The 273,541-nt window shown below is 45.0% G+C and overlaps 11 protein-coding genes and 1 long non-coding RNA gene across 29 annotated transcripts; 6 read left to right on the forward strand and 6 right to left on the reverse strand.

Moving 5' to 3' along the window:
- Positions 1–5,351: 5,351 nt before the first annotated feature.
- LOC116242110 (ADP-ribosylhydrolase ARH1) lies at positions 5,352–7,359 on the reverse strand. Its single transcript, XM_090120761.1, is given in 4 exon segments — positions 5,352–5,478; positions 5,480–5,524; positions 5,526–5,924; positions 7,190–7,359. Coding segments are annotated over 4 exon segments (612 nt in total). The 5' UTR covers positions 7,246–7,359; the 3' UTR covers positions 5,352–5,366.
- Positions 7,360–19,972: 12,613 nt separating this feature from the next.
- On the forward strand, positions 19,973–39,675 carry LOC116242113 (T-lymphocyte activation antigen CD80). 3 transcript variants are annotated; one of them, XM_090120787.1, is made up of 6 exons: positions 19,980–20,539; positions 30,176–30,523; positions 31,501–31,782; positions 34,200–34,325; positions 37,176–37,296; positions 39,327–39,389. In XM_090120787.1, exons 1-5 carry the CDS (start codon positions 20,455–20,457, stop codon positions 37,277–37,279), a joined length of 945 nt encoding a protein of 314 aa, XP_089976913.1. In that variant the 5' UTR covers positions 19,980–20,454; the 3' UTR covers positions 37,280–37,296; positions 39,327–39,389. The 3 variants fall into 3 exon arrangements, with proteins under 3 accessions (XP_031468571.2, XP_089976913.1, XP_031468570.2); XM_031612710.2 differs by lacking the exon at positions 39,327–39,389 and adding an exon at positions 39,564–39,675 and having other exon boundaries at positions 19,982–20,539; XM_031612711.2 differs by lacking the exons at positions 37,176–37,296; positions 39,327–39,389 and adding an exon at positions 34,501–35,065 and having other exon boundaries at positions 19,973–20,539.
- Positions 35,126–49,802, reverse strand: TIMMDC1 (translocase of inner mitochondrial membrane domain containing 1). 2 transcript variants are annotated; one of them, XM_090120779.1, is made up of 7 exons: positions 49,588–49,802; positions 49,259–49,424; positions 48,661–48,749; positions 46,891–46,958; positions 45,685–45,763; positions 44,521–44,631; positions 35,126–36,381 (listed from the first exon to the last, which is right to left on the reverse strand). In XM_090120779.1, exons 1-7 carry the CDS (start codon positions 49,680–49,682, stop codon positions 36,195–36,197), a joined length of 795 nt encoding a protein of 264 aa, XP_089976905.1. In that variant the 5' UTR covers positions 49,683–49,802; the 3' UTR covers positions 35,126–36,194. The 2 variants fall into 2 exon arrangements, with proteins under 2 accessions (XP_089976905.1, XP_031468572.2); XM_031612712.2 differs by lacking the exon at positions 35,126–36,381 and adding an exon at positions 43,992–44,224 and having other exon boundaries at positions 49,588–49,785.
- Positions 49,803–50,611: 809 nt separating this feature from the next.
- Positions 50,612–66,037, reverse strand: POGLUT1 (protein O-glucosyltransferase 1). Its single transcript, XM_031612582.2, has 11 exons — positions 65,884–66,037; positions 64,996–65,086; positions 63,048–63,191; positions 62,466–62,601; positions 60,358–60,479; positions 58,770–58,829; positions 57,627–57,726; positions 56,776–56,834; positions 54,142–54,309; positions 53,589–53,645; positions 50,612–52,952 (listed from the first exon to the last, which is right to left on the reverse strand). The coding sequence occupies exons 1-11, from the start codon at positions 65,963–65,965 to the stop codon at positions 52,796–52,798; spliced, it is 1,176 nt and encodes a 391-aa protein (XP_031468442.1). The 5' UTR covers positions 65,966–66,037; the 3' UTR covers positions 50,612–52,795.
- A 22-nt stretch (positions 66,038–66,059) lies between these two features.
- Positions 66,060–138,104, forward strand: LOC149919873 (uncharacterized). Of its 8 annotated transcripts, XM_090120807.1 has the most exons (4): positions 120,148–120,434; positions 120,709–120,769; positions 134,969–135,051; positions 137,901–138,104. In XM_090120807.1, exon 4 carries the CDS (start codon positions 137,913–137,915, stop codon positions 138,102–138,104), a length of 192 nt encoding a protein of 63 aa, XP_089976933.1. In that variant the 5' UTR covers positions 120,148–120,434; positions 120,709–120,769; positions 134,969–135,051; positions 137,901–137,912. The 8 variants fall into 8 exon arrangements, with proteins under 8 accessions (XP_089976966.1, XP_089976942.1, XP_089976960.1 ...); XM_090120840.1 differs by lacking the exons at positions 120,148–120,434; positions 120,709–120,769 and adding an exon at positions 66,060–66,175; XM_090120816.1 differs by lacking the exons at positions 120,148–120,434; positions 120,709–120,769 and adding an exon at positions 95,107–95,186.
- Positions 138,070–149,512, forward strand: BCL9 (BCL9 transcription coactivator). Of its 2 annotated transcripts, none has more exons than XM_031612723.2 (7): positions 138,070–138,205; positions 139,755–140,071; positions 140,969–141,158; positions 141,615–141,714; positions 142,119–144,348; positions 145,699–145,959; positions 147,310–149,512. In XM_031612723.2, exons 1-7 carry the CDS (start codon positions 138,153–138,155, stop codon positions 148,425–148,427), a joined length of 4,269 nt encoding a protein of 1,422 aa, XP_031468583.2. In that variant the 5' UTR covers positions 138,070–138,152; the 3' UTR covers positions 148,428–149,512. The 2 variants fall into 2 exon arrangements, with proteins under 2 accessions (XP_031468583.2, XP_031468584.2); XM_031612724.2 differs by having other exon boundaries at positions 139,758–140,071.
- Positions 149,513–156,201: 6,689 nt separating this feature from the next.
- Positions 156,202–163,319, reverse strand: ACP6 (acid phosphatase 6, lysophosphatidic). 3 transcript variants are annotated; one of them, XM_031612602.2, is made up of 10 exons: positions 163,089–163,319; positions 162,765–162,893; positions 162,557–162,687; positions 161,953–162,032; positions 161,047–161,134; positions 159,344–159,476; positions 158,509–158,609; positions 157,057–157,152; positions 156,683–156,848; positions 156,202–156,380 (listed from the first exon to the last, which is right to left on the reverse strand). In XM_031612602.2, the coding sequence occupies exons 1-10, from the start codon at positions 163,272–163,274 to the stop codon at positions 156,240–156,242; spliced, it is 1,251 nt and encodes a 416-aa protein (XP_031468462.2). In that variant the 5' UTR covers positions 163,275–163,319; the 3' UTR covers positions 156,202–156,239. The 3 variants fall into 3 exon arrangements, with proteins under 3 accessions (XP_031468462.2, XP_031468463.2, XP_089976980.1); XM_031612603.2 differs by having other exon boundaries at positions 162,765–162,896; XM_090120854.1 differs by lacking the exons at positions 161,953–162,032; positions 162,557–162,687; positions 162,765–162,893; positions 163,089–163,319 and adding an exon at positions 161,568–161,681.
- A 14,849-nt stretch (positions 163,320–178,168) lies between these two features.
- On the reverse strand, positions 178,169–196,040 carry GJA5 (gap junction protein alpha 5). 2 transcript variants are annotated; one of them, XM_090120868.1, is made up of 2 exons: positions 195,910–196,040; positions 178,169–179,490 (listed from the first exon to the last, which is right to left on the reverse strand). In XM_090120868.1, exon 2 carries the CDS (start codon positions 179,435–179,437, stop codon positions 178,328–178,330), a length of 1,110 nt encoding a protein of 369 aa, XP_089976994.1. In that variant the 5' UTR covers positions 179,438–179,490; positions 195,910–196,040; the 3' UTR covers positions 178,169–178,327. The 2 variants fall into 2 exon arrangements, with proteins under 2 accessions (XP_089976994.1, XP_089977001.1); XM_090120875.1 differs by lacking the exon at positions 195,910–196,040 and adding an exon at positions 189,885–190,455.
- LOC116242099 (uncharacterized) lies at positions 179,679–196,009 on the forward strand. The gene is made up of 6 exons (XR_016458718.1): positions 179,679–179,917; positions 181,088–181,177; positions 181,690–181,825; positions 195,353–195,567; positions 195,705–195,840; positions 195,922–196,009. It is a non-coding gene; the product is annotated as an uncharacterized LOC116242099 (long non-coding RNA).
- Positions 196,041–234,003: 37,963 nt separating the features above from the next.
- GJA8 (gap junction protein alpha 8) lies at positions 234,004–236,090 on the forward strand. Its single transcript, XM_031612579.2, has one exon. The coding sequence runs from the start codon at positions 234,010–234,012 to the stop codon at positions 235,207–235,209; it is 1,200 nt and encodes a 399-aa protein (XP_031468439.1). The 5' UTR covers positions 234,004–234,009; the 3' UTR covers positions 235,210–236,090.
- Positions 236,091–244,539: 8,449 nt separating this feature from the next.
- GPHRB (golgi pH regulator B) lies at positions 244,540–265,133 on the forward strand. Of its 4 annotated transcripts, none has more exons than XM_031612521.2 (14): positions 244,540–244,676; positions 248,353–248,412; positions 249,195–249,298; positions 252,161–252,267; positions 253,109–253,210; positions 255,693–255,813; positions 256,112–256,192; positions 258,672–258,781; positions 260,710–260,798; positions 261,526–261,618; positions 261,953–262,048; positions 262,423–262,512; positions 263,113–263,178; positions 263,333–265,133. In XM_031612521.2, exons 1-14 carry the CDS (start codon positions 244,635–244,637, stop codon positions 263,537–263,539), a joined length of 1,368 nt encoding a protein of 455 aa, XP_031468381.1. In that variant the 5' UTR covers positions 244,540–244,634; the 3' UTR covers positions 263,540–265,133. The 4 variants fall into 4 exon arrangements, with proteins under 4 accessions (XP_031468381.1, XP_089977015.1, XP_089977014.1 ...); XM_090120889.1 differs by having other exon boundaries at positions 244,586–245,051; XM_090120888.1 differs by having other exon boundaries at positions 244,586–244,737.
- A 22-nt stretch (positions 265,134–265,155) lies between these two features.
- PDZK1 (PDZ domain containing 1) lies at positions 265,156–272,386 on the reverse strand. Its single transcript, XM_090120898.1, has 8 exons — positions 271,421–272,386; positions 270,856–271,111; positions 269,797–269,933; positions 268,320–268,515; positions 267,897–268,093; positions 267,229–267,423; positions 266,296–266,595; positions 265,156–265,331 (listed from the first exon to the last, which is right to left on the reverse strand). Exons 1-8 carry the CDS (start codon positions 271,628–271,630, stop codon positions 265,254–265,256), a joined length of 1,569 nt encoding a protein of 522 aa, XP_089977024.1. The 5' UTR covers positions 271,631–272,386; the 3' UTR covers positions 265,156–265,253.
- Positions 272,387–273,541: the final 1,155 nt, after the last annotated feature.

Genomic DNA, 273,541 nt, shown 5'->3' on the forward strand with positions numbered 1-273,541 from the left:
CAGCCCAGCAGCACTGCCCAGCAGGCAGAGGAGTCTGCGTGGGTCAGAGCTCAGACCCAAAGAGCCACACGTACCATCCATATCCCCATAGACCTACCCACCCTGAACTGTTCTCCCCAGCTAGAGTCCATGAGTGCTTTCCGGCTTCTTTAACATCCTACGTAATCAGAGCTACAGTTTTGTTATGCAAAGTATTTCACAGAATTGTAGGTGTTGGAAGTGATCTCTGGAGATCATCTAGGCCAGCCACCATTTAATAGTTTTCTTAAATTCCCTTTTAATTTTTAAATTATAGAAGTGGTGACTGTCCATTCTCCACTCTATTCAAGCCTGTGAACCCTTCGTCCCTGCTCCTCAGCTCTCTCCTGCTCCAGGCAGACCCTCTGGCCCAACCACAGCCCAGCTCTCTGTCTCCTCAGGTGGGATGGCACACGCCGACTTCTCTCTGCCCACCCTCATTCCTTTCTTATTTCAGTTATTCACTTTTCAAAGCAATCACTCTGCTTCTTCCTGTGCTGCAGTTTTGGTAGCACATTAGTTATCCCAACACATCTATAGGTAAAGTCACCTGTGCAAACACATCCAAATTTCAGTATGCAGCTACTTTCTTTGGCTTCAGCTGTGAAACAAGTTGGGAGTGCTAAGGATTCGGCTTGTGTGTGAGGAAGGGAAAACAGGTTTCAAATATCACATTATTTTTGATTCTCTTTTGCCTTGCCCTTTTTACCTAGTTTTCTCTTCTGGACAGTTCTAAAATATTTCTCCTCCAGCAGAGAATAAAGTCATAAGCGGATTTCAGGTACCTTCATTTAACTTTTTTAGTATGTTAGACAACAACAAAGCTGGATTTGGAAGGCTGGGGTTCTCCCACCATTTTGTTCCTCATGCTCACTTAGAAAGACAAGCTAAGTGGGAGAGAGTACAAAGGAAGAAGCTTGCTCAAGAAACTTCACGTTACTGGGCATTTCTGCTTTTTCTGGTGCTGTTTGACCTCCATGGCCTGGGACCTTGCTAGTCACAGCGAGACACTGCACTACATACTCTGCAGAACAGTTTGCTTCTTTACTTGCACACATAAGCTTGGCAGTAGGACTTGGTATATGGCAGTCTATTTTACAGCTCCCTTGTAATCAAAATGCGTCCAAATCCAAGCACAGTTCGAAGATTGCCTCCCAGCCATGTGCTAGCAATAAATCATGGTTGGCTGCTGTCAGGAATAAGGTCACATGGATGATTTCACGGTCCTGATCTGAGTGTCTGTAGCATCCTTCTTTTTCTGACAGAGTTGCTACAAAATAGGCATATTAGATCGGTGTGGGGTGCAGCTCTCTGTGCTTGCTCGCTCTGAATGGTTGTCTCAAACTGAAAATGTAGCTTCACCCCGTTGCTTTCAGACTGTTCACCCAGCCAGCCTGTCAGCTGAAATGAACTTTGAGAATGGGAACAGCCTATGCAAGGATTCCCCATAGAAAAAAAACAGGTTGCCGATCAGCGCAGCCCACGCTGTCAGGCTACTTTCATTCTCATGAATTCCCCACAGCATGACCCAGGCACAAACCGATGCTGCAATTTCACCAGCCTCAGCCATAGTGTGCCTACGTGCCAGCCTCTGGTGTGATGCTTATGTCACACACTGCCCAGTAGATGAGCCCTGCTGCTTTTCTCAGCCATCCGAAACCTGGCTCTGCCCACATGTTCGTGATGCATCCTTCAAGGCTGGGTTGGATGTGGCCTTGGGCATCTGATCCACTAGGTGATAACCCTGCCCATGGCAGGGGGTTGGAGCTGAGTGAGCTTTAAGGTCTCTTCCAACCCAAACCATCCTGTGGTTCTGTGACTCGGCCTGCAGGAGATTTACAGAGGGAAAACTGCAGGGCCACACTTCTCAGCTGGAGGAAGAAGTGGGCATGGTGTTTGATAAGGGCTGGGCTCTGGCAAAGCTGATCTAATTGAACAGCAACGAGGTTCCCTCTATGATGTCTCAAAGTAGGCATGCGTTCAAGCCTCTAAATAAGCTTTCTATGGAACGGATTAGTTCAGTGCTGGCTGCTCTACATCAAAACTGTTAAGAGTGATAGCAGTATAATTGCCAACTTTGCTAGGATTAACTGAAAATTGAAGCATTTTTCAAATCTATATATACTATGTTTATACACCTATAAGTAGATCCCCAAAAGATTGTACTGGACAAAACAGTGATTTTTAAAAATGCTGTGCCAGTCATCCTATCTGTGTGTCCTTAGTTAGATGGACCTCTTGGTGAGGAGAGAGAGCAAAGGAACCAGGGCCACTTAAAATCAAAATCTGCCCAACAAAAGGAAAAAGAACTTCGCAATCCTGTTGAAACTGCAAGGAAAACATTTTGTCAGGGCATGTTTGGGCAGGGTGAGAGCAGACAACAAAACAGTGCAGAGAAGAAGCGAGACTGTTCTTTCATTAGCTGCAATGAAAGGCAAATGAGGAAGATGACAAGGCTTAAGCTGTTTTGCAATAACAAGCCAACAGTTACTTGCACAATATACATATTACTTTAGGACATCACCCTGCAAACGAAAAGAAAAAAGTAGAACAAATCAGCATACAACAGCTAGGGCTCCCAAGATGTAAGCCGTACTGTAAGTTACTGTGCTTTTAAACAGTTAACATGTTACATCATTGGAAAACTGATGATGGGAGACTGAACTGAAATCATGCTCTTGGGCCTTTTGAAAACCAGATTTTGGAGAAACTGCTGTAGGAGTCTCTGAAACCAGAAACTCTGGAAACCTACTAAATCTTGGTTAGGAATTCCTTTCACTAACAATGAGAATTGAAAATTGACCTGAGTGTTCCAAGGAAAGAAGAAATAGAAGCAAAAAGTGTGTGAAGAAAGCTGGACTGAGAAAGTTGCATTTACAACTAGATAGTATTTCTGGAATAGAATAATATCATAGAATCACAGAATCATAGAATGCTGTAGGTTGAAAAGGACCATAATGATCTAGGGTCGCCCAACCAGTAGACCAGGCTGCCCAGAGCCACAATAGGCTTTCATTCCATTTATCTAGACTCTTACATGAGCGCAGATGGTAACAGTTGTTTAGGAATTGTCAGTACATATAACAAAGGTGGGTTAAAACAACCATGTAGCCATAGGTAGAAGACTTAGAAACAGAATGAAAGGCAACAGTTTTGAAGAAGAAGGTTTACTGGAGAGCTGTGCAGGCCGTGTAGTTATATCATGAAAAAAGAAATATGATCGGGGCTGTGGCACGTCACAAAAAGCCATAATGGATGTAGGAATTAACTTGGCATTGAATTAAGACAATGAGATAGACGACCTTTGTCTCTGCTGTGACTGGCTGATGACTAATAAAGTTATGGGAATCCCTTTATTATCATAGGTTTTGGTTTTCAGATCTGGATTCCCTTGCGTAGGTGAGCAATGTGACTTTCCCCCACCATTCTGGGGGAATCTCCTCTCTATTGGGTGAAAATTGCAACAGCAAATTTCCATTCTCAACCTTAAAAGCTGCAATTCCCCGGTGAGTATTCAATTTGTCCAGAAAAGCATCATCTCAGGTTATACTCTCAGTTACAATCTATTCTGAATTGCCGTAAGAAGTTACTGACAGGCAACTTCTATTGTTAGGACTTATCATTATGTCATGGAGACCCTGACTGCAGACAGCTTTTCAGGATATGAATTAGGCATTCCCTTTAGTAGTAGTATGTTAGTGAGCATTAAACAGCTTGGTGTTAGATTTCAGCTTTCAGAGGCCAAGACCAGCCCAACTCCTTCCCTGCAGTTGCATCAGGGGCACTCCTTGAATGCTGTTGCAAGAGCATTTTCAATAGACTTCCATTTTTCCCACATTAGTTTCCTTCCACTCCAAAATGTTTTGATGTCAGTGTCCATGGACACAGTTCCCACTAACTAAGCTGCACATCTTTATTTAGTCAGCTAACCTGGCCTTTCCTTGTTACTCCAATTAGTTGCCATAGCTAATTTATTTTGAAATCTTTCATTTCCATATGAGAACAGCTCATGGGCACAGTTACCTACCTAAGGACTGAAGCAGGCATGCTATAAACCTTAGCCATTAATTACTAACATTTCAGTTTTAGACTCTTTTCAGCTCAGGTTTTTGTCACCAAGCTTAGATAGCAGAGACACAATTAGCTTCTATTTGTTGTCTCACTGCCAGCTGTGGTTGCTCCATCTTGGCAGACCCTGTCAGCTAGGAGACCTACAAGACGTTCCTTTGCCAAAACAGCAGTCGATCTGTTGAAATTTTAACCTGCTGATGGCTGCTATCCTGGCAAGCATCGTTACCCCCTCTTAAATATTTTATTTGTTTCGCTACTCTGACAACAGAGATTATCCATTTTACAGAATGCTGATATTTGCATCCTTTACGGGAGGGTTGGAGGTGGCCATGGAAAGGTATGCAGAGTAAATTCCCGCTTGAAATTCTTATCTGGCTTACCGTAGAAATGCACAGCTCTGTCACTGTATGCTCAGTGACCCTAAAAGAATAATGCAGGGTATTTTCCCAGGAAAACATCTTTAATGTCAAGCTAGAACATTCATGATATATTTTGGTCTTTCCAAATAGGCAAGTCTGAAACCTATTTCTTTCCACTGTATAAACTCTACACTACGTCACAACATTTGAGTGTTTGCAAAGCAGTTTGTGCTGCCTGAAGTAGCCAAAACTAGCTCAGCTTCAATTGCTCATATTTAATTCAAGGATCTGGATTAAGCTGGGCCAACTTCACAGACAAAAACAGGGTTGGTCAGCAGGCCTGGGTGAATGAGGAATGACAGGAATATATTGCATGCTGCTTGGCCACTGCAACCTGTCCACTTATCTTTCCCCAAGCTGCCGCACCCTGCCCATCCCTGCTGCTTGTGGGCTGAACTTGGAACACTGCGTTTACGTTCTGTTTCTGCAGAAACAGAACCTGGAGCTACATGGCTCAGAAAAGATAATTGTGACTTGACTGTTCAGCTGCAGAAAGTGGACATGTGGAACTAGCCAAAAGTGGGCTTTGGGCTTAATAAACTTAATTATTCCAAGCAAGGATTTCTACACTTTAAATATATTTTATGTGCAATTTATAGCATTTATTACCAGAAATTCTATATTAGCTCTCTGTTTACATTTGCTGCCTTAAGATGGCTCGTTCTACATGGCTGAAATCATGCTTTTCTTTCAAGAATGTAGGAAAAGACATATTCCTAGTGCAAAACCTAGCATTCCTCCCCTGAGCTCAAGACAAGGCTTCAAACACCTGTAAGAATGTCTTATAAATGTGGGCAAAATGTTGTCTTCTCTCATCTAGTTCTGAGAAGCCCAAACCATTTCAGCCTGCCTTTTTTTCTATTCTCTCAGTTCATCCTGAAACTGGTAATGAGCGTAGAAAACTTTTGGCTGTGCATGAAATACAACCAACGCAATCAATGGACAAAAGCAGAACCTTAAGGGAAGCATGGCCAGCCTTGACTCCAAGCTGCGGGAAAGTGAGAGATGTTGGCCACGGACAGAGGAGGCAGAGGGCAGTCCTGCCAAGGCAACACAGTGGAGAGGTTACCTGGAGCTCTGTTGTCCATGTCATTCATGCACTCCTTGTAATTCTGTGCAATCAGGGAATAGAGATGTGTTAAATCTGGATTCTTCCCAGCAGCTACCAGGGCTTCGGCCGTGGCCAGGTGCATCACTGTGTCATCGCTGACCCTCCAGCCTTTGATGCTGAAGTTGCCAAGTCCCCCCATGGCTGCCAGCTCTCTGTGGATGGCTGGGCCACTTTTCATGAACTCCCATTTTGCATTGTAATAGCCCAGAGTGTCCCCCAGTGCGCTCAGCACCATTGACGCCACATAGTTTTCCATCGATTTAGGACACAATTTTTGCCCCAGGACTGCTTCAATGTAGAAGGCACTACGAAGAAAAGGAAAAAAAAAAGAGGAAGATAATTAAAAAAAAATTCTTTCTCAGTTTAGTACAACTACTAAACATCTAACATTCAGCAGCCTGGACACCTGGCCCAGCACCTAAAGGAGTATATGCCTTCAAAGCACACCCTTCTCTGTGGATATTGGCAGGCACGTGCAATGTGCAGGAATGTGTTGGTAAGTCTGTGTGGGACCAGCAGGAAGAAGGTGGGGATCGTCTCCCTCTATTCTGCTCTTGTAAGGTCCCATTTGGAGTACCGAGTCCAAAACTGGAGCCCCCAGTACAGGAAGGATGTGGAGCTGTTGAAGTGGATCCAGAGGAGGCCACAAGGATGATCAGAGGGCTGGAGCACCTCTCCTATGAAGGCTAAGGGAGCTGGCCTTGTTTAACTTGGAGGAGGCTCCTCAGAGACTTCACTGCAGCCTTCCAGTACTTCAAGGGAGCTTACAAGCAGGAAGGATGCTGACTTTTTACATCATTTGATAGTGACGGGACAAGGGGGACTGGCTTCAAACTAAAAGGTTAGATGTTAGGAAGAAGTTCTTTACTCAGAGGCACTGGCACAGCTGCACAGAGAAGCTGTGGATGCCCCATACCTCGAGGTGCTTAAGGCCAGGTTGGATGGGCCCTGGGCAGCCTGAGCTGGTGGGGGGCAGCCCTGCCCATGGCAAGGGTTGGGGCTGGGTAATCTTTAATGTCCCCTCCAACCTAAGGCATTCTATGATTCTATGAACATGCAGATAATAAATGCACCTCCTTTCAACGTTTTTGCCAAAGGTAGCTCGCAGGAGTCAGAAGATCAGAACAGACTCCCAGTGACTTTCATATCACAAAGATAACTTGAGAGTGAGCCCCACATTTACATAAGCAGAGTGAGTCTGTCAGCCCTTCAGCAACATGGGGCAGGGCAAAATGGGCAGAGAGGGGCTCTGACAAACACTAAGCCCGTACCCAGACACTGGCTATGGAAGTGTGCGTTGATACAGGCAGTCAGGCACCTGAGTGGGTATTGTAAACAACATTTCCCTTCCAGCCAAAACACTTTAAGCCTGCTGCTTTTTACTTCTCCTCTCAATATGGCTAAAGAACCCATCAGTCTGCCTTCATCATTTGACTCAGGAAAAACGCCGAAAGAAAAACCACTGACGCAGCAAACATCTGAATTGTTAATCATTTTCATGAGACTTGCTGGGGGACAGCTGGCTGCTTCCTGCCGACCAGCTTTGCTGCTACCCATCACCGCTACTTACAGGACCAGGATGGTGACCACGGGATGCCGGCACTTTACACCGCCTCGCCCAACCATCTGACAGGGTACCAGCTGATGTTACCTGCCCCTTCCCCAGGCCAGTGCCGATCTCTCGGCAGCTAACAAGGCCTGAAAGGAAGGCGGCGGAAGCAAGCGCCTGCGTCACTGCACTGCGACAGCCCAGCCCAAAAAAAGGGGGAGGAGGGCGGGAGGCCTGCGCTGGCAGCACGGAGCTGGACGCTCTCAGCTCCCACAGCTGCCCTTGAGAGGAAGAAATCACAGTGGCCATGGCCCCAAAGCACAGAGGAAGGCAGAGGCCGCCCCAGCAGCAAGGTGGTAGCCGAAGGGAGCACCGATCCTTGCTGACCCCACCGACTCCACCATGCTTCACACCCATGGCCCCCCCGGCCCCTCTGCTCCACTGCTTACACCCCACAGCCTGGCTGCTCCTGTGTTGGCAGCTGCTTCCTCTTCTGGGCCTCTTTCTCATTTCATTTTTGCAATTCTTTCCTATCTCAGCACCTTCCGGAGCCAAACAGTTGATTGGGAAATGAAGTCACCATATGGAAATGAATTGTTTTGCAAAAACATTTTCAGCGTCCTCCCTACGCTTCTACTGAAGCTGTGCACTGGTTTCCTGAGTGCACACACATACACACACACACTTCAGCCTTTTAGCCTGACCAGGAGCCTTCTCCTGGCTGTGAGCACACTTCAGCCTTCAGGCCCTGTGAGCCTCCAGCATCTGCCTAGAGCTGCAGCCCGCAGCTTGGCCCCTTGCTGAGCCACACCTCCTCTGGGCTCATCCCTGCCTTGGCTTCTGGCAGCAGGCCTGCTGCCTTGAAGCATCTGGATATCACTGCCTCCTGCAAGTTCTACACTTCATTTTTTGTCTTGGTGGCAGCTATGTGGCCAAATGTGCACGCATTACTGAATGCAAGGAAGGAAAAGAAGCAAGCAGCAGGAGCAAGAAATGGGAATGAGCATGGCTTAGGCCCCACGTGCAGAGCCTGAACTTTCTCACCAGTAGTTGATCCCTCACATGTGCTGTGTACCACAACTTCAGAGCCCTGATTCATGCAAGGAGGTACCAGCGGCTCATAGACGTGGAAAAAAAAAATCCCCAATGCCTATGAGAGAAAGCATTGGTAGTTTTTGAGCTGCAGACTTGGGGGATTTCAGTGCAATTAAGAGTGCAGCGCTGGGCGAGAGCAGAGTCCCTGGGGAATTTGGGGGCAAGTAAGAGTGCTGGCTGGAGCTGGGCCTGGGGGATTTCAGGTGGCTGAGAGCACTGAGCTGCACTGAGCATCCAACCCGGCGGCTTCATACTTAGTGCCCATTCAGACCTCTGCTGCTCCTCTGCACCCTGCTGCAAACATGGAGATCTAGAAGCCTCTGGTACAGAAAATAGTAACAGAAAAGGAAGTGGGAAAAGGATTTGCCAGTATCTCAGCAGAGCCAACGGTGCCTTCTGACCTTTTCTGATTCAGGCTGTAGTATACAGAGCAGCTTAGAATTTATTCGTATTGCTGTGACACTTAAGAGCAGAGGTTTGTCTCTTATGGTTTAGGCCTGTGAGAGGGAAAAGTCCTCTTGCTTTTGGCAGGCTCTCCGTGAGGAAGGACTGCTGCAGCAGTAACAGCAGAGTCACAGGGTTCCCCACATGGACAGGGAAATGGGAGAACTCCTCTGCATTAGCACAAAATGCCCATGATATCAAAATCATTGGGTTTTGCCATTGTTTCCTGGTACTTCAGTTCCTTCAGAGTCCTAGAAACTGAAACCAAAATATGCCTTGGAATTAAGGATGTTTAAGATATGTCACCAAAATGCAGTGAGTGCTATTTCCTGAGCAGCTGCCAACCGAAGCCATCATCAGGAGCCTGAGAGTGTGCGGTGGGGAGAGGGGCAATTCTCAAGCTTGAATGCTTGCGTTGATCCCAGAGGAGTCTCATGGGACACCATGAGGAGAACTCTCCATCAGCACACACAAGTCTGGGGCAGTGCGGGGCAGCATTGCCCTAACTCACCCAACAGCATGGGGAGATGGGCACCAGTGCACCCATTTGGCAAAGGCAACCTTCTGGTTTGGGGCCATGCAAAGAGTTAAAGAGTCATCATATTGCACCCTTCTGGGTTGTTGGGTGGTTTTTTGTTTTTTTTTTGCCGTTGCTGTATTTTTTTTTTTTTTAATGAAAATTTAGGCTGTGGTGAACCAATGGCCAGGATATGCCTTCTGGAAAGTACCACCTTGGAGCAGTTGACCGTGCCACGTGTTGGACACTGTGATTAGTACTCGCTTAGACTCAGAATTTTCCTTCATGTTCATCTGGAAGAAAAAAGGGTAATTCTATCTGACTAAGAAAAAATGTGCCTTTCTAGATGAGCCCAGGATCAAGAGCCCACTGCAGGGGTCTGTGAAGGGCATGCTGCAGGCTGCATACCAGCTGAGAAATGTGGGACATTTCTGCACAAGACCTTCAGGACAAGAGCTGGAAGAAGGTGCAAATTAAAAGCATGTGGTGGCAGCTCCAATTTGCTGAAATTTTCAGAATCTTTTCTTTCCCCCATAGGATTCATAGGTAACTTTCCACGGTGTCTTTTGAGCTCTAATACATGTTCATTTTGAAGTGGGGCCAATCTCTAACAGCTCATCATTCTTTTAACAGCTCTATTTTCTCAGTAATTTTCCTAAGTGGGGAATACTCCTGGGTTTACCCTAATTCTCAGTCACCTAATTCTCAGGTGTGTGCTTTTGTCACTGACCAGTAAATAACAACACACAGTAACAAACGGTGACCAGCAGTCAAAACAGCAGCTGGCAACACCACATGACTGCTGGAAACCAGGAGAGCTTGCTGCAGCCACAGGAATAAATGATGAGGCAGCAGTGCATCACCCCAAGCTCACTGTGTGCTCAGTGGGTAGCTAGTGTCAGCAGGTGTTTCTGGCCCTGAACTTCCTTCACCCAAAGCATGGCAATGCACTTCCTGCCTTGGTTTCTCCATCTGGTGAGGCAATGACCCTTGTTTGCTGCTGTCTGTGGTTACGTCAGCAAGTGGCTCTCACCTTCCTGTGCTGTCCAAGGGAGCATGGCTGAGAAAGAAGGTGAGTGCCTCAACTCCAAATACAGCCTGTGTGTGAAGGGAAGCCAGCAGAAAGGCTCTTTTCCCAGAAGTGGGATGATGCATGGGCGTTTTTGTAAAGTGGCAGGAAAGATTTGGCTGAAGCAGCTTTTGGAGATGGTAGCAGAGGTTTGCATTATAGAATCATAGAAGTTGAAAGGGACCTCTGGAGATCATCAGGTCCACCCCCCTTGCTAAAAGCAGGTTCCCTACAGTAGGTTGATCCAGAAAGCAGCAGATGACCAACTTGGTTTCAGGTTTCAGCCTTAGTTTCAGCCTCTTACTCAGGAGACCCGGACAGCAGACCAGCAGCATCTGCCTCCTTCTTTTCAAGATCCTTTTTTCCAAGATACTTACACAAACTGTCTAAATGAGCATCTGGCTAAGGCAAAAAGGAAACTGAATGACTAGTGTGATCTGTGCATTATGGCACCTGCCATTCTCCTCAGTGTGTTTCTAAAATCCCACCTTAACATGCTTTTAAGAAATTAAAACAATTAAAAAAAAAAAAAAAAAAAAAAGTCTGTTTCAAGCAACTGCAATTCTGCGGGGAAGAACATAGGACAAGCAGGGAATAAGTTCAGTGGCTTCATGAGGGTGAGGCATTGCAATGTACATCTGGAACAGTCAGTAATGTTCTCTGTATGAGCTGTGGGCAGCAGTCACATCTGGTAAAAGAAACTGCAAATTCATTTTTACTACCCCTCCACTAGGTTTGTAGGTGACTTATTGGTAAACTGGAATGTGTGGGGACAGATATGTCCCCACCAGCATGTATGCCCTGCCTGGAGCAGTCAACAAAGCAATTGTGGTCAGCTGCTGTGGACATGGGGTTTGGCTCAAGCAGTGGATATGAGGAGCGACTAGCTGGCAGGCTTGTTGCTCCTTGATGTAAATAAAATGACATTTTCACATTCAGCTGTGTGCCAGTGTTGGCACTGTGCTCCCCACCTGCAGTGTGACAGTGCTTGCAGTCTGCTTTCTTTCCAGTCTGCTGGCAGCTGTGTCTGTATCCTCTCTGTACATGTGCTGGCCGGGTAGCACACTTGGAGGGTTGATGCCTGTGAGCATTAGCTTGTCTTATGACCATCTCAACTCCCAGTCACTGGCAGGTTAATTTTAAGGTCCTAGCTGAGGTCACCCACCTGCACTAAAGTGAATCATTAATTCCCTCCAAGGCAGAGAGGACTTACAGAGAGATGAGGACTGGACGATTGGACAATCACCAACCGCATGGAGCTCAACAAGAGCAAACTCTGAATTTGGCACCTGAGACAGGGCAATTCCTGGCTCTATGTACAGACTGGGGGATGAGGGGTTGGAGAGCAGCCCTGTAGAGGGGGTTCCAGGGACTCTGGCTGACAGCAAGTTTTACCTGAGTCCAAAGGGCCAACTGTACCCTGGGGAGCATCACTGCACTGCCACTAGGTGGGGGAGGGGTTGTCCCTCTCTGTTCTAAAGGATGACTTTCCTCAGCTTGAATGACTTAAATAGAGACTAGGCAAAATCCTAGATATGATAGGTTAGGAAAAGCCCTGTGGTGGCTTTGAGTTATTTGATTGGATGATTGTTTTCCACCACAGGGATTTCTCTTACGCCGAGTTGTGACCTGAGCCCCTTCTCTTGTCTTTTTCTTCTGGCTGTTTCTTCACCAGCTCCCTCCAAAACACTGCTGTTCCTGGGAATGACTCCTATTTTAACCGTATACCAAGGTGCATAGAATTAGTGGGAAAATGCTTAGCAAAATGGCCACCAATGCGCAACATTTTAAAGTTTACTTCTGCATTTGATTCTTCATGAATTAGATTTCAGAGAATCGGGAAGTGCTGATGTGTGACAGAAGAGGAACGCGTGAACAAGACCACTGAATGCTCTGTTTTATCCATTAGTGTGACAAGGCCTTAAAAATATCTGCTTCCTTTCCGTACTTACGCACTTTGTGTGATGCAATTCAGGGGTGATACCACCTTGGTGCATGAAGTTCTGCTGGAAGGAGGAGCAGGGAGGTGGTATAAACCGGCTGACAGTGCTGACTGCTGGCCATCCCTCTTTGGCTTCACCCTCCCCCCGTGCGTGCACCCACACTCACAGGAGAACAGAGCCTTTGGAGGAAGCCATAAAAAGCATGGCTGTGCTGTCCCCACCATGGCCCTGGTCTGGCAGAAAGGATGGGTGAGCTCCTGACAGCAATCACCAGGCAGAGGAAGCTGCTAACTATGAAACTCTTCTTTTTAAAACGGAGATAGCATGTGGGATCAGGGAGGAGATGACCTGTCACTGATACGACAAGTAGATGGGTGCACAAAGCTGCAAGATAATGCAAGAGGATCCGACGTGGGGAGAAAAACAAACATTTGATTGATGATGCATGTCAGACTAGAGATTGTCAGAAGTCAGTTGAAAGTTAAGAATATTGCAACCCCAACAGATACAGGGAGGGGTGGGAATAAGGATGCTTTGTAGGCCCAGTATTCCTGGGGTTCATACATCAAAACTACAGTGGCTCTGCTGAAAAACTACTTTAGCACGGAATAGAGAAGAGAAAATATTCCATATGGAAGTCCTTTTCCTCGTAATCCAGCCCAAGGCCTCAGCAGTGGGAGCAGCAAGCAACTTCTCATTTGACATGGATGTGACAAGAGCATGAGCTCAGGGATCAGGCTTTGTGTCAGAGCAGGCATTTGCTGAATGTAGGAAACACGTTGTCTCTGCTCTGTCAAAGCAGCCACAGTTCTGGAGGAGCTTGGGGGCTGCCATAGACAGAGGCGGGTGAGATCTTTTTGTATGCTGTTCAGTCATCTGTCTGCACTGGGACCGGTGCGCTGGAAATGAAGTGTTGCTTATCCCGTCCTCAGTCTCCAGAGCCTTCTCAGTTTTTCCACTGAATATCCCTGACATGCCAGCTGCTTTGATGTAACCTAGCCATGCATGCCTTAAGTTGTCTTGGCTGCAGTAGTGAAACCATGGAAGCTGCTCTTGGGCTGACACAAATGCATTCAGCCATAAATGAGGCTGGTATGAGGAACTTGTAGGTGCATTGGCAAGGAGGCAGCCAACAAAAGAGGTGATAGCACACCGCTCTGAAAGAGAATGGTTGTATTTGTAGCTGATGGTAGGGAGAAAGAAGGGGCAATATAATCCCCAACTTCAGGAGCTGGCATGTGAAAACATATGTAGTCCTGTAGTAAGAATTTCTGATACTGAGAGGGGCTTAGGATAGTCATTCCTATCATTAACCAGTCAAGACGGGAGAAGTATGTGAGCTGAGACCTCCAAACAGTCAACTAGCTTGACCTCAGTAAATAGAAAACAAGATAAAAGTGCAAAATGAATTTACCATGGCTATCTCATGCAAGGCTATTCTAGCAATAGTTGTTGACTACGTAGATAGAAGACTTCAGAAAGGCAGTTCTTGCAGTGCTAGAGGCAAACCCACTAAGCTGGAGATACAGAGGATTAATGTGAGCATTGTATTTACTTAGAAAAAGGATGTCAGGAGGTTGTGTCTCAAGGGAAGCAAGCAGGGTGGAAAGAGGTTATTAATGAGGCTCCTCAGAAAGCTGAACTTGTTTACCCAGAAGGAAAACAGGCTTTAATCAGATTTAGGCTGATCTGAAGGGCTGGTCACTGCAAAGATCGTTCAGGCTGCAGCACAAGGAGAGCTAATGTCACCAAGGACTGGAATAAGGACAACAGGATGAAAGTCAGCAGCAAAAGGCCACAGCTTGTGCATGCAGAGACTAGCTTCAGGATGCCCTGCTCCCAGCTAGTCCCTGCCATTTGGAAATTAGAAGGGAAGGGGAATTGTAATTGATCATAAAATGAGGAGACCTCATCATGGTGCCACCAAGAAAAAGAGTGTAACCAGAAATGAGACCTTCCCAGCTGATTCAAGACACTTTTGGATGGTTATGGAAATGCAGGTACCCCTCAGAAGGCATGGCAGTGGACAGGAAAGAAAGGACCAGACTGGAAGGAGAGCAAAACAGCATGGCTAGCTCAGCCCAGTGCCCAGGGATGTGGACACTGGGCTGGAGAAGTGCAGTGTTGAGTGAGACAAACTGCCTAGTGTGATGCTCACCATACCGTGGGATAGATCTTTCCCATAGCAGCCAGGAACAGGGTTTTAGCTGGGTTTTTCCAGGCCTATCTGCTTATTTCCAAAGGTTATCCCAGGGTTGTCAGTGGTAGCTGCTAGTACTTCTATAAACAAGGACTCAGCTGTGCAGTGACAGAGAGAGAATTTACAGCTCTGTCTATGCATTAGCATGCCTACTGAATGGGCCAAGCACAGCACCTGTGCCATGAGATTGCCTTCTCTCCTCTCACAGATTTTCATGAGCATAGTTAGGTGTCCTTCCTCCCCTCAGCCTGAGACCTGTCCCAGTGCCATACATAGAAGACAAGATATATTGGCGAAGGAGCTGTAAAAGGGGGAAGTCTCATGGCTAGCACTTACAGAAAATTGCTCTTTTTTAGGTTTGAAGGGAAAAGAAACAAACCAATGTGGACACCACGTTTAGGTTTGAGGTTCAAATATTTTCAGGTTTGGTTCTTGTTTTAGGTTGTGGGGGCTTTTGGATTTATTTGTTTTCTCCTGAACTCCCCCTTCCACCTTCAAATGTCAACCTGGCAGGTTTCTGGAATTGAGTCCTTTTGAACTTTGCTTCCTGAAAACCTTGAGTTTGCACTTTCTGTGTTGATGTCTGATTTGTGTGCACATTAGCACAATCTGTGTCTGCGGATGCACCAGCAAGGATGGATACATAGCTGTCTCTGAACAAGTAAATCTGCCAAAAATGCTGCATTTGGCAAGAAAACTACTCCGATGTGACTAGTAGCCATTCTGCAGGAGGCCAACATGACCTTGCTGCAGGTGGACGTTTTGGAGGCTTTTAGTAATAGTCCCTCTACTGAGCACATACAATTCTGCTCTTTGGGCCTCACTCCCATTGAAATCAATGTTGCACGATGTATACAAATCCCTGTTAGAACAGTATTCGCACTGTTGTATAGGACAGTTAGAGCTGATTTGATGCCCTGCTTTTGCCAATTGGTAGCCATCCTTTGTCTGTAGCCTCAAGTCACCAAATCCTGCTGCCAATACTGGTTCTAGGGCTCATCTGATATTCCATCAAGTTGATGCATCTCACAAAGATGGCAAAAAAAAAGCAAGTCTTGTTTATTTTGTTCTTCGCCGTGTTAGCATGTTGAACTGGATTGCAAGGGAGTACTGAAGTGCTAGAGTTCAAACCAGAAAGAAGTTTGTTCCCCTCTCTGATTGACCGCATGAAAATAATCCTCAGGATTTTTTGCAAGCCTGCAGCATAGAAATCAAGCACAATGCGAATTAACTGTGGATTACTAAAATCAAAGCAGGATTCTCAAGAACAAAACCAACTTGCAGGCTGTCAGCCCTTAGTAATATTGAGCAATTCCCCAAGTTGTCAGGACAAACACGCAGCAGATCTCAGGCAGAAGGCAGACCCAAAGAGCTACTTCTTAAACATGCTATCTTATACCTTAATTCCTTCATTTTACACATCCATTTTCATACCTGAGCATCACCAAGTTGACACACATCCTTAAAGGCTAACTTGCTTACGTTTACACTGTTGTAGTTTCTCACTGTCACTGTGGTTTTGTGATTAGAACAGCTTGAACTTCTGTGGAACTCTGCAAAATGAAGTCCTCAGTCCTGGCTGAATCAGAGCCTTACACTTTTTTGTCAAGCGAGCGTAAGGACTTTCTCAGTTCCCCAGGTAGCACAGAGCAATACTGTCCTGTTGGGATAAGAACCAGATGGAAAATGACCTTCCCTGTGACACAATCATTTGTGCCAAATAGCAGAATGCCTGATTAGGCAGGATCTACAGGGACCTGGTTGTCCTCAGCTGCACTCTGGCACTGCTCCCATAGCAGGGAGCGCAGGGGTCCAGCAGCCCCCTGAGGTCAGGTGGTCCCTTCTTCATGCCTGTAAACATTAAACAAAAATTCAGCCCGTGTTGTCCTCAGCCTGCTGCCAAGGGCAGCAGCTCCTGGCAGAGAGTGCTGGTGTGGTCATTGCAGGCAGTGCAGCCTGCTCTATGGAGAACCAGGGTGTTTGCTGCTCTGCCTTCACTCACTGGCATGGAAACCACAGGAGACTGAGATCTCCTTTACAAGGGAAAAGCCAGCAGGAGCTAGATAGGGGGTGGTGAGGATGGCTGTGGGTGCATTCCGAGGGGCAGAGACCTGCTCTCTTTTTCCTGCATGAACGTGTACACTGGGCTCTCCTGCGCAGTGGCTGCATGGATAGTGGTGCATCGAAGCAGGAGAGCACAGAGACCGAGTTCACTGTGAAGGTAACCAAAGAAGGTTAATCCCAGATTATTAAAACACCTTAGTTTTTGGCTAGAAGCCCTGGGGCTTTCTGAGCAATAAGTGTCATATTATCAACCCATTATCAGGACCCAAGTTACACATTGCTGAATAGTGTGGGCGCATTTTGCATTTGCCTAGTTTTAATTAATTTCCCTGTTTCTGAGTCATAAAATTCTGCTTTAATTTTAAATTTAAACACAACTGTATTTTCTGTAAACAAGACCATACTTAGACTCTAATCTCTGCTGAGCTGAAGCTTCTTCAACTCTTGCCAGCTTTGTAGTCTGAAGGTTGGGGACGGCTAGGGGGAAGAACAGGACAAGAAATCTCTTGAGCTGTGTGTGGGGTTTTTGTTATTGTTGTTTTCTTTTGTAAGATGAAAGTGATTTTCTGTAACCTGAAACTGCTGGATTTTCCTCTTTCCTCACAAAGTGTTTTCCTTTGTTATTGTCATTGTGAGGGGACAGCCGACAGTTGTCTGAGCAGCTTAATATCTCAAGGCATTCGGACTTCTTTAATAAAGCTGCCTTCTTTCTGCCTTTCTCTTGTGGGATAAAAAAGTGTCATTTACTTCCACTAATAGGCAGAAAAATGTTACCAGCTGAGTTCAGTTCATTACTCTATATACCTCTTATTCCATGTGCGAATATTGGAGCCAACAAATACTGAGGGGTGTAGAGGGGGGGAACAACAAACTTCCTAAAAATGTTAATCTGCTTTGCAAAGAGGGTTATTTCTCGGAAGAAGATATTTTCAGGTCACTTGCACAACGATATTTTGTCAACATACTTCCCAATGAACAGTTTGGATACTTTCCATTCGTCCCGGACGTGTCTGTATGAAAAGCACTCAGATGTGCTTATAATCTGGATGAATACAGGTGGGGGTGTCTGTTCACGTTGACACCAACTGAATGGATCCCATACTGCAAGAGGGCATGTGGTTATGAATTCTCCTTGGAGAGTGGGTGCTATGTGCTGTTTTCCAGTATTTACTCCGGCGCTTTCTAACATATTTCTGCTGTGAGGTGGTGGCAGAAATAGGAGGAGGTGGTGGCTTGGATGTTTTCGCTAATCGCTACATGTTGAAAATAGCAAAAGTTTGCTTGTATGTAGGCACATTCCTGCAGCAGTAGCTCTGCTATTTGAGAAAAGCGGGTGACGGCAGTGGGTCAGCGGAAGAAATCTAGCTCTGATGTATCTGGACAGCTTTCCATTGCCAAAGCTTTCTACGACAAGTGCTGATTAGCAAAGTTAATTTCCTCTACATAGCACATACGCTGCAAAATTTCACTTGCCTTTTCTGCTTTTTTTTTCCTAACTGTTTTGTGTGAAAGCAAAGGAAAAATGTGGTACATGTGATGCTCTCACATCTTCCTCTTTTCCACAGTAATTATTTTTAGCAGTATTTTAAGGCCCTTTCTTATTAAACAGGAGCTTCCCTTTTCAAGCTACAGTGCTTCTTCCACCTGGACAAAATTGACCCTGGAGCACGTATAGTTAAAATACTGGAGGCTTATTAAAGAGCACAAGAAAGCTTATTCCTATGGGGATTTCCCTGTGAATTATTGAGTTTATAGTACCCGCTATCGTGCTTTTATCAAGGAGCCTCTTTTGAACAGGGGCTTCAATGCGAGTCCTTCAACTTTTTTAGCACTCCTGACTAAGGATTCATAATCTTCCCTTGAAGAGCTGGCTTCCAAGAATCAAGGACGTGTGCTCAGGGAAGCTTTAAGTGATGGGCAGATTATGACTTCTGCCTCCGATCAAAGCAGAACAAAGCACTTGACTGCTGTGTGCTTTCTGTTATTGTAATCTTGCAATCGGGGAGCTCTTTGTATGTACTACAAGATACCGGCAGCCATGATACTTAAGAAAAGAGAAGGAGCTCTGGCCAAGAATGACATCCATGAGTTCAGCTTTCTGTAGCAAATCTAGAGAGCCGTAATGAGGCGATGAACTGCTCCAGGTTGCTCTGCAGATAAGGAGGGACACGGTGCTTCACATTGGTGGCAGATGGGAAGCCAGCACAAAGGCAGGGAAGCCAGGAGCAGGGCCTCTCAGAGATGGGGAGCTCTGCTGCTTTCCCTGCTTGCCTAAGAGCTGAGTTAAACCTTGAGCAAGAAATTTAGATGTGGATGTAAAAAACTGGGTTTTCCTTCTAGCTGTAATATACTAATAGCAAAATAAATAAATAAATAAATAAATAAATAAATAAATAAATAAATAAATTAGATTTGAAACTTGAATTTAAAATGAAAGCGAGATGGTAAACTGCACAGCTCTAACAGGCTTGCCTGTAACTGTATAATGAAGCAGGATAGAGGTTTGCTCCCTATTTGCCTAAAATGCTGCACAGCTGCATGGGAGGTGTGGGGAGGAGAGCTGGGGCTGTCGCTGAAAGAAACAGAAAGGAACAGCATGGCATGTTCATGGTTGGTTTTGGGGTTTTTTTGTTCCCCGAGTATCATTAAAACACTCATCTGTAAGTGTTTGTATGGTCCTATTGTTGATGCTATTCTCAAACTGTGCTGATGCATGGGTCGAGGACAAATATACAGGATTGAAGTCAGACCCGGGATCACAAAACACAGGAGACCACGTGGTGGATAGGCACAGAGCCCCACTCTGACTCAGCAGCATGCTCTTTCATGTATAATATTTATTTCTCTGCAAAAAAAAAAAAAAAGGTGCAACCTGTTCTTGCTCTAGTATTTGATTTTGATTTCTCTGTAGAAGTGCCACCTGCTTGGTTATGTATATATAGGAGTGTTCAGAAACTGGAGTTGAGCCATGACGTATGTCAAGAACTTCGTTAAAGCCATCAAATCACCCCTGCATCCCTCACAGATAGGTCGGGCAGGAGGAAAAATGTATCGAAAACCTGCTTTGCATCTGAATGTGAGAAACAGCGCTGTCACAAAATGTCTGACCACTCTGCTCTGCTAGGGATGGCCCTGCACTGCCAGGCCGTGCAGCCAGCCTTCCTCCCCAATGGGGCACGGCCCCATGCCGAATGCTACAGGTGAGGAGCTGGGGCCACAAGCCAGCCTGGGCCCGCAGCAAGAGGGAGAGAGTCAAGGCCATGGCCTTGGGTGTGCTTCCTGCTGGCACTCAGCCATGGCAGGAGAGGTGCTTTCCTGTGACGCTCTCAATGAAAGCAAGCTGGATGACTGCTTGCCTGATTACACACAGCTCAACTTGAAATTATTTCTTATTCTTATTTATTCCAGTTTTAATTTTATGGGATTATTCCCTGTATAGAATCAGATGTCTAACTTCAACCTAACCTTCAAAGCCCATGCCGCCTGACCGCTACGCCCAACACCTGCAGGAGCCCTTCCTTCCCTCCAAGCCCTACACCCTCCAGCCCCTATGTTTTGAGGACCGGGTGGCTCCCACACCCCGGGCAGCCCTGCGGGGCTGTGGCCATGGGCGCCCGCCCTCGCGCATGCCCCACGAGGAAGTTGCGGGTGGGCGTGAGTCAGCTTATCAGCATCAGCACCCGCTCCCTCCCCAGCCTTCCCCCAGCGCCTGGTGAGGAGTGAAAGTCCCACGGCTCAGCAGAGGCAGCCAGGAGAGTTCGGCGGTGATCCGTCGCCGAGTGCTGAGCCCCTGCCTCCTTCCCAGCACAGAGGTGGTGGCATCGCTCGCTTGGTGAAGCCCAAAGGGACAGAGAGGGAAGCAGACTCGGCGAGGCCTGTGCCGGGGGTTCTTGAGGAGGAAGCAGGTGGCAGGAGGTTGCGGGTGCTCCGGCTCTGGCCCAGCACTGCACGAAGATGGGGTGTCTGCCGGTGCCAGCCAGCTGGTGTCTGAAGAGATGGCTCGGGCTCGGGCTCATCGTGCTCTATTGCATTACTTTGGGTAAGTGAAGCATCCGCATCATGGTGTCCCCCTGTGAGGGAAGCGTGCTGGCTTGGTCAGGGCCAGCTTGTGCTTCTTGAGTTCCTCTGTCATGACAGAGATGGCTGAGGCATTCCTACAGCCTCTCCCTGGCTGACACAAATGTTCCTGGCTGCTGAACTTCTGCTGTTGAGGTGGGAGGATGAAGGATGTTTGTGGCACAAGCTTGCTCCATGGGAAAGAAACAATATGCTGGGTCTGGGGGGAGAAGCAAGCTGCTGGCTCCTGGGCTCCTGTGATCGAGCAGTTTCTGGCATTTTTTGGGTAGCTTTGGTAGTTTGTGGTGGTGAGACAGGGCACAACAAGGGGTCCCTCAGGCAGCACAGCTCTGTGTCAGAGGACCGTGATGGCTGTCCCCAGTACGGGCCACAGTAGTCATGAAAGCCCACAGATCACCCAGACCTCAAGGGGTTTGGGTTGATTCTTCTGAGATGCGTGAAATGCTAACCTTGTAAGCACGCAAAACTCACTCCTGAGCTGGGATTTGTGCTCACAGCCTGTGCTTACCAGCAGTCCTGGTGTTTCACTGCACATAATGAAACTCTGGAGCAAACCGGGGCTGAATTGGGGCTTCGATTAAAAATCAACTGCTGCAAAATAAGGAGGTTTTCATGGTGGTGTTGTGAAACTGCAAGATATTTGATACTCTCCATTGGGTTTCATTTTGACTTTCAGTCTCAGAATCTTAAAACAAAACTCAGAGAATTTAGCAGGGATGAAATCACGGAGCCAGCTGGTGAAAAAGCAGCCTCTGGACCCCGCTGTGAGCTCTGTTCTCACGTCTTCCCCACACTCCTTCCCTGGCTTCTGTGCTTGCAAAGCACACATCAGGCATGGGCATATTTTGCTCATCCTGCAGTCAGCAAATAATTCATCCTGGGCAGAACTGTTTCTCCATCTGTAATTTAGGAGTTTCTGGGTTTGTGTTACGCTATTAATGTAGTAATGAGCACATCAATTCATCAGTCCTGTAAGTTTACTAAAAAGGATGCCGATTCCAAGTCCAAAGATGAGCAATACTTAGATATACAGCCTAAGGCTAATCATCAGTGCTAGAAATACGAGTTTGGTATTATCAGCAAACTAGCAGTACTAGTGGTTAGTGTACTTTTTCAATATGCTTCACTAAAAGAATGCTCGTTCATCCTGCTGGCCATCTCTCCAACCGTTTCTTCGACCCCTGCTTGTAACTTTTGAACTCCCTGCACGGCTTCCACCTCTGCTGACAGGAAGGCAGAGCTGGCAGGGCAATAGCATGGATGCTGTAGGCCCCTCATGCCCAGCCAACAGCATCTGGAAGGGGTTGTACCAGCACAGCAGCACTGAGGGGATGGGAATCAGCTGGAAGGTGTGGGGAGAGGGCTGGGAGACACAAAGCAAAACTGCATTGACTTTGGTCACCCTGTTGCTGAGAATAGTTACTTTCCTAAACCTGATTGATTATAAAATTGCAGGGTTTGATTTGGCAGTGGACAAAAAGCTGTTTTGGAAGCATTAAATCAGCTTTTGGGATGCAATTGTTAGATCCTTCCCACACAGTGAGTTTGTGGAATTCCTGTTGCTGGCTGATAGGACAGCACAGCTGATGTGCTTTCTTTCTCCCTTTGTATGCATACATACAAAGCCCGCCACCCTTCTCTCCCAAAAGGAGTATTCCTTCACTGGTGATCCTTAGAACTCCATGGTATGCTGTCACATGTGATCTTTTCCGGGACTTGGAAGTGCTGCCTCCCCTAGGCAATCCACAGGGATTGCAAAGACCAGCTTCTGACCTTCTCATGGCACAGCAGTGCAGCCCTAGGAGCTGCCATGGCCCTTCCAATGACTCCCTGCAGCACTAAGCAGGGCACGAGGGCCAGCAACTTCAGAACTAATCCCACCTGATGGTATATGTATATATCTATCTATTTATCTATCTATCTATATCTATATATGTATATAAAGATATAGATAGAGAGATATACATATAACTATGTATACCTATCTATCTATCTATATTTATATAAACTGAATTTTCCTGCTCTGAGGTTCACCTGAGGTGACCTGCTGAAATACCACTGTAATTTAGAGCTGCTCCTGAAATGTCATCTGCTGCTGGAGATGCTGATGCACACGAATGCCCTGCTGTCTCAGAGCGGTGGAAAAGCAGCAGAACAGCCTCAATTACAGCCTTGATTACAGCGCAAAGTTATTTATTTATGGTCTATTGCTGGTATCCCTGTGGGCTTGTTTTTTGCCTGCCATTGCACCTTCACACCTACCTACTGCCTGCAGGATGGCTATGTCCTCTTTCTCAGTATGTGATTGTTATACTGGGAAAACATCACTCAAAGTAGCCCAGAATGACCTGTCCCTGCCCATTGTGCCAAGCTGGAAATGGTGCTGATGGCAGGGACCAGCCACCCCATGTCTGGTCCATGGAGTATTTCTTTTTGGCTTCCCTGGAATCTTTTCAGCTACCAGACACTGTCCAGTTTTTGATTCTTCCCAATTATGAAATCTTTGGGAAGTTTTGAGGGAAATCCCTACAGCTTTTCAGAGTTATTGTAGAGCTGGGGAAGGGAACGGGGAATATTCACGTTCCTCAGCATGGCAAAGGAATATTTGATCACAAGTAACTCACTCAGGAAATCCCCTTCACATCTTACCACAAGTAAGGAGCTCAGAGAGGACCTGGGTTTCAGAAAGGAGTACCAAGAGTAAGGAAGATTATCTATTTTGTGGCCTCCTCTGAATATTGGAGGGCTGGTAATGAGCACCAAGTGCTTTCTGCCTAATTGCAGTGCCAGCTCCAGCATGGGCTGTGCTGAGGGCAAATTACATGGCGGAGATGCCAGAAATTTTTCTTTGTGTACGAGATTTGCCCATTTCACCAGTGGATGCAAATGGAGTTTCTGTCTTATTGCTCTTGCTGTCCTCGGCTTTTTTTGTCTTTCTTTTTTTGGATGAGTGTCTGTCTCCTCCGGCTCCAGATATGCAGAAAAGTCTTTGGTTTAAAAGCTACAGCAGCAGAACTGAGGAACTCCTGTTTTCTGTCTGCCTATCTATCCAGAACGAAACCTCTTGTAAAGCCTGCCTGAAGAAACAGAAACCCAGCTAAGGGCTCCTGTTCTTCTTTATAGATCCCGTTGTGCTATTTCTGGATTTTCTGAATGAAACAGTTATTTGGGGGAGGAAAAAATATTGAACAGACGAGCAAAATTCTTACACAGTCAAATCATAGTAACACACATGCATGGAGTTTGCACAGGTCCAACATTTTAACCACGTTGTGTCCAATTAGATCAGAGTGAACCCAATTAACTCTGGTTATCACTCTGAGGCCAATAACTTTTTCCTTTTCTTGGAGCACCGAAGCATTTGTAGTCTCTTTGTGATGTGAATGTCAGACATTCCCACATTTAAACATGCAAAATTTGGGGCTGAATTTTTTACACCCTGAAGCTGCCCTGCACGCCCTCACACCGCTCCAGCTCACTGCTGCCTTGAGCTGCAGCGTGGTCAGGGTGGCATAGGTGTCCTGACACAAATCCTGCTCCTGTCCCCTCGCTGATGCTGTCTCTGGCCCTTCTCTGACCATGGGGTGAACTCATCCAGCTCCCAGTCAGCCAGAAAGTCTTCTTTTTCCCACTTGTTTCATGCCAAGAAGTCACACTGACCCAGCCTCTAGGGATCCCTTAAGAGAAAGCTGTGCAAATACATGGGGCTAGAAGGGAAGGGGGAGCAAGGTTTCCTTTTTCTGTGTGAGAAGGCTGTGAGATTAGGGCAAGTTTGTCATCCAGTTGCAGCTGGAGGCCAGGCTGGAGTAGAACTCCCATGCTCGGGGAACTCCTCCTTCCTTTCTAATTGTGTTTCTTACCTTCATGCCTTAAACATATTGTTCTTCATGATGATGTGGCAAGGCAAACACATTAGACTCACTTAAGCTTGGTGAAAAGAAGTCAGCTTTCTTTTTGTGGATATGAACTGTATGTTTGATTGTGGCCATTCTGTCCCCTTGGACAGGCACCGCTCTCAGGTCGTCTGAGAGTATGTAAATCTTTCCCAACACAGAAATGCCACGAGCTTTGCTTCTGCTTTTTCACTGTTATGCTTTTAAAACATCATTAGTCCCAGGGGACTGCCTGGCTAAAAATAAAAGTGCTGAGTGCTGGGTGGCACCTCCAGCTACGCTGTGCTCTAAAGATGCCCGTGCCTTGGTTAGCCCCAAATGCTACCGTATGGTATAAGGGGCACCTGCACACTGCTGCTCTGTCTGTGGCAGGGACCCTGCAGTGTAGCTGTATGTGCCCAATAGACAGGGCTTACCTGCACAGGTAAATGGTGCTGTGGCTGTGGACAGGTAGTTCAGAAAAAATAAAAAATTATTTCTAATTCTGAGCAGGCTTACGTGAAAGGTATACTGCTTGTTTTTTGTGGTTGCTGGGCACTTTCACCTCCTGTTAGCCTCAAGAAGGGCTGGCTACATGGGGAGCGTGTGAGGCAGTGAGGTTTAGTGAACACTGAAGGAACCAGGGCCTTCGGCAGTAGGGAGACCTCGACCGCAAAGCTTTGCTGTGAAGACAGCAGTATTTATAGTGGCAGTATGGGAAGAGTCTATAGAATGATCTGAGGGCATCTCCAGCTGGGGGATAAATACAGAGGAATACAGAGTGGTACAGTCAGCGAGGGACACGGTCTCTGGGGAAAAAAATTAGCAAGTTTATTTTTGTCTTCGTGTGCTACAAATCCCCCCCAAAGGCCTGTCTTACACAACTGCCACATCTAGTTTCTGCTGGAACTTGGGAATCATAAGAGTGCTCAGCCAGTTGCAGGAATTTCATCTCAAAAGGAACTAAAACATGCAAATCTTCTGCGGGCATCCAGATTCAGTGTTTCCCCTGCCTTTTCCTCTGGCTGGGTCACCCACTCCCAGTGCTGGGAATGGAGAAGGGGAAGGCTCAGACAGACTTCCCTCTGCTTCTTTCCCCAAGTCAGAAATGTCCTTCTGTCCCCACCGCCAGTGTCCTTTCCGATGCACACCAACAACACATGACCATGCCCTCCACCCTTCCCCTCCTTCCATGAAACACTCATGTGGAGGACTCTGAAAGAAAGGGGGAGATGTCTAGAAACTATTCAGTCAACGCCATCATCTCCCAAGTACTTTTGCAGCCCCTCGCCCAGAGGTGGCCTGGCTAGTGCCGAGGTTAGACATGTGCCAACTAAGTTGCAGTGAGAGGAGTTGCGGTCTTACTCATCTCATAAGCAAAGCAGACTGGACATACCCAGGCGGTGGGCTTGTCCCAGCTCAGGGCTGGCGTGACTCAGAGAGTGGCAGATTTTTATCTCAAGAAGTTCCCAGACAGGGCCGGAGAGAGCAGGAACAAAGGGAGAAGGACTGGTTGGCTGTCGTGGCCCTTGTGCTGCTCTGAGCGCCTTCAACAAAGCATTTCAGATTCTCCTTCTCCTTCTCAGTCACTAATCACAGATCATGGAAGTTTTTGTGATCCACAGAGTTTCCTTCTCATTTAAGTCAGGTTTATGACAGAGCAGTGACTCAGTTACAGCATGACCTCCTGTGCCGTTCTGGATGCTTTCATGGCATGGAAGGAGAGACTGAAATGCCTGTAGATGCAGGAACATCTCTGGTTTTCACAGCCTGAACCACATGATTTCAAGGATTTATTCTCTAAGGGCTGTGAAGATGGAGGCACACAGAGATGGGGAGCACAGCTCACACTGCTGTTACACTGCAAAAGCAAGCAGAGCCAAACATTTAGGAAACCTCTTCCAACACTCTCCCTTTCTTGTGCCTGCCATGACATCAGTGTGAACTAGGAATAATCGTCTCCTCTTGTTGCTGTGGCACACTGACAAGTGTGAGCGTGTAGGAGGAAATGAGACTGAATGGAGCCGCAGCCAAATGAAGCTGGAGGCAGGTTTTCTTCAGAATACAAAGGAGTTCTCTGCTCTCCCACCACATCTGGGGTGAGTGACTGAACGTGACCTGTTAGGAGGTCACTGTGCCAGGAGCTAACCAAACACAGACAGCAGCTGCTTTGCTTTGCCGGAGCACTGCAGAGCGGCTGGTTTAGCTTAAAGTATTCCTCCCTAGCTTAAAGTATTCATGCGTTGCACAGGACATTTGCTATGGAAATCTTTGAAAGATTCAGATCCATCACCTGTAAAATCAACTGGGGTAAAGACCAATGGGGAGTGTTTAGCCCCTTAGATATTCAGTTTTTTGAAATTTCTGGATGTTCAAGCTAATATAAATGCCTGACAGTTTGCCTGAGAGCTTTCTGCAGAAGTGCCAGCTGAAGAAGTGTGCAGATGCGCTGTCTGATGTGCTGCCTCCAGAGGGGCAAAGGTTTCCAGGCTCACCAGGCAGGGTCTTTCCCTCTATGTGGGTTTGCTGAAGATTTTGTGAAAGACTAAAGATGTTGGTTAAAGACCCAATGGCCTTCTTGCTTTCTGATTCTCAGAGCATACAAAACCAATGCCTTTCCTCTAAGCTCACTTTTCTGTTCCAATTAGCCTTGCTTTGGAGGCAGCTGCAGCACAGCAGCAGTTTGAATGGAGCATCTTCTCTGCCTGGGGAAAAGGGTCAGCATCGGCCGCACACTGCAGGCTGCCAGCAAGGGAGCAACACAAGCACACAGTGAGGGAGAGGGTGGGCTTCACCAAAGGCAGGAGGGTGGCTTATTTCTTTTTCTAGAAAAGTAATTAAAAATTATTTCCGTGGCGGATGCCTCCCTCACAGCCTGGCTACGGAGAGCATTCAACACAGAAATGGGACAGAACTGAGTTTTCATTTTTGCTTTGCAGTTCACCTTTAAAGTGAAAGGGGACTTTTGTGGGGCTGAATGACTCTTCATGGACTTTGATTCCTGCAGGCCCTCAGCATTCAGGTTGCAGTTTCAAGGCTGCAGCGCCTTGTAAGGGTAGATGTGACATCAGCAGGAGTTTCCAGCCCTAGTATATGTACTGTCACGGAGGTTTTTGTTCTCCTTTTGGCGGCAAAGGAGACTCTTAGGGGCAAGGCACAGAGAACCTCATGCAACCCATGATGTGCCGTCACACTGACATTTTCTGTACGCCTACTCTTCCCCTGTTGCTGCAAAAGGAAATAGAAAATAAATCCATACTCAACTGCATTGTCATTTTCAGGATCCACGATCCCAAAGTTTTGCTGGCTGCTCTTGGAGGTCTTGTCAGCATAAGAGCTGACCTGTACAAAAAAGCAACGATGTGGTTGAGGAAAAAGACAAGCAGACCCACACGCAATGCATGCAGAAAGCAGTGGGAGGAACTTCAAGAATCACAGCCCAGAATAGGTCACTTGGAAGGCAAATGGAAACAAGTGCTTTTTCACACAGTATGAAATCAAACCATGCAACTCACTGCCATGGGATGCTATGGAAGCCAAAGATATGTGTGCATTCCCAAAGGGCAGGGACTGCTCACAAAAGATAGCTACATCAGTAGTGACTAAGCTGCTGATGTCAAGAAGTCTGTCAACTTGTGACTGCCAAATCTTAGCTGGGTGTGTCACCCCTTGGCCTGAGCAAGAATGGCTTTTTCTACCATTTTCTGCCACTGACTGGCTGCCACAGGCCAGTGGGCTGAGTGGGACGACACAGGTCAGTGAGCAGACACAGATCAGTGGGCTGAAACAGGTCAGTGGGATGAGTGGGTTCCTGGTCTGCCCCTGCCTGGTGGCTCTGGTCTGCACTCTTCATAAGAGGAAGTACAGGTAGTGGGGAAAATTGTGTCTGCGTGTCAGACCTTTCCCTTTGGAAGATCGATGAGGTGGTTGAGTGGGGGAGGGAAACAGCTCAATGAGAATTTATTTATTTAGCTTCGTGTTCAACTTTTTGTAATGGGTATTAAAACATCCTATTCCATTTCCAACAGGTCTGATGTAAAGCATGCAGGCAGGACAGGGTGAAAGGTCATTTTAGTTTCTGGCCTTGAGACTGCTAAACATCAGCATGCAACCCACAATGCTACCTGTTGCAGAAATGCTAAGTCATGGTTTGAAACAGTGACTGAGCACCTGGTGGGAAGGCAGGGCCAAGCAATGCAGCTGAGTGACTGGAAAGGGTGGACCCAGGATCCACCCCTTCTCAGACCTCATTTAAGGGTTGGCAGTGGAGGTAAGAGTCTCACCTGGAGAACCTTGTCTACCTGAGGCCTTCTGTGAGTGAGCAACTTTTTTCCTTTGTTTTTGTGTCCCCTGCTGCTGCATTTGGGCTTCTCCTCACTTGCTGCAGCCACCCTGCTGTTATTGTTGTGCTTTCTGTTCCATTGTAGTGTTACACTACCCAAAATTAGAATGTGTTGGGGTACTGCCTGTCTCTCCCCAACACCTGGAGGCTTTCAGAGCACATCCTCAGGCCCACCAGGCATGAGTCAGCATGTCATATAGCTGCTGGTTGCTATGGTGGGATACCCAGGTGGGTATCCCTGGTATCTGAGAGTTATCTCTGAATCCTGGAGGTAAGTGCCAACAGCATGAGGCTAAGGCAAGCAGGACAAATATGAAACAACCCGATCTTCTGAACAGGGGTGTGTAGAGGATGAGCATCATCCCAGAAGCTATACAGAACCAGGAAAAAGCAGATATGTCTGCCCTGGCTTTGCTGCAGCACAGGGTTGCGTATCAGTGCTGTGTTGGCAGAAGCTTCTGGCTGGGCTGCACCCTTGTACTTGTGCTCCTGGCACTGGTGAGTACCCGCCCTCTGGAAAGAGGAACAGAAGTAGGAAAGCTGTAAAGCAGTGCTCAGCAGGTCAAAGTTGTTATAACTTTCCCCTTGCAAGGGTCCTAGATTGCTATCGTAAGCACACACCTGTGTGCTGAGATATGACACACAGGCATGGGCAGTTTAGGAATGTCTGTCCTGGTTTGCATGTAATTCAAAAGGGGGCTTAAGGGGGGGGGCCCACAGGTCTTCAAAAATACAAATTTGTTTTAGCTACGTTATGTGAAACTGGTCATTTGTGAATGCTGTGCTAATACAGTGATGAAAATGTGGCTTTTTCTGCTATTTATTACTGCAGGGCTGTTTCTGGGATCTTAAGATGGTTGGTTTTTTTGTTTGTTTTAAAATAAAAAAACAAAAACACAAATCAAAACCCACAATCTATTTATCTACTGTGGCCCTGTCTGGAAGCTGGGAATGCAAGAGAGTTAGGACACGGACTTCCCAAACACTGAGCAGAGGAGATAGCAGATGGGCAATGTGTTGTTTGTTTGCTTTTTTTTTATCCCTTCCTATGGCTGTCATGGCAGTTCTTTACTCCAGAGTGTGGTTTTCAAGGTGCCACAACAATTTCTGTCCAAGGAGGCAAGTCTCCTGCTTTTGCCTTCAGTAATTAACATTGAAACAATTGTATGCTCTAAGTCTTAAGAAGGACTGGAGCATCACATGAAAAACATTTGCAAGACAGTCCTCCCCTCAGTGCAGAGCTGAAGACCTAGACTACTCAGCAGATGGAGGGCTGAAATATGTTAATGGGTGCAGACAGAGCTGAAATAGGTGAGCTCTGTGCAGCAAGCCTTGGCTTAAGGCTGTACCACTGTCTCAGTGCCTTTTGTTTGCCCCTCAACAGGCTGTGCGCAGGAGAAGAAAGTGGTCAAAAGCAAAGCAGGGGAAAAAGTCGGCCTGCCTTGTTGTTACAAAATTCCCAGCTCAGAGAGCCTGCAAAACTACCGGGTGTATTGGCAGATGAACGTTACGGATGTGGTGCTGGCCTACTCAGGGGGGCAAAAGATCTTTGAGCATTCACGCTATGTCAACCGGACAAAGTTGGACTTGGAGAACCTCACCCTGTGGATCTCCAGTGTGGAAATCCTGGACAGTGGCCCTTACCAATGTATTGTTCAGAGTCTTCAGTCTTCACCGGACAAACCTGGATCTCATCTTTTGTGTGGAGAGCCCGTGACCCTCTTTGTTACTGGTAGGTGGGTTGCCTCCCCACATGTGAGGCTTTCTAGTGCCAACCTCTAGGGAGGAGGGATATTCCCTGAAGCTTTCAGCGTAGTGTAGCAGAGAGACTTTCACCATGATGCCTGAAAGAGAGCTGGAGTGTGCATTAAGCCCCCTATAAGGGTCCTCTGTGCCACAGCAGCACTTCCTGGGGGCTGGCCTGCACATGGGCTGCACAGCAGCTCCACAACCCAAGGCTGAGCTTAGCTGAAGATTTGAGGCTTTTTACCTCAAAGAAACCACTCAAGTTCCTCATCCAAGTTGCTCAAAATGAATCTGAATCTGTTCTTGGAGGCTACAAAAAGTTCCATTGACATGATTTTCCATTTGCACCACTGTTTTTGTGGTGGTTGGTTTCTGCCAAAAGCAGAGATACTGGTAAGATACACATATATATTTATATATACATTTGAATACCTTTAGCAGCAGAGAGTTCCAGAAATCCTCCAAACAAGTGGTGAAGGAACATTCTTCCCCCCCTCCCCCTTGAATGAAATTCCTCACAAAAATATTCCCAAGCTCCTGAGATCTGGCCACTGCTTGCTGACCCGAGTGAATGAATGATGGACATCTGTGCAAGGAGTCACATTCTGTTGTCTTTATGGGAACCAAAAAGAAAATAGGGAACTGGACTGTCAGAACCCTCTCTAGCCATGGAGAGGAGTATTGCTGAGGGCTGAGAAGTTAGCCGCATGAAAAATCCGCAGTGATGAATCTCTTCCTCACCACATACTCTAAGTTCATGCCTTCCAGAAAACCTCCTTTCTGTTTTATCAGAAATAAATGATAAATGATTTTCTATAGTCTACAGAAAAAGATGCCACGGCTGGAGGGAAAATGCAAGGCATAAGAAAAGCCTAACAGATTATGATAGTCAAGGGACATCTTGAGAGGCTCTTTGCTTTGACCATGGGTTTCTAAATGTTTTCTAAATCTTTCTTTCTTCAGCTGACTTCAGCAAGCCGAATGTAGAAAAAGAAGTAACTGCTAGTTCATGTGAATCAACAGAAATGGTGGTAAGATGTTCTTCTCATGGAGGTTTCCCCAAACCCAAAATCTATGGAGTCCTCAACAACATGTCTGTGGTGCTGAATACCACCTGGGAGTCCGAGTCCAGCCTCAGCCCATACAATGTCACTGGCACACTATGGCTCAACGTGTCCAAAAATATCAACTTCACTTGCTTCGTTGAATATGATGGCTTACTCAGGTCCACCAGCTTGCTTCTAGGTAGGTTTTCATACTATGTAGGTTGCTCCAAAAATAATACCTCCTATTTCTTTCTGTGGAAGCTACAACAAATACAAAGAGCACAATAACACTAATCAATAGCTGAGGATTTGCTCTACAAAACACTATTTTTTCAGCATAGTCATCGCTATTAGTTATGCATTGTTGCCAGTGGAGACCAAGAACTGGCATGCCATGTCCATAAAAATCTGCACCAGTAGAGATGGCCTTCTGTTTCGCAGCTGCTATGACCAGCAGAATTGCTGAAATGAACCACCCACCACCTCCTTTGTGTTTGCGTATGGTTTGGTCTCCATAAATGTTCAGCAAGCATTGACATTCATCAATGGCTGCAACTTTTTCTACATGGAGGAATTACATGACACACCTTTGCTTCAAATGCTCCTCCATGTCAGATGCTATTGTCTCAGACTGCCTCTCTGCTGCCATCTGTTGCATGATGTTGTGGGCCAACATCCAAAAGTAGGAGGTATTATTTTTGGAACAGCCCTTGTAGTTTGTATTACAGAAGTATTGTGTTGAACCTTGCCTCTATGAGGAAGTTATAGGTCTCTGCATATCTGGTCATATGAGGATGACCCAGTGATTCCATCAGCAGTCCACCAAGATAGTTCAATGGCTCTTAAGTTGAAGGGGGGAGGGCAGGGGGAAGGTGGAGAGGTGGGTTACATCACTGACTGATGAATGAGCAGATGGCTTAGGCTTCCCATTGCTCCGTAGTGAATCACAGCTGGGTTGACAGGGCAATTGGATCCTGCTGTGATCAGGCGGTGTCAGCCCCACTGGCTCTCACAGGTTGGGGCTGCCACCACTCAGTGTTCTTCTGTACCAGTATGGTCTCACTGCCAGTAGTGTGACACAGACCTGATATTTGAATGGAGGGACTTGAGAAATGTGTGTGCCTCAAAGGTTGCGATTGCAAAGAACTTCTTCACTTCATAAGCATGTTTGTTCCTGCTTCAGTGACAGAAGATGTTAGCTGGGGGGCTAGACAAAATACTGCTTTCGTACACATTTAATACAGAGTTAACTCAAACAGATAAAATTCCATCGCTGTGTTTGGCCTAGAAGTGATAATGTAATAGCTAAGTCTGCCCCTTGAAAAGTGTGAGGGACAGGTGGAAGCAGCATGAGGCAAGGCAGCAGACTACAGTTTACATGTTTTGCAGCAGAAAGGGATTTGCAAAAAAAAATTATTAAAAAAAAAAAATCCTTTTGGCTCTCTTATTGCCAAAGAAGAAGTATTTTAAAATATGTCTCTAGGTCTGAAGTTTTCACTGTAGAGATGCAGACATCTTCAAGGGAAGCTAGAAAAGTGCTATGTTTCCCAGGAATTGTACCTCATTCATCAAGGTACTTTATTTATCAGCCTTTCTAAAATCAAAGGGGGTTGTGAGGAGAAGTGCCATTCAGTTTCAGGACAAATGCTGGAAGCCAGTGCTTCATGAATATTGGTTATTGCTGGGCATAGTGTGTAATCTCCCTAGAGATCATGATAGAAAAAGAAGGTTATGAAAATCATACAGAGAAAAGGAGAGTGACAAAATAGAAGTAATAGCAATACACTGTTGTCACACATTTTCAGAGAAGGGTGCCATCAACAACGAGGACGCAGTCACAAAGCCCTTGCCTTTTGACTTTTAAGAAGTGCAATCACTCCCGCTTTGGCAAAGTGAAAATAGTCCTCTAAAAAAGTCTTTCATGCATGTGTACTTCTGGACAGAACACAGCTTCTGATAAACACAGGAGACAAACTCTGCACTGGGGGACATGTGAGGCCAGATTGTACAGCAGGTCAAAATAGCATCTTAGAAGCTGGATGGTGCTTAATTGTGCTAAATGTAGATGATGAAAATCTGAAGACGTATGAACAGATACCCAGTGTGTCCTTTCTCTTAAATTAGGGTTGTCCTGTACCATATACATGGTCTCTTATCTACTCATATTTCCAAGTGGCAGAATAGTCATACCCAGTAGTGAAAATCAACTAAATAAATAAATCTAGATAGAACAGTAAGAAAACAGTAAGGAAAACTGTGGAATGTATTTGAGAATGGAAGTTTTCTGGAAATGCTCAGCCTTTTCCACTAAGACTAACCAGTTGCTTTAAGAAGTACTTATAAGTCTGTCTTGCTCCCATTCTGGACAGAGATCCAGCATTTTGGATTCTGTGGATGTGACAAAAATTTCAGTACATGGCACAGGAAGGGGGAATAAAGAGCTTCTATTGATTAGGTGCCAGCATTGTCTGTTTGCTTACTGAACAGGTGTATTTTCAGGCTGAATATCCCAGTTAGAATTTGGCCTGAACCACCATAATTGACATACCTGCTATTGCATGAAAATGACAAAATATTGTTGGGCCCTATACTTACGCTTTATTTCTTCTGTCTCAGCAAAAGCAAATGACTGCATTGTCTCTGCTGCACTTCCATCCTACAATGTCATTACTGCTTCAACTATCATCATTATCACCTTCCTTTTGGCTGTCAGCCTAGCAGCAAAATACTTTCCAAGACATGGTAAGTAAAGCTCCTTTTTCCAGAAACAGTTCCTTACTGCTTAATGGATTAACTATGTAAAATATATATTTTACATATATTTATATATAAAACTATATAAAATTTATAGAAACTATACTGATACACTAAGTATTTTTGTACCTTCTTCTCATTTCCTTTTTTTTTTTTCATGCAGCATCTACTGTCACAAAATCTAAGTCTGGCTCAGGACTTTCCTCTATTTTGTGTGCACACAGCACTAGGGTTCCAGGTTGAGACTCTAATTGTCTTAGGAGTTTTGAAAGAAGGTCAGACTATTTCCAAAGAACGGAGTTGTATTCAGAAAGGTTGAGAGGTCCATTTTTATGCATTAGGATGCTTGAAGATGTCAAGAATCTTTGTGAACATCATCAACACAGCTGAGCACTAACAGCTTCAAAATGAGATCTGTCTATACACCCTACTTGGACAACCTCTCAGAAAAGTCACAGAGCCAATATTACAAGAATGTATAGTGTTAGGGCTACAGAATAGACTTGAGCACTGCAATTTGAGAACTTTTAGAAAAATCTCAGTCATCAGGATACATGTATTTGTCTTTGGTCCCAAATGAGCAAAAGTGTCCAGTGCTATGAAGTCTTAGTAATTCAGACATGTCAACAAGTTTTGTGATTGTAAAGAGGACCTCAGGTTAGGTGGCAACTCACTAGATCTCATCAGGTAGCTGCTGCTTCTACTCGTGTCTAAGCTGGCCAACAAGAAAGCCCCCGAAGATGTGGGCATCTAAATCTAATGGATTTACAAAGGCTTCAGCCTGTACTGAAAGTCAACAGCAATTTATGTCCTCTCTGCACCCTGTTGGTAGCGTGGTAAAGCAGCGCTACAGAAAGACAACAGGCCTTGCAACATGTTATAAATATCACCCAATCAAGGTCTGTCAGGTTGCTGGAGAAGTGAAGGCTGAAGACAAACTGAGAGTTCTCTGTGTTCAGCACACTTAGACCAAAAGCCACCAGGCTGAGCATATTAGCTCATCATGGTCACAGTGGTATCCCCCGTTGGAAGCAGGTTCATTTGTTAGGCAGTAGGGACTTGGCTCACTCAAGAACACTTGTGAGCTCATCATCCTCATATCTCCTGTTACCTGTATTTCAATTCTGAGCAAGGTCACTTGCAAGTCAGAATAAGGAGGTAGCATTAGTGTGTTTCTTCCCCTCCTAACCAACCACAGCCTTTTGAAAAAACTATGTGACCACTGCATTAGGCTGGGCTGATTACCCCTCTGTGCTTTATCACCAAGAAAGGAAGCACCTGGGGAAGGCAGAGACCCTTAGCAACACCTGTGCATTTCTTCATTTTCCACTCACGTTCCTCTGTGACACTAGTGCTGGCTATTCCCTGTTGTACCTTAGAGCTGTGCTGATGGGAGAATAGTAACCTGTTTGAAAATATGAATGTCATGACCAAGCAGCCTGTGCTGTTAGCTGCATGGGTAATGAGCTTCTAATTTATGGGAAAAAGACAAGTGTAACTCAAAGATCTTTCTCTAAATGAATGCAGGCTTGGAAACTAAAAGGTTCCCTAGCATTAGAGGAGTAAGATTCTGGAGCATTCTCAGATACCTTTTCTATTGATACCAGATTGCTCTTAAGATGTAAAAAGCATGCCAGTGTGGTAGAATGGGATCACCTGCACCAGCAATGGGCTTAGCTGCATAAAAGGGAATTTCCCTTTGAGTCCCATTTTCCTAATATGCACATGGAGTGGATCTGCTGAGTCAGGTGGTGCTGCTTTGTACAGTCACTTTGCAGACTGGATGTAAGCTGTAAGGAACCGAAGCTGGCATTTCAAACCAACTTCCCAGTTTGTACGCTTTGGTGCTGCTGTGTGTTACCACCTGCCTGGGAAGGGAAATGCCTGTCTTTCACGTGCTGCCTGCTGGTGTTGCTGCAGATCACCACTCAAGAGATACTGCGGGAACTCAGAATACGTCTGAAAGTATTTCTGTTGCTCTTGCATAGGGAAAGCTGGACCAAGCTCAGTCATTTCTGAGCTCAAAAAGCCATGCTTCAAGTAGCTGAAGTGTGGGAGGAAATAGAAAAGATAGAGCAAAACGGAAATAAGGGTTCTCAGATGTGTGATTGTTGTGGTGACCAAAACAAGTAGGTGCTTTGTTGAGGTTCACATTCCCAAATTTGAGGAGCTCACAGCCTAACCAGCTTGTCTTCATAGTAATTTAAGAATGAAAACTCTCTGGGCATTTTTTTCATCCTTCCAATTAATTTAACCAAAATCACAGTGTTTAATAGTCTGTGCAATTACAATTTACTGAAGTAGGACAGGGATCCAGCTTGAATTATAAAAACAAAAGCCAATCTTAGATGCTGAGATGCAGATGTTTCTCAGAGACCTCAGAGGGTTGGTTTGTTGGTTCCTTATGCTAACAGCACTGTTGGCACTCAGTTGGTAAGCTGCATGTAGTGACAGGTAACTTCTACCATTATTTCCCTGCTGACTTTATCTCAGCATGTGGTTGGTCGCTTGTCTTTGTGTCAGGTTGAAGTTCTAACTCCCTGCTAATGAGTACAGTTTTATCCATATGACACTACACAGATAACGTCTGTGTAAGATGGACCAGGTCAGACTATGGCTACGGGCTAGTCATGTTCAGATATACTACAGGGATGAGTCTCACCAAGGAAAAATAGAAGTAACTAGATCTAAAAGACTTTTTTCTTTCCTGTCTGAGATTTTCTTCTCTCTACTCTTCTCACTCTCAGTTATGATTTATTTTGTTGAAGAAGGCATTTGAATCAAGCACTTTCAGATATTCTGGAGCTCCAAGTACTAACGAGGGATCTTCTCTTTCAGCCTGTTCCCACTGTTCTAAGAATCAAGCTTCAGCAGAAGATGTAAAAGAAATTATGAACTCACCCCACAGCTGTAAAGTGACATGTGAAATGTCATCCCTATGACCAGATCACTTTTGCAGGTACTTTATTGCACCACACCTCTCTTGGCAAAATAGCCTCTGAGCTCAGATTCTAGTGCAATGCTAGCTCTCAAAATCATGTATGGCTTTTGATAGGAGTATGCACCATCCCTTAGCATAGAAGCAGTAGGGCTCTATTGCCAACTGTAGTGGAAATGCTGAGTCACAGCCTGAAGCAGTGGTTGAGTACCTGGTGGGAAGGCAGGGCCAACCCAGGGGAGCTCAGGTGCAAGCAATGCACCTGAGTGACTGGAAGGGGTGGAGCCAGGATCCATTCCCTCCCAGACCTCATTTAAGGGATTAAGAGATCCCTGCCTGCCTGAGGCCTTCCAAGGGGAATCAGATTTTTTTTTTTCCTTTGCTTATGCATCCATTGCTGCTGCACAGAGCATATCCTCACTACTTGCTGCAGCCTAGGATTTTGCTGTTCCACTATCATTGTTGTGCTTTCCATCACATTATAGCATTACACCAACTCAGGCCCTTGATATTTCCCAGGCATGGGATGAGGTTTGTATTGCTTGTGGGGCATTGCTTTCTTAAGGTTATTTTAAATTTCTAGAAATTAATCCAGTGAAATATGTTACAGGACCTAATTTCCCAGGCTTCTATGGCCTTTTCTCCATTGAATGGACCCTGTGCAGATTGTACACAAGTTTTTATGGCATTTACTTCTGTAATTAAGTCATTTCTAGTGACCAGGTGGGAGTGAAGGGGGTGAGAAGAAAGGAAATGAACATTTAACAGATTTGACTCCTCTGAAACTATATAAGGACACAGGCTAATATCTGAAGGGTGAGTTGGAGCAAGGATATCCATCTACTGGGATCTGCAGTGACATCCCCTGCCACTTAAAGAGCCCCTCATTTTATAGGCTTTCCAGTACGAACTGGGCCTTCTTTTAGTTTCTGTCCTACTGGACTCATCTGCAAGTAACTCATCGCCAACTAGTCTCACATGTGGCCTCATCTCCTAGAGGCTGCTTCTGACTGAAGGCCTGCAAGCCATGTGCCTTATCTGATGCATAAACATGGGAACATCTGCAATCATATAAATGAAGGATTGACCCAATAATTGGTGAAGAAGTGAACCAAATGGTAACAACTCTGCCTTTCCCAACAAGATTACCAATACCAGCCCACTTCTGACCTGTCTCCATTCCCTTCAGCACCTGGAGGAATGGGTAGAAGAAAAAATTTCTTCTTTAAGTCCTGTGCAGGAAACACCTGCATTTTAAAAAGTTACTCTTGATATGAGGTGTTGGAAAGGATGGTGTAGGAATGGCTGGGAAAGGGTCTGGCTTCTCAAGAGTTTATGACTTTGAAGCATGATATGCATTTTAGCTTGAAAGCTGAAATGTTCGGAGCTGTGTCCTCCAAAGACAGGAGGCTTTCCAAGTCAGGAGACTTAAGGAAAGATTAACAGCTAACAGTTATTTCTTGTCTCATTATCCATCCAGGTGTCTGTATTTTCCTGGTCTTACCAGAGCATGCTGAACTGCTAGCGTGATAGCACAGAATAAGTTACATAGTCCTAAAAGTCATGAAATTTTTTCAAGCTGCGTTGCAGAAATCTGAAGGTTTAGAATTTTTGAGGCGGAAAGAAGGGGAAACTATCATTCAAGCCACTTTTCTCATTTCCAAACTTGACCACCCACTCATATTTTCCTCTGGGGAAGGCCCTATCTGGAACAGATACTAAAACCTTGGTTAGCATGAATTCCGGGGGCTTTTGTGAGTACTGTTCACTGGTGGGAGTTCACCTACTGGATAAATCCATTCTGCCACATTCCTCTTTTTTTGTTAAAGTTTTCCAGGCTTTTTTTTTTTTTTTTTGTAAGCAGTTGGTATTTCCAAACTCCAGTGCCTGGAACAGCTGCTGTTTGTGCATAGGGCTGAAAGCTGTACAGTAGGACAATGTACTGCTTGCTTAGTGGCAGTCTGTGATCTTGTAACTTTATGATGCACTGAGCCATGTCCTATTGCTGCTTAAGTAAGACAGTACATTCATTAGTCATCCTCTCTTCACAGGGGGATGGCACCTCTGTATGGTCCAAAGGTTTTCACACTAAGCAAGTGCTGAGCCAGTAGCTCACTGCAGTGCATGCCTTGAAGTACCTCTGCACAGCCATTTTTACCATAATAGGAGCCCTCTTGTGGACTATTGCAGGTGATCCGTGCTTGTCTCGGATCTGCCACATTCTGACTTAGATTTAGAATTACGAAAGGGAAAAAAATCAGCAAAGTCTCTTTTTCTGTCTCCCTCAGGTTTCCTATCCTGTGTATTCTGCACTGCAGTCCCCACTGTTCTCTACAGCAATGCTTATTGGCGTTGACCCTTAGGCTCTCTGAAAGGGGATGAGAGCAGTAGAAAAATCTTCTCAAGAAGACTGACAACATAATCTTGTGTGAATGAATATGAATACCCGTCTATGCCACAGAAGCTATGAGGTGGTCTTGATACAAAGGATTTGCTGGAATTCCAACTCGGAGGACCCTCCGTGTTCCTACAGCAGGTTAGAAGAACATCTTCAGCGTTGTGCTCCTCCAGCATGCCAGCTCAAGTGCTCGGGATACTCTGATGCTGTCTCTACGGGAATCAGGGGCCCTACAGAGACCTGGCAGGTAGCCCGTGTCCACCCACCCCTCTAGCAATGCACAACTGCCCCCAGACCCCAACATATGTGGAGTCAATGCCTCCATGGTGCAACTTGAAGCAGCCAAAACTACTTTTACATTCAGCCTCATATCGGTATCTGCCAGTGCTGTTCAGTGTGAGCCAAGTTTGGACTTAGGCTTGATGGTTACAGATAGGTGATGTGATATCTCTTCTCCCCTAAAGAGGCAGTAATGCACACACCTCAGGAAAAAGTGCCTCCAGGTGGAAATAATACACGCCTCCTGCTTGTTTTCACTGAGACTTTGTAGGGAACGACATATACTGACAGCAAATACTGCTTATGTACAGCAGTGGCAGAAGTTCTCATAACCTTTTCTCTCTTGAAAGGATGGCCTTGCCAACCTGGGTACCCAGACACAGTTCCTCCATTGCACCTCTCAGACACAGGGGCATACCTCACACAGGCCAGCCTGCTAATTGTGGTGGTGCTTGTGAACAAGTGGGTGTGTGCACATGCATGTGCACGCACATACACAAGCTATATAAGCATTTCTTCCTACTCGTGCTTGTCATAAAGCCCCATTTAAATTTCTGTAACAAAGAGCGGTTAACTTGCGTGTACCAACAGTAATGAAATTTAAGTCAGGGCCTTGCTTCCTAAATCCTTTGTTTGTACGTTTGCCTAGGAATACTTGTTAGAGTAGGTTCTCCATTTTTGGGGGGAGTCTCTCATGGTGACACAGGGATTTACTTTGCTTTGAATGCTGCTGCCTTCTGTCAGCATTCTCTCTTCTCAGCCAGGATGCTAGCGCTGGATAAGACTCATCTAACTTGGGTGATATTCTTGCCTACTGTGTAGGAAAATGCGGTTTCTCATTTTGAGGGGAAAAGAGTGGAAAAAAATCCCAAGCACCACCAAGTTTCCTAAGCATCTATGCATACTGACTTAACCCTGCTCTGAATATAGTGGGCTTGTTTTGTTTTTCCTTTTTGTTCTGTCCTACTGCAAGTTGTACCCATTACCTTATTGCTTCATCCATGTGCGTAGTTAGCAGGGTATGCCAAAGTCTGAAAGTATCATGCCACCATCTTTGCGGGGTATTTTGTTGCTTGAGCTGTTTATCTTGCAAGGACACAACACAGAAATGTTTTCTAGTAGGTATGTATTGGAAGAAAAAAATGCTGGAGGGAACAAAAGCGCTAAAAGCGGTTTACAGAGCACTGAGCAGTGAGAGTCTAAGGGATAAGAGCAAGTCACTAGTGAAAAATAAGACACTGCTCTCTTTCTACTTCTGCAGAAACCTGCTGCCCCATCAGCATTTTTACCACTATCCCTTTTTATAAGACAAAACGGAAACTTTAGAACATTCCTACTGAGGGGTCAAAAACAGAGAAAAGGAGACAAAACTTGCCACCAAGCCCTCAGTGGGTGACAAGGAGCCAAAGTTATCTGCACATGTGCATTCCGTTTGCAAGTGGGACAGAGGTGGCATAGGAAGCAGTACTACTAAAAGGCAACCTGACCTTGTCACTGGTCAAGGAAGGGCTGCCAATGAAATGTGGTCTCATAGCATTCATATTTCCTTTTCCTTCCGTCTGCATGTGCTTATTCTAGAACTAGTAGCTTCTTGCAGGCTGAACGCCCTCTTTTTCACTGGAATCATTTTCTATGTTTTCACTTTGCCGACCACACTGAAGCTCTGGCAGCTGCACCTGAACAGAGGCTTCCCTCTGAATATCCCATGTTCTACTTCTGCTCCCAACTGATGACTGATTGCACAGCACTCTGCAGAAGGGTTTGTCTTTTGCACAGTGCCAAACCTTTCTGTGTCACACCAGACTCCCACAACACTTTAAGTAACTCCTTAAAAAGGAAACCAAAACCTCCACTGACAAATATGCCTAGCATCAGTTTGCTTTTATACTCAACAGGCAGGCTGCTTGGTTTATTTTCTTTCTTAAGCACTTATATTATGAATCATGTTTTCAATTGCTTTATGCTGTATTCGGTGAATTGCACACAAATGGTTTCCATGAGACCTTTTCAGCTTAATATCTGGGTCTTTCTACCAGGTGAGCTGCTGTTTATCGCAGGTATTTTGTATATAACATGTGCTGGGGTTTCTCCTTTAATTGTATTAAAAGTTATATTGTACAATCCGTTTAGTTTCCTCAGAAATAAAAGATGTCTTGTACGTGCTGGGAAGTACAGGAATGAGGAACTAACTTCAGCAAGAAACAGTGAAAAATGGCTGTTAATCTTGAGTTGAATGTAGATGGAAGTTTGTGCTTCCCCTTGCTAAGGTGCTACATAAGGGCATCAAGTGCTCCTTCCTTCCTTAGATGGAGAAGAAAAAGAATACAGGTCTGCTATATCTTAGCTCTGCCTAATTTCCCAAGGAGCAATATCCCTGCATCAGTGGTCACAGACACAAGAAAACTGGTGTTCTTCCGCCACCACATCAAATACCCACTGAAAGAGGCAGAGAGAAGAGCTGAGCAATGACACAGCTAAGTGTCATGCACACAAGCACACACAAAAAATATAAAACATTTCTGTATAACTGTAGTGGCAAAAATGTGATGTGGAAAGGCCTTCTGTTTTCTGAGAGGGCAGAGGTTAATCATACCAGTGCCACCACTGTACACTCTTTAAACATGGAAGAGGGAGTGACCTATCCATAGTTCTTCACTTCACACAGGGGAAAATCAAAGCTGAGTGATGAAAACTCTAAAATACAGGCATTCCTTCCATGGATAGATGAACTACACTGAGGTGTTTGAAAAATAAAACGTTCGTTTCAGAAGTTATAAAACAACACCTTCTTGGAAGCAAACTGTGCCAAAAAATTTCCTTTGGGTGGGTGGAATATGCTCTGTGCAATGAGCTGCTCATATTTCATTCAACACTAATTAGCCATAGCAGAGGAAAGCACTCGCGCAGAATAGACTGCCTACTCTTTTCCTATGGGACCTTAACCCCCTGCCTGGATACAATTCTTTTTAATAAGACAAAAACCCCAGCAAAGAAAAGGGACCATTAGTCTGACCTTCTGCTCTGAGAGAAATGGCAACAGGTCACCACCTGCCCTCAGGTACAGGCCATTATTAAATTATCCTCAGCCCTACTCACAGGTAGCAGCTACAACTTAACGGTTGACCTCTGCTAGAAAATAATAATCAGAGGTTCCTGTTACTGCCTGGGGAGAAGTCTGACACTGCCACCAGACTTCATGCTTCCTGGGGGGATCTTGGATAGAACTCTTCTCACGGGACACTGCTCAAGTATGTTTCCCTAATGCAAGCACCATACCACTTAAGCATAAAGAGATTATGGACACAATCACCACTGCCAGATGGCTTTATTGAATGTCATGAACTGCATTTCCCCCCCCGAGGTAATCCTCTAATTTTCAACCTTCATGTGAAATCTGAGCACTTTTTATTGCCTTTAAATTTGTCCACTGTGCCAATGCTTCCACCATTACCATCAGAAAAGGTCATCCTTTCCATGGACCCCTCAGCCACACTTCTATTGAAGAACCCAAAACATGTCTTCTACAGGGTATTTCCATGCCACTCCAATATCCTCCACCCTTCCTCAAAACTGATTGTGAAATACTCTAAGCACTGTAAGAGACATATGTGTTTTTCTGCAAAAAGCATGAATAAACCACTATCAGCAAAACCAAACTGGTCCCAGCCAGGCAAAGTCAAGGTGTGGGAGAGGGGTGGCAAGAAGAGGAACACTCGCACTGGTGCAGCCTATATTGTGCTTCACAGCAGGGGCTTCAGGCACTGTCTGAAGTGCAGCTTTCACCAGAATAAAATTAGCTTTCAGAATCAGGCTCCCTTTAGCAATAGCAAGCTCCTCCACTTTTGGTATTTCTACATCACCAACAGCTTGGACATTTCCAGCAGCAAATGGGTTCTAGCAGAGGCTCTGTGGCTGCCCTCATCCTCAACCAAACCTAGCTGACACTTGCTAGCCTGGAGAGCCTACGCATCCACCTTCTGTAGTGGAACACGTTTGGCCCTTCCAAGCTCTTGAGAAGTGATATGCATCCACAAAAAAACATTTTCAGCAAACTGGTTTTTCAGAAGTGCAAATGATACAACAGCATTCACAGAAGACTTTGTTATCTCTTCGGACAAAGACTTTTATAAGTAGAAATTATAGCTGCTTACGACAGAGATCTGAGGAAGACTCAGGAGCTCCTAGATTCTCCTGTTATTTTCTGTCTGTGATTGTTTCCGGGCATCGCTTTCCTTTTTGCCCAAGTCTTCAGTCACACTAAGCCTGGATTGCCTGACAAGGGAAAAGAGAGTGCAAAGAAACCTTGTGTCAGTGTATTTCTTACAAAGATATCACTGCAAGAATTTCTTCTAGAATTTCTTCTAGAACAGGCACTCCTTGCGAGTTTCAGTAAGTCATGCAGCCAGCCTCACAGCCCTCTATCCCCAGACGACTATATCTGCAGTTCGTAGATAGATATGTGGAACACACCAAAAACATGGTATGGCATGGCTTCTCTAAACATTTGAGCCACAGAGACCTGGACACACTTCTAGTCAAAGACTTGAATAGGCAGCTCTGTCTCTTACCACTCTGCTAATTTCTGTTCATACTGCTCCCTGCGCTCACGATTTCGCTTCTCCTGCAGAGTCTCACCAGCAAATTTCTGTGCAATCATTAGGAGACCCCCTGCAGGGATCCTAGAAAAAGTAGAAGAGAAGTCACAAGTTACCCAGAGGACATTCAGTAGTAATAACTTACTGGCAACAGTGAAAGGAGCATGCGGGGGCCAGCCACCAGATCACTGGAGCACAACATTGCCCAGTACTGAAATGACAGCAGACTAAGGCACTCTCGTGCTAACGTCAGTCATCAGCTGTGACTCACTGTAGCCCCCTGAAAATGTATTTGGAAGTTATTCATGAGCAGGCACACATAAATCAAGGGGGTGACAGGACTTACTGTGCACCAACAACCATTAATGTGCCAGCTCAGCCTGAAAAACCCACCTTCTCTTAACTTTTGCCTGAGTTAAGAGATCACTGCCTAAATGGACAGAATCCGAGAGAACTATGGGTCCCCTCCACCCTCAGGGAGCTTGAGTCCCCTCCACAGCAACGTGACATCTTATAGTTTTGGATTGTGCAGCCCTACCACACAGCCTCTTCCTCAGCATTTCCTAATGGATGCCACTCCACATCTTGACTTTGATGGAACCTGTTTTATAAAGGTCTCATTTTGAGCCATCCAACAGCCCTTGTGCATTCAGCTCTGGGTTCTGAGCTGCTGGACGAGGAGCCCTAAAGCTTTATCTCCTACACTCCTGTCTTTAACCCCAACCACCACAGTTACTTAAAGAGACATTAAACTGTTCTGTGCGCAACCAATGGGGCTTATTAATGGCCATACCAAGAAAACATGTCTGTGACCCACCTCATGGTTTCCTATTTAACAGCAGTTAGTGCCTCCTCTGCTATGCAAACAGTGAGAGAGCTCTAAGTTCTTATCACAAAGGAAAGAGCAAAATATAAATCAAGAAAAGAAAAAGAAAAAAACAGTTAAAGGCCTGGAAGAAAAACCTATCATCACAAGGTCCCAAGAAAAATAAAGAAAACCCCTCAGGGCAAGAGAGAAAGGAAAACATCTGCAGTCCCACCTGTGACTCAGGGCTTGGTGTGGGGGGCCACCATCTAACACAGACCATCAAAAAGTAACTGTGACTCAGTCTCTGGTTGCCACCAGTCACAACTTACCCAAAGGCTGTTCCGAACAGGAAGCCGCCTGCCAGCCCAGGCAGGCCCAAGTGCATTCTGAAGAGAGCTCCTGTGAAGGCTGAAAAACACAAACTGGCTGAAACCACAAATCGGCCCCTCACCAGCCATCGCAGGCTTGCCAAGGGATCTGCTCTGCCACACTTCTCCTCTCTGTTAGCTGACTTTTGTTTTTAACAGAGCAGAAACCAAGCACTGTGGCCAGCAGGCACAGTCCCACCACGTAGTCACAGCAGCCTGACTTACTGTAGCAATGCTTTTCCCCTGCTTTCATCCATGCGCTCTCTGCACTAAAACATAACACAAAGCTCATTCTTCTTGAGAACAACTCCCTAAGAAATGCTAAAATGCAAAAGTAACTATGAAAGTGGAACTCAGTTCTTTCCAGATTGGAGCACAATCACAGAATCATAGAACCATAGGGGTTGGAAGGGACCTCTGGAGATCATCCAGTCCAACCTCCTGCTATAGCAATTCCCTACAACAGGAAAGTGTCCAGACAGTCCTGAATATCTCCAGAGAAGGACACTCCACAGTGTCCCTGGGCAGCGCACTCCAGGGCTCTGTCACCCTTTCTCCCCCCCCTTTTTTTCCCCTTCTGTTCAACAGCAGCTAATTATAGCTGCTGCCATGTAAGGCAGAAAAGAACAGTAAAGCACATACCCAGCTGTATGGGTAACAAAGCCTCTAAAACCTAATGACCATATTTACCAGGAGCTCTACTGCCAAAAGTGGACATGCAAAACTTGCCACAAAAACAGTACTTTATAAACATTTATAAACATTGAACTGTTGTGATGAGCAGAAATAAGAGATGATCCCCTGCTGAGGAGGTGGTTATGAGGGCTGATCATGCACTAAGTGTCGCATTTATGCCACACAAGCAATTTTCACACAAAAACTCCAACAAGTATTTTGAGAACGGACTAATAACCACAGAATTCCCGATTGGTTTCAGATAATGCATTGATTATGTGTTACAGATAAAGGCAGACAGCAACTACACCATGGAGCAAAGTTCCAAAGACAGCCAGTGTAACAGGCAGCAAAAGCCAGGCGCAATGATGCTACGGGCCTGCTCATATTCAAAAGATATGGATTTTTGCTTATGATTTTCTATTTATGACCTCTGCTTACTGACACTGAAAAAAGTAAAAAAGTACACAGATAAAAATTACCCAGTCTTACCTCCTGCTGAAGCAAAATTACTGATGGTGGTTTTATCGCGGTACACAGACAGACCGGTGCTCACCACGCTGCAAGGGTGAGGCATAAAGACAGCAGTTACACATGAAAAAGACACTGCTTGAAAAGAAGTAGGATTTCATTAAGCCCACCTGCAGGGTGCCACTGTGTCCTGCTACCAGCCTGGCCGTAGCACACACATGCCAACCAGAAGTGCTTTATTTCTGCAACTTTACCGCATGCAGCTGGACAGCCAGAGGTCAGGGAGTACCACTTTTGGATAGCCTTTTTTCCTTTTTGTAAATCAAAGACTTTTTTTTTTTTTAAATCTATCCTACATTCAAGAATAAAAGGGATTGAGCAATGCAGTGGTCCTGTCAGTCGTACAGCTACCACTAGAGCTGAATCATACTCAAGGTGTCACCAGGGCCACCAGCTCCTGAAGCAGAAGGTCCCATGCTGGATTAGGAGCACCACCTCCTCCATCTCTCTCTCTACCAATGTAATGTCAAACATTCCAAAACACGGAACTAACAACCTGTTTTTAAACCACAAAACCTGACATGTATGCAACTGCAGGACAAAACCTTCAAGTAAGAATTTAGGGCAGTGGGCATGGTACAGGCTGCCTAGGGCAGTGGGCACAGCCCCAGCCCCAAGTGCTGGAGTTCAGGGAGTGTTTGGACACCGCTCTCAGACATAGGGTTTGGATTTCGGATGGTCACGTGTGGAACCAGGAGTTGGACTCAGTGATTCTTGTGGAGCCCTTCCAGCATGGAACATTTTATGATGCCACACAGAAACAAGTAACACTGAGCAGCATCTCCCTTCAAAATCTTTCACAAAGGAACAGTGAAAAAGGATGATGCATTTGCTTGCATGGGAGACATCTGGTGGATGGCAATGATGTTGCACGACTAGTCCTGAAAAATCTAATGCCTTAAAAGTTCTGAAACAGAAAACAAACAGCATGCTAATTAAACTCAAGAAAAAATACTGTGGCAGAAGGAGCCAAAACTTGAGAGAAAACATGGATGAAATAGAGAAAGGAATAAAAATATTATTGAGAAAGGCTGAAATACAAAAGCAGCTGACCGGGAGTTAGTGTTAGTCAATACTGCTGCTATCTTAAAAGCAGAAGGGGAACACAGGTGTAGTCAGTGCAGGTCTAGAACTACATACCACTCTTCACATCAGGCATGGTGATGTTCCTAGTTGTAAAGGCATTATTTGGAATAGCGTGCCTAGTCTGACACCATATGTGAGAGACACACGGGCACTTTTGGGGGAGAAAACTGAAGAAGTGGAATGCTGTGTGTGCATTGCTTTTGCAGGGACACACAAAGGAGTCACTTGCAAGAACTTGAAGACAAGGACGGAGAATTGTGAGTAATGCCACTGTACAGAAAGTGGGGGTGATAAGACGTAACAAAAAGGAGAAAAATTAGTGTGGGACAGAAAGCTGTTCCAGAACAGCTCCCAAAAGCTGTTTCTTCTCCCAAAGAAAAATGCACAATGTGTCAAAATAAGAAAAAACAGAAATAAGCTGTTAAGTGGTGGAAAGAACACAATTTAGGCCCAAAACAGAATGGGCCAGATGTTGTGAGTGGAGCTTTTCCGGTTTTCATTTTTGTGTTGGCTCATGAGAAGGTTGAGCACTGGGCTAATTTAAGAAGGTGAAATCCTCTTCACGTTTCCACCTCATCGGTCAGACTGCCTGGGTCCAAGCACGACCCTCTGTTCTCCCACTGCCACCACGAAGAGCACACTTACTTGAATATGGCCACAAAGGTGGCCACCCTCCAGCTCCAGCGCCAGCCGTAGCGGATGAAGCTCCTGAGTCCAGCACGGTGTGCAGATTGCTGGGGGGAGGAGGAGAAGGGTTACAGACCGCAGAGCCGCTCCCTTCAGCGCCATCCCACTCAAGGTGCTGGGAATGGCACCCCTAAGGGTAAAGCCGATCCTGTCCTGAGGAATGAGAGCCAGTGTTTACACCACAACAGGCACCCCAAGAATTAACTCCCATTTGTAGTGCTGTTTTGCAGAGGCAAACTAGCTGGGACCACGCCACCTGATTTGGGCTTCTGCATGCGCACAGAATCATAGAACGGCCTGGGTTGAAAAAGGACCACAGTGATCATTGAGGTTCAACCCCCTGCTGTGTGCAGGATTGCCAACCACCAGACCAGGCTGCCCAGAGCCACATCCAGCCTGGGCTTGAATGCCTCCAGGGATGGGGCATCCACAACCTCCTTGGGCAACCTGTTCCAGTGTGTCACCACCCTCTGTGTGAAATCGTCCCCTTCACCACCCGCTCAGCACCGAGGTTCCGAAGGCAGCTCTCCCCGCGGTTCGCCCCCCGGCCCCGTACCACCGCATCGGCGCGGTTCTGGAACACCTCTCCCTGGCTGCCCTCGATGAAGGCCCTCCGCGCCTGGCGGAAGGCGGGCAGGCCGCCGTACAGCCAGCCGACCAGGCCCCCGGTGAACGCCGACTTGATGATGTTCACCGTCTCCTCCGGGTACCGCTGCAGCTCGCTGCAAGGAAACGCCGTGCCTCAGCGCGGAGCCGCGCGGCCCGGACGGGCCTCGGCTCTCTGCTCCGCGGAGCGGCGGCGCGGGGCTCCGCACCCGGAACGCACGCTCGCAGCCCTCAGCCCGCCGCCCCGGCCCCGCCGCCCCGGCCCGGCTCGACCCTCACTCTCGCCGCCACAGCTCGCTGAGCCGCTCCCAGCCCGTCTGCGGCGGCGGCGTGGGGCAGCTGAAGGTCCGCCCTGCTCCCAGCCCCTCCGCCATGGCCCTCCCGGCGGCGGCGCCGAGCGAGCACCGCAGCGCCCCCAGCTCCACGGCGGGGCGGGCCGGCAGTGCGAGGGCTCGGGAGCCTCTAGCGCGGTGACCGAGCTTCTGCGTGTGTGGGAAGGAGGAGAAGGGCCCCTCGGCCTTTATTCCCTTGTTGGCTTCCGATTTCCTATCGCACGGCGCAGTGCCCGTGGCCGCCCCCATCTCTGGAGACGCTCGGTGTTGGATGGGCCCTGGGCGGCCTGAGTTGGTGGGGGGCAGCCCTGCCCGTGGCAGGGGGTTGGGGCTGGGTGGGCTGCCAGGTCCCTTCCAACCCAGACTGTCCAGTAATGCCATGAACACGACCCACCACCCGGGCCTTCACTTGTACTTTCCAGGAGCAGACGTGGCCCAGCAGCAGTGCCACTATCACAGGCCACCGAGACCTCTGCCAGCTTTTGGTTTTACCCTTCTGGTTGTATCTGGTTGGGAGGTTACAGATTCCTGTTTTTGTGTGGGCCTCCAGCACTGTGGCAGTACATCTTACATGTGCTTACAAGCACTGTGCAGAACATCCTTCACATCCCAACCTTTATCTGAGCTGCAGTCCTGAGGGAGGTCCCATCACCTTTAGGAACAACCTCCCCGCCACTTCGGGCTCCATCCTGTTGGGGAGGAGTGGGGGCAGGTTCTAGGAAAGTGGCTGTTCTAGGAAAGTGACAAAGGAAGCAGAGGAGTCACCAGTTAACGCAAGCTATCATTCAGGAAAAGTTTTCAGTCACTGTCACGCATCACTTGGCAACTTGGATGGGTATATTTCTCAGATTCCACTGACACGCCCTAAAGACACTGTCAAAGAAGAAGAAAAAAAAAACAACACAGAAAGACAAACTTCCCCTTCTCATTGAGACAGCTGGGGACTATCCAGATCTTTTCTTGCAATTCTGAGAAATAATGCACCCAGCAACAGTTCATTTTTTTGTTTGTTTTAATCCAAAAGCATATCACTAAAAATGGTTTAAAAATACTATACAGAGTTGTTTCCATTTCTCAGGTTGCTGAGCTTGGCTAAAAATACAAAACCAGAAAACCCTTTCCACTTGTACTCAACCCTTTTCCTCTGAAACCAAACTATTTTAACATCTTAATTTGTTTTCTGTGCCCACAGTGGCATATAGCTGCATACTGCTCTAGCAGCTTCACCGGTACCACTGACAGTTACATCCCTGCTCCTGGATTGGGCAGTGCTGCTGAGATCTCTGAGTCTGTATGTGTTGTGAGTGTACTTGGAGCTTCTTGACAGTGTTTTCTTCTCTGATCCAAAATGACTACAGAAAAAACTATGAGCCATTGTTATTGTTCCCTTCCATTGATGTGCTATTTCCTAAGACATGACTGAGGCCACTCTGTAAGCGAGGGAGCTCACCAGAGATGCAGAGGCCACCCCTGAATCCCATGCTGCTACCACCACTGCTGTTTCAGCCAGAGGGAGCAGTCTGCTTCTCTGCACTCCAGCAGGCTTGGGCAACCAGATGCCAGGAAGGCCAAGACCTGTGTTCTGCTGACAGACAGCCACTCACACCCAAAGGATATGTCTGGAACAGCGGCTGCTCTCGCCCTGCTCAGGCAGACATTCTGCAGCACAGAAGGAACACTGATCCTAAAGCAAGTGGCTCACAACTGCAGGGGACCAGACAGGTTAGGAAGCAGCACAGAGTAGCTCTGAGCCTCTCAAAACCTTGTTTTCATGCAAGGCTTTACATTACAGTAAGCAAGAGAAACAAAGCCTGTCTGGATGCCAGAGAACACGCTGCTTCCTCCCAGGTCTCTCTCAGCTCAGAAAAGATAGAGCATTTTGGAAACTGCATTCCTTATGAGCTGAGCAGCCTGCAGTTGGCATAAATACACTTAGCACAAGCAACCTATGACCGAACTTAAGATGAACAATGCGAGGAGTAGCTGTTTCTGTGAGACTTGAAGGCATTCCCTCAACCAAACAGAGAATAGGAGCCTAACAGCTGCATGTAAGAAAAGGGAATGCTGAACTGAGCAGAGGTGTCACCAGACTTAAAATGAAAAGCCTTAGAAAGATTACAGAAGAGGATCAGAGCAGAGAATCTATGAATGTGTAGAAAAAAAAAAAAGAACAGCTTGATCTACCTCTGTGTATATTTTCTCCGGGTTCTTAAGGGTCCCAGGATGTCTGGCCAGCAGACTGCTGAGACCTTGACAACACAGCCTCAGTTTTGCATGGCTGTGCATGGACCCAGCTCATTGCCCCACAGTGGAGGCAGCCTTTATCTCAGCTGCTTGACTGTCCGCTACTCAGGCCAAGCATTATGGCAGTGCTATCATCACCAGCCATTCTCTTGTGAGGTAGGTAATTTACCTGTGCAAGGATAATCTGTCCTTTCAATGGCCCATCAAAATCTGGCCATCAACCTTAAAAACTTGACCTAAACATCACAAACCTAAGCTCTAAGCTATCTAAAAAGGTTACCTCAAATCCCAGTACCTGCTCCTGTCAGGGAATACCTAATATCCCAAGTGCTATCACACAGATGAGAAAACACTGACCACTGCCAAAAATGGACATGTATCTCCCAGCTGAGCATAGCAAACACTACTTTGCCATGAGTACAGAGGACTTGGCAACAAGTCCAGTAAAATGAACAGCAAGGCATCTCATTGACTGAATGGGATTTAGGGTCATTCTGAGACAGGCAGTAACAAAATCCCAAATGACTGTGGCTCTGGGCAGCCTGGTCTAGTGGTTGGTGACCTTGCACACAGCAGGAGGGTTGAAACTAGATGATCATTGTGGTCCGTTTCAACCCAGGCCATTCTATGATTCTGTGATTCTGTGATTCTGCAATTCTGCAACAACACTCTTCCAGGCATGAGCATAACCAGCCCAGCAAACAGCCATACTCCAACCTTCAACTTACTGTTCTTATGGCAACAGTAGACTGGGTCCCAGTGCATGGGAATAATTTTAAAGTTAGCCTATTGGTGGTCCCTGCAGTTTTAGTGTAAAGAATAATAAATCTGAGAAAACAAGAAAGAAGATACACCCATCTTCAGATTTCCAGAGAGATCAGTTTGAGCTGAAGAGAAAAGCAGAAAAGTCTCTACAGTTCCGTTTTCAACCATTCAGAAGTGATCTCACTGTAGTTCTTCCTCCTTTTCACTTTGTAAGTCAAGGTTTGGGAATATTCTGACAACAGATGCTCCCAGTAGCAAGAGACATCCTCCATCTGCAAGTGTTCAGTGATGAATTGGCGTCCCCTAGAGACACACAAGGCACAGTCAGAACCAATTTCCAGTTCCTACAAGAGTCTTTGGTTTTGTTTCATATGCATATCAACTTTCACTCTTCTGTTGTTTGTTTTTTTTTTCCAAATGAGAAACAACATGCGTTGCTCCGTACCATCTATTTTGATTTCAAAATCTTCATTCACTCTTACGGCCCTGACACTTGCACTGCTTTTGTTATCCTCAAGATGGTATTTGTTATCAGGGATAATAAATATCAACTTTTACATATCAGATGCAGCTTAAGCAGCAATGCTACATGCTGCTTCAGAAGGCAGCCTGTGCTATCCTGGGTATATAATGGTTTTAATGCAGACGCAGCTCCCAGGGGCCAACTCACTTCATACTGAGACAAAAGCTCCTAACATCTGATAGCTTTCAGTGGGGTTCCTGCCACAGGTCACATCTGAACCGAAGACCTAAACACATAATCTCCAGGTTCCCCCGCTTGCTATAAGGTCTCTAAAACTCCCGCTGTTACTGTGGAAGGAAAATATACTTTACCCTATTGATACTAGGCTGGCTTTGATAGGTAACCTCTTCAAAAGCTGTGTAAGAAAATGTTTTGGAAGAAGAGTGCCTGACAAACAGGAAGGACACACAACTTACCTCTCTGCAATTTCTTGTGCTATGTTGTCATTTTCCTTTGCAAACTGCAACAGCTCCCTAAAATGCAGACAAAAAATGCCATGAAACAACTAGCTTAGTGGGGAACTACAACTCAACTTAGCTAAACTATTGCAGAGGATGAGATTAAGGATTTAGAGCTGAGCAAGGATTTCAGAGCACAGAAGAATCTTGTCATTCATATTTGTTCTGTATCAGTCCTGGACAGCATGCTGAAATCCAGGAGCTAACACATTTGCAGCCCAGTAATATGTTCTTCTTTCTCTTATCTGTGTTTCTGTGCTCACCTGCAGAGATATTTAAGTACCTAATGCCTGCTGATTTCAGTGAGGGTGAGAGACCTATGTACCCCAGTGAAACCACATTCTGTAAGAAATACAAGCAAATGGTTCTCTGGGTACGATAATAAAGCAAAAAGAACATGACCTCCAAGAGCCTTTGTCTGATGCATATGAGCAGAGGCTCTTAGTGTAAGCCACCTTCCCAAACAGAGCAGTGTTGCGTTGTCCCACTGAGCATATCTAGGGTCACACACCTGACATCAGAGAGGTCTGATTTGACTGGGATGTAGTGGACCCAGGGCTTCAGCTGCTGATAGAAGAACTCCAACCACTCTTCTCCAACGTGAAAGACGAGTGAACCACACAGGAAGAGGTGTTTCAAACGGAAACTGGCAGCCACTCCCCGGAAATTAAACAGATACCTTTAAAGGGAGAAGGAAAGAGGTTGCATCTGGCATTTTGTGAGGAAATATTCAAAGAAACTGGACTCTGAGTACTGATAATGTTTTCTCACTGGTCATAACATAAGCAAACTGAAGTTAAAGATGCTCTAGGTGAGTTTCTGGTGCCGAACAAAATGTAGGGGGGAAATCTAGGAGAAAGACCTGCCTATGGCAAACCAAAGGAGGCTTCACCAACCACTGCCTAAAAGGCATGGAATGTCACACCTTGGAAGCTATTTCTGTGGCTCTACACTACTGAAAAAAGACTCTGTTCCCATGAGGAGCTTTTCCCCAATTTTATTGTCTTGAAATAAGCTTTTTTGTCTATTGTTCTGCTTTTCCATATCTATTCAGCCTTTTTTTTTTTTTTTCCTTTTTTTATCTTCTGAGATCCTGCTTTAATCTGAAGCTAATTGTTTTGCATTAACTTGGGAATGCAACCCTAGGAGGTTAAACAGACTAGCACAAAACAGATGGACTTTGCAGATAACAAAGAATCAACAATCTTGTTTTCAGTATTTTCTGCCAAGTTAGTAAAACGGGCCTGACTGGGGTGATTTCTCTTAGCAAAATGCATCTCAGAGACATGTTTGTTTGTTTGCTTCCTTGCTTTTGCAAACCCACATTTCTCCAATTATATGGAAAGCTGTTTTTCCTGTGGGTAAAACCCCTCAGTACATGGAACTAATCTTTGAAGTCAAACATTTTGGGCTGGGGGAAGGGAATTCTTCCTTTAACATAGCTGTTTTGGGTGAGATGGGGATATAATTAAACTTGGTTCAGCAGTAAGTTAAAGGAATTAAATCTGAAATTCATTTGTATTATCTATGAGCTCAAGGCAGGGATAATGAGCATACCGTACTAGGAACTGAACAATGACGTTAGAGACAGAACAAGAATAGTGGTTAGAAGTAAGGAAATAACTGTCCAGCTTTAGCCACAGCTTCCACCATCTGTGACTGTAGCAGAAATGCTAAATCATGTCTTGAAACAGTGACTGAGCACCTGGTGGGAAGGCAGGGCCAACCCAGGGGAGCTCAGGTGCAAGCAAAGTGACTGGAAGGGGTGGAGTCAGGATCCAGCTCTTTCCAGACCTCATTTAAGGGCTGGCAGTGGAGATCCCTCCCTACTAGAGGTCTTCTAAAGGTAAGCAGTTTTTGTTTCTTTATTTCTGTGTCTATAGTTGCTGCATTTGGACTTGTTCTCATTTGCTGCAGCCTAGAACTATGCAACTCTGCAATTATTAATCTGTGCAACTCTGTACTTTCCATCACGTTACAGTGACATCAGCTAATTCACTGAGGGCTGCCCTCAGGCAGACGTATATAGCACCTAGATGGAAGGAAGCAGATGAGACATTCCTGTTGACCCTACTAGTCCCTGCCTCTCACAGCCTACAGCTAGAAGTGTGGCTTCTGAGTCAGGCAGTCTGACTACAATCTCTCTTTCTGTAGCTGTGTTTTTCCACTGACAAACTGAAGTCAGTAACGCATTATAGGACTGCTGTAGGGGCTAGTCATCCAGAACAGACTCCATGGAGACCATGTGCTGCTGCTGACGATGACTATTGATAATTATTTCTACATGGGGCTAAAACAAAACAGTGAGAGAGTGTCTTAGCCCATACTGTATGAAGGGCTTACAAGCCATCAGGAGTTTGGGGAAGTCCATGTGTAACAGAAGGGAGAAATCTGGGCAACAGTTTAGTGAAAAATCAAATGAGACAAGTCAGTCACGTTTGCACAAAAACACACATTCAGCCAAATGACCGAGTTCTTAAAAGAGCAGACTTCAGCTGGTAGAGTTGCAACTAAAGGATTTTAAACCAAAAGAAAAATCAAAACATCAGACCTAAAAGTAAACACAAACTAAGTCTGTATTTTTGCATAAAAAGCCACATAAGTATTACACCAAAAAACCCTCCCTAAAGTAGTTAAAGCATAAAATCCTCTGTAAATTAAAACCACGTTCTCCAAGACAACATAGAAAGTATGAATCAGTAAAGATAGTAAAGCTAATACTGTAGTACACACACATACATGCATGCACACAACAATGGAATATACAGATTGGAACAGAAATAGAAGGAAAAGCATCTAGTAAGCCCTATTGACTTGAAAAAAAAAAAAGAAAAAATGCTCCTCTCCCCTCAAAAAATAACCAAAAAACATAAGTGTATTTTCTAACCATGTGCTTATTAGCAGTTTAAGATCTTTCCTAAAAGCACTTTATTTCTCCTGATGTGACAGAGGAAAGCTGGCACTGACAAAGGCCATGCTACGTTCCCTAATTTTCAGCTGCTATATGCCTGTTCACAAGCTTCCTTGTCTGCGTGGAGCTGGTTGCTGGAATTAGATCTTAAAATAAAAAGAGATAATACACCGTGCAAACAAGGAAAGAAATAACCCACAGCCATTGAACAACTTTACTCTTCAGAACTCTTACTTGTATTTGCAGTGATCAACCAGTGGAATTTCCTTTGCAGGAGGCTTCCCCAAGGTATCCTTAAAGAGAACATAAAGAAATCTGTATGTTTTTTTTACATTGATTTCAAGTTCATTTTCCTTCTCAGTTACAGATAAAGCTGAAGTCACAAAATCCCCCATCCGTGCTGCTGAGGAAACTTTCCCCAGTGGGCTTTTAGAAGCATTATGAAGAACCAAGCCCCTTTCAAACAAGAAAAAAGTTACAGTAAATTACACATTGCCTGTAAACAAATGCCAAAGCAAACATATTAAATGATAAATTTTTAGTTGGCAGCTACAGAACTGAAAACAGCTTGGGACAATGGACTATGTGAAGCCAAGTGTAACTGGATTAGCCAAGACAGTCTGGAGAGAGCTGGACTGTACACAAAGTATGGAACTAAAAAGTTACCAGCAACAGTTATCAGAATGTTATCAGCAGCAAGACAAAGAGATGGAGATGACAGAAAAAGGTTTAGAAAGACTGACAGCAATATGCAGGCAGCTTGGGGTTAAGAGGGGAAGAAGTTGGCTAATTTTTCAGGAATGGAAGAGGAGAGAACTGGCATTGATTCATTTTCTTATCTCTGCTGGCTTTCTTGAACAGAAAGCACAGATGGGGGATAAAAAAAAAAAAGGTTGGCCTGGTGGGCTCTAGAGACTGCTGCTTTTCATCCATCAGAGCACTGTGGCTATCAGCAGATTTACAAGCCTCCCTCCTGCTACAGGATCACTCGTAACTCCCCAACAAAATGCATCTCAATCATTCAAAGCCACCTTTGGCTACCCTTTCTGGTCCTCACACTCAGAAGACAGACAACACCCACACACCTTCTCAGATTTCCAAGCCTGGTTTTTGGTGTACTCCGCATCAACGAGTTCTGGGTTTTCTCGGGACAGCAGAATGAGGGGATCTCTTTCGGAGCTCGTCCTGTACACGAAATGCCACCAGTTATTGCCAGAACAGCTCACCCAACACAGCTACCCAAATACAGGACTCAAGACACAGCCTTTTTTTCAGATTGATCTCGGTATGTCCCCAGAAAGCATCATTAAGTGCCAACCATCTAGTATACATTTATCCAAGTGTATACTACTAGGAGAAAAGATGATCTGAGACCTAATTTCTTTCTTTCATTTATAGTAAATAGTTAATATTAAATAGTATTATTTAAGCAGTTCCCAGGACAAATTGGTAGAGATGTTGTTTCCTTTGCACTTTATACTGATGAGTGCCAAATACTTTAACTACTTTCTAAGTCGGAGAGCTAGGAGACACTGAACATGCTCAGCCCTGCTCTCTCTCACACCAGTTTAAACCCTTGCTGATAAACAAGGTCAAGACATCTGTCTTAGTTTCAGTTGGGACGGAATTGTTCGGAGTGTCTGGTATGATGCTGTGCTTTAGTTCAAGGAGAAAAACGATGCTGATAACACACTAATGTTTATAGTTGTTGCTAAGCATTGTTATACAGAGCTATGGCCATTCTGGTTTCTTAGCAAAGAGCTGGGAGAGGATAGAACAAGGACAGCTGACCTAAACTGGCCAAAGGAATATTCCATACCATATGACATCATGCAGAAGGAGAGTTTTGAAGGGGGTGGGAGTTTATCTCGCTCTCTTCCACTCACTGGGGGTCTAGCTGGGCATTTGTCAGTGGGTGGTGAGCAACTGCTTGTGCATCACTTGTTATATACATTTATACACATATAAATAGTTGTAGCTATTATCCTTTTCTTCTTTTTGCTCATTAAGAAAGAAAGCAGCAAATCCATGACAACTTGAGAGCTGAGGAGGGACTTTTTATAAGGATATATAGCGACAGGACAAGGGGAAATGGTTTTAAACTGGAAGAGGGTAGATTTAGACTAGGTATTAGAAAGAAATTCCTTACTGTGAGGGTGGTGAGATACTGGAACAGGTTGCCCAGTAAGGCTGTGGATGCCCACACACTGGAGGCATGATAAACTCACCTGGACCCTCGGAAATATCCTTTAGAGATTTTTTTCTTCCATGGCCATTTTTCTGCAGATCTGAAATATTATTTGTACATGGCAATAAATGATTTGATCAATCAATGAAACAGTGCTCTCATCATTTTCACAGCATGATCTCATTTTATTATTCTTCATTTTTGATGGAAATAACTTTCTTCATAACAGCAGAAAAACCTCTCTGCTAGGTCCAATGAAAAGTTTTCCAGTGAATACAGTGGTCAAGACACATGAATGTAGGCTACTTTTCAGAGAACCTTCCAGTGAAAAGAATAAATTACACATAAACACCCTTATCAAACCTATGCCTAAAATTTTAATCCACTTTTTACATTCTTGCTTTATTTTTCTATCCTTTATCAACTAAAGATAGTGCAAAATGAATAATTTCTGGCCATTGTCATTTCCCATTAAAAAAAAAAAGCCTAATATATTGGATTTAAAACACAGGGGCTTATACATTTAAAATGAAACTCACTCAGGGAAACAAACTCTGTTCTTCAAAATAACTATTCACATGCTTTATTTTTGCCAAAGCAATAGCCTGCCTCTCCCAAGAGAACCCTTTGTTGAACATTTTTGTTGCACCTCAGTCAATACGTGGGCATCCTGATCCCTGACATGACCTGTACAGGTCAAGCTTTATATCTGCTTGTAATCCAGTGACATAAGTGGGGTTCACTCAGAAAGCAAGAATAATACTTCATTGCGTTGTATTACATTATATTAGGCATCAGCTATGGACTAGTCCCTTCCTCTCAAAATCTTCAGATTTTGAGGAAGGAAACATTCAACCTCACATTCTCATGCTAACTGATTGGCATCAAGCATGTTTTTTTTTTCTAGGTATGTTTCCATGCTCATTTGCTGTTACATACTTTGTTTGTCACTCTCCAGAGGAAACAGCCCCTTATTCTGCTAACAGTCAAAGATCTTGCCAGAAGAAAGACTTCTAGTCAGAAATATCTTCTGTCTTGCTGTCTTACTCTCATCCAAGTAATTACTCTTGCTTTTTGGGAATGATTCCACGTTTCTCTACTGCATAATACTCGTGTGAAAGCAGACCTAAAGAAGGCTTTCCTGTACTCTTCCAGGAGTTTATACAAACCTTCTAGATCATCCTTGCAGTAAATACAAAAACAAAAACCCAAAATAACAGTAGCTGAAAAAAAACCAAAATTATTTCCGTGTGTCAAGGAAAATTTCTGCAGGCAAGAGATAACTCCTGCTTTATTGACAAACCTTGTCCCACCAAAAATGATAGCAATCAGGTCCTGATAGCACAAAGAATGTGAATACTTTGTCCTCTGTATTTCTTACAAAAGTGCTGGAAAGAGAGCAGTTAATTATAACTTCTATTTACATCATCCAAGGTTTCCATGGAGAATTCTTATACAGCAGTTAGGCTGGATGCATCCAGCTAACGACAAACAGCAGGACAGATCACCAGCCAACACACCTATTGCTTTGGACTTCACTGTTGCCCTAATACTGCTCAGAGCTACGTGGCTTTTACTGTGGTTTTTGTTTTCCATTAAGCCTTCCCCGCTTCATTTCCAAAACGTACCTTCTGAGGTCTTCTCTCATAAGGTCCCAGCGCCCTAAACCTGTTGGGTAAATTGGCCAAACAGCCGGTCCTCCTTCCCAAAATGTCCAGGCAGGATACATTATATCACTGTATTCAGCTGTCTGAAGAAAAAGGAGAGTATTATAAGAATAATATTTACTTCAATTTATTGACTGAGCTCATCAGCAATAATGGTCCTTTGGGGAATTCTCAATGCTTTCCTCATTCTATAAGCACCTGTGAGAACTTCATGGTCACCATGGCATAGCTGGGGTCATATGAATACAACTCAACAGAGAAAAGCCAGTGTGTTTCAACATGCATGCTTGCTCTGGACAAGCTGAAGACCCTCTCCACAAAAAGATTTTGAAAAGGCTATGTCTTGCTGCATGCTAACATAGAACTTTCATGTTAGAAAACAACAAAGAGCTATGATATAGATGATTAGTAAATAACATAACAGTTCTATTCAACTTTCTAAAGTCTTCTGTCTATGCGTAGCTACAAATAAGTTCTACTGATCATAAGCTAAGAGGTATTATCTCCCCTGTGATATAAGCACTTGTAAACTATTTGACATTTAAGTTTCCAGCAATTCAATTTATTCCAGCCTTCTCACCGACCACTTGACAATTCACCACAACAAACATCCAGGTCATGTACGAATTCCAGTTCTTCATTCCTATCTTAAGGCTTAAATCCTCATTCAATCAGAAGGAAAACCAGCACTTCAGTAAGACTAAATGCTTCCATGAACCCAGACCACAGGCTGCTTCTTTGCACTAATAATAAACTTTCTATCCAAATTTTCCACCTGTCACCTGGAGGTTCTAGAGAGCCTTCAAGTCCACGAAGGTAGTTAGGAATCTGGCATACATGACATATGAAAAGAAACTGAGGACTAGGTTTGTTCATGCACAGGAAAAGGAGGCTTGGGGGAATCTAAATGCTGTCTTTTATGACATAATAGCAGCACCCAGAGAAGACAGAGGCAGACTCTTCAGAAGTGCACTTAGATAGACTAACTGGAAACAGATTACTATTACAAATAAAGACATTCCAATTTAATACTGGGAAATATTTCTTCATTCTGATACAGAGCACGTGCCCAGAGGGACCGCTGACATCCTGTTCTTGAAAATGCTTGGAACTGGACAGGACACAACAACAAACCAAGTGCTTGAATGTTAGTGCTTGCAATGCTGCACTGAAATTCTAGAGATAGTTTTAGGATGCCTGGGGACTAGGCAAAGGTTATGGATCATATCAGAGTTCAGACTGTGTAAGTTGAAGACCTGGGTTTAAGGTAATTTAGCAGAAACAGAACAGGGTCTGACCAAGCAAGAGCAAATGATTTATTGCTTCTTTTTGCATCTTATGGTCTGCTGGGCTTCAGCCAAGTATGGGGTCATGATCAGACTGCAGAATTTGGGCATACTCTAAAACACAGCAAGATTTCCTGAAGTTAAAGTTGTAAGGATATTTTGTTGGCAATGATGAGACATTATCCTACAATCAGATTTAACAATGGAGAAGCAAGAAAACATACAGGAGGGCTTTCCAGTGTGGGAAGAGGAAACCAGAAAGCAAATGTCTGTGTGTCTGTCTGGCTCCGTGTGTGTGCATGTTTGGAAATGGAAAGAAGAATCCACAGGAAAGGGGTTCACAAGTGACAGCATTAATACAGAAAGAAAAGATAAGAAACACTTATCTGTGGTCCAAAAAGAGAACTGAAATATTCATATTGACTTAGCTGGCTGATAATGAAAAATCCTTAACAGTGCTGACAAGCTATGGCTACAATTTTAACAGAGGCATTGTAGTAAATCACAGTGATTTTGGCACATATCCCGTCCAGCTGTGCATCATTCCACTGTGGTAGATGTACTTTTTTGACCTGAAAGAGGAGCTAATGAGGGGAAAAGCTGTTCTATTAAATAAATCTGCAAGTCTATCTACTAGAAAACTGAAAGCAGAAAGAAGCATAAAGAACAAAAAAGAATTTTGATACACAGGAAATCTGTGGGAACCATCCTCAAAAATATGTTAGCAAGAGAAAAGAGGACATGCATGCTTCAGAAATGCTCAGCTTTTAAAGGTGTGCATACCTTACTGAAGGAGAAGACTGGGATAATGGGTTTCATCCACTTGGGGACCTGGGGGTAGTCTCTCACATTAATCACCATTTCCATGTCAGGGAGGCGGTTGATGATCTCATGAATGAAATGCTCAACTCCACTGCATCTGTGGAGAAATGACACATCTCACAAAGAGCCATAAGGAAAAGGAAGAAGCTTGAGTGTCTTGCAGGTATCTCTATGCACAGGAGCAGAAGAAACAGAAAGCATGAGCCATACCACAGTGCAGGCTGGAACTGCCCATAGCAGCTTTTAAGCCCCAGTACAGTACAGACACCTGTGCAGCAATACATCCTGTTAAACCTGACTTGATCTGCATCTTTCTCTGGGATCCCACAATCAACTAGCGCTCTTATACAGAACAATGATACTTACTTCTTGCCTACATTCAATCCTCATATATAATTTCCTAGGCTCCTGTCCTGATAAGGAATCCAGACCTTGAAATGACATACCATTATGTTCAGTGACTTCCAACTTGGCAGGGTTGGAAGTGCTGAAAGTATTCTCACGTCCCAGGTAGGGAGACAGGATCTTCTGCGTGGCTCTTACCTTGCAGGGAACATACAGTCATGTTCACGGTACAACTTGTTCTTAATGATTTGGTAGTGAGTCCCGAGCTTCCGGCTCACCACATCTGATATTGTCTCTTTGGAAATGCCACTTCGAAAAGGAGCCAGGTCCTGTTTCCAGACACTGAAACAAAACGATTAGGCATCATTAGGTACATCAGGGAGATGCTGCACATTAAATTACTGCAGCATACGCGAAAGGTTTCTAGTTAAAACAAGCTCTATGTGGCTTCCAGCTCTGCTACACGTGGCATAACAGGATTTGACTTAAGTCGCATGAAACAGCCACTACCCTGAGATTCCAAAGTCCCAGCTTTGCTCTATGATGATCTATTGGCTGTTTGCCTGAATAGAAAACCCAGCACCAGACTCTCAAACTAAATCAGTGTATTTCACTGTAGTCATTCTTCCAAAAACCAAACAGGCCTTAAACACCCTGACAGGTTACGGATAAAGGCTTTCAGTTCACTTAAACTTTAGAGTTCTGAAGCTTGTGTTCTGGATTTCCAACAATGATAGGCTACACCAGGGCCAAATTCCTCACTAAATGTTATGCTATTTTAACATTAATAAAAAAAGAGAAAGTAATAGTCTAGTCACAATGATTACTGGGTAATGCTGCATACAGTGAAAGCTAGTCCAGCAGAACAAGCCTATGTAGAGTGTATTCTGTGATACGTGCACGTCATTGGTGAGCTCCTAGAATGTACTATGAAAACATAAACTTAACCAATATGTCAAAATACAGACACAGAATGCAGTTTATATATAGTCTAAAGGCCCCCACATCCAACTGCTTGGAGCAGTTAACAATTGCTCTCAGTCTGTAACAGTCATGGAGAGTTCCCCTCTACTTTTTAGTAAGACACTGCATCAATGGTTTGGTTTAATGCAACACTGCACAGACCCATCTGAAGGGGTTGAACCAAACATGAGGGTGATCAAACACTGGCAAAGACCGCCCAGAGAGGTTGTGGGGTCTCTGGTCTGATCAGACCTGTTCTGTCTGTTTGCTCTAGGCGGCCCTGCTTGAACAGGGAGGTTGGACTTCCTGATCTCAAAAGGTCCCCTCCTATGTCAATGATTCTGTTATTCTGTATCAGACAGAAAAATGTAAACTACATAAAGAACTGTTACAGGACAACAAAGTATATAAGCAGGGATGCAAATGTAACAAGCTGGAGAACAGGAAGAAAGAGTTTTATAGCACATCCACATTGCTGTTTGCTGCCTTCCTATTATCACTAACAAGCTAGACTTTCAGTCCTTGGCCAACCAGACAGAGTAAATCTGACACAAGTAGAATTCTGTTATCTAAGGAAAAGGATTGACTTTCACTGTTCTGCTGCACATTTGCATATCTCCACATCAGCTATCAAGATGAACAGAATTTCTTAGTGTCATACAGTGTAGGTACTGTATTATCTTTCTGGATTCTTTAGTAATGCCTGTCACTGTAGAATACAAGTGTTCCCTAGCAAGTACCACACAGCATCATGCCAAATGAATCCATGTTCTGTAATGATCCTTAAACTATTTTAAAATATTTTGCATATACTTATTTCCCTCAATTTTAAAAGTCCATCAGAAAAACTTGTTAGCAACAAACATTGTACAGAGAGAGAATGGATTTCTAATACAGAATTATCACCAGCTGTGTATGGAATTATTGTGTGATTATGTATGAGATGCTGACTCAGTTTATGTTGTTCAGTGACAGAGGACAACAAGGATGGTGGTCAATCTGCAGGTGGACACAACTTGTGCTGGAATTATGGAAGTTTCACACAATGCCATTAATAAATTCCTTCTTGTATGGCTGCAGATGTGCTATGTTAGAGCCCAAATATTCTACAGCTAACTCCTATCCATCAGTGCTGCGATCATGGCCGTAGTCCTATCCAGTAAAAAGGAAACCAATCTCTTACCTTTGGTGGCAGCTACAATTCTCCTTTATACATGGCTTATAGACTTGTACAGCTCTGTCAATATGATCAGTTATTGTTTTCCATTTTGCATCTAAAATACACAGAAAAGGCGAAGGAGTTAATTCATTAAACAACCAGAGCAACCAGCAGAAGCTGAGCAGCATTTCTGCTTCAGCTGGCAGCAGGGTAATAGCAAGGCACCACCATCCTGGGGCACACTTCAGCCTGCACAGCTGAACTAGAGTCCACCTGACACTGACCGTACCCCTGCTGATGGAATCCTGACCCTTCAGCCCACTGACACTGCCTGCTGAGCAGTGACATCGGTTCCTTTAGCACAGGCTTGCTGTCTGCAGGCTGCAAAACCAAACTGGGCTCCCTGAGCACACACTGGAGAACCACAACTGTTGCACTTGAGCTAGCTGCATCCCGCTACAAGGAACTACAAGGAACTGCTGGACTTTCTCCTGACCTCTGAAATGACTTTCTTGCTACAGTTAAGTGATGAAGGCAGAGAGAAAGAACAAATTCCAGTTTTCCGCAGCTGACAGATGGTAGCCATTCACATCGCTACCTCTTTGTACCTGCGACGGGATGTGCTGGCAGTGAGCACAATTCAGAAGATGACAACCTGCCCACCGCAAACAGTGGGAAGGGAAGGGGAAGGGAGAGGAGGGAAGGCCAGGGACCCAGCGGTGCCCACCGCCGTGCCACGCAGGTGCGGGCTGAGGGGGCGCTGAGCTTGGCAGCCCCTCCCTATAAAAGGCAACCGGGGAGAGCCGGCCCCTTCCCCGCCCTCAGGGCGCGTGGTGCTCCCTACAGCCCGTACGCACCGGCGGCTCTACCTCCAGCCCGGCCGCCAGGCCACGACCCGCCTCCCTCGCTCACCTGCCGGCCCGCCCGCCACCGCTCCCGAAGGCCATACGGTAGCGGCGGCGGCCACCAGCGTCCACAGCGCCGCCCGCCCCATGCCGCTCCCTGCGCTCCCCGCCGCCGGGGGGCGGTGACTCCCTAAGCAAAGATGGCGGCGGCCGCCGGCCCCGTAAACATGGCGGCGGGAGGCGAGGGCTGCGTGCTGCGGCGCGGCTTGATGGGAGCTGTAGTTCCCGCCGCGCCTCTAAAAAGGTTGGATAGGCAGACGCTGTCCTGCGTGATCATTTGATTGCGGCTTCTTCTTAAGGTAGAGTATGGAAAAGCCTGTCTGCTTTTCGTGGGATCTGTATATAAAAATGTGATCTTTAAGCTTTCTTTCCCAGTCCGGGTCTGCTTTTGCTGCTCTTGAATCTCAGGGAGAGGTGCTGTGGCCTCACGGTCATTGGGTGGAGCCGTTACATTTAGAGACATGGACATGTTGGGTTGCGTCCAGAGGAGAGACGCAAAAAAGATCCCGGGGATGGAAGCCTTCCCCTACAAGGACAGGCTGAGAGAGGTGGGGCTGTTCAGCCCCAAGAAGAGAAGGCTCTGGGGAGACCTGAGAGCAGCCTTTCAGTGTTTAAAGGGAGACTGTAAGAAGGAAGGGGACAAACTCTTCAGCAGAGTCTGTGGTGATAGGACAAGGAGAAATGGTTTCAAACTGAAACGAGAGATTTAGACTGGATATAAGGAAGAAGTTTTTTACAATAGTGATGGTGAGGCACTGGAACAGGTTGCCAAGAGAGGTGGTGGGTGGCCTGTCCCTGGAGACACCCGAGGTCAGACTGGACAGGACTCTGAGCCACCTGATGGAGTTGTAGGTGTCCCTGTTCATTGCAGGGGAGTTGGACTGGATGGCCTTTAAGGTCTGTTCTGACTCAATTAGAGAATCACAGAATCACCAAGGTTGGAAAAGACCTTCAAGATCATCCAGTCCAACCATCCACTGATCACCAATAGTACTCACTAAACTGCGTCCCTCAACACAAAATCCAACTGTTCCTTGACACCTCCAGGGTTGGTGACTCCGCCACCTCCCTGGGCAGCCATTCCAGTGCCTGACCACTCTTTCAGAGATGTAGTATTTCCTAACGTCCAGCCTAAATCTCCCCTGGCACAGCTTGAAGCCATTCCCTCTAGTTCTACCTTCTACTCTTTACATGAGAGAAAAGGCCGACCCCCAGCTCACTACAACCTCCCTTCAGGTAGTTATAGAGAGTGATAAGGTCTCCCCCGAGCCTCCTCTTCTCCAGACTGAAAAATCCCAGCCCCTTCAGCCACTCCTCGTAAGGCCTGTGCTCCAGACCCCTCACCAGCTTTGTCACCCTTCTTTGAACCCGCTCCAGGGCCTCAATAATTGAATGATTATACATTCAATATTATGAATATTATACAGTTAAATTGTATGATTAATTTGCCGGTATCTATAGCGTAAAGGCTGAGTGATTAGCCACATGGGCCAACACCTAAACTTATAAAGGTCTCACCTGCATGAGACTGAAATGGTTGTAGGTTAAACTGAAGAAATAGTTACCTAACAGCAGGCCAATGATGAAAAGCATATGCTGAGGAGGAGCGTGAAGGTTTCCTAAGGATTGATAAATTGTGGAGACTAGTAGTTCTTCTGAATGTCATAGAGCTGATAAACGGGCACTATGTGGAGATCGAATCTGTGGAAGGCTAGAAGTGAATGCTAATATCAGCAGTGAATTTTGTGACTGGAGGGCAGGGGTTTCTATGTACAAAGACAAGAGGTTTATTTGTGCAACCCTTGAAATAAATTACTTTGAAGGGCTTTTTGAACACCGACTTTGAAGCTGCTAGGGTCAGCACAACCTTCTGAATGTACAGCTGGAGTTGTCCTCCAACTGAACTACAAAGGATTGAGTGAATGATGCATTATCTGCTACTGGTAGTAACAGCTTCCTAGGATAAAAACCTGAGTAGCTCTGCCTCATCCCAAGCTCATGTTGTGCAGGCAAAGAATTTTTGAGCAAATCAGGAAATTAATCACTTCTTTCCAGCTTCTGCCAGAGACCTTCTGTCTTCCTTTTTGTGTAGGATCTCTTTCCATTTTCTTCCACTCACCCTTACACAGCTGTGGTTGTCATACATCTGTGCTAGAGGCTAGTTTGAAGATTCCCCAAAAAGTGTAAACAAAAAGGTAGCTTAAAGAAAAACTACTGATAATTATATATATACTTCCAATGGTTTCATTGAGTTTTAGACCTTTCTACAAAAGTTAACTTGCCCATTTTTTTCCTAGCATTGCTTTCCATCTCTTTCAGGTTCCAGATCAGATTTTCTTCCTTCTTTCCCAGCTTGCTGAATAGAGTCATTAGCATTGTTGTTCCAACACTGTTTCTGGCTGTTTCTCACAGCTCCCTACTAGTCTGTTACACAGCTGGTAGAACTGTTGTAGTTTGCTCTGTAGCAAAGGTTATTTTGGGTGCTTTCTCTGAGGCAAAGAGTAGGAGTGGTAGGCAACATAAATGTTTAATAGGCCCTGAGAGCTAAGACTTCAAGATGAAGCTCCTTTTGAAGCTACATTTACAGTCTCTGCTCTCCCAGGTTTTGTGTAATGAAAGCACCTCAGGCCAATGTGGTGTGGTTTTGGCATATGCTGTAGTTTCCCCCGAGCACCTTGGATGGTTGTAGCCCTTAGAACCCCTTGACTCTCACTTCAAACACACCCTTTGCCTCACCTTCTCTACCGTCTTAATTTCCTACAAGTCCAGAGCTCCGTGAAAGAGCATCTGGCTCTGATCTTTGATACCTTCCTTCAATCACATTCCCTCCCTCAGTTTTTCTCTGCCAAATCAAGTGCAAACACCCACAAATTTACTTTCATCATGTTCCATGTGCCTGGAGTTGAAAACCACTTGGCTGTAAATCTGGTGTCCTTGCTTTACATATTCAACATAGGTTAAAAGAAGGGTGCTTGGGAAAGGAATAGTTCTCTAAGTTGGTTATAAGCCTGATCTAAAGAAAATGTTTTCTAGATCTTGAATTTCTCTCAAAGTTATAATCTGGCTCTTCTACTTGCTACTGTTTGCTTGTGTAAGGGAGGATTTTTCTCCCTTAGTTCATTCTTTCATGCTAAATGAAAGTACTAGGTTTTGTGAATTCTTTGGACATTGGTGAATTTTTCTTATTGGTCCTATTCCACTTGCTGTCTCTGTGCTTTTAAGGTGGCACAGTGCTACGACCTTCCAAAGCTCATTAGTTTAGCCAAATTCCATCACTGCCTCCCCTTAAAACTTTGAGGTTTTGTTTTTTTTCCCCTACCTTCCTCTTCTCCCATGTTATTAAGATGGTGTGATGTAAGAGGATCGTTGTGCCTCAGCATCTGGGCCTGGTACCTTTACAAGATTCATTCAGTAGCTGACTGGAATTGGCTGTCTTATATACCAGTTTATGCTGCCTTGCAAGCAGTTAGCATGCAGCAGTGGAACAGAGTGATTTTTTTTCCTTAGTGCTAGAACTCTACGCAGAATAAAGACTAGGACAGTACTGTGAGTGAAGGCTGATCGTACCTACACTGAAGTTCTCTAGAGGAACTAGAGAGGATTTATATGCAGATTAAAAAAAGAAAAAAAGGGTGCTAGTAAAAGGAGAAATATCCAGGCATGAAGTTTTCAATAAGTGTGAGGTAGCTAATATGATTGTTCCTGTAGATTATACTTCTGGTCATCAGTGGGTCTAGTCAAGTACAAGAGTGTTAGTCTCAGCAGAGGGAGGAAGGAAGCTCTACAGGTGGCTGAGGTTCAACACCTGTGGTTGGTATTACTGAGACTTGTGGGTCTGGGCCCAGGCTTTCCCTTAGTAAGGAACATGGCTTTTAGGGAGCTACTTGTGTAGCTTATTTCTGCTCTGGCTCTAAGCTGTTTCTTCTAACACTGCACCTTGTGGAGGTTCAGGACTCTCACTGGTATGGATCAGGAAATCTGATTGCATTCAGTACCTGGCTTGGGGATGTTTGCTATTGAATATTCTGTTGCTTTATGCAAAGGATGCTAATTACGGCAGTTGGAGCACTGCATGAGAAACATCATCATACCAGAATGAGAGTTGGTAAAGGCTGGAGATTTCAACCTAAGACTGAAGAACGCTCTTGCAGTTCTGCAGGGCATGTGGAGCTATTGAATTGGGCAAAACAAGTGGAGGAGAACTCGGAGTTCAGTCCTGATGAAATCCTGAATCTGCCAGAAAAGTGAGTCATTAACTCAGCCCTCAGCTAGCCAAGGGATTAAGTCACCCCTGCGTGAACAACCAACAGGAAGATGTACAGACCTGTAATGGTAAATCTGGTAGATTCAGCAGGTGCTGGGCCCCTTGCTTCATCGAGGGGATGCATTCAATATTGTACCACTTGCCTTTGCAGTTGCATCCTATGGCACTGATATGAACTAAAATTGACTAAAATTGTATTCCTGTGGAAAAGGCTTTGGCACTAGGCCATGGCTGTAAAGGCTTTTTAAGACCTGTTTGAGAGGCCACGTTAACTAAAGCTAATCGTAAATCACTTTTTGCCATTGCCAGTGGGGATCTGGAAAACACCTTGCTGCAAACAGAATGCCTCTTTCTTTAGCTGGAGTTGTGTAACTTGCAAATTGAATGTGAACCTCAGAGAGATTTAGTATTTGCAGGCACGCTCTCTAGAGCCTTTGACAAAAATGTTGTGGAACAAAGTCCCAAGCTAGATTATGTATATGTCAATTGAGGAAAACAAAACAAAACAAAAAAATCCCAGCCCTGTTAGTTTTCAAATGAAATGCAGGCTATTTTTTTCCCTAGCAGTTTGCTGAAGACGAGACACTGCAGGATATAATTAAGGTTCTGGTAGAAAATGATTTGCACAGCCTATTCAGTCTCTGTTTCAGTTTAAAACGATTTAGATACCACTTCTTTGAGGCATGAAGAAAACCAATCCCAATGCAGGAGAATAATTTAAAGATACAGAAAGCTATTTAGAGCCTGAAGGTGGTGTGAGCCATTTCAAACTGTCACAGTCAGAAATGCAGGTGATGTTAAAGGGAGGAATGTATGCTAGTGGAAAACACTCACCCTCTGGAAGGAAGTTAATTTTGGCTTGCATCAGCTTGATATGGGAATCCTCTGCAGCCATTTTCATATCACTGGGCAGCCATTATTGGAAAGCACTATAGCATTATAAGGAGCAGTACCCTATTACCTTCTTACTATAGGTTTTATATACATGTGTGTGTATGTCTCGATGAACAACAGTTTAGTGGGTAAGAACAGTTTAGTACAAGCTTAAGTTTATTGCAGCTGGTTCCCAGTGCCTGCATCTGCCTCACTAGTGGGAAGTAATATCAAAAAAACACCAGAAAGGGGGCAGTGTCCATCTACTACATGTCTGGCACTGTTCAGTTGAGGTCAATTGTCACACCTGTGTTAGCAGAGACTGATAAAATCTGTGTGGGTTTGGTGAGATAAGTAAACAAGGTTGAACAAAAACTTAATGTGGTTTTGCAGCCAGGGACCGGTAATGTTTCACAAATTGTATATATGCATAGTAACAGCAAGAAACAACAGAAAAGGCACGCACTGGGAAGGCTTCATGATCACTCTAGATAGTTGTTGCAGGCACTGCTGTAGAGAAAATAGATTCATGTTTTCCAAATTTCAGAGGGCAGTGGGAGGGTGTAAATTGCAAATACGTGGTGATAGTTGTAGGTGGTAGCTGTATCAGAGTGGCTGCCAGAAGCAAGCTTTCTGCTAACTAACCACACTGTAAGTTGTCCAGAGGATGCAGCCAACAGCACAGGACACCTGAGGCAAAGCTGTCGATTAGGGAGTACACTGCTTGCATGTACTTGACCCTTGCCCATTAGCTAAGCACGGCTGAATGCAGCTCCCCAGGGAAACTTGGGGAACCTTTGCCTTTTGAAGTTCTCCCAGGAGTACTGTGGTGCAGGGGTTTGTGCTAAACAGCGCTGATGAGCTAGAAATCAGATCACAATTCATAGGAAGCTCTTTAGGGTTCTTGGCTTGGAGTGACTCCTTAACAGCATGGAATATGGAACTTCTTGCATGCTAGTTCAATGGACAACAAATGGCAGGTTCTTGCTTGAGGTGCTGCATTCAGAGGGCTTAGCTCTTCCAAAGGTCTCAGCACTTGTCACTACCAGCACCATTACTTTGGCTGCTTTGTTTCTCGAAAATCGCTGTCACTGGAGAATTCTTAAATGTTTAACTCCATACGTGTTAATTCATTCAAGTTATTAAATCGTTGAAGCATTGAACTGTAACTGAGTAGCTCTGTTCCAACCACTTTTTTTTTTTTTTTTTTGCAGAGCTGCAATATAGAAATAGTGCTTTTCTGTATCTTAACATTGAGTGTAATAGGATTTCCTTCTGTTAATAAACTGAAGCATTAAGTTTCTAATTTAGGGATGGGATAAAATGAGTTGCGCTGTGATTTCTAATCATGGCAGAACTCTTCTAATGTGCATGCGTTTGGTGTTTGTCTTATAAAAATGGTCTCTTAACAATGCCCATTGCAGTTAATTTGTAACTACATGGTGTAAACACTGATTTCCAAAGTTTTTTTTTAATAGATCCCTGTGCTACTTAATTATCACTAACTGACCCTTGTTTTTTTAACGGTAGTTAGTTTTGTTTCCTCAAACTTTGTAAGAGATAAGTCTTAAATGACAGTAGATGTACAACCTCTTATTTTGTATCTAACAGGTCGGGAAGGTGCCCAAAGTGTTACTGGATCATTTCTTTGTAGGAGTAGGATCTTCCCGGTTCACTGATGCTCTTCTTAGTTGAACATCTATAATGTTCTTTCTGGTTCATCCAAAACTTGTATTAAAGTCAAGGAGAAGGAAATTGAAATTTCTTCAGGGTTAAAAAAAACCCTGTTGTCTCACTAAAGCCTCTTGCTTATGGTGGGTTTTTTTGGAGGTCTGGCACACCTTTTTGTCTACGAACCAGCTGGATTCTTCAATAGTTACAGGAGTCGAAGGGAAAAGTCTACAGGAGTTGAGGGGAGAGAGCAGCGTGCTTTCTGAGAAAAACTTGCCATGAGAAAGCTCTTTAGGCTAACTCAGTCCTTGCTATAGTTCCAATGAGTTCAACGGTGGTCAGAAACTAACTTCACTTCTGGAAATCAAGTCTGCCACTGCAGCTGTATGTCCCATTATGCTATTTAAATGGCTGGTGTTCAGGCTGTAAAATCAGAGCATGACATCTTACTCTGATGTTCTTATAGAACAGATGGCTAGAGAGCAGCTCAGGGACCTGGCCACCTTGGATGAGCTATTGCCAGCAGGAATGGGGATAGTTGTAGAAAAAGTTGATCAGACTGTATCTGTTCATGGAAAAGTAAAAGGTGAGATGTGTCTGGAGGAGATTAGAAAAGGATAATCTTAAAAGGTCATCAGGCACCAGAGATTCCAGAAGCTTTCAAGGCCATTGCAGACTGTAAGCTACATTCACTGTTTTTGTTTTGCTGTAGATTAATCACCAATTTGTAGCTGGTGATACAAGCCCTTGGACTATCCACTATACTGCCTGTGCTGCAAAAAATAATAGGCGGATTTGATCTGTCTGAGGAAACCTGTATTTAATAAAGGGGTAAATAATTAGCAGCTATTGATGATCTGAAGAACAGTAGATGTGTGCATCCAGAAGAGATTTGAAACAGTTGGCATAGAGTTCAACAGGTGGCCTGTATTCCTCTGCAGCAACCTGGAATAACTTCTTGTAACAGGACTAGACAGAATCTCCTTGGTCTGGGATCCAGGCCCCAAAACCATGTGCTGCAAGCAGCTGTGTTGTGTAGAATAGCCACAAGACTAAGAAGCACTTGGCTTATTCAGTCCTCTTGTGTGATGAATCCTGAGCTTGATAACGCTGTTGGTTACTGATATACTAGGGCTGGAGAAGTTAGAAGTGAGGGAGTAGAAGTAGTAATTAAAGGAAAGGGCATAAAGCAGGTAAGTTAAAAATGGGTCTTGAGAAGGTGGAAAGCTTGAAAGTGGCTTTTATTGATCAGAGATTCCAGAGGAACCTTCCAGGAGCAATAGTCATTGGTTGAATTATTTCCTGTCGTCACTGAGTTAGATCTGTCTTAAAAGGGATACAGAAATATTTTGTCAGCAATGATGAGGCGAGGCTCAGGTGCCCATTGGTCCAAAACAGGCAGTGAAACTTCTCTTCTTGTCCAATACAGTATTGCTGAAATCTTAGGACTGAAGGATCCACTAAGTTGCCTTTTAGTCCATCCCCCTATCCAAGAGTTGTGGTACTTGCTGTTCTTGACCAACGTTTGCCCTGCTCTTAAAGAGTAAATGAGTCTCTTAGAGGCTGCTCAGGCTAGTAGGAAGCTGCCTCATTTTTGGGCTTGCTTCCATGGAAAGCTCAAATTCTTTTATTCCAGTGCTGGCACTGTAGCTCCTGTGTAGACAGTCCTACCCCATCTACATTTGAATAGCTGATTTTTCATAAGTAACTGTAGTATTTTGCATGTCCTTTTTTGAATAACATTTTTTTTTTCTAGACCTTCATAGATAATCAAAGCTGTTTTGAATACTAATTCTGTTTTCCAGGATATTTGCTGCCCCTCCCAGCAAGGTGCCATCTAAAAATTTAATAAGCTCAGCCTCTATTCCTTCATTATTTTCTTTAATGAAATACTGAATAATACAAGTTCAGAGAGTGATCTCTACAAAAATCTAGCTCGACACTTCTCTCTAGCTTGACGGAGAGCTAGCAGTAGCTACGTTGGGTCTGAAATTTTCCCCTTACTGACTTAGTCAAGGACAGTTTGCTTTCAGAAAGGAAAATATTTCAGCTTTGGAGTCTTTATGAAAAATATCCAAAGGCTGGGGAATTGTGGGATACTCCTAAGAGCAAAGTCTACTCAGATACTAGAAGATCCATGTTCTAGCTGTAAAATCCTTCCCCATTTAGAGGGAGACAATCTGCTCAAGAAAATTCTTTATTGCACCTTGCCAAACAGCTACCAGGCCAAGATCCTTCTGGCTTTAAAGCTTGAGTGTTACAAAAATAGTCTTAGTAGATTGTTGAAAACCCTCTGTCAATTTAAGTCTTCTGGAACAGTTCCTTGAAGGTTTTGTTTGTTTGGGGGAGAAAAAAACAACTCTCATGATTTACTACTTTTTCCTCTTGAGTCATATAGTGATCTCACACTGATGGTAGCTATGACTTTCAAATGAGCAAGAGGAGTACTTGAAATTTTCAAGTAATGATGCTATCGTACAATCAAGATTTAAGCCAACCTTTAAGTTTTTGGTATCAGGAAGAGCTCCCTGCAGAAAACAGATTTGAAATAGTTGTGCTGCCATTGAAAGGAACCTCAACGGTCTGCACAAATGGGCCAACAGGAGTCTTGCAAAGTTCAACAAAGGCAAATGCCAAGCTCTGTCCTTGGACATAAGTAACCCCAAGCTACCAGTATAGGCAAGGACCAAGAGGTTGGAAAGCAGACAAGGGTCTGGAGGTCTCAGTGAACGCCAAGCTAAAACATGTGAGCCAGCAATCATACGGATCTTTTGAATGAATATATATACTTGATGAGGAAGAAGGAAAGAAGACAAAGCCAAATGCTTGTGGTATGCAGTGAAAGGGCAAAAGACAATGGACACAAGCTGAAATGCAGGAAATTCCTTCTTAACATAAGAAAACACTTTTATACCGTGTTGAATGTTGGAAGAGGGATGGAGTCTACATCTACAGAGATTAAAAAATCTGTCTGGATACAGTTCTGAGCAGCCTGCTCTTGTAGGCTCTGGCTGGAGTTGGACTACACAGTTTTCAGAGGTTCTCTTCCACCTCCCATGATTTAGTCATCCTTAAGCACGCTATTGCATGTTCTTCAGAAGCATCCATGTGCACTATTAGAAACAGGGCACTGACTTCATTTCCTGTTTGTACAGAAGCATAAAGGAAGAATCCCTTTTGGTGCAAGGGAATGAGAGAAAGGTGCCAGTTCCCTCTGTCCCTCTTACTTAACAGAAACACCTTGATATGCTAACTGGTGGCAAATTAGTATTTTACACACAGCTGACTCTGGGAGGGCCAAAGGATGTGGGAAAGAAAGCCCCACGTACTGTAAACTTAGGCCTTTCTTTATGTATAGGCTTGGGTATATAATTAAGAATGCTCTCACTCAGATATGGACTTTATCCTGTCTGTACTGTTAATGTTTTCCTATTATCACCATCATCTCTTTTTAATTATGGACATAGATTGATATGTAAATCATTCCTACTCTGACCTAATGAAGAAGCAATTGCTTTTTTTTTTTTTTCCTATACTGACAGAGGATACAGATGAAGTAGGTGCCTCAAGCTGCAGGCCTGAGCACAGGTAAGCCATTAATTTCAAATTATGTGTTTGGAAAAACAGTGAAGAGGAGATGGTGTACTGCTGCCGGGAAGGGCAATGGGAAAAGCTGGGAATGTGGCCTTAAGGGGGGAAAGGAGTACTTGCTGCAAGAGTGGACTTAGATATCTGTATTGGGAAAGTTGCCTATGCCTTACCACAGTGTTTATGGAAACAGAACTTAAAAGACATCTGTATGTCAAGAAACACTTGTACTAATTTATTCTCCATGTAGAAATACTAGTAGTGTCTCAAAAGCTAGGCAATGAGGAAGCATCTTACTGCATCTTTCTTTTTTTCTTTTTCTTTATGTAAAATCTAAGCAGTGTTTCCATACTGCTACTCTGTCACAAAGCTGTGGTGGTCCAGTCTTGACCAGTGTCCAGTAATCCTTGACTAAATGTGGGGACTGGCTTGTTAGGATATAAAGATGTGAGGGGAACGTGGCAAAAGATAACACTTTATTACTGCATCTGGGTCTGTTCTAAAGTCGTTGCCACCTAAAGCTGGCATGTGAATCCAGATGACTTGACCTGGAGCCACAGTGTTCTGCCATGATTCTGGTATCAACAAGTTCTGGCTGGGGAGGAGTCTGCCTCTGAAATGCCACTGTCTGCAGAACTTAACTGGTTTGTCATGAGGGCTTTGTCAGCAGAATCCAAGATCTGTGACAAGTTATCTGCCACAATGCCACACAGACAATACGGTGTACTCTTTGGCAGAGCTAGCTCCCAAGCTCTCTAACTCAGTTCTGTAATCCTCATAGGACCTCTGTGGTAGGGAAAAAAAAAAAAAAATGGCCTGCAGGTCAGGGTGAGGTTTCTGGATCTTCTCCTGTTATCCCAGATCTGAGACTCCAGGAAGAAGGAAGAATTTCTCCTTCCTGGAACAGTTTCTCATTAGCCCTATTTTCAAGCAAACAGTCTTCAGATGAACTACTATCCTTCAGTGAGACATCTTAAATGTGCACCTCTTGAGGCAGGGTGCCCTGCACCCTAGTCCCTCCTGCCTTGAAGGAAAGAAGTGTGTATTTATGGGTTTATCTAGACAGCGTTGTATCCATGTGCAGTAGCATACACAGAAACTTTAAAATGTGGCAGACTGCCTGCCTTTTTTCTTCAAGCCTTAGGGTGTTTCTGATTTGTTCTGCACTGTGCCCTCCTAGAAAGGAGAAGTATTGTGTTGCTTAAGTGGCAGCCTTGGGCAAGATGTGGTATGTGATTTCTCACCAGCTCCGGGGTTAAGTGCCAGCATCAGGGTACTTTGCCTTCCTTTCCTCTCCTGTCTTCCTTTTCCTCTCAAGAGGCAGGAAGAAAATGTTGCCCCTGTTGTTAACCCGCATCCACTCAGGACAACTGGGGCTTTTGCCTCTGTCTCTAGGAGAAGTGGAAGCAGCCCCTGCTGCTGGAGTGTCTTCATCTGCAGCCCTGCTGAGGTGCCCCTCCTGCTGCTGAAGTGTAAATCCCAGTAGTGCTTTCAACCACCCTTCTCATACTACTTGAAAAATAACTTTCTGTTGTCATTAACGCTGATCTATAGCTGCATTAATGTGTGAAATCACTGGGTGTGAAAATAGTGTACTAACCGCTACTTAATGTAATATTACCACAGTAATGTCTCTAAAAATATCTTGTCCACTTGATTGCTTTCATTGTGAACTAGAGATAATGTACCACTTACAGCTGATGATTAAAATTCATAAAGCTGTGGTTCTTAATTACAGCAACTTGCAATCAAAGTGAAATGTCAGATCATGAATGCTGTTTATCTGTATACAAATTCACAAAAACAAGAAAATATAAGGACCGTCTACACAACAAAGCTGAGCTGCTTTGGCTTAAGGTTAAGTAAAATAAATACCCATCAGAGTATTTATTGAGACAGGTTGGTGAGCGTGAGATCTTTGACATGGCAGAGCTCATCTCTTATGAAGTGTACGTTTTCACATTTAAATATTGAAATAAGAGAAGAAATTTGGAAAATATATTGGTAAAGATGGAAGTGTAAGCTTGATAGAAAAGTTTATGTGCATGGAATTAACTAATTCATGTGCTAAGAGTTGAGATCTTGCAATTTGGGTTCAAGGTTAAACCTAAGAGGAGAGGCTCCATTGGAGGCAAGTGAAAGAGATGGATTCCCATTACCTTGGGGAATTATGGTAGTCGCTGGCAGGAGAGGGTAGTAGAATCATTGGCTTCAGATATTTACTATAATCATATGCTTGGCCACAAGTGACACCATAGAAAAAAATTACATTCTTCTACGTGCCATTAGCTGCATATTTCCAGGGCTGTTGTATTGCAGTTTTTTAAGTTCATGCCAAGCTCTGAGTGTTTATAGCATTCTTGGATGCATCTTACCTTAGATTTACTAACATACTCTCAGCTCTTTGTCAACAGTTTCACCCCCATCCCCCCCCTTTTTTTTTTCTTATATGTAAGAATGTAAGATCCACACATAACTGAGCGTAGAAACAACAGTTCTATTCCATTTATAGTCCTACAGGCTTTCTTCATTTGTCATATCTGCCCCATGTCAGTCTTTAAAAATCCAAACCAGAGGGAGCCAATTTCTCAAAACATTAGTGAAACAAAATAATGTTAGAACAATAGGATCCTTTTTTTACAAAATTAAATGCGACTAGCTCATTTTCTTTCTTTTGATTAAATGTCACTTTAAAGGAGCTCTGGCCCATAGTTTGGAAAATTTCAGGAGTTTTTTTTCCTACAGGGTGTTCCCAGTGTCTACAAATTCATGCTTTCACATCTTTTTTGCCAATAGATTGAACAACAACAAAAAATATTAGCCATTGTATGAAAGAGGAATCAAATCTTGACAATTAATTGTGTTCAGTTCCCTAGGCTTTTCATGCCACCTGTCCTTCCAATGTTACTCTTCCTGGTTTTTCCTGGTTTTTTTCCTCTTTGTCATCACTGCAAAGATGACTGGAAGTGTTCATTTTAGAGTGGATCCCGTTACCCCAAGCATTATTCCCTTGGCACGAAGATGTTTGCTATTTGTCTGCCTCTGTTCCATCTATACTAGTTCTCATTTTTTAAAAAGGAAAACCATTTCCTATGCTGGGTGCGTCATGCAGCTCTCTTTCACCATTATCCTGACATGGATTCTGTCTTACTGTCTGCCAAAGCTTATGCTGATTTTGTAGCTCCCTGTTGGTGTTTGTACTACTTGTGTACCATGAATAACTGGATGGCTAGTTTGCAGTGGGGAGGATTTCTGTGGCTGTTTGGTGTGGTGCATTCCTTGGTACACATTCTCCTAATGTAAGCCTTAGCCATCAGCAGTTCCAAACAACTCAGTACTTCTGGGATGTCCTGCTGGAGATCTACTGACTGGAGATCTACTGCAGCAAAAGCAACTGCTCATGTAGAACATGATTTAAGTGGACAGAGCCTGTTCCTTATGGATTTCCATATCTGCTTTGTCTGTGATACAGAAGATATGTTCACTCACAAGTGGAAGAGAAACTTCTGCGCAATTCAGAGCAAACCAATTCACCTTCCTTCCTCACTTCTTCCCTCTTGTGACTTCAGGTGAAGCCTTTGCCTGAGGCATGGTATGAGCTTGCTGGGATGTTAGCTTTGTAGCAGCTTGTCCTCAAAAGGTCTCTCACTGAGTCGTGCTCTGACCTTACTTGTGCTTATTACCTGATCCTTCTTTCAGTGTATGAGGTGTGTGTGACACAGTCCAGGCCATAAAGGAAGATTTTTCATGCTGGAAAAAATGCTGTCATATCTCTCCCTTGAACATCTCTACCAGAAAATTAGTAGGAAATTTAGTGCTAAGGTTCAGTTCATCTTTGTGTTGCAAGCAACTTGGCCCATCACATCTCAAGCAATGGTTTTGCAGTGTATTCCTCTAAAATCTCAGACCTGTCCTTTTTAGTGTCAAATGCATCAAGTTTTATGTAAAGTGGCTTGCAGCTGTCTAACTGCATCTGTATGTGCCTCCTGGCCTGCTTCCAGAACCTGAAAAAAGTAATTTACAGGTAACTCAGGTATCTCTGCTTTTCATAACAACATGCATTGTGGACATACCCATTTCTGCTTGCTTCTTAGTCCTGCTTGTGGGGCTACTGACAGTCTAAGACATTTCAGTCTTGGGAGTGTGGGGTTGTAAAAAGATGTGTTAGCTAAACTGTGTCTACACTGAGCATGGAGGTAAGGATAAATGCCTATGCTTTGTAGTGCAGTTGCAGCAGGCAGAATCTGACACTGCAGTAAGATTTAGAACGTTGGGAGCTGCCTGGGTTGGAAGTGGCATCCAAAGTTTCCTGAGCAGCCTGAGCCCACTGAGGAATGTGTCCTCAGAGGCAATGTCTGACAGCTATCCCACTCACACAAAATGCCCCATGTCAAGGAATTTAATGTGAGCACAGTGGGCCAAGTTTGCACTTTACTTGTTGCCTCTTCACACTTCCAGAATGCTGCAAAAAGGCCCAAGTGTAAAAGGGAAGCCAGCCCCTTGCAGTCTTGCTTTGTGCCACTGGAAATCCTGCAGGGTCTTGCTGCCATATGCTGCAGGTTATTTGGAAATGCACTCCCGTAGCTCTCCTGTTAGCCTTTTATTCTGTGTAACAGGTTCGGGGTTTGTGATGACAGCTTTGCACCTAGGGGTAAGATAGTTAATTCAGATTGGGCACCTGTTGTTCCCTCATCCTTTTCTGCTGAGGATAGATCTCCTTCAAATACAGTACTTATTACCTACTCCGAGCAAGTAATCAGACTGTGCAAAGGAGGTGAGGAGGTACAACATTTAAAAAAAACATGTCCTCCCACTCTCCCTTTTTTCTGCAGGATAAGCTGTGTTTGACTTCACACTTGAGGAAGCAGCTGAGAAATTCTTCAGATGTTTAAACATTTCAAACAGTTTGGATATGTAAGTGTCCTAGATTAAAAAAAAAAAAAAAAAAAAAAGCAGCAGTACTAGAGTAACAAAGTGGACCACAAAATGTTTGTGGAAACATTCTCACCCTTCTGTTACCCTGCTATGCATTCTGATGTCAGTAAGGCAGGTGAGGTGGCAATTTTAAAGCAACTGAGAGAGAGATGGGCCACGTTTCCAAAGTAAATTTTTCATCCTTAAAGACTTGCTGTTTTCAGATCTCTTGTATCACAGAATGCTTCATTTCTATGAAAATTTGCCCCTTCCTTTTAATAGCACTTATGTTTCAGGTGATGCTTTGTCTTGCAGGCTGTGTTTCAGGTGACCTGGGCTGGGGGCTGTGACAAATCTAAAAGGGAAAGCTTCCAATGCTGGTAAATGAGGATTTAGTAAGAGGAGAATATATGTAATTCCAGAATACATAGTACTGCTTCTCAGCTTCAGTTTTTCATTTGGCCACATGGCTGTGAGTAATTTTTCTTTGTGTGCAGTGAATATGGGTCCTGGTCTGACAGTCCTGGAAAATGAGCCCTGTGTAAGCCCTCAGAGAGGCAAAAGATGCAAACTACAGGCTGTTCTTCTCATCCGGTTTCAATGATGGAAGAGGAAATAGAGTTTATACAAAACCTGCCCAGCCCCCAGAAACATCTTGCTTTGTTTATGTTTCAAGCTAAGCCTGCAACTCTTGCTATTTGGAAGAGCTATTCAGGCATTTCTCCATCTGACTGACTTTACATCTACTCCTTGATCTCATGGAGAAATCTGGCTTTTAGCTCCTGCTTGTGACGTTCCAATTTCCTCTCTCTCGCTCTGCTCTCCTGTGTTCGAAAGATCCATGTATAACATGATTATGCAACCATGCAAATGTACAGTTCTTTCCATTTACTGCAAACCACCTTTCAGGTCTCCCAGTATGAAAATAAAATTGTCAGTGAGAGACACTGTAGAGTGTAGTGGGAACAGTGTTTCACAGGGCTGGGCTCGAAGGTCTGAAGGCAGCATTAGAGATGGAAGCAGGCTACTTGCAGTAAACCCCTGTGCCAGTATGTATCCACAGAAACTATCAGCTGTTAATAGGCTCAGACAGTTCAGCTCTGAATCCTTTCCCCCTAGGAGATAGCAGATACGCACCTGCCTGGTAGTTCCCTCGGTTGGAGGTCTTTCCCCCACCCCAGAGCTACAGGGACAATAGCAGAGTAGCTCTCCCTGAAGGCCAATTTGCACCCTCCTTCTGTAAACACATGGTGGCTGCTTCGCTCTGTACCCACTCTGGCATGTAGTCAGTTTCAAGCCTGGTGTTTGGCACAAGCGTTCCTGCACCCAGCCCAGGGTGGTTCTTGCCCTCTGGGGATCAGCTGGCCTCTCATGTTGCTTGTGTAGTCTGGAGGAAGTCTCTCATGGAGAGGCAATTCTTTGGGGACTGCCTTTACTCATCCTAAACATAGGGTCAACGTGTAATACGCTGATGTATGATAAAGGCTCTAAAGGGGTGGGTGGGGGTGGGGAGTTATAGCAGAATATAACATATTCTTGCTTTTCTTCCACTCCATCCAGTTTCCCCTGCTTTCAGGGTTAAAAAAAAAAAAAAAAATACAGCACAAAGTTTCCACTGGTTGGTTGATTCACCGAGGCCACCCCTTGTTATACCTGTAGGTGAAGATGCTCCTCTCCACTGCTGCAGGAGTCAGAGCTGTTCAAGTGCTGTGGCCTTTGTCATGGCAGCGCCCACGTCCCTTATCCGTGGGACAAACCTATGGATTGCCCTTGTTCTGCCTATGCTGAGAGCGGAAGTTTGGGGTAGATTCACATCTGCTGCCGCCGTTGGGCTGCAAGCTGGCATCCATCAGACAGCGACAGGACAAGGGGAAATGGTTTTAAACTAAAGGAGGGAGATTTAGATTGAGTGAAGAACGTCCTCTACATTCAGAGGGCCGTAAGACATTGGCATGGGCTCCCTGCAGAAGCTGTGGATGCCCCATCCCAGGAGCCGTTCAGAGTCTCGGAATACTTCATGTATTTGGGCAGCTATTTTCATCTGCTGTCTCTTGAAAAAGTTCCAGCGGCGGAGGTTGGGCGGGAAGGGATCCCGTCCTTGCTCTGAAGGAGCCGAGAGCAGCCGGCGAGGCAGCCCGGCGTCAGGCCCCGCGCGGGGGCTCTCGCCGCCCGCTCCCTCGGGGCAGGCCGCCATTAGCGCGGCACGGCCTGGCAGCGGGCGGGGCGGGCGGCGCCGCTCAGCGCCACCGCACCCAGAGTGAGCCGCCAGGGGGCAGGCGCGGCCCGGGCCGGGGGGAGGCCGGGGTGGCTGCGATGCGGGGCTTCTGCTCGCCCCTGGCCTTTTCCTGCTCCACCTTCCCACACGCACGCTTCTTAAAGTCCCCCCTCTTATTTGTCTGGGGGAGGAGGTTGAGGTGTCGTTGCGGCATCCTCTCCCCCTCTTGCTGCTGCCCCGTTTCCCTCCCTGCTTGCCTGCCCGCCGCCCTCCCCGCCCGCCTCCCCGCTCCTCCCGCTCTCCCTGTCAGCTCTGTGTAGCCTGGAGTGTTTCTCTGTTTCTCTCCCTGCCACGCAGCCCTCCCTCCGTGCAACTCTCTCCATGAAATGGAGCTGAACAATCGCACCGGAGAAAGCGCTTTCTGTTGCAGCTATATGCCGGTGTGCCGAGGCACCATTTCTCTTGCAGTGTTTTGAATGCGTTTGTGCTGGAAGCTCTAGGACAATAACAGAACTGTGCCTTTTTGGCTTGTAATGAGATTTGAAGTCGAGTGTGAATGAGACTTGATGGATGGCTGTGCTGATGTTTTGAGCTGATTTAATTCACAGTCATCTGAGATACCCAGCCGTGATGCTGACGAGAGGACCTTTCAGGGGGGAAGGAGGGCACCCAGCTGAATGCTGCCCATCTCTGAGCACCAGGACTACAAGCCCCGTCACTGAACTGGCATCATCCTTTTTTTTTTTTTTTTTCCCCCTCTTTTAATTTCTCTTGGAGATGGATGTGGTTCTGCAATCAAGGAAGGTCTAATCATTGCTTACATATGAAAAGCTGATGTCTGACTGTGTCTGCAGAGTAGCTGGAACTGCAGTAGCTGTGATCAGTGTGAACTACCCTGTTCGCTTAAACATGGTATTAACTGAGGTTGCCTCTGCAGGAGAGGACTGCTCCTGTCCCCTGAAATTCCTGCTGGAGTGGCCTGCATGTCCATCGCTTCTCACATGTGGAGGGATGTGCACAGAATCACAGAATGGCCAGAGTTGGAAGGGACATTAAGAATCATGAATCTCCAACCCCCCTGCCACATGCAGGGCCACCAACCTCCCCATTTAATACTTAGACCAGGCTGCCCATGTGCAACCTTGTGTCCTCTTTGTAAAAAGCAGCTTTGTGACCAAGAGCTGTGCTGCCCTGTAATTAATGTGTGCTTAGCCTCAAATGCGCAGTGACAACAACTTAAATGTCAATGTTCCTAGTTAATCCCTTGCTAACAAAACATGCCTGGAAAGAGAAGGCTCTGCTTAATCTCCAGTGAACAAGATCTTATTTTAGCAGTACTAGCACTTGGGAGATTTCCCCATCTGACCAATGAAAACAGAAGATTGGCTTTGTTAATCAGGGCTGTAATGATGCGTTTGATCCCCTTAGAGAAGAACCCACTTGCATGTGGCAGAGCACACAAGCCACTCTGGCCAAGCCATCCCCCAGCACAGCAGTAAGTTGGTCTTCCTGGTGTCATCTGTGTGACAAGGGAAGCTATTGCTGTCCCCTGATGTTTGCTGCTCTCATCTCTGTTCAGCAAGATGTTCACGGATTCTTCCCAAGTTGTTTTCCAACTAAGACAGCGTTATAAAGAAAACTGTGATGGGAAGCAAGTTTTAACATCTTCTCAAGAATACAGGAACAGGGAGGGACCTGTTACTCTGTGCCTGTACGCTCTGCCTGCTCTCACTCATTTTGCTACCATACTCCTATTCTCAGTACTTCATCCATATGCACATTCACTTCAAGCCCAGCCGTGGCTGAGGTTCAGAAGCTGTAGCACCTGCGATCCTTCCCCAATGAAATATTAGCCCTTTTGTTCCCTTTAGGGTTGCAATTGTTGCCACCACTCCTGTTCAGAGCTGCCTTCCTCTCCCTCACCTGCTCCTCATTCTGAGGTAGGAGCCGCTCTGTGGGCCCTGGGGGAATGGAAGTGACAAGGGCCTCCTTCAGCTCGAGTCGACATGGAAGGATGTGACTTGGTAGGGTGGGCTCCTTCTCATTTAGGAATGAGTCAATAGTATTCAATCTAAATAACTGCTAGAGCTGCCTTTGTGTAGCCCTGAGCTGCCGCCTTATCATATTGCCATGCCAAAACAAGCATGCAGCATATGCAGGCTCTGCAGATAATTAGATATTTTTTGAAGCATTCATTCTCTTGTAGAACTTCTAGTGCTCCCATCTTTCTCTGCCCTTGCTTTATTCCTGACTCTCTTCACATTTACTGTGACTGTTTTCTATTTTTACTCTTGACAAAGGGTTGCGGGCTTAGGCTGCTCTTGTAGCTGTAGATGTAAAATGCCTGCTGTGTGGTGTTTGTAATGAAGGAACTACTCCTGGAAATTAACTAATTCTGGAACCTTATGAATTCATTTTGCAGCCGTACAGAGCGATGGAGGAGTGTCAATGTGGTGTTATGGCTGAGGACCCTGGGCCAGGGGAGAGGAGAAGGAAAGTAGGGAGAGCTGTTCTGGGATCCCAGCTCTGCCTTTGGCCCCTGTTAACATGAGCAAGTTATGTCCCTGCTCCCCATCTCCTCACTTTCTTCTTCACTTGAGTTGCTTAGGGCAGGAACTATTTCTCATTATGCTATTATGTTTTATAAGGGGAGGCCTTGACCTCCTCACTGGGGGCACCAATCATTACTATTACACAAACAAATGCCAGAGGAACAAAGAATTATGGAATCAGATAGACACAAATAGCGGTTTGTCCCTTTCTGGATTTTTATTCCTTTGTCTCCTCCTCCACAAAAATGGATTTGACACAGGGAAAGTTGATTCCTCTGTAGCACTGCCACATCTCTCCTTTTCTCCCCATCCAAGTCCTCCTTGAAGCAAGTGAAAAGATTCCCACCAAAATACATTGAAAATGGACCAGGCTCTTCAAAGGCAAGAAGCTCAGTTTTGACATCATTTAGAGTATACTGGGAGCCCAGCAAAGTCACCCATTCTATTTCAAGGCCAGGTGTTTGGTAGGGGAGGTTTCCCACAGTGCATGTGTCCACAGAGGCTCAATATGTCCATGCCATCCACTCTGGCTAGTGCAGGCTTATTCTTCCCCTCCTACATTTGCAGATGAGGTTTCCTGAGAGCCCTGCTGAGCACTGGTGTCACAACTGCTAGCAGAGCATGGAAGGAGTGAGCTGTGGAGAGGCTGCCAGGAGCCTCCCAACCCATGGGAAAGTTGCTGCTTCCTTCTGCCCAGCGTATGCTGCCAAGCAGGCTGCTTGGTATCTGCAGCTTGTCCTTGCTGGGATGTCAGTTAGGACTGGGTCTTGCTGAGCAGTGTGTGACCTGGATGTGTTTTCTGAGGCTTGAGGTTAGCTATAAGCACTCCCTTGGGGAAGGGGCAGCCAGAACATAAGAACTAGAAAAGCCTGGTTTTGTTGTGTCCCAGTGGGTCAGCATGTTGACAGCTGGTACTGTTTGGGATCAGGGATCGTGCCTAATGTCACAACTGCACATGGCCCCAGCTGACATGCAGAGTTGAGCATTGCTGGGACTGCATCCAGTATATGGAGACAGAGTTAGTCAGGCTGGAGACCTAGGAGAAGAGGAAACAGAATACTTGCTGGATGAGGAGGAGATATATTCAGCTCCTTTGTTTAAGCTTGTCTTCCTGCAGGAGTGCTAGGCTGTGATTGCTGAATGTGAGTTCTAGCCACCAGGGACAACAGAGTGGGAGCTTTTCTAGCAGTTGATGGAAACTCGAGGAGAAGGCTTAGAGTCAGTGAGCGCTCATGGAATGGGCTCACAGAGATGACTGCCAGGCTGGGATTGTGTCAGTGTGTGTGCTGAGGCATACCCTGCACTGGGGCAGGTGACATAGTGTACCTGAGGTCATTGAAGGGTTTGGATTCCCTCATCAGAAACAAAATTGTTGATGTTGATCATTCCTCCTGCTCCCACTGCATATTGCAGGCATCTTGATGATACCATGACACAGAAGGTGGTACAAGGATAGGCATGCCAATGAAGACCCAAGCCACTATACCTTTGTAGGCACTGTGAAGCATGGCAGACTCCATAGCTCAGGTCTTGATCCCATGAAAGTCTTGCTTGCTTTTGGATGCTGTGCACAAAGAAATAAGGGTTAGGCTCATTAGTACATAAGAAACACTGCCGAACTGAGGAAGCTGGATCCAGGATGGCTCATGTCATACTGCATAGGTGTCTGCATCACTGCAATGGCAAACCCTGCAGGACCATACAGATTGGCTCTTCAGGACATTGGCTGACTTGCCAACTGGGTGAGGTGTAGCTTTCATAAGTTTAAAATCATTCCCCATTTTCTTATTGCTGTCAGATCCTGTAAAAAAGTCAGTCTCTCACCTGTTTGTAAGCTCCCTTCAAGTACTTTCAGCTTGGTGTTATCTACAAGCTTGGTGAGGGTACGCTTGATCCCACTGTCTATGTCATTCATGAAAATGCTGAAGAGCATTGGTCCCAAGATTGACCCCTGGGGAACACTACTCATCACCTGGCTCCACCTCAACAGAGACATTGACCTCAGCCCTCTGGCTGCAACTGATTCCATATCCACTAATTCCACAGTTTTCTCTGCCTCATCCATGCAAACTGGTCGCTGATCATTTCCCCAGCTGGCATGCTTCTGAGCTTGTCCATTAGCACCATACCATCTTAGGGACTCTTGTGCAAGTTGGGCAGGAGATTACTGGAGCTGGGAATTACCAGAGCTGCTTTGGTGGAGTGCAGTGCAGGCAGTGATGTCAGTGCTGGTCATCCTCTGAGAGTGCTGGTCCTTCCCTGGGGAAGGTGGCTGCTGTCTCCACTGAGGCCTGTCAGCTCCAGCCCCTGCCCTGGGGAAGAGAGGCAGAGTGCAGCTGCAAGTTGGGCAAGAGATGTTAATGGCAAACAGAAACGATTCAGTATAAGGTGGTGGGGGAAATGCTAACAATGTTACAAGCTGGGAGCCTGTAACAATCTTGTTAGTGAAGTAACTGCTAGTGAAATCACTTGGAGTTTTTTAGTCCTCTTTTTTTTTTTCTTTTTCTTTTTCTTTTTCCTTCCTGCCTGCCCCCTCTCTCCCCCCCTTAACCCCTCCACCGTGGACACAAAAATTCTCCAGCTTGTTATGCTGAGGTAAGCAATATTCTTCAACATCAACAGTGTCTGGGGTAAGCCAACACTTTTTCTGCTAAGAGTTAGCAGAGGAAGAAAAGCAATGCATACATTCCCTTCCTGTGCAGTACGGCAGCAGTGGTGGTCACTGGGAGTACTGCTGGCTGCCCTGGTCTATGGGTAGGCAGAGAGTGCATGGGTGTCCCAGCAGGGCAGCAGTGGCACTCAGGAATGTGTCGTTTCCCTTAATAGTAGAAGTCCATAAGATGAGAGTGTTGAGAATGAGACCCTTGAAGAGAGAAGCTGGAAGGGCTGGAACCAGTCTTTTCTTTTCCTCTGGGAGGTGGCAGAGCACGTTCTGGATAATCATTTCATGCTGCTTGGGAGTGGTGCGTAGCTTGGTTTCTCTTTAGTAGTCTTAATTGTGTGTTAAGGTGCCTAGAGCCTTATACTGGCACCTTTATTTATTTAAATACAGATGAAGAAGGCATTAAATCAATTGTTCTTTTCTCTTTGCTCTCCCTTGTCTTATCATTTCTATCAAGTACTCTTAACTGTATCAGGCTTCTGCTTTTTCAGCTGAATCAGGTACACCAAGAAAGAATCCCAGCCTTGATTTCCTACAGACTAAGGGAAGGGAAGCTGCTCTGAGGGAGCACACCTTACATTGCTGTTTGTCTTATGCTGCTGTTTCATTTATATTTCAGGGCACTTCCTAACCTTTGCTGAGCAAGGCTTCAGTCTGTTACCCCCTGCCTGCCTAACCTTCCTGCAATGCAAAAATAAACAAAGAAAAAAGCTGTGCCATATCCCATTAGTTGAGATCAAAATACAGTTCTTTTATCCCATCAGCTGCGCTGCCTTTCAGTTGGATGTGCCAAATCTATGTGACTTGCTTGCCCCATCTATTATATTAATCTCTAGGTCCTAAAGTTAGAGGTGAAACCTGGGATTCCTGGATTTTGTCATTCTCCTTTAACAGAAAGTTTGTAACTGAATGGCAAACTGTGAGTCGAGGCCCTCTCTTCTTGCCAAACTCTGTAAAAGATAATTACTGCTGGAGTTCAAGTGGTGGCATGTTTTGCAAGAGATCTAGAAGCCTAGTATGCAACCTTCCAGATAGACACTGTAATTGTGCCTATGATTACCCTCCTCCTTTTTTTTTTTTTTTTTTTTTTTGTTCCCAGCAATTTATTAAATTCACACACTGAAACCTTGTTGGAAAACTAAAATGTCATTCAAAATCTGCTTATTGTGGTGTATCAGAGAACACAGTACCTGTATTCTGATTTTGAGTTATTTGTGAAGCTTATGGACTGGTGGATTCACAAACTGAGAAGTCTGCTTATGGTAATTACGTGATGGTAGCATGATGAAGGCAGATTTGCAGGTTTCCAGAGGTGTGACTGTATGCCTGTGCTGTGCAGAAGTCAGAACAAGGGACACTTTTCATTATGGATTGGATTCCCTCTGATGGAAGTCCATAAGTTTCCTCTTAAATACTGACTATTCATTGTGGTGATATCTCCTACAGATGGATGCAGGCCTCTTTGCCTGGCCTAAATTCTATAGTGATTACCTCATTATTCTCCTAATGATGAGCTGGCAAATGCTTTTGCTTGATTTACTGGTGATGTTACAGGTGTTTGGAACACTTGTCAGTACCTTGCTACTACATGTCTAATCTTTCAAATGGTGAGGTGTTCTAGCTTCCTTTACAAAATGTCCTTCTGCATTTAACTGCCATGGGCTTTATCGCATGCACCCAAAACTTCCAGAGCTCTGCCTTGGGATGCCCCCTCCAGAAAAAACATCAGGCACTGTGTGCAGATGCTGACATCACTGGACTTTGGATAAGGAGAAATGGGTGAAGAAATAGCAAGATGGAGCAGCCTTCCAATTGCTTGTGGAACAAGGGTGGTACATCATTAACCCTGAGACAGCAGAACAGAGCCCTCATCCCACCAAGTTCCTGGGTGCAACAGTCTGCAGCACAGATTTGTGTTCTGCCTTCTGCTTCTCCTGTATTTCTCATTTTAAAGCAGAAAAGGGCGTTTGCTAGTCAAACTCTCAGAGAATGGACTTTACTAAACCCTGTGTAAGTACACTGCTGAGTTCAAACAGGGCAATTGGGCAGAGCAGGCAGGACAGGTGAGAGGTCTCTAGGCATCTCACAGCAATGGAAGAGAAACTGCTTGGAAGGAGAAGAACATCCACATTTCGCGCACATTTCTTCCCCAGTTGGGCAGAGCTCTTACTGCTCTTCTTCTGGTTGTGTTGCTAGGAGAGGAGTGCTCTGCCCTCCTTATGGCTATGAATAGCTCTCTCTTGTTTATTCAGCTCAGCTCCGCCTGCTGGTTACAACCACAACCGGCACCATCTCATTGCATGACACCACCATAAAACAATGCAACTGCAACAGGAACAATCCCTCCCTCGTCTTCCCCCCCCCCCCTCTGGCTGTGAAGGCTTATGAACACCTTTATAATGTACTGCTTCAGACCTGTCCTTTCCCTCTTCTTCTTATACTTCACAGTGCATCCCTCTGCTTCCAGCAGAAAGGTCTCTAAATACAGCTGAACGGTGCGCTCTCATCCCCAGAGACCAAGACTGAGAGCCAGGACCTGCAAATCAGGGCATTATCTCAGAAATCTGGCTTGAAATGAGTGCACGATCACTTCAGAGTCCTCTGGTATTCCAGTGTTGGAGGCTTTCGGGAACTAGAAAAGTGACTTTTCCTTTTTTAGTGAAAGCTGAGATTCTTGCATAAACCCATGAATCCAACATCAGGGACTTTAAGAAAAGGAACAGATGGTTTGAAAATTGGCAATAATGGGATTTCTGAGGTTTTCTTAAGAATATTTTATCTGAGGTCTGACCAGGAATGAAGCATCTGTGGCAATGGCATTAGGCTGCATTGACAGTGGGGAAAACTAATGGGGCTGAGTAAAAGACTCCCCAAAGTGCCGTAAAATGTGACCAAGCGCAACATTTCAAAACATGTGCTACAAGGGACAGAGGGACAGCCAAGATGCACAACCAGCTGATGCGCTGTGAGGAGGAATGTGTACGTGTGGACAAGCAGAGCCACGCCAGTTCAGAGGGGCATTTACTCGGGAACCCCTATCTTTCTGAACAACTTGTGCACTCAGCTAAGAACGAGCATGAGGTGAGGCATAGCAGCAAAGAGCAGAAGAGGTGTGAACAGTTGCTGCACAGGCACAGGTGAATCAACCCGTCTTTTTCAGCATGGTGAGCTTCCACATGTGCATATTTCCCTGGATTTCTCATCTTTCTCCACCTGGGAACTTTGTTGGGATGGAATTGGAATATCAGAGTTCCCACATGCCCATCGGGTCTGTCAGATAGCTGGGCTGCTGAACATCCAGAAATTCAGGATAGGTCAATTGCACACTGGCGAGGTGAACCGTATAGCATACAAGCACGGAAACACAATGCCTAACGAATCCCCACATTGTCAGACCTGCTGTACAGGTGATCTGCCTATGTGCCTTGCAGAGGTGTCTGGTCTACTGGGCATGCACAGGTCTGTATGGTGCAAGTGTGTGTACTCCTGCTTGGGACACAAGACAAGCACAGTACTATTGCTTTTTTACTTGATACATTTGTAGAGGAGATGAGAGATGAATGCTTCAGTGCAGTAGAACAAGGAAGCAGGTATGTATGTAAGCTAGACTATCCCACTGTCTGCCTCTTTACAGGAGCCATCTCATCACTTGAACTAGACTTGGGGTCCTATCATATAAGACAGTGTACATGCACATAGAGAAAATGTTTTATCTCTCTCCCCCCAAAGCAAACAAACAAACCCACCAAACATCATACTGTCTGAATTAATAGAAGTGCCAATAAGGGATATTGTAATTCCTACCAGGGAAATTAATCCCAGATATGAGTCAAGTAAAGCTCTTGATCTCCTGAAGCAGGATTCAGATGAATTTCAGATACCTGTGAGCAAGGTATGATGCTGCAAACCCTCGCTCGGCTGATGGCTAGTTCTGAGGATGCCCAGAGCCCTCAGGCCCATCAGCTTTGACTGTGAGACCCCTGGCTTCAGCAGATCTGCTCTGTACCTGTCCTCTTGCTTGACAAAGCTTAGCACAGCAGCAGGCGAATCCAGAAACAAAATGCTTCTGTGCCTCCAAAAGCATGCCTCCAGGATGGGCACTGTACAAAACTGTGAGGCTGATGCTTCCTGGTAAGGTGCAGCATCCAGGAGGGTTAAAGCACTCCTGGAAGATTCAGAAGCCCCAGCCTGTGCTGCTTGCTCTGCCCCTGGCATTTCCAGTCTGTGTCTCCTGTGGAAGAGCTCCAGCTTCTGAGCCGCGCCTGTTTGAGGAGAGAGGGCATGCTTACCTCTCCTGCCAAGGGAGTTGTGGCTTCCCTGGGCACACACTGGGGGTGAAGCATCTGCAGGGATCGGCACTCTGCTTGTTCTGCATTTCACCTGAGAAGACGGGGATGCCCAGGTCCCAGTCCACCCTCAGGTGACTGCTTCTGAATTTTGTCTCGCGTCTCTTTAATGTAAAATTCAGAGACAAGCACTCTGAAGGGACCTGTGTTTTCCTTCCTACGTGGAGTACCATGAGATCAATGAGATTAAACATGTGCTTACACGCTGTCCTGAATTGGGGCCATGAGGATAGCAATGGGAAAGTAAACAGAAGAGAAACGTTATGGAAATGAAGGAAGAGGGAAAATCCACCCCGCCAGGAGCAGCAGCTCTCATCAGCTGCAAGAAGACATGCTCTCATCCAGGGCTGGTTAGACTCTAGCAGCTCCAGGGGCTGGCAGAGAGGACGAAGTCATCTTCATTGAGGTACAAAAGCAGCCTAAAAAGCGAGACTGGGAGCGGCCAAGAGAGGCTGTTTCTTCTGGGTGCAGCCTTCCTAGACAAGGTGAGTTTAGCCCTGGGTTGTTTTTTCCCATTAGCAGAATGTGGATCTGAAAATGATCAGGCTTCAACCTGTGGCAGCCTGGGGAGGTTTCTTCTCCCTTAAAGGACTATATGAGAAGATGTAGAGATCCTGAACTTTTTAGGATGGCTTAAGTGGACCCCAGCCTTTATGGCACCCTGACATGACCCAGGTCTCTCATTCAGAAACAAACTGTGTTCAGCTCCTCTCAGGGCAGAGCTCTGGCACCATGAAGTGGCTTTGGTGTACAGAGCTATGGTGCCTGTGTGCACAGTTTTTCCATCCTGGCTGTGCTTCCTCCAGTCCGTTCCTCTCTCCATCTCCAGCCATTCTTGGTCACAGTCTTTATTCCTTGCTTGACCTCCATTTCTCTTTCCTAGGAAACACATCATTTGCATCTGTCCTAGTATCCAAACTCAAATTGGACCTGATTAAAATTCTTCACAGAGCAACATGGACTGATACAGAACTTCTATTATTCTATGACTCAATTAAACTTTAGAGTTTTGGGAGACTGTAGGAGCTTTGTGTTTGGGAGGTGGCTTCTCTGTTGGGCTCTTAAATTCAGAACCATGCATTCTCCCTTCTGTTGCAGATTTGCAAGATGACCTTGGTAGGTCACTTTGTCTGTCTGACTTTGTTTTACCCCTCGTTAAATTTAGATAAAAACACTTGCTCGAGTTAGTGAAGTGTCTTTGAGATCGTTGGACAAAAAAGCTATCTGGGTTGCGATTATTGTGATTATAATAATTATTTTTATTAAATGAAACCAGCTGATGCTTGTGCAACACTTCTGGGCTCCGCAGTCCTTTTCCGCTGAGCCTCACAGAAAAACCTTTTGTTGTCCCTGGACAGGGATGTGTTTTTTGAGATGGAGTTTTGTGGTTTTGTTATGAAACCTATGACAGTGGGTCATGTGGCTCCTCGCTGCGCCGACTGAACCCTCGTGAACCCGTGCACCAGGCGCACTGCTCCGTGATTCACACCGGCCACCTTCTGGTTTATCTTCTGCCGGACGGAGGGCGCGTAGGCCCGGATGGCCATGGTGCCACCAAAGGGCTCAGCCCCAGCCCGAGCTCAGGGGCGTTGCGTGGCCTGGGAGCCACTCCGATTTCCTCGCCGGGCTCCCACGGAAGCCCCAGAGAGCCGGAGGCTGGCGGTTCTCGGGGCGCGGGCCCGCACCCATCGAGAGGAGCCGTTGCTGGGACGGGGACGACGGCCGTGTGAGATGGCTCCCGCCACCTCGGGCACGTCGCGCCCACCGCCCAGCAGCTCGGCGGCGGAGCTCGCTGGGCACCGCGGCTCTCGGCCGGGCTCCCCGCGCAGGAGGGCGGCCCGGGCGGAGCGCTCCCCAGGGGCCGGGGGCCGCCGCCGGTGCGCGCGAGGCGGGGGAGGCCGCGACGCGTCCCGCCCGCCGCTGGGGCGGGGGAGGCGGCGGGAGGGGGCGCCTCGTTTGCGGCTTGTCAGCAGCCGCGGGAGGCGAGCGCCGTGCGCCAGAGCCGCTTGGCATGAATGCCTGGGCCGTACCAAGCGCCGCGGCGCCCGCGGGGGGAGGCCGCCCCGCCGCCCCGCCGCCCCGCGCAGACAATAGGCCCCGCCAGCCTTCCCCCTAAGTTGCCTTGATGCTGCCCTAGCGCCCCGCGAGCGCAGGCCGGGCCGCCGGCCGCCTCCCGCCGCCCGCCCCGCCGCCATGCCGCGCAGCGCGCCCTCCGCCTGAGGCAGGTAAGCTGCGGCCGCCGCCCGGCCCGGCCCCGGGACGCCTCCGCCGAGGCGGCCGCCGGCGGTGCGTGCCGCAGTCCGGCCCGGCGCTGCGCGGCGCGGCGCGGCGGGGGGCGGAAAGTTTTGCGGCGGGCGGGCGGCGCCGTGCCTCAGTTTCCCCCGCAGCGGCGGGGGGACGCGGGGCGCGTCACACCTGTTGGCGGCCGGGCCCGAGGAGCCACCGCGGGGTCTTTTGTCGGCGGGGCCCGGGAGGGTGGAGGGGGCGGTCCGCGCGCGGTCGCGTTTCGCGCCCCGGGTGCCGTGAATCCCGGAGGGGTTCTGCTCTCGGAAAGCCTCTCCGCGCCTCTCGGGAGGTCTGTAAGTTTGGCATCGGGTTTCGCTGGTCTGTGGTCGTTTCGGTGAAAATAAGCGACGGGCTGCGCGAATCCGTCGTCCCCGCGTCCCGACGCAGCCCGAGCTGAGCGGGAGCCGAACGGGGAGAGGGCGGGCGGCCGTGCCCCGCAGCCGGCGCCGGGAGCGGAGCCTCGCCGCCGGGGGACGCGGGGAGCGGAGGTGGGGAGGGAGACGCCGTCGTCCTGAGACCCCGCTCAATCCGGCGGGGAAGATGGAGGCTCTCGCTGCTGCTGCTGCAAAAAAAAAAAAAAACAAAAAACGTGCACGGCACAAATCTCAGCCTGCTTCTCTCGGCATCGCTGCCTCCCTCCGCAAAATAAATAAATAAGCAGCGAAAGAATCAAAGCAGAAAAGCATGGCTGGGTGTAGCGCTCTCCGCGATGCCTCCTCCATCCCGCGCTGTGCAGGCGGAAGCCCGGTGATGGAGGCGTGCGGGGAGACGCGCTCCGGGGTTTCGGGCACGGCACGGGAGAGCTCTCGGGCTGGGGTTGGAAGGTTGGAATGGGCCTCGTTGGGCAGTGAGGTGGAGACGGAGATGCTGGCCTCATGCAGCCGGACCAGTGAGGAGCTTGCGCTGCCGGCTCCAATGTTTTTGGTGTTGGTGGAAAACCAGTGGGAGAGGTGCTGGCAGGCAGGTGGGGAGCGGGGGGGATTAGGGTGGCTGATGGAGACCTGGGAGCAACTTGGAAATGAGGGGGAATTTTGAACTCAGTGAGGCGAGTGTGGGTGAGTCAGATGTGGGGCAGCAGGGCTTTGGGGTGCAGGAGGAAGCGGAGGTCTGTGTTTTGCTGCTGAGCAAGGGAAGGAAAAGCTCCTCATAAGCAGCCCGAGGGCTGGTGGCAGAGAGTGTGTGGCTTGCCTTGTCTGTGAGTGGAGTAGGGGACCTTCTGTTAGTGTGACTTGGTGAATCTCTGTTGATTATGTTGGAATCTGGTGACACCAATGACAAATCTGATGCTTCCCGAGCCTTGGTGAAATAGGCCCAGGGGTGAAGTCAAGCTTTTCACATGCACTCTACCCCTGTTCTCGGAAGCAGCAAGTTTTTGCTGATGTACCTGCATGAGTGGCATGCTGTCCCTCCGGAGGGGCAAGAGGTACATGTTATAAACATGGTTCTTGGTAGGCATGGCTCGGTTCTCTTGTTTTCCTTGGTGTAGATCAGTGCTCATTCTATCAGTGACGCACTGGTAGGATTTTACATCCAGCTTTGCACGAGAGCTGATGTGAAGTACAGGGCAGTCAACACCAAAAACCAAGATGTGCCACACTTTGGCATTTCTGTTCACTACAGCAGTCCTGAGAACGGAGCAGACACACACCGCAGACATCACACACACAAACAATGCCATAAAAATTTCATGCACATATACATGCAGAGAGCTGATCTCGGGTCAGATGTTCTCTGTGTGTCTCTTATTGAAGATGAGGAGAAAAGGAAGGCAATGCCTGCGTCTGGCAGAGAGACTGGCGTGCTGTGCACATGGACATATTGCACAAGTGCACGCTCTTCCCATCCTCTCTGGGATCACCTGCCTGGAGTGCAGCTGGGTTGGCAGTGTGGGCAAGTTCTGCCCCCAGATGGCAATTTGATGCCCTTTCTGTTCTTGCTTTGTGCCAAACAGAGACCACTAATGGGCCCCTACTTGGTGTGTTGAGAGGAGAGGCCAAGGGCTAAGCAGGCACAAAGGCAGTGGCAAGGAGCCTTGGGCAGAGCCACAGCAGGGATGCTGGGGAAGGAGCAGGGCCCTGGAGAGGGCAGTGAGGCGGCAGCACTGAAGCGAAGGCGTGAGGACATCATGTTGGGGGAGGAGAGCAGGCTGCTGTTTCCACATCATCTGAAAACTCAACCTGCTGTCAGGACAGAAGGAAGGCTTGTGCATATTTTATGTCACTTTTCTCCTTCTAGGACAACCTGCAGATCTGATCAGCGATGCACTTTAAAATCCTAGATGCGTCGATCAGTGAGGGTTACTGGAGGACAGGAATGATTCTTAGCCTTCTGTCCCTCTGCTTTGTGGATGGACGGCTCCGTCCCATGCTGCCCTTCCCCACAGAGTGCATATGCAATTAAACCTCAACTACAGCATGGGATGTGCCTGGCTGCCTGAGATGGGAACAGAAAATTGCAATGTCTCGGGGTTGGGGGGGTAGGGAGAGGAGTTGGCCATGTCTGTCACTGCCTGCAGACAGCTAAAAGGAGCCTAAATGCGCAAATTGGTATTCCTTTGAGCTGGTTGCATGTTGCTCCAGTCAGCTCCTCTCTTGTGGCTGAGATCTTCAGCAGTAGCTCAGGAGTCAGTGGGGTTGGCAGTAAACAAAACACATTTCACTCCTCCCGCTTGCATTTCGCACATTTTGGGATTGTCAGGCATGAAGGTTTGTCCTCGTCGGTTCTTCAGCGCCACTCTGATGTGGCAGAGCCTCAGTTGCTGCTGGTGCCTCCAGAGATGTGAGCCCCACGGATGCTCCCTGCCAGCACCTAAGGGTGTATGTAGGCTTCTCAGGCACAGAGGTTTTGATAAGAGCCTTGCAGACATAAACACACACATTATTCCTGTAAGCAAGCTCAATGCCCATTTTGGGGCTACTTGGGAAGCAGGTTTTTTTGCTCTGTGATGTGGACTCATGTTAGTACTCAAGTTGCTGTTGTCCCCACTTTATCCTTCACTTCTCCCATTGGAGAAAGAGCGGTCTCAAACACAGAGGTCTTGCAGAAGGTGGGTCCTGATGGTGGATAGCGTGGCAGGGTCCCACAGCATCGTGTGAACGAAGCACGCGTTTTGCACTGAGCGTGACTCACGCTGCAATAAATTTTGCTTGAGCTATGCCTAAACTCGGTGCTCTGTTGGACAATGAGTTCTGTTTTGTCCTTCCAGCACAAAGCAGCACAACTTGCCAGTGACATGGACTGTACATGTATTCCCATAACAACAGTATTACAAACATATGGGGAACCTGGTAGAGCAACTGCCGTCCGTGTCTCCATGCAAAACAAGGAGTTGGTTAACAAAAACTCAAGTGTCTGAAGCTGTATCTCCCCAGACTGTGATCTCATCAGATTTCCCAAGCAAACCACAACCTGGTCACTGCTTGGATCACGGACTTGGGGGCGGGGGGAAGGCAGCTTGCAGGAATCGCTATTTGTGATTCAGCCCGCTTCCCTCTGACTCAGTGCTGAACCATTCCTCAGTAGGGTATTTGGGGATAGTGTGCTTAGAACATTGCGCATCAGTTTAGTTCTTGGAAGTTGTGCAGCGCCTGGGTTTGCTTACAACTGAGCTTGCCTCAGCATCTTTCAGAAGAAACGTAAAAACAAAACTGTGAAAACTACTTCTGGCTGTTGAAGACTCCACAGTAATTTTTGCAAGCGAAGGAGGGGGGTGGTCGTAGCCCTGGGCGCTTTGCCAGGTTCCAGCTCAGGAAATTGCAGTCTATCTAGGTAAAACTCCCCTATAGTTTAAATGAAAAAGGTATTCTTCTCTTACTGTCTTACACTGTGAGTGCTGTGTTTCTTGGGAGCCTGGAACAGATAGTACACTGGAGGCAGAGAAGTGGTTACGGCTGCTTGCTGGGAAATTTTTATGCAGAACCTGGGCCTTTTTTGCATTTTTGAGACGCTTCTAATTGCAAAATGCTGTATGCACTTCAGGTTATTAGAAGGCTTGGCTGAACGTGGATCAATGTGCAAAGCATGAGGCAGTATGCTGGGTGCTGTTTGCACAACGGGCAGGCAGACAGCAAATGCATGTTTTTCCTATGGCAGAAAAACAAGGAGCGTGTTTTTAGTCTGCATCTGTGAGCTGGATTTTGTATGTTTAGCAGCAGTTGCTTTTGTAAGCTGCTGCTAAAGCACGTAACTGGCCGTGTGCAATTGCAGTAATGGAATGTGAAAATGCAGCTACACACAGACCTGTAATCTTGCATGCAAAATACGGCTGGTCTAGTTCTCCAGGTACAAAAAATGGCCTAAGACCGTACTTGCCTTTCCATTTAACTGCGCTCACCTGCACTTTTCAGGTGGCAGCTGTGTATATGGAGTGCTGGATGATTATCCTTGCTATTTTTGCTCTGAGGAGGAGGAAATTAAATCATTACTGGTGGTCTGGATAGTCCATGTGTCATGGCAAGCACAGGATGGAGCTCTGGGGAGTGACAGTGATAATTTCATAACTCTGAAATCCTGAGGAAATGCGTAAAAATGGGAGAAGAGCGAAGCGGTGACCTTCCCTTCACAATATGCATTCGTTGTATTAACCATCGAGTCAGTTAATGATGCCAGGATCTGGCTTTGCCTTCTGCCATATCCCATGCTCCCAAGGCTCCCTAGAACAGCAGTATTTCAGCCACAGATGGATGCAGGGCTACATATCGGACCGGCACAGGGCAGCACACACGTGAGCATGGCGCATCCTAGTCCAGGTTCAGCAGGCGCTGGCGAGGTGGCGTTGGCTCACTGATGAGTAGCTCACTTTCTCTGCCACTTCACTCTGCAGCTTCTCTGGTGACACCGATAACAAAGGGCTGCTCAGTGGTAGGTGATATGGATCTCTACAGCTGAATGGAGCCCACTAAACCTGAGTCACCGGCACTTCTCGTTAGCACTGGAGCTTGGGTGTCACCATCCAGACCCTGGCTGGGGTGAGTTTGGATAGTGTGCCGAGTGAGAAGGCTGCGCCTTTGCTATGGAATCAGGAAGCAGGAGTTTGTTCCTGAAAAACATGATGATGTTTTAGGGTTATGCCCATCTTGCTGTCTTGCCATCCTGGGTCCTTGACTGCAGACGCTTCCATTTTGCATGATGCTTGTTGTAATTGAATCTATCGATGTATATTTAATACACTTGGCACCACAGTTCGTAACTAGGCACTGCTTCCCAGCCTTCTGTCACTTGCTTTCACAATTACCATCTTCAAGTCGCAGCGGATGCTGCCGCTCGGCTCTTTGTCCCATTGTCATGCTGGCTTTGAGGACCCGCGTGTGGCAGCCTCCCCATGTAGTCCCGTCCCTGGGCCTGGGTGTCAGCAGGTGTTCCAGAGCTTGGTTAACAGGACAGAGATCTGTTGGGTTTTATTCTCCTCTATGGTTTGCTGAGTGTGATCACCGGCGAGTCCTTTAACCTTGGCTGGCCTCGGCTGACTTATCTACTCCAGAAAGGTGTTGTAAGGCTTAATTATTGCTAGCTCTTCAGAGACCTGAGGGGGAAAAAATGCATTTTATTCAGAAACGTCTCTGACCTCTCTGGCCTCTCTGAGCCATCTTGGTGGTGCTAGGAGGTAGTCTCTGTACTCCCTTAATAATGTTTCTTCAATTTTTCATCTGTACATTCACCCACTCTCTCAGCTGCATGTAAAAATGCCAGGCTGTCTGAAGTCATGGAAATATTTTTATAGTCTTGACAGCCACGACAACCATTCCTCCTCAGTGGTAAACAAACAAGGTGCACAACCCGCCATTAACATCAGTTTATAGCTGAGGGACCTTGGTCACTCACTGAGGGGGGAATTCTAGACAGCTCCTGAGCATGCAAGTCATGAAGGAGCACTGCCTGGGGTTAAGAGAGCACCTGATCCTGTGGGCTCTTGTGTAGAGTGGGTGACTGGGAAGCTCTGTTTGCCTGTGTGCATACAGGAGAGCAAACAGGCACAGGGTATCTGGTTTATTCAGGGCTCTTGCATATCATGTTTGACTCAGGTGTATGTGACTTTAGGGGTTTGATGTTTATTTGCGTGCACAGAAAGCCAGTTTTCTGCAGTAGCAGCTGAAACATTAAGGTGGTACAAATAAAGCTGGATAAATATTAGACCCTCTAGAAGGAAACAAACAAACAAACAAACAACCTCCGCAAATGAAAGGTGGCGGTGTGCACTGTAGGAGCAGAGCCCCTGTTACTCTTCCTTGTGAGCTGCTGGGGTAGGTGAGCAGCTGGACCTGTGCCGTAGTGTCCTGTCCCTGCTGATGATTATCCAAAACAGCTGCCACTTGTTTTGGTACATTCTAGGCTAATTCACTCCAAGTACCTCTAAATTTGGATCTCTGGAGATCGAGTGTTGGTGAAGAAGAGCAGATGTGACTCCTTTAGCTACTTTATTTTGGTTGATCTCTCATTCTTCTCTCAAGCCATCTTCCTACCATCTCTGGGTAGTGATTTCTCTCTGCTGTGCTCCAGAGGAGAAAGTCGGGGTTGTTCTTCACCTGTGTCTCTGACAGGAGTGTTTAAGTAGGAAGCTAAGCCTTTTTCTGCCATCTCATTCATCCACTGCATCCCTCAGCCTCTGCACCTTAGCTCCTCCATTCTTAAAATGAGGATGACAGTCTTCTCTCTGCCGTCACAAAATCTTTGAGAGATAGGGAGAAAAAAGCTCAAGGCTTTCTTCCTTCTCAGGGAGACCATAAATCCTTCTCTCACTCTTCCTCTCCCTCCCTTCTCTCTCCTATTTTCCTCTCATTTTAAGAGTTCTTATTATATTCTGTCCCTCTAGGTCTCCTCTACTTCCACCGCTCTGGCAATCTGTTTCTCTCTGCTGTTTCCACATCCCCTTCTATTTGCAGCTCCCTTCCTTCTGTTCATGTCATTTTATTCTCTCACCCTGTATCTCCTACCCTCCCCCATTATTCATGTGCCACACTCTTCATTTCTACTCTCTCCTGTTGATTCTCCTGGATCCCTCCCTTGTGAGTCTCTCCACCTTGGACCTCTTTTTGCTTTCCTCTGCTGCCTGTCCTCATAGCTTCGCTGCATGGGAGCTGCTGACTGTGCCTGCAGGCCAGGCTAGCAAGGGCTGAGGGAAAACGACAACACATGGGATCAGCCTGACAGCCTGAAGTCTGTCGTCTCACATTTTGCCTCCTCGTGTCCCTGTACCTCCTTGGACGCAGCCTCGTGGCTTGCTCTGGACCTGGCTGCTTGTTCTACTCCCACACTCCCTGCCATCCCCTGGCTTTTTGTGATCTACCTGGCTATGGTACAGCACCTCCTCTGGCTATCACCTGGATATATCTGTGCTTGTCACAGGCAGAGCGACAGCCCCTGCACAGAGGAGCTCTTTTCCAGGGTGGGCTGCAGTGGTGCAGCAGGCTGATGGGAGTGCTGGCCGGGTCAAGGCTCCTGGCAGCAAAGCATCAAGAGGTCACACAGATGGCCATGTGTTCAAGTTCAGCCAGTGTCTGTCAGGACAGGACACGGTGACTTTCTCCTCCATTTCTGAGTAACACCACATTTGTCCCTGCCAGGCATGACTCAGTCCTAGGCTAATAGAAGTCACAGGCTTTGGCTCTACTACCCAAACAGTTCCTGATTTCCCTCTTCTGTCTCTGCCGCAGACTGACCTTGCATCCATCCTTCATGCCCTATCCAAGGTGCCATATATCCTTTTCAGTTTTTCTCACAGCTGTTTCTTCCCCCTCTGTACTTGCTTCACCAGTTTTACCTGGTCCTTCCCTCCAGCTTTGACTCTGGGATAGGTCTCTCCCCAAACTCTTACCGTCATGTTCTTCAGCCTTGTTTGCCTCCCCATCTAGCTTCCTTGTCTCCCTGGTCATGCTATCTACCGGAGAGAAGGGAGAAGGGACATTGAGACAGCAGTTCAGAGAGCAGAGGTGGAATGCAGAGTGTTACTGGGTCAGTGTCCATTGCTTGCTAGTGGCTTTCATCTCTCCCAGATGTGTGGTATTAATGACACAGCAAAAGTCACTTCTCCCAGAACAGTGATTTTCCCATTGCTTCTACTTCACTATCAGCAAGCTCCTGAAAGGTTAATGAAGTCCTACAATGCAAAGAGAAAAAGCACATCTTCCCATGTTTTGCATAAATTAATCCTGTAGATGATGGAGCAGCCCGTGTACAGGGCACAAAACATGTGGTCCTATCCTTGAGTCTCACACCCAAAATGCAGCCCCTTGAAGTGCCATGTAGGTGGCCTGCTCGCTCCTCTCCTTGTCATCAGCTTGGGTCAAACCTGGGGAAAAAGCCATGGCCCTCTTACTCATCTCAATGCATGTTTCATTGCATCTCATGGGACTGGGGAGGAGTGCCTAGGAGTATCCACAAACCTCCCCTGCCTCCCATTGCAGTGGATCCTTTCTTCTCACAGATCCTCTTTAGAAAATGCCCTGTATCAGGTTTCAGGCCCACTGGATTTTTCTCTGTCTGAGAAGGATGGAAAAAATCATTCAATTGGTTTTGAATCACATGAGTGGGAGCAGGAACCAACCCCAGAAGATAAGTGCTCTGACCTTTACCTCGCTCGGATAACTGAAAATGATAACAAATAAATACATCTTGTTTCTAAGCTAGACTTAGGGATGTGTTCCTGCCGGATGCTGCAGGAGCCAGAGCCAGGGCTCTTATGAGGGCTGGGAATTCAAAACAGGCAATTGCTGCAGTAAGCAGCAGCCCCTTCACTTTCCTTTTAAAAATGCAGCTGGTCCCAACCCAGACATTTGAGATGGAAGGGGACAGGGCCAGTGTCCCATCTCACTTGCCGTTCTGCTGCTGGGACCCTGGGTGTTTTTCTGGACTGGCACTGTCAGAGACCGTCATCTTCTGCAGCTGCCCCATAGGAAGTGCCGTGGAGATGGTCTCTCTGCAGGAGAGTGGTGACAGGAGGTATTTGTTTGTGAGGTCCTGTGGTGCAGTGTGCAGCTCAGGCACTGACAAGAGACAGCCTGTATCCTGAAGGACTTCTTGTAGTCCAAAATTTGGGCATTCTTGGTGCTTTCTGTAGTGGTTGTGACTTGATGTTCCTCCACCAGGGTGTTGCTTCCCTTCCTTCCTCTGTTACTCAGGGAGCTTGTTTGCTTGGTTTCTGCCATCCAAACCACTGGCAGCTGAAGAGAGTCCTGTATGCAGAGCTTGGGGAGGACGTTAGGAGGTTCCTGGCACTCAGTCAGCATAAAGCATCTTATTTATTGGTGTTTTCTGCTCAGGTGGGATGCATTTCTGTTCTCAAGCTCCTGAATTTCTCCCCTTTAACCATTCAGAGAGACCCCTTTGGCCCAGCGTGTGCTTCTGCCTGATGATGTATCCACCATTCCCTTGCTCAGACTTTGGGTTCAACGGTTGTGTTTCTGTTAGAAGATCTCCAATCCACTCCTTTCCTCAAGAAACCCAAATAAATGTGTGATTCGATGGGCCGCTGGCTGCTCTGTTGCAGCATGTGGAAGCATGTGCGTTTCCAGTATGCAATCTGATATGCGTATGGATGATTGCATTTGTAGTCTGCTGGTGTATCTGGGCCAGAGGAGGTAGCACGGGAGGCCTGGGCAGCTGGGAAGAAAGGAATGACAGGACTGCCAGGGGAGGGAGGAGTGAACTCTGGGGCTGCGATGGGAGTGGGTAACAACAAGTGGAAGGGGGGGGATCAGATTTAGGAGCCATGTTGCTCACTGAAGAAAATGGCAGAAGTAGAATATTGTTTGCAGAGGATTCCTGTGTGTGATGCATGATGTGCCACACAAAGAAATGGCACTTCTCTGGAAATGCCTCAGGCAGCTGGAGGGTCTGCTCCTGGAGGTGTTGTTACCGGGTTAGGCTGGTGTAGGGAATCCTGCTGGCCTCCCCTCTGACAGGCTTTGGGAAAGAGAAGCCTGTTCGGGAGGCGTGTGGAAGGGAAGGGGGGGAGCTGTGACTCACCAGGGAACAATGATCATGTGAGGACAAAAGGGCAGGCTGGAAGAAGACCTGAAGACAATGGCACATTCCTGGTGTCAGCGGCTTTGGCTTTGGGGTTCGGGCTTGAAGTGGAAGAAAACATTAAAGAAAGAAGTGTTTAGGAGCAATAAAGGGAGCTGGTGAAAGAAAGCCGACAGGAAAGAGAAAGCAGGTTTTACTGCGTGCAGAGTTGTTCTGCACCTTGAAGCAGATCTTGGAAATCTTGAAGAAGCTGGAAGAAAGGGTGCGAGGGAAGGAGTGATCTGTGTGGTGAATGCAGTGGACTGTTCTGTACTATACTGTACTATGTCAGTTTGCAGCCTCAGTGGCTGTGACAGGCTGAGCAGAGATGCTGAGTTGCTCTGGGAGTGCGGGGATGGGAGGCCATGTATGTTTGTGATGTTAGTAGCACAGACAAGTGGGGCTGAAGATCTGAGTCCTACCTTGCATTTGCAGGATGTCCAATTACTTCAAAAGGTGCTTTTCAGTAAGTGGCTTTCTTCTTTCAGTCAGTGTGAAGCTGAAATCATCAAATAATGCAGGAGAAAATCATGCCACTGTTGCAAAAAAACATCTTTTGGGTGAAAAGCAACAGTTGAATTCCTGTTTGACTTAATCCCTAAGCTAACCAGATAAAAATCCAGTACTCAAATGTTTTGTTTTTAAGCTTTGTCTTACCACTGGTTCAACCCAATTGGCATTAGGCGGGGAAAACCGCGCTGCCTGCCTGCTACTGTTTCCATCAACCAAAGGCAGGTCTAAGTGGTAGTTTTGCTAACAGCTGCTTTGACTTGGTGTCTCTTTACCTGAGAGTCTCAGTGCTGAGTTGGTGCAGAAATTCTGAGACTAGGGCAGAGGAGGAGAAGCTGCAACATAAACACGGCCTGACAGGCTGTCCTTTATTTTTTCTGAGTGCAGTGAGAAGTCGGCTCTGTTAAAACCAGCCAGGCTCTAAGCGGAGTGAGCCTGGGAGAACAGGAGCTCCATTTGCCAGTCAGCTGCTTCCCTCGGCCGTGCTGTGAGGTGCACTGAGCCTCTGTTACCAAACGCTTGGGATGTAATTTCTAACCACACACAGCATCGATGCAAAAAAAAAAAAAAAGGTGACTGGGACTGGGTGAGGTGATTGATAGGTTTTCCTGAACTGGACCGTGATGGTATATGGCTCTGTTATAATGTGTCCTTTAGAGCAGGTGGTGACTTGGTCCAGCCAGTGGGAATGCCACCGGAGAGCATTGCTGTACCTTGGGAAGAGCCCTGAGGTGTGGGACTTGGGTTCCAACAGGGTTTCTCTGCTGGGGAGGGACAGTTTATATGAAAAGCCAAGTGCTGGTGAGTCCAGGAGCGATACAATCACCCCTGGATTTTTTTTGCGTGCGTGAACTCCTAGAAGTCATCTATGTTGGTATAAATGAGATCATTTGGCCTAATTAGTTCCAAGCTTAATTAGCAGTAATTATCCCAACATGGGAGTAATACCCGAGTAGGAAGTACTGAGTCCTCGATTAGATAGATCTCTAATTGGTGTTACAATATTGTAATTAAAGCATGCTTATACGCCTCTGCCTCTACAAGTGATTTGTTTTATGTCTGATTAAACAGGGAGTCCGGCAGCCTCGAGGAGGCCAGGACATCACCGCTGATTGAAACACTGTATTATTCTTTGTTATAGGAAAGAGATGATGAATCACATCCACTAGAAAACACTGTGGGCCAAATTAATCCTTAGAGTAATTGCTGCTGGAGTTGGGGAAATTGCAACAGGGGTGAATTTGGCCTCGAGAACATAAGCTCTATCTGTATATCACACAGTTAAACAAATACTCATTTGAATGTGCAGTCTGGCAATTACACAATCAGACAAATGCAAGTAACTTAATCTGCATTTGCAATCACTGTATTGCACGGGTGAGCTTATTTCACAGCCGTCGCTGCGAGAGGGCCTGCTCTGCTCAGGTGCTGCAGTCGTCTGGATAGGAACGCTTCACCCTGGGGCCTGCAGCAGTTCAGATGGCTGCCACAGGGTGCTGTGTCCGTGCTGCAGGGAGCCAAAGGTGCCTGGGGGGTCCTTGAGAGCGCCTTGCTGGCCGGCAGAGGGTCTCCATCCTTCAGCATTAGCGCCTCTAATCTGGCCGGTTCCTAGCAGCAACCCTTTGGGGGAGCAGGTAATCCTACAGTTTGAAGAAGTTAAAGAAGAAGAGAGCGAAACGGGAGCCTTCTGAAATTAGTCAGCTTCAAAGCATGAAAGCTTCCTATGTCTTTTTAAGAAACCACCTCCTTAGAACTTGGCAAGTGCAGCGCTTTATTACTTATCTCTTTGCTACATGAGTGGGCGACTGTACTTCCTGATTCGGCTCTTCGATATAGAGAGATCAGCAGCAGAGGTCTGCAGGGGACAGCGACTCCTCGCCTACAGAAACTAACAAATAAGAATCGAGATGCGTGCATCTTCTGGCTGCCACAGAAGTCCGGGCATATTAGACTCGTAGCCAAAGGCAGACATGCAAACAGCTCTTTACCAGCTGTTTCCATGTTACAGTTGCAGTAACTGAGGCACAAATCGGTTACTCGTCTTGCTGGAGTTTGTGATGTGTACAGCATGCAGCAGGTCTCATCACCTCTGCTACACTCACTTTTCAAAAGGGGAGAGTCCAAAAGGAGAGAGATGAGCAGGGCAATCAAATGCACCGCATTCTGTTAAAGCAGCGTTAGGGATAAGAACTGAAACAAGCCATGTACGGGAATTCAAAAGCAAGGGGTTTCCATAGCAGCATTGCTTGGCCATATTGTATATACACTATTTTGCATTGCTCTCATGATATCAAAGGCATGGTCTAATATCTGTGCGTGCAATATGTCTGAATCAGAGTTGCTATGAAACTTAAGGCTGAATTACACCGCGGAGGCATATTCTTGTGCAGTGCTGGGAGGAAATAACAGAATGAGGTTTTGTTAAGATTTTTCTCTGGTGATACATTTTTCTTAGAGAACTGCTGATTTGCCAAAGCTGCTGCTATTTTCGGGAAACGTTGGTTCTGGTTTTGTATCCCATCTTGGAAAAAAAGAAAAGTGGAGAAAAGTTTCGAAACTTCAGATGCCCCGGAGTTTGAAAGTTCTCAATATTGTAATTCTGTCCTTCAGAATGATCAGTTCTTTTTAAGTAAATTGCTACAAAATATGTCTAAGTTTGAAGTAAAGTGCTTCAAGAAGATAAAATGAAATCTTGCCTTTGATTCATTTGATCACAGTTTCTGGGTATACGTTGTGAAAGCATTTTTTCCCCTTAATTAGGTATGGAACAATGGTTTGAAATCTCTGAAAGTTTCAAAGGAAGAGAAAGCCTTCCCTTCACTCCATTCAGCAGGTGAGGAGATCCCAGGCAGGGGAGCTGCTGCCTCTCCCTGCTGGGTGCCCCACACCTTCCCAGCTCTGTGTGCGCTGCAGGCATTGGGCTCCTCTGTGCAGCACAGATCTTCCCTGTGCTCAGCACCGCTCACAGCATCTTATCCATCCTCTGAAACTCTTGAGGGCACAAGGAGGGATGTTCCACCCAGGATTGAAAGGAGCACTCCAGCGCTCCTGGAAAAGCCCTGTGAGTTGGTTCAGCATCATCCTTTCTGCTGGCTGCAGAGTTCCCTCGCTGTCAGCATTCCCAAATGCTCATGGAGCTTGCATGCCAATGTCTCCTTTCGTCTTGTAGCCTGCATGCTGATGTCTGCTCCCTGATGTTGGAATTGCCAAGCTTTTGCTTGTGCCTGAAGAGTTCAGGCTTGCTTTACCTTGCGTTGAAGCCATTCTTGTTTAGGGAAGAGACAGCAAGAAGGGGTGTGGGATAGAGGAGAAAAGATGACAGCTTGTTTTTGCTATATGGCAGTGACAGATGCCGGGTAATAGACAGAGGCAAACTGACAAACATCTGAATGAGTGGAAGAGACTCCTAACCCAAAGGGAGGAGTTGTGGTTTAGGTTAAAGCCACAAAGGAAGTGAAGGAGGTTACCACTTTCCTGTCTGTGGGCAGGAGGTTCTCCTTGTGATCATTTGAAGGCTTAGCTGTAGCTCGTTCTTCCCTAGGAACATGCTCATCCGTGTACTTCTTGAAAAGCATTCGATCTGGCTTCTGATCTCGGGAGTGCCAAACATCCCCTTTATCCACAGAAGTCAGCAGGAGCCGAGAGTTAAAGAACTGGAAATCGCAGCCTAATTTATGGAGCCAGATTTTTTCAAGCGCATTGTTCAGCCACATGTTTTGTGTGGTGCTAGGGCGTGTAGTACATTTCTCCTTGCCTCCTCCCCTAGCGGGTTCCACTCGGATGTTTTGTTTTGAGTATCGGTACCCTGGGGGCTGCTGGCTGGCTGGCTGCGGGCTGTAGCTGTCTTGTCCCTGAGCAAGTTGTGCAGCCTGATCCGGCACTCCCGTGTGCTGGTGTGGGGCAGACTGAATGCCATCGGGTACCTACCAGCGTGGCCTGTGATCAATATTTCCCTTGATTTTCACGGCGTGCCTTACTTTTAAAGACTCGCACAGGTTCCATCTGTACGTGGCGGAGAAGTTTGTTGTCTCAGTTCAATGGTTTTGCTGCTTGCCTGTGAGGAGAGCAGCTGGTTAAGCCTGGTGTGCTGCAGGAGGCATGCCTAGAGGGAGATGAAAGAGAACAGGACTGCCCTTACAAGAAAGCAGACCTTATCCTGAGCCTGAGCATGGGCATGAGAGCTGGCTGTCTTAACCCAAGCTATCAGCTGGCTTCTGCACAGTGAGAAGCCCTGTCAGTGACAACGACTTCAGTTTGTGCTGCCAGGACCTTCTGATCACTGTACATGAGAAGAGCATCTGAAAGGTGCTCTCTGAAGAGCCATTATGTATTCTGTGGTCTCTAACCTTCCATTAGCAGATCACCTTAGCCCCTAACCCTGTCACTGGGATGCGGCGGAGTCATTTCATCTACAAGGTGTGAAAATCATATTTGACCATGAGAGGGTTGTTGCTCTGTCAGGTGCACTACAGTCTCTATTTGTTTGTTTGTTTTCTAGAAAAAGACTTTGTTAGAACTACAGGATATCATTAAAGATTTATATGTGGCAAATGCATCCTTTTTTTTTTTTCTTTTTTTTTTTTTTTGCAGAGCGTTTCATTTTAGAGACCTTCACAGTATTCATTTCAAGTAGAATTTCCTCCTCTGTTTTAAAAAATTTCCTTTGCCTATGGATTTTTGCTTTACTCACTGTGTGCAGTGGTTTCCCCAGACTACACTATTAAGCCGAGGTTCCTTGCTGACAGCTTTGAGGGACTGCTTTTGAAGCCAGAAAGTCAATTTGCTGTGTCCTGAGCTGTCACCCGGCATTGCATCCTTCCTGCTCCAGGTTGTATTCTGGCATCTAACAGAGCTGTGGGTTTGCCTTCGACTTGTGCTGATGTGTCCCCAGACGGTTTCGGCAGTAGCCCAGAGCTTGAAGTGGGAGGTGTTTGTTTGAACTGATGTGCACCAGCCCTCGTCGTGCCCTGCAATGAGGCCCCAGACCACTGTTCTGCTGGCAGGGAAAGAGCTCTGTGATGGCTAGCTGAGATGGGGGATTCAGCCATCTTCTGGTGGCTCGTGCTTGTCAGACATTGGAGGGCTGGTTCAGAGCTTCAAGCATCTGGCTGATGGTATTTGGCTCTGTTTACTGTAGTGCTGTAGCCTTAGGGCCACAGAAAGTGCAGCTTTATTGAAATCATTGGAGTTGTGCTTGCTTATGGCAGCAGGCAACTGGGGACATGTTTTTTTGGAGCATGTTGCCAGGAACATAAACCCTTTTCTTTGGGAGATGCTTTGTAAGGATGTGAGTGCCTCATGTGAGTGCCTGGGAAACATTGTCCTAATGGAAACAAGATGCAAAAACGATTGGGTCTCAGAACAACTGTTATTTCTCCCCTACATTTGTGACTTACTATGTCTGCCTTCTGAAGGTCCTGTACAATATATGCACCACTGAAAACTGGGATGCCATGAGGGATGCAGCAGCCTCTGTGTGTGGGGAGATAGTGAACCAGGGAAGGAAGTGAGCTGACTTGCATGGGACCAGGGCAGGCAGCAGTTGTGTCAACTGGGCCAAGTGGCAGCAGTCTTTGTTGTAGTCTCATTCTTAAGCTGAAGGTATCTGTGCTTCAAGGTTCAAATGCTTACAAGAGATTCGTGCTACGCCCTTTAATGTTGGATACTTATATAAAAGCAATTACCAAAAATGCAAGTGGTTCTTGAAAACAATGTGGCCAGAGTATTACCTGCAGTCCTCGTTTGCTGGCTGGACTTCTGGCATTCATTTTGTTGCAGCCTATGAGAAAGGACAGGCACAAGGACTGCAGGAACAGCCCATGTTGCAGGCAGCTGTATCCCATGAAGGTAACATTAGCTAGGCAGGTCCCCTCTGCAGCACCATCTCACTCGTTAAATAGATGCTCTGAGATATAAAGATGTAGACAGAAAAGAAACATGCTGTTCTAGGTGTCTCTCAGGATCTGCAAGGCAGGTATTGTGAGCAGATGCATCCATACAAGGGAATAAACAGACATAATTTAAAAGAAGCTGGCAGATTTTGTGCTCAGATGGACTAGGAACTTTCACACAGTCTGTTCTTGCGGTTCAGCTGTGGGAGGCCAACACCTTCAACAGAGAGTGACTAGCAAAACGTTTGGACAGAAGTATGTCCAGTCATGACATCTGTTGCTAAAGTAGTCCAAGTGCACAAGTGAAAATGCAGGACTAGAGTGAAGCATTTATGTAGCTATGCCAAAACTCTCAAGTGCCCTCTAATAGAGATGGGTATAAGATGCCTGTTTTTGTCGGTATGGTCTTCTGTCATCTGGGATCTTGCAGATCTGAAAAGCCTCTGATGATTATTGCAGGAGAAAGTCAGCAGCACGCGCTGATAGTAAAGCAGTGTCTGAAGAGCAAGGGGGAAATCTGATTGTTTTCTATGGAGAGTTTTCACTGTTTTATGTAATCTTTGTGCAGCACCTATAAATCAGTGACTAGCACTTCTCGAATGTATTGCCTTCATCAAAAGCTGTTTGAAACAACAGGTAGCACCTATTCATTCAGTCTGAGCTCCCCTGACATTTTTAAATGACAGATAATGAAAACTGTCTTCATTATAACTCAAGCAATTTCATCAGGCTGTCACCAGCAAACAATGGCAGACTAGAGACTGAGCAGCCCTCAGCACCGCTCTCCTCAGCACCTGTGCAAATTTGCACGTCTTTTGGGGTGCTAGGATGTGATGCAGAATGTGGCCGACTGCTGTCTGTTGCCATCCAGCTGGGGAGGGGATTCCTGGGCATCGAGTCAGAGCAGCCAGTGCCTTTTCTGCTGCTTCTGAGAAGTGTAAGGAGGGGTGATTTCTCAGGTGAAAAGATTTCTAGTATGCAAGGCACTTGCGGTCAGTAGGAACACGTTAAAATCTGTCTGGAAAGCAGCGGTCAGATGGCATGAAAATGGAGCGCAAATGTGAGAATGATCGTGGGTGAGAGACGTGGCTTATCTCACAGAGTGCTGAATTCTGCACTGCCTTCACTTTATGAATGGATTTAAAGCACTGTGCCAAGCAGAGCATATTGCAGTTGTCTAATCCTAGGTGACAGAGGCAGGCATGATAGTAGGCAGAGCCGCATCCAAGAGGACTCATCAGATCAGTCCAGGCAGCCTGGCATTACCGCTACCTGATCTGCGGGAATCGGTCCCAGCCCCCGAGTCCGAACTGCCAAAGGGAAACCTCGTTGCAGGAGCAGCTGTTCCTGCGTGCTGCTAGCTTATCTTGCCCCGTTTGTCTCTCCCCAGCCAGCATTGCTTCAGGCGTGCTTGAGCTGAACGTCAGTCACTCGGGTCCTTCTCACCTCGCTCCCCCCCATTCACAGGCTTAACCCAGCTGCCCCCCGCAGTTAGTTTAAGAGGGAGCAGAAGGAGCATCTCGCAGCAAAACATCGTTTGTATGAGACAGCCGTGGTATGGAAGAGGCTAACGCCGGGGAGTGAATTACAGGGGCACGGGGAGGAAAGAGGCTGCGGTAGAGAGAGGGTTGTTATTGGAGCACACGGGGAGCCAAATGACTGAGATAGAGGGTGTAGATAAGTAGTTAGAAATAGCCACAACGGTGTGATTTGGAAGGAAAATCAGTCACTGCGTCAGCCTCCAGTGGCGCTCAGTTTAGGGAGCCGAGTGGTAAATTACAGGCAGGTTAGGGCTGCAAGAACGTCGGTGACCCTGTGAAGTGCTGGGGAGAGAAGAGTTGCGGTAGCAGGGAGTAAGATTCAGATCCCATCTATCTGAGTATGAGTATCTCAAGGTGAAATAACAGAAGGAGAGGAGGCGGGAATATTGATTTCTGCCTCACAAAACAGACAACAACGCCTACTTTTTCATAGCAAAAATTTAACCGTTCGCTTTAATGGGCCAGTCTGCAGTACCGTGGGGGCTTGGTTTCTTCTTCATGTGCAATCTAGAGGGGAAGTCATGCTGAAGTTATTTTTATTTTATTGTAGCCTCGTGGGAGAGATGTGAGCCGCGTTTTACCCTCAAACATCTGTGCGCTGACTGTAGGGGCAGCTGTGGTCTGTGGTGCTGCTGCCCCGTTGTGCAGTGGGCGGGCACCCCAAGCAGCCAGATGCTGGAGATACAAGGAGCCTGTTATCCCCAAAGGGCTGTTGTACATGTTGACCACAGATGACTTCTGCCTGCCTGTCTGTCTGTCTGAAAGCAGACTTAGCCTTCTTCCGTTTACCCTGTGAAAAGGATGCTCCTAATGAAAGGTGCTTTCTTCAGCTCTTTGGGACATTTGCAGAAGTATTCCCTTGGGGTTAACATTCTGTTTGGTTGGTTTGATGCCATGAAATTGCACGTGTGTGTGTGCCCCTGCGCAGTGGGGCGGGCATTACAGAGCTATGTGGCTGTGCCTGGGTGCTTGCTATCTTGGAATAGGCTCATCAGGTGGCTGAGTGGAAGCCAGAGGTGAGCTTGGCAATTTTCTGGGCTGCAGCCATGCCTATTCTCATTGCAGTCAAAGACAATCATACACATACAAAGGGAGTGTAAAGTGATGGCTGAGAATCTTAAAATGCTCAAGGGCCGGGCAGTTGCGCAGCCAAATTCTCCTGGCAGGGCCACAGCCCTTGCTGTATGTTGGCGGTTCTCTGTAAAGCATAGGAGCAGTGTAATGGGAACAGTGTTCCTGGGCAAACATTGGTTTTGGAACCTCCTGTGTGCCAAATTTCGCCACCTCTGTTTTGTATCAATTCGTATTTTTCATGCAGTGCATGAGCATATGTTTCCCCAGATTCTGTTTACCTGATTTCCCTTCTGATTCAATATCTCTTCTCTCTTTCTTCCTTTTTTTTTTTTTTTTTTAATCACAGAGGATAAAACTGAGCATTTATCTGTACTACTGCATAGCATTTGCCTCGTACCTGCTTGTTGACTTTGGAGATGACTCTTTAAATAAGGCAAGAGCTTCCTGTGCCTACAATGTTACAATGTGTGGGATTTGTTCATCACATTTCAGTTTTGTTGTGGGATAATTTGAACATTGGATGTGTAAATAGAAGTTTACTTAAATTAAGTGTAAGAAGTGTTTGTCCTGGGGAGGTGAGTTTAGTCAACCCTTGAAAAAGGGCAGATCAACTAGAAGGCTGCCTGGAGATGCATTTCTGTCATGTATTTTAACCACAGGTCTGGCTCAGTGCTCCAGCCCAAACCTGATTAGGACTCAGGTTGTTTGGAGATTGATGAGTGAATAGGAAAACACCAGATTAAATGCTTCTCTGTGCAGATAGGAGTAGTGAGAGTGAGGCATTACTTACCCAAGCTGAGTTTGCCATCGTCTGTGTATGCTGTTGCCACAGGGTGATGTTGTGCAGCCTGCACTGCCAGCCTTCCTAGCAGACATCTGCACCCTCTGCAGCCAGCAAGGCAGTGGCAGTCCATATAGGTGAGCTACAGGTGGCTTTATGCCAGAAGCGGGGACAAAAGTAGGGATGTTTAAGTGTGTTTTTGCAAGAAGGTATGTATGTGTCTGCATATATATAGATAGATAGATATTGTTAGAGATATGTTTGCTTTTCTCTGTGAATTTGTATGGTTCCACGCACAATCAAGGTGCAGAGGGACCATTCACCTGAAACCAGTAAGGAATGTTCTTTGGTGTTTGCAGGTTTGAGGATCGACAACACTGTCTGGGCTCAGAGTAATGTCTAATGCTAAAAGAAACTGAACTACAAACAAAGCCACAACCATCTGCCCCCCTCCCCCTAATCCCCATTTCCTCATCTTTCTGGAATGATTTATAACAGATAAAATGTTTTTTTGGAAGAGTCGTTTTTTCCAAGTTAACAGTGGATGTTAAACTATCCTTTGCTATGGTCCTTTGCTGTCTCTTTTACACCATCCAGATTTAGCTTTCATCCCACAGCACAATCCATGAAGATATCTCCCCTGTACCGAAGCAGAAAGATCATGGCACTGTGAGAACCATCATCACCTGGGTTCCTCACAGAACAGGGTGTTTTCTTTTGAAGAAGGCTCGTTAGAACGCAAAGCCATGTAAAACTCAAAGCTCATAAGAAGAAGATTTCGTGGAGTGCAATCTGTCTGTGGTCCTACAGCTCCAAAGCAAGAAGAGGGCAAAAAGCCCCAGACCCAAAGCAAACAAAGCAAAGCATCCTCCAGGTGATTTGTGTTCTTCATTTCCAACCATGCTGGCATCTTACACTGACTTTGCACAGGTGTGTGTGAATAAAGAAGTCAGGAAGCAGTACGGAGAGCAAGGCTCTTAAGGAGTTAGTGGAGCTTTCCTGCTGGAAGGTTATGATCACACTGCAAGTGGGAAATCTTGCCTCAGCAGACAGGAAATATGTGATGCAATTTCAGCACAGAGTTGCTGGAGATAAAATAGCCCATAAACTGAAAAAAAATGGAGGGAGCACTTTGCATGGCCAACGTGTGCCATGTCAAAGCTAGTGATGAGGAATCCTTTGGCTGCAGAAGCAGTGGTGTACTGACCATGGTACGTGGTTACTGCTTCCTATTCCTGTAGGGAGGAGCATATGTCCCTGATCCTGGAAGTAATAACTGTCTGCAAATTCTTCTGAGTGGTGGCAGATTTTCTTGAGGGAACATTTTTAAGATTAGTGGCTGAAAAGGCACAATCTGCTGTTTCACTTGAGGTGATGTTTCTTTCACGTGGAACAGTTGTGTGGTTAGAGCTGGTTTAGCTTCAGAGAGTGGATGATCAGCAGGGTGTAACTTCAGACGAGAGTCATGCCTCCAACTTCCACATGCTAAGGCTCCATGTTGCCATTTCTCCTGCCCTCGATCTCATTTTCAAAAATTCCTCTTCTTCAGATGTTTCCACCTCCTCCAGTTGTGCCAGTTCAGCCACTTGCTGGATGAAATCTGCGTTGGAGCTGGTCTGGCATTAAGAGGTTTTCTTGTTAGTAAGGCTTTTAGAGAAGTTGGATTGTTTGAATGGCTCACCTGTGTGTGTGGCTACATAAACTGTTTGACTGGCACCAGTGAGTGGCAGTGACTGCGTGAGAGAGAGGGTGGAAGGATCCTCTATGTCTGCTGCAGATGGAGTAGTGAAATGGAGCCACAGCCCTACACACTCTTAATATTATTTGCATGAGTAGCTCCATTGTATTTCAGTGGGACTCTACTTACACATGTAAAACTCAGTATTTGCAGGGCCAGGCCCCTAATGAGCATAAAAGCTGGAATTGGGGTGTGCCGGCATCTATAGCAAGTGTAATGCAAATGCATTTTTGCTGGCTGGCCTATCTCGTCTAATCTGTTCTGCAGAACTGGAGCTCCTCTAGCAACTTTCCTTAGTCTTGGTTTGCACTGATGGAAGAAGAACCTGCTTCCGAGTTGAAAAGCTGGTCTTCTGACACTGCTGCTGCTAGGGAGCTGTGAGGAGAGTGCACTTGGGGTGGTGAGCTGCACCGTTTCCAAGGTGTTCTTGGATTTGCTGGAGCACTCTGCGGAGCCAGGGCAGCTGCCTTCTCTGCTGTTATAAGTGTGGCGAAAGGAAGGCAAGCCTCGTGATAAGGTGATGCTCTCCAGATTGGCCAGGGCAGTTCCATGGTCTGGAGCTTGGCTTCCCTATCGTACAGCCTGTTGTCACAGTGAACATCATTTGGGAGCCTCTTGTTAGATCCCATGGTAAAACCCTTCGAGGACAGCACCAGGGAACTCTCAGCTGAGAATCCCTGCCTTGGGAATTCACCGCTTGTGGCGGTTTGCTGTGGCAATTTCCTAAAGGCGACGGGTGCAGCATCAACTTAACTCTTGAGGGTGAAGCAGAACACCTTGATAGTTGCTATCCGGAGCCCCAAAGAGAGGAAGGAAGAGACATAAAGCCGTTGGAGGGGAGAGGCTTGGTGTGGTTATTTGAGACCGCTGCCTGCAGAGTTGCACAGTCATTTATAACTGTTTGAAATGCGGGGGGATGGGGTTAGGGGGATGGGAGGGGAGCCAGAGGAACCACAGCATATGTGAGCTCGGAGCATTTTATGCTCCCTTTCCCCCTGTAGCTCCTCCGGGGAGAAGACAGCAAAGTACTTGGCCAGAGGAGGGCTGAGAACAAGAACAGCAGCCCGCTAACACCTCGTGCTTATCGCTGCTGTTGTATTTGTCAAGACTGAAGCACAGAATAGGATTTCCAAAGATGCCTTCAGAAAAATGAGGCTGGGTGCCTGGCTTCTTTAGTCTCCTTAGGAAAATCCCAGCCTTTACCACCCAGGGTAAGCAAAGGTTCCTCTTCAACAAACCACAATGGGTGCGTGATATCAGTGAGGGCAGGATTGGCTCTCAGGCCTGCAGCACCATGGGTATATCTGATCCGCACATTGTGTTTTGCTGCCTTGACCCTGGCATTCTGTGAAGCCTCTCTGTTTACTGAGCCACCTCTAGAGTGGGAAGTGCAAGGGAAAGGAGAAAACGTGGGTGTTACCAAAAATGAAGGCCTGAATCAGTGTAAAAGTAGGGCTGAGCCAGTGGCAACGGAGGTGGTAGTTCTAGCGGAGCTGAGCAGTTTGGTTTCACCAGTATGTTACTGATGTCAGCGGGAAGGTTCCCCTAGGGCTAGCAATGGTGGGTGGAAAGGCTGGCTGGGGACTGGGAGTGCCACCCTGGGGTCAAGGATCCTGGGACCAGACTTGTGTGGAAAACGTAACCCAGAAGTCAAAGGGCTGTCCAGGGTCTGCAAATTGGAAGGGTTGAAGGCTGCTGCTAAGAAGTATCCACCTCGAGGAAGTATGTGTAATAGTTTAGCAGGTTTGAGTTAGCTGCTGTTGCAGTGTTCAGGAGGTTGTAAAGAGGTCTTGCTTTTCATCTGTGAAGGGAATGGGCAGGGACCTGAGAGGAGGAAAAGGCACATGGGGAACAAGGACAGAGGTGGTTTCATCTGCAAGAACGGCACCCTGTGATGTCAGGGCCGCCTTCAGGGATGGTGCTAGAGGTGGGAAAGGGACCTGGCATTGCAGGTCATCTGAGGATAGAGGGAGAGCCCACTGCATTTCTGTTCGCTTCTGGTGTTTTGGCGAAACAGGTTATTCAAGCATTGCGGATATGCAAAAACCAGCAGCCTGCTTTCCCCAGTGAGACTGCGGTGGTTCTGTGCACCTCTGTCAGCTGCGGGGTGGAAAGATCTCGCTTGTAGCCCACGGGATCGCCCATTTTAAGGATGTGTTGTGGGGGTGAAGGTTGGTGGATGCTGAAGGCGCTTTTTTCATTGAATCAGTCACTGGCTGAGAAGGATGGGAGGCCACTGCAAACCTTCACAACTCCTCAGTGTTAGCCGGACTCCAACCGCACCCGCGTTCGATCCCCAAACATGGGCCACGTGCTCGGGGCAGGACCCCGTGGCACACCTGCGTGCCGATACATTGTGTCCGTTTGCCATTTGCTGCCCGCTTTCTCTGCTCGGCTGCCGGCTGCCGCCCGGCCTGATGCTGCCTTCACCAGAAAAAGCTCTCGGCTCTCTTCAGAAGCCCGGAAGGAATTTTTAAGCCCGGCTTCAGCGACCCGAGGGAGTGCGGTTCCCTGACGGCCGTGCCCGCTGGGGGGCCGTTAGAGGGCGGGCAGCCCGCGGTGGGCGCGCCGTCTCTTTAAAAGGGGCGGAGGGGCGGGGTCACCGCGGGCGGGGGCGGGGCTATGCTAAGGGAGGGGGCGCGGCCAGCGGGAGGTCGGGGCGGCGCTGCTTGCAGGCGCGGGGTGCGCCGCGCCTGTCCCTTTAAGAGCACGGCTGCTACCACCGTGCGGGCGAAGGCGGGAGGGGAGCGAGTGCGGGGGGACAGGGGAGGGAGGGAGGGGGGGAAGGGGCGCAGTCCCCGCCCCCTCGCTGGGGAGGGGCGGGGCGGGAGGCCGGGCGAGACCACTGCCCGGAACGGGGAGTAAGAGGCGGTCCCGCCGCCGGAGTGAGTCGGGGACGGTACCATTCCCGGGGCGGGGCGCGCGCGACGGGCGGTACCATCGCTCTCCGCGGGTTGCGGGACGCGGCGGGAGGGGGGAGGCGGGCGGGAGCGGGGCGCGGGCCGGGGGGGGGGAGAGATGGGGGGGGAGGGGAAGAAGCGGTGCGTGGGGAAATGAGGGGAGCGGGAAGGGGGGGGGGAGCGGGAGAGAGGGGCTGCGATGGGCGGTACCACGCGTGCGGCGAGGAGGGGGGGGAGGCGCCGGCGGACAATGGAGCCTGTGTGTGTTTGCGGGAGGGGGAAGGACCCGCCGCCGCCGGGGGGAGACGCCGCGCCGCCCCCTCCCGCCCGGGGCTGAGCCCGGCCGCGGCCCCCGCCCCTCCCCCAGCGGCCGGCGGTGAGTGAGGGGAGGCGGCGCTCGGCCACTGCCCCCCCCACCGCCACCATCACCATCCCCCCCCTCTCCCCCCTCTTCTTCAGCCGCCCCCCGGCGACGGCCGCCGCCCGCCCAAAGTTTGAGAGTTGGGGGCCGGGGGGAGAGCGCCGCCCGCGGGCTGGGGGTGTGCGGCGGCGGCGGCGGCGCGGGGATGCGCGGCGGGCGGGCGAGCGGGGGGAATCGGTGTGTGGGGCTGCGGAGAGGTGCGCGCGATGCTGAGCTCGGGCTGCCCCGGGGGCTGCGGGGAGGGGGTTGTGCTGTAGCGGAGCCCGCGGGGCTGCTGCGTGCGGAGGGGTGAGCTGGAAGCCGTGTGCTATGAGCGAACGACGGGCTCTGAGGTGTGTGCCGGGGCTGCTGCGTGAAGAGAGGCGCTGGGTGCGGCACGGGGGGCTTCGGGGCCGAGTCCCAAGAGGGGAAGGGGGGAACCTTTCGGGGCTGCGGCGGGGGGTGTCCGGGCACAGAGAGCCGGCGGCGCTGGGGAAGAGATCTGGGTCTGACCGCTGGGGCACAAAGGTGTGCGGGGCCGGGATGATGGGGCGGGAGGAGAGGGGTGCAGCGAGGACGTGATCGTTTGGGATAGGCTGTGAGGAAAGGGTGGGGGTTTTGTTGCAGGGGGGAACTGAGGTATCGGTGTCCGCGTGAAGGGATGTGGAGAGCTGTACGGCAGCACGAGGTATGCTGGAGTTGGTACGGGACGAGGGGATGTAGCCAGGGGAGGGTGCGAGGAACTGGGGCTGGAGTGGCTGGAAGGAGGAGGCCAAGTTGTGGGGAAGCACTGGGAGTCAGGGAATGGGTTGCAAAGGGCTTTCGGCAGGAGGGAGGTGTACCTGTGTCTGCCAGGGGGTCTGGAGCTGGGGAGCAGCGCGTGCGGTTCAGGGGTGAAAGAGCACAGGGAAGATGAGCGTGCAGTGTGGGGTTCTTTGTGAAGTAGTTGCACGAGGGGAGGCTGGGATATCAGAAGTGTGGGAAGAGGTCTTGTATGTAAGGATCGTGGGCAGGAGAAGTGTCTGAAGGCAGATGAAATGGTCTGTTTGTAAGAGTTTCTACTAGACACCACACGTGTACGTGATGGAGAGTTGTGCCCTGACCTACTGCAAAGGAGTAGCAAGGGCTGTCAGCACAGTGAGGGAGGCTTCTGAAGAGATGCTGCAAGTTCATGAGATCCTTCAGGGTTGGAAGGGACCTTAAAACCCATCCAGTTCCAACCCCCTGCCATCGACAGAGTTGCCTCCCACCAGCTCAGGCTGCCCAGGGCCAACCTGGCACTGAGTGCCTCCAGGGATGGGGCATCCACTGCTTCTCTGGGCAGTCTGTTAAAGAATGATGCTGTAGAGTCCAGATGGTAAGGGAAATGATGGGACAGATAGGAACGTGCAAGCAGTGAGGCTCCACTTCTGGGGTGAAAGAGAGTGTCCTGTTCTTCTGTGTGGTCCAACCTTCTGTTCCTGAGGCCGTCGTGTACTGCATGATGACTGAACATTTGGGATGTGGGAGATGGATGCTGTTCTGAGAGAGTAGACAAAGCATGACACAGGACACAGATGAGGAGAATCAGATGTGACAGTCAACTATGGGTTATTGTTTGGGTATAAAACATGAAGGTGGTACAGTTATGTGGTTAATGGTGGCTTAATTGTAAATAGAATGAGCAATTGGTCAGGAAATTGGCATGAAGCAAAGAGGAGAAGTATCAACTAATATGTGGAAGTAGGGAGTTGGTTGTGGAACAGTTCTAAGCCTGCTAGCATGAAAGGGAAGATGCTTTTATTCTCTAGATGCCAGACCTTGCTTGGAGTCAGAACAAGACCCTTGCCTTCTGCAAGAGGAGCAGCAGGTCTTGACTCACCTTGGAAAGCAGCAGCTTCTCCTTGGTTGGGGCAGTTTTAACCTCACCGACCTGGGGCTGAGGAGAGGAGGCTGTACCAAGTCAGGTTTGTCTCGCCAAGCCTTGTGGATGATGGGCTGCTCTGCTGCCAAAATAGAGTTGGAGGAAGCAGAGAAAACAGCCCTTCCAGTTTTGAGGGGTTCCAGCAATGTTTTTATTTTCCTTTGTAAGTATTTTGCCCTGGATTTCTCCATGAAAAGCCCACACATACACTTTAGGAGTTGTGAAGCATCCTTAAACGCATCAACCTTTAAAACCAGGAAAAGAAGTGAAGCTTATTTTCTTCTATTTTGTTGGAAGTTAACATTCAGTGAGTGATTGCTCAACACGTTACAAAAACAAGTATTGGGAAGCTAAGTAATGTGCTAGGTGAAATGAAATAAAAAGAAAAAACAAACAACCCACAGGGTATGGAATGAAAGAAGCGACATACCTAAAGAGCTTTAGTCCTGTCTTCTTTCTGTTCACCTCTCTCCAGCTTTATATTAGGGCTGTAAGGCCTGTTTGCAGTGACGTGGTGCTACAGGTGTGGGGTTGGTGGAGCTGTGTAAGGGCTGGCAGGCGGCTGTTGTGCCTTCATCCAGCACAAGTGCACGTGTCTGAATACTACAGCAGCTTGATCAGCTTTCTCTTGGAAATCATAGGAGCTGCTCTGGTGAGATATTCCAGCCGCTGTGATATCGCACCATTGATTTGATAGCTCTGGTTGTTTTTTTTTTTTTTTTTTATTTTCACTTAGCACCGATCTCCAAAAAAGATTATTTGTAATGAATGTGACCTTTTTTCTAACTCAGAGCATAAAAATGGCTCAAGGGCTCATATTTTTCTCCCCTTGCTGGCTCCTCCTCAAACAACAAAAGAAAGGCAGCATTCTTATTTTAAGTTGGAGTTAGCAACGGTGGCAGTTTTGGGATCTGGGAATTTTCCCACTGAGGTGGGGCTTCTGATTTTTCGTCGGCTTTTTTTTTTTTTTTTTTTGTGGCAAAGGGGTCTTGGGATCTTGGATCTCACTGCACTGTTGTGAACTCTTAACACCTTAATTGAAGGGGTGGAGATGCTGAAGCATTAACAAAGACCTCCTTTATCCAAAATGTTAATCAATCATTGACGTTAAATAAGTGTGAACAAAACCAACTAAAAAAAAAACCCTAAACAAGTTTTTGTCTAAGTTCCCCCCCCTCCCATTCAGTTGCTCAGTCTTTGGTCAGGTTAGTGTTAGCAATTCTTTTGGGGGTGTACTTTATGTGTGCTTACATTCACTTGGTTTTGACAGCGTGTGGTAAAAGTTATGTTTCTGACTTCCCAGTATGTACCTTTTTCTTTCCAAGGCAAATTATTTGCTTCGTAGATGCAATAGAGTTGTTTTGAGAGAAGCTGCGCTCTGCTGTGGTGTGAGGGAAATAGCAGGAAAATGACAATGCAGTTGTAACCATTTTCTTGCGGGGGAAGGGTGCGTGCACGGTGTCTTTTGGGGCTTTTGTGAGGTTTGGGGAAGATGCTTTTCTTTTGGCTCTTGCGATCGGTTTGCTTGTTTGTCGGTCAACACGGTCTTCTAGGCAGGACCTGAATTTTAATGTGGAAGAAAATAAATAGGTTTCTGTTCATACAACCAGAAACTTTGTAGATCTGTTCTGTATATTATGAATACAAAGAGCGTGGACTCTTTCTTCCTCGCGCTTCCCTCCCTCCCCATCTTGCATTGAACCTTCGCAGTTCACGTTCTTGGATTTTTTTCAGTTAGTCCACAGCTGAAGGAACTGCATTTGTCACTGAATATCCAAATACAGAAACTGAGGCACCTATAAGCCACAAAGCTAGAATATTCATGTGCAACGGTTTTTGTGAATGATTTGTATGTACGAGGTGGATAGGAATGGAGTAACCTTTGATCCATTTCTAGCTGTTCAAAGACTTGCTGCTCTGTAATATGTTGAATTTCCATTGTTATTTCTACCGGATTTTTTTCTAGATTTTTGTTTCTTTTTGAGTTCCTAACACACTTAGCAGTTCTGTTGCCTTGCAAACTGTGTGTGTGGCTTTAGAGTTGGTCTTTTATAAATTCAGTGGGGAAAAAAAGCCACACAAATTCCTTATCTTTATCTTAGGGAGAAACCGACGATCAAATGAGTATTCAAACTCATTCACATCCTAAATGTCAGCTATGTTACCCAGCAGGATTTGATCTCTCCCACTTTCTAGAAGTTTACCAGGATTTCTTCAGAGCAAGGCAGGCAGCTTTCATAAAATCCTGCTATCTAGTTTGCATGGCCTTGGACTTCACAGAAATCTCGGTGCCTCAGTAAGGTCTGTGGTCTGTTTACATAGATATCAAGTCCTTTAACCCAGCAAGATTTGCTGTGGGCTAGGATTTCCTGCTTACAAGCTCAGCTGGAGTCCCTCTAGTCTTCCTGCTGGCAAAATGAAGGTGTTAACTCAGGTTTTGAGTGCATTTTGTGAATGGAAGGAGATTTCTTTTGCTGTTTTTTTTTTTTTTTTTTTTTTTTTTTGCTGATTTTTTTCCCTTTGGTCTGAGTACTGCTGTGCCTGTCGTGTTTAAAATGCCTTTCCCCATACCTTTACTTGTCTTGTTATATTTTTCTTCTCCTGTTTTAATTCTTTTGGGACTGGATATTCATTGTGGCAGGGCTGTGCAAGCACAGGACGGAGACCTTGCACAGAATTTGGGATTGCAGATGATCTTGACAAATTTGAGCAAAAAAACCCCAAACACATCTGTTGGGAGAATTTGGAAGTTTCCTTTAAGACCAGGACATCTTACAAACACTGGCTAACTCTGACCAACAGCAAGACATAAGATGATATTTAAAGGTGTGCTGAATGCAAATTAACTGTCTCAATATTGTCTTTAAAACGAGCATCGTTCATATTTTTTTTCAGAAATGGGGTTGCATTTTCTGACTGTATCCTTACCTGTAGGTCTGTCTACCTGCTGTTCACGTGCCTGTGAGCGATTCTTTCTCTGGCAGAGCTGGCTTTTGAGGAGCCTGGCTGCTGGACCCTGCACCAGTCCTTCCTTCCTGCCAGTGCTGCGAGCAGCTGGATGCTGAAATGGATCAAGGGACCAATCTGGGCTATAAGTAGCCTGACAAAAAAAAAAAAAAAGGTTATATTTAGCCTGGATCAGTTTGCCAAAGTAGTTTGGTGTTTGGCCAGGCATGCGGTGGTACTGGCACATCAGACAGCGTGGTGCAGGGGTGGAAGTAAATCTTGGTAGCTGCAGTCTTTTCAGCTGGCATTGCTGCCAAAAGGAACGCTCACCTAAGTGTACCCCTAAGAGTGTGCTAAACTTGCTAAATGTTATTTACACCTATTTGTTACAGCTTCCCTTGCCTGAGAATGATTCCTTCAGCTTATCTTATCCTTTCTGCCAAAAGCGTTTCTCGTGCCCAAATGTGTGTGCTGCGTGTGAAAAGAGAAGCCATGGTTAAGTGTTAGTGGGGGCAAAAAGAGGAGCGTGGCTGTTGGGCTATGGAGAAGTTTCTGCTGCTTCACGACCGTCTGATGATACAGAACATGTAGTGTAAATTGCTGATAGAATATTTAGCATGGTTGCAATTAAGCAGTGAAACTCACGCTGTGAGAATCATCAGGAGCAAGAATTCAACAAGAGTTAAAAGGATCAGATGTCTGTAGGAATATGAAGAATATTCAATTATCATAATCAGTGACAGTAAAAATTTTGGAAGAAATATTAAGCCTGTGATCTAAACCTTGATTTTATTCTGCTCTAACAGATGTGCTTCTATATTGGGAAAAGAGGGGGAGGGCAGGGGTTGATTTGCCTGCCTTTACCATGGCGGTCTTGCACGCTTCTCTGGAAACTTGATTGGTACCAGAATTTGAGATGTGCCTTTAAACTGCATAGGCTTCTGGTTTTATCTTGGTGACCCCCTGAAATCTGGTCTGAGATTCTAAACCATGGCCATGGTAGAAAGTGATCTGCTGCTCCCCGAGTTGTTACGTTTCCTTCACTCCTGCTTCTGTGAGTTGTTCCCCAGAGCTCTGTTTTTCTTCTACTTTGATGACACTTGCTGAATTTATTTTAAAGGCTGTTAGGAAATTGCAGTCTGCTGTATTTTAAGAATGAGTCTTATCTCTTTCAGGTAGCTGAACATGCTCCAAGATCCCTTGTTTTTCAGAGAGACTTAACAGCAGAGGTGTGCTGTTCTTTGCTTGGCCTTTGAGAAGGAGCTTGTGGAATAGGGAATGGAGATGAGAAGTGTCACTGTAAGGTGGCTGGTTTGTTTTTCTGCTTGTTTCTGAAGCGTAGCTGGAATCAATGAAATGCTTTTGAAGGAGAGGGAATGGCAAGTATGCTTTACATGTGACACAATTTATCTCAACAAAGCAAGGCCGAGAGGTGCAGGAGCAATGTCCTCCGAGAGTTCACTGAGAATCGGGTGCCGCAGTCTCGAAAACAGTAGTGATTTTAAGTGCTCCTTAGAGATGCAATCTATGGCCAAAAGAGCGTGTGATATATGTGAGAATTTAACTGCATACTGAAGGAGTGTTTGCTTCCTTCTGTATTCAGGTCGGAGTAGTTGTGATTCAGGCACAGATAGCACATGAACAGTTCCTCTGAGCTGGCTGTCCAGTCTGTCTGACTGTTGGGCCTTTTAAGAAAGGAATGCCACTGTATTCCTGCTTCTTACCTTGGTAGAGGGCTGCCTGTGTGCATCAGCAGAGTGGGAGAGCTCCGCAACATTTGTCTATCTTGTCACTGCGTGGTCTCCAAGTGCCCTCTGTACTTCTGGAATAGAGGTTGCAGGTTTTTACCTTTGATACCTTTCAAAGCCAGGTAAGGTTGAATCTTGTGGTGAAAGTGAGAAGAAAACCAGGCTCTTAATATACCTGTGATTTATTGACTAGACTGTGTTACTTCCACTCCACAAAATGCTTTAGATCTGCATTTCTACTTGAGTACGGTACACGAAAGAGTTTTAGCCACCCACATGGTGTGTATGGATTGGTGCAGAATATGATGGAAGATTCTCTTTTTGTAGCTCACTGCTAAAAACCATGGGTAAGGTCAAGCAGCGGACCCTTCTTCAGCTTACTCAGAGCTTTACCCTCTGCCTTTTGTGAAAGTGACTTCTTCAGGCATCTCGATACCTGCTGTTTCTTTGCCTACGAAATTGCAGTGGTTTATCTACGTACTGATCTGGTTTTGTTTGGGGATTGATTAGAGGTGTATTTGCAGTGTAATATAAGCTGTAGCCTGTCAAAGCAGGGCAGCCGCAGCTTCTGCAATTGGAGCTTTTGCAGTAGAGTTGAGGCCATCCTCGGTGTGGAGGAGCTCTTCTGAGAACCCGTGCAAGCAGAATTGAAATTTTCTGCAGCTTTTTATGTGTATGAATGAGAAGGGAGTAAAGAACTTCAGGCTGAAATGGCTTGACAGCTTGTTAGCAAGAAAATGCTCTCTTCTGCCTCAAAAAAAAAAAAAAGAAGCCCTTAACCTTCTTGTGGTTGGGGATTGAAAGTTGAAACTGTCAGGCAAATAGCCACCATCCAGGAGAAATGCTTCTGAATGTTCTTGTGAAAGGTAGCTTTGATTTGACAGTTGCAAGGCTTTGAGAATAGCATTCTGTTTATACAGCACTGTAAATACTTTGAAGTTCTTTAGGCTTTGCTGTAAATGTGTGGCTATTTAGGAAAGTATTAAATGTGTACATGTTTGGTCGAATGAGGGAGGATTCTGCAGCTGTTGGAACTGCGTGCACTTTGTGCTTTTATAAGATCACGTCAAGGCAGTAGGTTAGATAATAGGCCTGATTGTAGAGTTTCTTAATTTCTTGTCAAAATAAAATTTTTACATGCGGTGTTTTGAGATCTTCTAGGTGACCTCCCATTATTTAACAAATGTCAGTTTTTCATCCCGGCAGCTTTGATACGATCATGTAGCCTCCTGGAGCATGGTGTGCACGCTGTCTTTGCTTGTAGACTTTCTTTGAAGTGCCTTCCTCCTCAGAAGAATCATTGCTGTGCTGACGAGCTGACGTTTAACAGCTAGGAAAGCAGCACGCAGAAGCACCATGCTGGGTCACTAGAGATAGTGATGTGTGTAATGTGCCCACGGTGGGTCTAAAAGCGGAGAAAGGAAAGGTTCAGCACAGCCTTAGTAACCCGCATGCGAGGGCTGTGGCTGTGGTCGTGTGTGCTTCACCCTGCCAACCTGCCGGGGTGGGAGAGCCTGATGTTAGAAGGCTGCAGGAGGGCTTGTGCAGGTGAGAGAGCAGCTGCTGGTGGTAGTGGTTGTGAAAGAAAACTGATGCTGGAGGGCAGTGATGCTTAGGGGAGCCTTGAGACACTGCTCATCTGGGATGAGTGGGAGGCCGGGTCACTGGATAGCCAAGATTAGATGAAGGAAGGTATGTGGGTTTCCCCCAGCTCTCCTGCCAGACCTGGGGTATGGTGTCCCCATCCAGCACACCTTGCAGTAGCACCCGGTCCTCCTTGGAGGAGATCTGTCCTGTGCTGACCCAGCCCAGTCCCGTTTAGCTTATGAAAACTGACAAGATTGCAGCCTGAGGTGTTATGCCTGAGGACTGTTTCATACCTTTCATTCTGGAAGCCTGGTGAGAGGATGCTAAAATGAAACGAAGAAGCACTTGCTTTTTTTTTTTCCCTCTCCATTCTGAGCTGATAGGTAACTTATTTTTCCCAAGGCTTCTGCTTAAGCAGTGTGGTGTTACTACATATTGAGGAACAAACTCAATGTCTCTTCAGTCCTGTATTCCTATCCATTGTTTTCTTTTTTTTCCTTTTCATCCTTACTCTTTCCATGGGTTAGTTTGTGAAGAATGGGCTTCTGGAAAGCTTTGTACAGGTTTGGTTTTTTTTACCTGTAGTTGTTGTTCATGCTGATGTCACTATTTATGTTTTAGAAGAAATAAACCCAGAGGAGTAGGAGAGATTGCCTCTGGCTACAATCCTGTTATCTTTTTGCCCCAAACAGATGTGATTTTGACAGGAGGCAAAGCTATGAATCCTGTGGACATCTCTGGCATTGTCCACTGGACTCTACCACGTAGTGTTGACTGACGCTACGTCTGTTAACTGCTAACATGATGTAGAAAGCTGCAGAAGCCTGTCATATATTGGGGAAATATTGTTAAAGCATTTCTTGAGAAATCTCTGATTGCTAAAAGCTTTTGATCTTTGTCAGCGTTAACAATAGTGGGAACTCCAGAGCAGACAGGCTGCTGCTCAGGTAAGTGACACTCCACGTAAAGTGCTTAAAACTCCAGCTGTAATGTACGAGTACAGAAACAGCTTTGTTGATGTAAGTAGAGCCGGTATCACTCTGGCAGCTATGCTGGGGATGCCGAGGCTGGTGCTAGCAGGATGCTGCAGCACATCATGGTCACAGTGCATCAAGCACCCTGGTGGCATCCCTGCCAACCTGTAGCTGCAAAGTTGGTAAAGCCATGGTGTTAACAATGGGAATTGTTTATACCATAATTGTACAGAAGCAGGTAGTTGTAGCTTTGATGTGTTGGTTTGTTGTGGAACTGCGTCAGAAATTGCAGGGAACTCCAGTGAATCTGCTCACCAGTGTCCATTAATATCTGTCTCCCCTGTTACTTTGTGGGAGGAGTTGTGGAAAGAGCTGTATGAAATCAGAAACTATCTATGAAAGGTGATCATCCTCCTTGTCTTAATAGCACAATGAAGTATTTTTACGGCACCAAAAGTTTAATGGACATATTATGAACAGCTTTTATGGTTTACTGGACCACTTGCCTACTGCAAAAGATTGTTTTAGAATGGTTTCTGTAAATACTCAGAGTGAATAACTACTTAAACAGCCTTTACATCAGAGGTGCTGTTATCCTTGTGCTTGTCAGAAGGAAGAGAACAGTCAGTGGGTTGTTGCATTAGGAATATCATAAAACTCTGCTCTCCGAAACTTCGGTTGTGATTGTGCTTTGTCAGTGGTGGTTTTGACTGTGCTTTTTTAAGATCAGAGAATGGAAGGCAGAACTTTCTGTGGCTGTCTCTACTTATTTTGAGTGGACTTTTGGGGGAGACTGGTTCTTTGGGAAACATTCATTTGGTGGTAGAAATAAGGGGGGGGAAGTGTGGAAGAAAGTATCTGTGCTATTTTAACCAAGGTGTATGAATGTGTAGGCAGAGCTAGATCCAGTGGAATGGCACTTACGACCACACATCACATTTGCGTGGTGTGTTTTTTTCCTTACAGTTTCAGGAAGGTTTATAGCGTGCTTATGAAATCTTGCATTAATCTGAGCTACTCAAAGGGACTTATTTTCTTGTGGTGGCGTAGTCTCCTTCTTTCTTTCTTTCTTTCTTTTTTTTTTCCCATGTAAATGTGCTTGTAGATAATCAAGTATTGATTTTATGTGTGCCTATCTTTGCTCAGACCTTTTCTCTGTGCTTCAAGGCATGGAGTTAGTTCTGAGCAGTAACCTGCCTGTGATTTAGAGGTTAATGGAGTGGTGGATTCACAGTATGTGTGTACAACAAAAGTTATTTCATCAGCCTCTTCTGGAAGTTGTAGTGAGCCTTGTCCTGTATTCATGTAGTGAAATGAATTTAGATGACAGGATTTGGATTCTTTTTTTGATTGACAGTTGGTTTTAGTGAAAGACTGTCAGCAAAGAGGTAATTCTGTGAAGGTTTCTCTGACTTGTGCATAAGAAGTTCTTGGGAGAACCTTAGGTGTGTCATCATGTCATCACTTTTATTGCCAAGACATAAAGGTGGCAAAGTCCATACTGTTTTAGAGTAGGTTAGGATGCATCTAGAAACTGGTGTCTGGCTGTGAGTTGCTGTTCAGTCAGCTCAGTATTAACAAGTTGGCTCTTGATCTTCATAGAATCACTGACTATCCTGAGTTGGAAAGGACCCATAAGGAACACTGAATCCAACTCCCAGCTCTGCACAGGACCACTGACCACCATCCAAACCCTATGTCTGAGAGCTGTGTCAAAGCGCTCCCTGAACTCCAGCACTTGTGGCTGTGCCCACTGCCCTGGGCAGCCTGTGCCATGCCCACCCCCCTCCCCTGACATAGCTCTGTGCTATGCCATCTTTATAAAATAATTTGTGAGTAAATGGGATTTGTAGCTTACCCCAGGTAGTGACAGAACTTGCTAGCTTTCCCAGATCAGCAGCTAGTTTGGGGCAGAATATGATCCATGGGCCATCTGAGGTGCCCCTGGTGCAAATAGGCTCTACGATTCAGGCACAAGTGTGTCATCTGAAAGTCTACTGAGTTACGATGCTGGTTGTTTAGAGGATGAAGTTTGCAAAAACTGCTATGGAGAGGGTGAGACAATGGCTTGCCATCTACTGATTACTTGCTTGGACAAGCAGAATTGTAATATGTCCAGGTGACATGTGTTGATCATGTGTCTCTAGCCCTGGTGTTTTGTTAGGTACCCAGTATATTTGCTGCTCTCACTTAAGAAAAAGTGCAGAAGAAATAGGCAGGGGAACAATGTAGGAGCATTTGAACAACCAGCTGAAGCCTATCTGTGCCTGCCTGCTTTGTGCCAACACCAGTGAGAGTGTGGCCACCTGGTTGGCTGAAGCAGGAAGGTTGTCTGCTGAAAATTAATCCTGTCTTTTCTAGAGTTAGTTTTCAGCTGGATCACAAGTGCAAATGGTGGCCGGAAGGGATAGACTTGGATATTCTTAGACTGATAGAAGTTATTTCCTTGGCTGCAGCATGTGCTGAAGGTAGGGCAGTGTTTTGACAAGCTTGTCTTTGACAAGAATGCATCTGTGTCCAGTACTGGTTGTATTACAGGTGTGTGCTTTGTCCTGAGAAAGGGTGAGAACAGCTTTTGCTGAGAGATAAGAGCGATTTCAAGTGTAGTTAAAAGTCCTTGATAGGGGCTATGTCTAGAAGTATGGACTGGTTTGAGGTATTGAGAGTGTTCTGTGTCCCCACCTCCTCAGTTGTCATGGGGAGATGTGTGCGGTGTTGGAATACTCATGTCGACTTGCCTTTTTGCTAACACATGATCTTTAAGGAGTGTGACAGCTGAATAAAAGCATTGAATAACACTTCCTGCGTCCTCCTTGTTTCCTAGTTGCACTCTTATCAGTGAGGTGTGTAATCAGATATTCTGTTAAACAGCAGCTTATTAAAAAAAAGTAACACGTGCAGTTCAGTTGCGAGCGTGCAGGAAAGCAGATGTTAACCAACTGTTAAGGTGTACATGTGTTTGAAAACCAGCTGTAAATCTGGGCTCACCTTTTGCCAGTGTAGGTGTTGTCCCACTTAAGTGGTTAAATGAGGGTGGGGGAAATAGGATGTGCCCTTCCCAGACAGATTGTGCGAAAGGAGCATGTGGGTTCATTCATTGCCTTAGCCCATCTCTCCAGTCACATGGGGAACCCAGTGGTGGATGCACACGTTTCTTCCTGGTGGCAGCAGCTCAGACTGCTGCTGATGCTACTGCTCTCGGTCCCTCCCGAGGCTACAGTTCTTTGCAGTGCAGTCTCTTAACTCCAGCTGCTCTCTCATCTCTTTCCTACTTCACTACCCCAGTTACAATTCAGGGTGCTGGCTCAGCTTGCATTCAAAGTCATCGCTTGTTTTCAATAGCAGCAGGCTTCTAGCCTTTTTCTTTTTCCATGCTGGTTTTGGGCTCTTGCCACCCTTGGTCCAGCACAGATTGACAGCCTCAGAAAGGCTGTGTGGGGAAAAAAAAGAGCTGCACTCTTTCTTGTACGCTAAGAGGTTTCTTGCCTTTAATGCTTCGTGTCACAGTAAGGCCATAAGTTTGATACTTTTATCTACTTGGTATGCCTTTATTTCATCTCCACATTCTCCTCCTCAAAGAGGGAGAAAAGACTGAAGTGAATCAGCGATAGCTACAGCTGTTCCTGCTGAAGCAGCCACAATGCTGTATACCTCCAAGTACCTGGCCACTTGTTGCTGTCAAGCAATGCAAGTGCTGCTTCTGCAGTCTGAGGGCACAAAGGGGGAGTAAGCTAGTTTGTGTGGTTTGTTTTTTCTCCTTTTAACTTCTGTTTGCATCACAGTAATATGGTGGTTAGTTCACAGAAGATGCTTCATGGGTTAGTTACTGTTAGGTAAGCTAAGCTGAGTATTTATGTCTTGTTAGTTACTCAGTAGTGGCTGCTTGTGTGCATGCTCTCACCTTATTGCTGAGAAGCAAGCTGTCTTATACCGGCTGTGGGCTAAGACTGTGCTGGTGAGCAAACCACCAAAGGGAAGTGAAGGGAAGTAAGCAAGAGGGTGGCGTTACCTTGCAGTAACCTGGCCTGGGTCACCTGAAAGGTGGCTCACGTTTGTTCCTCTTGTGGTGCTCACCTTACTTTTGTAAGGCTTTCTCTGGTGCTGTGCCAAGTTGAATTTGAATGTTTCAAGCAATAGAGCTCCAGCCATTTCTTCTGATAGATTCTGTCCATTGTGATGTGTGCTGGTGCTTGTGCTTTCTCTTTTAAGGGAAAGGGTGAATTTGTTGCTGTGGTGACAGCAGTGTGTCAGTATAGGCACTGACATGGCACTGCCAGCATTGTTGTCTTGGGTGGGGAAAGGGAAGAAGCAATAGGAGTGGGTAATTGGACTCAGGGATCACTGTGCTGCTGTTTTGCTGGATGAGGCAGCTTGTTGCAATAGGTATTTGTTTCAGTTTCTGTCTGCAGGTGTGACTTAGCTAGATAAGGATGGTCTATCACGTTGATGATTTCACTGTTTGATTTGGCTGGATTGAGTGGAGAATGTAGCTCCATTGTTTCAGCCCAGCTTTGTAGTTTGGTTTTGTTGAAGTGTATTACATGGCAAGGTATTGCCTCGTTATTAAGGTGAAGCTGCAGTAGATGTTAGTTGGAGAATGTCAGAGGGTAAAGGACATTCACAGTGCGTAACTAACTGAGCAGCACAGCAGCTCCTGTGCTCCTGTCGGAGGGATCTGGTCAGCAGAACGGACTGAGGTAGCACAGAAAAAACCCTGGTAGCTCTTTTGGTGTGCAGTTACACTAACTGCAAGGCTGTCCTTTGGTGTAACCGTGGGGTGCTCAGAGAAACTGCGTTGGCTCTGACAGTTTGTATGCTGTCTGGATTCATGCTGCTCCTACAGCCTCTCTGGTTTTCCGAGTGGGTGAGGGAAAAGAAGCTGGCAGGTAGCTTGCTGCTCTTTCTTTACTGACCTCAAATTTACTATTGAGCTGCTCCTCACAGTCTGTTTCCCTGTGTAAATATGTTTTCAGGCACTTGTGTTTTCTTTGAGATGTGGCTGAGCATTACTGTTGCAGGGTTGTCTCCAGAACTGAAAGTGTGGCTCATCTGTTCTTAGCCTATGAACTCCTTTGACCTACAGCCGTAGTGCAAAGCATCCTTTCTGCACTTCTCACACCAAACTTTTGGGCTGCCTTACACAGAATGGTTTTCACGCAAGTTCCCTTTTCCCCGGGGCATAGCACAGTGACATGAAATAGGGGCTGGTAGAACAGCAGGTTGTGTGTCTTCCTTCCAAAACCTGCCTAGATGTGATGGAGCCATTAGCTGGCTTTACCTGATGTTTTTATTTATGGCTTTTTTGGATGCGGAGGAGGTTTTGTATCGAGCATAGGGGTTTGGCTGGACTCACAGTGAAGGGAAAGTAAGCCTTCGAAGAGGAATGGGTGCAGAGAAAGGGGAGGTTGCTCATATGAGCCTTGTGCTAGCTTCTCAGAGCACAGATGAACTCATGAGAATCCAGCAAGTTAATGTGGGAGTGTTGAAGCAGGTCTGAGCTACCTCCCTCTGCACATCCTTGTGCCGCAGACTTCTGATGGTTCTAGTCTGATGATGGCGTTTTTGCTGCTGATGGATGTTGCCAGCCTAGGCAAAGGCTCTCCCCATCAGTGATTGAGAGCAAGTTTTGACTCCTCTGCCTCTGGGGCTAGGTGCAGGGAAGGAAGGGGTGGCAGCTGCTGGGCTGTGGGTTCTTGTTGCTGAAACTCTGCCTCTCTCCTTGTTTTCAGGTGATCATTGCTTGTGAGAGGAGTGGTTTGCACCTCATGGCCTCCACAATGAATACTGCTGTGTCGTGACGCCAGGGGTCTTGGTAAGCTACTTGAGGGAAAGGGGAGGGCCTTTAATGTTTCCACAAACATGGGTACGTCCCTTTTGTCTCCAAAATTGATGTTTGAAGTCGTTTTAAGCCATCCAAAGTGCGAGCTGCCTCCCAAGTTGGGTGAGGCCTCTTTTCACCTGTTCTCACCTCCTCTGAGCTTGCAGTGGCGTTGATGTGGTTGCATCATCAACCAGATCAGGGGAGACTGATCCAGCTGAAAGGAGATTTCTCCTGTTTGCCTTTGGTTGATTCCCATTCAGATATTTCCCTGATCTGGTCAGGAAAGAGGTGGTGAGAATGAGCAGATAGTCGAACCACCCTGGCATGCCTTCAAGCAATCCTGAAAATACAACCTCGGATGCAGCTTGCCAAAGTACTTTGAAAAGTTGCTTCACTGTTCACCATCAATGACCCTACCTTTAATTTTAAAGCAGTGATAAGGGCTGTGCTAGCCCAGGCAGAATCCAGCTGTAAAAATGAATTTCTGTAGAGGTTTTCCATTTTGGGCCCTAGTTTTCCAGACAGACATATGTTAGAAGTGCATTTAGAAAAATCACGAGGCATTCAATTTCATGTTCTAAAAGATGGCATGTTCCCAGTGTACAGTGTACCATTCTGGTAGGTGGAAGATATGCATATAGTATAAAATGCAGGGTTAAAAAAAAAAAAAGGAGGTTTTTGATTTGCCCTGTGAAGTACTTGTAAGTTTGGTGATGTCAGAAATCTTGTACAGGCAGTGTGGTCATGATTCTGATCTTCAGTGTTTTTCTATTGCACTGGGAATCTGAGATAATTGTCATCTTGCAGTAAAAGGTAACGTCATAATGCATAAATATCAAAAGTGGAAGAAAAGCAGAAGAAGCAACTAGAATACCTAAAGTCCATCACTCAGGCATCCGTAGCTTTTAGATTGAGCTTAGCTCATTTTAAAGCTGTTGTTCCTATTCACTTTTTTTTTTTTTTAGACATGAAATTCACTGTATTTTCAGTCACACCTTCTCTAGAATCACTGACTTTTACTGATGCATAAATCTCTTCTGAAAAGCGGAATTAGGTGCTGTTGATAATGCTACAGGTTTGTTTTCAAAACAGTTGTTGTAGAAAGTTGTAGTAGAATCTGTATGGAAAGCTGGTACCATTTAGTTACTTAGGAAGATGTTTTCTTTTGACTTCAGTGTGTATGTATTGCCACAGCTCCAGTTACAGCATGATAGTAGTAACAGCAGTAATAGAGTAACACAACATTGTTCTCAGAATCAATGGGCTAACCAGTTTAAAGCCCTAGAGAGGCATGTGGATCTTGTGGAGTGTGCAGCTCAGGCTGGAGTTCATCTGATTGTGCCTAGTAAGAGGCAGGACAAATGAGACTGTTACTGCAGAAACATGCCCTGTGTTAATGGATTGTGCAGCACAGCAGAGGTAAGACTATGGAGCAAGCTAATTCCTCCTCCTTGTGAAGGAGGTACATGGCAGAGAGGAGAATTTTTGGAAGTGATGTTCCTCATGGAAGGATTGCAGTAGAGAGTTGCCCTGTTAAAATACAGCAATGCAAAGTCACTAAGAATTGTAATGGCACGACCACAAAGCAAGATCATTTGAGGAACTGGAGAACTCAATAACACAAGTTACTGATAACACTCGTTGGCTAAAGGTGGTCATAATATAGTACCAGAATTTCTTAGTCCTCTCATGTCAAAATATAAGCAAACCAATTTTTGCTTTTTAAATACAACTCAAGTGGTAGTTTCTCCATAATACATATTCAGCATACTCCCTTTCTGATGAGACTTATTTTGTTTCCTCTGATACATACAGAAAGAAACTGCTTCTTCGGTGCTGGGAAGGAATACCAGGAATATTTACATTTGAATAATATTTAACTAGCAATGCTTAATACATTAACAATAAATCTTGGTTAGATTCTAAATTAAGTGGATTTGCATCTGAGTAGATGAGATGAAAAGATTCTGTTGAAACATAAACAAGACAGAAATTTGTTCCAAAATAATTTAGCCCAAAGGATGCGAACCATAATGTTCAATAGTTTCCTTCTTCAGCATCAGTTTTGTGTTCTGTGTTGCTAGCATCGTGAGTGTTTAATTGGTAATAAGCTGAGAAAATGCTTATTGTGCTGTGTGCTCCTTCTTGTTGTTTGTTTATTAGTGTCTCAATGGTTTGTACCTTTTTGCAGAGCAAATTTTAGAGGGACTGCTCTCTAGTGATCTTTTGGCCTTTCTAGTAGGAAATAATGACTGACTAACTTCTATGGTATTTACAGAGTAATCACAGCATAGCTGGTTGCTTACAGGTGGACAGGAAGGCATTTTATTTTATTTTCCTCCCTCTGTGCAACTCCTAGCACACATCATTGAACATATGTCTAGTTATATTGGACCAAGGAGACAGAAAAGATTTGAGCAGAGTTTATGTTCTTAAGAAATATCAGATTACGGCCATTCATGGGGGATTTCTAGATAGCTAAGTCATGTTGGGGATTTGTAATTTTGGCTTCCTGCTGACTTGCTCTGAGGTGTCTTCATGCTGAGCGCAGAGATGGAATCAAAGCATGCAGGTATGAGAAGCTTCCCTGCTTTATTGTCTCCAGAGCCATTTGCTTTGGATGAAGGGAAGCTGGCCTCACTGCCTGTAAACTGAACGGCCAACCAGGGCTGCCTCTGTTTGAAATACACAGACAGCTGTGCTGAGCCATCTGAAAGCTCTTCTCCTGCGTCTTCTCAGTAACGGGGAAGGACTGCCATTTACTGCTTCGCATCAGAGACATCTGCTTGGAAAGCTCCTCACCGGATTTCTGTTCTCTTCTTGTGGGATGGTTTTAACAGTGTGCCCTGGAGATGCGAGACTTCCCCTGGGCAGCAGGAGGCACGCGTCTAGAGAATGCTGGAGCTGCAGGAGGGAAGCACCCCGTGCAAAACCAGAGAGGAGCAAAGAGAAAAAAGGCAAGCAGACAGACAGCACTGAGAGAAGCGGGTGGCAGAAAGTGCTACAGAGCTGCCTCTGGCGGCACAGTCCCCAGAGGAACTTGACGAGAACCCATCTGCGTGCGTGTGAGACTGAGCTCAGGATTTCTGTCAATGCATTCCAGTAACCCCAAAGTGAGGAACTCCCCGTCAGGCAACACACAGAGGTAAGGAAAACAGCCTGCTGGGTTGGTGCATGATGCTGTCCCTGCTCTGCTGTGGTGTTAGCCAGACTGATGTGTGTGACTTACCAATCTTCCTCTGTGCTCTTGTCGGGCGGCTGTGCAGTGCCAATGTGCCTCCACGTTTGCCAGGCTCAGAGTGAACTGAAAGAGCTCTAAGCCCATGAAGTTTGGATTCTGTGCTCCTTATGGCCTCCTCCCTTCCATCAGGTGTCTGAATAGGTTGTAGGAGAGCGATCATGCTGTTTGTATCTGTGTTCTTCCCTCCACCCCCTTTAATTATCCGGTTCCCCTAGGGGTGGTGGTTGGATAGCAGGAGGTCTCTCTGCCTGTATTTTCACACAAAATGCTTCCTTCTTATTATGTGCCTGAACTGAATGGCCTGGAGAACTGATCAGCTGTGCGCTGAGGTTCTCTGTATCGTTCACCTGCTGGTGCAGCAGGTCAGCATCTCTCCTCTGCTAATTTGGAAGGGAAAAATATGGAAGTGAAGCAGCGTCCAGGGACTTGCAATGGTCTGATTGACAGCATTCTCAAGTTTGATTATTTACTCCTAGAGGTCACGTGGAGCTTAACAGTAACTCAGAGGGAATACCTCTAATTCAGATGTCTGTCCAGAGGAAGAAATAGCATGTGCGAGTCCCTCGGTGGGGATGCTAGTGAGCATCTGCCAGTTGGAAGTGGCACTGATGTTAAGAAAACCAAATGCAGTAGAAATGGAGTAACTGGAGGCTGAGAAGGAAAGGATGACTGATACATGGGTAAAAAAAAAAACCCAGAGGATCAAAATATTTTTAGGATGCAATTGACTGAGTGGAGGAGGGGAAGAGAAGACTCTGAATATCCTTTGGCAAATGAAAGAAGCTTCATCTGCCCTATTTCAAAGGAGTGTGTAGGGAGATAGTATCCTTCTCTTTCTTTATTCAGAAGCAGGTTGTAGCTGGTTTAATTGTTTTCACGGTCAGAGATTTGTTTTTTCCTGGCAGCTCGCCCCGATGTATGATGAATGCTGCAGTAATGCTGGGTTTTCCTTGTGCTCCCTGTAGAACTGGATAGGGAGGTGCGTGGCGGGGGGGGATCTGCTCAGATCAAGGCTACGCTGTGTAATTTGGGTCCGGGAGAGCAGTGAGGTGAACTTTATTGTGCTGTGTTTGTTTACTCTGAGCTGGTCTTGGTGTGAGGCGCTTCTCTGTGCACATAGAAACCGTTGTCTTTATTGACAGAAGCCCCAGAGGTAGGTCCTCATGTGACAGCAGTTCCTGGGATCTGGCAGGTCTGTAGCTTGCTTTAGTGTCTTCTTGAGCAACGAGATCCCATCTTGGATAATAACCCTTTCAGGACATGTTCAGAAAACCACCTGGATGACTCTAAGCTTGCAGGCATTTCTTATTTGTCAGCAATTGTCTTTAACTTGCAAAGGTGGCAGTGGTTGTTTCTGCTTTCTGTTCCCACAGGGTTGAATGAATCCATGGAATGATTTGTCACTTTCTTTTTATTTTTTTAATTTTTTTCCTTTTTTTCCTTCTGCCCCCAGTAGCCCCAAATCAAAGCAGGAGGTGATGGTCCGTCCCCCTACAGTGATGTCCCCGTCTGGCAACCCCCAGCTGGATTCCAAGTTTTCCAACCAGGGCAAACAAGGGGGCTCGACCAGCCAATCCCAGCCCTCACCCTGTGACCCCAAAAGTGGAGGTCATCCCCCCAAAGTGCTCCCTGGCCCAGGTGGGAGCATGGGGCTGAAGAATGGGGCTGGAAATGGTGCCAAGGGGAAGGGAAAGAGAGAAAGAAGCATTTCAGCAGATTCCTTTGAACAGAGGGAAGCTGGGACTCCTAATGACGACCCTGAAATCAAAGGTATGTTTGCTAGGATATGTGCACAACTAGAGACAATTGGTGTGCATTGTCTGTGAGATGGAGAATTGCTATGCATGTGGTTCCAGCCAAAGATGTCTAAAAGGTCTTGAGAGCAAGTAAAGAGGGGATGCCATCGCTGACATCAGTAAGCATGTCCTCTTGTTCATGTTAAGTTGAAGTGCAGACCCGACTCTGGTAAGAAAGTTCCTTTGTAACTCTGAAACTCCTCTGAGGATTTAAAAGTACAAATACAACCTGTTGGTTTCCTTCTGGCCTTTGGCCTTCCAGGAACTGCTCTGTTGTAACTGGGGTTTTGAACAATATGTAAGCCTGTTTTGTCAATACAGATACATAACCTGTAGCACCCTGACTGGTAACACAAATCAGAGAGTTGGGATTTCTGCATTCTGTTCCTGGCTTCAATGTTGCTTTTGTAAGGTGGTGTGAAAATAGACAGGGTGGCCATTTGTCCATCTTTCATTTATTTCATTTGTTTGCTAGGTCTCCTGGCTAAGGTGACTGGAGGAGGAGGGAAAAGCAGAGTTTGTCTCAGTGTTCTCCTTGAATGCAGACATTTTTATATTTGCACATTTTAGTGTGTAGTCTTCCTGCTGTTCTCTGTGGCCATTAGAGAATGCAAAGAGATCAGCTCTGGGAACTGCCACTTGTCTTAGAATGTGACAAGATGAGCTTTCCCCAGCAGTATCTCTAGGGCAGCATGGCATTAAAGGGAAGGGGCATGGTGTAATAAATGAATTGCCTTTATTAGTGCTTGGTGGATAAGCAGGAAACTTCAGAGGAAGATAAACTCTGTCAGTTTGCAAATGTGAACCAGAAATGGGTTCCGGAGAGGTGCCGAGATGTGATTTCTCCTCTTCTCTTCTTTCCTCCTTCCAGACTGCAATTCTGCTGATCATGTGAAGTCCCAGGATTCTCAGCACACACCGCACTCCATGACACCTTCAAATGCTTCAGCCCCAAGGTCTTCCACACCTTCCCATGGCCTGACTGCTGCTTTGGAGCCAGCAAGTGGGCAGAAGACTCCATCCAAAGTGGTTTATGTCTTTTCTACTGAGATGGCCAACAAGTAGGTAGATGCTTGAATGTCTTCAGGGAGAGGGGCTTGTATTTTTATTCCCTCTTCATGAAACTCTCAGGTGCCCTTTCTGTCATGTATGTTTTTGTAGCAAAAAGGCAATGCTAAGTGTTTTGACGGTGCTTCACCAGTTGGCGTGGGGAAGAGGCCTCTTGCTCTCTGAGAAGTGATGATATATTCCTATGGGGTGCATTTTTGGAAGATGTCAGTAAGATATTGATATGCAGTCCACACAGAAAGTATAAGCTGGACTGACTTAAACCTAGATGTGATCCCTAACAGTTGTTGAGTTTGTAGATGTGTTTTTCTTTTGCTGCTTATCTGGTATCAAATATGTGTGGTTAAGTCTTTTATCCTTCTGCCAGCTGAAAGGTGAAGGATGCTGGTTAGGAAAGTTTGATTCTTAGCTTCAATTGGATATGTGTGTGTGTCTGTCTATCTTTGCAGGGCTGCAGAAGCCGTGCTGAAGGGACAGGTGGAAACCATTGTGTCCTTTCATATCCAGAACATCTCAAACAGCAAGGTGGAACGAAACACTGTACCCTTGGTAGGGAGCTGCCTGCAAGTGGGTGGGAAGGGAAATGTTAAGTGTGCTTGTGCATGTGTGATTTGGAGAGATGGGTGATTATTTATGCTCTGAAATAAGTTTTAGGATGGAAAAGAGAGAGATGGTTATTCTATCCTTCTGCAAATAAATGTCTTGAATTATCCAAAGAAAAGTTTGTCTTGCAGTGTTTGGGTAGTGTATTTCCAACCCATTGATTGTGCAGAGCTAATGCAGAAGGAAGGGGTACCTGCTGTAATGCTTGCTGTAAATGCCTTTTACAAGGACGCTACCCTTCCTTGCAGAGCATGGGCTGGTAAGGTTAAGACAGGACGTTGTTATTGGCACCTCTGCTTATGTGGCACAGCTGTAAGAAGAGAGTGATGGCATGTGGCTTTCTCTTTCAGAACCCCCAGATCAACGCACTTCGGACTGAACCCAAACCCCTGCCGCAGCCACAGCCCCCTACTGCCCAGGACCAGAACCCTCCTCAGAACGCCAAAATGCAGCCGACTCCACCTGTGTCAGCACCAGTATCCAAATCCACTGGTCCCCCGTGTCCCATAGACCAAGACAGTCCCAGTGTGGAAAGCAAAGTGATGTCTGTGGGCAGCCCTGCCAACTCGACCCCGCTGCAGACAGAAGGATTTGGGCAGAGTTCAACCCCCAATAATCGAGCAGTTAGCCCTGTTTCCCAAGGTAGCAATAGCTCTGCTGCAGACCCCAAAGGTCCTCCCCAGCAGGTGTCTGGTGGGGACCCATCCAGTTTGGGTGAGAATCCAGATGGACTGTCGCAGGAGCAGCTGGAACATCGTGAGCGCTCATTGCAGACCCTGAGAGACATACAGCGCATGCTCTTCCCTGATGAGAAGGAGTTTGCTGGAGGGCAAAGTGGAGGGCCACCTCCAAATTCTGGGGTGATGGATGGGCCCCAAAAGAAACCTGAAGGGCCAATACAGGCCATGATGGCGCAATCCCAAAGTTTAGGCAAAGGGTTAGGGTCTCGGACAGACGGAGGGGCTCCATTTGGCCCTCAAGGACACAGGGACATGCCCTTTTCCCCAGATGAAATGGGGCCACCACCAATGAACTCCCAGTCGGGACCTATAGGCCCAGACCACCTGGACCACATGACTCCTGAGCAGGTGGCCTGGCTCAAGCTACAGCAGGAGTTCTATGAGGAGAAGAGAAGAAAACAAGAGCAGGTTGTTGTGCAGCAGTGTTCCCTGCAGGACATGATGGTCCATCAGCATGGGCCTCGTGGGGTTGTCCGAGGCCCCCCTCCTCCCTACCAGATGACCCCCGGGGAAGGCTGGGGACCTGGGGGTCCAGAGCCCTTCCCTGAAGGCATGAACATGTCACACTCTCTGCCCCCCAGGGGCATGGCCCCTCATCCTAACATGCCTGGGAGCCAGATGCGCCTGCCTGGTTTTGCGGGAATGATGAACCCTGACATGGAGGGCCCCAATGTCCCAAATCCTGCCTCTCGGCCAGGGCTTTCAGGAGTCAATTGGCCAGATGATGTGCCAAAAGTCCCAGATGGCCGAAACTTCCCTCCTGGCCAGGGTGTCTTCAGTGGCCCTGGCCGAGGGGAGCGGTTCCCCAACCCGCAGGGCCTGCCGGAAGAGATCTATCAGCAGCAGCTGGCTGAGAAGCAGATGGGCCTCCCTCCTGGCATCAACATGGAAGGCATCAGGCCCGGCATGGAGATCAACAGAATGATCGCCTCCCAGAGACACATGGAGCCTGGGAATAACCCCATCTTCCCTCGCATGCCAGTGGAAGGGCCGATGAGCCCCTCCAGGGGGGACTTCCCAAAAGGAATGCCTCCCCAAATGGGCTCTGGCAGGGAGCTGGAGTTTGGGATGGGCCCTGGTGGCATGAAGGGGGACATGGGCATGAATGTCAGCATGGGCTCCAACCCACCCCTGGTACCTCAGAAGTTGAGGGAGGCAGGAGTCGGACCGGAAGAGATGATGAAACTGCGACCGGGTGTCTCGGAGATGCTCTCCTCTCAGCAGAAGATGGTGCCGCTGCCGTTTGGGGAGCACCCGCAACAGGAGTATGGCATGGGTCCCAGGCCTTTCCTCCCCATGTCTCAGGGCCCGGGAGTTGGTCTCCGAAACCTCAGAGAACAGATAGGGCCTGACCAAAGGACTAACAACCGGCTCAGCCACATGCCGCCACTACCTCTCAATCCCACCAGTAACCCTAATAGCCTCAACACTGCTCCCCCTGCGCAGCGCAGCCTGGGCCGCAAGCCCTTGGATATCTCCGCAGCCGGTCAGGTGCATTCTCCAGGAATCAATCCTCTGAAGTCTCCCACCATGCGCCAGGTCCAGTCTCCCATGATGGGGTCTCCCTCGGGGAACCTCAAGTCTCCTCAGACGCCCTCCCAGCTTGCAGGAATGCTTGCAGGCCCCACTGCCGCAGCTGCCGCTGCTTCCATCAAGTCCCCCCCGGTCTTGGGGTCTGCTGCTGCTTCTCCTGTCCACCTCAAGTCACCGTCTCTCCCCGCACCTTCTCCGGGATGGACTTCGTCTCCAAAGCCTCCTTTGCAGAGCCCTGGCATCCCCCCGAATCACAAGGCGTCTCTCACCATGTCTTCTCCGGCCATGCTGGGGAACGTGGAGTCGGGTGAGTGTTGCCTTTTCCAGCCCAGCCTGGCTCTTTGGCTTTGATGGGTTACCCAGAGGTTTGGAGAGGGCTCTCGCATGGGTGTCAGGGTGAGGAATGGTCCTTGGGAGGACAGTGGTGCGAAAGGGTACTTCTCAGTGTCTCTGGGCTGTTGGTGGCATGCCATCCACGACCTTGTAGGGAAGCAGACTGTGCCCTCCAGCCGGGCTCCAGGCGCCGAAGCTTTCCAGCCTGGAGAGATCTTGCTGAGAGCGGGCCAGAGGCTGAGAGAGGCTTGCCCACGTTGCCCTCTAGTGCTGCCGTGGGTAACAGCGCTGCAGAGGCTCGGCTGGGATGCGGCTGGTGAGACTGGAATGTCCAGCAGCGGTGGTGGCAGGCAGGGTGACCCCTTACATCACTGAGCAGGGCTGCTGGCTGTGTCTCCATGCTGCGGGGTGTGCAATAGGGGAGCCTGGCTGTTGGTGTCTGCCCAGCATGAGCTGTAGCTCCTGCAAGTTGGAACCAAATGCTTCAGTCTGCGCCTGAAGGATGCTTTTATATCTAATACTTTCAAAGTGGAAATGTTCTGGCACTGCAGGATTTTTGTCTTCTCTGTTCTGTCTTCCCTCTTCTGGGGTGGGGCAAAAACGTGCAGTGAATTTTGAGGGATGGTATGACTTTGATTTAGTGTCTTTCCTTCAAATGTGTTCCAAGGGGTATGGAATTCATTGCTGAAGAACAAAGGAGGTTGGAAGTGCAGAGATTTCTAATTTTGGGAGAGCAAAGGATTATGTTAAGCCAATAGGTACTGGAATGAGCAGTAAACATATATACATGTGTAAAATTAAAAGTGAAATTTAAAGGAGTTTTGTTTGTAGCTGCTAATATCTCTTGTCAGAAATCTGCCCGTGTTTCTCAGCATAATATCTGCTACATCTCTTTATTGCACTGCATATGTCTTTTGTGCTTGTTAGATGCCTCCTAAAGAAAAAGAGAAAGGCATTACAGTTGACACTTGATGGGTGCAGGAACAATTAATTGATCCTGTATTTAGTTTGGATTTTTGTGACTAGATCTGGTACATACATTTGTCTTTAGTGCATGGAAGTCAAATTGTAGGTTTTGCAGACTTACCTGATCATTCTTGTGGATTTGTTCAGGCTCAGGATAGTTACAGTACAATCTAGGATAACGAATGTTAACCATCTTGACTGACTGATAGGCTTATTTTTCTGGTTACCTTGCTCAGGCAATGACTGCAGTAGTCAGATGGTCTTCTGTAATAAGAATTTTCTAGTTTTTGAGCTCTATAGAAGAAGAAACCTTGAAAAGATTTAAAAATATATTTTTTTTTCCCTCCTCTTTTCTAAGGTGGTCCACCTCCTTCCACCGTCAGCCAGCCTGCTCCTGTGACTCTCCCTGGAAATCTTCCCTCTAGCAGTCCTTACACAATGCCTCCAGAACCGACCCTCTCCCAAAATCCTCTCTCCATTATGATGTCCAGGATGTCCAAATTTGCCATGCCCAGCTCAACACCGCTCTATCACGATGCCATCAAAACTGTGGCCAGTTCAGATGATGACTCCCCTCCTGCACGCTCCCCAAACTTGCCTCCTATGAACAGTGTACCAGGTAAGAAATTCAAGGGAACATAAGCCCAAGCTATCAGACAACACAGTGAGGGATTTTTATGGAAGTTTCATCAGATGAAGATGGTGAGAGGGAAAACCTTGAAGGATGTAGAGCCATGGGTTGTTTTCAAGGAAGACAGTTACAGTTCTCTGAAGTGGAGAAATGGAAGTTCTCTTTGCAACCAGTTTTTCTGGCTGGAAAGTGTCTTTTCTTTGTAGAGCATCTAATCTAGGAAACTGTTTATAGGAGACATTTCAACACAGGTTGAGTGAAATTACTTGTGTGAGTGAAAGCTGCTCGTGGGGGTAATTGTCAGACCTACAATGTATTATCCAGAGAGAACTCTTCTTCCTTTGTCTTCTTCAGGCAGTGTCATAGAAGCTTCACAGAGTTGTTTTACTGTTGACATTGAATCATCTGGTGTCTTCTCCTCCACTATGTTTTATGTATTGCCTTTGTTACAGAACAGAGTGTTAAAGCAGTTTCTCAAAATTTACTCGTGCTTGGTGTGCATGTAATGATAACCTCAGCCAGGATTGAGGGAAACTTTCCTGGTCCCTACTTGAGAGGGTGGGAGGGAAGGCAAAATAAAATGCTGTTCTTTTGGGCTTTCTCATGGATCAGCATGTTTATATGATAAATCCAATTTCTGCTGACAGTTCAGTGATGATGGGTACAAGTTTATTAAATACAAAAGTAGCTTGTAGCGCCTCCACCCAGCTGAATTAATAGAGTTGAAAGAGAGGATGACTGGGTGTTTGAAGAGAGTGGCAATTAGTAATGAATTCTTGATGAGTTTACCTGTAGCTATGCTATTTGTTTCACACAGTTGTAATGAGAATTGCTAAATATACTTGGGAAAGCTGGCTTACCTGAGTCGGTTTGATGATAGCTCACTGATCTCCACTATCTAGGCTTTGTGAACAGTATCTCATTCATCTCTTCTTAGGTTTTGAAAGGAGGTTGTCACCTCCTGGTGGACAAATGTCCATATCTTGGTAATCTGCCACAGACATGTTTGCCACCAACTGCCTGAGCTAGAGTGCCAGGAAAGTAGTAAAGGTACAAGTTGGATTGAGGTGCTACTTACAGAGCAGGCTTTAGTTCTTTTTTGATAGAGCAGAGACAAACTTAGATAAACTGTTGTGCAAGTGGCATCAATTTTCTGGTTAAAATATCACTCTCCAGAGCCACTACTGATGCTTTTTTTTATTAGCACTGATTTTTTTTTAAATCCTTTTTCATGTGTGTGTGCTTGGACTTGGTAACCATGCAGAAAGCTCTCTGGTATCTTTGTTGTTTGTTTATTGTTGGCTGTTATCTAAATCCGATTCCTTATTTCTTCCCTAGGAATGGGCATTAATTCTCAGAATCCTCGAATTTCAGGTCCAAACCCAGTGGGTCCAATGCCAACCCTTAGCCCCATGGGAATGACCCAGCCTCTTTCCCATAACAACCAGATGCCCTCTCCAAATGCTATGGGACCCAATATACCTCCTCATGGGGTCCCCGTGGGACCCGGCCTGATGTCACACAACCCGATGATGGGGCATGGTTCCCAAGAGTCTCCAATGGTACCTCAAGGACGCCTGGGCTTCCCACAGGGGTTCCCTCCTGTACAGTCTCCTCCACAGCAGGTGCCGTTCCCACACAATGGGCCCAGCGGTGGACAAGGCAACTTCCCAGCGGGAATGGGTTTCCATGGAGAAGGACCTCTGGGGCGTCCCACCAACCTGCCCCAAAGTTCAACAGATCCAGCACTTTGCAAGACTGGAGGCCCTGGTGGTCCAGACTCCTTCACTGTTCTTGGAAACAATATGCCTTCGGTTTTCACTGACCCAGAGCTGCAGGAGGTGATTCGTCCTGGAGCCACGGGAATACCTGAGTTTGACCTGTCCCGGATTATCCCATCGGAGAAGCCCAGCCAGACACTACAGTATTTCCCTCGCGGAGAGGTGCCAGGCCGCAAGCAACCGCAGGGCCCCGGGCCCGGGTTCTCCCACATGCAGGGAATGATTGGAGAGCAGACCCCGCGGATGGGACTAACATTGCCTGGCATGGGGGGCCCCGGGCCAGTGGGAACTCCGGATATCCCCCTTGGGACGGCTCCGTCCATGCCGGGTCACAACCCGATGAGACCGCCAGCCTTTCTGCAGCAAGGCATGATGGGGCCACACCATCGCATGATGTCACCAGCACAAACAGCAATGCCTGGCCAGCCTGCGCTAATGAGCAACCCTGTGGCTGCCGTGGGCATGATCCCAGGCAAGGACCGAGCCCCCGCCGGGCTGTATAGCCACCCGGGCCCTGTGGGGTCACCTGGGATGATGATGTCAATGCAGGGCATGATGGGACCCCAGCAAAACATCATGATTCCCCCCCAGATGAGGCCCCGAGGTATGGCTGCTGATGTTGGCATGGGAGGATTTAGCCAAGGCCCTGGAAACCCAGGGAACATGATGTTTTAAGCTGCTACCGTAAGACTGGATGTTCCAATCCTTGTCAAGATGAGATTCCAAGTCCTGAGGGCTTTTTTGGGAGCTTCAGGAGTACAGTTTGGCCATGCAATAGGTGAAAAGAGACCAGAGAACACTTTGGGAAATCTCGAATGTATGGAATTACCTGAAAAAAAAAAAAAAAAAAAAATTCATTTTAACAGGTTGTTTTTTTTTTTTAAGATTTATTTTTTAAAAATTATTTTTGTGGACTTGGGTATCCCGTGATGGCACCTGCTTTGAGAATCTGTAGCTGTATTTTGAGAATTGCCATTTGTCACAAGTTGCACCATTCTCTGTATGTTTACGTCCTTCGGACTGGCTTCTCCCAGGACTCTCAGTTATTTTGTTTTTTGTTTTTTTTTTTGTGTACTGTACTATATTGTAAAAGGGATTTTAGCAGAGACTTTAGTCTTTGGGGTGAGAGGAGAATGGGATTCTAGGCTGTTTACTTTAGGTGGAGAATCCATCTTCAGAACTTCGGACTATTTTCCTTCAACTCCAATGTATAGAAAAACCAAACTACGACCTCAGAGCAGAGTATTAATGAAAAGCACAAAAAGGAACTTAAGTTCAGTGAGGGGAATCTTTTAAAAGAAATAAATAATAAGTTAAGGACATATTTTTCAAATTATGGCGTGCTGTCCAGCACCTTCTGTCTCTCCCTCCCACTCTTTATTAAATAGGCTTCTCTCTCTCTCCGTCCCCCTTCTATCTCCTCCTATGGCAGCTGCAATACATTGTGTTATTTTGGGGGGTAAATCTAGGTGCGCCTCTCCTCACGTGGGGGCTCTTCCCACTTCTAGGAAGGGGCTGGACTTGGACACTGTTACATTCTACAGTAGTCTCTCTCACTGTTTCCTATTCTCCTTTTCTTAGAAACCCCAAGTGATTTTATTAATGTGGGAGTGGAACAGACACTAAAAGTTATCCAGAATTTTTTTTGTGGTTATTTTTTTTTTTTTCCTCCCCAGCGTAAAACGTTCTGTGTAACCTCCATTAAATTTGGTACAAAACCACTCGCCAGGGCTGTGGTGTCAGAAAAATAAAATATATTGTTTCTTACAAAGATGAACTGTCTTTTTTATCCAATCCAGTTGTTTCCTATGTACATCAAATGGCTGGCAAGATGACTATTTGCTCTTTCCAATGATCACAGACAGTCTGGTGGCTAGGTGGGGCAAGCTCTGGCAGCTCATAAAAAATCAAGTCTGTAGGAGCCACGTGCTCTTTGCAAGGTGCTTCTGTTTGCTTACTCTTGAATGGAGCTTGGTTTTCCTTGGAGTGAGGCCTTATTTATGAATGCCCTAGGGATGATGGTTACGATCTTTCTTTACTGGCAGTCAAAGAATAGGTAATGTCTGTTGTTTCTATTGCTTTCTCTTGGCAAGTGCTTGCAACTCTACAAGGTAGGTGGTTTCAGTTTTCCCAAAGTAGCAAAGTCCACCTGCTGAGCACTGGAGTATTAATGCTGTGCAGGGTGCTTGGGCTGTGTCCCCCCTGCTCCCTTCGCCCCCCAGGGGGCTTTGGATTGGGTAGCATCTCTGACTTTTGTCACTCAGAGGTTGAGATAGCAGGGAACGGATGAACTTAAATAACAAAGGTGAGAAAGAAGTTATCAGTGAGCAGATTTTTATCAAGATGGCCCTGCTGGGTAAATTATTGCTTTGCTGCAGTTGTCATCGATTGCTTCCTAATCCTGCCTTTTTCACGCTTGCCTTCTGAGTTTCAGTGAGCAGGTTTTTGGGTTTTGTCTATGAGAAGTAAAGGACTGGATGCTAAACTATGGTCTGTGAGTTGAGCCCCACTGCTGGAGAAAATTGGGATATATCAGATCCATAGGGAAGGGAGCAGGCGCTCTGTAGCTCTCTGCTTGCCCTAGCACTGTAAATGAAACATGTAGTCTCTTTTCTTCTTCTCACTTGTCCTTATTTGAAATTATTTAAATAATAGTTTCCTTGAAAGGTTGTCAATGTGTATGAAACTTCACATGAGAATGAGCATCTTTAATATGCTTGTGCATGAGAGTTTGTGAAAGTTGGCTGATGTTTAAAGGATGGAAAAAGAGTTTCTGTCCATGGCTGTTTTACCAAAGTTTAGTTGCTAGTGTTACAAAATGAATGAACCCACACACATTGGGAGGCACGCAGTCTTCAAAGCATTGTGTTGGCTGTTCCAAATTCACCTTTGTGCTGTCATGCAAATTTGAAATGATTTTGGGTGAGAATTACTCTTCTGACAATGTGTGGGATGTGTGTTGTGGTGCTTCCCTCTAACAAGACAAGTAGCGTGCCTGAAGCATGGGCTTGTCAAGATTTCAGACAGCTGACAATGACATATTAAGTGTTATTCCTGTACAGTGGAGTTACCTTTTCTTTAAATGGTTGCACAGTTCCTTTTTCAGCATCTTGGAAATTGTCATAGTACAACTTTTATAAACATTTCTGCTTCTGCCATGTTTGACTGTTTTTGCCATGTTTGACTGTTTTTACCATGTTGAACAAGGCAAACTTGCCTGTCATGGTAATAAGCAATTTTTTTTTTTTTTAATACGTCTTCCCCATTCCTTCCTTATACGTGTTGAGGTATTCTGAGTAGCAAAGGATATGAAATGACTGCATCAAAGGCCCTTGGCAAATGGAAAGATGCATTTTTAAGATGTTGGGTAACTAAAGCTCCTTCTGCGTCCAACTTCAAATGTTGACATTTGGTATCTTAACAAGATTTTTTCCTGCAGAAAATGCAAGAGACTTGGGTTCTCCTATGTGTCATAGGTCCCCTTAACCTCAGTGGCATTCCCAGCTATGAGATTTAAAGGCTTCAGCTGGATCCAGTTGGAAAAAAAAAAAATAAATAAATTGGTAGATGTGGACTGAGCTGCCCTGTTTTGTTCTGATCTCACTTTTTCCCCTTCTCACTTCCCAAATGCAAAAGCTTTCTAGCTGCCAGCCTTGCAAATTCACCTTAGGATCTATAAGATCAGGCTCTGCTCTCTCCTGCTTATTTTTAATAGTAGCTGTGACTCAGCTCTGGTAGTCATGGTGCACTTGAAGAAGGAAAGTGGGGCTGCCATTTTTAGTTCCTCTCCCCCCATCATTTTTTTTTTCTTCTTTTTTTTTTTTTAATTTTCAAATCCTCCTCCTCCACCTTTGTTTGAAAGAATGAAATAGACTTTATTCATACATGCTTGGCTGCTCTTCCTCTCTAGTAGCATGGGAGGAAACAGTCTGCTGTTCAAATTATCTCATCCCAGATGGCTGCGCAGCCGGAGCACAGAGACTTAAAAGGTAAACCCAGCAGATGGTGAACTTCTGAAACGCGAAGTAATGTGCCTGCTAAATCAAAAGTTTAAAATGTTTTAAATCTGTTTGTTTTAAAGTAGTAGACTGTTGTGAACAGGTCACCTGTGAAGTACGCTGGCGGTACGCATTGCCCAAATGAATTTGAGCTTTGTGCCTGTATTGCGGGTTAGCTAATCCACCAAAGGCTGTTACAACCGATGTGCTAGACCAACTGGCTTAGTACCGACCTCCTAGTGGTACCCAATGGGTAATGTTTCAGAAAACAGACCAATACATGGAGATCTTATCTTCTTCAGTCTTGGTTGGGATTTGAGCACTGACTGTGCTTCTGGTATGCTGCACGTGTCCTGACTAGGGGTAGATGTGAGAAGCTGACCCCTCTGAAGGAGGATAAGAGAGTGCTTCGCTGTATTGATTAGGTAGTAATCCTAATGCTATCCCAAGATGTAAGTTTTGTGTTGCTTATGTGCTCTGTGTCATCATTCTGATGAGGTGACCTCTAACCCAAAGACTTTCCTATTCTGAAGCAGTCCATATAGTTTCCAATTATTTCTGTTAATGCTCTTTGTTGTGATAGATGTGTAACGCAGCTTTATTGTGTTAGTTATGTTTAAGATTAAAGCACGTTATCTGAAGTGGATTTTTTTCAGGCCTGAAACTTCCAACTCAAACTGCTAGCTTTATTATGTTGGATTTGTTGACAGATATAGAATCCTAGAATCATAAATGTTGGAAAGACCTCTAAGATCATCCAGTCCAGCTATCAATACGTTATCACCATACCACTAAACCACGTCACTCAAAATATACTAAGCACAATATCCCCTTGATCTTCATGTTCAGCCAGCAAGCCTTCAGTGTTTGTGGTCTTTAACTGAGAGATGTGGGTCCTCTCAACTTATTGCACAACCAGGCTTTACCCTCCTGGTTGCTTTTGTTTGAGGCAGAGTGTGAGGCAAAAAAGAAAAGCAATGCTGTTTTGCTTGAGATGCTAGAAATCTTGAGAGCAGCTCAAGTTCATGTGGGAACCTGAGGCTGAACTCCCTTAGTTTACTTCAGCAGCACTCTTACTAACAGCTTGGGGTAAGGAAGTTTTGGATTTTTTTTGTATTCCATTGTTTTGGATTTGTGTCTTTCCTGGTTGTTGTGGAAAGTAGCTATTCCGTATAGATGCATTAGTTCTGTAGGGAACGTATGTCTCTCTCTCTCTCTGTATCTTCTTTATATATATATATACAATTTTACTATTTTTATTTATTTATTCATTTTCTCAGAAATGCCTCAGTTCTTCTGCAGTTTGGCACTTGCCACCTAACTGTTTCCTGTGATCTTTGAACCCTTTCACTGTCCCATCAATCCCACTTCCAAAATCAGTATTTAAATGTGCCTCCTTCCATGACAACTTTGGAGATGTTTGATGGGCTTTCGCCAATGTGCTGTCCCAGCAATTCTGTAGGAGAAGGTTGAGGCAGAATTTGGTGCAGAGGGTGGTGCAGAAATCTGTGAGACAAATATGAATAACCTGTTCAGAGGTTCCTTCCTAGCTGCTGCCAAGATGCTGGCTTGTTTTTCTGAAATCCTGTGCTGTTGTAATAATGTATTTCAGTACATTTCAGTATGTTTTCCTGCCCAGAGCAATTAGATTATTTTAATAGTGTGAATGCAATGCCCTCTAACAGTCATAGGAGCACTAGAATAGCTTGTGCTGCTGAATTCTGTTGATCTTGTGTTGCAGTTTCTGAGTGTCGCAACTGCATTTGCCACTTGATTTTGCTGGGATATGCTCTCGGCTCTTGTTTCAGAATGTGCATGAATTCCTGCTTTGCTTACCATCAAAGCTCAAACCTCCAACAATGTTCCTTAGTATCCCCCTTCTGAGGCAGTCCCTGTCTTGCAAATGGCTTCCAATTGTACACCTCATGTTTCAGACACTACTCTCCATATGCTTCGTGCCATGCCTAAGAGAGAGCTTGATTAGAGCAGATCACGATGTTCTTAAGCAAGACCATTGATTTTTTTATATAACGGTATTTATGGTTTTGGGCTGTATTAAGAGCTCAGTGGAAAATAACAATGTTTTGTTTGCTTTTTTGACAGCTTCTAACAGCAGTTCAGTGAGACCTCCAGCGATGTACTTAATATTCAAATCATTCTGTTCATTGTGCAGTGTCAACAAGTAACTGTGGTGGGGGCAGCCTAAGGAAAGAGTAGCATTAAAATCCACCCCACTCTTCTTGGGAGAAGGTAGTCAAATGCCTGCAGTCATCTCTCTGTCAGTGGTTCACTTTTAACATTGCTGCAGTCTAAGTGAGAAGGGGTATTGCAGAATCAATGCTGCAGCACCACTTCAGTAATTGGTCCCCCTGTTTTAGCCTTTGCATATCCCGAAGAAAGCAGTATCCAAGTTTTATTTACTGAGAGAGAAATATTGGCGACATAGTGGTCCAGGAAAAAGTGTCAGCATCACAGCTAGAAGTACTTCTGTTGGCTATGCTGGTAATGCTCCTTTTGTAGCACGTGCAAAGTACGAGGGCTGCTCCAAAAATAATGCCTTCTGTTGTATTATGATATTAGAGGTAGATGTTGGTGATGTGCCAGCAAAGGTTGAACCTTTCCACCAATACTCCATTACATTTTGTTGCTGCAGAACAGATGGCAGCAGAGGGGCAGTCTTACAAAATGGCATCTGACGTGGAAGTGCAGATGAAACAAAGGTGTGTCATCAAATTCCTTCATGTAGAAAAAATGGCACCCATTGACATTCATCAACACTTGCTGAACGTTTATGGAGACCAAACAGTGGATGTGAGCACAGTGAGGTGGTGGATGGTACGTTTCAGCAGTGGTGACAATGACATGAAAGACAAGCCATACTCCAGACAGTCATGCATAGCTGTCACACCATGAAATGAAGAGCATCTCAATCAGCTCATCCATGTGAATCAGCAGATTATGACCAGGCAACTCTGCGCAGATCTGAACGTCAGCTTAAATGCATTGGAAACAATGCTGCCAATATTGGAATATAAAAAATTTGCAGCAGGTGGGTCCCACAAATTCTCACACAGGAACAGAAAGAACACCATATGTAAGTTTGTCAGGACCTGTTGAACCAATATGAGGCTGAAAGTGACAGTTTCATGGATTGCATCATTACTTGTCATGAGACATGGTGTCACCATTATGAGCTGAAGTTGAAACAGCAGTCCATGGAATGGCAACTTGAATTCCCCATTGAAGAAAAAGTTAAAGATGCAGCCCTCAGTGGCTATGGTGATGTACATGAAAGGGGTGATTCTTCTGGATTTCCTGGAAGCCTGAGTAACCATCCAGACTGACATTTATATTGCGATGCTGACTAAGCTGAAGGCTCTAACTTCCTGAGTCAGGCCAAAGAAGAGGACAACCTTTCTATTGCAACATGATAATGCAAGATTGGGGGTCATGGAGTGCATTGCCAATCTTGGCTGGACCGTCCTATCATACCTCCCATATAGTCTAGATTTGGTGCCTCCTGACATCCAGCTGTTTGGGAAAATGAAAGATGGACTGTGTGGGCAACATTTTTCTAGCCTCAACATCATGATAGCAGCTGTGAAACAGCGGGTCACCTCCTCTGCTGTACATTTCTATGAGCGTGGCATGCCGGCTTTTGTTCATTGCTGGTGAAAATGCATAATAGCTAATGGTGGTGACTGTTGAAAAATAGCGTTTTGTAGCTGAGAATTTGCTCTAACAAATAATGTCATTCTACTCCTCCTTGTTGTCGTTTCCATGGAAATAAATAGGAGGCATTACTTTTGGAGTGACCTACATAGATGCAACATTGCCCAAAGCTGAAGTCAGTAGCAGCTCCATGGACTTCTTTGTTTGAAGTGTATTTAAGCAGGGTTCACCAAAAGTGCCTGTTCTTGTACTTGGCCCACTGTGGTTGTTTTGCATGTTCACTGTAGAATTTCCATAATTGCAGGGAAGAGCTCAGGAGGCTTACTGTCCCTTTGGAGAAGTTTTGTGTGCACAAAAGTGCACTTGAGAAAATGAGGTAGCTAATGCTATGTCATTTGGGAGGTTCGTTTATCTGCAACATGACAAGAAAAGGAAAGGCACAGGAGCTTCTGCAGCTCTTAATTCTGGTAGCACAAAGCAAGCTGGGCTTCATCTCAGTCCCAGCACATGATGAGCTGTTATGCTTTCAAGCATTCCTACAGCTGCAGGGCAGTTCAAACAAGGCTCTTCTCTCCCTTGCTGTTTTCAGACTCTTTCTGCCTTTGTATGGCTGTCTCAGAAGTGAACCTGAGACATTTTGTTATTCAGCTTCCTTCTTCTTGCTGCTAACGGTGAAATGTGACACTGTGCCACCCTGTGTCTGGTCAGAAAAACTTCCCTTATCTAAAATACCTTTACAATTGGGAAAGGTGGCTGGCAAGAAAACAAAGAGTCAAAGATTCTGATGATATTAAACTATTTAATTTAAGACAACTGTTTACAAGTCACTTTGCTGATTCCCCTCTGTTTGAGAGCACAGGTTATTGTATTCCTCTGGACTGATTGAGTACTGTGAAAGAACATTTAGAAATTCTTCTAGTGGGCAGAGGCCTGCTCTGCATCCTTTCACCACTTGCTCCTGCAAAGGCAAAGAGACAAAATCACAGATCTCATGCACTGCTAACTTCGTTGTTAATCCACATGCATTCTGCAGCAGGGAAATAAGCTGGTTGAAGCAAGTCCTTGTGTGAAGTTGCATCAGATCAATGGTCAGCTCAGTAGAAAAGATACCTTGGTTACTATGGATGTGCTTTATGAGTCTTACTCTGTTCTTTAGCTTGACAGCATGCTCAAAACAAATCTTATTTCACAGCCTCACACAGATGTAGAGCAAAACCAAAAGCTCAGGATTTGTAAGGTGAGCTTGCTATGGGATCTTACCTCTCCATGGTAAGACACACGAATGAACCACTCTTTGGACTGCCGGTGCCGATACAGTTCAAGGGTCACATCTGCAGCATAAGGGGGCCATTTGTGATCAAAGGTGCCCAGGGCCATCAGGAGAGGAATAAGGGTAACATCATGAGAAGCATACAGAATGAGCTTTCTGATAATAAATTAAAAAAAAAAAAAGAGAGAAGGAAAAAAATCATCCTAAATGGTTAGCTGTATTTCTCCATGGATAGCCAGTATTGCTTATGCTTTTTCTAGCAGACAAGCACTCATTCTCTCTACCCACCCCCTGAACATCCTTCTGAACCGGTTTTTCACACTGACAGATTTACAACGATTAGAGGGAGAGATCTGCCCTGTACCTGGCCTTTTCAGCTGGAGATGAGGGATCTGCTGCTTCTGTAATGTTCTTCTGCAAGGTATAGAAAAGGAGACCAACACTCATCTGAAGAACTTCTCTATAAAAGAAGCAGAAATAAATCTACTGACTTTTTAACCTTCTAATTACTTAATTTCAAACGAACACTTGGAAACCTGATTTTCTCTTACAGACTGATAATGTGTATTGAATGCAGCTAAGAACTATTGAATGTGATCCCTACGGTTACGTTTTCTTTCAGCAGTCACTCAGTCACCACAGAGATTCCAACGTGATTGCAGACTGGAAAGGGAGAAATGCTAACAAGCCAGTCTCACAAGATGTGGTATGCTAAAAGGAAAACCCAGAAACTCCTTGATGTTCTCTATCCTATTTTGTTTCCCTATCTATGATTCTGGAAGCATAGATTTTATTAGGGAAAATGACAGTAGCTGACTGTAAAAGAACAACGGAAGTGTTGGGCGCCTTTGGCAGCAGGAATAAGAAGAAAGCTAGTACTTCTTTTTGTTTGCTTGTTTTTTAATGTTGTTGTCTCTGTAGCAGAGAAGAGCTCTTCAGATGACTTCCGTTGTGAAGAAACTGTCTAATTAATGAATACCTAAGTGGAAACGGGAGTATGACTGTGATTGTCGCTGTACTGGGTATTATGGAACTGGGAGAAAAATCATTCAATAATTGAGATCTGTAATTCAAGATATAGAAAAGGCTAAGGCCAAGTGCCCTCCCAGAGAAGGCAGCCCTATGCCACCATCTGAGAAGAGCAGATGACTGTGGCAGCTGTGACGGATTCTGGAAAGCTGCTGCTAGGTTAGCAACTCCACCACCTTTACAAATGACTGTGAAGCAAGTAACTAATTGCACGTAGCAACAGATCTTTTGCAAGTTGTGTAGAGCTTGGCATCACCTTTTCCTCTAGCATCAACACTTTGCAGCCCAGCTGTGCAGGTGCCATCTCTGGAATAAACGTACCTGGTCGGAATTCAAATCATAGTTGTGTGTCTGCAAGGACAGCCTTGCCTTGTGCAGCCTCAGCCCCCAGGCTTGAAGCATTTCCCATTCTCTTCTGCTTTTGTTTATAACACAGGTTCACAGATGCCACTTCAGCAACTGAACCATTCACTGCTTACCAGTGGCTTGCTCCTGTTCCCTGGACATTAATTCCTCCATGGCTGCCAGCAAAACAGGACCTAAATACACATCTTGCCTCCTCAGTATGGGCTCCTTTGTCCTAGATCATATTCCTGACTTGAGGCACTGAACTTGGTGTTGGGATGGCTGAGGTACAGACCTGATGAAAGGACAATAACCTCTGATAGGGAAATTGAGCAAACTGGAAAGGACTCTTCCTGTCTGCCACTGTAAGCTGGTACAGCTCATCCAACCTGGGTAACCTAAAACAAAGGCTAAGGCTGGAGGCACAAACAGAAGCTATCACCTTGAACCGTCTTCCAGAACGAAAAGCAGTGAGTCTATGCATCGACGCTCAATGGTCTGCTGAAAGTCTTTCAGCACAGGGCAGCTTGGCAAACCATGCGCCTGGAAGGAAAGAAGGCAACATAAGAACACTTTTGCTCTTTTCCATGCCAATGCTGAATCCACACAAATGACCGCCTTCAGAAAACAGCTGTTTGTATCACAGCATTTGTACTACTGTACACACTGCAGTTTTCATATGAGGTATCCTAGTATGTTTTTTAAACACAGAGGCTTGTTCTATGTACTGAAAGATTGGATGTCTTTTCTTGATGCTAGATGAAGAGAGTATAACAGGCCTTGAGCTAGTCAACTCGCAGCAAGACCACCAAGTCCAATTACCAGTTGCTCCAGCAAAAAAGGTGTATTAAGAAGAGGCACAAACGTGCCCAGCTCTCTTCCAGTAGCAGAGACAATCTGGCTCAGGGGTAGTATGCTGGAACCAGACTTGTTAGCTTCTGACTATCAAAAAAAGGGACAACACTGTGAAGTGGGGTAAACAAGGACCAACCACCCTCTTAGATCTACTGCATTATGCTTGAAAAAAGATACTGGATTTCAAGGTAAGAACACAAACATGGGAGATGCATCTAGAAGAAGGCTGACTCTGTAATCTTGCTTTTCAAAAAGGCCAAACTATTTCTACTGACTTCCTGGATTACATAAAGAGGTACTGGGATACCCAATAGTATCAGTGAGAGTTAGCACCTCTATTATCTTCTCCATATGTCTGGGGTCAGGAAAAAAAAAAACAATGATGTTTCTTTATGCGACAGTGCAACAGATCACCAGCTCACCTGCTCAGCATAAATGTTATCAAGGAGGAGAAAAAAATCCACAGACTCATCACCATCAACACCCATCTTCTTCTTAATTGTTTTTAAGTCCTCAGAGATAGCTGGCTGTAGCTGAGCATCCTTCAACTTCTGCCTGTCAGGGAATTGGGAAAAAAACAAGCCAAAAGCTGTTCACACATTGAGATTTTTATCTCTCAGTTTTTTTTGTAACTCCCAGTCCAGTGGAGCCGTGTCCTATCAGTAAGGGGTAGAAGCATCAGAGGAGACTGAAGGATTCCTGATGATGGGAGTCTCAGAGGCAGAGAGGACAGACACGATGTCAGCTGCTGGCATCTGCTCTCACAGAGACGGGGAAAGAAAAGTTTAGATGAGATGTTAACATCTCCTATGAGGAGGTTCCCATAAGCAAAGGCTGTGTATCATCAGTCAACAGATATCATCATACCAGAAGATTGCAAGCCTATTATCTCTGGGGAACAGCCTTTAACTACCTCATGGAAGAAGAAAGGCTAGAAGCTTTGAACAGATTTATGCATGGTGTGGGAAAAGAGAAATGCTTAGAAAATCACTGGTAGTTTCAGTTCTCCTCTCACTCTGGTAGAACCCATACGCCTCATTACATTGGTTTGAGTTATGTTTTTAACTATGAGCGCTGACTATACTTGAAGCTAAGTACACTGCAGATTTTTTTCTCTTCCCCTGGTCTGCTGGGGGAGCGATTGGAAAGTTTGGTGCCTTTTTAGTGTCATTGTTTGCCTTTTTTCTTTTTTTTTTTTTCCCCAGAAACATCTGTAGATTCAATTTGAAATCAAAGGCACTAGAATTTCTGGCATGGGTGGCTACTGGGCTGGGCCACTGCTTCTTAATGCAGCTTAAAAAATTCACCTTGACATGGTTCGAAAATGTGCAGTTAGTGAGATGGGGGAAGGAATGGGAGGGTTTACACCTTACTCTCCTTTTGCACTGCTGGTATTACTAGCTGAGTCTGAATATATTCTGACTTTTCTGAATTGCTTCTATGGATTGTCACCTCACTACTGTCACGAACAACTTGTTGCCTGTAGTGTCGAATGTTATACAATAAGCTTTTGCAAGTGAATTCTGAAAACCCTTAGATATCATGGGACAAAAATATGCTAATCCAACCAAACGGTAATATATTTGCCTTGTTGTCTGGTCTCCACCCCATGCCCAACCCGATATAAGCATTTATGGAATACTTGATTCTGCAAACGTGAGTGTTCTTTTTATGTAGGATGTTTCTTATTTTAATTCAATAGTTTTTGTTAAATGTGTCAAGATAGAGTATATGTCAGTTTCTTGAAGCTATAAATGTGGCAGGAAAAGATTAATTTCAAAGGAAGCCCAATGTGTTTGCACACTGAAGGTGTGTTAAAGGATGCAGATGACATTAATTCTATCCTGCAGCAATGCCACGGGATAGCTACACATTAGTTGGTAATGAGTGTTTGCTTGTTGTACACTAAATTGAACTGGCCTTTCAAGAAAAATGACTGTTTTTTTTGTTTTGTTCTGGTGCTACCGCTTAGTACATGACTGTGCTCACCTCATGTTTTATACAGTTAGCTACACATTCCCAATGGGCAGCAGGAAACGGAAAGAAAACGTGCTGTTTTAAATTACTGTTGCTGAAATGAAACTGCAGTGAAATCATATGGGAGGGAGGTATGGCTGGCAATTACCTGGTCAAGCACTTCAGGCGCTGGCAGTTGTAGTAATTGGGGTAGAGGATTTCCGAGCTTGCTTCATCAGTGACAATGACAACAGGTCCTGTGGAATAAGAAGGAAGACCGTGTGATCGCTAGTGTATGTGTCTTTAGACTCCTTTAATCACTCCCGCAGCCTTTGTGTTCAAGCCTACTCTTGTCAACTAGCAATTCCCACTGAGCTATCAGTAGCAACTCCTGTGCTTGCTGCTGCTCACTCAGCATTTATTTCCACAGTGCTATCCGCTGTGTACCTTGTAATATCTCCTAGTTGCATGTTCACTTTTTTTTTTTTAGTGTCTGTTTGCATGTGTCAAAAACTAGTTTCTTTGTCATGAAGCGTACTGATCTCTGGCCAGTTCACTTTTGTTATTTGTTCCTGGAACTCAATACAGAGGGAGCAGAGGTGAGATCTTAAAAATCCAGAGTGTATTTCTAGGACATACAAGTAGTTGTCAACTATAAGATACAGCTGAAAGTTACTCCAGATACTGAACTTGCAAAGGATCTTGATACTCCTACTGCTGAGAGACTCTGAGACTCAAAGTTTTTTCAGATGTGACAGTGCATCTTGCAAACACTGGACCTCGAACTCTTTGTTCTCTTGATTCTGAAGTGCAGTTAATGCAAACCTCCTCAGTAGTTCTGAAATTGCAGCATTGATGGCAACAGATCCAAGCACCAGCAGTAAGCTACACAAAGAGAGGGAGGCAAGTGACAAATTGATAAAGAAAGTACCAAACGGGACAGAGTGGGGAAAAGGACCAGGAGCAAAGAGCTTATGAAGCAACAATCAGGAACCGGGGAGAGTCGGGATGTGAGAGGTGTGTGCATCTAGGAAGACTGATAAAAGGAAAGGTACTGGTCAGAAGTCTCCCTAACCTTCTTTTTGCTGTTGGTACAGCCCAGCTAGCAGGCATCGCGTGGATTCCAGGTTCCGGAAAATATTAGTGGAACGGATACTGAAAGAGAGAAAGCAGCATGTGAGGTTAGCACTTTCTCCTTCACGTGGCTGGGGCTGCAACTGGGGAGGACTTGCTGGAATTGAGGATTCAGCTTTCATCATGGCTTTAGAAACCTGTGCTTGGGATTCATCTCACCCTGCTATAGATACCTTAAAATATAGACACCTCTATCTTAAGTACCATGTAACTTTCCTTCGAAGAGGGTGGAGATGAAAAATGGGCACTTATCTGTAATTTTATCTCCCAGCACTAACAATGCAAGCAGCAGCTATGTGCTTCATCTCAATGAACTTTAGACTGTGCCCCAGAATCACCTGTTTCTCTTCACTCACCGTAAAAGCGCATAACACCATTGCCAATAGCTAAACCTAAGTGCAACGAATCTGTCCCTAGCATCCCTGCTAGGAACGGGGGTGCTTTGTGTTCTGAGGGAGGTCTCACACGAGGCTCAGCAGAAAGTTTCCCTAGCACAGCGGTACTCGCAAACAAAGGAAAGTCCAGAAAGGTACTGAGAAACTCACAAGACCTCAGCAGGTTTAAATGCTGGTGAGAGAAAGCTGGCTTCTTCCACGTAACTCCTCCTCAGCCTTTCCCCCAGGGCAAACATCTGCTGCATCCCGACAGTGGTCAGCTGTCCAGCCAGCGCACCACCCTGCGCACAAAGACGAGGAAGGGTCTCACTGGAACGTGCCAGTAATACAGCGGAAGAACCGCGGAAGAGAGCCTCACCTTGAAAGCGGTTTTCCTGTAGCGCTCCTCATAGGGCGAGGGAGGCTGCGGGCCGCCGCGGAGGTCGGTCACCGTGTAGTCCAGCTTTGTGTGAGCGGGCACCTCCAACAGACTGGGCGGCCACTCCACCTGCTTCGAAACAAACTGCTTCAGGGGAACACCAGGGCTCCCAAGGGCCCTAAGCCAGCGCTGGGCACCACTGGCCGAACCGAGCCTTCGCTCTGCTCCGCCCGCCTCCCCTCAGCTAACTCCCGACTACATCGCGTTTCCCCCAGCTCACAGAAGCGAATCGGAGCCTACGGCCGCCGCCCCGCGCCTCCTCACCGGAGAAGCCCCAGGGACGGGCCGCAGCGGAGTGCGGGCCCCGTGCCGGAACACCACCTGCACCAGCTCCAGCTCCAGCTCCCGCCGCTCCCCGCCCGCAGGGCCCTGCGCCGCCGCCGCCGCCCGCCGCCGCTGCGTCCACGCGGCCAGACCGCCCAGCAAGCCCAGCCGCCAGCCCCAACCCATGGCGGCGGCACTGCCGGCACCGGACCGGCCGTGGCCGCGGAGGACGACGGGAAGCGAAGTCCCCCGCGGGCAGCGCCCAGTAGGCGGGCGCGGCAGATGACTACGACTCCCAGCGGGCACCGCGCCGCGCCTCCGGGAAACGGCTGTGCGCCTGCGCGGCTGTGGACTACAGCTCCCAGCGGGCGCCGCGTCGCGCAGGCGCAGCACTGCTGCGTGCGGACGCAGGGAGGGGCGCGCAGGGAGGGGCGCGCGGGGAGGTTCCCGTCCCGCCCCCGGGGATGATGCGTGGGTCTGGGGCGGGCGGTAAATGGCTGCCCGGCGCTCCGTGGTCTGTGGTGGGGTTTGTAGGCTGAATAAGAGTGGCTGAAAACGTCCATTTGGCAGGCTCAGGATTTCCTGCTCCAAGGATAGCTTGCTGTAACAGGTTGGCCGAGGAGGCTGTGGATGCCCCATCCCTGGAGGCATTCAAGGCCAGGCTGGATGTGGCTCTGGGCAGCCTGGTCTGCTGGTTGGCGACCCTGCACACAGCAGGGGGTTGAAACTAGATGATCATTGTGGTCCTTTTCAACCCAGGCCATTCTATGATTCTACTGGAGAATCGTGTATGAGCCCTGTTCAGCACAGCAGCTCAATTCTTGCTAGATTTTAAAGGCCAGTACCCTCAAACAATCCTTCAATAGGAATTGTATGTTACAGATGGGAACTTGAGGTAATGGGGAATTAATGTTTACCCTTATTTTGATGGGAAGATACAGGCATAGGAACCAGGTTGCCTGAGCATCACTTCTGAGGGAGCCTTTCTCAGACCTCTGTAGGAGTAGAACCCGGAGCCGATTGAAACAGATCTTGTGGGACTTCTGGTTGTCAGGGGACGTGGCAGGAGAGGAGCAGTGCAGCTGCTGTGTGCAGGAAATAGTCCAGGGCAATAGGAAAGAGGATAGCAACATGCACAGTGGGTAGAGACAGCAGGTGATGCAGGCAGTGAGGCACAGTCACCTGCACCTCTATCCTGCACAGATAGGGGGATTTGGCGATCTCCCTGGTGTCTTAAAGCAGTGCTGTTCCTACAGGGCTACCTGAATTTTCTGAGTACGGATGTGCGAAACAGAGTCATGGCTATAGCAGAGAGGTGGAAAAGGCTATTGCAGAAGCTAATCAAATAACAGATCAAGAGAAATCAAGCCTCAATCTTGTGGTGTGGGGTGCAAAGGAAACGAAGATGCTGAATGGAGAGGGAATAGGAAAACGTAGTTAAGCTATAGGGAGGGGAGAAAAAGGGGGAGAGAGAGACATGGTGTGATATAAATGAGCAGAGGTGGAGGGAGGGAAGAGGCTGGCAGCACACTGATTTGCATTTCCATTCTAATGTTACCGTGGAAGAAAATCCCAGCTTCTGTGAAGCTGTGAAGACTGAGACTGCAGTCCCTCCTGGGGGGATCTGGCTGCTCCCGAGCAGCATTACTGTAGAGATGTATTTTAGAATATATCACGCCACAGCAGGTGTGTGCAATTAGAGGAGAGCTCTCTGAAATAGCAGGCGGCTGTCAATTTTTTAGCAAGTGGTGTTACCCATTTTTGCTTTGTCCAACTGTGTAGTTATTCTAAGATGTGTCTTCTTTACAGAACTGTTTTCTGAGGATCTGTTATTTTCACCCTTCTGTAGCATTTTGCAACTAGACAAGGAGGCAGGAGGCTATTCCAATGGCCATTGTGAGTAAACTGTGTTTCATGGAGGATAGTTAATGAGCCCTAACAAATAACCAAGTTTCAAGAACTCTTTCTCCTGCAAGCAGAGTACAAATTTTCTCCTGGCTGGAATTTAACCAATTTACAATGATTACTACCTTGGCAAAGTATTACTATTCTTATCAATCGTTTGCCTTTTCATAATATTCCACAAACATATCATGCCTCAGAGCACTCCTGTATGGTAAACTTGCATTTACATTCTCATTTTCTTGAAAAGAAAACTGATTCATAGTGAGTTTCATAGTTTGACCAAACCACACAGTCATTATGTGCATGATACAGTGCTAAGTTATGCCCACTGTTGTTTACTTTGAGTCCTGTCTTGATCAGGTTTTTATTCCACAATGCTCACTGAAATTAGTGCTTAAAAAGTCCCTCCTGATAAAACTATTTAGCCTGACACGTTTGAGTGTGGTATTGTTTCTTGGACTACCTGGATGCCTTCTTCCTGAACAAATGGCTATAGCTGTTTGTAGTGTAAATCAGAGATACCATAAAATGCCCACACAGTAGGAATTCGAGCAGAATTTGGATGCCCCTAAAGTAGAAACACTTTTCTGGGGTAGTAGGGGGCAGAAAATAGACTTGTATTGCCTCTGGTTTCTTTGCTTCTATTCTGAATGCCTTTTGCTCAATGAGAGGAGTGAGCTCCCAGCAGCTGTGTGCAGCCACAGGTTGCAGCTGTGCTGGGAACTGGGCAGTACAGCTGGCTGCCGCAGGAGGGTGACACATCCAGGCTGACATCAGTGTCCAAAGCCAACCATGAGCAGCCCAGTGTGGTGTCTCCCTGCCCCAGTCTTGTGGGGCACAGAGAGCATCTGTGTGAGGTAGAAATAGTTGGATCTTACTGTGGGTGTTCTACCATATGACTTCCCCCCACGAAAAGTGTTCCTATGGCCAGGTTTCCAATTGATTATGAAGTGCTGCTTTTCACTCTGGTCTATGACTACCCAAATCTCAGATGCTATAACTGTCAGGTGCCTTGCAGTGTGAGCAGCACTCGTGCAGAATCACAGACCTCTTTGTACTGCCACCAAAAGAGCCTTCACCTTTCTCAACCGTAGTGCTAATGGTGCTGTCTCTGTCCTGCAGCAATTAATGACCACAGCGACTATAATAAATTAGTCAGTCTGGGCACGTAAGCTGTATAGCAGTCAGAAAGAGTGGAAATTTATTTATAAATTGGTTGAGTATGCTGCACTGCTTCCTGTGGAGCTACATCACTCTTGTCTCTGCTCCAGTCTGTCTGTTGTTGTAAACCTTCAGCCAGCTGCTCTGTGAGCAAAGCATCCCGGGAAGTGGAAAGAATGTTTCCACTCCTCATTTCGGTGATCCTTTGGGGTGGAATTGGCAAAAAATAAACCCCTAAATGCCACCAGACCAAGCACCATTCATAGTACAGCGTATAGATCTGTGCATCTCATCTCTTTCCCTGCATACTTTCACAACATCAGTTTATTTTCCTTGTTTTGGTAAAATTGTGTGTGTTGATACTTACATGTCATTTCTGAATTTGTGTGGGCTGTGAGACGCAGCCCTGGAAGCTGGAGTTGTGGCATCCAGAGTCAGCATTAGGAGGAGATTTTTTTTCCTCTGGATTTCAGAAACAGCATATCAGATGGTTGGTTGTTCTGTGTGCTCTTTTTGGGGGACTATGCTATTTTCCCTCTTTTTTTCCTTTTAAATTACCGGATTGGGCATTTGGTTCCCGTGAGTGGTAGAAGCAGGCTGAATGCTAGGTGGCATGCTGGTTGTGTAGCTGTTCATCCCCTCTCCTAGCGCAAAAGATGCACTCTTTGCCTTCTGTTTTTCTTTTGTTCAAACTTTGTCATCCTAACCTGCATGGCCTACAGCCCTCTGCTGCATCTGGTTGTCCATGGGATCATGCACCTCTCTGGAATAACAGTGGGCCAGTTTTTTTCCATGAAAGCTGAAGACTTAGATAAGGAGGAACCTCTAGAAGCAAGGTGGGTGAGCTGTTCCAGCCTCATAAGGTGGACTCTCAGTGCCTCAGTTGTAGAGCTGCCCTAGATGTGGTTGGAGTGCTGCTGAGCTTTCACTGCTGCTCAGCTGCTGTGTCCCGAGGCATGGTGCTTTGAAACTGTGGCAGATGTGCTTCCTGATGGCAGCATTTAAATGTTTGGCACTTTTAATCCTTACCATCTCCTTTGCTTTTTGTGCACATATATTACATCAAGCAGGTTGGGATGGTATGAAATTAAAGGAGATAATGCAAGAATATGTCATTTTAGTTACTCTCTTCTAATCAGCCAGGAAAGAGGGGCTACAAAGAGATCATTTTACACCTAGTTTGTTGAGCTGTTTGTTTCATTATGCTTTCATATTCATACAGAAGTGCCCAAACCGTGGGATGTGTGCCTTCTTCAAGCTGCAGGATGGGGAGACATAACTGAAACCTGGGATGAAATGTGTTCCTTTTGTTTGGCTGCAGGCTTAACTTAAGTTTTGAGACTCAAGGACAGCTTCTTATCTGCTTTGCCTGCACTGCTGAGTTGCAACGTTCAGTTATCCAGTTTGGCCATTTGAATCCCTTTAGTACTCCAGTCTCTGTTCTCTTTTAGTATATACTCTTTGTTATTTGAGGATGGGGACCAGACCAAGTGGTGGGGAGCTACAGGAGAAGACATAAAGCTTGTCTTGGGGAGCCATGCTATTTGCGTTCACGACGTTTCTGGCCCCACCAGCTGTTCTGTGTGCGTTATTTTCAGAAGGGCAATAATCCGCGGGAGGTCAGCAGGGCAGAATTGTGCAAATACAGTGGGTGAAGGAGATCAAAACGCTTGGAAGTCCTCAGGCCTTGTCATGACAGGGAGTCAGGATCCCTGATGGTTATGTCTTATGGATTGAGAGAATTCAAGGAGAGCTCTGAACGTGCTGCTTGCATGGCTAGAAGGGCTGTCTAACTGGGTGTTTGCTAACTGTTTTCAAGAGTCATCTGTGTTTACACTGCTGGCAGGACCACCTGTTATTTTTTGAACAATAATATATATGTGTGTGTGTGTGTATATTGCTGCATTTCTGCATTTATTTTTAGCCCTTTCTAAAAAACCCCGACAGGTTTGAAAGATGTTGTGGATTCTAAGTGGTGCCTGGCGGCATTGCTTGCATTGACGGTTGTCAGAATTTTCCATGATAAATCTCTGCTTTGAAAGGCTTATAACTCATCCTTCTATTCTTGGTCCTGCAGCAATCATATCCTGGGAAAATAATCCTTTTTTTAAACTATGTTTTTCCCACAGGTTTGTGAAAATCATTCTTGTTAGCTTAAAATGGACCTCTGTCACTTGCTTTTTCAGTGTCTTAATTGTAAACGTATGGTAGGTCTCTTAAATACATTTCATAAGATCAAATGGAAAAACTATTTTGCGTATCAGACTGGCACTTGGTATAAATCAGTAGTAAGCCAGCAGCAGTTAGCTCCCCATTCCAGTTCTAAGGAAAAAATAAAACCAGCTGAATTACCAAAGAGGATGGACAGTCCCTAAATCTGGTGTGATACCAGCTGCAGAACTATAGGGTGAATGCTCCTGGTATCAAGAACTAGCAGAGAGATGAGAGATAGCATGGGTTTTACATTCATAAATAAAGGAGATGCATACTGCTTATTCTTGGAAGAGAAATCCATTACAAATCCGCAACTGATGATTTTAATGAAAAAATACAGTTATCCGTTATTACCTTTACGGTTCACATGTCTGTAGTGTCTTCCACCCACACAATGCAAAGCAGCTCACAGTTGTTAGGCTGTACCATTCCCCAGTGGAGCCCTATAGCCATAATTATGATTTCTGGTGCACACATAGGAAATACAGTGTTGTGAGGCATTTTAATGATTTGCTCTGGTGATGCAGTGAATGGATGGCAGAACAGAGAATGGCACACAAGAACCTGAGTCATGCAACGGTGCTGGAAGGAATTAACTGCATTTCTTCTAAGAGTTTTCATGGTTTTTCAAAGCTGCTGAAGTGTTAGCTGCAAGTTGTGCAGTTGCATGCAAGTGGTAGGTGATAATTCAAAACATGAAGGTAATGAACATGAAATGGTGTTGACACACCAGGAGAACTGGGGAGGGAGTACTGGGAACTTGAGCAGAGTAGAAGTTGGTGCAATTTCACATGGAGTGTTCAGTAGGCCACTGAAAAATTGATCTTTTCATAAATGGGAGCAACACTGCCTCACCAGGAAGGCTCTGAGGTAGCAAAGAAGGGTTTGTATATGTAAGAGCTCATTTGTTTTTCCACCTATATTAGTAGCTATTTGAATTAAGGATGTGATCTTCCTCCAAGTCTTGCCTTACATCCCTGGCCCATCATGGCTGCAAAAACATTGCTGTTACAAAATAGAAATAGTCCTGCGTTGCTTTTGTGCATGGTACACGTGTACGTGCACAGTGCCATATCTGTGTTTTACTGCAGTTCCAGACATGGAGATTTAACTTTTTGTTTTGCTTTTTCTTCCAACTGATTTTGCTCTGGATAGAATTTTATTTGTTCTGGTTCCCATGGCCATCTCTTGCCCATCTCAGGACATTTGATTCCTGTAATATCTCGACAATAGGCAAGGACCACTGTAGTCATTTTTCAGATGGATTTCAGATGAAGAAAGGCTCTCGGACTTTCCCACTGTCACGCACACAGCTTCCTCCAGAAGCACCTGAGGGTGCTCTCCAAAGTCTTAGATGTGTATTGGAGCCTCTTCTCTGGGCTCAGTGTTATCTTTTGTTGCCATTCTGGTGCCATGTGGCTGTCAGCTGTACCAGTCACTGCTTCATGGGTATTTGCGCCGCTACCGGTTCTCATGTCTCAGTTAGGAGTCATTTAATGCGAGTGACTGAGATTCCCTGAGAAGAAGAATTTAAAGTATCCCAGACAATGGTATGGCTAACAGCAGCTTTGTCGTAAGACTGCTTTTTAGTATTTATTTTAAGGATTGTTGACAGGCATGAGTTTTTCTAGGGCTTTGGTATCCGTGGTTTCGGCCGTGAGATTGGGTCAGAGGCAAAACCATCTCGGCATTAGAGTTTAATGTCTTTTTCTGTGTAAGACAGTAGAATAAATGTGAAAAGAAGCTTACAACTTAAAACCGTCGGTGATAATGAGATAATAAGAAAGGGATGTTGTGATTTTTCTCAAGAATCATTTGGCAAATCTGAAGAAAGATATCTGGGAAAGCTCGACTGCAAGTTGATAGAGTCAACAAATGAGTCAGTGAAGGGAATGTGGCAGGTCTCCCTTAGTAAAAGACTTTATTACACGATCTCTTACTCTCAATTACCCTAATTTGAAGTAGGGAGCTAATGAATATTGCTAAATGGATTGAAACAAACAGCAGCGCTGTGGACAGAAAATAATCATTATGAACTGCGGTGCATCGACTGCGGCAAATTTTTCACAGATGTGTAGATTTTAATGCTGGGGTGCCTAACCTAACTCCTGCTTAGTGCAGGGGAGAAGACCATAACCAGCAATTTCTGGTGGGATCAGTAACTTCTGTCAGTACCAGTGCATACCTTTTAAATCACATTGCAGTAGTTAGAAATTATCCCATCCCCAGGCTGTTCTTTCCAGTTGTTAATTACACTCGCTGTTCTGATAGGCCTGCCTGCATTGCAGAGGTACTGGGAGGTATCACAGAATCAGAGAATACCCAGAGCTTAAAGGCACCTACAAGCCCAACTGCTGGTTCCACACATGACCACCCCAAAATCAGACCCTATGTCTGAGAGCGGTGTCCAAGCGTTCCCTGAATTCTGGCACTCGTGGCCGTGCCCACTGCCCTGGCAGGCTGTTCCATGCCCACCCTGTCCCTCACCCCCAGCTGTCCTCCCCTGACGCAGCCCCATGCCGTTCCCTCGGGCCCTGTCGCCGTCACACAGAGCAGAGCTCAGCGCTGCCCCTCTGCTCCCTGTGAGGAGCTGCAGCCACCATCAGGCCTCCCCTCAGCTCCTGTGCGCTGAACCAACCAGGGGACTTCAGCTGCTCCTCATACACCTTGCCCTCCAGGCCCTGCCCCCATCTTTGTGGCCCTCCTTTGGATGCTCTCTTAATGTCCTTCTCACATTGTGGCACCCAAACCCACACCCAGTGCAGGAGGTGAGGCTGCAGAGGGCAGAGCAGAGCAGGACAACCCCTCCTCTCCCTGGTGGCTGATGTTCCCCAGGGCCCTTGGGGCTGCCAGGGCATGCTACTGGCTATGTAAATGTGTGGTGCTTCTTGCTCAGAAATACACACAGGGGCAGTGGCAGCCCTCATTTGACTTGTGGGGAGGAGTGCTTTGGACTTTCTTTGTGCTGTAGACTTTCTATGCGCCGTGGTAAGCAGGCTGTTCTTGCTCCAGGTATGCTCAGGGAGAAGAAAAGGGTTGAAGAGCGTGTGTGCTGTTGAGGTCCTTATCACTCTGCCAGGTATCTTCCTGTGCTGGGAATCTGTGATGTGCTTGTTTGGTCAGAGAGAACAGTCAGGGACCAGTGAAGGTTATTCTGTGCCTCTTTAATGAAGTGAATGTCTTTACTGATGACTTAGAACCAGGGATGTCGATGAACTTTTCAGAAAATCCTTGAATTTGATGCATTGGAATTGCCAGAGTCAAAAGGAAATTTGGAAAAGCTAGAAATATGGAAAGGAATACAAAGCTGTATCCTAACAAAATAAAAGACCATGGAGGAGACCATCCAATGTCTCATTTCGGAGGGGAAAAAAAGGATGAGAAAAGAGTTCTAGTGATCTGAAGGGGAAAATGTGTTGGAAAAAAAGCCCAGTTTTCAGTGGAGTATCAGTTACAACCCACATGTGCCTTGGGTCATTATTTCATTTATGCAGTGAAGGTGATGGTAATTTCTGCTCTACATGTCTACCTAACGCTTTCTTGGATGTTGGATGAAGTGGAAGAAAAGCCAGGTGGAAACTGTGCATTTTTTAGTGATGGCTAAATTTAAATAGTTGCTTCCAAGACTTCTTGCGTGTAGCCCGGCACTGATCAAACCAGTTCTGTTAAGAGCCCTTTTCAACCTCAAACTTTGTTCCCAGGCTGAACAGCTGGCATGACTTTTACTTCAAAACACACCCAAACAAATAGCAAGTTTCTGACCCCAAGCTTGCCTCTCCCTGCTAATCTGATTCCTTTTAAGGGTAGGAGCTGGTGGGTAATGTAAGTTTTTGTAAAAGCCTGTGTGTAGCTGAGTATGAGAGTGTCGGGTTTTACTGGGGGCGGGTTGTTAAAAATGGCATGTCCTAGCAGCCAGTATCCAGTTTCTGGAAAAATTGCTAGAGATGACTTTTGCTCTCTTAATATTGTATAGCTGACCATTGCTGACATGCCTTTTTAAGGTTAGGCTCACGTCCAACATGAACAAGAAAATTTAACTCCCTCATGGGTCCTTCACAGTTCATTTCAATGTCTGGCATGGCCATATCTGCCTTACCCTTGCATCTGAATTAATCCTACGCTGAAGAGGAGCTACTTCGTGTGAACAGTGAGTCACAGAACTCCATTCAGAGTAATCACAGAGTGCTTTCTCATTGTGTTCCAGCCCTGCCAGATGGTGATGTCCTCATAAAATCCAGTAGTGGTCTACTGGATTTTACTGAGAGAACTCATCGAAGAGCATGTCAGTCACCAACAAACACATCAGAGGAGGGGGACAATGCAGGCATTGATACAAGGGATGTCGTCTCCAGCAGCAGGAAGTGGCAGCTTGTCATCTAAGTCCACTGCTGCCCTTAGCCTCTCCTGCAGACATCAAAGTGGGGCCATGGCCTCGTGGGAACTCATCACATGCCAGCTGAGCAGGGGTTGAGGCTGGAGCAATATGGAAATGGAAAGGATTTCCTAATCCATAGTAAAATGTAGCCACCTTGAGTGAGGAACATGACTTAATGTAGCCATTTTTCAGGCCTCAGTCCAGAAATCAGTTTACAGGAACAAGGAAGTATTGCAGGTTTTCAGAGCTTTGCTTCCCAGCTTGCTCTGTGGGAATACTTTTTGCCAAGAAATGCAACATGATTGATTACTTTTATTCATCCAGAGCCCAGTGCCTCTGTGTGAATAGGTAGGCTGTGAAGCCTTGTGTTAGCGTGGCAAATTGCGTTAGAGGTTGGGGAGGGTGGTTTATGCCTGAGTGGCTGTGCTTTTACAACACTTCTGCTACGCAGGGGCTTGCAGGAGTGTTTTGAAGCCCTGTGTGCAGGAGCACAAAATAGTGAAAAGTGCTTGCCTTAAGCAGCTGATGGAAAATTAGACCCTTCCAATGGAGAGTTTGTGAGCTGCCAAGAAAGTGAGGTCATCTACACCCTTATCCACATACCTCCTTTTGTAGGTGCAGGGGACTCCCAGCAGCATCTCAGGTAGTGCCTAGGGCTGTGTGAAAGGCAACTAAATGTGTAACCACTACTTCTACCTGCAGAATGCTAGTGGATCACAGTTCTCTCAGATGTTTAACTCTGACAGATCTATTCCATAACTGTCCTTAAAACAAGTTTTGGTGTAAGTTTGTGGCATGCACAGTGAAGGTGTGTTGTTAGGCTTATGGTTGGCAGGATCAGTTACGCAATATTGTTTGTGCTTCCTGATGGCTCAGGGGATGCACAACTGTCTCTGGAGTGAATATTTCTACATATGAATTTAAAACACGGTTTCCATGACTGTCATTCACTTTCTGAGAGCTCTGCTGCCCGTCAAACTCAATTGCTGAAATATCTGTGGGAAGCCAGTGATGGTATGTGAATGTGGTCTCAAAAAATTCATTTAAAAAATTGTAAAACAATGCTCACTGGAGGAAAAATGAAGCATTTCTGAATTACTTGACTAGAGTGGGTGTTATAAGCTCATTTGATCCTCTTTCTGTCATCATATTTTCATGACTGTGTTTTATATATGTATGTATGTGATATTACCATTCCTGTGATCCCCAGAAAGAGTCTTAATCATCCAGACCATAAAGGGAACAAACTCTTAGGGCAAAAGCAGAGCTATTAACTTTGCACTTTGAAGTCATATTTTTTTTTCCTCCAGAGGGTGATCAGGCCATGGAACAGGCTTTCCGGGGCAGTCATGTCCTCAAGCTGCCAGAGTTCAAGGAGGATTTGGACAATGCCATCAGACAAAGGGTTTGAAATGTGGGTACTCTTGTGTGGAGCCAGGAGTTGGACTCAATGATCTAGGTTGGACGGGGCTCTGGGCAGCCTTATCTAGTAGGTGGCAACCAATTCCACTGCAGGGTGTTTGAACTAGATGGTCTTTAAGGTCTCTTCCAACCCAAGACATTCTATGATTCCATTCTATGGTTCTGTGATTTTATCCTTGTGAGTCCCTTCTGATGTGAGATATTCAGTAACTATGAAAAATATGTAAGGGGAGGTTATGTAGTCTGGCATCTTTTCATCAGTTGCATTTTAGCAATCTTAAAGATCAGCGTTGTGTTTCCATGACTATTGCCTCGCTCGCATATTCTGAAAGAGGAAACAACTTGCTTAACCTTCAAGCTCCAGATCAGCCATTAATTTTCAGTGTTGCCTTCACTGTCTCCCACATCTGTCTCTTACCCCATTCAGCTGTCCCACTGTGCCTCTTTTTTGGAGAAGGGAGAGGACTACAGGCATGACTTTGCCTTGATTTGTTACTTTGTTAGTCTTGGCATTCTCTGTATTTTTAAATATAACTTTTCCTTTTATAGGATTAAGTACTTCTCTTTTAAAAGCTTGGTGAAACACACATTTTCTGCAGCGGATTAGCAAACAACCACAATACAGAATTGACTTCTGACACCATTAAGACACCATTAAGAGAAGAAAATGCTGGAACGATGTGAATTTGATGGAGGTGAAGACGAGAGTGAGTATTTCTGTTGAATGGCAATTCCATCTCTCACTGGAAAATACAGTTTTCAGAGAATGTGCTAGACCCAGCAGGTAAGGCTCTTGAGAGGGAAAAATGCAGAATAAAATGTTTTCTTTTTCCCATCAGAGCACTATAGAGTGCTGCCATTTAAATACTGAGTGCCTATCCAAGGGTTGAATGTAATATGTAATGTTGATTTAGGCCACAGCTATAAGATAGTCCATCCATGCATCCATCTGCTGCAAAGCAATAAATACAAACTCTGAAATGACAGGCCAGCCTCTCTACTTACTGGCTGAAGTAAATATCCTCCTGTTGTGATATGATAGCTTGTCTGGCCTTGACTATGGATTCTACGACTTACAAGTTTATAGTCTGTCAGCCAGTGCAAACATCCATCCATCCACTATTCCCTGCTTGTTCTACCTAGAAGTACTAGGAATGCAGTACGGTAAGAGTGGCAGAGGGAGCTTGTTGGCTTTGATGCATGTGTTTATGCAGCAGAGAGCTGGGATGGAATGGTTGTGGTCTCAAAGATCATCAAAACCCAATCTGTGAACGTGTTTAGATTGTGGAGGACAGAAGTAGCATAAAGAAAATCCTTATTCTCACTTTTTTGACCATGTCTTGCTCTCCAGACACTACCTCTATAAGTGCCTGCAACACAGTTTTTCAAGTTTGGACCACCACTTGTCAGCAATATCACTTAACAGCCAAATTATTCGAGGGAAGTGATCTGTGAATATGCTTTCAATGAGCTCCTGGCTTTCTCACTGCATACCTCTTCCGCCAAGGTGGCACCTTAAGGGATGGGCATGCTCATGTCTGTACATACATCAGTAAAAATTTGTAGCAGGACTAATACTTTCCCCTTGCTGCATTGTGTTGGCAGTCGGTTGGCCCACATGACATCTTCATATCTGTGCTGAAAATCCCCAAACCAAGACTCCTTCGATCCCCGCAGATTCTAACAGCTAAAGGTCCTTGCTCCGGTGTCCTTGTCAAATTCCACTTTCATTCTCTATGCCTCCTTTCAGGCCCCTCTCTGGAGTGCAGTACCTTACTAGTCTCTAGCTTCCCAGCATGAAGAATCCCTGGGGATGGGAGATTGTGTGGAGAGAGGAAGGAAGGGCACTTCCTTTGGGTGGACAGAGATTCAAGGTCAGAAGAAGGGAGCCTGTGAAAGCCAGAAAGTGGGAACAAGGGATGAAATTCAGATTGGGTATTGGAAGGGGAGGTACGGGCAGGGAGATGGGCTGGAAAACCACATCTTATGAGAGCTGAGTAGTGATGGGAAAACTCTGTAGTGATTGTTAGCCATGGATTCTCACGGTCTCTTAGGACCTTGCATCTTAAAAAGCCTTTCAAGGCTGTGGACAAGAAATCAGGTGCTCAGGGGACCTTTTTCCTGCTGGATTGGCCTTCAACAGCAAGTTGTCTCTGTGTGTAAAAGTCTGCTTGATAGAGAATGGAACCATACATCCTCTGCTCTCTAGACAGCTCTTTCTGTTCTTTCTTGGTAGTGCAGGGGAGCTGGAGGGTTTTCTGCTAGCTAGTCAATCAATCATTTTCCAATGTTTATTATTTATCCCCCTGGCCAAGCTGTCCCCTCATTCCTGCCACTCTGGGCAATGGGAATTTGGGTGATCTCTGAGCAGCTGAGGCTGGCAGGCAGCCTGATAGATGCTAGCAGCTCATTCTCCAGCCATGTGAAAAGCAGAACACCAACAAGAAGAGATGGAGTTAGAACTTTATTAGGAGAAACCTAGGCACAATTGACTAAAATCACATGTTAAGAACACACAAGTCTTTTCAAGATTAAAAAATACATGTTTATAAGACACCTTACCAACAAAAAACATGGTTTTGCCCTTTCTGTATATGGGTACGTATGCACATGTACAGGGAACTGTACCAAAGCTAACTATGCAGGAGCAAGGTTCACAAACCTAGCAGCTCCTGGGAGAGGGAATGGCTCAGTCCCTGACAATCTGGTCCCAGGCCATTCACTCACACAGTCCAACACTGGGAAGCTGCAGCCCATGTCTGAAAGGGCAGTGCAGGGTAAACAACAGGCAGCAGCGTGGCTTTGGTTGGTCTCAGTATGTCAGCTCTGCAGTGAGAAAACATGTCCAGGGTGGAAGCTGCCTGCAGACCTCACCCACCATGCTCACTGTGCAGGGCTGGGCTTCAGCGGCTGCTCTGGGAGGTTACAGTGGTGAAAAGAAGTGGTCTGTGGGTGTTTCTTGTATTGTATGCACTAGCAGTAAAGATGAAGATGACCTGTTTGCAGAACAGAGATTTGCTGAGAGGACAAATATCACTGCTTGCAGTGGCTGACAGGTTTGAAAGAGCAGCCAGGAGCTCAGTGATGTGCAGGACCTAGTCAGGACTGTTGCTCCTTGCAAAAGATGCTGAAGTATTTTGGTAGGGTGGTAGAAAGAAAATACAGGCTGTACCTGTTCTGCAGATAAACAGAGGATGTTTTTCTCCCACGTTGGCAGCTGGTAGCACCCTTTCGACAGCATTCAGGTTGCTTGAAAGATGAGTTTAAAAGAGGGAAAAATCACTTTGTTTCCATGTGATAATTCCTCTTTCTTAAGCAGTTGGATATCTGTTCTCACAGGACAATCTCTATTTCTGTTAGTGGGTGCCTTGCTTATAATTGATGACAAGTATGTTGGGAACATTCCCTAGTCTTCATCAACCAGTCATCTGAGCGATATCCCAGGGCCATGAGGCCAGCTGCTCTGCTGACTTAGGAATGAGGAAGGGATTCCAAAGTTAGACATGAGGCAGCTGTGCTTGGGGGACCGTTGGCATCCATATCCATGGGGAAGAGTTTTATGCACAGTGTCAAAAATTCAAGTAGGATTTATTGTATAAGTAAACTGGATTAAAATATCTGGACTTAAGTGGAGAAGGGGAGGGGATTAAAAAGAGGAAGAGCGAAGGAAAAGAGGAAGTCTTTCTGAAAGTGTGTTTCTGATCCCTGCAGGTGAGAGGAACTTCAGCTCAGTGTAACTGCCCACTTTTTTTAGCCCACGTTGAACAGACATCAAAGAAGATACAAGAGGGTAGAGGTCCAGTCAATCTGCTGAACAGAGTGTCGCAGTGATGACTGCCTCACATTTGAAGCATCCAGGCAGCCTCAGGAGTGTGCCAGCCTGTGGCTAAGGTTGGTGAGTCCCCAGTCCCCTTGAGTCCCACGGGCTGAGAACCTCACATCTGGAGACTGGTGCCTCTCTTCAATCTCCAGCTATGTGTTGTCCAGGGGCTGCCCCTGCCTTAAGCTGTGAGAAGTGCTGTCTGAATTACGACAATGACATTCACTGAAAAGGAACAGGAGGACATTGAAATGGAGAGAGGTTTGTGGCAAGAGTCTGCAGTCTACTTTGCAGAAGTTTTTCTAAGCGCTGAGACCACTCCTCCTCCCTCCTGGAGACAGGTCACACAGACAAATCGTCTGACCTCGCCTTGCTGCTGGCACGGCTGGCCTTGCTGAAGCGGCGTTTCTCGTTGAAGTAGCTCTCAGGAAGGGCAGGTGCTGCACATTCACTGGCCACCTCTGGGCTTTCCATGTAGCTGGACTTCATGAAGGACCCTTCCCCAGCAGCATCCTCCTGGCTGTTGACCCTCTCAGTGGCAAAATTGGCTGTATTCTGCTGGGAGGCCATCTTGTTGCTGAAGGGGCTGATGAACTTTCCATTGGGACTTGCCAAACACTGATTAAAATCTGGAGGGGGAGTGTACATCTGGGCCCTTTCTACCTGTGGGGCGGACTCCAGCCTTCGAGGAGCTGTGCTAGGGCTGGGCTTGTAGGCACGGGAGCACCTCTCTTTGGCTTTCTTCCAGCCTAAGTGGTACAACTCAGCCAGGCTGAGGAACAGGGAGAGCACGGCCACAGCAAGCATGAAGATGATGAACACATTCTTCTCTGTGGGACGGGAAACGTAGCAGTTGACAGGGTGGGGGCAAGGTGCTCGCTGGCAGATATACAGGGTCTCCAGGAAGATCCCATACAAGATGTATTGTCCCACGATGAAGGCAACTTCCATGGCAGTGCGAATCAAAATACTGTAAACGTAGGTGTTCAGCAGACTGCCTCTGAGTATAATTTTGCCTCCTGATTCATCCCAGCAAGACAACTCAGTCTTCTCTGCCACGGGACACTTCTGCTGATAGTACGTGTCACCACTGTTTTTCATCTCCTGGGCCTCTCTTTCCGCCTCCTTCATCTTCCTCTTCTCCTCCATGCGCACCGTATGCATCGCGTGGCCCATATACACCAGGGATGGGGTGGAGACAAAGATGATCTGAAGGACCCAAAAGCGGACGTGGGAAATAGGGAAGGCCTTGTCGTAGCAGACGTTCTCACAGCCAGGCTGCTGGGTGTCGCACATGAAATCAGACTGCTCATCCCCCCAAGAGGACTCAGCTGCTGTACCAAGTACCAGCATCCGGAAGATGAACAGTACTGTCAACCAGACCTTCCCCACCACTGTGGAGTGCTTGTGGACCTCTTCAAGGAACTCTCCCAGGAAACTCCAGTCCCCCATTTCTGCTCACCAGGAGTGGGTAGAAGTCCTGAAGGCAGAATTGGAGACAGCCTCTGTGGGAGAAAATAGAAGAGAGTGATTCTAAGGTTAGGAAATGTCCAGCTAGGGCTGCATGGAGTGAATTAATTTATCTTGTATCAAAGGAAATGTTTTTATTTGACCTGATGTGATGAACAATGTGTTCGTGTTTGCTGAAGACTTTGTTTCATGTTCACTGAAGACAATGTGTGTTGTATGCCTTTTTTTTTTTTTTTTTAATTCAGTTACTGAAACAGAAAGGGACTTTCTTAGCATGATCCATCTGCAATCTGTAAATGAGCTACTGAAATTTTGAGGGTGAGCCAGATTTTTTCTTGCTTCAGAAAGTCATTTCACCACAGTCTGCATTCTGTGACCCCTGTGGACCGTGTAGTTAAAGCAGTATTCATCTGTCTGCAAACAGTACTTTGGAGATCCCTAAATGGATTGATCCTCTGGGAGGTAAGACTGGAACATACAGCTTGGTCTCAGCACTGCTTGGCCTCGTTCATATGTCACTTTTACATATCTGCACTGACACTTGGAATGTGAAGGCCTCTCAGACCTGGGCTTCATTTCTGAGCTTGGTGTCACTACTGAAAGAAATGAAGAATGTATGGAAAGCCTTCCTGTTCCCCACCTGCCTTTTGCCCTTAGGTTTTGCTTTGCTTTGGCAGTATGACTAGTTTTGACTGTTTCATTACAAGTTTGAACTGTTTTGGGATTTGTAGAGACTTCGAATTGCTGTGATAGTGTTGTAAACCTAACCTGCAGCCACAGTGCCATACCTGCCCAAGAGGGATCTGCTGCCCAGTCAGAATGGTGGATCTCATTCCTTCCTCTGAAGCCCTGAGACTATTCAAGTTATATAGAAAAAGAAAAAGAAGTTTTCCTGTAATGCTTCCCAGGGACCAGCAGTTCCTGGGAACTAGGATTTGGAAGGTGGTTGCTGGGAGGAGGAAAGGGCTGGTATTATGAGTCAGGATACTTCATATTTGTTTCTGACTCTGGCAGATTGTTTCTGGCCAAGTCACTTAACACCCTAGATAAAAAGAGAATGATAGGTTTAATCTGTCTTTTGTGGGGCTCTTATGTAATAATTTGGTCCAGTTAGGCTGACCATACATATCTTCCCAGGGCACTGAGAAGCTTTTCATTGTGCATGGGTTAGGTGCAAGGCTCTAAACAGTAAGCAGAATTACCTTGAAGATAATGCTCTCCCACAGTTCCTCTTTTTGAAAATAAGAGGAACTTATTTAATTTTTTTAATTAAATAAAAAAACCTTTTAAATAAATATATGCAAACTTAATAATCATGGTAATGAAATACTAAAAGTACTAGACAAGGTAAATCTCAAAGTTATAGGGACCAAAAGTGTTAATGCTCCTTTGTTTTCCCTTTTTCCATATTTAAGAACCAGTTATTTTTGCCATGCAAAGGCTGTGGAGAGTAGACACTTAAATGCTGAAAATTTACTGCAGTAATATTGTGTAGATATCCTGTGAGCAAAAGCTGGAGAGGATGGAGATATGATTGCTGAGGGAATGATACCCCTCCTCCAGCTATGTAACTGGTATAATTTGATGTAGCAATGCACACCGTGATTTACACCATTACTTGTCTGTGCACAGTGTCGGTCTGCAAGGATGGATGGGACGAAGATCAAAAGCTGAATCCTTAGCCTGCTGGTGCTACTGAGGGCTGCCCTGAGGATTTCCCAGGTAAGGAGATGAGAGGGGATCTCCTGCTGCCCCTCTGCCTGTTGGAAGCTGTGTGAGGAGGGAGAAAGAAGGGGCATGCAAGGAAGCCTAGGATGGGCTGTGGCTCTTCGCTGGTAGACGTACTGCAGTCATGTGAATATAGATCCTGGAGACTTCTGGGGTATGCTGAAGCTGTTTCATCTGCTGCCAGTCAAGAACCAGAGGAACAGCAACACAAAAAATCATTGTATCTTGCTAATCTGTCCCTGCTGGCACTGGTAAACTGAAAAATCAGAGGGCCTGTCTTCTCAAATGACTTTGCACCAAATGACTTTGCACCAAATGACTTTGCACCAAAAAACTTTGCACCAAAAAACTTTGGTACAGTTACTGCATTGGGGAAATTATCGTATGGCTTTGTTCTGTGAGCCCCAGGGAATTCAGTACAGACAGATAAATCAGGGGTGGGAGATGGGAGATATTTACAGAGAGTTGCATTGAATCCCAGAATCTCTTTCTTTTTTTTTTTGCAGATTGATGACAAGGCATCCCCTATTGAAGTCTTCTACACCTAGACACTGGCAGATATTAAAATCAATGTGTACAGAACGTGAACTTGGCAAACATGAGAGCAAGAGGAATCCAGAGATTAAAAATGACACTGGACATGTGAGTGACAGTGAACTGTTTGCACAATATCTTTCAAAAGGAGGTAAATCTGGATGACCAATGTTGGTAGCTTTGAGGCTTGGACTAGGTAGTAGGACCATTCCTTCTGTCATTCCCTTCTGGCTGCTCCCCTGCACAGGCCGCTTTGTGGAGGGGCTGCCCAAAGAGCAGAATGCCTCCTGTTGTTCCTGCTGCAGCCCCAGAGAGCCAGGGGGCTGCTACAAGGGGATAGGTGGACAGGAGAGAATGAGTGTTGGATATCAAGAGAAAGTAATTCCTTCTTAGTGTGGTGCTTTTGGCTTAGCTGTTTTTAGGTATTAGTGAGCTATTCTTGTGATGCCAGTCAAAGGACCCCTGACAACAACAGATGAAAGCATCTAGTTCTGTGCTGCCAGCAAGCAAAGAATTATTGTCACCTCCTGACAGCTTTTCCAGGCTATGCAGGACAGACTCTGACCTAGCTATTTTCCTCAGGGCTTTACTATTCTTGGGAATTTTCCATATAGTTCCCTTTCCTCATTCCCAGACTGATATCCCCAGATACTTCGACCTCTCAGCATGTGAACATCTGTAGATCTGATATTCCTACTTTGGACTTAATTGGACAAATCTCATCTCTCTCTGGTGTGACTCAGCGAAAAATACCTTTGTGTATCTTTGTGAGGTCCCAGCACCTGATAGCAGAGGCTGCCTGACAGCAGTCATGCATATTCATGCAGTGTCTTGGGCTGTGCTGTCGTGCACTTGGCTGGCAGCTTTCTGCTGGATCAACAAAGGAGTTGTGTGCGGCCGGGAGATCTTGGCAGCACGAAACGTGTATGTGACAAAGACCAGCATAGCCCAGCATAAACCCAGCGATGTGGCTGTCCTGCCTTAATCATCACCTGGAATGCAATTAAAGCTGGGAAAAAAACAAGTATCAAAACTGCAGACCAAGCATGGCATCCACCCAGCTCTGAGCCTTGTGACTGCCAAATTCCAAGATAAAAATACCCCAGCAGGACGGCACCTGCTAGTGTGCCAGGCTGGCTCGCCACCAAAGTATGGCTCTCCACTATCCTTTCCTTGTGCTACCTTTCTCTGTGAGAGGAGAAGTGTTCGTAGATCTCAGAGCAGTTTTGCCTCTCCTGTTCCTGATGCCACGTGCTGTGAATGGCAGCAGGCATTTTACATCTCTGCTTCTTGCTTTGGGCTGGGCTGGGCAGACTGAATGGAGCTGTGGAGAACCGCTAAGAAAACCACACCAAAGAGGCAAGAAAGCTATTCCTGCCCAATTTTCTTCTTTATGGGAGTCTGATTCCCCAGGAGTTGTTAGGAATCCACTGTTTCCCCCTCTTTTGTTGACAGGCAAGACTATCAGCGGTGATATAAATAGCTGGGCTCAACACTTCACACTAACTTTTCCCACAAGGAAGGTGACAGGAGGTCGACATCTCTGCGGGATGTTTCTAAAATAAAGTGGAGAGCCTGATTATAGTACCATTCTGCTCTCCCTCTCTAAGCCCATCTCTTTCCCTTGGCAAATCCCAGGCAGGCTCAGAGAGGCTGTAGAGAAGGGCTCCTTTGTGTGAGGGAAGTGTGATTCCTGGACAGGGAAGAAAGTAATGGATTCAAAGTCAATGCATTTTGCTCAAGGCCGTGCAGCAGGTCCCCCACACTGAGCTGATGAAGGCTTCAGTCCTGTTTAGTGGAGCATCCTGGCCAGCTGCGGCAAGGCCAGTGCCTAGGAGTTGCTTGGGGCTTGCCTTCCTCCAGCTCTGCCACTTCCTATCAGGTCCAGGCAATCTGGCACAGCAGATAAGTACTGCAGAGGCACACGGCAGAGGTCTTTTCCCTTGCATTAATAATTGTCAGGTTGCAGCCAGACCTGAGAGCTCCCAGCACTGTAAATTTGGCTGTTCACACCTGTAGACATTTAGAAAGAGGCTTCCAGCTCTGCGCTGCCAGGTAGTTAACCCAGATTTGCTTTACAGCTGTACAATTCACTTAGTGATCTCCAGCCCCCCATTAGCAGCAGTACAGTCTCTCTGCATCCCACTTAGGTGCAGAAATGCTCAAACTTCTTGTTCAAGGTCACTGTGTCACTGGAAGCATGGGGATAGAGGCTGTGACTTGCAAACCTATGGCCTTTTTTCTGTATAGCACTGCTTCTTAGACTTTTTGATAGTGACACAGCATTGCTTCTATAGCACTAGGATGTGTGCTTCTACAGACCACAGTCACAGGGCAAGTTGATGCCTATCTTGCTTGTGTCTCGAGACAATATTTTCTTGAACATTAGGTTGTCTGGGGCCCTGGACAGCCTAAACTAGTGGAGGGCAACTCTGCCCCCAGCAGGGGCGTTGAAACGACATGATCTTTGAAGTCCCTCCCAGCCCAAGCCATTCTATCGTTCTGCAATCTGAAATAAATTCCCATCATGGTGCTCTTTTGTAGCAGGGATGTCTGGCAGAACCAGAGTTGTGGTTTTCCAAGAAGTGACCATCTTGTTGTTGCAGCAGAGCCCACAGCCCTGGGTCAGTGTCCCAAAGGAAGCTGACTTTTCAGTGTACAAATACAGTGCTCCTTTGTTGTCGGGACCTGGTCAGGGAGCCTTGTAGGGGCACATGACTTACAACATTAAAAGAGGAATGAATTCAGAAATGCTCTCTCCATTGTGAGTCCGATGCTTTGAATTCCAGAGGCTTTTTAGAGCCTTGGGACGTAAACAATGCAATGGGATGTAAATCAATGCAGTGCTGAAGCCTACCTTAGTGTGTATCTTTTTGTTCAGTTAGCTGGCATTGGCTTTTTCATATATTTATATACAAGAGATGAGTAGTGACACATCAGGTATCATCATCCAAAGCTTACCAAAATTTCTTGGTGATGCATTGGCACAGGATGCCCAGGGGGGTGGTGGTGGAGTCACCATCCCTGGACGTGTTCCAGATACACACAGAGTGGCACTTGGGGACATTGTTAGTGGACATGGTGGTGGTGGGTTGGTGATCTGACTAGATGACCTTAGCGATCATTTCCAACCTTTCTGATTCTATGGTTCTACGAAACCTCATCCTTATGGCCTTATATGTATGTACATGTGTTTATGACAAATTTCTGCCTGAAATAGGACAGTTTTTTTAGCCTAAGTGGTTACTCTGATCTGTGCATGGATCTGAACTGATAGGTTCATGTCTCTTTCTGCTTACAAAAATAAAAGGAAATCTGACATATTTGTTTGGGTTCCTTTCTAGTTCCTTGGGTTCTGAATCCTGTCCTGAATAAGCAGCAAGGACAGTGACTTTGACTCCCGTGCTCATATCTCACAGGAGAGGCTCTGTGTTAGCACCCCTGTCCCAGCAGACAGCCATCCTGTGCTTCTCATCTCTCTGTTCATCCTGAGTTCACTGCAGATTCTGAAGGGATCGTGCTGATACCCAGACCATTGCCCAGCTTGCAGTTGCAGACAGCTTGTTATTCCTAATGAGGTGTGCCTTTCCCCTCCTCTCCAAATGTGGAAAATCTCAGAGTTCACAAAAAAGAGAGTGGGTGAGGAGATAAGGGAGCTGAATGACCTGTCACCTCCTGACGCACATGGGCACAGAGGGAGCTCACTCAACACTTCCAAGTGCATACATCAGGGATGTGTTATACACACAGATGACAGTATTATGTGGAATATTTTCATCTGAAGTGATGGTGGAAACTGCAGACTCGCTGTTTGCTGAACAGTTATTGCTTGTCTGTACAGGATTTGTAATGTTCTTGGTTTTGTTTTCTTTTTCTTGTCTGTAGTCAAATTGTGCTCATATGTAACCTAGGCATTAGGGCCAAACTGCCCCATGCAGACATAGGAAGCTAAAATCAGAGAAGACCTTAAACTCATCTGGGTCCAGCTGAGGAATGAATTTGTCCCTCTGCGTTTGAACGCCTGCTTGAAATAGTTACGTGGTAGTGGCATCCAGGCTTATACTTAGCATGCAGGGAGCACCCTCTCATTCTCTTGGGATTCTCTCTGTGCCTTGCAAATGCCAGCCCTTAGCCAAACAAATGTAATAGAACTGGACTTGGGATAAGCTAGATAAAGGCGCAGATATGCTTTTTGCTAGAAAAAAAACACACAATTCTCTCTGATGTAAACGCTACAAACAGGCTGATGGCTATTAGTCCTTATTCCTTAACCAATATGTTGAAGAGCATCCATTTTGGAATTACAGAGCTTGGTGTTCTTGACAGTTTATTTATCTCAGCAGGGAGAAGCTAATCTAGATGTATTTGCAACTGATACTAAATTGGGCAGTGCTGTGTACCAGAGAGGGGAGAGCCAAACAAGGCAGAGCGAGCTGTGGAGGGCAGAAACATATTGACAAATGTGGGGATTGCCGTAGTAAAGAAGTTCCTGAGCTCTGCTGACAGAAACTGTTTATGTGCCTTGCGTTGTCTGTGGAGGAGGCTGGTGTAAGGAGATCTGGAGGTGATGGTAAGCAAAAGTTTGACCTGGTATAGTGGTAAAAAAACAGCCCATGTGAGTTTAGGCTGTTTCACAGACTGCATGAGATGCAACTCAGAGCAGCGTTGGAGTAAAACAGACTGTAGAGGTAATGGGAAAAGGAAAGGGCTCATTGTTCAGACTTAGCGCATCCATTCTTCATCCTTCTGCCTACCCCTTCGCTCCTCTGGACCCTTGCCTCAGCTGTTTGGCTCTTTTGATTACTTACTCTCTACGGCACTCAGGTTGCTAGTGCTTTCTGCTTTAACATGGGGAATTTTTCAGCAGCTGTCTATTGCCCACTTAGTTTTACCTCATCAAATCACATTTCTTCTTTCTGTCCAAAGAACCATAGGATTCTCTTCACACCCCAGCATCATTGCCGTAGCTTTGCCTCCAAGTGTTTTGTTTCTCATTCAGAGCAGAATATGGGTGTAGCTTGTGAGTGGGTTATTTTATATACTCAGGATATGTGCATGTATCTACATATATATACCCTTTTAACAAAAACTAATATTAAATTTTCAAAACCAAGCAGCAGAGAGTAATCAAGTAGTTACTTTTCTAAGTAATCTTAATTCAATCTCTTTGTGCCTGTGCCTTATAGCTATGAGCCTTTAACCACATCCTGACATTGTCACCTCATTCTTTGTACAGGATGCCTGCCTCATTCTGTGCCAGCCTGGCTGGGGCTTTCTTGTACAGCAGCTATTCAATGTTTTGTTTTCTCCTTATTGTTCAGTGGGTGGCCTGTGCCTCATTTACTGTACATTATTCAAGTCCGATTCAAAAGACAGAATTATTCGTTTCCTCATGGGTTTTCCTACAACTTTCATCCCAACAGTACCTGATTGCTTCACTGTTATTTCTTTACTTATTTTTGTTACTATTTGGAGATGTGGAGATGGTATTATATCAACTTTACAACAGTCAGAGATTAAGATAAAAAATGTTCATTACTTTCAGAAGCTGATTGGAGACGTTGCTAATCTGTTTTTTTTCCCCCCTCCATGTTCTCAGACCTATATAATGTATGTTTGACACACAGCTCTCTTTGGTTAGCAGTGGAGCAGGAACATTTATCAGTTCCACCTGTTAGACCGCATCTAAAAGGCACCACTGGGGGACCATTTGTGAACAAATCTGGATTGAGTGATTTTCCTCATCATGGCACAGGACACTGGAATAAATAGCAAGAATAAAACCCAGTCTTCTTGAATAGCTTTATGTGTTTTTAAACTGGAGACAGTTTTTCTCCCATGCCTCTATTCTCTCCCTTTTTCACCTTGGGGCTCTGGAATACCCTGGCTGGACTGCTATTTCTGTGGTCACTCTGTGCCCAGACAAAGGCATCTGCTGGCTTTTCCACTTCGAAGGGAGAAGAGCTTCGTACAGAAATTCTCAACCATTCTCAAGATATGTCCATCATGACAAAGGTAATGAAGAGAGAAGGAAATGTAAGTGTAAAACTCTTAGTTCTTACATTAAAAAACCACCGACCCCTCTTGGAAAATACACTGGAGAGACTTAAGAGGCATGCATCTCTGTGTTCATTTTGTGCTGCATAGCATGAATATTTCTTTGTTTCGGCTGGCCTGTTAGTGCACTGCTTAGAGAGATCTCTCTGTTGCTTATCAATAGCCATAAAATTGATTTATTTTTCTCTTTATGAATTCTTAGCTTGAAGATTGAAGTTTCTCTGGTGCCCCCTGGGAGCTATTTCTAATTTTAAGTCTCTGTCCTCGTGCTTCATACAGAAGCACCCGAGGTGCGGAGCAGTCTCTGAAATCTGCTCCCTAATGACCTGGAATAGAGCTGAATTACTCATTCCTTCAATGCTTTGAGATAAGTCAGAAAACAAGGACAAACGTGCAGAATGAGTGAAATCTGTCTGAAGGTCAAAAAGAGAAAAGAGGCTGGGTAGGAAGTTCTGTATCTTCTGGCAAGATTTAAATTTTTCATGTGGAAATCCAAAATAGTAAAGAATTGCGATAATATATTCTGTTGAGTGGAAAAGCAAAAACAAATCCCAAATACTTACAGTAGCAGGAATACTTAACATAGTTCCCAAGCAACCAGATTCTGATGAGTATTTTAAACCCTGAACCCTCAGGAATTCTCCTAAACTATTGTTTTGCTCTCAAGGAAAGAGGAAAGAAAGTCAGAAAGATTTTGTTTTCTTCTCAGAGTAGATTTTTAAAAGACTAGCTGATGCAGAAATGTTTGGCTTCTAGCACAAACACAGCAAGGATGTGAGAATTCTGAATAACAGTTTAACTCACTCCTAGCTGCACACAAATATGCAGACACATATCCCATGTGTTAAGTTCTTTAGCCTTAAGGAAAGGATCGTATAAGCAGCAGGAAAAACTTTTCACATATACTGCTTCACCGAGATTTTAGCATGGAGGAAGACTTCAACAATTAAGGCTGATTTAGCCTGTTAGGTTTGTTGTTGTTGTTGTTGTTGTTGCTTTTTTTTTGTCTAAAGTTTATCCAGAAATTCTGTTTACATCATCATCCTCTGACGGGTTTGTGTAGTATTTCTGGGACAGAGGTATTGCCTCAGTTTACTCGAGCTGTTAAAACCAGAATGGCACAAAAACTCATTCATCAGATGCTACAAATGACGAGTAGCATGACCCTTTGGGAAATGAAAGGGGCTACTGAAGAAACTGTGCTGGATTAGAGGTGGCAATTATCAGATAACCTTTGCATTCAGTCATTGCTTCTTTCCAGATGGATCTATAAAGGTACTGTATTTTCAAGCTAGGCTGTTTGAAACATGCAAGAGATGTTAAATTATAGAAGTGTAATAGGATAATTATTCAAAATGCAAGGGGAAAAAAGTTTGGAAGGCAAATAAAAAGAGGAACCTGCTAGTGGGAGTGTTTGTCCCCTAGGTCTGTGTGCCTCTTTACTGAGGCTGCTCTCAGCACTGTTGGGATGGAGAAGAAAACCCCGCGGTGCGTGCTGTACATATGACTGGGGGACATTAGCAAGATACTTTCCTATACTTGACGTGCAGTCCCAGAGTCCATGTCACAAACTGGCCAGGACAGAATATTCTCAAGGAAAAGAAGCTGCAACATTTCAAACTATTCTGTGTGCTCTGGAACATAGGCAGCTCAAGCAGACACTTGATAAAGCACTTATGTCCTGGTAGCTTCTCACAGGTGAGATTTCCCTTCATCATGCTCCCTAAAGCAGCCTGACAGTGTGCTGAAACAGGATCTAGGAGAAACTGCAGTTTGCACATTACAATGTCTGAGGGTACTTGGAGCTTTTATCCTGCCTTCCTGTACACTGAAATCTGTTGGGATCCACATGCACTGTAAGGAGGCTCTTCTGTGAGTGCCCATGGCAAAAGCAGTGTGATTTTTTAAATGCTCCAAGCCCACCTTGTTACTAGGGAATGTTTTGGAAACAAATGGGAAGAAAATACAGAATTCTGAAGTTATTTTTGGCTGTCCTTCTTTTCTGCCTCACCAAGTCCATCTCTCCCCTCTTACTATTTTACCCTGTAGTCTAACATTCTGCTCTCCCTTTTGATGCTTCTTCAGTTATTTACCCCTCATGGTTACTTACCTGATTTCCAGCGTCTTTTCTTCTGCCTCCTTTCCTTGCTTTAGCACTTTTCCTTCCTGTAATTGAGTTGAATCCTTCGTTCTTCTCAGTCACTTGGTTTTATTCCTTTGGTATGGTTCTCTCTCTCTCTTCCCCTCTTTTTTCTCCACCCCCTTTCCATGTCACTTTCTGTCTTCCCCACCGCCTCTCTGCCTTTCCCCTTCTTTCTTCACCTACTTTTCTTGTCTCTCCCACAACCTCCAACTTAATCTTTCTATTTTCAAACCTAGTTTCCTGTTGTTTTTCCTTTAAAGACCATGGGTTTTAATCCTCCCTCTCCATTCTCAGCCTCTCCCTGTGCCACCCTCCCCATAGTGACTGGATGCACTCACTGCTGCCTTCTCCCTGTCCCTTCCAGTTGCTGCTGCCACTGCTCTTTACACCTCCTCCCCCAGATAACACGCCATGGTCTAAGTCTTCCTTAAATGAAAAGAGATGGGATTGCCCCACAGCTACCCCAGCTAGAACCTGAGAAGGCTCTTCTGCACAGGATGTCAATGAAGGATTTTTTTTTTTTTGACTTGTTCAGGATTAAGCAAAGCAGAATTTATGAGGAGTGGGGTCCTGCACCTCTCCAAGTAAGGAGCTGGAGCATAGCTGCTGCCTTGAACCACAGGGCACTTAGTGCCTCCCAGAAAGGAAGCAGGTGACCTTAAAGATACATATAGAACAATCTGCCCATCAGGTGCGGTGGTTTTTGACAACCTTCCACATTCCTATACATGCACACACACACTCTGACGTGTGAGCATTTGGGCTTTTCTTAGAAATACTTTTGGCACACTGAGATCTTACATTTTATGTACATGTCAAATTGAGCTTCTGAATCCTGTACATTGGGCCAAGAGATGAGGCTGAATTAGAAATACCTTCTGGCTTTGATAAAGGCTGATCTGAAAGAATCAGTGTCAGGAGACACAAAGCTGAGAAGGCTTTTGCTATGCATAGGCTTTGGCTGGTGTTCCTCTAGCAGCCCTTCCTGTGTTAGGTATCTCCCATCCAGAACATAACTCCCCAGCTGTCTCTGTACAGCAGCTAGTGTAGATCATGAAACAAAGGTAGCTCTGAGAGTAAGCCACAGGACTGACAACTCTTCTAATCTAATCCCTATTCTCCTGCTATTTTAGTACCCCTTAATTCAGAAGATTGGAGGCCAGGCTACATAGGGATAGAGCTGTGCAGAAGCTACTCTGGATTCATGCCCTATGTGGGCACTCTCATCCTGAAGCTAGAAATGCACCTCCTTTTCAGGAGGGTAAATCTCCCTCCTGCTATAACCTCACTGATGACTATTGCAGGACGTGCAGTACGTTTCCATAACAGTTCAGTAAACTGATATCGAGAAACCAATAACCATTTGCCACTGCATTTCTAACTTTATTGAAGGGTCTCCTATGACTTCAAAGAAAACAAGAATATTTCTGGAGTTCATTTTCTCTCTCCTGCATAACAGTATTATGCCTGTGATTATCCCATTGATTTTATGCCAGTGGAGTTGTCAAACATGTCATCATAGAGATGTCCAAAACAGGTATTAGTAATACAGCTCTCCTTGTAGATGGCTTTGGGCTTGTCAGGTAATTCTCACATGCATTTCCTGTGAGCAAGCTGTCTGAAATGCAACATATGCTCCCTTCACACTTTGTTGTGAACTCAGGAGAGTCAGATCTGATTTTTCTTTATCATTCCTTTGTATTTCTTACCTGAGCATTGTTTCAGTGTGGCATGCTGTTTCCCCTACAATCAAACAATTATGCTGTAGTTCTATTGATGAATACAAGGAGAAGGTTTCTGTCAAATACACACATTGTGCACATGATGTGACTGTTACGAGCTCTTCTTTTTCCTTTCCTTTCCTTTCCTTTCCTTTCCTTTCCTTTCCTTTCCTTTCCTTTCCTTTCCTTTCCTTTCCTTTCCTTTCCTTTCCTTTCCTTTCCTTTCCTTTCCTTTCCTTTCCTTTCCTTTCCTTTCCTTTCCTTTCCTTTCCTTTCCTTTCCTTTCCTTTCCTTTCCTTTCCTTTCCTTTCCTTTCCTTTCCTTTCCTTTCCTTTCCTTTCCTTTCCTTTCCTTTCCTTTCCTTTCCTTTCCTTTCCTTTCCTTTCCTTTCCTTTCCTTTCCTTTCCTTTCCTTTCCTTCTTTTTGTGATGGTGGGATCTGTTTGAATTTGGATGCACAGAAGGGAAATGGGTGAAGGCCATGTAGGATGCAAAAGACAGGAGAATGGAGGTGTTGTATGGATACCTCTGCCAGACTCTCAGTGTGCCCTTCCTCTTCTATTGCCACCTCTTTTGAGGAAAACAGAGGCAGCTTCTCCAGCTCCACTGGTGAGCTGGGAAGAAGGATTTTCCTCCCTTCCCCAAGCAACTGCAATCCAAAACTTTTATGGCTTGAATGAGGAGATCAAGTGGGAGAGAATATTCCCCTAGATAGTGGGAATTAGATGAACAGCTGATAGTTGTCCTGTGCAGCTTGCAAATCTCAGCAATTTGTAGTGCTGTAGAACACATTTTGCAGGAAAGGAAAATATAGGAGGTAAGGGAAAAATAGAACATGTGCCATCTTTTGATCAAAGGTAACTGGCTTTTTGGGGGTAAGATTTCTGATCTTCTTGATAAAAGGAACATAACAGACTGTATCTACCTAGTCTTCAGTGAGGCACAAGATATGCTGTGCCAGAAAAAAACAAATTAATGCAAAAGATTCAGCTGAAGAAGGCAGGGATTATTAGGGAAATCCTCAAGAGAGCAATAGACTGATGGGATTGAAACACCATTTCCCTAACAGGCTGAAGGGGAGTTATCTGTGAGACTGATCAAAAATTGTACTTAGAACTGATCTTTCTAAATGTTTGTGTTAATTACCTTGGCACCAAAAGTAGAAATGCTACTGAAATCTGCTGACGTAGGAAAGCTGGGAGGTATTGTTGGGGCAAAGATGGATTCCAGCACCAGGAGATCTGAGGGCTCTTTATGAATGGAGTGACTGAGGTGAGGTTTAAATTGGAAAATACAAAATTACACACGCTCCAGGACCTTGCTGCTGAGAGAGTAAGGAAAATTAGCATTTGGAAGTTCCTAGCTGGCATGGCAGAGAAGGGGAAAGTCCTGGGTGAAGGTCACCAGCGGAAGAACCAGTGACGGGATGTGCAGGTGAAAATGGCAGGTGAGCTCCCAGGACACAGCAGTATTTCCACTTGCAGCAATTAAGATTAATGTCATCCCAGAGGATGTGAGACCCCCACCAGAGCAGTGTGTGCAGTGCTTGCCCATGTTCAAGAAAGACGTTCCGCTTGGAACAGGTGCAAAGAAAGGCATCAGGGTGATCAGAGGAACGGAAAAGTGTCTCTCAGCCAACAGTGTGTTTACTTAATCAGTCACAGAAGTGACTGCAAACAGATATTTGAGCTGATTTGAAAATAGATGAGAGAAAAGTACAAGCTTTCCTACATTCATTATTTCGCACTGAACTTCATGCTACTGCAACTACCTGAAGTAATTAAAACACAGCATGACGTGCCTGCAGGGCGAATACTACAAGGGAGCTTGGTTACATAGTCTGGCAGAACAAACGTTAAGAGAGGAGAGATTTGCTGCCTATAAATATTTCTCAGAGATGGGGGTTGGGCGAGTAAGTGCTAGGGAGAGAGAAGAGCTACATACACTAAAGGACAATGTGGCATAAGAATAAATAGATATAAATTGGCCATGAATGAATTTAGGTTGGAAATCAGAAGGTTTCTAAGCAACAGGGCAGAGAAGGAGGTGCTGGAACAGCATTCTAGTAACAGAAGTGAGGGCGGAAACCTAATGAGATTTAGGATAGAGCTTAGTAAGTTTAGAAAAGGCCATTTGTTTTGTACTTGCCTGTTACTCAAAGGGATTGAAGCTGATAAGCCAAGAGGTCCCTTTTTCATTCTATTTCCCACACTTCCCTTATTGCCTTATCAGAGCTGCTCCTTTTCATGCAGAAGCCAGGTAAATCCTGCACAGCGTTTCAGCGTGATGAGTTTTTCAGCATTGATCCCATGGCTATTTAATGGAGTATTCATTCTGTGTCAGGGATTTAAACAAACAACGAGAGCAAGCCGACACAATGCATGGAGAAGGTCTGTAAACATGCAGTAATATACATGAGAGCTCAGATAGGAAAGAGCTTTTTCACATAAAGCAGATGCTTTTGCAGCATCTGGCTTTGCTGAAAAGCTGTTTCAAATGTGGGTAAACATTCTCCTGAGATTTGAGAACTTCAAGAGATTGCCTGAAAGTAAAATATCTTGTTCTGTCCTGCTGTTACAGAGCGCTTTGTGCCTGGGGAAATATCAGATTCACTGCCCTGGGAAATTTCGGACACCTCTCTGTCACCACCAATGGTTGCGAGAGAAAATTCTTGTAGTTATGTTATCTCCCATGCCTGGCCAGCATTGCAGTTACTCTGTTTCTTTATATTGTCACATGCTGGACGGACACAGCTAAGTACCCTCTCTCAAGTGCCTGTGGATGCTACCTTCCTGGTGAAGCTTTTTATCCAAAATCCCCTGGCGTGGGTATGATTGAAAGAGAAGGAGAGAGAAAGAAGTTCTCAGTTATCGATTAGACCTCTGGAGACAGCTTGAAAGCATCTTCCAGCAAAAGGCAAATTCCCAAAGACGGGCCTGGCCTAAGGGAGCAGGAGCAGCATGTAATGATAGGTCTCCAAATGACAGGGGATGGTTTTATAGTTGCTATTCCTCCCTTATATATGTCATTATATATGGACGTTTTCCCCTCGATTTCTTTCCAGCCTGGGTTCATGTGGCAAGCTTTTTGTAGTGAAGAGGCTGCAGAGGTGGCCCCTGTGAGCAGAGCACAGTGCTGCCCCACGTCAGAGCAAAGCAGCTCCAGCTGCTCCAACAGAGACACGCTGCTGCCAGAGCAGAGCCATTGAGCGATGCTGGGTGTGCTCTGGGAGACAGGAGTTAAGGAAGGGAAAATCTGCTGTGCAACAGCAGCTGGGAGAGAGGGGTGAGAGATGTGAGAGGAGCAGCCCTGCAGGTAACGAGGTCAGTGCAGGAGGAGGGCAGAAGATACTCCAGGTGCACAGCAGCAGCTCCCTGCAGCAGGGGAGGTCCTGGTGGAGCCAGGAGGTCTGGGGAAGTGTAAGTGGTGACCATGAAGGAACAGCAGACATGAAGGACTACAAAGTGACTGCAGCCCCTATTCCCCTATACTGCTCACAAAGAGGAAATAGACAAGCGTGAATGGGGTCAAAGTGTGATTATAGTTTGCTATTATCTTCTTACTACTCTAGTTTAATATTAATAAGCAATAGATCATATTAATCTCCCTACGCCAGTCTGTTTTGCTCATTATGGCAACTAGCGAGCAGTCTCCCTGTCCTTATTTCAACTCATGAGCTCTTTTTCATTGTATTTTCTTCCCTTTATCTTTTGAGGAAGCGGAAGGAGAGAGGAGTTTGGTGGAGTCGAGCTGCCTATCAGCATGAAACCACCACACAGCTCAGAGTACCAGAATGAGAAAAGAGGAAACAAGAAACAACAAGGTGTGAAATGTTACTGTGTGCCAGCATCACCTGCCAATGACGTTTTCAGCAGGAAAAACTGGAAGAGGACCTCATCTCCCTAAGAAGAAATGACCATCTATCCCAAAGTAAATGCTTAGTTGTCCTCTTTGTGTTACTGGAAATCAAACAGTGCTTCCACCTCCTAACTCTGCAGCATATCTCAGTAGTTGAGAAGTGCTTTGCAAATAATAACGCAATAATAAACACTGTCCTTGCTCTACAGGTGGAGGAACCAAACCATGGGGATCCTAAAAGATTTGTCCAAGGGATGAACAAGCAAGAAATCCTCACCTACCCAGCCACCAGATATTCACGTTGTCCTGTAAATTTCCACCTAGATGAACTGCTGCTTCACACAAGTATAGTATACATGCATATGTACATAAATATGTTTCACAAAGTGAGAAGAAAAGAAAGAACAGAGTTACCTCTTTTTGCAGAGCCTGCACAGGTAGAGGGAGGAGCAGGTGGCTGACTGAAGTGTTTGCTTCAGTACAGCCCCTCTATCTCACTGGAGCCCACCTCTCTGTCCCCGTTTGGCTCCCAGAAGAGATCCGTGTCTGACGGAGGACACTTGGGGCAGGTGAGCACACCCCAGTCCACTCCCTGGAACTCAGCCTCCCGCTGTGGTCTGACACGGGCTCACTGGCCGGATATTCCCTCCAGCCTGAAGGACCAATGCTGGAGGAGACTGGCTCCCGAGCTGTTCCTGACATGCACTGGCAGCTGTCTGCCTGTCGTTCTTTTAAAGAGTCTTCGTGGATCAGGATAAAAATGTGATCTTACGCAGGCGGCATTGTAAGCACAACTTGGCTCAAGTTCAGCTCTTCCTCTGGCTCCCAGCTACTCTATTTTTAATGAAGGAATTTGAGGCTATCAGAAAGGAAGTCAAATTGTTTTAGGAAAACAATAGAAAAGCAACTTAAAGTTTATTAGCTTCCTGCCCAGGGCCTGGGACCAACTTGTCAAACTTATTAGAGTGATGGCAGAGCTATTTGTTGAAAAGGGCCAGCGACAAGACTCACAATTTCATTCCTATTTAGACCTTGGTGAAAACAAAGGAAAGCTATAAAATAATATCTGAAGGGAGCAGATGGCTAACTGCTAAGTGGTGCAAGCAAAGCTGGCCTCTGAGCCATTCATGGTGTTGACCAGTGCAGTGGCTTTAGTTGGATTTTGTTATCAGGTGGGTGCCCAGGCCTGCATTCACATTTCAGCCCCATCACCCCAAATTACTTGTTGTGTTCCAATTTTCAAATCAAAATCTCCCACTAAGGTTATTGATATGGCAGGAAAAGGTCGTCAGTAGAGCTACCGAAAAGAGCAAAACAATACAGAAGGTCTATAAAAGAGCCAGGAATAGAACCCAGGTGTCTTTGATCATGTTGGACTTGCTGAGCCCCCCAACTATAAAAATATTTATATCCTTCAGAAGCAGCTGCAGTCTGCTTCTCTGTTTAGCTGCCCCAAAGTAGCAGTGCTATTAAGTCATTGAACACATGCAGGCATGTGGCTACAGAGAAGAATAGACAACCAAACTATTAGACTTGCAAGCCAAAAATGTCCATGCTGTCTGACCCTTTTTAAGGAGTTTCATTATTGGCAAAGAAACAAGAATAGAATGAATTATTGAGAAGCACTTACAAGCTCTTCTTAATGAAAAACCATACCCCTTTTTCAGGGGTCTCTCTGCTAATTGAGATTTTAGCTTGCTTCCCAGGATCGTATAGGAAGAACTCACCTTTCCTTTCAGTGGTGCAGCAGTAGTCTCTAGAAAGTCACACGCTGAGAGGCACTGAGCACACAGAGCTATGCATTAAAGCTTTGAACAACTCAGTAATTGGTTTTCAGATGAAAGGAAGAAGATCCCACCTCAAAAATTCTCTTCCTATTCCTCCTCATTAGCTTAAATAAGACTGGGAATGCACAACTACAGTGATCTCTAGGGCCTGGGGCAATAGTGCATCTTGCATTGGCAAGTGGTAGAAGATTTGATTTTTGTTTTCTTTTAATTTAGCCAGGTTAGGTGCTTATGAGAGGGTCAAAGAGAGTGCATCATCTCTGGAAAGGCCTAGAAAGCTGCATCTTAAGCTTAATCATTTTAATGTAAATACAACTGCCTTGCATTTGCATTCAATTTATACTTATCTTGCTTGTAAGTTTTCTTACAGCTTTCAGAAAGTTTCTCTAATTCCTGTCCCTTAGAGATACTTCCTTGGTAAACAAAGCAGTCAAAAATGCTTAGTTTATTGCAGTCTACAGACATTTACTTATTTTTCAGTACATTCTTGAGTTGCATTGACTTCAGCAAGACTTACTAGCCTTAATAGCAAAAGTCAACCGCCCTGCAATGCTAACCAGGCCCGTTTTGCTGGGGGAATTCCGAGCAAACAGCAGCTAGCCAATATACTTCTCAATTGCCTCTGTTGTAAGGGATGCCACATGTAACTCATGTGATGGTGGTCTGACAAAGGGAAATATTTCATTTGCACTTATTTGGAATCTGTGTCATCTGAACTGGTATCATATAATTCATACTTTGTTCTAATAATCAGGAACCCCATGTGTATGCTGTGAGAATCTTTATGTCACTCACTCATGCTGTTGGACTCAGTAATCCCTGGGGCTGTGATCCTGCAAAGGCTTGGTCTTGTAAGTCATATAGTTACGTCTTGCGGCCTTTCATGTGCGTAAAAGTCCATCTGTGTGCAAATGTCATTGAATGGACAATGCTGTGGATTGTTGAAGTTCGTATTTTTCTTATCAGGAGTCTTTCTGGTTTCCCAGAAGGTTCTGGGATGACAAAGGTTGCCAGCCAGCTGGACGTGTGGATGCTGAGGAACGTTTCATGTTGGTCAGCTGCACATGCTGCCATGTGGGGCCAGTGCCAGCAGCTGGTTCCTCAGCTATGCTCTCTCATAGAAGGGTTAGATAGCTGTGGTACTACCACATGTCCCAGCTGTAAAGCCTGAGCTTAGAAAAAGGCTGCTTAACTAACTCTACCAGTGTAAAAAGAATCACAGACATCCTGTTATAAAGAAACCTAGCTTTGTAGTGTGGTACAAGGACTTTGGTGTGCACTAGGCGTTGCTGGGGGCCAGAGAAATCAGGACTCGAGCTATCCCTCGAAGTCAGTTTCAAAGGAAGAAGCAGTAAAAGGATATGAAGGAAAAGAGACGAGCTTGAATGGGGGTGGGTGAAGCTGAATAGTAGACAGTCTGAGTTACGGAAGAAATCTCAGATGGTACTTACTGCTCCCAGACAGCTTGTGTGATGGTATGAAAGCATTTCAAGACATGATATCCTGTGTAAAATTAAGAGCTTAATTAGTGCACAAATTTCTGACTAATAGTTCTCACTAATTCTATGATGTGTGTTGGCTGGATTCTGAAGCCTTCTGTGAACAATGAAAATTACAGCAAATGGAGGAGGCAGGAGTACACTGCTGGCCCAAGAACAGAAAGATAACATTTTACGTCAGAAGACTAAATATTCATGTGCTATATACACACACATGTATACATACATGGAATAAAAGTATATTTCAAAAGAAATATACTTGGCAAGAACTCATAAATGAGCCCAATTCCCAGCAATACCACGGTGTACAGTGAACTTCTGTTTCCAGAATGTGCCATGAGGTTAAACAGAGCCATGCAAGGGATTTAGACCACTCTGGTGCTCATGCTGCACCTTCAGTGTGGCTGCATAAAGGCAAATAAACACAGAGATGGCATTCAGCACCTATGCATTAAGATGGTGTCCTGAGTATTTTCTAGAGGAAAGCTTGAAAGAGATTTGTATTCAGTTTTCTATTCTGGGAGGGTGAAGGATTTGGTCAATTGAAGTCTCCTTAATTGTATTTCTGGACACCTGGTTTTCCTGGTAAAATACACAGCCCAGCTGCCCAGGAGGGGTGACATTCTGCAGAGGAAGCAGATGTGCATGTTAGTCACTGACAGCCACAAAGGCGAGGAAGTGGCTGCCATCTCCTCTCCACCACACTAAAACTGCAGGGCTCTACATGTGGCCATGGCAGCACCCATATGTGAAGTTGTGAGGACTGGCTTGGTGCTAGGGAATCCTGAAATACTGCCGACGGTCTGAAGTAGGGCACTCTCCACTTAGATTCCAACATAATTTCATTGAAATTCTTTCACCTTACTCTTCATGAGCAACCTGATGCAGCCTGCTGTAATCCTCACTACTGACTGATGTCTCCGCTTTCTCATCGGACTTTTGCATGCTGTATGTTCTTGCTTTTATTGCTGGTGGAGGTTAAGATGAAGAGTGTCCAAGGGTCACATAGCAGAAAACCATGCAAAATTGCTAGCCTGAACTGAGATGTTTCTTTTGTGGGTTTCGATCTCTTTGATTTTGTGAGCTGCTGGTGCATAAATCTGGTGACAACACCTGACAAGTAAGTGGTGTCAGCCAAGAGTGTGCTATATTGCTGGTGTTTATCATTTTTCATAAAATGGTGGAAAGAAAAGGGATATTTAAACTTGACTGAAACAAGCGGAGGTAGCTATAAGTTAATTGTTTTTGAGTGAAATCTTGCAATTTCATAGAGTAGAATCATAGAATCACCACGCTTGGAAATGACTTCCAAGATCACCTAGTCCAACCATCTGCCTACCACCATTATTTCCCCACTAAGCCATGTCCCTTAGTATTACATCTAAACATTTCTTGAACACGTTTGGTAAGTTTGGTGCTCGAAATACAGATTTGATAAGAAAACAGATTTATTTTTCTTGGAAAAAAAAAAAAGCAAAACAAAATGGAGACGTGATCAAAATTGTGATAAAAACTGTTACAGTCATGAGTAGAGTTCTTCCTGATCAGGGTTGTTTTCTGTGGCTTTTTGTGCGTGTAAAGAAATGAGATGCCTAAGCAGCACATCCTGGTATGATAGATGGCTTTTGCATGTGATACCCATATGGATGGCATGACGCTTTCTGTAATTATCCTTTGCCTATCTGAAGGGGAAAAATAAATTGGCTCTTTCAGATCAAAAGGAACCCAAGTCTGTTTTTGACAATGCTCTCAGTATTTTGGAATGTTGTCACCAAACCGCGGGCATTGCAGGATGTGCCTGCTGAAAGAGCATTTCAGAGTGGTAGTGACTAAAACATGCAGTATTGCTCAGAAGAAACAGAGTAGGAAAATGGGAAGCCTTGAGGTTGTCTGCTGTTCCCACGCTCTTCCCACACGTTCTTCTCTGACCAACTTTTTGAAGAAACAAGTCTTCATCTCAGGGAGAGAGTAAGAAAGAATTTAACACAGCATGGAAGGAAGAGGTTTTGCGATGTGCTGCATGAAATGAGGCAGTATCACTCCACTGACATCTAGTAAAACGCTCTTAAATAGCCTTATCTTCTCAAGTCAGCATTTCTAACATCAATAATTTTATTGGTGATAATCAGTAAGGTCTGAGATTTGTTGGAGGATGATGGGTGGCTGCACTGGCACAGGAAATCTAAAGAGCTTTGAAGAATGTTGATAGAAAAATGCTGAGGCAACATCTTAGTTACTGAGTTGAGAAATGTGAACTTCTTTGCAAATTGTTGGGAAAACATGAGGACTGCTGCCTTGAGAGGAGATGTTGGCGTTGTAATGCCATCAGGTTTTTAAAAGCTCGAGATGTCCACAGATGCCACAATCCAGCGTAAATCTAATAGCAGACTTCAGTGTTTCTCTTGAAACTACTGTGGCTGGCCCATACTGCTCACATGAGCTGCTTTTTCTTGCATTCCCTACAATGCTCTCCCAGAAACCTTTGAGAGGAGGTCTAATTCCATTGCTGTCTTACAGGTCTGGGCAAACCCAAGCCAGCCTTCCAGTCATATCCTTTCTAATCCAGGCCACACAAGTTTCCTTCCACCCAACCATTCCTTCTCATTTTTTCTCCTCTGTTCAGATTCTTGTGATCATCCTTGCACTAAAAATACCTTGCAAAATCTCTTCATATGATTAAAAAGTATTATTTTCCACTTTGAAAAGTGGAACCATGCGGACATTCCAGCACAGGAGTGATGCAAGATTGTCTTTCAGCTACTGATGTGATGTGAAATCATAGCCTGCAGCTATGTAAGCAAATTGACCAGCATCACAGGAATCCACAAAGAGGTTGATGGTGATCTGCGGATTGATATTGGGCCTGCTTGTGCAGGTGCTGACCTAGATGGGAACTCACATTTTGTTTCCAAGTGCAACAGAGCTGTGGGACAGTTCATTTGAAATATTATGCTATGGTTGGAACTCCCATGCTTTGTCCCCAAGTTTCTCATAGACTATCCTTACTTCTGGGCTCTGGTTCCAGTTAAGGAATGTTTGCTGGAGTGGTTCACAGACTGGTGTTTTTCAATGTAAAGTGTTGAGGGATTTTTCAGGCAGTTCTGCAGCCATCTCTTCTGCACTGTGAGATACCATGCCCCAAGTCCTCAGGGAGTGGTAGCCTGGATTTGTGTGATGGAAATACATGTCTTTAAAGTCCCCTCCAACGTAAGCCATTCTGTGATTCTGAGAATAAGCTGAAATGGCTGGGAGTCAAAGCGGCATGGTATGATGTGAAATTCACAGGAGGATAACAAGCCTCTGCGTTAGCAGACGAAGCACATCTATCTCTCAGTACTTGAGGCTCCTGAATAAACTTAACCCTTAGTGGAAAAGCTAGAGGAAACATTCTTGTGACCTGTTGCTTGATAAGAGAGGCACAACTGCCCAAATGCGAGGCTTTTTATTGCAGGAAGAGATTGTTGGGTTTGACCAATATGGGATGAAAAGGCAATATCTAATATTGATGAGAGGCTGTTCTGCTCATTGGCTCTGAGGGCAAATGACACAGAACAGTGCATGTCTTTCCAGCCCTCCTCAGACCCCAAATGGGTTGTTTTTGTCCACACTGCCTTCTGGGAGCTGCTATTAGTGGTGCTAGCACCTGATCCATCCTGGGAAAGCATCAGTGGCCTGGAGAAAAAGTGCCAGAGAGCATGCAGACAGTTAAACAGCATGATGACAGCAGGATCATATTGGAGCCTGTGCCTTGGTCCTCTTGGCTTGTGAGTTGTAGACGTACCTACACTGAGGGCAAGCAAGGTTTAGAATGGAAGGAAGGTTGGAAATATGATCATACTACTGAGCTCAAGGAGAGAGCTGTTCCTTAAATTGCAACCTGCTACATTTATTGGATTGCTTTTTGGACTGTGGAATAATGGGTAAGAAGATGGATGGTTTAACTCACGACTACCAGAGTACGTGGATGAGAACATCACGGACATCTTTGCTAAGCTTATGACCTGATGCAGTAGCTGCTCTGCTGATCTCTGGATTGAGTGTGGGTCAGTGCTGGAGCAGAGTTTGTTTTCAGCTGAGTGGCTCCAGTCTGCAGTGTCTGTGGTGCAGTGTGGGCAGAGTGAGCCAGCCTACGGGCTTCAGCTTCCCTGTCTGGCACATGGCTTGCTCTGTGCTGAGTACAAGCTGGCAAGGAGGTAGGATAAACAACCAATATAATAAAGAACAGTATAAATAGTTCTGAGATAACAGCAGAGGGTGTTCGTCAATGAAAAACAATATTTCTGCTAATGTGGTTCTTGCAGAAGGTGGGCTATGATCTAAACATCTAGCTTGGTTGTCCATTTGTTACAGACTGAAGGAGGAGTGTCGTGCCTGAGTCCCGTCTGCCTTTAAACTTTGGGAAGGTTAAAAATGATTGGAAAGAAAGAAACTGAAGCATGAGAGCCTGCAAAGAAAGTTGGTATACTCACACTATAACCAAACTGTGCATGCTTACACAGACACATGAGGTAGTGTTGTAGAGTGTTTCTAGATGCTGGCATACATGTTTAGTTTCTACAGAGAGCATGTTCTATGTCAGAAGGTCCTCTCTGCAGTGCACTGTGTGCTTTCATTTTGAGTGTCTTTGGACTGAATCCACATGAGGATGTTTGTTCTATCAGTGCCTGAAGGAGTTTCATTTTTTATTTTGTCTTAAGCATAGATGAAAACAAGACTCCTATATATATATATATATATATATATATATATGTAAAGTGGTCACATCTGAGATTGTATTGCAAATGAAGAACAAACCTACAGAGAATATAAAATCAGCAGCCTGCTTTACAGCCCCAAAGGGAACCAGAAATATTTTGGCTGAAAACCTGCTTAGTGGTCACTGTTTGCCTCCTACTCAATCAAATCAAATCAAATCAAATGTGTTTAAGTACTGAGGTGTGTTGCTTTTTAGTGCACGTAGAATTGCCAGAGAGACAACAATTTTGCATGATTCCTGCCTGGAGCTGTCAGGAAACTGTATAATTGTCCGTCGGTTCACTTAGTAGAGACCTGTGTTTTTCAGGATGATGGGTTGCCAGTACATGGATAGTTTAAATGGAAATGATATAAGCTACTATACATTTGGTTCTGCTGATTTCCTGTGATGGCCATTGCAGGCTGGAGCCCAACCTGGCTTGCAAAACCTGCTCAAGCATGGTGAAGATATGGGTGGTGACCCTCTTCTCTGTGCTGTGCCACACCGCTTACAGAATCCAATGGCTTGTTTAAAACTTGTGTGAGTATGTATACAGGATCTGCCACCACAGCAGCCACTGGGGCTCAAGGAGAAACCCAAGGATTTTTAGCAGACTGGAATGTTTTCTTTCTGCATCTGTCCAAACTCACTGAAGCCTGAACATTACTCAGAAGAAATGTTTGATTGGCCTTATAAATCTCATTCATGCATTCAAGGCCAGGCTGGATGTGGCTCTGGGCAGCCTGGTCTGGTGGTTAGTGACCCTGCACATAGCAGGGGAGTTGAAACTAGATGATCATTGTGGTCCTTTTCAACGCAGGCCATTCTATGATTCTGTGATCTCAAAATAAGGCTCTCTGTTCGAATGCCTTTCCTCCACTATCGAACACACCATCTCTGGTTCCCAGAGACCTCTCTACTCAGCTCAGTGATAAAAGCACTTTTTAACACCATAGCTGCTGTGTTCCCACGCCTGTTGCTGTCATGAGCGAGGCCAGTCTTAAACAATAGCAGAGGAATAAAGAATAGCCTTGCTAATCAATATCCTGCCTAGACGCTGAGTCAGGTGGCAGCTTGGGCCTCTTTAAAATTCCTGCATTGTTCCTGATTTTTCATTTGACCGGTGTAAGTTTTTATCTTTAAAGAAAGAAAACACATGGGACCAACTGTCTCTGCCTGCTGTGCTATTCCCTTCCCATCCACCCCCACTCAGTTTCGGCATCTTTGTCCTGTGGTAGCACATGAGTGGGGGATGGAGGAAGCAGTTGTTGGTCTGGACCTTTTGCTGAGCGTGATGTCCTGTGGTAAGAAGAAAGTAGCAGCAGTCTGAGTAGGATTCCTGAAGTCATGTATGTCTGCAAGGCTTTGGAGAACTACACCTTTGACATCTATATATCCACGTGGGCTCATATTTGTGTGATTGGTCTTTAAACGGTCACAAGGGTGGGCAAGAATGAAGGCAATTTCCTAGAAATTTTTTTCACAGATGAATGTTTGGAGCTCTGGCAGGGTGCTAGGACAGTCTGTGTGCGAACAGACATTTGGAAAACTGACAACGACAGTATTTGCTAAAACAAACTGTAGCTCAAGCTCTTGAATCCATGTCGGTTGCACTACAAGCGTTTTGCAGAAGGAAAAGAAGTTCAGGGTGGCTTTATGTAATCTCTCAGTCTCACAGAGCCTGCAGGCCAGTTGAGGGCTTTATTCAGCTCCTGTCACAGCCCGGTGTCACCCCCAGGCTGCTCTGGCTGGCCTAGAACAGGAGCCGGTGGCTGTGCTTTCCCTTGCCACAAGCCCTGCATCAAAGACTGCCAAGGAGGAAGGTCACAGATGCCCCCAAGATTTTCCTTAAAGCTGGGGAGTCTCTCAGAACTTCTTGTGGCTCTTTGGCTGTGCTTGACTCCTGCTGAAAGGCCCCAGCAAAGAGGGAAAGCGTGGTCCTTGCTGTGCCGCCAGGCAGGAACTCTTGGAGCTTGAAAGGGAACTGGTAAGGGTTACACTTGTGCATGTAGATCCGAGATAAGAGCTGACCTATCCTTCACCCCAAACTGAACTCCCTGAAGCTCAAAGAAGATAGGGAGACCTTGTGAAAATGCTGGGTGAAACCCGCCAGGCAGGCAGACTTGCAGGTCTTGCCCAGGGCTGGGAGCAGACATGCTGTGAGCAACCCTACCGCAGATGCTAGTGCTGCAGACAAAACCAGGGATTTCTGCAAAACCATGTGCTCTCAAGAGCTTGGTTGGTCCCAGACTAAAACACTTGAAGGCCAGCAGCAAAGACAAAGGAGGGAACTGAGGGTGCCTGCCGGAAGCCTTGATCCAGAGCAAGGGTGCAAAGCCTGGCTCTTTGGGACCAGAACTGTTAGACTGCTGCCAGGGCCCAAACACCTGGTGTGGGGCTCACTTGACAGGGAGCAGGGTTAGCCCCATTCCTGGAGACATTCAAGGCCAGCTTGGATGGGCCATGGGCAGCCAGAGCTGGTGGGGGGTAGCCCTGCCCACAGCAGGGACTTGGGGTGTATAGGCTTTGAGGTCCTTTCCAACCCAAATGGTTCTGTGATTCTATGATTCTATGCTTGTGTCAGTCAGCATCCTCTCTGCGTCTCCAGCAGCAGGCACCCTCTCAGTGCACACTGTCCTGCCTGCATAAGCCATGCCCTACCTGCAAAGAGGAAAATGGCTGCCGGGCACAAGATGGCAGGGAGGTTGAGTAGGGAGAAGGCAGGCCGCTATGCACTGCCACCAGCTTGCCCTGGCAGTGGGGAAGGAAACTGTGCTCAATAAATTCTTTTTTCTTTAGTGCAGATAGTCTGTGACAGAGTGATATGTGTTACGGGCGCTTTCACGATCTCTTCCCTCAACCCAAGCAAATATAAGCAGGGCAACAACCACAGCATGGCCAGTCTTCCTCTCTAGTAGTTACTCAGCATGGCCCAGCCTTGCACAGGCAGAACCTCTGGAGGTGAGCTGAGGATTTCTTTCAGTCTGGGCCTCTACACAAAGGCTGCTGGTAAGGATTGCATTGGTAGCAGGTGGGAAAGGGGATGGTTGTTGCAACCACACCTGTCCCACAGGAATATAACGGAGTCCTTTAGCTCATTATAGTGATTGTTGGTGCTTGCTGTGTGCTTGAGCTTATTTGTAGTACAGTCTCCAAGTTTGTCTTCCCTAGTGCAGTGCTGCTTGGGCAGTTGGAAGTCAGCTGTGACAGCTCTGGTGGAGATGCGCTTGATATGTGGGTGGATCCTTACTACTGAGGTTTGCAGAAGAGTCTGCTGAGTTTCAAGCTGTTTTGAAATGCTGTGACCACTCTGTGCCCACTTAAGCTATCTCTGCTGTTGCTCTGCAGAATCACCACGACAAGGATGGAGCAGGGGTGCTTTGACTGTGATGTTGTGTATTGCTCTGTTGCATGGTTAATATTCAGGCTTGCTGGCTGTTTATGTGATTTCCAGCTTGGGGATTGTGCCAACAGTTGCACAGTAGAAATGAGTTTCTTGTGAGCTTCTTCATCTGCCCCTGAAAACCCAAAGGAGACACTCTCAGGTTCTAATCAAGTGTCACAGAATTAACTAGATCAGTTTATGCCCGTGACAGGGGGCAGTAGGCCCCTGCCCTCCCCACCCCCCGCCTGGCCCCACAAAATGGGAAGGAAGGGGGAAAAGGAAAAAAACAGCGGCAACAATCTATGGAGGTAAACTTATTTTACTAACTATGATACCGGAATGCAAAATAATACAATATAATACAATCTAATTGAAATTGAGACTAATAAATCAAATAAGATATGAGAGAGAGTTCCTGAGACCGAGTCAAACCTGAAAAAAAGCTTGGAACAGCTAGGAAAGCACCCTCCAGCACCCACTGCCAGGCAGTAAGAGACCGCCCCCCCCAGAAGGGTCAGATCCCGTGACTTCCGAAATGTATTGGGATAGGTACGTAGAGTTAGAGCATTAACACTTTAATTCCAGTACATGATGTTTTGATGTGGAATATTGAAAATCAAATAAAAAAACCCACAAAACCATGACATCAAGCCATTGTTCAGGGCAGGTTTCCTAAGCCCTGGAGCTCCCTTGTTTGTGGGGTTAGTCTCCATGGGTTGAATGCCAGGCGTTCTGCTGGAGGCTCTGCTCAGCTCCAGGCAGAGTGCAGGAATGTTTGCCTGGGAAAGCAGTCTTCTGAGGGAGTGTATCTCTCAAAGGGAGTCCTCTGTTCTGGGAGGGAGTGGTGGGAAGGAACTGAAGCAACTGGGCTAACCTGCTATCAGAATATCTGAATAATAAAAAAATCTCTTTAATGCTCACCCAGGGAACCTGTGTGGGATTCATGAGAAAGGATTTGTTCTGTACAGGCCTGATGCTTCCAGAGAAGATGAGCTGGCTGTCTTAACTCTCAGTTGTGTACCAAAAAGGGAGGGCAATATGTGCAGCCTGCCAAAGCAGCACTTGGTAAGAAGGCGACTGGACTGCACAACATCAGCACATACGTGGTCGGTGGGGAAGCGTGAGTCCAGCTTCAATCCTTGTCAATGGCACCTCGTTGACTTTTAACACTTCCTTATCATGTCTGCACTCACCTCGTAGCAGCACTGATAAAATGCCATCACTGGTGTAATCTCCTGAGCAGCTCTGCAGAAAGCGCTGCAGAGCATGAGAGCCTGCATCGCTGGCAGCCGGCAACTGGTGTGGGACTCCAATCCAGACCACGGTAATAAAGCAAAGGCTCTAACCTGAAACAAGTCTGGGGCAGAATAACTTCCAAGATGTATCGAACACCAGAGGTGCTGATCTACTGGTATGATTGGCATGGCAGCACAGGAATGTTGTGTTAGAACAGGGGTTTGCTGAATTTGGAGTAACTATTGTTTTTGAGAACCTGCTGGAGTTGGAAATGTAAGCTGTCTGATGTGCTTGCGGGGTATTTGTACTTAGGGTTATAAGCACCGTGGCGGTGGAAATGACTGCATAGGTTATTTTGTTCTCCTTATTTCAGAAGTCTCTTATTTCTCTCTGTTGGGGTATGAAGTAGTTCTTGTACTAATCTGAATTATCAATAGAAGTGGGTATCATTTTGGAATATCTAACTTCTACCTGTAGGCCCACAGCAATTAAAAGAACATGTATTATTACAGACAAGCAGCGCGCAGTGATACTCCTGAGACTGCCCTTCTTATGGGTTTGAACTACGGAACCCTGAATATAAAAACTCAGCTACTACTGAACAGATACATCATTTTGGAACCTGTAAATGATGTCAGACTGATGTACAGCTCTTCACTGCTAGAGGAAAGCAATGAAAGCTGTAGTGGAATTGGCTGAAAAAAAGCACTTTCCTTCTGAGTGGGAAATATGTGTGTTTAAAATGTTGTTTTAAAATAATAATCCGAGACCTATTGCTTTTATTCCCGAATTGGAGGGAAAAGTCATGAAGCTAAAATTCCTTGCTGAAGAAAAACTTCCGAAAATAAAATGAAATTGTGCTGAAGATTTTCTGTCAAAGAACTTGGGGATGAAGATCTCCACTTCTTGATGGTTGAAGATGCAATTTCATTTTTGCTGGCCCATCTTAAACACTGAAAGTTAAAATAAGGCGCTTCTCCTTTAGAGAAGGGATCGTCATTAAGAACAGGCGTTTCAATGAAAAAATTCAGTTTGAATTGCTTCTTTAGCCTTCCATCCTTATTAAGAAAATAATCTTGCATATATTTTCTTCTTCTTGGGACTATGGCTCTACTCCATGCTGTTATCCACTGACTTTTACAGTTGTGCATCTTTTATATGTCACTAGTCCTGCAGTCATCCCTGCAGTCATTTCCACGTGCTGCAGTCTCTGCAGGATGGAACAAACTTTCTGCATTCTCTCTATTCACATCATCTTTAACAAGTTCTTCTGCTCCACTACTTGCTTGAAGTCTATCAATACTACAATCCCAAGGCTGTTCTCACAGGAATATCTCGTGTTGCCCCAGCCACCTTTAGAAGTCTCTATCTTTTGATCTTTCCCAGGCTTTTTATTTTCTTTTTTTTTTTTTCTTTCTTTTTTTAAACTATTCTCCCCCTCTGTTTTTTCTGCTGTTTCTGTCCAACAACTTGTACTGCTATCTCTTTGTTCTGGCTTCTTTCCATTTCTTCAGTCTTCCATCATTCCTGACCAACATCTAGAACTTGGTATGTGGAAAAACTGGGTCTTTTCCCAAGGCCACTTCTCTTCATTACCTCCAGTATTTCTCCTGTTCTCCCTGAGAGTGACATCCAGATTACTACATTTTACTCTATCCGAGGTCTGTTTTGCACGTGGATCTGTCAAATCTCACAGTTCTTTCTTAAATGCCTTCCTTACCCTTCTCATTCTTCAGCTTCATGTTCCTTCTGTGGCTCCTTTGTCAGGTTTTATCCTCTCCATGTGGACTCTATGTTTCATCACTGGTGCTATCTCCTCATACCATGTTCTAGAGCAGTGTTTTACTGCTTACTGATGACTCTTTCTGTATCTATTTGTGTACCAATATGCCTTCTTCCAAGGCTTCAAAATTTCCTTTCCTGCACTTCAATGTTTTTTCTTTAATGCTGTTTATACTAGGCAGGATCATGAGCACAGTATATTGGAGATAATAAGCATACAATTCCCCTTGAAAAGAATACTGCTAGCTATCCATCTAGGAGTTAGGCAGCTGAATATTTAAGGCATTTGTGTATCAGTGGGCCACTTGGCACCCTATTAGCTCTTGAGACCAGTAGTAAAATACTGAAACCACCTCACCAGTATTGTACCTGAAGTCTCTAACAGCCTGATGAATCCAATGTCCAAGGCTTTCTTCAGTCTGCTAGAATCCAGAAGCAAGTTGGATCATTGTGTATCTTGCTGTCAGCGCCTGATCTCATACAGGTTTTCAGAGAAGGCATATCAGGTCAACTGGTACTCAGTGCAGGACTTAGTTGTGGCCAGTGTCTAAAACGCAGGAGGTACATTTAATTTCCTTCTTTTCCTGGTGGATGGGAAAGAGCCCCCTCACCTCTGAAATGTGCTATTCTATGAGATGGTGGTAGCTATGACATTGATATCTGTTCATTGAATCAGAATAGCACATGGAAAGAAATGTACTTAATGCTAGGCGAAGCTGCTATGGTAATAAATAGTGGGACTGTGCTTTCTTCGTATTGCTCTAGTAACCTGCTCACATAAGACCAAGACTGATGTTTGCTCTTTATCTAGCTGCTTGGTTAATTATTCTCTGAAAGTTTTAAGGAATTTCCTTGTCAGATTTGGATGGATTTCATCCTAGAAAGTCCTCCACCCTTGAAGGGTGGAGCAGGTTGCCTGAGAAATTTGATATCACAGGGAAAAAACATTAGACTTCATTTGTTCTTTTTCTTTCTTCCCATGATGCCACCACTAAAATGGCTCTTTTACTTTCTCTCTGGAGTGCTTCTTGACAGAAACATTCATCGTTGTCTCAGACTAGGAAGGACAGCAAGGTGGTATCCTGCTTTCATAGGGATGTCCATGCTAAATGCAAGATGTCTGTGTCCTGCAGAAGGCATATCACAGTCTTCCCATGCTCACCTATGTGTCTTCTCTTCAAGGTGCTGTTATCTCCTAGGGTTGCTGTGCAGCACACAACACCAGCTTCCTCTGCTCTGTCCAACCTGTGGCAGTGAGGGGATAGAAATTATTAGCTGAGCTGTTGCTGTGCTCAGCAGAAACCGGCTCACATTTGCAATGGTCCTAGTGTAACTGTTTCATGCCAGCAAAAATAAAAGGAGGAGAAGGAAAAGGGAATAGAGCAAATAAAAAGCGGGACATGGAGATAATGGGAGTGGGGAAGTACTCTTGATGTTATAATGCCACCAGACTTAGCGATTTCTCTAGCTCCTGCTGTGCTTTGTTAAAAATGAGGCTAGTTAGCAGCGGATCTGAATGTGACAACAGAGAGGAGAATGAGAGGAGTCATGAAAAATGCATGAAATAAGTAGATTTTTAAGGGGACTTAGAAGCAGCAGTTTTCAGGTTGTGGCCTAGTGCCTGCACATGTCAAGTGATTGGGATACTGCAGAAGGTATGCAGAGTGTGCAGCAAGCAAAGCACACGGCCGTGTCGTCAAACACAGAAAGCAGAGCACTTGGGCAATGAGTTACTGGAACTGCTGAGGGATGGTGGTGCAGCTGAGTGAAAGATGTAGCTTAGCAGTAGGTGCTAATGCTGCAGAAATGGGGATGGGGATTCACGTTGTTAAGAATAAATGGATTTATGGGAAGGATAGTAGTGGTTATCTGGTAACCAGAAACGTAAATGATCAAAGAGTTTACTAAGCCCTTCTGACTTTGCCTTGCTCTTCCAAAAATATATCATGGCTGTGTGGAAGGTCGCCTCCCATCCGTTCTTAGATGTTAATCACCCTCTTCAATATAGGTGGCCTATCAGATTGCATAGGCTGGGCAAACACTGGGATATACGATAGCCCATTTGCTGAACTGGGGGATCCAAAGGTAAGATTGCTATCTGGAAGGCAAAGATATCTGTGAGGGGAGGCAAGATTCCTAGTCTCTTCAGCTGTTTGCCCTGAAAATGGAAGGAGAAAGGATTTCAAATTCCAGAAGCCCTTGTAGGCTCGAGGCTATAAACAGGCTCTTCCTGTATGAATCATAAAGGATCTAACAGTAACTACGAGATGCTTGTTTTTCCAGTCTCCAAATACTACTGGAGTACGCTTTGTGAGGGGATGAAGCCCATCAGTTAGGGGGAATAAGGGCACCCAGGGCACCAAGAAGATGGGTATTGAAGAAAGAAACATGGAGTAAGGCTTGGACAAGCTGATGCTTGAGGGAGACAGGCTAAGGAGTCAAAAATATAAAAAGAGAAAGATGGAAAAAGGGAGAAAAATAATTAGGAAGGTGTGGAAGAAGTATTAACAGTGTATTTTACATGGGGAAAAAATGTCCCAGGTGTGGAATACATGCCATTTATGCCGTATTATTGTTATTATTTTTAGCTAACTATCCTAAAGGCTTCTACGGGGGCAAATACATGAAATTATGGGACCCCAAAGATGTAATCCTGCCCCTCTACTCTGAGCTGGTGAGGCCTCCCTTGGAGTACTGTGTCGAGATGTGGAGTCCTCAGCACAGGAGAGATATAGACCTGTTGGAGTGTGTCCAGAGGAGGGCCACAAAAATGATCCAAGAGATGGAACACCCCTGCTATGAGAACTGACCCAAGGTCAATCTGGACAAAGCTTTAGCATGTGATGGATCTGTAGGTGTCCCTGTTTATTGGGGAGTTGGAATGGATGACCTTTAAGGGTCCTTTTCATCTCAAACAGTTCTGTGATTCTGTGAAGTCTATGCTGCCAAAAGTAATGTGAGGGAATGACCAAGAGAATGTACTTGATATTTTGCTATGTGGATCATAGAGTAAGTGTTGCATGTGGTAGCCATGAATGCTGTTTATCCTCAGTCTTCTTGCTAGCTTGAATGCAGTGATACTGCAGCTTGGGTCTCTGAAACTGTTCTTGGTATATAAGCTCTTTACTTTGGAAATATTCACGGGCCTGTTGCCATAGGCCACAACTTTACCTTGCAGTGCATAGTGTGCAGGATATCAATGCTTGGAAGCACTTATATTTCATTGTTGATGCTTGTGTTGCTCTGTATTTCCTAGTCCTAATCATGAAACTAAAGTGAATGTCACTCAAGATTTAATATCTAAGAGCATGCTGCAAGGGTTGGTGTTTCTTGACACCAATGGCTATTGTTTTACCTTATAACCACACCTGTCTTCCCAGCAGAAACACCAAATTTGAGTGGCCTGCAGTTTATTAGCCTCCCCTCTGGCACATTGCCTTGACACAGAAATGGACAAACTGCCTGGATGATGTGGAAAACCAAAGTGTTACTCTAAACTAAAATATTATCTTCTAGGAGGTAAGTTGTTCTTGCATCAGCCAGCTCAGACAGTTGGGGAAAGCATCCTTCCAGGAAGGTTTTGTGTCACTTGGGCCCTTTGCTTACAACGAACAAAGACACTGGATTTCATTCCTCCTTATACAGTGATCCACTATGAAATGGGAAAGGACAGACATTCCTAAAAGATACAGGCTACTGAGAACTCCATTGCAGATGGAAGAGCTGCACGGTGTGATGTCTTCTTCATGGGAGGACACAACTCACCTTTTCCCTCATGGATCTCATCAGTCAAGGGTGTTGACTTACTTCATTCATTACCCAACAAACACAGATACAGTTAGGGGTTAGTAGCTGACCTTCAAAAATCTCTTGGGAGTAAGGGAATCTGTGTTTTTACTTATTTGTAATTTGTGTAATGCACCTGAAGCAATCAGGCAGTGGGAATGCAGTCAGCTATTTATTTACCCAACAACTAAAAAGATGCGAGTTCTGTATAACGGTGTAAAGGAAAGTTTCCAACTGTCCAAACTCCTGTTTTGACTTCCCTTTGGCATCCTCCTGGGCCCCAGTTCCTTTAAGAACTGAAAACATGTATTTTACTGTGCATTGTCACCAGCTCCTGTGATGCAGTGAAGTTAATAATGTGCATAAGCTTTGCCAGATGAAGGACGAGTGCTGCAGACACTTTGAGAACAAGTTATTCATGTTCCTGTGCTCTGGTGAGAAATTTTATGCCTCTGACAGACAAGATCCCAGCAGCAGTTCAAGCATCATAAATCATTTGCTTTTATCTCAACCAGAGAGGGAAAACTGCTGTTTAAGTAGAGGTCCGCTTATGGAAACATGGATTAGGTGGTAACTTTTACTTTAAAACATCAAATTAAACAAGGTAGACTGAATTAGGAATAGGTAGTGCTGGCATATTGCTTCTAGAAATTTGTGGTGGTGGTGGTTCTTGCAATGCCAGCATTAGAACTTTACAGGAAATGTGTCACTTCCCAAATGGATGGGGTTATGCAATTGTAAGGGAAAACAAGTGTTTCAAAGTTGGTCTCTTGTTGCTGTATATTACTGAACTCTATGATCAGTCACCTGAAAGGTAGTGAAATAGTCACTGAATGGTAGTAATGAGTGAAAAATCAGTAAGGCAGTAAAAAAAAAAAGGACATTGCAATAGCCTGGATCACTTGGAAAGATGCATCCAAGCATAACATTAGTTGTTGCAAGTCAAAGGATAAGGAGTACAGGCTATGCTTATCAGTTAGCGAGTTTGTCTTGGGCAGCAGTGACAAGGAAGGATGGGGACTGGAGTGGCTCACTGGCTGACAACAGAATTCCAGGATGGTGTAGCTGGGGAAACGCATGCAACTTTTGGTAAATAACTTCAGGATGAAGGCTCTAGGAGAGAGTGGGTGTGTGTATCATTTAGTACTAACATTGTCACTTCCCATGTACTCTATTTAGTGCTTTTGTTGGTGGTTCCTGGATGGGAGAGGTTTCAGGGAATATGCCTGAGTTGTTAGAGTTGGAAATGTGCCTTCCAGTGAAAGAGTTCAAAGAATTGAAGGGAAAATAAAGCTGAAGGCTGGCTTTTGTAGTGTGTATATATATATACCTATATGTGGAACAAACTTTTTGTTCTATCAGACTGAAGTGAAAAATAATTAATGACTGATTCAGTTTGAAACTTTTTTTTTTAAAGCATCAGAAGAGGACTAATTTTTTAACATTGCGTGCAATTAATCACTGGAAAAGCTTGCTGAGGATTGTGGAGGATTCTTCACAGGTGGCTTTTAGTCTGCCTGGATTCTTGTCAGAAAGTAGACGCTTGTGGAGATGGAAAGGATTTCTGCCAAAATTTCTGGCCCAGGTTTTCTAAGGCATGAGTCTCGATGATCACAGTAGTTCTTTCTGCAACTGGCGTCTGAGTTTGTCTCCCTTGGTGGCAGGCAAGTGGTTGAGAGTTGGGCCTCAGAGCAAGTGAAGAAGGCATCCCCTCTAACCCAAGCTGTTACTCTTTTTCACCTTGCTCTGTACAACCTGCAAACAACCAAGCCATATCATTCTTGCTCTTTAATCTTCAAATCTTATTGCTCCGGTAAGCAGCGCTCCTTGACCCCACTCTGTTCCTGTTTCTCATGTAAGCATCTACCCTAGTCGTGTTCTCTGGGATTGGCAGCTAGGCAGCTATCTCCACCACTGAAGATGGTAGAAGTGAGTACCAGTTTCCAAGAGGAGCTTCCATCGCTCTCAACCTGCCACCAGCCTCTCATCTCCAGAGTCCAATTTCACTATATATGCTGCTCCCAAGGGTTTGACTGTTATACAGGATGGGAGAAGACAGAGGCCTCAGTGGGAGCACCAAGACCCCTATCTTTGCTGGGAGAAGGGTACCAGGGCTAGATGCATTCCTCTCACCTCAATGGGCATTTTTGTTTGTTTGTGTAAAAACTAAAGAATCATCTAGGTTGGAAAAGGCCTTTAAGATCAAGTCTAACCATTTCCTAACTCTTCAAGTCCATCATGAAACCACATCCTTACGTGTTGCATCCAAACATCCCTTAAATATGTGCAGAGATGGCATATATTTTCTCACTTGGGAAAACAGACTGACAGCCTCCTTTCAAGAGAGTGATGAGTTGTCTCCTCAGTCTCCTTTTCTTCAGACTAAATCCCAGTTCTGTTTTCTGTTCCCTTTATTAGCTTCATTGCTCTTCTCTGAATGCTTTCTAGTAACTCAATACTCTTGGAGTGAGGAATCCAAGCTGAACACAGCACTCTAACTGTGGTCTCACCAGTGCTGAGCAGATAGAAAATCACTTTCTTGGTCCTGCTGGGCATGTTATTTCTGATGTAAGCCAGGATGCCATTGGCCTTCTTAGTCACCTGGGTGCACTGTGGGCCTATATTCAGCTGGCCACCAACCAGCATCCCCAGGTCCTTTTCTGCTGAGCAACTTTCTAGCCACTCCTCCCCAAGCCTCTACTGCTGCACTGGGTTGTTATGCCCAAGTGAAGTACCTGGCATTTAGCCTTGTTGAATGTCATGTGGTTGGATTTGGCCCACCAGCATAGCCTATCCAGATCCCTGCCTGTATTCCTGTGATACCAGGATTTTGCTTTGTTTCTTATTTTCTTCCCCACAGTATTAAACTGTAGCAAAGCTGCGCTACATGTGCTATGTGGATACATTGTTGGAGGTAACACAGCTGTTAAAAACTTGTGAGGAAAATGCTGGGAAGATGAGCGGCGCCATAGATGAAGCTTAGGGCAAGAACGTGTGCCAGCAGAGGTTCCAGGCCTTTGTGTGCAGACAGTATGTTCACGTACTTGATGTAGCAGTGTTTCCTAAGAAAATACAATGGCTACTACCCAACTTTGTGGAAGAAAGCCAGGAAGGGCAAAGTGTCCCTGTGGGTACAGTAGGGTGCTGGGTGGAGCTTGATGAGGGTGGTAGGCGGGTGAGGAGCTGTGAACGTGACTGCTGAGGCCACACAGGGTTGGAAAGCTTTTCTACTTGTGATTTCACCTGGACTGCATGCCAACCTCAGCACACAATGTTATCACCGTGAGCCAGCACATGGTCAGGACGGCTGTGTTAGCGAAGTTGGGGCCCCAAGAGACCTTCTCCAGTCCTCAGCTTTTTGCTTTGAAGGCTTTTGCCAGAAACATATCATGGCTTCGTTCCCTGGATTTGTTTCCAGTGGCACTGGATCGCCTCTGGTCATTGATAACATGTGCCACCACAGCTGCTATCTTGTGGGGAGTAAAAATGAACAGCTTTGTCAGGAACTGAAGCAGGGACCTCTGCTCTACCCCACCCCTCTCTGGCAATCTCTGCTGTTCTTGGCTGTTTCCTTATCTAGGCTTTATTACTTTGAAAAATAGCTGAGTTAATGACTCAAAAGGAACACTTGGTCCCTGCTGTGCAAAGACTATGCTGTTCAGATACAGACCCTTCCCTAGGAGATCTTTCCCCTTCTGTAGCCCATGCAGCAGTTGAAAGCTTAAGAGTTCTTGGATAAACATGGTCCTTTGGCTTGCTGGGCCAGTTCTACGGCAGTGGGTTCCATGGGTGGGAGATGTGGTCTGTGTATGGCCATCTTTACTTTTGTCACTGGTAAATATCTTGCCTAAAAGGGACATCATTAGAAGCACTTGGCATTTCCACTGCTCTCCTTACATGGCAGTCCATGGAAATTTAATCTTCTCTCTGTGAGGTCAGTGCTGCCTCTAGAAGTTGCAGTCTGAGCCTCCTCCCTGTGCTGGGAGAAAGTCTGTGATAATTTCTGAGTCTGTTATTTCGTGAATAAGATTCTCCTAGTTTTTTTCCTTCCTTCCCCTTCCCCTTCCCCTTCCCCTTCCCCTTCCCCTTCCCCTTCCCCTTCCCCTTCCCCTTCCCCTTCCCCTTCCCCTTCCCCTTCCCCTTCCCCTTCCCCTTCCCCTTCCCCTTCCCCTTGCCCTTCCCCTTCCCCTTCCCCTTCCCCTTCCCCTTCCCCTTCCCCTTCCTCTTCCCCTTCTATTCCCCCTTCTATTCAGGCTTGTGCTTTCTGCATCCTTTCTTGAAAAGAAGATCAGAAATCAACACCCTTAATTCCATGGCAGCCTTTACTTTTCCCAGGACAGATGTTTCTAGGATAATTCCAGGTTTTCCGTGCTTTGACTTAATAGGTAATACACTCAGTGTAACAGTGCTGAACTAGTTTGCAAGAAATGAAGTGGTTCCAACCTCTGTCATCTGAAATTTGTCAGTGATTAAAGTCTTTGGCATTAAGGAAACCTGTTAACTCCAGTGTTAATTCCCAACTATAAGTTAAAATCTACTTGCAGGAGAGTCGTGACTCTCAACAGGCATGACAATGGATACAGCAAATTGTATTCAAGATGATTTGCAAGAGTGGTTTTTATGTGTGTGAGTCTGTTTTAGGATTGTGATCAGGGACTGACTGGTCATAAATCTCTGTAGGGCCATCAGGTTTACTGAAAGCTCACTGATATCAGAGTCTGTACTCCAATAGAGCTGAAACAGTACAGTAACAATCAGGAGATTACTGGCATCTTTGTGCTGGACAGATGCAAGACTGCTATGGGCAGCTCAGGTTCTGATACCTTGTACCTTTTGACACAAATGCACGTATGTGTTTTGTGGGGAATCTTCTTTTTTAAGCTTGAAGGAGATATGGAAGGAGACAACATTCAAGTTGCCTCTCTACTGTCCTTTGATATGTGTATTATGCTTGGCAGCATGTTTATAATGTTTTTTGGTTTTTTTTTTGTGTGTATGTTTTGTTTTTTTCTTTGCTGAGGCTATTCTCATTCTTCTTGTCAGTAGTTCTGGTCTTCTCACTTCTCATTTGCTTCGCACATCACCCTGTGTTCTTCAAACTGCTTGCCTTGTATGGTTAGTGAAGAGAAAGATAGGTGCCATCTTTCCAGAACTGAAAGATGAGACATTGCTCACCGATGAGATCAGCTTTTGAAATGCATGAGCAAAAATCTACATGATGATGTTGTATATCACCACTTGTGACACTGCTTCCTGAGCTTCCTCATAGACAGTGCATTATTTCTGGCTAGAGAAAGACTAAAGATGGGTAGACCTCATATCTCAAATGATCAGTTCCAGGTGAGAAGACAGTCCTGGGAGGTACGTTCTTCATTCAAACTAGCAGGTAGTTAAAGTAAGAAGACTTCTGAACCAGAAAATAAGCACTCTTTTTTTTCCTTCTAGTTTGATGAATTAAGGGTCATGGACAAGAGATAATGGTGAGATTTTGACAGTAGAAGACAGTCATGAAAATTGGAGGATATACCTGAGGACTGAGGCAGTATACGTACATATCTTGCCTGCAGGTGAACATCCAGGGATTACATTAGCCCCGTTAAGCAGTGTTGCACTGCAAGCTCATATGCATCTCCTTAGTTACCCTGAGTTCAGGGTCCTCTGCAGAGTTACTTCTTCCCTGGACAAAGCTCCCTGCAGCAGGGCAAAACATGGCTGTCTTTGTGCTAAAGCGGAGCTGTGTTCTCATCTCACTGTGCCATGCAGAGTGCACTAGATCAGCTGCTCCCTTTTTCATGTTTCAGAGGTCTCCCGGTCTTATTAAACATTTTGCAAATGCAACTGTTTTCTTCCGGATTGTGGACTAAATACATCATGAGGCCAAAGATCAAAACCCTCCAGGATCTTGGTACAAACATAGTTAAATTTAATTACTTCTCATTCTTAATTGTATTTTGGGACCAGTCTGATTGGCCATTTATAGTCTACTTAATGACTATTATCTTATGTCAAGCAAGTTCTTAAATCAAATTGCCATGTGATAGAAGGGAAACTGCCTTCCAGGATCTTAAGTATACTGCACCAGCTTTGCTATATTTAACAATGATGTAAGCAGTTTCCTTAGAGAAAAATATCAGCACAGTCGAATAGGTTGAATTTTCTGTACACTCAGGGGTGGTGTCCCTACTTATATTTTCTTCCTTTTTATCTTTATTCCTCGTGTTCTACGTTGGTCACTTCATTATTCAGTTCAGAACTGAGATCGTGTCGCAGCTTTGTAGTTATCTGTGAGTAATATGACACAATTGTACCACACCTTTCTTAAATGCCACACTGCAGGTTCTTCGTCCTCCAGTGCACCAAGAGGTACAGCAAAATCGACACAAACAGTGCAGAGAACTCCTGTTCAGTGGTTGGTTGTTGTTTTTTTCTTTTTTTTAAATAAAGAGAGTTTCAGCGCAAAGTATCCTGTCCTGCTGACTGTAAAATACCTGATTTCAGTAGATGGTATCGAATTCTTCTGAGATGATATTGGAATAGACATGTCATCAACCATGTCATCTCCATTGACTCTTTTCCTGGCAGTAGGACAGAAGTTTTTATTGATTTCATCTGTCTTGTCTGCATTATTATTGAGCAATCTAACATTTCCATCTGATAAAGAATCAATACCACGATTAGGACTCATTTTATTCTTAATTTACTTTCAAAGAAAAAAAAGCTTTGTCAGTATTTTTTCCCCCATTTTACCTCCGTCATCAGTTTTTTCTAATTCCCATTTTCTGGTTTATATTCAGCTTCTCCTCTGTTTATTTGTTGTGTGTTCTACTTATTTTAAAGCCAGCCCCACTTCTCTTTTAAATCTGGTTGTGTTATTTTCTTTAATCATTACACTGTTCTTTCTTTACTGTGGATTGTGTATTTTTGGGGATGAGTAAAATGTTTTTAATCAGTTCTCAATCATTATTCATTATTCATATTCTTGTTTAAATACTGGAATTCCCATCATGGCTAGGAAATTGGCCTCTTCAAAGCACAGTGCCTTCTAAAGCATTGCCTTAACTTTTTGGACATTTTTTTCTTTCCTTTAACAGTGCTGTTGATCAGTAAATCTATTATCAGTCTCTCATCTCTACCAGTACTTTTCCCCCTGCGTGAAATGAAATACAAGTTTTGGTCATTTTGGATTTCAGATTTTTTTTTTTTAAACGAGGGAACTTAGAACATTAAAAGGCTGTTTTTGGGTCAGCAACATCAGCATGTGTCAAACTAAGTGATAACGTAGGTTTGTTTTTTTCTCTAGGTAGTGCTCGAATAACCAGTGGTCCCATATTCCAGTGTTGCTGAGTTGTGTGTCACAGACCTAAGTCATTGCTCCAATTACCGGAATACCAATTCACAAATATTTGTTAATTAGAAAATCAGAATTCAAAGTCACAAGCATCAGAGCAGGTAATACCTTTCTTTTTTCTAGCCCACTTCTGCCCACTCAATCTTTGTTAAGGCTATAGGCATCGATTGTAACACTGAGTCATACGAGCTATCCCTACATCTTTTCCAATTTCTTATAGCTGTAGTCTTTTGGACAGGCAAAGCCTTGCTGAATATAAAATGGAAAGGGATGTGACAACTGTATGCAACTAAAGAGGATGTATTAGAATGGACTAGACTTCTATATTGTGTATCTGTAAAGGTGGACACGCTTTTGAAAGGAAGAAGTGGGGCTGCAACCTGGTACACCCAGCACTGCACAGCAGAGCTGGTGTGCAGCAGGGGGATTGAAGCCAGACCTGCTGCTCCCTGGTCTGGAGCAGGGTGGCCAACATAAAGCAGTTAATGCCCTCTTCAGAGCTTTGGGGACTGGAGAGACATGAACTGTGAAAATACAAACCTTCATTTTGCTGGAGAACTATCTGTACCAATTGCTGCATTCATTGCGATGGTTATCAGTTAGACAAAAATAGGTCCTCCTAGTGCTGGGCATGTGGGAGAGTTGGTGGCAGACTCACCACAGCAGTAGCTGGGTGCACCCAGGATGGAGGACACCCAGTGAGTCTTAATGCTTCTGGTAGAAGGATCCTGTTCATGCTTAGGCCTTATTTTTGTTAATATTTCCACTAGGAAGCAACAGGACTCTAAGCGATTGCACTTCACTGGTAATTATGAAAAAAGAAGTCTTTGCAAATAGGAAGCTTTTCAGCCCTATCATCTAGATTTTCTGGCAGGTCTGTACACAAAGAGTCCCTGCCTCCCTCCACCTCCCTGTTTGATAGTTTGAGGCCAAATTGTCTCAGGGATGCCCGAAACCTTTGGATGGATGATTTGTCTGGATGAGCAGGTTATCTTGATCAGGAAAAGAGAATGGCTGGCTTGACAGCTTCCAAGTTCAATAACCTCCTTTTCTTACTAATAAATTTCTGAGGCATGAGAGGTTTCCGTTCCTTGCTGGCATCTTTACACTGTGCCCAAAGAAACAATCATATCAGGTTCAGGAAGGCAAGTGACTGAAAGGGCAGGGAAACAGGAACCGTCCCCACGGATGTCCTCCCCAGAGAGGCTGGGAACACGCTCTGCTGTGGGAAATGGGGAGCTGAGGTCAGCCAGAGTGCACGGCAGGTATGTGCATCTCTAAGGACTGGGAGCACAAGAATAGTGGTCTGTTCTGCTATTCCCAATGCTGCCCCATCCCAAGCCACCTCCACACCTTGTATGCTCCACCACCTTGTTCTGTGGTGTGGAAATGAAGGCAGGGAGATAAAGGCAGAGAGTGGGTGGTGACAACGCTCCCGAGAGCCCTGAGCCAACCACTTAGTGAGGCAGGCCTTGGTGTTAGAAGAGCTCAGAAGATGGGATAAAGAGAGAGGGAACAAACTCCCTATGGAAACTGGAGGGCCACAAATCTTGTGGATGGGGAGGGAACACAGGATGTTTCTGGTCATGCCCACTTGTTCAGATCCTTCAGAAGCTTGGTCCCTTCCAGCATCTTGTGCCTGAGAATGTTAAGAGGTTGTCTTATCGAAGCTTTTTAGACAAACACATGAAGATCTTCTCAAGAGGTTGGGAAATATTATTAGCTCCTCTTTTACTGGCAGGCCTCGTGCAATTAATTATTACCGGAAGTATTATCAGGTGTGTGTCACACCATTCCTTGGATCCACTTTACATAGTTCAGATTGGTTGTAAGCAACACGTTCCCTGATTGGCCTGGTACCTCACAACTCCTGACAGCCATTAGTCCATCTCTCTGAGGAGGATCTCAACAGTGATGGAAAGGACATAACCTAGAATATATACATAGAGAAAATTGAGTCTGGGGACCACCTAAATATGCAGCTTGCTTGTATTCTCAGCTCTTCTCAGGAGTGTCTTCCAGCTGATGTGCCATCTCTGTATCAGAAGGCAGGTTCTAGGAAGGGGCCAGGAAAGGGGAAAGGTAAGAGGGTATGTGGGGACCCAGGAAAGGCATTTTCATAGAGTCATAGCATCATTAATGCTGGAAAAGACCACTAAGGTCATCTAGTCCAACCATTTTCTATATGATGGCTCTGTAATGTATGTTCTACACCTTGCTTACAAGGTTGTCTCAGTGCACCTATTCAGAAATAATACCTACTTTAGGGTGAGAACTTTTTGAATTTCTAAGAAAGCACCATTGTAAAGGTCTGTAAAGCTCCGTCTGGTTTTAAATGAAGTCATGCCGAGCTGTGAACTCACGCATCTATGGTTCCTCTTCTCTTCTTAGCCATTTTTGTGCTGCTGCTGTGGTACTCTTACCTGTGACAAGTGACAGCTTATCTCTTTTGTCTTGCAGGCTTTTGTAAGCTTAGTTCAGATCTTATTATTAACTGTGCTGTTATTAAAGGGGAAGTCATGCAGGTCAGCTGGTATACATGACAAGCGTTTGCTGGATGAGGAATACAAATTCAACACAAAATACAGACTGTGTTGGCAAACACAGACTGCGCTCTTGCCTTTTCAACTAAAATGACAGTGTTTCCATAGGTAAAATTGATATTGCTAGAGTCATCTTCACATCAGCTTGACTCCCATCTATTTAGCCACTAAAAAAGTAGCATAAAATCAGTGTTTGGGACAGATATTACTGCATCATCGCACCTTCCCTTTGTTTGCTTTGTGTTAGTTTTGCGTGTGCAGAGTAAGTCTAAGAAATGAGAAAAGAGGGCAGGATAAAGGCACAGTGTAACAGGCACCTTTTGCCTTCTCCTCTCTCGTTTATCACATCCCTCGGTCTTCCCTGGTGCCTGACAGTGCCTGAGTGAGAACACAGTGCCCGCTAGTGGCTGCAGCAGCCCCAGAGGCTGCCTGGCAGAGGATGCTGGCTATTTTTGCTTTGCTGATGCCACTCCACCAATTCTACTGGGACGAGGTGGGTGGCTCCTATTGCTCCTGCCCTCAGATACAATCAGCGTCTCTGGAAAAGGTCAGCGCTAAACTGTGTGGAAAAAAAGAGGTCCTTGCTGGGAGTGCCACGGGTCATACACACCCTGTTTTTCATGTTTAGCATCAATGTCCAGATGAAACACCCTAAATAAGGCATGGCGTTTAATCTTACAGTTGCTACAGCAGGAGAACAAATTGGTTGAAATGGGGTTACAGGGAGCACACAGCTCTAAATCCACAGCACGTTCAGAGCCATTCCTGGTTCCTGAAGTGAAAGAACAAAGCAAACACCATCTCAAAGCTTCCTCAAGCTCAGCCCTCCTTGCAGGACAAGCAGTGCAGCGTGGAGATGCTGCTTGGTGTGAGCTACCCCCAGTGTGGAAGTGGCATGGCACCTGTGTGCTTCACGCTGCCCCTGCTAATTAGCCCCACTCCAGAGAGAAGGTAATTAGCTGTAGTGGAACACACTGCTGACACGGCACACCTGCTTCCAGATCTGAGCTGCTATCTGTCCAGCTCAGCATTGCACTGGCTGGTGTAGGAAACCCAGGATGTCCAGGCTGAGTTTTCAGGGTTGATGGCAAGATACTTTTTATTTACTGGGATTATTTCTCTGAGACAAGTGCCAAGAAATCATAAAACTGTGGGACCAAAGACCTCAGAAAGCCTCCCTGATTGTTTTTCTCCTTATGAGATAAGATCATCCTTAACAGATGTTTGTTTACCTCTTCAAAAAAACCTCCTGTGATTCTACAGCCTCCCCAAGCAGTGTGCTGCAGTGCTTTGCTATTCTTACCGTTGCAAAGTGTTTTTCTAATGTTTAGCTATATCATCTTTATTGCAAATTAAGCTGATTATTTCTTCTTCTGCTTCTGATGAATGTGGAGGACAACTGCTCCGTCTCTCCACCCATTATAATAAATGTTTATGTGCTGGAAGACTGTTATCATGTTTCCCCTCCTGTTGTTCCTTTCCTAGAGAAAATGAACCCAATTATTTTACCTATTCCTTATAAGGTGGTGTTTTTGTTTTGTTTTTTTGTTTTTTTTTTTTTTTGGTAACATCTCTTATCATTTTGTTGTGTTTTTTATTTTTATTTTTTAACTCTCTCCAATTTGTTTACATCTTTTGTAAAATGTAGTGCTTGGAACTGGACACACTGTACCTGCTGAGAGCTCAGCGGTATTGAGTAATTGCTTCCTTTGTCTTGTACACAAAACTCCCCTTATATTTGTGATTTGTTGGTTTTTGGTTTTTGTTTTTTTTTTTTTTCCTGTGGTAATCTTGCTTAACAGCTTCATATTCAGTCCCACTCCCAGCTCTTTCTAGGCTGCACTGCTGTTAAAATGGTTACCAATCATAGAAGCATTTGAGTTGGAAGGGACCCTTAAAGGTCATCTAGGCCGATTCCTTTGGACCAGTGCAGTTGGTGTCTATGCCCTCACCATTTCTGAATTATACCTTGATACATCACCTCTTTAGAAGGTAGGCCAGTTCTGTAGTGCCTCATGTTCGTGTCAAATTCTGACACTCCAGTCACCCAACTTCATGGAGATGGCAATCCCCCAGCCCAGCTACCATCCTTTCGGTTTTGTCCTTTGTTCTGCAGCCCAAATCTTTCATGGAAATGCTGAGCAGCCCTGAAGCCCAAACTACAGGGACATGGTCCTTCTAGCTGGAAAAGTGAAGCCCTCGTAATTATCCTTGATTATGGTACTTGTGCACTTCTGCATAGTCACTTCATCTGCTTGCTTCTCTGGGAGTTTGTGGTCTAGATATTTCCAAAATGCTCACTAAAAGCGGTGTACTTAATATTTACCATTTCCTTCCCATCTACCAGGCCTATTAATCAAAGAAGGAAATCAGCCTGGTTTGACGGTGTTTGTTCTTTAAAATTCCCTGCTGACAGGTTCTTATCACGTTATCATCCTTTAGCTACTTATGAATTGATTGTTTCATAAATGGCTCCAGTATCTTTCTAGGTATCACAGTTAAGCTGACTGGACTGTAACTCCCCAGTTCCTCTTATAACAGTAATTTTCAGAACAGAACTGCAGTTAAGTTAGCAAGATATTGAAAGACATTCCACTTTTGCTCTGCTTATCTTTATTCATTGTCTAGTTTTGTTCCATCCCTTAAATTAAAAACACATTTCCCTTAAGTATTTATCTTCCACTTGAGTTTCAGCATAATCCAACACTGCCTTCACCTCTTCTCCTGTTATTTGCATACTTCTCAAATTTCCCTGCTTCTTCATACTTTATATTTTTCTCCCTCTCTTTTCTTTCTGTTTTGTCTGTAATTTCCCAGCAAAATGCATTCCCCAGTTTTCTGAGGGCTCTGAAGAGAAGGTGAAATTTGGGCAAGTCTTGAAAAAATCTCAGAAAAATAGGGAGATTGACATTTAGCAGCCTTACAGGGGCATGGTGAGTTCTGCCCAAAGATTAGTCCAGCACTACCTACATTTTAATAATTTGTGATGTCAGTAGGTGGTAGAGAGAAGATGAGAGCTGGTGAGACTCTCAGTCCTACTGATCAGATTGATAAATGGCTTTGGCTCAAGGATGGACAAAGGAGCATGTTACTAGAAAGCAAATATCCTTTAAGTTGGGCAATATCTAGCAAATAAGAGTCGTGTAGAGCATCCATCTTCTTGCAGGGAAGCTTAATATGTTTAGTGTTCAGCTTCAGCCATAAGTGAAAGGTTTGTGTGTTCAGCAGAAGAACAGGAAGCATGTGCCACTTTCTAGCTAAGCAGATCAGGAGAAGATAACTTTGTTTGAGGGAGAGGTATCATTATCTAGGGTTGTGCACTATATAATTGCACAATCTGCTATCATGCATGAAAAGAGCTGTTCAATAGCATGGCCCTGCCTTGTCCTGACATCATGTCTGTGTTGGAAATCCATTTGGAATGAAAAATCCCACATTCCCCAAGTGATCTCGTAGTTTGTGAGCAAATGGCTGAGTTGCAGTGGAGACTTTACAGTCTCAGTAGTGCTAGGAGTTGGGAGCTTGGTGACCAATATCAAAACAGCTCAATAATAAGAAAGCATAGGATCACAGGATGATTTGGATTGGAAGGGACCTCAAAGCCCACCCAGCCCCAACCCCCTGCCATGGGCAGGGCTGCCTCCCACCAGCTCAGGCTGCCTAGGGCCCATCCAACCTAGCACTGAACACCTTCAGGAATGGGGCATCCACTGCATCTCTGGGCAGCTGTGCCACTGCCTCACCATTCTCTGAATAATAATTTCCTCCTAATGTCTAACAAAAATCTCCAGTTTAGAGACAAGGATGACGTGTGACTGTGTAAAATGCTTTGTAGGTAGAAACCTCTTTGTAAAATGCTCAGGTAGATTACATTAGTTGCTCTTTCTATACCTGCTAACACTGTAGCCCTGATGTAGAAGACCACCATATTTCAAGCACTATTTGTACTTAGTGAAGTACAAGTGGGATGTCACCTGTCACCTCTCTGTCCTCCATTTTCCTTAGCATAGTTTGCAGGAGGATATGTTCCAAGAGCTTGCCAGGCAGATATATGAGATTGACTGGCCTCTAGCTCCTTGTGTTTTCCATTTTTTTACATTTTTAAAAAATGACATTATACTTTCCCTTTTCTAATGGGAACTTTGCCAGACTGACATAACTTCTCAGCTACGATAGATAGTGGCTCAGCAACTTCATCTGCCAGTTCTCTCAGGACCTGTGGATTCATCTCATCTGGTCTCTTGGATTTGTGTAACTTCAAGTTCCTTAGATGCTCTCAAATCTGTTCTTCTCCTACAGTGGTCAGTTCTTCATTTTCCCAGTCCCTTGGCTTTGCCTTCTGGACACGGACAGTGTGGTGAGGGCACTTGCTGACAAAGATTGAAGCAAAAAGTTGATGAATACCTCAGCCTTCTTCATATCTCAGATAACCAGATCTCCTGTTTCCTTCTGGAGAAGGCCCACATTTTCTCTTGTCTTCCTTTTTAACACTGATGTACTTACAGAAGCCTTTCCATTGTCTTTGATGTCCTGGCCAGATTTAATCCCATCAGTGCTATAGTTTTCCCAACCTGATCTCTGGCTGCTCAGAGAATTTCTCCATATTCCTCCCAGGCTACCTGTCCTTGCTTCTACCCTTTGTAGGCTTTCTTTTTGTATTTGGGCCTTTTTTACCCCCAGGGCTTTATCTCATGGAATACTATCAAGCAGATCCCTGAAGAAGCCAAGGTCTGCTCTCCTAAAGTCCAAGGTAGTGAGCTTGCTGTGCACTGCCTCTATGAAACAAATTTAGAAAATATAGTCTTAAAAGTGCAGGAAATCTCCACGGTTCTTTCCAAGGGAATAAGAATTCCTACTAACGGTATTACTCGCATTAGCCATAACTATCTCTTGCACTGGTATTTGGAGGTGTATGTTCTCAGCAATCCTACAGATTGCTTAATAAAAGCAAAAAAAAAAAAAAAAAAAAGGGCCAAGTATGCAGATTGGAAGTGTTTGCCATTATGGGTTGGACACTGTCACGGTTGCAGATCTTGTTCAGATGTTCCATGCTCTCTGAGTTCAGTCTTCTTTATAGACCTTTGGTTTAATGGTCTTCACCCCTTTCTTTCAGACATTACTGTGTGTTACAAAAGCAGTCCTGATTTCCAGCACTTCCCTGATGGCTGAGAGAATCAAGTGCTCTTCTTGTTCTCTCATGATCTATCCTTTCCTCTCCATCGCCATCTCAACCACTTTCCTGTGGAGTACCAATACAACAGGAATTCCTCATTTGCCATCATTACTTAGACTACTTTCTGTACTTATGCATGGGGAGGAGGCCTTAGTTAGCTGGAGAACCTGGTCCAGAGCTCAGCATTGCCTTTTTTCAGGAAGCCAGTTGAAGGCATCATGTGTTTTTTCCCAAACCACCAATGTCCAGCAAGCTCACAGTTCCCTTATTAAAGGTTCTGCACTATAATAACAGCAAAAAATACACTCAGATAATTCAGAAAGAAGTTACATGTATCCAAAGATGAGTGACTTGAATATCACTGCACTGGAGCAGGCTGCCCAGAGAGGTGATGGAATCTCCTTCTCTGGAGATACTTACAATTGATCTGGATGCTTTTCTATATTTCTATGTCCCTACTTACTGTAGGGAACTGCTTTAGTAGGGGGTTGGACTCAATGATCTCTAGAGATTCTTCCCAACACCCACACTTCTGTGATTCTGTGATTTCTGCATCAGCTACATCTTGCAAACTATTCTGCAACTTGCCAGAAAGTGTTTGATGTTTGGATTGTGTTTTCAAATGGAGTATAGGAGGGTAATGGGGAATGTATCTGACAGTAGCTGGATGTAATTTAAAGATGGACTGTAGCCATGTAATTACATACCAGATTCGGGTTTTGGCTCATTTTATTATTTTTATTCCTGGGCCCAGGAAAGGGATATACACATTCAGCCAGAGCTGTTTTTCAAAAGGACAGTTTCAGTCTGAAAAGAGACAGGCAGTTTAACATCTGAACCATTTGGTCACTGTGATACAGCAGTTTGCAGGCACCCTTTAAAGATGTTAGCCACAGGTTGTATTAGTTAGTCCTCTGTCTTTAACTGCTTCCCAAAGAGAGGATAAGGGTGGCAATGATTACCATTCACTCACATGCCTATCCTAGTTTATCTCAGCAGTAGATAGCAAAACAAAGCAAGAAAGAAATTCCTTACTCTTCCTTACCATCTTTTTTCCTCTTGTTGAACAAACAGAGCCTGTTCTTAATCACCGCATGTTCTTGGGCCCTGTATCATCTTCTCTGTGTGTCCTCTTGCCAGGAAGCTTCTTCCAATGCTTTATATAGCACAGGCTGAAAAACGTCATGCACCAGATCTCTAATACTTCTCTGTTAAGAGAGTGATTTATTAAGGTGTTCAGAATATGACCTTCATTCCAACTTTGTGCATAGAGATTGATTTTCTTTTGTCTCTCTAAAGCGGTCCATCTTGCAAAATTTTCTTATTTTCCATCCCTCATTTATCCTCTAGCTCACTGAAATCCAGACTGAGGATTTCTGCCTCAAGTTGTGATTTGGAAAGAGGTACTGTGCAACTCATTTTAAAGCTGTTTGGGAAGACTGCTGTTGGAGTAAGGCTCTGCATTTCCTTGGGCACAAATGTCCAGAAATGCTGAAGAGAGACCTCAAGCGACTAGTTTGAAGATACAAAATTCTGTGGCCCTCAAATTACAGTATCTCTTTCAAATGACAGCTCTTCTAGAAACAGAGATCTCCCAGAGCTGTTCTGGGGAATTAATTTCAGTAATGTTTTTGTGCAAAGAAGGAGGAGAGCCACTTGCTGATTTGTCACTTTATAAGCCTGGTACTGGTATCATTGTTTAGCATATCTTGCTTCCCATAATCATCTTTTTCTTCAGAGTTGGGCACCAAGAGCATGTTCTGAGCAGTTCATACAGAAAAACTACCAAAACTACTAAAAACTCAGAATAAAGTGATATGCTTTGCCTCACAATCAAAACTTGTGCAGTTTGTTGTATTGTGGATGCATACTGAACATGAGATTTTTTTCTTCTGTGGGCTCTCCAGCATTTTTGCAGATGGCTATGCCTGAGGTAACATTCCTGTTTGCTGGGCTGCTGGAATTTGGCTACAGTCCTTAACAAAACAGTTTGTTTTGGACATTTTTGATGTATGTACAAAATGCATTTGGAGGACAAATTAAGCAGAACAAAGACACTGAAAGTCTAGGTCATAAAACAAGTCTTTCTCAGCTTTGGTTAATATTGAGTGATGATTTAGTTTTCCCATACTGCTTCTTTTTCCTGCTGAAAGATGTCAAAGACCAGATCAAAGTACCTAAGAATGTCAAATACAGATGTGATGCCCCAGTGATCGCCAGTGCTGGAAATCAGCAGCGAGACTCAATTGTTGGATCTGCGTGTAAGTAGCAAATTAGTTTAATTAGTTGTGGCACCATCAGAGAGGTGGATGCTCCCTTCTCACCTCTCACACCATGACACCTAAAGACTAGCAAATGGAGGCACACAGAGCTGTGCTGAATTACAGCAGATTAACAGAGATGCTCCAGTCCCCGCTTAACCACGCGAACTCCCATTTATGCATGTATTAGGTTTTCACTGCCCATTGCCTGCCCTTCTCCCCCCTCTGCATTTTCATGTTCAGTGGATTCTCCTCTCTGTGTCTCTGCCTCTTTTTCTCTATTTTTTTCTCTCTATTGTTCCCCACGTCACCAACTGTCACTCACTTCATAAAGCCGTCTGGCTCGGAGCTTAAATATTGCACGGCAACTAAAACCTGCCATCAGAGCCAATTGAGTCATATCTGTTCAGTCGTGCGACAAGATTGGGACTTTTAGGGTAGGGAAGGAGAGAGACAAAAGTTCACTCTTCACTGCAGAGTGCCAAGAGAGGAGGGGGACACAATTCTTCGGTGGAACCTTTCCCAGTGGCAAGTTACTTGCTCAATGTCCTTAATCTTTAGAGTCTTTCTTGCTGGTAGTGTGCTCAGATTGCAGCATCTGGAACTGCTGGGTGGGGGTTTGCAGTAAGCCCGTGCAAGTTAGGGACATAATTAGTCTGTCAACTCTGAGTGAGCTTAGGCAGTCTTCTCTTTGCCTCATGACAGGCAATTTAAGGGAAGAGGGGAATGCCTAAATTTATTGCTTTCCTCCTCCTTTTTTTTCTTTTTTTTCTGTGAGACTGGAAGAGCTGTGATTGCAGGTGGAGTTTGAATTGACTATACTACTCTTCTCCAGTCCACCCCAAATTTTTCCTTGCAGCTGAAGCAGTGAGCAACCCTGGGCCAGCTCTCTTGTAGAAAATAGATTGGTCATGACAGAGTTTTGAAAAATGTGACTAATTCAGAAAGAGTTTTGTCAGAGGTAGAAAGCTGCAAGTGAAGCATCTGGTGGAGTTAGGAAACACGTTTCTCTTTTGCAGTGAGTTTTCTGTGTGATAAGGTTTATCATGTCTAGAATGGCACTCTTCCATGCTGCAATGGAAATGATGAACTGATAGCTGTGGATATCAGTGTGACTCACAAAGAAAGAAAGGGATGTAGTAAACTGTGGTGTTTGGGGGACAATCAAGCTAATATTGTATATAGTGATGTTTTCTAAGGAGTTGCACATGATTGGTTAATGGCTGGTATATTCCGTTCTGTGAATTTGCAGAAAGAGAATGTTTAAATCAGTTTAGATGATGTATGTAAACAGCATAATCTTCTGCTAGACTTGTTAATGTAAGTGCTGACATTAACACACTCCTTTACACAACTTTAATGACTGACAAAGTAGCAATTTTCTTTGGTGATTAAATTATATGTCTGCCACTTCTGCATGCAAGGAGTTTGTGCAAACTGAAGAGCTGCATTCTGCTCTTTATTTTTTAACATAGATGTCTGGGCTTAACATTTTACAGTGCTTGAAGATGAGAATAATGAGTCCAACTTGTTTTAGAAAAATCACATCACAAAGATTTTTTGGTTGAAAATTTGTAAAATCCCCAGACTCAGAATTCTCAATATTTTGTGTGTTCATCTATGTGTGAATATGTACGCACAGTATTTGAAACAGACTGGTATGCATCGGTGTGTCGTAACATATGGCATTACAAATATATCCCTGTGCTATCTGAAGGAAGGAAAGAAGTTGAGATACTCAGATTTCCATGCTGATGACTGTACATTCTCCCAGCAACTGTATATGTGTGTCCGCATCTAGAAAACTATAGCTGGAGGTAGCATCTAAGAGATGAACTTTTAGATCCCTGTGAACAGCTATTTTATGATTTATGTTACCTGTTTTTCTTGATATTGTCCACAAGTTAATCTTTTTGGATCACTGTAATATTTTACATTCCTCAGAGCTTTCGTATTGCTGCAGTACGTTAAATCAGCCAGTCCCAAACAAGTTTCCTCTTCTCTCGTTTTCCTGTACCTGAATTATACACTGGGAAGTTTTGGATATGCAGGATGAAGTCCTGGCCAGGAATAATCTCTTAGCATGCAATAATATTGAGAGATGTAATGTTTGACCTGCATTACTTGAAAATTAACTACTTTATTAGCTTTCCAGTAGGATATCTACAGCTGGCTTACAGCTTTGTGTTAGCCTGAGATAGTAGCACTGATGTTTTACAGAGAGAAACTAGTGTCTGAGGTCCCAATGACAGATGTTCATGTTTCTCTCCAGGTTGGTTCCAATGCCAGTGAAGCAGCTGACTTCAGAACTGGATACAACAACTCCTAAAACACAAAATAATTTTACAGCATAGAAAAACTAGTATATATGGTAGTTATTAATCTTACAAAGTATTACTAACGTAGTAATGGTGTTACTATTGCTGGTATTACCTAACATGGTGATTCCTAATGTAGATTTATTATATGCAACTGTAGAAAACCCATGTTTGTATACGTGCAAGATGGGCACCAATTCAAGATCTGTTTGACCCCTGCACAGTTCTGCTGAAGTTTCACTCATTCTAACCACTGCAGCTCTGCATGCTGATAAATCTGTTCCACTGTACTGCTGGCAAGTGTTTGTACGTGTATAAAATCTAAGCAGGCACACACAACAGAGCTTAGAAGAGACCACAGAAGACTACTATCTGGAAAAGGAGTTAAATACACTCCTTGGCTCAAAAGTAATTGCTCATTTAGAGCCAGGGAAGAATGATTTTGGCAAGCAGTTTGCTCTGGCTTTCCAACCCATCTCTTGCTAATAAATCATTGCAATCAGAGCAAAGAAGCAAGCAATCTTCTTTCTGTTCTCAAAGCATATTAGAGAAATACTAGTTGAAAGTAACAACAAGCATCAGTGGGAAAATGTGAAATCTTTTAAATTTAGCATAATTTGTCATCATTCTCTTTCTTTTTTCTTTCCTTAGACAGTAAGAAATGGGTGACTGGAGTTTCTTGGGGAACATTTTAGAGCAGGTGAACGAGCAGTCCACTGTCATCGGGAGAGTTTGGCTCACAGTGCTCTTCATTTTCCGCATCCTGATCCTGGGAACAGCTGCTGAACTAGTATGGGGAGATGAACAGTCAGATTTTGTGTGCAACACCCAGCAACCTGGTTGTGAGAACGTCTGCTATGATGAGGCCTTCCCCATCTCCCACATCCGGCTCTGGGTCCTACAGATCATTTTTGTATCCACGCCTTCGCTAGTGTACTTTGGGCATGCGGTGCACCACGTCCGCATGGAGGAGAAGAGAAAAGAGAGGGAGGAAGCTGAGAGGCGTCAGCAAGCTGAGGTGGATGAAGAGAAGCTGCCCCTAGCTCCAAATCAAAACAAGGGCAACAACCCGGATGGGACCAAGAAGTTTCGCCTGGAGGGGACCCTCCTGAGAACCTACATCTTCCACATAATTTTCAAAACTCTCTTTGAAGTGGGATTCATAGTTGGCCAGTATTTCCTGTATGGCTTCCGCATTCTCCCCCTTTACCGCTGTGGGCGGTGGCCCTGTCCCAATCTAGTGGACTGTTTTGTCTCCAGGCCTACAGAGAAGACTATCTTTATTATGTTCATGCTCGTGGTGGCTTCTGTGTCCCTCTTCCTCAACCTGGTGGAGATCAGTCACTTGATCCTGAAAAGGATCCGGAGGGCTTTGAGAAGACCAGCAGAGGAGCAAATCGGTGAGGTGCCAGAGAAGCCCCTCCATGCTATTGCAGTGTCCTCCATCCCGAAGGCCAAAGGCTACAAGCTGCTAGAAGAAGAAAAGCCAGTGTCCCACTATTTCCCTCTCACAGAAGTAGGGGTTGAGCCCAGTCCCCTTCCATCAGCCTTCAATGAGTTTGAGGAGAAGATTGGAATGGGGCCATTGGAAGATCTCTCCAGGGCATTTGATGAGAGGTTGCCATCGTATGCACAAGCAAAGGAACCGGAAGAGGAGAAGGTAAGAGCAGAGGAGGAAGAGGAACAAGAGGAGCAGCCAGCACCTCAGGAGGAGCCAGGGGTGAAGAAAGCAGAGGAGGAGGTGGTGAGCGATGAAGTGGAAGGGCCTTCAGCACCTGCTGAACTTGCCACTGATGTGAGATCCCTCAGCAGGCTAAGTAAAGCCAGCAGCCGGGCCAGGTCAGATGATTTGACTGTTTGAGGATGCAGGATATGAGGAGCATATGAAAAGAAAAAGAAGAAAAAGAAAAGGAGAGAGAAAGAATCAGAAGAATTTTAAGCAAAGTGCTAAAATGATCATTTAAATATTATTTCATCTTGAGATTCTCAACTGGAAAGGTACTATTGTGGTAACTGTGCCTTATTTGCCCTATATGTCCATTTGAAAAGGAACATTTTCCGTTTCTACATGCCAGCTCATTTCTTACAGTAATATCTACATTGTCCACATAAGTGATGTGTTTTAAAACCTAATGTGGCAGTGAAACCCAAATGTCACCACTGTGAATGTACTTACTGGAAGCTTCGTGTTCCACATTTCCTTAGGAATGTGGGGAGGATCTGTCTCATGAGCCATTTAAGGGGAAGACTAATAAACAACTGTATCTAGTATTTCTTTTTCTGTTTTCACCTATGGCATGCAGAGCAGATCTCCCCTTCACTGTTGGCATGGATTTGCAATTATTTAATTCACAAAGTGAATTCTGTGTTTGGCATTGACACCAAAACAGTAAGCACTATTTCCCCCTCTTTATTGAGAAAGAAAAGACCAAAAATATCTATGATTTCTTTGTGAATGTAAATTTCAGTTAGGTAAAAATATTTTATTTTCCCTTTGTCAAAAACATTTTTGCTCTTTTAGTGACATTGACAGTGGGCAAGGCTAACTCTAGCTCTCTCCTAGGACTTAGCAGATGCTCACAGATGGATTATTTGTTCCCAAGAGAGTTATCCAGCTCCAAGCTGAGTACCTCAGAGCACTGGAAAGAAAAAAATGAAGTCATATTTTTTACTTATAATCCAGTGACGTAAAGATCTGAAACTCAATTTAGCAAAGCAAGTGTGGAAGGGTTTCTGTGAAAGAAGGAACAGCTACAGTTCCCAGAGCATGAAACCAAATACAAGCCTTCACAGCATGATCCTGACATGTGCTCAGTTCTTGAAGCCCCAAGGCTTGCAGGCACTCAGCAAATCTCAGGTACAGCACCCTGAAGACACCTGTGAATTTAAACTATGTGACTCTGAAACAAAACTGATTGTTCAAGTTTGAAAAGTCTGAAATGATAATTCTGACATCCTTTGTTTTTAATTTGACAGACGGGAGCCATCCAGTGGCCTACTTCGCTATTAAATGCCAAAGTCTCAAATAAAACAAGGCCTTTCAAAAGATCTTTCAGAGTAGGAGAGAAAGGTATCATCTTAGCTTATATCTTTTAGATCTTTTTGTGCCAACAGGACTGTGCAGAACTCTCATAGCCTCAGTAAATCTTTTTAGTTACAAAAGGAAGAAAAAGATGTGCTTGTTTAAATGTCTGTGGATTTCTACCTTCAGGATTGCAGCAGCGCCTTTGGGCTGGGACAGTGCAGCTATGCATTTAAAGCTTCAGGTTAATGGCTATGTCCCCTCTAAAACTGAGCCTCGTGTCAGAAAAGTGCAGGTATGCACTCTCATCTGCTCTGCTCTGCAAACCTCAGACCCTGCCAGCTCAGCGAATTCTTTCTGCTGGGCTGCAGCCCGTTCCATTGTTCCCAGGGCAAGCTCTAATCCAGATCAGGAAAAAAAGCAGTCTTTGGCATAATGCATATAACTCATCCTGCCATTAGTTAGAAAAGACCCCCTGCCATCTTCCATTGTAGCAGGGCTGACCCAAAGCCCATTGAAGTTAGCTAGGTGTCTGAGATAGATGTCCTAGGCTTGGGCTCATACCCTCAGTCCTGTCGTCCTACACCCCAGCCCAGGCAACCATAGGTACACTCAGCTCTGTCACTGATTAACCTGCTTGGTGGACTTCATGTGCCTTGTTTTGCAGCCTTCGTGGTCTGTCACAAAGTTGGCTGGGCTTCACTGATGCGTGAAGTAAGCTGTACATATGTATAAAGTTTGTAGGGTGTGTTGGGATTCTTCAGCACCACAGCGGTGCCACATATTTTTTTTTTACACTATTAATCCTTTTGCTCCTCTTGGGCCAGTGTATTTTCCCACGGTTTGCAGCCTGTTGACATAATCTTTGCTTCCTTGACAAAGGCTGTTAGGTTTTTTTAAGAAACAATTCCTTGTGAAGGAAGACTGGAAGGTACTTCCTCAGTTCTGAGAAAGAATATGAGAAAGCAAGATATGTGAAGGAAAATGCGGACGGAGAATTTGGAGGCTACCATCTGTCCATTCTCTCAATACAGAAAGAGGAGAAGAGTTAGCACCAATGAAAGGCGGGTGGCAAAAGAAAAACGAGGAAAGAAGTCTTCAACAGGAAAAGATTCCATTGTGCCCAATACACTACTAGAATCCAAGAAAGAGCAAAGATTTAGATGAATAACAAAACCAGCACATTTATACTATATGGGATGTATTACTTTTTTCCTCCACAGAGAAGATATAATGGAGTTTTAATAGTTTGAAACATAGTAGAGTTCACTTGAACTGGAAAAACCCTTTCCTGCAGGTGAAAAAAAAGAATCTGTAACTGTTCAGTGTGAGGTATCTTCCACCTTACTGAGAGCATCTGACCCTTCTGCATAACAATGTACTGGACTAGATGAACCACCTCCCATCCTTGTTTACTACTAATTACTTGACAAGTCCTTTTACAAAGCATTTAGATGACCATCTTCATTCCTGACCTCTGACATGCACACCTTCTTTAGATCATTGGACTACTTAAAGATGACTACTCATTAATTAGAGGTATGTGGTTCATAATATGGATGTCAGAGAATCCAGTCTTCAACTGTAAGATGTTGAGGACATCATTCTTTTTCACTGGAGTGCCTCTGTAGAGTACCGTACATGCAACATCCTGAACAGACACTGCTGTTCTTTCACTGCTGCTGCAGGAAAGCTCATTTCTTCCTCCAAGTCATGACAGTTCAATGAATGAAGTTAATGTTTTCCTCCTGCATCCTGTCAACTGCTAGTTGATTTTTTTTTTCAAGCCGGTTTTCAAGTACCCTGCCAAGCTGCTGAAGCCTCCAAGTATGAGCCATGGCATCAAAGCAGCGCTTTTCAGCTAACTGGGCAGGGAACTAACAGTCAGGTTGTATGGTATTCAGCCTCATCTCTGCAGTGAAGTCACTGCTGGGACTGTCAGCAAGTCATTCTTCCCTCTTGTACGATTGGGAATCATTTTCTACCTCACGAAGACGATGTGAGGCTCAATATATTTTGTTAGTAATAGGATGGGAGGTCCTGGGAAGGAAGGCCCTACAGATGAGCAAAGGATTATTTCTGGATGTGATAGCCTTTAAATGTGTTTTATTCCCCCCTCAATGAGTCGAATTTAATTGTTTATTCAGGAAATTCCTAGTGAAGTTGCATAACAGCCTCAGAGCTGTGGATTTGGTGTATTAAAAAAAAAAAAAGTAAAACATATATATAAATAAATGTAAAGAACAAGGAAAGTTATCTTGGGAAGTGGACACTGGACAATTAGAGCCATGCTTGGATCATTTAGGGGTGTGTGGTATTATTCCCTTAGCTCCCTGTGCAACTAAATCATTAACTGATCACATGGCTCTCTGCAAGGAGCTTAGGATGCAAGTGTCAAACTCACCAAAGAAGGTTAAAATAGATGAGAACGGTAGTATCTTAGCTGATATTAGCATGTGGGAGTTGGTGTTCTCTAGAGTCTAGAGCAGTGGACCTAGGATAATGATCTTAGATTTATTTCCAGCTCTGCTACTGACTTGCTGTGATAATCACTTTACCTCTGGGTACCTGTTTTTTCCACCTGTAAAATGGGTGTAAGAATTTCCACCTACCTCACAGGGATGTTGTGAGGCTTCCTTAATTCTGTTTGTAAAGTAAGTAGGAATGATCTGATGAAAAGCACTGCTGAAATGCATTGTATCCTTGTTATTTCCTGCCAGAACATCGAAATTGGTTAACATATGACTCCTTGACCAAAAGGGCAGTAGTGTGAAAATCTGAACACTGCATTGCACTGACATCATTAACGCAGATGTGGGTTTGCCACGAATGGAGAAGACTTTATTGACTCCTCACCCCTTTCTCCCATCTTAACATCAGTTTGGCCATTTGAAGCTGGAGGTGGGGTTACATGGACCGCTCTTGTCCATCCCAGCATCTGTTCTGTGGTAACATTTATGCTTAAATAAGCTAGTTCTTGGAGGGAGGTGCAGGTTGTTGGAGCTCTTTTAAAGGTGGAGCAATTGGCTTTGCATCTGGGGGAGGGCTGTATAATGTACAATATGGCTGGGCTTCTGTTTTAAATCCCTCAGTGCAAACTCCAAGTGAGCTTTTCAGAATTTCTATGGAAAAAAAACCTCTATAGAAGAGTTGACAATTGCTTATAGCACACAGAAAAAAAAACCAACAAAAACAAAATAAGAAGTGACCATGTAGATGTAAAAACATAAATTTTTATGCTACACTGATTATTTCCAGTAAGTGAGACAGATCCAGCAGTCTCTTCGTGATGAAAAACAGTGATGTATAGATTCCTTCTCCTGTAGGATAGGAGAATTTGAGGGGACCTCTGCTCTCCAGGTCAGTGTGAACATGGAATCTACTTGCTAAGGGAAGAAAGTCCAGCTTCTCCTGCTACTCAGTAACTCACTGACTCTGCATTTTTTCATTTAAACAGCAGCCGTGGTACTCGATGAAAAAAAGTGGCAGCTTGCTGTTTTGTATAGAAAATGGCTTTTCAAGTTGACAACTGAAAGTAATCCCAGCCTAGGCATAGTTTTGTTTAGTAGACAAGAGCATCCATGAGAACTAGACTAAAGCCTTCCTATAAGCCTAAGGCTGTTGTGACAAAATGGCATATGCTGCCAGATTTCCTGAGGGCCAGGGCTGGATATCAAAATCAGGGGAGTTGTCGAAGTATTGGAATTTCTTTTTTTCCCCCAAAAAGAATGGTACTACCATTTCTTTGTCTCTGCATGCGATAGACTTTTTAACATGGCTCAGGGAAGGAATTTTGGCAACACCAATGCTGATTATATAGCTGAGTAGCAACCATGACAAATAAATGCATATTTATTTGCCAATACATACCCTGGCACACAATTCTTTCCTTGTGACTAGCTTGGAATACAAGTATTTCAATAGAAGAGGCAAGACTTGTGTCCCTGTCAACAATTCAAATTTTCCCAAGACACATTTTGAAGCCTAGAGAGGAGAGAGCTAAGGCGACAGGGAGCCCTCACAGCTGTCTTCAACTAAGTGGTGGGGAGTTACAGGGAAGATGGAGCCAGACTATCAAGAGGTACACAGCAAAAGACCAGAGGCAATGATCACAAGGAGCAGTAAGGAAAATTTTGACTAAAAAAATCTGACAAGATAAAATTGTTCAGAGAGTGAGTGAGCAGTGAAAGAAGTGCCCAGAGTCATGGTAGGCACTCCATCCTTGGAGTCTGAAGCCTGACTGGGAAAAGCTTTGAGCACTTTGGCCTGACTTTGAAACTGTCCTTGCACTGAGCATGAGGTTAGACCAGCTGGTCCATTTCAGCCTCAACCGTGTATCTCATGGATGGCTGAAAGCAAAGTGAAGCCACTGTGTGGTGAAACAGCTGATCTGGGGCATTTTCTGCCTCTCTGGGGTGCTCTGTTAGAGCTTACTTAGATTGTCTTAGCTGGCAACGCCAACTAACCAGGCACTATAAGGGAGCCTGATGCATAAAGCACTATCAACCAATGTCTGGTAGATAGAAAAGCTGCTTGGGGGCAGAAACATGTTGTGTAACTGGTTTGGAAAGAACACTATAAATTAATATTTATGAGTAAGCTTGTCAGCTGAGAAAATCACAGAAATAAAAGGGGTTTAGGTATTTCCAGCTCCCTCTCAGTCTCAGCTGTGACTTTAAATCCATCTGAAAATGTAGAGGACTGCATTTTAAAGTTCTGTCAACAACAAAAAAACCCACACAACTGCGCTTTAAAGCTTGCTGATCTGGGATGAAGCAGAAGTGAATAGAAATGGTGATTACAGAGCTATTGACAACATTTCAAAAAAAAAAAACAAAAAACCCAAACAAAACCCCCCCCCCCAAAGCAACAGAGGCTGTTGGCCTTTGCCTTGCTGGATCCAGCTTAGCACAGTAAAAGCAAAACAAACCATTTATTATTTTTTCTAGAGTTAAGGCTAGAGTGCTTAGAGAAATCATGGAGTAGCCTACCAAAAATTTTATATGTCAGTGCAGAAAGAATTTATAGAGAAACATTAAACAGAAAAGTTGGCTCCTATTGAATTTCTGTGATGTTCAGTGGAGAGCTGGATGGAAAGATGAACAGAACAATGAAATATAGTTTCATTGGTTTCAACAATCAACAAATGAGCACAGAAAAAAAAAAAATTCTGGCCTACAGGCAGCTACTGAGTAGAGTTCCTGCAGGATGGCAGCTTGGTGCTGCAAGGGGCAGCTGCAGACAAAGGCCAACACTGAGAAGTCTGTGAGTCTGTAATCTGGGTGCCTCGTGGCAAGGCTAAGGCAAGCCAACGTGAACAGCAAATTAAACCTTGCCTATTACCAAATCTGATATTGATAGATTTTTAAGAAGGTTGTCAATTTTAAAATAATTTAGCTTTTATGCACTGGATTCTGGATTTATCTGACAGAACCAAAAACCAAAGATATCATGTACTAAGTTTTTTTTTCATTTTCAAATCATTCAACCATGGTATATCAAAAACTACTGGGACAAAAATGCTCAGGCACATTTCTCAATACGTACATATTAGTCCAAAGAAAAGCCGTAAGACAACAGTGCAAAAGAGTTAATTTACTGTCAGTGAGAATCAAGACCCAGAACTCACCACAAATAAATGAAAAATAAATTCAGAAATCAGAATAATGTCAGACTGCTCCCAGCTTCAGAGCTCCTGTTTATGAAAAACTCTGGAGAGAAAAGAAATGAAAATGGATGGCCAGCTGCCAGCTAAGCCTATTATTCACAAATATGCCCTGTAGCACCTTTTGGAAGCCTATGCTATGTCTGTATATATTTTACCCCAACAAACCGCTTTAATTCAGTATGTTCCACCTTTCTACTTTACTTTAAAGGCTTTAATCAAGTTCTCACTATGAACTGAACATACAGTTCCCACATTCACACTTTAAGATGTGCAAGAATAGAAGATGGAGCTAAGCAGAAACCTGCAATGTACTGACCAGCCTCCTTTCCTCGTGTGCTGCCTCCCTGCTCCAGCCACTATCACCTACACTGTGTCTGGTGAAACCACCCACCTGTCACATCTGGGAAGCTGCCATAGGCCCTTCTCCCCACTCATGCACATCAGTGTCTGCTTAAGGAGGAACAACATGGAATATTTTTCCATTTTCTTATTACACTTTTTGTCTTCCCTGAATGAGAAGCCTGGTGAGGGTGGAGGGGTAGATCTGAGGTTTTCTGACAGGAATCATCTTCTTCCCTGTGTGTTTCTTACAAGAATCAGGGATTAGTGATTTATAGCTTAGCACAGGCATGTTTCAAGCCTATTTTTAAAAACATGCAGTGAAGAAAGTTTAAAAAGCTATGACCAAACTCTGTCTTGTTTTTTTTTCCCTTTGTCTTTGAAATCAGCCAAGTTGTCAGGGTTAAACAAGACCAGAATTTGGCTTTGAACAATTCAATCTTGACAGGATTCCTATCTACTGTCTCTGAAAATTAACCAAGCAACCAACCTACCTTGCCCCAAGAGCTACTGCTGCAGAACAGAGCAACCACAGGTACCCCACTCAGCAGGCTCATCACTTTAGGAAAGACCAATTTCTAGCAGTAGGCACAGAAAGAATGAGCAGGGAGGGAAGGTCTGATCTCAACTCAGTGTTAATTGGCAGCAATACCAGAAGCTGTAAAAGAGGGCCTCAGATCAGAAACAGTAAATTGCTCCCTCAGTTCATTTGCCCATGAAAATTGAATGTTTTTTTGTCTTTGCAATGCTGTAGACAAGGAGACAGATTTCAAAACATGATGACTGACAGCAAGATAGAAAGCCAAACTATCAAAGAGACTGTGGGACTAATCCGATGACTCAACACAACCACACGTAGAATCGTTTTTCTAGTGAAATGAGTTGTAATGAATAAAGGATCCTGATTTTCACTCAGCAAGAGGTTTGTGCTTTGTTGAAGTCCTGCATAGTTCCGCTTTATTCTCTCACTTCCCATGTGATTTATTATTCCAAATACAGTCAGTTTTCTGTGGCAAAGGTTAGGTGTATCTTTAATGGTGAAAAAAAGATACAGACACCACTAAGTTCAAATGAGGGCAGGGTTGCGACATGAAAGATTGAGTCTCACAGTGATAGTTATCAGGAAATTCCCCGTTTGAACTTTCATTTCCCTTCTGGCCCCATTCCTCGATACACAACAGTCACAAGGCCTGAAAGCTGCCCCTGACTGGCCACCTTTGCAGAGGGCAGGAAGGGCCCAAGGTGTGAGATGGCTCCTGGCAGCCATGCAGGCCTTTCTTCCCTACATGGTGCTGGCACATGTCCTGCCCTGCTCTTATAAAGGGGTCATGGCAGGTTAAGAACAGCCAAACACCACAGCTTCAGCCAGTCATCACACTATCAGCTGGTCCCTGCTCCTTGGCTCGCCAGTTGCTTGAGCCTCCTCTAGGGCTGCCTCCAGCCTGGCCCTTTTTCCACACCCACTTCCTGAAAGCAGCCATTTTCACAGAGTCACAGAATGGCCAGAGTTGGAAGGGACTTCAAGGATCATGAATCTCCAACCTCCTGCCACATGCAGGGCCACCAACCTTCACAGTTAATACTAGACCAGGCTGCCCAGGGCCCCATCCAACCTTGAACACCTCCAGGGACGGGGCATCCACAACCTCTCTGGGCAGCCTGTTCCAGCACCTCACCACTCTCTCTGTAAAGAATTTCCCCCTGACATCTAACCTAAATCTTCCCTCCCTCAACTTAAAACCATTTCCCCTTATCCTGTGGTTCTCTACCCTTTCAAAGAATTGATTCCCCTCCCCTCTGTAGGCTCCCTTTAGGTACTGAAAGGCTGCAGTGAGATCACCCCGCAGCCTTCTTTTCTCCAGGCTGAACAAGCCCAGCTCCCTCAGCCTGCCTTTGTAGGGGAGGTGCTCCAGCCCCCTGATCATCTTCGTGGCCCTCCTCTGGACCCTCTCACAGACACGTTCAAACAGAACATTTTCGTGGGACACTGAGGAAAAACGCGAGGAAAACCTGTTTGTTTTCATTATTTTTATTACCATTATTACAAACGCACTCAGCGTACCGCCTTTCCGAGGCAGCACACTGAAGTGACGTCGGGGCGGGGCACACCCGTCAGGGGCCGCCCTGTGCGCGGGAAGGGCGGCACTCTTCGTCCCAGCCCCGCCACGGGGAGGGCGTTGCGCCGGGCCCTGCGCCTGCGCACTGCAACCAGCGACGCTAGCGCGGGCTGGCCGTTCGCTGCGGCGCGGGGCCCGCCATGAGCTTCCTCATCGATTCCAGCATCATGGTCACCTCCCAGGTAGCGCGGTGTTACGCGGCGAGAGCCCGGCCACGGAGGGAGTGAGGGAGAAGGAGGCGAGGTGGGATCAGCCGCTCGGCCCTGCCGGGCTACCCACTCGCCGCGCCTCCGGAAGCGGCCGCTGGGGCCGTGGGGCTGAGGGGCGTGTGGGCGGGGTCTGAGGGCGCGCATGCGCAGCGCGAAGGCGCGGTGCCTCTGTGTGGGTCCCTCTGAGTTTTGGCGGGGTTGCCAGGTCCGAGCAGAGGAAATGGCTTTGTGGCTGGATAGCTTCGCCTGCTGCTTGGAAAGAAATAAATAGGAATCAAACCAACCAACCTGCAGTTCAGGAGTGTTAGGCAGCACGTTTTCTATTGCTGTGTTGCCTCTTTGGTTCTGGTGTGTTGCGTGTTACCGTGACCCTTGGCCTTGCCTAGTTGTTGAATTAGAATATTGTGCACAGCAAAAAATCAGTGAATTAGGCTGTAGGGAATGGAGTTTTCTGGTAACATTGCCAAATTTCTACAGACTTAAGTCTTGTTGGAACCACCAGGAAGGCTCATTTTGTGGTTCTCTAGGTGTCACTGACTTGGTCTTTGTTGTTTCCCAGGTAGACTAATAATTTGTGGCCTCTGTGATGTTGTGCCATTGAGGTGCTTGCTTACAGCCCTGCAAAGTTTGCTGTGGCTTGCTTTAAGGAATCTCAGAAAGGCACCGCTATTTTATCTGAAATGCTTCTTTCTGTGCTGACACGTGTGATTTAGAACTTCCCTCACCTTTTCCTTCCTCCTGCCTTCAGAGTCATCTTTCAGCCACCCTGCTTTTCACTCCAGCTTACTTCATCCAGGAGCCTGTTAAACCTTGTTTCATGTCATCCTGTCTTTACCATTCCAAGCTGGGTGGTGATCTTAACATATTTGAGATCGTCTTATTGTTCTGTGGGAGGAAACACTCCATCTTTCTTCGTTAACTCCCAGTAATTTGTCTTGTCATTGTGTTGTCTCTGACCTTCCTTTCCACCTTGCTGTCCCACTCCCTCCTCAGTAAACATCCAAATACCCTTTCTTCCTCTCTGCTCCTCTGGTTGCAGAGGTGGTCCAACTGTTTGCTTCTGCCCCCTCTTCCCTTCCACTTGGCTGCACAGTCATATTTTCATTTGTGCTTTCTCCAGTATTGGTTTTCTGCCATATGAATGAGTTTATCTGGGTCACAGAGGAATCTGATCAGCTTCAGAGCTGATTTAAAATCTGTGCTCTATAATGACGAAGGATGAGTAGAGGAAATGGCACCTTTCCCCTCTCAACAGCAGCTGGTTATCTTATAGAGTGTTTCACATATGACTGTGGTTCCTCTGAGAATTTTCAGGATAGATTTCAGCTGTTTCTTAAAGGTAAAATCTCCTCCTGCTTGGTATAGATTTGACTTTTGTTTCTGACATGCCTTTTCACTGTCAGGGTTTGAGTGCAGCTTTGATACTGTTATTCGTTCCCCTAGAACAAAAGCTTTCCCATCATTTGCTTTGATTTCTAAGATCTAACTTCTCTAATTGCTTTTCTTTCATTTGTGATGGCAGCATTGCATCTTCCAGCCATCTTCAGAAGTATGAAGTTGGATGTTTAAATTGCTGCATGTAATTGTCAAATGCTCAAACTCATGCTCACCTGAGGTATCTTAGAGTGTGAACATAAGATAGTGTCTTTCTGTGCTTTTGTATAGTCCCTAATATAAAGGAAATCTAATCTTCGTATATAATTTCCTCTGTTATTATTGTCCCTGAATATCTCATCATCTTTTTCTTCTACTTCATTTATTTATTCCTTTTGAAAAGTCTGCCTGCCTTCTCCGCCTACCCCAGTGTTAATGGAATCATACTTTGGCTTGTAGCCTGGCCTGTGAATAGGAGGTTATGGAATGTTCTTACCTTTCTCTTAAATTTTTGCTATCAACTACTTTAAAGTCTGAGGTCCTCCTCAAACCAGTTTTGCTACCTGCTGTCAATCACTAGACCTCATTCCTATGCCAGTTTTGCATTCAAGGCAAATGAACTTGACCTTTCTCACCCAGCTTTCCAGGTATTCCTTGTTTGTAAATCATGTTCTGTTACCCTTGCCGCTGCTGAAATCCATTGACTTCTAATGCACAATGAAATCACCCACAGATGGCTTGTGTTGGAAGAGACTTTAACCCTGGGGTTAAGGATGGACTGCTGGGAGGCACCACTTGTGATTGGCCTCCACGTGGACATAGAGTCTGTCATGGAGTTTTCTCTAGATCTGTCTGAATCTGTGACAGGAGGACATGAGGTCCACCAGCCTGAAAAAGGTGGTGGTGGGGGAAGCAAGAGGGAAAGGAATAAGGAGGAAAGTTAATTTACTAGTTCTAACAGTAGAAATACAAGTTAATTGGGATTGATGCTAATAAATCAAATAAATGAGAGAGAGAATGTTCAAAACTGAAGGCCTTACTCTAAAGCTGAAGGTGAGATGGCTAGGGAGCATGCATTGCTGAGAGAGCAGTAAAAGAAAGGGCTGTCTCATAACTTGAGAGCAGTTTTATCTTTCCCTCCGAATGAAAAATGGAAATGAATGGTCTTCAGAAGTGCGTAGTTCTTCTTTTCTGAAAACCAGGTAACTGGAAAATCAGCAGTCCACGGAACTGGAGCAATGTCTCTTTAACTCCCAGAGCTCTACATGATGTTATGATGTGGAATACCAATAACAAAAATTACAAAAGCATGACAGAGGCATTAGCAACCACTTTCTGGCTACAACTATCCAGCCAACTCTTATCCACTGAATAGTGCAGCCTTCTAATCTTTATCTCTCCAGTTTAAAGGTGTGGTACGGGACCACGTCAAAGGCCTTGCACAAGTCCAAAGAGACAGTTGCTCTTCCTTTGTCCACTGGTGCTGTCACTCCATTATAAAAGGCCACCACGTTGGTCAGTCACAATCTGCCCTTGGTGAAGTCATGCTGGCTGTCTTATATCACCTCCACAGTTCACGTGTGCCTTAACATCTCTTCCAGGAGGATCTGCTCCATGATCTTCCCAGGCACAGATGTGATATTCAACAGCCTGCAGTTCCCTGGGTATTTCTTTCTTGAAAATGGGAGTGATGTTTCCCTTATTGCAGTCAGTGGGGACTTTGCCTGGCAGCCATGACTTTTCAGCCTTACAACCACATCAGCCAATTCCTTCAGAACTCTGGGATGCATGGCATCCAGCCCCATATTGTACATTTCCAGCTTCCTGAGGCATTCTCAGACCTGCTCTGCTCTAACTGGGGGTGGGATTTTGTTCACTTGACCACTGTCTAGAGGTTCAGGTAAATTGCTGTTTGTGTCTGTTATGTGTTTACTGTAAAAAAAAAAAAAGGGTAAGCTGTATATTTGAAGAGTGAAAGAAGAAGCAACAGTGTAAAAGATTCTGGCAGGCCAGAAACTGAGGTATTTTGAGAAGTTGGGAATACAGAAAAAAGCTCTTTTTGCTCAATCTTCTGTAAGATTCTAGGCTTCTCTGTCTGTTACCATTGAATATTTAAAATGTTATACTCTCCATGATACCTTGACAGGTTTCATATCTTGGGTATATTGGCCTTGTTCTGTTGCTTCCATTTCTTTCACCTACAACCAATAGTGAAGCAGCTACATATTTTGCAAATTACTGGACACAAATACTAGATACTTAATCTCTTCTGCAGGTGCTCTTCTTTGGATTCGGATGGCTGTTCTTCATGCGTAAGCTCTTCAAGGATTATGAGGTAAGAAGGGGACTTTCATCACAACTCTTTATCTTAAAACTACTCCCAGTTATTGCAGTGTTCTTAAAACTGCTTCTGACCTTTTTCCACTCTTTAAACTCTTTTATCTTATTTTCAGCTTTCGTACACGTACTTTTTTTGTCATTTCCTCTCTACTTTTATTTAAAAGACTCGTACATATCTGGGGAAATGGATTCTTCTGGAACCACTAAGTTTCTGTACTGGCAACTTTTTAAAAAAATCAGTTGGAGGAGGAGCAGGAATAATAGAAGCTGTGTTCCTTGATTAAGCTTGACTTATGTATTTGCAGAATTTTGGAGACAAAATCAAATTCAGCTTTAAATTTGGTGAGGAGTAAATTGTTTGTGAGGATTGGTTGGGATAAAGGTTGGGACATTCCCTTATCCCAAGACAACTATAAGAAAGTATAGTCTAGGTAAGAGATGACTGAAGTGCAAGGCAAATCCAAACCCGAAAAGTTTATTCTTAAATTATTTTTAAATCTGAGATTAAGAGCATGGAACACTGTTAGCAATTGTCTATCATTAATCAAGTTGCCACCGGGTATTACATCCCTTCTTCGTAGGACTTCTCTCTCAAATAGGATTGATTTAGTCAGTATAAAACAGGCTGTTGTTTCTTCCCTTTTGGATGAAATGCAGGGTGCCTTTAGCAAGAGTTGTGTGCAGTTGTACCATGTGTTCTTTTTTTTTCTTTCTTCACCTGAGGGGTATCTACAAATAGAAATGCCTGATACCTCTGGCTTATTTTCTCCATTGCAGGTGCGACAGTATGTTGTCCAAGTCATCTTCTCTGTGACTTTTGCCTTCTCTTGTACTATGTTTGAACTCATCATCTTTGAGATTTTGGGAGTGCTGAACAGCAGGTGAGTTTGGGAGCTGACTGAAGGGTTAGTGTGCAGAAGCTTAATATATAGATTGGACTTGTATTGGGGAAATTATGTGAGAAGATGGTTAATAGCTCAACAGGGGTGTTTGAGCAGCAGGATTTATTTGACAAAACATGAGACTAGAAGCCTTAATTTCCTGGTTCTGCCACAATTGCTATTATTGTGGCCTAAAAACAAAGCTTTAGTCTTTGAGTTTTTTCGTTTGTGAAATAAAAGAACAGTTTTATGGGTGAGCTGTGAAGCTTTGGATCATGCTGAAGAGCTCTTTTCAGATGTCAAGAACTATAGAAATGATAAGCCCTTGTTTTCCAGTACTGGTCAAAGCAGTGAATAAGATGTGAAGCTAATTGTGAAGTGAGAACTGTACTTCTGTAGTGGAACAGTATTTGTGAATCAAAGGCACATCTTTCCTTGACATAGGGTGAGGGCTTCTACATAAAGAAGATGTTAAAAGGTGGTTACTTCAGAAAGCAGCAGGAAAGAGAAGATAGAGCAGTAATATGGAAAGGTTATGGGTTTCCTATTTGTTGTCTTTCATCATATGAGTCTAAGAGTGCAATCAAAGGAATTGAAAGGTAAGAAGTTCAAAATGGATATAAGATATACTGGTAGTTTAGACTGTATGTTATTAATCTGTAAAACAGAGCGCAGTCAAGAGAGATCACTGAGGAGGATGCTTTTATAAGCTTTCATAAAGGGCTGGAAATCATTATAGATGAAAATATCTGTTTCTGAATTAGCTAGGAAAAAGTGACAAGGATCTTCAGGAGAACTTCTGCAAGACATAAGCAGGATATGGGTCAGTATTGGGAATAAGGCATGTGTTTTTCTTGGAAAGCTGAATGGAAGGTCAGTTCAACAAAGATGAATCTGATCTGAATTTGGCTGATCTCTTCTGTCAGAGGACTGTTGATTGCTTTGTAATGTCTTGCATGTGAGAAGATCACTTTTAATTGAATTATGTTGAGTTATGCACATAATTTTTTTTTTCTATCTTTTCAATTTATATTAGCTCTTCCTTGACTTAGCCATTTATTACAAAATTAATAATTATCATAGCATCAAAGAATCACAGAATGGCTTAGGTTAAAAAGGACCGCAAAGCCCACCCAGTTCCAACCCTCTGCCATGGGCAGGGCTGCCCCCCACCAGCTCAGGCTGCCCAGGCTCCATCCAACCTGGCCTTGAGCACCTCCAGGGATGGTGCATCCGCAGCTTCTCTGGGCAGCTGTGCTAGTGCCTCATCACCTGTTGAGTAAAAAATTTCTCCCAAACATCTAACCTAAATCTCCCCTCTTTTAGTTTAAAGCCACTCCCCTTGCCCTATCACTATTAGACCACGTAAAAAGTCTGACCCTCTCCTGCTTGTAAGCTCCCTTCAAATACTGGAAGACTGCTATTATGTCTCCAAGGAGCTTAGGAGCTTTTTCTACTCTAAGATCAACTTGTCCAACTCTCTTGACCTTTCTCCAGCCCTCTGATCATCTTTGTGGCCCTCTGGATCCACTCTAACAGATCTGCATCCTTCCTGTAGTAGGGGCCCCAGGCTTGGACCCAGTACTCCAGATGGAGTCTCTCAAGAGCAGAGTAGACAAGGGTAGCCACCTCCTTTCCCTTGCTGGCTACCCCTCTTTTCATGCAGCCCAGAATACAGTTGGCCTTCCAGGCTGCAGTTGCATGCTGCTGGTTCATGTACAGCTTTTTGTCCACCAGGACCCCCAAGTCCTCTGCAGGGCTGTTCCCAGTGAGTTCTTCTCCCAGTCTGTACTCGTATCTGGGATTGTCTCAAACCAAGTGCAATGCCTTGCAATTGGCCTTGTTAAACCTCATTAGATTTTCGTGTGCCCCCTTCTCAAGTGTGTCCAGTTTCCTCTAGATGGTGTCCCTTCCTTTTGTTGTGTCAACTGCACCATTCAGCTTGCTGTTGTACTCTCAGCAAGTTTGCAGACACTTGATCTCATGTATCACTTGATAAAGTTGTTGAAGAGCACTGGTCTCAAGACAGACCTCTGAGGGACAGCACTGGTGATTGGCTTCCACCTGGACATAGAGCTGTTGGCAACAACCCTCTGGCTAATTCTTTATCCACTAAATAGTCCAGCCTTCAAATCCGTATCTCTCCAATTTAGAGATAAAATGTGGTATGGTACCATGTCAAAGGCCTTTCACAAGTGCAAAGAGACTGCATCAGTTGCCCTTCCTTTGTTCACTGGTGCTGTTACTGCATCATGGAGGGCCACCGCATTGGTCAGGCATGATCTGCCCTTGGTGAAGTTGTGCTGACTGTCAGATCACCTCATCTTGCATGTGCCTTGAAATATCTTCCAGGAGGATGCACTCCGTGGTCCTCCCAGGCACAGAGGTGAGGCTCACTGGCCTGTTGTTCCCCAGGTCTTCTTTCACTTCCATTTTCAAGAAGGGGAGATGTTTCCCCTTTACAGTCAGTGAGGACTTTGCCTGGCAGCCATGACTTGTCAAATATGATGGAGAGTAGTTTTACTACCACAGCAGTCACTTCCTTCAGAACCCTGGAATGCGTGGCATCCAGCCCCATATTACTTGTGCTTCATTTTGATCTTATCTAACTGAATTGTGCTGCAAACAGCATTTATCATATTAAAAATTAGAGTTTTGAGAAAATAGATTTTTGTAGGTCATTATTAGTTTTGAAATACACATCCATGGGGTGTACATGAAAAAAAAACCCAGGATATGCTATATGCTAGGCCAGTGTTATCCAATGTTCGATGTAACTGAAAGGATTGCATTGAGACACGATTGTCTTTTGGAAATTTGTTGTGATGTAGCATGCTTACCTGTATTTTGGCTTTCTTTTAGCTCTCGATATTTTCACTGGAAGCTGAACCTGTGTGTCATTTTGCTCATCCTAGTCTTCATGGTACCCTTTTACATCGGTTACTTTGTTGTGAGCAATATCAGATTATGTGAGTACTTGGCTTATGGCATTGGGCCTACTAATTTGAGACTGCACATGCAAATGAGAACTTTTTTTTTTGAGAGAGAGATGTGTTGGTCACTCTGCCTGCATCTTCTTCCTTCCCCTGGCTTTGTCCTGGCTAGATAAGTTCTGGGCTTAATGCTTGAGCAATAACTGTTTATTGAAAAGTTAGGATGTGTTTCGCCTGGCCCCCCAAAATGTAGCTTTTCTTTCTGGGTTTCAACAAAGATGGGCGATTTGGAGTACTGCTACTGGAATTTGTTCATTTAGAGTTTTAAGTTTCAGCCAAGCCCTTGACCAGCCTGTATTGTTCTACTAACGGGTGAAAAAAACAAGGCAGAAAAATGCAATAAATTACCCCTGCTTTTTTTGCTTACTATTATTTGGTTGAGGCCCCTTCCATGTACTAAAGCACATCTACCCTTGAGTTATCAATATTCATCGCTCTTATGTGTTAAGCTTAGATATGTGGGTTGGGAGTCTGGTGTAATGCCCAAACATGTAGCTTTGGCATTAAGATGAATTTTCCAAGAGTCATTTTCAGGATCACGTAAGAAAGATGTGACTAAGTACTTCCCTGTTCACAGTGCTGCCCTTAGGGAAAAGCCAAAATGCTGCGTTGGGTAAGCTCTTGCAAAAGATGATGTCTCAAGTAGGGACTTTGGTAGGAAGTGAAGGGGTGCATACTGCTAGATCCAGCACTGTCAGAATATACCTGCTTTGACCATCCATGCTTTAAGCAGCCTTTGGGCTATTGTAGTGGTTTTGTAAGACTGAAAATGCCTTAAAGGAAGAACTTCAATACTATTTTTTTTTCTTTCCATCAGTGCACAGACAGAAACTGCTTTTTGCGTGTGTTCTGTGGCTGACATTTATGTATTTCTTTTGGAAGCTGGGAGATCCATTTCCCATCCTCAGCCCAAAACATGGTGAGTTTCCTATTCTTGTTTATTTCTTCCCTCCTAAAAGTAATCTTTGCTCTCTTACCTGTATCTTGGAGCTTTTATTGTGTTATGTTTATTCCACATTAGGGATTATAGAAAGTATTTCTTGTAACTCAGTCTGCTTTGAAACACGGAATCTGAAGTTTGCCAGCCAGCCAGAAATGGTTAGCTTGGGTATCTCTGCTCTGCACTCATGGAACCAAGAGCATTTATAGTGTGAAGTTACCGTGTAGACTTAGCTGTTATGCGGCAGACATTGTCAGCGTGGGTGTAACTGTTCTGAATCCTTTAGGCACCTAAGTATGTCTTAACAACACTTTAGGAAGGATTAGATGTCACCTGGGTTTCCTGTATAACTTATCCTGCCATTATTCCCTGCACTGGAGAATTGTTTGTGTTTTTCTCAACAGGAGAGATTCAGTCAGTTTCCTTCCAATTGGTGAATGTATCTGTCTGGATAGATAACCATCAACTTAATCTTTCTGTTCTCTGTGAGACTACTTCATTCTGGACTCAGAAGATAAAAATTGAAGGATACCAATTGCTGCAGGGTCTGCTCACCCTTCCATCTGTGATTCTAAAACTTTGCTAAGAGAAAGTGTGTGTCCTTGTTTTGTAATTGTGTCATTTGCCCATGAAATACAGTAGCTTGTAAATAGCACAATCACTACACAGTGTTTCGTTGCCAAGAAAGAAGTGAATCCACTTACATCCACTTGAGTTAGCAGAATATATTAATCCAAAGGGAGTTTAGCTACAGGATTCAGACAGTCCTCTTCAGACTACTCTAAAAGTCTTGTGCAGCTGAGTAACAACTGCGCAAGTTGTTACTCAACTGCAAATATCCAGAATTGGTAGTTCTTTTTTTTTCTTTCCCCCTCCTGTTTTTGTCTTCTGCTTTGCGGAATGGTACCTTAACCTAACAGTTGTACAATATCTTATCCTAGCAGATTCAGGCAAAAGGGTAGAGCCGACGATTTGGCTGGGATGCTGCTGTTGCAGGGCTTTGTTTTGGAGGTGGTGATCTAATTCAGATATGTAGGATCTTGTTGTGGAAGGAGGTATGGCAGGAAGTCCTTTTTAGGTACATCCACTGGCATCTTGTGTTGGGATTGCCTTACCTTGGGGTGGTGTTGGCACTGTGCAGCAGCTGTGAAATGTACCACTGACCAGGACTTTTTGTCAGGAGTCCTGGATGATCTCCAGTTTGTTAAGTATGACTCTGTGGACAGATCTATTCTGTACTGGTTTACCTAGTAGTATTCTATTAAGACTCTAATCTTCATCTGAGTTCATAAAGCATATGTTTTATGTGATCTGATCACAAGAGTAAAGATGCTGAGAGGTGTTATGGGGGAACGTTATTTTAGACAGTGGAATGTCATGTCATTTTGAAGGCACCTCTGTTTTAACTGGTGCTATCTGATAGTGTGTATGGCAAAAGGCCAGGATATAGTAGCACATTCTGTAGCTGGTGTAAATCTCTATGCAGCTGCACATGACTGGGTTGTCTCAGTTTCCCTTTGTGAAATCCTTTTGCTGTGTTTTCATCATTTATTCTCCTTCTCTGAAGCATGAAATGTGGTTTGGCACTTGGCCATCTCAGCTTTGCAATCATGTAAGCTCCAAATGTGCTGTGTGTAGCAGCTATTCTATAAGTATCTCCCTAAAAACAAGTTAATGTTTGATAGTACCTGGCACTGTATCCTGAGAAGATGGGTTGAGATCTTTTCTTCATGGTTAGGAAGAACAAATGCAATCTCATTGCTCGATATTGGGTACAGCACAGGCTTGACATTCATGCTGCGTCATGTGAATGTATGGTTTAGAATTCACCTGGTGCTCAGAATGCTTGCTTGGTGGTCACCTCAACTGCATGTGTGTATCTGCAAAATGAATACTGAACAGCTAGCAGGAGCATGAACTTCCCATGCTGTCATAACTGCCATCTTAACGCACAAATTGCACCTGGTATGGAGGAGTCGCTTCTAATGGTTGACAAGATAGGGCTTCCTCTCTATGATCTAGAGAGTTTTGGTCCAGATTGCTGGGAGTAACTGGTTTGGTAACTCTAGTCCTGGTTATTGCTGGAGTGTCTTTGCTGAAGATGTCTGTTTTATGGAACCTGGTGGATGTATGTTCCCACCTCAGCAATGTCTAGCTGCTAATGTTTTATTAATGTAGAACCAAAAAGTTGTCTGTTAATCCCCTTCAGATCTCTTAACTTTCTTCACAATATGAGTATCCTATCCCTGTTTTTAAGCATGATAATGTGCTTTCTGAGGGAGACTTTCTTCTCTCTATTCATAGTCCCTGTCCATACTTCATATTACCTCTGATCATTGCACTGTGAAGGTAGCTGGTTTCATTAGGCAGCTCTGTATATGTACTGGTCTGCAAAGACACCAGCTGTGGAACAGGATGAAGAGCGCAGCCCGTTACTGATGCTGTGTTCTTTATCTTACAGGAATCCTGTCTATAGAGCAGCTCATCAGCCGTGTGGGTGTGATTGGGGTGACACTCATGGCTTTGCTGTCAGGATTTGGTGCTGTCAACTGTCCATATACTTACATGTCCTACTTTCTCAGGTAATTGCAGCCTTGTGAAATATTTTGTCTGCCTTTGAGGTTATTATTCGGCTTTTCTCATTGAATTGATTGAATTCTTTTCTTTAAAGTTGCCTTTTTCTCATCCTGATGGCATTAGTAATGGCTTTTGTTTTCCATGTTCTAAGTGTACTGTAGCAATTGCTGTTCTACACACCAGAACCATTTTCATCCCTGAAGGATCTCTTCATACAAGCTTCTCTCTTTGTTTTATGAGCATGTGTATAGTCCCTCTGAAATGGGTTAACAGGCCTAATTGTTGGGTGTCTTCATTCTTCAGGAATGTGACAGATGCTGATATTCTTGCTTTGGAGCGACGACTTCTCCAGACTATGGACATGATTATTAGCAAGAAAAAAAGGTGAGAAAGGAACAGTTGCATTAAATGAATTATGTCAAGGATTTGCAGTCAGTATGCTATTAGATGGTCTTGAAATTACCCAAATTTTCTTTTCAGGGCTTGATGTTCCAGTGAAACAGGTAGCTGAGTTAGGTTAGAGCTGTGTGGGGTTTCATTCTGGCCTGATATGCAACTTAGGCTTCTTCCCAGGCCTTTGCCTTAAATAGCATCTTTTTTCCTGCAGTAGTACAGATTAGGCTTCGAGGACAAGTTTTACTCTCTGATGGCAACTTGACTAATCTAAGATAAACACTTTTCTCTCCTAATGAATAAATGTCTTTTGAACCACCTCAGTTAACTCTCTTACTAAGTTTTGGTACAGCAGTTGATTTCATATATACTGAAGTCTCTCCTGCTCTGTGGATCTGGTGATTCCTGGTCAAAACTGAAGCAAGCTAGTGAGCTGATGTGAATACAGCTGTGTAAACTTTGCCATTTGCAAGAATATTGATAAAGGTGTAGTGGAGTTGTGGAACACTGCTAATATGATGGTAGCGTAGCGTGACATCAGAAGGTAACATAGGGGTGACATCAGAATTCTGCTTTTGTTGATTTAGCTTATTTCATGTGCCCCAGGTGAAAAAGCTACTTTCAGGAAACAGTGTCATTGCATGTATACTGAAAGGATTTTTGCATGCTCTTACAAATTGCATATTTCATACCTTAGCAGTTATAAAGAGTAAATGCAATTAGCCATACCACTTCAGAGGTCTGTCTGGTGTAGAATCCTTGCAGAAACCCTCAAAACTTTACTTCAGGTGCACTAATGTTTTAATGGAACCTTTTAGTGTATTACAAAGTAGGATAGTCTTGCTGAATTAGTCACCAGCATGCATATCTGCTGGTCAGTGAACTGATCTGCTGAGCCTGTGAAAGTGTAGTCGAAGCATGTCTTCTTTCTTCCTCTTTGAAAATGTTAAGTGGTGGACAAATGTTAACTCAGTATTTGTGGCGATTTGTAGGTTAGTGAGAAGGTGTATTTAATCAGAGAGGTTTAATTGGCTGATATGATTGACAAAGAGGATATTAACATGCTGGCATTGAAGTTGAAAGATTACTGTGGAGTACAGCTTTTGAGTCTGCCCTTTTGTTTTGTGTAGTGTGTTTGGATCTCTCATATCAGGGAAGGTAATGTTGGGTTAAAAGTATGGATGTCTGGGACTTGTAACTGACTAGCATTTCTTGGAGACAGCTGCTGGAAGTTGTTTTTGCTAATGCTTTTTGCACAGGAATTATTCTGTCCTTTCTGAGCGTACTCAGTGCATTAAGGAAATTTGCCACTTAAGGTTGACAGGTTCTTCATACTCATCCTTGCAGATATTTTGGGCCCCTCACTGCAAGAAAGACTTGGAGGCCCTAGAGCATGCCCAGAGAAGGGCAACTAAGCTGGTGAGGTGTCTGGAGCACAGGCCTTATGAGGAGTGACTGAGGGAACTGAAATTGTTCAGTCTGGAGAAGAGGAGGCTCAGGGGAGACCTGAGCCTCAACGGTATTACTTCTTCTATTGCGTGATTTATTATATTGTTATGTTATTATTATTATTTATTACACTGCTTATCAGCAACTTTGAAGAGGGCTCAGTGCCAAATGTAGCAGTGCTGGCTGCAGCTACAAAAAAGGACCTGAACTCTGTCAAATCATGGATCGCCTTGACAATACTATGAATAGTTTTCAGCTTAGGGTGGATAACTGGCTCACAAATTTCAATGGAGAGACATGTGAGGTAATGAGGCCAGAAGCCAACAGTGCTTGCAGGGATTATGCTGCAGTGCACATGGGGGTGTGAGGGACAGTATGCAGCTGCTGCTGTAGTATTGGATGAATTTTAGGAGTCATGTTTAGATCGCCGGATGTGTCCAGTGGTTCAGTCCAATAATGGATTTATGTGTTTCTGCTTCATAAGAACTTGTCATGCAGCCTAGAAGTGAGTGACAGTGTGTGAGAGAGCTGCTGCATACCACCCAGTGCTCACACTTCTGTGGAAGAAGCGGAATGTGCAGTGATAAAGAGGTGTCCAAGGAGAGAAAGGGGCATGAAAAGTTTTTCCAGTTCCTGAATCAGAGATAGCAAAGTCCCGTGTGTGTGATGAAAGTAACCAATCACGTGACTGAGAAAGCCATTTGAATATTTATTTTTAATTGGATTTAAATCCCTCTAAGGATTGAAGCAGAATTCCAAATAGAAGTCTTAGGAAGTGTCTCATTGAATCTTGCTTGATTAGATCTGGGCTCTACTCCAGAGCTAATCAAGATAATGTTATGAAGCAAGATTAGTGCTTAGGGAAATAAAAAGGGGGCATCTGTTGGCAGTGAATTTAGTTTAATCGTCTTTTCTAAGGAACTGTTTTTTGGTTGTTGGGTTTGAGTTTGTTTTTGTTTTTTGTTTTGCTTTATTCTAAAGAGATTTTACTCCTGAAGACTTGTGTTTTCTGCTTTTTCAGAATAGCAGTGGCTCACAGGACAATGTTCCAGAGAGGGGAAGTGCACAACAAACCTACTGGCTTCTGGGGAATGATAAAAAGTGTTACGACGTCTGTTGCAGGCAGTGAAAGTATCCTTCATCTGCATGCTGGCACCTGGAGGTGACTCCAGCTTTCTTTTGAAAGGAAGAGTGTTTGTTGGGCCAGTTGTGAAGCACCTGTGTTCTAATACATTCTAGAAGCCTGGGCAAAATGCTTCGTGTCTCCTGGGAGGTTTGCTATCTAGTGCTGTACTGTATCACCTTTTAGCTAGGGATTGGACTCATGGTTTTAAGTAGACACTCAGGAGTCATATGTTGCAGCCGTACTATATACATGTGCTGTTACATCATCACAGTTGAGGTGTACAGCAGGTTGCAGGACAGATGTATGCACTTTCTGTGTCATATTGCAGATGTCTGCCCTGTCACAACACTGAAGCTGGAGGCAGCTTTCTATTCTGATGTATCCTTGGCTCACTGACTTACCTGCATACATGTTTTATTTCATTACTTGAAATACACTTTTCCAGAGTGGAAAAGTTGTGACATGCTTGAGCAAAACAACAGCTCTGTTTGAGGTGCTGGAACAGTTGTCCTCGCTTATAGCTGGCTTTTTGGCTGAGTTCAAAAGCGAGAAGAAAGGCAGGAATCTCAGAGTCACAGAATTGCAGGGGCTGAAAGGGACCACTAGATATCATCTAGTCCAACCTGCTTGCTAAAGCTGGCTCCCTAGACTAGGTTGCACAGATAGGTGTCCAGGCAGGTCTTGAACATCTCCAGAGAAGGAGACTCTACAACCTCTAGGCAGCCTGTTCCAGTGCTCCGTCACCCTCACTGTGAAGAAGTTCTTGTGCACATTTGTGCAGAACTTCCTATGCTTCAGTTTGTGGCCGTTTCCCCTTGTCCTGTCGCCACTCACAGCTGAAAAGAGTCTGGCCTCATCCCTTTGCCTCCCACACCTTAGGTATTTGTAGACATTTTATCAAATCCTCTCTGAATCTTCTTTTCTCAAGGCTGAACAGACCCAGGTCGCTCAGCCTTTCCTCATAAGAGAGGTGCTCCAGGCCCTTTGTCATCTTCATGGCCCTCTGCTGGACTCTTTCCAGGAGATCCCTGTCTTTTTTGTACTGGGGAGCCCAGAAGCAAACACGATACTCCGGGTGAGGCCTCAGCAGGACAGAGCAGATGGGGAGGATCACCTCCCTGATCTGCTGGCTACGCTTTTTTTAATGCCCCTCAGGATGCCATAGGCCTTTTTGCCCACCAGAGCACACTGCTGGCTCATGGCCAACCTGTCGTCCACCAGGACCCCCAGGTCCCTCTCTGCAGAGCAAGAAGCAACCTGTGAACCAAATAAATTATTTTCATGGTGTAGGTTCACTCTTATTACTCTAGCGATGTGACAAAAAGTGGATAGGAACATGTGAATAAACGTTATTGTCTGTATGCAAAAGGGATAGAAGGAACGTGTGGACAGTTACAAGGGTCTGTACTTCCCTACCTTGCCATTGCCTATCAAGAATTTCTGTCAGAACACCTTAAATGTGCAGTTTGCTTAAGGCCAAGGAGTCTTCTTCCTGTCCTTTTCCAATGGCTGTTAAAATTAGAATTTGGCTATTTGGCAAGACTCTTTATAATAAACAGTAATGTCCTGGGGTGATTACTCAGTGGTTTTGTTTGTGAAGGTGGTGGGAGTGTGAAATACTATGCACTCTGATGATAAGGGATGCTGATTGAAGTGGAGAAACAGTCTTTGAGAGCTCTGGTTCTGCAGTGTGTTACCTAGGTAGAAGAATACTACCTGCCTTCTTAAAATGGAGTACTGTGCAACACAGGTACCCTTGAGATGTCTTTGGATGCATTATTAACAAGAGCACTAAGACAGTATCAGAAAACTGATCTGGATTAAAAAAGTGGTCAAACCATTAGATGTGACCCTTGAGGTGAAGATGGGGAATATTTTCTTTTTTATTACGAATTTGTGATGTACTCTAGCCTTGACTATGCTGGTTTGCCAGATCTGTCTCTCATCCAGCAAGAAGTGGATGCCCTAGAAGAACTGAGCCGGCAGCTTTTTCTTGAAACTGCTGACCTCCATGCAACAAAGGTATGAAACAAAATAACTGCCCAGATAGGTGCTGGGAGCCAGAATAGATTGAATGAGAACGTATGTTACCAGAAATTGAAAGCTGTTTAGCAGGTAAATGTTGAAATGTAGTGATGTGGTGAAGTGAGAATCTGTTGCGGCCTTCCAGAACTTAAAAGAGAGCTTATAAACAGGAGCAAAATAAGCTTTTTACGTGGGTAGACAGTGACAGGACAAGGGTGACCGGTCTTAAACTAAAAGAGGGAAGATTTAAATTAGATGTCAGGAGAGAATTTTTCACTGAGAGAAGTGAGGTGCTGGAACAAGTTGCCCAGAGATGCTGGTGATGCTTCATCCCTAGAAGCATTCAGGGCCAGATTGGGTGGGGCTTTGGGCAGCCAGATCTAGTGCTTATGGTTGGCAACCTTGCCCATGGCAGGGAGGAACTAGATCATCTTTGAGGTCTCCTTTCCAACCCAAGCCATTCTGTGGTTCTATGATGATTCTATGATTCTTTAATTTGGGGTCTACAGGGCGGGTTACTTCCTGTTTAGGTATGTGCTGGAACATACTACAGGTTCCTAGAGCTGTTCAGAAGCCTTTGAATTAGAAGAGTTGTAGGATAAAGCTGTGGTTGCTGCTCTTGGTGCACCATTAAAGTGTATGGCTTTGTGTTGTGGATTATCATGGCAATGAATTTTTTGTATGTATTCTCTTTCCCCCTTCTTGGATTTTTTTTTTTCTCCAGGAAAGAATAGAGTACTCCAAAACTTTCCAGGGAAAATACTTCAATTTTTTGGGTTACTTTTTCTCCATCTATTGTGTCTGGAAAATCTTCATGGTATGTAAATATTTTGTTCTGTTTTATGTGCACATATGCAAATGTTACTCCCTGCACAGATTATGCTGTACGTGCAGTGTATTAAGTAAGGCCCTAGTCTCCTTATAATCTTGCTTCTGGAAATTCTGAATGAAAATGGTATTTATCTGGAATAAAGCTCTGCATCTTTCTTTTTACAGAACCTTAGGCAAGCATTTCTAATATATGTGTTTTTACACCTTCTTAGACAATCCAGCTGCTCCCCCAACCTTGGATATGCAAACAAGAGTCTCATATGTAGCAGTGAGGTGTTCTTTTTATTTTCTTTGATTGTAAATCCATCTCTGCCTTGCAGGCAACCATCAATATTGTGTTTGACCGCGTGGGGAAGACGGATCCAGTCACAAGAGGAATTGAGATCACTGTGAATTATTTGGGAATCCAGTTTGATGTGAGATTTATTAATTCTTACAGTATTTTCAGTAATTCCTGCCCCATAAAAGCAATTGCATACTACTAATAATGTGGAAGTGATAGAACCGAACCCTGAGAATGCGTGAAATAGAGTTTTGAAACAAGTATTCCGTTATTTGCACTTTCATAATTTTTTCCTGCAAAGAGATGATTGATGTAAGTTATATCTCTTTTACTTGTGTGTTTAATGTAATGACTTAACAGATATTTTCACAATTATATTAGTAATGTAAACCTATCTACAGTGGATATTGTGTAACTAGGAAGTACAAATATCCTAAAGAATTAGCAGCTATATGATGTAGTGAAAATGGAGTTAGAGAATTAACTGTATTCCTCTTGTTGATACAGGTGAAATTCTGGTCTCAGCACATTTCCTTTATTCTTGTTGGAATAATCATTGTCACTTCTATCAGAGGCCTGTTAATTACACTTACAAAGGTATGTTTGGCCAGTAGTGTCTTACATGATTTTTTATGAGGAAAGCTGTTACTAGATCTTTAAATTCAGACAGAACATATACTGCATAAACTATCAGTACACATTCATGCTTTTACTCTCTGAATTTAAATCCTTGCAGAGGAGGAGGAGAGGAAAAATATATTCTCCACTATATTTCCCCACTCAGTTTCTATTACTGTTATTCTCAGGAAGAAGTGTGGATGCTCAATGAGACGTTAAGCGTAAGCATGGTAGCCAGCATATTAGTAAGGGTTCATGAGATGATGATTAAAAGAATTTAGATTGCCTCATTTGAACTGCTAGTTCTTTTTGTAGAGCTGGAAAGGTATTAACTCAAGAGACATGTGACTCCTTGTGTTGACCTGGATTTTAGTACCCACTCTTAAATATTAATACATGACTTTTACCAGTTGGTGCCTGCCACTGACTTTAAGAGATTCGTGTTTCTAAAAGTAGAGTACATGCACCAATCTGAAAAAACATGCTTTTTATGAAAAAGAGTATTGAATGGCATGTTCCTTTCATGATGTCCTAAGGTATCGTTGTCCAGCTTATTTCCAGTGTGTTTTTTCTTTCTAGTTCTTCTATGCCATTTCCAGCAGCAAGTCCTCCAATGTTATTGTTCTGCTTTTAGCACAGATCATGGTGAGTATGCAGAACCATGGGCATACCTGTATGCATTTGTGCATACATACATATTTGTTTTTGCATACAAACAAAGATAATAAAGTCTTTGTGTGCTGACCTATGTTAGCCACGAAGCCAATTCTAAAACAACTGCTACTTTCTTTTTTTCCAGGGTATGTACTTTGTATCATCGGTGCTCCTGATTCGAATGAGTATGCCTCTAGAGTACCGCACTATTATAACAGAAGTCCTGGGAGAGCTTCAGTTCAACTTCTATCATCGTTGGTTTGATGTAATATTTCTAGTTAGTGCACTATCCAGCATCCTCTTTCTCTATTTAGCACACAAACAAGCTCCAGAAAAGCATATGGCCCTCTAAGTAAGGACTGCAGACACACACTGCTCTCATGTCCTTTCTGCTGGACTGTTGCAACTCCTGTGGACTGCAAAACTTGGAGAGCCAGGACAGTTCTGTGTGTTCAAGCAATGTCACTGGCTCTCTGAACTTCCATGTCTTTATTCAAGCTCTGTGGCTCATTTTAAGGTGCTACAGCTTGAAGGAAAGGGAATGCACACATTGCCAAGGAATAAAGGGAATTAATGATACACCAGTATCTAAGGGACTGTAGGCTGTCTGAGGTAAGGTATCTTGGATTTAGAAGAACATCTTCAGAGAAGGCATCAAGCAAATGTGATTTTTCTTTTAAAAAGCAACTCATAATTGTGATTCAGAGAATGGTAATTTTGGAGCTGAATGTGGGAGTCTGTGGAATTAAATAAGCTTTTGTAATACCTCATGCAAGCATCGCAGTTGTTTTTTGTCAGCTCAAAATATTTGTTTGCAAGTGAGCTGGAATTTTCTACCTGGCAGAAGTGAAATGGAGTGAAATTGAGAGGATATCACTAGTGTGTGCTGTCCTTTTGAGCTGGAGCTTAGCTTTCTTGCTGAACCTCAACTTTATTTCTTATGTAAACAGAACTGAAGTTTTGGATTCCTGTTTGCCAGAGTTCAGCATGAAGTCAAAGATAACAGTCATGCTTTGTTTACCTTACGTGTTATAAATGTATTGACCTTATATGCTATAAATCTGGTGTTCCCCTCAACCTGTATGTTCTTCTCCAGTAGCCTGTTTCCCCTTTCTGATGTCATTCAAGGCATAAAAGTAAATTTCATTCATGTGACTTGAACTTGTGGCTTCCCATAGACACACTCCCAGGCTTTGTTTGTTACAAGATTGTTCTGGAACATAAATCATAGGTGGTAAGGCTAGGACCTGGGGAAAAAAATAACCACTGAAAACAATTTAATTCTGTATTGTCTTTGGTGTACAGGAAGGAGACAAAGCATACAATAGCAATATTGCAGAGCCATTTATATAACATCCAAGACAGTGTAGTGTTGACTTGGAATTAGACAAACTGGCACAACTGAATTACGCTTCTAACCACTATGATCCGCAAATTTAGGCAGAGGAGAGAGAACAGTGCTTAAAGGTTTTAGGTTTTGAGTTTTATGAATTATGAGGTTAACTTAATGTTTGAAAGAAATTTCTGCAGTGTTAGTGGAAGAAAGAAGTGTATTGCACAGAGTATATTAGTTCATGACATATCGTAGCGATTGCACTGCCATAAATACAGCACAGATCGTCACCTCCAGGATTGTGTTAATGGGTTTGGATTAGAAGAACTGCCTCTCCTGGGAGATGGTGAGAAATCAGTTGGTCTTTATTAAATGCTCATCCTTAAAAGGCTCAGATACTTAGGAATTTATGAACTGTTTCCTCCCTGTGCTGCAGTATACTTAACTATGTACCTCTAATTATTAAAGCCTTTACAGTAGTAAGTGGCTTACTCCTCACTTTACAAGACAGAAAGCCTTGTACAGTGAATGAAGTACAATTGCAGCTTGTTAAGGGACTGCAGGATACACTGAAGTGCTTATTTCAGGCAGTGGCATTTTAGCAAGACATCAGAGTCCCTTACAGGTCTGGTACTCGTATGGATAGTCAAGTCCTGAAGTTGCAGTAGCAAAGTGTGATTGAAGAAAGAGAATTTGGAAGATTTCTTTTTTGTTCTCGGCATAGTCAGTCTCCTCAGAACCTTGTGTCATCACTGCTGTCACTGCCTGCTCCTGCTGAGGCAGCTGATTGTGAAGAGGAAGATGAGCTTGCCTGCAGAGGAGTAACAAATACGTTCTGGTTATTTTTAGTTTGTAAACATGCTGGTCTACAGTGTTATGAAGGACTCCTGTTTTAATCTGCACTAATGATATACTTGTTTGGATGGCATAATGAGCCAGTAAATGTGACTTTTGTCATTGAAGTGCTTTTTCGTTAGCAATGGTATAGAGACAAACATGTTTAGTAGAAATTTCCTATTGTTTAATTTCCGTATCTGGTGAACTTGCACACAAAAGTAGTGCTAATCTTCTGACAGAACTTTTGAAAAACCTGGCACTGGATATTTGCGGATAAGGGTCATGAAAAATAGATAGGAAGATAGGAGGCAGTATTGGTCTTATTCTTCCTGTCTGTCTCTCTTGCATGATCAAAAAGAAGCATTTCAGTACTTAAGGCTGACCACAAAGAAGGTTCAAAATTACTGTTTCAAGAAAAAGTATTTTGCTGCTCTTCTGAGTTCTGTCATACTTGAGATTCTTTTTACCAGTATAACGTGAGCAAAATTATTTTTAATCTGCATATTTCCTTGAAAATATCATCATAATCTGTTGATTGCTCTTTCTTCTAAAAAAAAAATGTTTTGAAATATTTCACCTAATTTCTCCAAAAGCAGGTTATGCTTTTTGGTGTATTTAAGGACTTTTTTTTTTTTTTTTGCACTTAAAGGACAGTATTGCCTCCTTGAGGATTGCATTGTGTAGATTGTCTTGTTCCATAGTCTCCTGTGTGTGCATTCTTTCTGTAATTTAATTGTGCATTAAAGATATTCACCTGCATTATGCCTGGGGAAAGAAGGAGTTGTTTACAGTAATCATATCACAGCTTCCCTCTTGATAACTTGGACTGACTTGTAAAAATTGAGGATCTTAGCTCAGTTATACACAGCAGTTATAGGAGGTTCTTTTACTGTCTCCTCAATGATCCCTTGGCATTTGTTTAATACAGTAATGCTTACCCTTTCTCTTGGTTCAGGTGAGGTTCTCTCTGACTCTGCTACTGAGGTTTCTGTGTAAGCAGGAGGTTCAGAAGTGTCTTGGGCTGGATCTGCCATAGAGTCTGTGATGGGAATGTTCTGGTCCTGGAAGTATTTGTAAGCATCTTTACTGCACACCAGTAGCGTTACTTTATCACCACTCTCTTTGATTCTTGCCACGACGTTGTCATAGGGCTCATTCATCACATTCACCCCATTTACTTCCACCAAAACATCATTATTTTCTACCCCTGCTACATCAGCTGGTCCATGTCTTTGTACCTGCAAGGCAAGTTCAAACGGTGACATTAGCATAATGTTGAAAAGATGTGTTAGCAACTGATGGTCCACTAAGCTGTCAAAATAAAAGTGGCAGGGAGATTTTTGGGGCAGAATTGAACTGGGAGAGACAATAGGCCTAGGCGGTGTAATTTTAACTTTACTACATTGACATATTCTTTAGTGATGTGTGAAACTCCTCCCTTCTAGAAAACAAAAGGCACAGATGTAATTTGTGATAACAGAAGATTCACTCCTGCCAGCTGTGAAAATTCTGAGAAGTGGAAGGGAAAGTTCTCTTATATTTCCAGGGTATTCTGTAGTTCAAAAATCTATATTTAAGATACTATTTGCATTCCAGCCTTATAAATAATAGCAAAAAATGAGATAAAATTTGGATTTCCCTTCCTTTTAGATATCTAGTGGAATAAAAGGACTGAGGTTTTCTGGTGTTCATTTTAATATTGGTCCTATAATATCAGTCTGACTTTTAACAATTATAACTTATCTAAGAGAGCTGGCAAAGAGTTTTGTCTTTTCTTGTGCTTTTTCTTGAGTGTATTTACAGGATGGAAAGGAGAAGGCTGCCCAGCATACTACACAAGCTTTTCATTGTTGATTATCTTACATTAGTACCTCATTAATAAATAGTCCAGGTTCGTTCTTGACCATGTTTAGATTGAAGCCAAATCCACTCGGCCCTTTTACCATCTTGCAGACTCTTGGCTTGTGGTTCACTTTCTGTTCAGTGTGCAACTCCACTCTTTCCTCTGCTTTTACTGGAGGTGGGTTTTGTACTTTGTAGTAATATGAATAGGGGGAGATTTGAGCCTGAAAAAACAGTGACAAAGAAAACTTTGATATAAAACCTGTTGTGAAATCTGTAGGTTTCTTGCTAAATATGTTTTGCTTGAAACCTAATGGTTCAGATACGAGTCGCAATGAGCTACTCTTTGCTGTTAATGTCTGGTTAAGTGGAAAGCTACAGTGTTGATCCCCATGACAAGGTTTGTATTGCTCATAAAAGATTACACAATAATTTAATTCTGATTTTGCTGTCTTATTCCAGCCTTTCTTACGGTGCTTTCAAATATAGAATGGTTCCAACAGTGCCTCTAAAAACATGGAAGAGGCCAAAAATGTGAATGTTTAGTGACTTGGTACTCAAGTGCAAGGAGTGTTGCTGAAATCTGCATGCATCTTAGACCCTTGCTGTAAGATAAACAAGTCTGTCAGAACAGACTGATTTGTTTCTGCTTCTGTTTCTTATTAACAATCCTTAGCTGTAGCTTGCATTTACTTACCAGTTTATACATGGAGTCAGTCTCCTTATCCACTACCAACAAGGTGGTTTTTTCCTTAGACTGCTTAATCTTTCCCACTACACTTTCATGATCCAGTGCATCCACTCGCTCACCATTGACAGCTACCAGGATATCATCATCTTTGAGACCTGCCTTGGCTGCTGGGCTTTTGGAATCAACATCTTTGATTACATGATCTAAAATCAAAAGGGGAAAAAAAGGTGGATGTGAAGGACTGTTTGGTAAATGTAATAGTATTTTGTGTCATAAAAGCTGTTGAAATTGCACTTGAGGTTGAGACAGTTTTCCTGATACAGGCTTGTTAAGAAGCCAGACAAGGAGAATGAGTCTGCAGACTGTACAGGAATAATGGAATAAACTGTATCACAAATGTCATGGCCTGTGTGTTGGCTTGGTTCTTACCACCAGTGTTTTGTTCCATCCGTAGATAAAAGCCATAACCATTTTTTCCTTTCTGAAGCTCAATAAGTTTTGGTTTAAGAGGAAGGAGTTTTAGGTTGGCGTTCTCTTTGCTCAGCACCATCTTCTGGCTTGTATAATAGCGGTCTGTTTCTTCATTTGAAAGTAGAAGCATAATGTGATTTCCAGACTTCTTTACCTGCATTAGTACACATACAGTCACAGATATGACCCCTTCAAAAATAATTGTAGTTACATCAGTAACTGGCTTACTGATACATCAGTGGTGGTGAGTACTGGTGCTACATCAGCTGGAAGGTCTGGGCGAGGCTATTACAGGGTTTGTTTTCCTTTTTTTTCTTAATGATTTGGACCATGTCAAGATTTCAGACACACAAAATCTTGCGTATATATGAGGTAGTGTTCTGTATTTCTTACTGTTTTCCTGGTCTCTGAATAACTAGCTGTAGAAGTGAGCAACCTAACAGCTATAAGGTTGGCATGCAGTGGCAGTAAAATCCAGTAAGTCTCAGTAGGTGGTCCCTGACTCATCTAAACCTGAAACTCTGTAATACAGACATATCATGCCATCTCTATCACTATTTTGGATTATAGCAGCAACAAGCAGATAACTTATCTTTGCCCTAGTGTTAAATTTCTGTCAGACTCTTGGCCTCCTTCAGTGTCCCTGTATGACTGACTGAAGATTTTTGGTCTGTTCAAATTTTCCATTTAGTTTCATCTTCAACTGCTTTCTAGTTCATTGGGTGCCCTATTCCCTCATTTGAATGAACATCACTGCAGTTGATGGTTTGCAGCCCCCAAAAACACAGGAGTTGCACAGCTCCATAGTTGGTAACATGCACTCAATCGTGTTGCTGGAATGCCAGAGCATGACCAGCCCTCTGAAATCTCTTCAGCTCCAGCTTTGTTTTAGCAGTGCCATTAGTGGAGAACTGGAAGTCTCATTAGCAGTGTTCTTTGCAGCTGAGGCCAGGCAGCAAAATTACTTGCAGTTTAATTTTCATTAATCTTGGGCTTCTTAGCAGCAAAAAGGAACTGCTGTCTAAAATCATGAATTCACCCTGTTCCACGCTGCCTGCATCATCAGGGAGCACTCCTCTTCCTTCCCTAAAAGTTGTATTTAGTTGCTTGCCCTCTTACTATTGGGAGTATTTCCAGGATTTCTAGGAACAGAGCATGTTTTATTTACTATGGTTTCTGGCACTCCTATAATTCTCATATTTAGAATTCTTTGGCCTGTTTTGATGGCAGTGTTGATTCAGAGTCAGTTCAAGAGACCATATGACAACAAAGCCAAAGCAGGAGGGTACTCCACTGTGTTGGTAAAGTATAAGCAGTGGCTTCCAAGATTTGCTGTGAAGCATTCAAACTAGCCAGACCTGCCTCTTCAGTAAGCCTGACAAGTTGCTGTGAAAATGGGCCAGAACAGAAGATGAATCAGTACGCAAACAAATACCTTTTCCACAACCTCCTCATGTGTGTCATTTTCCACATTTTTTCCATTGATTTCAATCAGGCGATCTTTATTTTGGACACCCGCCTTTGCAGCTGCTCCTTGTGATGTCAGATCTACTATGAACAACCCCTTCTGACCTGAAATAGATGGGAACTCATTACACAGAGTAATTCACTGAAACATGCTTGCATTTGATGGCTAAAAAGATTTAGCACCGATGTCCTTACACACTCTTAGTCTCTTATGTGTGTATTATAGTGGCATCACAAATCTTCAATGTGGACACACCTCTGTTTCTTTACTTCTCTTATTCTGCCCAGGAAACATCACTTCCCTGGGGGGAAGGAGGTGGTTTTTTTTTTTTTCCACTACAACTCAAACTCTTATTTCTCTACCAAGAATGACAAAGGGGCTGAAGATGGCAGGAAGGGACTTTTTTTTTTTTTTTTTTTTTTTTTTGACATTTTAAGAGATGAGCTATTTTTAGTGCTGTTTTACACACTTCAGAATTTCCTGTGTTTGAAAGATATTTGATCTTTTGGTTATACAGCATCCTAAAATATCCTGTTTGTGGTTGATGATTTCCTGAAGGTTTGCCTATTCTGTTGACCAGCCTTGTAAGAAAGACAGGTGTGAAAAAGACTGGAAATTCCTTACTTTCTAAATGAAACGAATCAGGAGAAGCATTTGGTCGTCTTCTTATTACTGACTAGCTGGCTAGAACTTTGTATTCTAGTTTTTGAAGGGAGTTGGAGGAATAAAATGGGACTTCAAGCAGCAGTTGAGGATATATTTGGTATTCAGGCATGAGCTGTGGAAGTGGTTTTGGTAAATAAAAACCACTGCTATGGTGGCTCTTTCTTTTTTTGGCTTTTTTTTTTTTCCTGCCCCATTAAAAATATGGTCCTCAGGAAACCATATGTTGTACAGAAATTGACTGGAGATGGGTCTGAAACCATCTTGCTGCTTCTTGCTTCCCCTCTGTTAGCAAGAGCACCTCCTCCCCCCCCCAAGCTGTGGCTGTCATATTTATACCATCTGTCCTCCCCAGGCTCTCACCTTCTGTGGTTTTCAGGGAGAAGCCATACCCCTTTTCCTCCTTCACTAAGTAGCAGAGCCGTGGTTGTGGAACTGTGGTGATTGCTCCATTGGCCATGGGCTGTGTGGACTGCTGCTGCTGCTGCTTCTTTCCTTTTGATACCTTTTGACCCAGCTCTTCCAGATTCGCTCCCTCCTTTTCTGCCTTTTTATAAGATGCTTCATCCAAAACAAGAAATACAACAGAATTCCCACTGTTCTTTACCATTTCCACCACCTGTAATGGACAAGATGAAATGGCAAACAGAGTGATTGACCTAAAAGCTTTCCCAGGAAGGATTACACTCTTTACTGGTTTTGTTGTCAAAACAACAATCCCTCTGCTTATGCACTACAGAGGCACCTCAAAAGCATTTCATACCCATGATAGATAATAAATGATGCAGAGAGATATCCAGAGCTGTTAACTCAGCTCTTGGACTTCCCAGCTGAAGATGCCATAGAAATGGAAGAGAAAGCTTCCAATACTGACAGTGGGTCTGGTTCATGGGAGGTGATGTAGACCCCAGACTAAACAGGTTTGTACCTTTGTATGTTCCTCCTTGTCTACGAACACACCATTAACCCTGAGGACTCTGTCTCCATCCTTCAAGCCAGCCTTTTCAGCAGGGCTGTTCTTTTCCACGTTCCGGATGAGATGTCCTGCTGTGTCTTTCTCCACACGTAGGAAAAATCCATAGCTCTTCTTGGGTTTTTTGGTCACTTTGCATTCTCGGGGCTGGAGAACAGAAGTCATCTCTACAAAACAGGATGGAAAAGGTAAGTGTGAGTAAAAAAAGTAAGCTGACCTATGTATGTTCCCTGTAAATATGTACTGAGACAGTTTGCTTCAGAATCCTTAGGGTTTGGTTTCCTGGGAAATCCAGCTGTGCAAAGGCATTTTTTTTTTACCTGCTAACTCCAAGATGAATGGACTGGCACTGTGACGGGAATAGAACAATGAATGATGTTCTCCTTAACTATTGCAATACCTTTGATAAAGTCTCTTGTACAGTAGGTGTAGATGACTTGTTGACATATGGACTGGATAAGCAGACTCTTTGGGTGGGCAGAAGATTGGCTGAGTCATTAGGTTCAGAGGGTTTTTATCAGTGGTACTTAATCCAGCTGTTGGCTGCTTATTAGTGACAATGTTTAGGGTTGGTACTGGCACTGACTGGTACTGTTCAACATCTTTATTTATGTCATGGATAGTGAGGCAGAATACATCCTCAACAAACTGATGGATAATACTAAACATAGGGGAGCAGTCAATAGGCTGGCAGATAGGGATATTATTTAGAGGGACCTTAACAGAGTCCAGCAGAGGCTGGAGAGAGGAGCTGTCAGAAATATCAAAACATTTAACAGAGAAAAGTGGAAAAAATCTGTATCTAGACCATGCATGACAGCACAGGCCGGCTGCTGCCTGGTCAGCAGACAGTTTTGCAGGACAGCACACAAGTGCACAAACTGAACGTGAGTTGATTTAGCTTTGCAGCGAAGATCAACTGTATTGTGGGCAATATCAGAGTGTATCTAGCAAGCAATGAAGGGATTGTTCCCTGCTGTTTGGCACTTGTAAGGCTATGCGTGAGTTCTGTTTTGAGCTCTCTACGTCACTGACATACTGAAGCTAGTCCACTGGGTTGGGTTAGGTTTTGGAGTGCAACATGTTTGAGGAGAGGCTGAAAGAGCTGGGTTTGTTCAATTTTAGGAAAAGAGAGTAAATGAAAGATCTTATTTGTGTTTTCAAGTGCCTAATTGGATGGTGTAGAAAACACAGATCCATATTATTCTTGGATGTTAATACTGATGAGAGGCAACAGATACAGGTTACAGCAATGGGAATTATAATTAGAGAGATGTAAGGACAGCTTTTTAAACTCTGGTGCTTTCAGATATTAGAACAAGAGCCTAGAGTGGCTGCGGAATCTCCATCCTTGGAGGTGCTTACCTGGATGAGACCCTGAGAAACTTGATCTAAGCTGGCCTGGTTTAACATGAGCTGTTGGACCAGATGACCTCCAGAAGTTCCTTCCAACCTAAAATATTCTATATTTTTATGATACAATGAAATTATCTTGGGTGGTTCATTATCAGTAAGAGAGGCATTATGTTCAGAAAGTAAGCAGTAATTGTGATCAAGGAACAATTCCAAAGTTCACTATCTTGTTATCTTAGGGGCTCCTACCCAAGATCCACGATGAGAACAAGATTAATGATGACAACTTTCTCCATCCAGCTAATTAGCATGCTTGGTGTGTGTCTTACTGGATAGAATGTTTTTTTTTCTCACTCCTCATAGAAATTTGTGAAAAGACCAAAGATCTGTTTCAGAGGTTAGCCATTAATCTCAGCCTAATAAATACTAAGAAATTTCGTCTGTCTTCATGAACTCTTTACAGTTCTTTCTTTTTTCTGTTTCTATACATCACTAATATAAATAATGTGTGTGAAAACTGGCCCTTCCATTTCTTGTACTTGTTTTTAGAAGTAGCTAGCAGTCAAACATCTCCGTGATCTTGATAGCAGCCTACTGCTGAAGTACATCTGGCTACCCATGCAAATATAGTGTATTTGTTATGGAAGCTAAAATTGTGTTGTTAAGGTTAGTTGGTCAGCATATAGAAAAGTATGGATGAGGAGAGGGGAGTTGACAGGGATG

This window comes from Phasianus colchicus, chromosome 1 (assembly GCF_987193195.1).
Source record: "Phasianus colchicus chromosome 1, bPhaCol1.hap1.1, whole genome shotgun sequence".
NCBI classification, from domain to species: domain Eukaryota; kingdom Metazoa; phylum Chordata; class Aves; order Galliformes; family Phasianidae; genus Phasianus; species Phasianus colchicus.

Excerpts from the sequence above, each read along its gene's own strand:
- PDZK1 (XM_090120898.1), bottom strand. The coding sequence starts at position 271,630 with ATGACTTCTGTTCTCCAGCCCCGAGAATGCAAAGTGACCAAAAAACCC. Across the intron at positions 271,112-271,420 it reads ACAAGGAGGAACATACAAAG|GTGGTGGAAATGGTAAAGAA; the intron begins GTACAAACCTGT and ends TGTCCATTACAG. Across the intron at positions 265,332-266,295 it reads CACCTGAACCAAGAGAAAGG|GCAAGCTCATCTTCCTCTTC; the intron begins GTAAGCATTACT and ends ACTCCTCTGCAG.
- BCL9 (XM_031612723.2), top strand. The coding sequence starts at position 138,153 with ATGCATTCCAGTAACCCCAAAGTGAGGAACTCCCCGTCAGGCAACACA. Across the intron at positions 140,072-140,968 it reads TGACGACCCTGAAATCAAAG|ACTGCAATTCTGCTGATCAT; the intron begins GTATGTTTGCTA and ends TCCTCCTTCCAG. Across the intron at positions 141,159-141,614 it reads TCTACTGAGATGGCCAACAA|GGCTGCAGAAGCCGTGCTGA; the intron begins GTAGGTAGATGC and ends CTATCTTTGCAG.
- TIMMDC1 (XM_090120779.1), bottom strand. The coding sequence starts at position 49,682 with ATGGCGGAGGGGCTGGGAGCAGGGCGGACCTTCAGCTGCCCCACGCCG. Across the intron at positions 49,425-49,587 it reads AGCGAGCTGTGGCGGCGAGA|CGAGCTGCAGCGGTACCCGG; the intron begins GTGAGGGTCGAG and ends GTTTCCTTGCAG. Across the intron at positions 45,764-46,890 it reads TAATTTTGCTTCAGCAGGAG|CCTTCACAGGAGCTCTCTTC; the intron begins GTAAGACTGGGT and ends TGTGTTTTTCAG.
- GJA8 (XM_031612579.2), top strand. The coding sequence starts at position 234,010 with ATGGGTGACTGGAGTTTCTTGGGGAACATTTTAGAGCAGGTGAACGAG.
- ACP6 (XM_031612603.2), bottom strand. The coding sequence starts at position 163,274 with ATGGGTTGGGGCTGGCGGCTGGGCTTGCTGGGCGGTCTGGCCGCGTGG. Across the intron at positions 159,477-161,046 it reads CGCCTGAAGTGCTTGACCAG|GCAGAAGTTGAAGGATGCTC; the intron begins GTAATTGCCAGC and ends ATTCCCTGACAG. Across the intron at positions 157,153-158,508 it reads GTTCTGGAAGACGGTTCAAG|AGAAGTTCTTCAGATGAGTG; the intron begins GTGATAGCTTCT and ends CTTCTTTTATAG.
- LOC116242113 (XM_090120787.1), top strand. The coding sequence starts at position 20,455 with ATGGGGTGTCTGCCGGTGCCAGCCAGCTGGTGTCTGAAGAGATGGCTC. Across the intron at positions 20,540-30,175 it reads GCTCTATTGCATTACTTTGG|GCTGTGCGCAGGAGAAGAAA; the intron begins GTAAGTGAAGCA and ends GCCCCTCAACAG. Across the intron at positions 31,783-34,199 it reads GTCCACCAGCTTGCTTCTAG|CAAAAGCAAATGACTGCATT; the intron begins GTAGGTTTTCAT and ends CTTCTGTCTCAG.
- LOC149919873 (XM_090120840.1), top strand. The coding sequence starts at position 137,913 with ATGCGAGACTTCCCCTGGGCAGCAGGAGGCACGCGTCTAGAGAATGCT.
- POGLUT1 (XM_031612582.2), bottom strand. The coding sequence starts at position 65,965 with ATGGGGCGGGCGGCGCTGTGGACGCTGGTGGCCGCCGCCGCTACCGTA. Across the intron at positions 65,087-65,883 it reads GGTGGCGGGCGGGCCGGCAG|ATGCAAAATGGAAAACAATA; the intron begins GTGAGCGAGGGA and ends TGTGTATTTTAG. Across the intron at positions 60,480-62,465 it reads CAGTCTTCTCCTTCAGTAAG|ACAGCTGAATACAGTGATAT; the intron begins GTATGCACACCT and ends CTTTTTCTTCAG.
- GPHRB (XM_031612521.2), top strand. The coding sequence starts at position 244,635 with ATGAGCTTCCTCATCGATTCCAGCATCATGGTCACCTCCCAG. Across the intron at positions 260,799-261,525 it reads CTGACCTCCATGCAACAAAG|GAAAGAATAGAGTACTCCAA; the intron begins GTATGAAACAAA and ends TTTTTTCTCCAG. Across the intron at positions 263,179-263,332 it reads TGCTTTTAGCACAGATCATG|GGTATGTACTTTGTATCATC; the intron begins GTGAGTATGCAG and ends CTTTTTTTCCAG.
- GJA5 (XM_090120868.1), bottom strand. The coding sequence starts at position 179,437 with ATGGGGGACTGGAGTTTCCTGGGAGAGTTCCTTGAAGAGGTCCACAAG.